The sequence below is a fragment of the Octopus sinensis genome, linkage group LG3, assembly GCF_006345805.1.
Source record: "Octopus sinensis linkage group LG3, ASM634580v1, whole genome shotgun sequence".
In the NCBI taxonomy this organism is placed as follows: Eukaryota; Metazoa; Mollusca; class Cephalopoda; order Octopoda; family Octopodidae; genus Octopus; species Octopus sinensis.
In genome coordinates this window covers 130452450-130682449 of record NC_042999.1, presented here as the reverse complement: position 1 = coordinate 130682449, position 230000 = coordinate 130452450, and the positions used below count along the sequence as shown (strand labels likewise).

Genomic DNA, 230000 nt, shown 5'->3' with positions numbered 1-230000 from the left:
ACATGTTTATTTACATACACGTAAGAACATGTATGCGAGAGTATGCGCGCGCATGTGGGTGTGTAAATATAAAAGCATATATACCAATACACATATTACGAATCGTTTGTGCCTGAACAGACATAATCATAATCAAATCCCGCCTCTACAGTAATGTCTGTGAACTTCAGTGAAAACTTCATCTCACCCACTATCGTCTATTAACAGAAACAAACCTCAAATCTTATTCTTCCAGAAATACTTCACCTTGTCTCTCTAAACGGTTTCTATTGACCAGGCCATCTGCCATATTCAAACTTTCTGAAAGGTTTTTATATGTGCTTACAGAAATTCTATTTTTCATCCATCCATCTATCCATCCATCCATCCATCCATCCATCCATCCATCTTAACTTATATCACCAACAAAGAATTCTAGTTGTTTGGGCTCAAAGTTTCTTTTCCTCATCTCCCTTAAGAGTATCTGTTGTCTCTGTCACTCTCTGAACTCCAAATCATACTTCACCGTTTTAGAACGAAATGAAGCTCTAGATAATTTAGTCCGAGAGGAATAAAATCGGACGGTAACGGCTAGAACATCTTTTGTTCATAAGTCTACTCGATTTGGGCTGATCTGGAGCTAAACAGCTTCAGTACATACAATGCCTTACAGGCAGCTTACTCTTCACTCACCGACATCACTGGCATAGAAGCTGATGCATTCACTGTTCTTAACTACGAGGAATGCTGAAAAGTTCCTGGCTTCAATGGAATCGCGAAAGGCCTGGCTGGAGGCTCAACATTCCGAGTTCTTCAACAGGGCTTAGAAAACTGAAGGACCGCTGCAATAAATACGTGATCTGAGGGGGGAATACGTCGAATAAAACCATAACTAACTGCTGCTCTTGTATTTTCTTTTACCCAAAGTCAGGAACTTTTCAGCATCCCTTCGTACTTCCATCAGTAAATATCCTTAACTGCCTGTTTTTACGACAAACCAACTTTCTTTGTTATCACTAAATCTAATTTTATTCTTAACGACCACCTGTCTGATTTCCGTAGCCAGATCTACTGGTTACCTACTCTCCCCTTATAAACTATCAATGGTGAAATTTGGTGAAAGCAATGTTGTCGCACTCGACATAAATAAAACTTTCGGCTATGACTGATATGCGAATCTCCTATCAAAACCTCGTGCCTGTGAGCTCCACTCGCCTCGTTTTTGGATCGGTAGTTTCCTTACATTATCGCTGTGTGTCGACGGAGCTCTTTCTGTTTTATATTCCATCAACTCTGACGTGCATCAGAGTCTAATTTTGTCCCAAACTCTCTCTCCTTTTTTGTTATACATCAAAGACTTGCTGCCACGTCCAACGGGTGAGTAGAGAAGGCTTGGAGAGCCGTAACCTGAGACCATATAGTTAAGTGGAGTACAGGCTAACGTAGGAGCCATAGAAAAGACAGTGTAGAAGCTGTTAGCAGCAGACGAACATTCTGACCAGCAGAAAAATGTCCCCTTCCACAATAAACGAAAGAGCAAGCGTTCTGCTTAGATGCAACCTGGAGCAAGGCTATATTATATAGATGCTGTAAGCGTGGCCACTGCTGCCCGATCTTTTCTGGAGCGCTTCTTCTCTGAACATTCCTAGATAAAGCTGACCACTCTACTCATTCTAGTGCCTACTCACCTGCAGTTCTGGTCAGAATTAGGTCCAAGCACCTAAATGGGTTCCTCAGCCCAGCGATAGACCATGGACTTCTCTCTCTGGATGTCGAGTTTACAATAAAAGACTACAGGTTTGTCCAAGTTGGTTAGTACTCCTGTTACTTCATATTCTTTCTGTATAGTACCGAATAGTCCGACAGCATAACAGTAACACCATCCGTGTATACAGACTCAGCTTTCTTGTGTGTCATTTCGGACGAAATGTCTCTCCACAATTCTAACTAACTTACGTAGTCAGAAGTAGCTCAAATGCCAAAGCGTGCATGAGCAGTGGGAAGTTCGTCTTCGACACGGAGCATTGCCACAAACACAATATAAACATGGAGATAAATAATAAAATCAAACATTTTTCTTATGTCGTTTTTACTTAAGTCTTGTTTGTCTGTTTTTATTTACTACGAGCGTGAGAGATGGTTGCCATTTTCCTTTCAACAGAAAGTTGTTAGCAAGCATTGACAACGGCACGCGATGGTAGTTGTATGGACATGTAAATAGATGGTCGATATGCGTCTGAATTAACAATGTACTACGGCAGGAAGAGAAAGATATCAAGTGTTTGGCAGATATTAGTTGCAGCTGTATGTCTTTTCTAAACTGACTTATCACTTTCTTTGTAATATCACTTGTACAACTGAGAAGAGTGACGTGCGGAGATAAGCTAATGGAGCAGGCAGAATGGTGGTGATGGCATATGCCGCGGCGGTAAGCCTGACAACTGGTATTAGCATTGCGGTAGTGGCGACGAGATAGGTGATAGGGTGACGGGAGCTTAATAGTAAAGGTAGCAGTGACTTTAAAGCAATAGAGGAGGTGGAGTTTCAGACGTGATGGGTGTAAGGGTGATTGTGGTAATGAAGCGTTACTGGTGGGGTTGAGGTGGTGGTATGAGAACATACTATTAAAAAAGAGGAAAAAAACAAAAAAAAAAAACAAAAAAAAACAGTTAAAGAGCGGAGAAATACAATGAAGCATGTGTATAAAGCAATTATACAAACACTGCACTCATATACACTCTCTCACCAGTAAACATGATATACAAGCATTACAAGTTAAAAAGAAACTATTGGGAAAAAGAAGAGAGTAAAGTCAGATTAATAACAGTGAAAAGCTTTAGATTACTGCAAGAAAAAATATCTATGAGAAATTATAAAGTTGACTTAACATTGAGAAAATAATGGTTTAGAATGTATACATAGCCAATGCGCTTGGCTTGCTAATAATAGGAGCCAGACTCATACTTTATCGTCCTATAACAGGAAAAATAAATTAGACTATATTGAGAAAAAGACGGGATGGTCGAAGCTGGAATGCTTTTGATCATAAGTGTCTGCTGAGAGCTGAGCTAGAACTAAACAACAGCTATAGTTTTGTGTGAATACGGCTTGCATATACAATGTGTGTAAGAGAGGGACGAGGTACCGAGTAGTAGGAGGTACTGCACGATCTGTTGGCTACACATTATCTGTAGTGTACAGACACAAGAAAAACATACATGCACATTATAAATACATGCGGACTAACTTCATAGCAAGCATAAAAGAAAGAAAAGAAGCGAAAGGAAAAAAAATTGAAAGAAGAAAAAGAAGTAGAAGAAAAATATTCAGTAGTATTACGTCACTCAGAAGTATATTCAACATACACTCGAGCCAACGGGTGGCGTAATCTGTCTCAAATCAAATCCGACAGTCTTTAAAAAAAAGGACTCATTGTATAATGTAGTCAGGGATAGTCTACGCTTAGTAAAAAATAACGGTATGGTTACGGATGGAACGTCTTTTATAATAGGTCTACTCAATCACAGCTGACGTGGAGCTAAACAACAACATATGCGAGGCGAAAACATTTCTGTCTATTTATATTGACTGAAACAAAGGTGAATTTTATTTCAATTTAGTCAAAGAAGGAAGGACAGTGCATATGTTCTCTGCTGGCCCAAGACTAGTGAGAATGAGATGGCCGATGCCCTGTCTGATCAATCCACCACAGGTAAATACCCGCAGGAAAAACGTGTACGAAGATGGAATCGGGAGTGAGATTCGAGTGTTTGCAACAAAGTGCATTCTACTAAAGGCACCCAAGGACAGGCTAATATTGTTAAACTGGCTGGTGTGTTAGATCTGTCGCATTCTTCTGGAGATTAGTTTACTTCATTAAACCATTTAAAGTTAAATGTCCTTCTTTACTATTTCCAGCTTACTGAACACACTACAAAATCTGGATGCAGTGAACTTGCAGAAATTGTGTTATGCGGTTTCTAATTTAGATGGTACAGGTTGTTATTGAGCCGCCTAATATGACTCTCAGAAGGCTGTAATCACACTGGTAGTAAACCCGGATGAAGATCACACACAAGCAAGGTTGTAACTTAAACACGTTTACTGTAACCACACGTATATACACAATGGAATGATAAATAGAATGGTAAGTGTGTAAAGGTCATGGTCTTCTGTGCTATGCTCCTTTCTGCAAGCTGGCCCGTAGCATAAGACAGAGCCAGTCAAGTTGCGTCCTCATAGCTTGCGTATCCATGCAGAAAAGAGGAAGAGATGAGGTCACGTGTCTGAACCTTAATGTTGTGTAACGCCCTCTATATCTGCATAGCCAGCTTGTTTACTCGCTGTCAAGTGGGATAATGCGCCTACACTAATTTCGGCACAAAGAAGACGGCAGCTAGCAGAATCGTTAGCACACCGGACAAAATGATTAGCAACATTTCTTCCGGCTTTACGTTCTGAGTTCAAATTTCGCGGAGGTCGAGTTTGCCTTTCATTATTTCGGAGTCGATAAAAATAAGTATCAGTTCAGCACTGGGGTCGATGTAATCGACTAGCGCCCTCCCCCAAACTTTAAGACCTTGTGCCTGTTGTAGAAAGTAAAATTAATGGGGCACAAAGCCAGCAACTTGGGTATAGGAATTAGTCGATACCATCGACCTAAGTTACTTTATTTCATTGCTGTACCCTTTCCTCCAAAGGATGAAAAGCAAAATTGTACTTCAGCGGAATTTGAACACAGAACATAAAGAGACGGAAGAAACACCACAAAGCATTTTTTCTGACGCGTTAACGATTTTGCCGGCTTGCCACTCTTGAAGGAAATATGAATATGGCGAATTTAGTGGGCAGCATAAGTTTCTTTTCTTTTTTTTTTTTTTCAAACTGGCACAAGGGCATTAATTTGTGAGAGGTGGGGGTGGGTATAATCGAATAGTGGAATGAGACAACTGGGCGCGGCTGTTTAGATGCTGGTGATTTGACACGGATACTAACCCTGTTTTGGGGAAAGTACTTTTTGGCCCTAGAGGCAAACATACACACACTTACAGGCGCGCCGGAATATACACATATAGATAAAAAAGAGTGTGTGTGTGTATGAGAGAGGGAGAGAAACAGAGAGAGGGGAGGGAGAAGGAGGAGGAAAAAGACATTACAAGTCATTTATTGAATACGAGTGGTATAAACACCTTTCCTCTCCTCATACATATAAAGAGAAGTATACTCACACACATAAACAGAAAGGTAGACAAACAGATAGATAGATAGATAGATAGATAGATAGATAGATAGATAGATAGATAGATAGATAGATAGATAGATAGATAGAAAGAAAGATAGATAGATAGATAGATAGATAGATAGATAGATAGATAGATAGATAGATAGATAGATAGATAGATAGGGGGAGAGAGAAAGAAAGAAAGAAAGAAAGAAAGAAAGAAAGAAAGAAAGAAAGAAAGAAAGAAAGAAAGAAAGAAAGAGAGAAAGAAAGAAAGGAAAGAAGAGAGAGGGAGAATATGATTATCGTCTGATTTGCATGTTATATTGCAACCCAACAATATTTCCCCAAACATTAATGTATGTCGGCTGGCCCCGGTGTTCAACGAGGGGGCTTCTTGAAGGAGGTCGCACGACAGACAGAAAATAGCCACCAAATCTCCCTCAAATCACACCATAAGAAGATATATTGGACAATGATATCGAAAAAGAAGGGATTGTTACAACTGGAATGCCTTTCATCAGAGGTCTGCTCGATCAAGGCTGATCTGGAGCTAAACAAGTACCAAGTTTACTTTGAGTCAACGCCAACGGACGCACACACTGAAGCAGCAACCAATTTCTCCATAATTCACACTCTGACAACTTCAATTAGGAAAGGAAACATTGGTCAATGTAATCTAAAATTACACACCAAAAAATGACGAGATAATGTACGTTTTTGTAATATTTACATAAAGTATGATAAAGGCGCTTGGAAAGCAGTTTTAATCCTGGTTTGTATAAATAGGACGCGCGTGTGCGTTCGCATGTGTGTGTGTGTGTATGTGTGTTTTGTGTAATAATTTTCATATGACTACACATATAACAATACCCTCACATAGTTATAAAAGCAACATTTGTTCAGTTTTTTTTATTTAATGTTTCATGCTTAGATAAGCTTAAATTTATCAACGTGTCTAATACAATGAAAGCTATTTATTGATAAATTGACACTATGCATTTGGTTTAACTTGTTACTTGTTTTACAGGTAAACACATACAATACTTGTATGTATGTATGTGTGTATGTATGTATATATGTATGTATGCTTTATGACTATACCAACTAGAATGTCAGTCAACTCCCTAAGCCCTACCCCGAACAGATACTGCCCCTCAGCCTTAGGTATACAAGGGATTTGATAAACTAGTCTATAAATTAAAACTAACCCCATAAAGACAAAAAATCAGTGACAAGCAGAGTCTTCTTGATAATTTTAGTACTTCTATGCTGAAGTAGCGACATGTTCTTTGTCTATCTCTTTAACTTCTTGGAGATTTTAGGCATAATTATACTAATGTGTCCATTTGTTCTATTTAATTATATATATATATATATATATATATATATATATATATATATATATATATATATATATATATATATATAATATATATATATATATATATTATATATATATATATAATATATCTATATATATATCAAAATAAGCATCAAGGATATCCATAGGTAATGCAGTACGATCGTTTCATGCAACTCCATTTAATTGAACAATCCAATCATTACATCAATTTAAAATGTAGAGCAATCTTCAGCTGCACAAAGACATAGAATTTAATTAAATTAGAACAGATGGACACATTAGTATAATTACAATGTCGGCGAAAGTTTTTCAAATGGCTCATACATCATTCGACGTTCAATTGGCAAATGCAGTGTTCTATTATTATTCGAGGTATTGTGTTAACGTTTTGTTCTGATTGCTGAGAATGATTCACACATTCTGTCGTGCTTAGGAATTGACTATTGGGTATGTTGATTATTGTGTATGCTTGATTCGGACTGCTGAGACTGATACACATTCTATCATGTTTGGGAATTGGCTATTTTATATATTGTCAAATAACCACAGTCGAATGTTAACGCTTGGTTAGGACAGCCGAGAATGATTCAAACATTCTGTCGTGTTTGGGAATTGGCTATTATGTATGTTGTCAAATAATCACTGTCGAGTGATTCTTGGTTCTGACTGCCGAGAATAATTCACATTCTGTTAGCAAGTCATTAAATCGCAACTTCGCCTGCAACGCGGTTGTATCTTGAATTTCGCTCCAACATATTAACTGAATCAGACTTTCATCAGTGGAGTGGCGAAATATTTTTTATTTTAAACTGTGGCGAAATATTTTTTTAATTTTAAACTAACCCATGCCACATGAAAACGAACAAATCGTTAGAAAATATTTTAACCAAACAACCAATGAACATGTATGGAAATGCAAGTATGGAAAAAAGTTGATCTAGAAAAACACTGGGTGGATAAATCTTATGAATCATATATAAAATAACAGCATCCAGAGTATTCTACAACACAAGCAACTGGAGAACCATCTTTATCGAGTTTTCTTTCACCAAGAAGTAGTTTGGTCGGCCGCTCAGCCTTAAATGTTTATGGTTGGATTGAGTGGGTATGTGTTGGCTTAAAACCATTTTCCTTTACTGAATACCCACTGACTCGTAAGTACACAAATGTGAGAAGTATGACAAATGTGACCTTAAAGAAATACATGGAGAAACTTATTCAAGAAGTGGAAAAGAAAATATCTGATGAACTTCCAAGTAAATTTTCGTTGGTAATCGACGGTTGGACTAAGGGTTCGACGCATTTCGTTGGACTTTTGCATCTTATTCGTACAATTAACCGAATGATTACTGTACTGTTTTAATTGGCGTTTTCGCCAATAGTAAGTGAAACACTGCTTATGATTATGTCGAATTTATAGAGTATGTGTTAAATGTCTAAAACAAAAATTTAGAAAATTCTGTAGCTATTACAAGGGATAGTACTGAAGTGAACAAATCAATAGCGAATCTGTGTAGAATACCATTGATGGATGTGCCTCTCATAAATTCAATCTAGCTGTTTCTGCTTATCTCGACTAACAGGAAATTTTGCTAGATAAAATTAATATGTTGGTGGGCAAGCTAAAACCATTAAAATTTACGGGTAAACTTCGAGAAAAAACGCCTTGCCATACTATACAAAGAAATAAGACCCGTTGGTCCAGTACTTATGACATGATTGAGAGGTACATCCAACTCAAGCCGTTTTAAGACACTTTCCAAGGCGACACACAGTCTCTCTCTCTCTCTCTCTCTCTCTCTCTCTCTCTCTCTCGCTCTCTTCTCTCTCTTCTCTCTCTCTCTTCTCGCTGTCGTCTCGCTCTCTCTCCCCTCTCCTCTCTCTCTCTCTCTCTCCTCTCTCTCTCTCGCTGTCTCTCTCTCTCTCTCGCTGTCTCTCTCTCTCGCTGTCTCTCTCTCGCTGTCTCTCTCTCTCTCGCTGTCTCTCTCTCTCTCACTGTCTGTCTGTCTGTCTGTCTGTCTCTCTCTCTCTCTCTCTCCTCTCACACACACACACACATATATGTATATATGCGACGAATTTCTCTCAGTTTCCTTCTACCAAATCCACTCACAAGGCTTTGGTCAGTCCGAGACTATAGTAGAAAACATTTGTCTAAGGAGTGGGACTACCCAGAACCATGTAGTTGAGAAGCAAGCTTCTTCCCGCACAGCCATACCTGCGTGCATATATATATATATATACTACATATGTGGAAAATCGGTGTGTGTTTGTTTGTGGCGTTGTTAGCTAACGCCTCCTACATCGTTTTATGGATTTTGATGAAACTTGACACTAGAAATCTCGTGACATACTTAGATTGTTGAAAAAAATTGATAATACGGCATCTGGAAGGGACCTTTATATCTACTTCATATAACTATTTTTTAAACACCCAAAGGAAATAACCCATAGCACCTGTACAATATTTTTAAACACTCAGGGGAAAAAACCTATTTCATTGTTTATCTTCGATTACTTTGAATATTGATTTTTTTCTGTGTCCTATTTCTAATTTTTGCAGACAATATCACCTTTATACTTTATCTGACACGTGAGTAGAACTGGAAACCTCATGATATATGTCTGGAAACCTCATGATATAGACTGTTAAAAAAATCGATAATACGGATCCTTCTATCTACTACATATTACTAATATTTTATTTAAACAACCCAAGGAAAATAAACCATACCACCATACAGATTTTAGTGAAGCAATCAATATTTGATTTTCACCATCAGCCGACCTAATTCTGTATTTCACTACTCACAGTTTTGAACTGCTAAACCTTATTATTACACTTCCTTAATTTGAGTCTTAAACCTTAAAGACTTCATTCATACATTTCTATACACTTTTTTGAATTCCCATTACTCTGATGATTCTGCATTTTTACAGTTACACTTTTTCCATGATAGTTGAAAAATCTTTTATTCCATAACGTATTTATAGCGGATTCATGCAGGCATAGCGTGAACTCGATCCTCGATTGCCAAATTTCACTTAACATTCCCACAGCGCTTTTCTCACGGTAAAACAATAGTTTTCTGTGAATGACAGCACTTATACATTTCCTAGATGCCTTCGCTAAGCAGAATAATGTATTTGCCTCTCGCCAACCTCCGAAAACTTCTCTCACCAACCTCCGACAATCTTTCTCACCAAACTCCAACAATCTCTCCCTCCTCCAGTTGACAGTTTTTGTACTCTTTCGTGACGGAAGATATACCTTTTGTGGCAATTATAACGAAATCGCTTTCTTAATATCTATTTCTTTACTACCCACAAGGGGCTAAACACAGAGAGGACAATCAAGGACAGACAAACGGATTAAGTTGATTATATCGACCCCAGTGCGTAACTGGTACTTATTTAATCGACCCCGAAAGGGTGAAAGGCAAAGTCGACCTCGGCGGAATTTGAACTCAGAACGTAACGGCAGACGAAATACGGATACGCATTTCGCCCGGCGTGCTAACGTGCTTTCTTAATATCAGAGTAATAAGGAATTTCAATAGAACATCTTTATCCCCGGGAATTACCAGGTACACTAGCTAGTATATATATATATATCTATATATATATATATATATATATATATATATAATATATATATAATATATATATATAATCGTGATCACCGTGACCGACCAGGCTATATCATATGTTGCTACACAATCGCTGGCTGCCACAATGCGCTTCGCATTGTTTTAGCCTTCAAATGACGCCACCCCCCCGCTGGCTAAGCGAGCAGCAGGCCAACAGAAGAAAGAGTGAGAGAAAGTTGTGGCGAAAGAGTACAGCAGGGGGTCGCCACCACCCCCTGCCGGAGCCTCGTGAGCTTTAGGTGTTTTCGCTCAATAAACACTCACAACGCCCGGTCTGAATCGAAACCGCGATCCTACAACCGCGAGTCCGCTGCCCTAACCACTGAGCCATTGCCTCCACACACACACACACACACACACACACATATATATATATATAATATATATATAATATATATATATATATAGTATATATTATATATAATATATATATATATATATAATATATATTATATATATATATATATATATATATATATATATATATATAATATATATAGATATATATATATATAATATAATATATATATATATATATATATATATATATATATATATATATATATAATTGTATTATGTGAAATAGAAGATGAATAATCTTGTAGTAGATTAATCAAATTTTAACCGTACCTTAGTAGCAAAAATACGCAGTAAACAGCACGTTGGAGGTACAACCATCTGCGTGCAACCGTGGCGTTGGTGCGGATAATTGAAATTAAAACTTATTGGTGAATTGAGAAATGGAGCTGAACGCAGATTGAACAGAAATCGTTTTATTTCATTCTACCCGTGTTTCGAAAGGCACAAATTACCAAATCCGATTGAATAATGGGACCATATTGTGTCTTTCTCTTCAGGAAGAAAAAAGGAAATCCGTTGGAAAAACAAAAACATAACAGAGGCGGAGCAAAAAACAAATCGAACTGTGCTCCTAAGAGCCCATGGCGAAACTCCCATGAGTTTCGCCATGGGCTTCTTAGGAGCACAGTTCGATTTGTTTTTTGCTCCGCCTCTGTTCAAACTCCCATAAGTTTCGCCATGGGCTCTTAGGAGCACAGTTCGATTTGTTTTTTGCTCCGCCTCCTCTTTTCTGTTTTTGTTTTTTTCCAACGGATTTCCTTTTTCTTCCTGAAGAGAAAGACACAATAGTCCCATTATTCAATCGGATTTTGGTAATTTGTGCCTTTCGAAACACGTGTAGAATGAAATAAAACGATTTCTGTTCAATCTGCGTTCAGCTCCATTTCTTCATTCACCAATAATGTTATATAATATATATATATATATATATATATATATATATAAACACATATCTATATATATATATATATATATATATATATATATATATATATATATTATATTATCTATATATATATATATATATATATATATATTATATATATATATATATATATATATATAATATATATTATATATATATATATATAATATATATATAAACACATATATATATATACATCAGTGGATCCCATATCCGAAAAGAGCACTCTCTAAAAGTTAGAAGAGTAATATATTTACATGAAGTAAATGCTCGCGGCCATTGAAGTCTGGCGAGTTGTCTATAAAGCTAAGCTGTTTATGGTCGTGAAACCATTGTTCACTCTGTGACCGGATATATATTTAACATCCTGTAAATATATACCTATGTATGTATGTATGTATGTATGTATGTATGTATGTATGTATGTACATACGTATGTATGTATCTATGTATGTATGTACGTACGTACATACGTATGTATGAATGTATGTATGTATGAATGTATGTATGTACGAGGGGCGTTCAATAAGTAATGCCTCTGACCCAATTGCAGTTGTTTGATCTAGCTGAAAGTTTGCATGTGCAATTATTTATATCTCTATAGATTAAGTGGAAAATTACAGCTCTGAACTAATTGTGGTTTCTGATTTACAGGTGTTTGAACTGAGTCAAGTGTGAAATGGAGCCTGTTGAGTGTCGAGCAGTGATCCGGTTTTTGTGTATTTGAAAGGACGCACACCACGGGAGACTTTTGATGAAATGAGTAACTTATGGTGATGATGCCCCCATCATATGACCTTGTAAAACGCTGGCATTGTGAATTCAAACGTGGTCGGAACTCTGTGGAAACAGCTCCCAGATCTGGTCGTCCCCCTTCTGCCATTGATGAGGCATCTGTCCGTCAAGTTGAGGCTGCCATTTTGGAACATCGACGCATAACTATTCGCCAAATAGCCCATGAGGTCAAGATTAGTACCGGGTCTGTGGAAACTATCATTCATGACCATTTGCATATGCAAAAGGTGTCTGTCAGATGGATTCCCAGGTTGCTCACACCTTTCCAGAAGCAAGAACGCGTCGAGTGCTCGAGGACGAATTTGGAGATGTGCCAAGAAGATGAGTCAAAATTTTTCAAAAGACTGATTACACGGGATGAAACCTGGGTCCATCACTATGATCCAGAGACCAAAGCCCAGTCAATGCAATGGAAGCACCGTGACTCACCTCCTCCAAAGAAGGCAAGGGTGCAGCCCTCCGCTGGCAAGGTCATGCTCACAGTCTTCTGGGACCAGGACGGAGTAGTGATGACAGATTTCCTGGCAAAGGGTACCACAATTACAGGAGCCTATTATGCTTCACTTTTGAGGAAATTAAGAGAAGCTATCAAAATCAAGAGGCGGGGCAAGATCAGCAAAGGCATCCTCCTCTTGCAGGACAACGCTCCGGTCCACAACTCGCGTGTCGCCAGATCAGAAGCACAGGCGTGCGGCTATGAACTCCTCCCCCATCCCCCCTACTCTCCTGACCTTGCACCCTCTGATTTTCACCTCTTCCCAGCCATGAAGTTGTTTTTGAAAGGAAAGCGTTTCCCAGATGATGCAGCCTTGATTTCTGAAGTCACGTCGTGGTTGGAGGACCAAGCTGGGGTCTTCTACAAAAACGGTCTCCAGAGCTGCATCAAACGATGGGAGAAATGCGTAACTCTGGGTGGTTCCTATGTAGAAAAAGACTAATAACTGTGCCAAGTTTCGTTGCTCTACTGCTATGGGAAGTGGGTCAGGGGCATTACTTATTGAACGCCCCTCGTATGTATGTATGTATATTTATATATAAGTGCACAGGACTTCAAAGTCCCTTCACATTACTATACAGAAATTGAAAAAAATCAGTTGAAATACTTCGGCATTTGCTAAAGACATCCTAAACCGGTCATCATTTTCCGACGGTTTCGAAAGGAACCGATGTTACAGGAGGCGGGATTTCAACTCAGAACGCACAATATTTACCGAACCCAAGAAGATGAAAGCCAAAATTGAAACTCAGTATGCAGAGAGCCGGAATGTTTCCTGAATGGCATTCTATTCGATGCTCTATCGACTCTGCCCATTTGACACCATAACACACACACACACACACACACACACACACACACACACACACACACACACACACACACACACACACACGCACGCACGCACGCACACGTACATACATACATAGAGACAGACGCGAAGCGTGACTATGTGGTTAAAAATTTTGCTTTGTTACAAGATTTCAGATCCAATCCTACTGCGCGGCACCTCGGGCAAGCGTCTTCTATAATAGCTTCAGCTTGATCAATGCTTGTGAGCTCGTAAGTTTCTTTAGGAGATTCGCAGATCCAGTCGAAGGCGCTGTTGATGATTAGAGCAACAACATCGTTTTCACTAACTTCCCAAAAGTAAAAAAAAAAACACTGGTAAATGACATAAGAGTACACATTTCCAATGGATCTTTGCTGTGCAGAAGCCATGTTGGTGGCCATTGAGGAAACAGAGAAATTCAAGCTGATGGAGAACGTTATTACTAACGGCTATTTCCATTGCCTTAGAAGTGCTAGATTTGGAGGAGATTGGCCGGAGAGTGATGTAGCATAAAGATACTTTTCACGAAGCCATCATTGTTGAGAAATAGGAAAGATGGCTGCAAAGTTGATGGAGTTTCTTCTGAGATGGGGTGTGGGAGTACGCAGGAGTTCCGAGTGTTTGTAGAGAAAGCAAATGTTTTGGGGGAAAAAAAGGAGAAAGACTTTTAGCCAGGACAACTGGAAATCGTTATTGCTGAAATTCATGTGCAAGAATGGTGTCTGCCTATGCAGACAATACTTTTGGAACCATAATTGTTTAAGTAAAGGATTTGAGGAGACTAGAAAGAATTGAAGTGAACATGTTCAGCTGGATGTGCAAAAACATTAGAGCAAATAATAATAATAATAATAATAAATAATAATAATAATAATAATAATAATAATAATAATAATAATAATAATAATAATAATAATAATAATAATAATAAATGCCCTGATGGGCTACAGCAAACATTCGCTCAATACCACAGATTTGCTTGTCAGTTGTTTGACCTTAAACAGTTGAGCATGTCCCTTAGTGGCTGACGATATGTGCGTCTCTGATCACGAGCAGAAGTAGTGGGGGAGCATCATAGCCATGTGTTGAGAGGGATTCTTTGGGGTTTGAATAATTCACATCTGGAAACATGCGTGTTTCGTTCAACATTCTTAAACAACTCTTATTCAGGGACCTTTTGAGCGGGGTGGGTTACTCGACCAGAAGAAAATTCTAACTGGGCCCCACCTGCAAGGTCACGTGCTGTTTATCTTGATATGAGATCACCATGTCGCGTACATATGGTTGTGATGCATGTGCCTGGCGTACCCTTATCAGACGGATAGTCATGATGGGTATACTGGGCTTCGTATATTTTACCCCAGTGTCACTTAGATGGCATGCACTGCTCTCTCACTCAATAATAATAATAATAATAATAATAATAATAATAATAATAATAATATAATAATAATAATAATAATAATGATAATAATAATAATACGAAAATTATATGAGAATGATCCCTGGCTTACCTTCCCTGCAAGAAGTGCAAAAGATTGTCTTAACTGGTACATCACACGTATTGAGAAGAGCATTGTCGATGTGAGAACTATTACTACCCATGTATTTTAATTTAACTTTATTTCTATCAAAAAAAAAAAAGATGAACGAACTAGTGAGTTTAGTTTAATGGCCTACCAATGTATACTATGAGTTTCTTTGCCCTAGGAGTCGGGAAGACACTCAGCAAGAAATGGAAGCAAATTTGAAAGAAGAAGAAAAACCCATAAACAATAATAATAATAATAATAATAATAATAAACTGGATGCAAGACGAATCAGATGTAATATGCACGGAAGAGGACTGGGCTGGTAAGCCATATGACGCATATGGAAAATTATAACTATACAGAAAAGCAGCGAGCCCTTGAAGCTGACGAAAGAGAGATGAAGCGGTGAAGACTAAGCTAGGATACAGTTGATCCTATCACTCATGCAAACAAAGCTAAACGTACGCTAAAACGGGGGTGGTTATGAAAACTGCGATATCTAACAGATATATCCACGTCTGGTCTTTTTCGCGCATTCTAGACCTGCTAAGTCTCCTTCTCCTGCCTCTCTTACCTATTCGATACCCTCTTATCTTTCGATCAGTTTTTTTTTCCCTTTCCCTCTCTTTACCGAACAATACCGTTCATTAAATGAGGAATGATTCTAGTTCTCTCTATACTCAATTCCCCACCATCACCACCACTACCCCCCTTTATCCAACCCTATCTTTCTCCCGTCACGATGCCCGAGTAACGAGCAATTGCATCAATTCTATTGATATACGATACACCTTCCATGTCGCCTTCTGTACTGCAAGTCCCTCTCTCCCTTCCCTCACTCCCCCTCTCTCTCTCTTTCTCTTACACACTCACACACGCATAGTTTTTACCCCTTATAAGCATTCATCTCGCTCTGAACATCATCCCTTCCCATGACTGTCATCACTCACACTCTGTCCTACCCATTAACATTACTCTCCTGTACTGCTAGCTGCTCTTCCCCAGATCACTTGCCGTTGACAACAATTACACACCCTTACCACCAAGCATTCACTTGCCAGTATTGATTTTCTTTCTTTCATTCTTTCTTTCTTTCTTTCTTTCTTTCTTTTATTTCTCTCGTCATTTGCAGTCTTTCCTCCATTACATCATTCCACTAATGTTTCTATTCCATTATTCCTAGTAGTATGTCGCCCAATTCTCCTTCCTTTTCTACACCGTAACCACACAAACTCTGTTTCCCCATCATATTTTGCTCTTCCTTACCTTAGTTTTTCGTTTGCAATCACCCTTTCACCGACTCACTTTATCAGTCACTTTACCCTGAACAGTGACAACGTAGAGTAGTAAGGAGTTTTGAAGGTTTCAACCTCACTAGAGCTGGTGCTACAGTAAAATGCATTCAATACAGAGTTTGAAACGGTTAGCGTCCGAGCGAAGAGAACGTAGGATAGAGAGAACACTTAGTCTAGATTTGTTGAGGCTTAATCTCTCCAATGGGGTTTCAATGATAAAATGCGTCCAATACAATTGGTAATGTAGTTGGTGGTAGTAAGAGCATCGAGAAGTATAACTCGAGCCAAATGTAGAGCGGGGATTGTCCTCTGACTCATCTCGCAAAGCGGAAATTCCGAATAAGAATTGATAAGGACTGTGACCGTGACGACACGTGCAAACCCCCAAGGCTGGCCCAAGGGTTTCTGGCGCCACAGGCAAGCTGAATTTCGGCGTGTACAAGCTGGCGGTCGTGGAAATTTCCTTGTCTTTGTCACCTCCTCCTAGCTGCCCTCTAGTACAAGGCGCCCCGGGCGACTGCCCGAGTTGCCGGTACCTTGAGTCAATCCTGGTAAACCCATGACACGTAACTGTCTCTCAAGACTCATTGTTAAGTCGTCACACACACACACACAGACACACACACACACACACACACACACACACACACACACACTCACACACACACACACACATACACAGATAAATAGATAAATATCACATATATATATATATATGTGTGTGTGTGCATGTGTATATGTGTGTATATGTGTGTCTAGCTGACATGCAAGCTGACCCACTATCAAAGGTCTTCTAGCTATGACTATCCTTTCTGTTTAAGATACTTCCTTGTTCGGTAACCAGTGAGTTAAAGTAGACCTGACTGTTATTTCTGCTGGTTGAGCGACCAAGCAGAGAACCCCCATATGGCATTATGCGATCTTACGCACCCATATAAATAAATACATACATATAAATAAATACATACACGTACACAAAAGAATGGCTTGAATTTATCGAAAAATAGTAAATTACTTGACTCATATGCGATCACATCTGGAGTTATAAAAATCGGCAGGACAACGTAACAAAGACTCCTCCACCCTGTTTTCCCCCTATATCATTGCTCTTGAGCAGGCAGTCAGTCAAAATAATAAATTCTAACGAAGGGAAAAGTTACATGCGTGCATATGTGTATTTATATAAATATGTGCATTAATATAACACACAAAACACGCGCGCGCGCGCACGTACGCACGTCGTACGCACGTCCGCACGCACGCACACACGACGCACGTACGCACGCATGCACGCACACAGTTGTTCTTCAGCTACAGAGCACTTTTCACTAATCAGATCTATGATCAAATGCATTTCAGTTTGTGTGTGTGTGTGTGTGTGTGTGTGTGTGTGTGTGTGTGTGTGTGTGTTTGTGTGTGTGTGTGTTTTAAGATAATAGCATGTGATTTTATGGGAAATTTGGTTGCTATTTCTAGCAGGCCAAACGGTCGTGTAAAGGCTTACCCGTAGGATCGCCGAGTATACGTATCAGATGTTGGAATCGAAGACTGAATGTTATTGAGTTTAATAATAATTATATATAATAAACGAAGACAAACACGACACAAAAATTATCGGCACAATTCAGAAATAATACATACATGGTTTGTTGTTTTTTAAGCCTCAAGTCAGCCCTGTTCAAGCAGACCTATGACCAAAAGCCGTTCCGGACGGGACCATCGCATCCTTTTCTTACACATTCGTTAGTGCATAAACGTGCGAGGACGCGTGTAAGTAGTTTACGTGAGTGAAAGTGTATATAAGCCTCGAAGCGGTTGTTAGTTAACAACGTGTTATAAACAATAACATTGCAACATTTTCTTTGTACGAAAGACATATGTCGCCTACTTTCTCTGAAAAATATGTGTGTAATAATCATACATACATACGACGTTTGCAAACGCACTTATAAACACAGCATGCAGGAATACACTCAAGCACATAAATAGTAAATGATTTGTGTAAATGAAAAGCACAACATTCATAAAGAGAGTGTAGAATAGAACGAGAATGGTGGAAATACAAATAAGATAAACAAAAGGCAACGAGGTAATTACATAATAACAAAGGAAAGTGTAAGTTAATAATGGAGATCTATTTGATCGGTGATAGGCAAGAATTCAAGTCCGGGAAGGTGGACAAGAGAGGGTTTAAAAAATTGACTAATATAACACAAAGTGCTAATAATAAAAGAGAGAGGGACAGACAGAACGTGTGTTGTGCTGAGAAAGTGGGTTTAAAGTTTTAAGTAGTGGTGGTATGAAGGTTATAATTTTAGTTTCCTTCTTACACAATCTACACAGCAGCCGGTTTTAAGTTCTCTCCCCACCTCTCTCCCTCTCACTCTCTCTTTCTCTTCTGGACATATTACGAAACAGCTGAATATCTCACCGAGATGTAGGAAATACGGCGAAAAGCTAATATAAAATAATAAACACAGAACACTGTGTGGCGCAAAGGTTAAGAATAAGGCATTGACTTACCACCAAGCTTTCAATGTGATATTCTGTTTTCTTTCTCTGTTCACTTCTAATCCTGTTACATCACTGATGTGTACAGAAAAAGCTCGTGTTACTACAACACTTTTTATAGCCAGTGCATTTGTTCTAAACGATGCAAATGCTGTTTACTATGTATATCTTTTCTTTTCCTATTTACTACTTTCTCCAATATCTAGATATTGATTTGTTTAAGGTTTATCTGTATCTGCTTATTAGCATGTTCTACCGTATTTATTTCTTTTTCAGTTACTTCACAAAATAAATACAAAACAACACAAAACAAAACAAAAAAAGCAGCTCTGAGAAAGAGTGAGACTACTGTTCCATACGAAGCCCCGCCTTCCACGTTTTCTCACACTCCGCCCAGCTAAGGGAAACAACTCCTACTTCTAACACCAACAGAGGAGCCTCCACGCGGTTTGCTTAGCTCTACTAGAAATCACAACTATATGTCTTTCTTCAAGGATCGCGAAGCTGGCAGAACTGTTTAGACCTTAAAAAAAATTGCCTTGCAGTATTTGTTCCAGCTCTTTACTTCCTGAGTTCAAATCCTACCAACGTCAACTTAGCTTTTCATCTTTTTTAAGGTCGATAAAATAATGTACCAGTCAAATACTGTGGTCTATAATCTCAGCTAACTCCTCCAAAATTGCTGTTCTCTTGCCTAAATCAGAAACAATATTTCTCTCAAATCGCGTCCTAATCTTCTTAACAAACAAGCAAACAAACAAAATGATGTGTGTATGTGTATGTGTGTGCGGCGTGGGAGGTTTATTGAATAATACACATCTTAACACATTTTGTTGAAACGCTTTTGGTCATGGGTTTGCTCGTTCAGAGCTACCTGGAGTGAAACAATAATTACTAGTCGTGTCGACAAGTTAAAGTATGCAAATAACGAATTAACATCAAGAAATCATTAATCAAGCAACATATCCTGCCAAGATGTTTGTTTAAGTGATGACAAGGTATTAACTGGTGGTTACTGAGTCCAATTCTAGAAGGACGTTTGTCTTTACCCTTAGGGCAGGAAAGAGTATGCCAAGTAGTTTTGTGGATCACGATTAAGCTGTTTTCATTTTATGCATTTTATTTATCAGTGATCTTGAACTTGTTATTGTTGTTTACCCCCAGGCGAACAGACCAACGATCAAAGACATTCTTGCCATAATCATAAATGGTCTCCTCAATTAGGACTAACATGTGCATAAACAACAACATCAAACATCATTCTATATAAGGATTTTTGCGATACCCAAGGTTATTAATAACGCAAATGGAGGACTGTGCGTCACTATCACAGATTTTAGAATCGTACGGTATATTTCATGGCATGTGAAATAGTCCAGTTCAAATAGTATATCCTGGACAATGCAACACAATTAATATCTCCTTTTTAAAGACTGCACAGAGAGAGCTTTGGTTGTGATTTCTTGCATGTAGAACGATCACATAGGTGTTGTCCTCGAAACAATTAATAAAAGTGCTGGATGTGACATTGAAAAGTAAATCACCAGATACATCGGTCAAAACCATAACAGCCCAGTTGCCTTATGTCTATTTTACGCATTTTGGTGGTGATCCCTGCTGTACTCTTTCACCACAACTTTCTCTCACTCTTACTTCCTGTTTCTGTTGTACCTGTATTTCAAAGGGCCGGCCTTGTCACTCTCTGTGTCACGCTGAATATCCCCGAGAACTACGTTAAGGGTACACGTGTCTGTGGAGTGCTCAGCCACTTACACGTTAATTTCACGAGCAGGCTGTTTCGTTGATTCGGATCAACCGGAACCCTCGTCGTCGTAACCGACGGAGTGCTTCCATTCCATTTTATGCATTTTAATTAAGTACAGGCTACCATACTGAATACGGTAGCCTAAAATAATTTTTCATCAATGAGAAGAAATGTTTGTTTTCTTCGAGTGAGGTTGGAGTAATGAAAATTCTTAGCAAAAGGAACAAGGGAGAGAACTCCGAAATTTTTGTTGAGATCTGCAAGGCATGAGTGAATATGATCTTTGAGGGTTATGCTGACAACTCCAGATATGTTTCGATCGTATTAGATTTCCTCAACGAAGTTATATTGCCAAGTGACATTCAAGATTTTTTTCTCTCCGTAAGTATGTTATTATGGCACACAGTCCTGATTTGCATCGTTAATTACCTCCGAAATCACAGATAAATCCTTGTAGACAAGCATTGATGTAGTTGTTTTTTAACCCCCTTTTCAGTCCGGATTGAATAGAATCAGAACTGAACTGGTATTGCTATTATGAGCAAGGGCGTTTTAAAATTCAAATAGTCTATGTAGACTTTATTCAATGTGTTCTCCATTTTCATGGCGGTATGATGTAATTTAGGAGAAATTTTGACTGCTGCTTTCAGTAAGCCGAGAGGCCACATTCAAACTGCTTCTGAAAAGAGATGTTTGTAGCGTTGATGCACCCTTGTCACATAACTCGTTAATATTCAGAATACTCTTTCAAATGTAACGCTTATTTATTCAAATTGTTTTGAATTAATCGCGCGTTGACTTGTTGCTCTGCGATTTTGATGATGTGATTGCTTATTTTTAGAATAACATTGTAGCGTAGGTATGAGAGGCCAGATCTGATTTGAACGTAAAACAAGTAGAATATTTTGGCCGGATATGGCCGGTTTAAAGGCTAAAGGCCTGGTAATGTTCTTGCTAAAATAATCTTGTTCTGGAATCTAACTGTCAATGTTTACTTCCATGCAAATTTAGCTAATAATGTGAATAAACCTTGTACCGTAATTATCTTGATTAAACAGACTTATGATCAAAGATGTTCCTGCCAAGACCTTCTTATCTCATTTTCTGCTATTGTCTATCGAGATATCTAAAACCACATTATCCTATGCATCCTTCCCTTTCTTAATATAGCAGAGTTGTCTGATAGATATTTGACTGCTGTTTCTAGCCGATCGAGCGACCATTTAAAAAAGGATAGCCCTTTGGATGACACGTGCGAACAGTTTAAAACAACAAACAGATTTTTTACACTGCATCTCTTCACAATGTCTTTTAGGCGCTTTACGTTATAACTAGAAAGCTGAATTTCTTTACCCTTGTCTGCAAGATCACTTAATTTGAAGTCTTTAGTGATTGTGTTGCACGTTTATCGGTAACACTGAGAAGAATATCTGGATTCAAATTTGCTAGTATTATACGGTGTAACAAAATTTTTATTAAAAAAATTTTTTGTCAGTAAGTGTTATTTCTTATTTGCTTCTATCTAGAAATCAAATGAAATGACTACTATTCCCTTCAAACTTTGCTTTGGTGACCTGGACATCAATGTTTTGAAACTGACTTATTTTCATTACGTTTCAGACAGAGTTAGCGCTGAGTTGCTGAAACAGAAATATCGTTATAGCAAATATTTTGCCGAATACCACATATTTGTTTGTCAGTTGTTTGACCTAAACCACTTGAGCATGTCCCTTAATGGCTAACAATTTGTACATCTCTGATTATGAGCAGGAGTAGGGGGAGCACCTTAGCCATATGTTGAGGGGGATTCTTTGGGGTTTGAATGAATGTAAAAAAAGCAAAGTTTGAAGGAAATATCAGCTATTTTTCATACTTTCTAGGGTTAGGTAAATAGGGAATAACAGTTGCTACCCAAATACAAAAAATTGTGTTACACTATTATTAACAGGTTCCGCAAGAATAGGAGTACTGTCATGTCGGTTTTGGTATCATATGGAATTCATTAGCATACTTGCTAGCTGACAAATGATAAATTGACAACTACACCCGAAATGACAAATTGGCATTTTAGTTGTAGTAACGTTCTTATCTATATAGCTTGCTACGAAATGAATTGAAACTGTAGTTGCCTATCCATCAGCTTTGCGAAATAAAACGTTTTTATCGCTTGTCTTAATTCTACAGACTTCGTTTATAGCTCATACTTTGAATCACGCATCTTCCCTTTCAGAAGTATTGTCTTTCCAGAATGTAGTAGCTACTGAGGCAAGGATGTCTTGGATAACGTACTTCGAAGAAAATTAAGGAAATGTCTTTGTGGGGTGCAACCAGGAGAGTACGAACCGAATGGGGTATATCTGGTACCACTTGTTCCCATGATATGATTGTAAGTCGTTTATGAGCTGAGGGCAGTTGTGTCATTCTTCAAACATTACCGTTCATTCGTTCAATGATCAATCTTTTGTGAACTGTATAGTGATTTAGGATCTCTGGGTAACGTTGTAATAAGATAAAAACTGTTTTCCAAACTCGTGAAGGCAGGCCCATGAGCAAAATGGATGAATGCTAAAACTGACAGAGCTGATCAATTTATCATAGGCGCAGGCATGGTTATGTACTTAAGAAGTTCACTTTGCAAATATTGACGGATATTTGTCCTCATCTTGTTTGTTGTTAACACAACGTTTCGGCTGATATACCCGCTAGCCTTCTTCGGGTGTTTTGGGGAAATTTCGAACCTGAGTTCTCATTCCTAAGGTAATTTTCGATGTTATTATTATTATTATTATTATTACAACTATTATTATTGTTGTTGTTGTTGTTGTTGTTGTTCACGTCACTGCTTGGAATCGAACTCGGAATCTTAGGGTTAGTAGCTCGCGCTCTTAACCACTTCGCTATATCAGCCGAAACGTTGTGTTAACAACAAACGAGATGAGGACAAATACCCGTCGAATGTAAATAATGTACATAATTCCTCATCTCTTAAATATAGAAAGAATAGAAGTTATTACAGATTCAGGAGTCTGATCCTTGCAAGGAAAATCAAAAGAAAAGCATGAATATTCACAGATTAACATATATTCATGCTTAGTGTTAGTAGGGAGAAGACCCTTGAAATGAACACTGAATATTCAAAGGGTTTAGGTACTTTAACCAAACTGTTTTTTGTATTTCAGAAATATTGAAATTTAATTCGTGAACAGATAAAAATAACTACTTCAATAGCACCTTTTTACAAAATAAGCTAATGGATCTATTCATAGATACGATGTGGTATCAAAAGGTTCCCGGACTAGTTATGTTTAGTAAAAAATGACTTATTCACCTAAGTTTTAGCATCATCTCTTTTGAAATAGTCACCTTGCGCAGCAATACACTGGTACCAGCATTCTTACCACTTTTGGAATCCAGCCTTGAAGTCATTTTCCATTAGCAAGTTCAGGACCTTCTGTGATTTGCTCTGGATTTTGACAATAGTGTTAAAACAGCCAACCTTTGAGCTGTACTTTCATCTTGGGGAAGAGATGGAAGTTCGCAAGTGCTAAATCTGCTGAATAAAGTGGGTGCGGAAGCGATACCATGTTTTTGGTGAGAAACTCACAAGAGAGGAGAGCTTGGCACAAGGGTCCATTGTCGTCGTGAAGAATCCAATTCTTCGCGCTCCACAGATCCAGTCGCTTTCGCCGCCGAACGACCTCCCTCATACGCTTCAAAACGTTGCAGTAGAACTCTCAATTGAATGTTCTGGCTCAGCGGGGCCGAATTCTCGATGCATAATACCGCGGATGTCGAAAAAATGATGGGCGTGCTCTTGATTGAGTTACAGCTCTGTCGTGCCTTCTTCGGTCTTGGAGACGAAGGGCTCTTCCATTGTGAAGACAGTTGCTTCGTCTCAGGGTCGTACCCATAGACCCAACCCTCGTCACTAGTGATGATCCTCGACACGAAAGATGGATCATCAGCGGTACGCTGACGGAGATCTTAATAGACTTCTAGGCGATGTTCTTTCTGGTCAGTGGTCAGCAGGTGGGGGACAAACTTGGTAGGGACATGCCACATGTTCAATTCAGAAGTTAGGATTGCTTGCATGGACCCATGCGACAGACCAGCAACATCAGTAATAAACGTTGATTGTCCTCTGACGATCGTCGTGCACAGACTGATAAATTTTTTCCACATTTCCGGGGATGACTCTCGAGGCAGGTCTTCAAGATCGTTCATCGTCTTCCAGGGATGTTCTTCGGCTTTTGAAGTGACCGTGCCACTCGAAACATTGCGTATGACTAATTGTCCTGTCGCCGTAATCTTGCCGACCCGAGTTTGACGCAAAATTTCACGTTGGCTTTTCTTCCAACTTCCTGTCCATGACAAAATCGCAGATTAAAGTATACACGTAATCACAAGAACACAAATTTCACTTGTGAAGTAAACACAGCAATGCCACTCGGCACGCTGCCTAATGAATCTTATTACTATCTCTCATTGCGCGTGTATCAGTGTGCTGCATCTGTTGGTGCGCTACAGAAATAGTCCGGAAACATTTTGATGCCTCCTCGTACGAGGAGAGAGCTGAAAAGTTCCTGAGTTCGAGTAAAAAAATATGGGAGTATCAGTTAATTATGATTTTATCCAACATATTTCCCTCTCAGATTCACATACTTATTGCAGTGGTCCTTCAGTTTTTCTAAGCCCTGTAAAAGAACCTAGAAGGTTGGGCCTCCACCCAGGTCTTTCGCGAAACACTTAAAATCAAGAACGTTTCAGCACTCCTCTCGTACATTAGTTAATCGTGGTTATTATTTCGACGTTTGTGTGATAATAAGGATCAAAAACACGCAAGTTAGCTCATCTGCAGTAATAATTTATGAACTACAATGTTGGCAAATATCGTAAATATTTATCGGCATTTTCTATAAGCCATCTTTGAATTTTATCGTTCTTCATCTTAAAATATTTATTAGTGTCAAATACAAAGATATGATTTTGTGCATCATTTACAAGTGGACTATGTCTTACTGGGAGATAAAAACTCAATCTTTTGACTGCCTACACTAGTGGTAGAGCTTCCTTCTCTGTCGCAGAATTGGGAAATTCTAAGCTTGTTAGGGTTCAAGAGGACAAAAATTATTTAAAAAGAACATACTGGCTGGTCATCTTTACCAACGTCTGGTGTATGTATAATTAGTAAATGGAAAAGTATGCGAGGTCAAAAGAGTTAATTTCGGCCGGGGTGTGTACATGATCTCATAGTTTTAAGGGCTACATACTTTATATTGTTGTTATTGGATTAGCGAAACAATAATGAGAACGGAACCAAAGGATAAGCCCCGCTTTCCCGGGAATTACCGGGTATGTCAGCTAGTATATATATATATATATATATATATATATATATTATATATATATATATATGCATATATTTTATTTATTATTACACTATTGTATGACTGAGCGCCCTCGCGTCGTTTTGCTTCGTTTCCTCCAAGTAAGTTTATATATATATATATATATAATATATATATATATCTATATATATATATATATATATATATATATATATATTTATGTGTGTGTGTGTGTGTGTGTGTGTGTGTGTATTGTACAAAAGGATATTATATGATGTGAACTTATTTTAAGAGAGTACGTTGTGATTTGAAACCAAACGTTGGCTTGTCTGTTATCATTCAGCTTTTAGTTATTTGTTTCACACTATAACTCCGAGAACAAGTTAATTCATACGTAGGATATATATATATATATGTGTGTGTGTGTGTGTGTGTGTGTGTGTGTGTGTGTGTGTGTGTGTTATCATTTAAAACAAGTTGTTTCGGCTCTTGGGAAGTTTCACTGGCTAATCACAGGAACCTCGCTGGTCGGGCTCAGGCGGCCGAATGTATATGTAAATGGATAGTTATATACATACACACATACACATGCGCGCACGCATACATACATTTCAAAACTGATCGTGCCTACATACAAAAAAGTAGCGCATTAATCAGCAAAAGCAAACAAAAACAATGCCAAAAAAATTAAAATTTGTTAAAATTATTTCTTACTTTCTGCATTACTGTAGGAGTTTAGCCAATCAGCATCATCGTGACAGTAATGTGAAGGCTCTGATTAAGCAACTGACCAGTCACAATTGCTGTATTATATGGTTGCAGGCCAAGATGCCACCTGATGATAAGACACCTTAGAGAAAGCTGTTCGTGTAATACATGCCGTTCCTTTCGGGAAAAAAAAAAACAAACAAGAAAACAATCCTTGCTACTATAGAAACAAGGCCTGAAATTTTGTGGGAGGGGACTAATCGATTACATTAATTCCAGTGTTTCACTGGTACTTAATTTATCTACCGAAAGGATGAAAGACAAAGTCGACTTCGGAGGAATTTAAACTCAGAGCATGAAGATGGACGAAATGCCGCTAGGCATTTCGCCTGACGTGCTAACGATTCTGCCAGCTCGCCGCCTTATAAGCAAATATAATAATGACAGCTAGAAAGGATTTGTCAATTTTGCGACAAAGTGGCTGAAATTTGCAAATAGAATGTAATTATCACCAAGACTGCAGCAAAGTTGGGATTTAATTTTCATGAGGTAGAATGATTTAATCACATAACCTCCTGAAGAATTATCCTCCCAACTCACATTGGATATAATTGTATAATTAGGGTAACAAAAATCTATTCTATTGAATAGCACATCTTTACGTGAAATATCGAAGAAAAATTTAGGACAATAAACAGTTTGTTTCATAATTAACTGAAGCTGGAAGAATTATATATAGCAAAATATTATCTATATGTTACATGTTGTTTTTGTTGTCAGTTTTGGTCGAGCAGAACTATGACCATCGCGGTTTTCTGGATAGCAAGCTTTATATTTCAAAATATTCCCATTTAAGACAGTAGGGTGTGATTCGAGAGAGATTTGACTGCTATTTCTAGCAGGTCACACGACATCTTATAGAAGGCATGGGCAACCTTTATCAAGAAGCAAGTCGCACGAGACATTGCCCATCACCAGATGGACTGCAATACTAAAAAATTCAAAGTAATTTTTCGCTTCGGCGTGCCATTCAGAAAGTCCCGCTAGCTGCTGTTTGCCCATGACTGTCTTAGGTAATACCTTCGTAATATATGCTCGGCGCTCGTTATTCTCTGACAGAAAGGCCATCAACGCATAGGAAAATTATTGAAACACTTTGCAGAGATGTTAAAACATCAAGTTAAAAACATCACCTCGAGAAGTACGAAGAGACGTTAGTGCGTTATTTTTTTAGTATTTCGGACTGGCAAAAGTAACGAACTGGAAGTAACATGCCGGACAAAGTGCTTAACTGCATTTCGTCCGTCTGTAAGTTCTGAGTTCAAATTCTGCCGAGGTCGGCATTACCTTTCATCTTTTCAGGGGTCAATAAAATAAGTACCAATTGAGCATTGGATCGATGTCATCGATTACACCCACCCCCGAGATCGCCGGCTGTGTGCCAAAATTTGAAAATAATGTTTCGGAATGATTAATATAGAATTAATGACAATGGCAGAGCTTCACATTGAGACTTTTACTTCAAAAGTTTTGGTAATCAAATGTGCGTCTGATGATGATACTTGTTATTCTGATATCAGCTCACTTGCAGCTATCAGTACTATGAAAAATTAACATTTTGCAGCTCTTAGTATTTACGTGAAAACATGAAACTCTTTTTGAATTCCATTCAAATTGAACTACCTTCCCTTCTCTAGTTTTCATCACGAAAAAAAAAATGTATGCGTTACTTTGGTAGAAAATTCTTTTCTTTGATATTCGCCTGACCTGTACGCCAAGGTGAATGTCAGGTTTGTCATTTAATGGGACATTTTGAAGATATTTGTCAATCAAGGAAAAGAAAACAGCTATCACATACTTTGTAATTATTTTATATAAGACTGAGTTCGTAAAAATATGGTGTCCATTCTTCAGTTGAGAAAAGATTTTAAAAAAAATCAAAATCTAGGTCAATCAGTAGTAAGACTAAATGCGTCCTGGAAGCAATAGCTATTGGCGAACTATTGTGATCGATATTGGAGTCATCCAAATATTACAACGATGAACAGAAAAACGCACACCTTTTTTTTTATTAGTTTTATTAAGTTATAAAGAAAAAAAGCCACACCTTTTTCAGTTATTTTAAAATTATGAAAATAAATCATACAAATATATAAGATGTCTTCAGTGACCATAAAATTTCAATACAAAATCTTTTCTAAAACCTAATGGTAAACTGTTCTCTTTCGCGTGGTGTCGGTTATAATTAGCAGTGACTTTATGTTGAGACACTCTCAAGTTTAATGAGACCAGCGGAAATTTTTAATCACTGGCATTGCTAAAGCTGCTTCCTATATTTGAATTTCAGAATCAATCAGTAAAACTTATTCTCACTCGGAGCCGAAAATCTTTTATTCATAAGTTTATTTAGAAAAGTTGCTCGATTGCGATACGTTCAGCATGGAGCATACAAATATAAGTATCTAAGAACGGAACGAAAAGACTATTAGTTTTAGATTACTGTTGTAGTGTAAATCAATAGACAGCTGTTCACGTGTATCCAAATGCTTTGTATCAATGAAAGTGACAATGTGTTGCCTAAGTTTAAAATCTTTTCCACACTCGATCTCCAAACGGCTTACATCAGTTACAACTGTTGGATTATGAACGTTGCCACGTGACATTCGAAGACAAGAGAAAAATATGGTAGTTCTGTAGTTTTGGTATTACAAATGATTATCTCGTTTTCACTGGATGATTGACAAATTCATTAATAGAATGGACAATACTTTTACTTATGTTGATAACATCATCGACGTTGGTGATCCTTGGGGCGAACACGACAAGTGTTATAATAAATTTATGTTTACCAAAAAGGATGAGAAAAGAAAAAATCAATTTATTCACTTTCAAATTAATGTATTTTTGGTAAGGAAATATTTGATCGAGCTCGTGTAGGGTCTCTCTTAGTTATTTTCCTCATTAAGATAGTAAGCTCTAAAATATACGGTGCATCACTTTGTTTCATACTCTCAGAAAATGTTCGTTGAAAATGCTAACAATCGGCAAGTAATTTTCTCTCATGAAATAAAGGTATTCGAATCAATAAAACGTGACAACACAAGATCTGTTTTGGCTGATATTGTAAAGGATACCAAACAGACGTATCTCTTTCTCTCTCTCTCTCTCTCTCTCTCTATATATATATATATATATATATATATATATATATATATATATATCCATAAAAAGGCAAGATAGTCTCGGATGGAATGCCTTTTGACCATAGATCTGTTTATTCAAGGTAGAACAGAAGCTAAACATGAACAAAAATTGCCATTGTAATCATTTCCTTGAAAATAGTATTGGCCCTTTCAGAACAACTCTTATTTATTATTGCAACCGTAGTGGTGGTGGTCGAAATGGTTAACGATTCAAACCTCGGATTGCCTAAGTTATTTCTTATTTGATATTTCATTAAGGACTCATTTCCTTTCTATAAAGCAAGAAAGTCCACCGCCCATACCACATGTCTATGCCACGGGAAGTTATCTAGTTCACAAACGTTACTTAACAATAACAATTCCATCGGGAGGCGCAGAGGGAGGACGGTTTACTCAATTAGAGCAAATCTCCTGCTGTTAGAGAAATTATTCTGTTAGCGAGTGATATGCGTACGTTTCACCGGATTAGGTATTTATCCAACTGATAGATTTATTTGGAAGCTTTCAGAAATTAAATAAAATTATGTGTAGTTTAACTTAACCGTTTGCCAGTATAAAGCATATTCAGAAGTTTGTCCTAAACTTCCATGCTTGTTTTCAGGTTTTTAGTGAGCTCTTGTTTTATTCTTTCTGAATAATATATAGCTTTCCTTCGAAAAGAATTGGGAATGTTTGTCATATACAATGCTTGAACGCCAGTGAAATATGTCCTTTGTATCAAATGTGATAAATAGGAGAGGCAAACAGTTAAGTCAAGTCGGTTTGTTGACATCCTTTCAGACAAGAATCCTGAGAACTTCGAGGGCTGAAATACAGTAAATGTTAAGATTTAGTTTGAAGTGAGATTTGGTTTTTATTTTTTTAAGCTCTGGGAAATGTTCTAAATACTTACAAGTTTTAAAAAATATGGAATCAACCATTTTATTTCCTAATATCGTTTTTACGAGAATATTTATCTAACATAGCTTTCTCGTATTGATGTCATTGAAAAACTTCCGGCACACATAAAACGGAGTTTCTGCAGACGACAGCAACTTATGAGAAAATTTGTTTTGTTTATATCTTAAGCTGATTGCATACCAGGCTTTCATGCTTCGTAACCCTATATAATTCAACAACCCCTTAAAAGGTTAATCTGTATTGTTTCAATGCTCTGAAACTGAAATTAAACCCGAGAAATGATACAAATGTCTGTGGCGTATGTACGTACGTATGTATGTATGTATGTATGTATGTATGTATGTATGTATGTATGTATGTATGTATGTATGTATGTATGTATGTATGTATGTATGTATGTATGTATGTATGTATGTATGTATGTATGTATGTATGTATGTATGTATGCATGCATGTATGTATGTATGTACGTACGTACGTACGTACCTATGTATGTATTATGTATGTATGTTTATATGTATGTATGTATATGTATATACTATGTGTAAATGAATATGTACGAGTGTATCTGTGGGTATTTGTCTATGCTCATATGAATGTATATATGTGTGTGTGTATGCATATAAGTATATTTATACGTATATATGTATGAATGTACATGTGTATGCGTATATATATGAATATATGTATTTGTATATGCTTGTATGTGTATGTATATGGGTATATATGTATATAGGTCAGTGGTGGGTCGTATACAAGCACTAAGGAACTGCAGCACCCCCTATTTCCTCTCGATATTACCGATAACATTCAATATAATGAGTACTTTTTTTCCTTTAATTCTTTCTTTATACTTGTACATTATATATTCCTTAAGCTTTATGTCAGTAGCCATCCTCTAGTTTATGAAAAAAATACAAAAATCCTTGAATAGAACTGTGCGCTTCACAGTTCCAGCAACGCGGTGTTTGACTTTTGTGCACATACTCACATGTCCGAGATAGGAAGCTTCACGCTTGGGAGAGATAGCACTGTCGTTCAGGCAGTGCCGGTGAAAGGTAGTGTTTCTATCTGACTCCGCGTGTGTTGTGCTTAAAGACTTGTTTATATTCTTGAATGTGAATTCAGTGTAGAATTAGATTATTATCCTGCTTCCAGTTTCAGTGTTGCTGCCAGAATTTGAAAAATGGGGCAGATTTCCCCACACCTCTTATTTTGTGATTTAGGGGGGAGGGGTGAAAAACAAGGGGGAATTCCCGGCAGTGTTCGGTGAACAAATTAAACACACTACCCGGCAGTGGCTAAAACGCGAACCGATCAAGTTTATATATAAATATTATTTTTATATGTTTGTTTCCTTTTACATAATATTAAAACAACGGCTAAAAAATTTTTTGAAGCAGCAACGGCTAAGACTTTTTTGAAGCAGCACCCCCACGTCTATGTATCAGTAAGTAAATAGAAATCTAGAACATATCTAGATAATTCAGCTGATTGTAATATATTCACCTCTTTTCCTGTAATGTAAATTTACTAGACAATCTATAGAATAGATTATTTTTACCCCAACAAAATTCCTCTTTTGTAATGAATAAGGCTTTATTTATTTATATTTATTTATTGTCATATTATCTCAAAGAAATGTAAACGGTCCACTATAATAGAAGTAGTGTTTACAATGCTTTTATTTTTATACACAACGGTGGCATTTACAAATTTATATTTTTGCTACTTGCTTTTTATGTAAAATATTTCGCTTTTCTTGATAGTAGATCTATATTTACTAACAATACTCGTGGAAATTCCATAGGCCAATTTTGTGGCACAGTCTCAGCCATAAATATCCCTCTGCTTCTGTCATTTCTTGCATAATGCTTTAATTTATTTCTCGAAACTTTTGTCTATTTTCTTCGGCCATGTTTTCTTTTCAAGCCTGTTTTGTCATTCTGGCTTGTTTAAGATATTCTTACCTATCATCATCGTTCTTCATTCTTTGCCTTCTTTCTTGATTAACAATTCTCGTGGAGTATATATTTTTTCCTTATAAACTTCAGCTTCGTCATCCATCATACAACTGCAAGGTCCATTTCTGGCATTAATTTAATTCCTTTTCTCCTGGGTTAATACTTCCCGTTGTTTTCGATTCTCTTCTCTTCATTCCTAGTACTTATTTCTCTGTTTCAGTTATAAAATAATTGAAGAATTACCTGATGTTATAAAGTTTATAACAGTTGTATCCAGGATATATCGTCTTACATCTTTTATGACGGAAGTTAGGAATACAGTTATTAATACATCGAAAGTTGGAAACTCCGAATATATAAGATATACCGTTACACCTCTTTTACGAAGATACTGAAGAACACAGTTATTAACAAAGAGAGAGTCGGGAAAACCCCATGTCTAAGACATACGATTAGATTCATTTTACGAAGGAAGTTAAGAACAGGGTTACTAATAGATAATGACTTGATCTAAAAGGCATGTGTTAAATCGTTAGGCAGTGAGAAAAAGCCAAACAAAAGCTACATACACGTGCACATATACACATACATAGATTCACACGCATACCAATGCTCTGGTGTGCGCCAATACCCCATCTCTCTCTCACACATACACACACAGTTGATTGTCGTCTGCGTATCAGCATGTGTGCACGCCAATAGCGTTCGTATATGTGCACGTGCCAGAAGTGTTTGAAACTCTCTTTTTATCTCTCTGTCCCTTTTATCTCTCTGTCCCTTTTATCTCTCTCTCCCTCCTTTTTTCTTTCCCTCTCCCTCCCTCCCTCTCTTCTCTCTCTCTCTCTCTCTCTCTCTCTCTCTCTCTCTCTCTCTCTCTCTCTCTCTCTCTCTCTCTCTCTCTCTCTCTCTCTCTCTTTCTGTCGTGTACACAATTAAAATTCTCTTTACACAGCACGTCAAATCTTTTACTCCACAGGAATCAATCGTTAGTGGCTTTAAAATAATAGAAGACAGAAGACAGGCAGAATTAAAAAAAAACATGGTGAAAAGTTAAGGCGCATGGCGTAATGGCTACAGGTGTCGGACTTACAGTCATTTGAGTGAGGATTCGGTTCTTGGGCTGGGCGATGCCTTGCATATTTGAGTATTTTACGTTGATTCTATGCAGACAGATGAAACTGAATACCAGTGGTACCTGGAAATTACTTCTACGATGGACTCGCGTCTCGATCACCGTGAATGTATTGTGCTTTCAACCTTAACGCCTTAAAAATATAGATAAGCTTCGATCTCATGAGCATGTAGACTCCAGACAGATATATATGATAAAGAAAGTACAAAAATCTTTATATACGAGTTTAAGGCACCACGTCCATTAAAAAAAAACTTTTCGTTTACTTTTATTTCAGGAAAACGTAATTGCAAGTGACCAAAATGTTCTTTTAGTTTAAATAGCTGATGTAAATACCTACCATATTTTCTGATATACAAGTCGATGTAGTATAAACATGTAATATGAGCATTCAAACATCCTTTCTATCGTACCAAATCCTGTTGCATTTCACATGGAACTTTTAGTCCTCCAAAGCTGTCTTAATTTCGACTTTGTCTCTAAGTTTTTGTCAAGTCGACTTTGGCTCTAAGTTTTTGTCTGGAAAATTCAAGCTGTATAACGAAAAATACGGTAACTTTCTTATTATTGGTTTCAAATTTTGAAAGAAGGCCAGCAAATTCAGGGTCGGTGGTAAGTCGATTACATCGACTCCTGTGCACAATTTGTACTTATTTTATCGACCCCCAAGAGGAAGAAAGGCAAAATCGACCCCGGTGAAATTTTTAATTCAGAATGTAAGGACGGACGAAATGCCGCTAAGCATTTCGCCTGGCATTCTAACGATTCTGCCACCTCGCTGCCTTAAACTTTCTTATTATTAATAACTATCTTATTCATGTGAGGAAAATTTTAAAATATATTCGAACTGATTTAATCTGATTTTATTACACTTGTAGAAAGCCTCAAACTTATTAGATATGGTCAGGCCTTTCTAAAGGATATCGATTTTAGGTCTGTCTCTCAATGTTCAATTTCAAACCCCATTCAGATCCGATAAAATAAGTATATATTATATGTAGAGTCGGTTCAATTATTGTCAAATCAATATACTTTACCATATTAACTATTGGGTCCAATAGTGAAATTACATATGTCAGTAAAGATTTCGAAATGAAGAATTGGATAAATTTGTGGGTGGAAGTGCGCGTGTGAGATAGGCAGGTACAGACAGACAGACAAACAGACAGACAGACAGACAGACAGACAGACAGACAGACAGACAGACAGACAGACAGACAGACAGACAGACGGACAGACGGACGGACGGACGGACGGACAGACAGACAGACAGACAGACAGACAGACAGATAGATAGATAGATAGATAGATAGATAGATAGATAGAGAGATAGATAGATAGATAGATAGATAGATACCTTTTTTCAGGCCTAAGGGGAAGAAGAGCAGTGCCTATGACATTTTCGAGATTTCTGAAACAAGTGTTGGGAACGAAGAGATTTATCCACCAGCGAGGGGACCTGGTCGGAAAGCCTGCAACAGAGTGGACTCCGCTAAAGATGAAGGCATTAAACAGGGAAATAGATTGAGGCTACCACTTGAGGACAAGTACAGCCCTTCCTGTGGGCTTTTACAGTTTCCGTTTCTCGAATTTCACAAGGCTTTACTCTATTCGAGGCCATTGTAAAACACACTCAAGGTAATGTGCAGTGAGATCGAATCCGAAACCATGTAGTTTTGGAACGAGCTTCTTAGTCACATGGTCTTGCTTGTTTACACTTTTTATAGCTATGTGACGTGTAAAAATCAATTCGTGAAGAAGGAAGATAATCGCAAACTCCACACACCAATTATTAGATAATATGTCGCAATTATAAGAAAATATTTGATAAAATATAATATTCTAGCGAGGCTTCTGCTGAATTTCGAGCTATTTCTCTCAGGTCCCCAGTTTAGAATCACAACTCAACTATCTTGCCATAAAAGGCGAAAGCCAGTTGTGGGATATTAAGCTTTTCTCTTTTACACGACCGACAGAGTCGTTAGAGTGTCGAACAAATCGTATTGCGGTATTTAGGATCTAACCAAGGTTAACTTTGCCTTTTATCATTCTGGGATTGATAAAGTCAAGTTCTGATATCAATTTAACATCCCTATAAACGTCTGAGAGTGGAAGAAGAAGAGACGAAGAATAAAATAAGAGAAGAAGAAGAAGAAGAAGAAGAAGAAGAAGAAGAAAAGAAGAAAAGAAGAAGAATAAGAAGAAGAAAAGAGAAGAAGAAGAAGAAAGAAGAAGAAGAAGAAGAAGAAGAAGACGAAGAAGAAGAAGAAGAAGAAGAAAAGAAGAAGAAGAAGAAGAAGAAGAAAAGAAGAAGAAGAAGAAGAAGAAAGAAGAAGAATAAGAAGAAGAAGAAGAAAAGAAGAAGAAGAAGAAGAAAGAAGAAGAAGAAGAGAAGAAGAGAAGAAGAGAAGAAAAAAGAGAAGAAGAAAGAAGAAAGAAAAAAGAGAAGAAGAAAGAGAAGAAGAAGAAGAAAGAAAAGAAGAAAGAGAAGAAGAAGAAAGAGAAGAAGAAGAAGAAGAAAAGAATAATAAGAAGAAGAAGAAGAAGAGAAGAATAAGAAGAAAAGAGAAGAGAGAAGAAGAAGAAGAAGAAGAAGAAAAGAAGAAGAAGAAGAGAAGAAGAAGAAGAAGAAGAAGAAGAAGAATAAAAGAAGAAGAAGAAAAGAAGAAGAAGAAGAAGAAGAAGAAGAAGAGAATAATAAGAAAAGAGAAGAAGAAGAAGAAGAAAGAAGAAAGAAGAAAAAAGAAAGAAAAGAAGAAGAAGAAAAGAAGAAGAAGAAGAATAAAGAAGAAGAAGAATAAGAAGAAAAGAAGAAGAAGAAGAAGAAGAAGAAGAAGAAGAGAAGAAAAGAAGAAGAAGAAAAGAAGAAGAAGAAGAAGAAGAAGTAGAAGAAGAAGAAGAAGAAGAAAAGAAGAAAGAATAAGAAGAAGAAGAATAAGAGAAGAAGAAGAAAGAAGAAGAAAAGAAGAAGAAGAAGAAGAAGAAGAAGAAAAGAAGAAGAAGAAGAAGAAGAAGAGAAGAAGAAGAAGAAGAAGAAGAAGAAGAGAAGAATAAGAAGAAGAAGAGAAGAAGAAGAAGAGAAGAAGAAGAAAGAAAGAAGAGATAGAAGGAAGAAGAAAAGAAGAAAAGAAGAGAAGAAGAAGAAGAAGAAGAAGAAAAGAAGAAGAAGAAGAAGGAAGAAGAAAGAAGAAGAAAAGAAGGAAGAGAAAATAAGAAGAAGAAAGAAGAGAAGAAGAGAAGAAGAAGAAGAAGAATAGAAGAAGAAGAAAGAATAGAAGAAGAAGAAAGAAGAAGAAAAGAAGAGAAGAAGAGAAGAAGAAGAAGAGAAGAAGAAGAAGAAGAAGAAGAAGAAGCGAAAAAGAAGAAGAAGAAGAGAAGAAGAAGAAGAAAAGAAGAAGAAGAAGAAGAATAAAAGAATAAGAAGAAGAAGAAGAAAGAAGAAGAAGAGAAGAAGAAGAAGAAAGAAGAAGAAAAGAAGAAGAAGAAAAAAGAATAAAGAAAGAGAAGAAGAAGAAGAAGAAGAGAAGAGAAAAAAGAATAAGAAGAAGAAAGAAGAAGAAAGAAGAAAAGAAGAAGAAGAAGAAGAAGAAGAGTTAACAACAATAAACTATTCTAGGAAGCAAATGAGGTACCAGATTTCATGTTTATAGATTATCTGTAACAGAATATATATAAACATTTAGAAGATATATAACTAACGTTCATTGTAATTGTTGTACCGTAAATCCTCGAGTATAGTTCACCCTTGAGTATAATACGCAGGGGATTTGTAGGGGGCTGTATCTCTGAAAAACTTAAACCTTGTGTATAATATGCACCCTTTCTCTAACTTGAGTCAAGGAGGTCTATATAAGTCCATGATTTGTAAAAATGAATACGGTAACGTCCTTTATTGTTATTGTATATATAACATAATGCAAACGTGTAGCTTTTTTGTGCATTTTGTTTGAAGAAAATAAAGAAATAACATTAATAACGCCAGTGAAAAATAAATATTAAGTAAATTGCCTTTACATATTTATCACTATCAGTTACAAAAGCAAAAGCAAAACCATTTATTCAAATCCTTCAAATTCAACGTCACTTTCAGCATCAAATAACTGTTCCATTTGTTCCTCAGTAAACATGTCAGCATCATTGTAGTGTAAATCTCCGTCATCGTGCGTAATTAAGCCAGCAGTATCTAGTCGAACAAACACTTCCGCGCATGCGTAATATAATAATGGTGATGTTCTTAACTGTTATATGGGAATGTAAATATGTTTGCAAATTGTTTTTGCTACATGTTATTCTGTGTTCTGAATACTTTTATTTTAATAAATCTTGCTTACTGCAAGTTATGGATGATTCTTTTATGACTTCATTGTTTTCAGGCTTAGCTTAAGGTATTTTCGCGCCCGACATCACAAAAGTATAAGAACTATAGGCGCAAGCATGACTGTGTGGTATGAAGCTTGCTTCCCAATCACATGGTTTTGGATTCAATCCCACTACGTGGCACATTAGGTGAGTGTCTTCTACTACAGCTTCGGACTGACTAAAGCTTTGTGAGTGGATTTGGATTTGGTAGACTGAAACTGAAGGAAGCTTGTCATATGTGTGTGTGTGTGCGTGTGTGTGTGTGTGTGCGTGTTACTTTGTGTCTCCCCACCACTGCTTCACAACCGATGTTGGTGTGTTTCCGTTCCCGTAACTTAGCGGTTCCGACCAATTATCAAGATACTCTTTGTATGAGAGCGAGGTTGGCTGAGTTCACAGGATACTGAACCATCAACTACTTTTTTCACTCTCCATCCATGACCATCCCATCTTTTCAGGAGTATGTAGAACTGTATGAATGTGCTTTGCCCCTTTAAATTTACTAAGTAGTCTAATAGACTTCAGTACAGTGTTCAAAATCTCCTGTAGATGCTGGATGTGCTACGCCTGTTTAGTTTGCCCTTGACGGATTCTGAAACAGTTGAAGCGATGCTTCTACGTATTCAAAGATTCGTTACATATGCTAAGCGTGAACTCTACCAGATTTAGCCGCACATTAAGAATTAGTTTAGTTAGCATGCTGTTTAGTGTCCACAAAAAGTGAAAGTAAATTGCGATAGAAACCGGAAGTGACGACAGGGTAATACCATAATTTCATTAAAATTATGTAACATGGAAAGGCGGCGAGCGGACAGAATCGTTAGCGCGCCGGACGAAATGCGGTATTTTCGCCTGTCGTTACGTTCTGAGTCCAAATTCCGCCGAGGTTGACTTTGCCTTTCATCCATTCGGGGGTCAATAAATTAAGTACCAGTAAAACCCTGAGGTCGACATAATCGACTTATCCCCTCCTCCAAAATGGCTGCCCTTGTAGCAAAATTTGAAAACATAATCATATAACATAAAAACGATTCATAAAGTGTACATGTAGCATTTTCCCACTGTTTCTGAACCTATTTTACTACATATGTTCATATAGATTCGAAGTAAATAAAGCATCACATGTTCCGTATTGTCACCTGAGTTTCTTCTTGGTGAGTATTCCTGCCCTTCGATGGCATATATGCCCTCATTGTTGGATCAACAACATTTTTTAAATGCTTCACAACTTCACAACTATATCTGAAGGCCTAAACTAACATAGGAAACCTACCTATCGAATGCCTATCGCATCCTTGTGGCTTTACACTCACGTTCGTTGTTATGTATACTACGTTGCAGTGATGTGCCCCAGCTGCTATTTCAGAAATGCTCGTGAAAAATGGGTGCTAGTGATTATGAAATTGTGTAATTCCACTAATGTCACTTCCGGCGCATTTACTTTCACTTTTTTACGACACTAAATTGCATGTTAAGCATTAGTTTGTCACCCCAATTCAAAAACATTTTTGATCGTTCTCGAGCGTTAGTTTATATCTTAAAGCTTTTTACTGTTGCTGAAGCTAGAATGTTACCGATATCTTCTGGAATATCTTTTGAAGTATCGAACATATATTGAAACAAAGATATGAATGAGAAAAGTGAAATCTTGAATAAGGCACGGGTTTTTGGTTCACTATTCAACGCTTGGTTTGATTGATTTCTGTTGTTTATAAAAGGCATTAACGACAATAGTTACATTTAAGACTAAAACTGGGAACCGCAAAGTTAACAGGTCTAAAATTTGATTATATTATAAATTCAACGTTGCAAACAATGTGACAATCTTAACATATATAAAAAAAATTGTAATAAAAAATAGAAGTTTAGAACAAGCTTTTGGCTTATTCATCACCACCGTCTACAATACATTCCAGTTGTATATAAAATGTTGAGATTTTAGTATGTTATGACGTACTTATACTTAAAATAAACTTAAAAGAGTAATTTGTATCAATTCTTTAAGAGAGTAAATTTGGAGACTCCCATTAAAATATTTTAAAACTTCCAGGCACCGGAAATTTACACTAAGTAGTCGAACAGTTTGTTTCCGCTATTTTTTTTTTTTTTCTAAATTAAAAAAAAATAGACAGTGTATGCATTTTGGGTGGGATAAAGCTGTTATGAAAAAAGTATGTCATCTGTGTTTTCATTTTTTATTTCCTGATTTATTTAGTAACCACAACTAGTAGAAGTAGTAGTAGTAGTAGTAGTAGTAGTAGTAGTAGTAGTAGTAGTAGTAGTAGTAGTGGTGGTGGTGGTGGGTGGTGGTGGTGGTGGTGGTGGTGGTGGTGGTGGTGATAGTAGTAGTAGTAGTAGTAGTAGTAGTAGTAGTAGTAGTAGAAGTAGTAAGTCGACGAGCCGGCAGAAACGTTAGCACGCTGGACGAAATGTTTAGAGATATTTCGCCTGTTGCTACGTTCTGAGTTCAAATTCCGCCGAGGTTGACTTTTCCTTTCATCCTTTTGAGGTCGATAAATCAAGTACCAGTGAAACACTGGGATCGATAAAATCGACTTATCCCCTCCTCCAAAATTGCGGTCCATGTGGAAAAATTTGAAACCATTATTATTAGTAGTAGTTCTGAGATGGAGAACACCCATAGCCTCGACTAGAGTGAAGAAATAATAATGTGGGTTTGTTACAGATGGAATATTGCTAAACATCAGCAAGTTAGTGTTTGAGAAGTGTATTCACTACTCAAATTTCAGATTTAAGAGTCAAGTAGAATTCTTGAAACTTGTAAAAGTATGAATTTATTTTCGTTTTAGATCCTCGCATAACATCTTAAGGTGGCCATCGTTAATGCAGCTGTTATATTTTGATAGTGAATAGTATTCAGTATTATGATACACAATTCACTATGCTTTCATGCGATGTTTTTCGTGCAATCGTTTATCTGTTGTTGAATTTTTGCGAAACAAATAGGTTTTCATTAATCTTTAACTTGCTCCTGATTGGAGTATGATATTTATTATTATTTTCTTCTGGTCGAGTAACCCATCCCGCTCAAAAGGTCCTTGAATAAGAGTTGTTTAAGGATGTTGAATGAAACATCCATGTTTCCAGAGGTGAATTATTCAAACCCCAAAGAATCCCTCTCAACACATGGCTATGATGTTCCCCCACTACTTCTGCTCGTGATCAGAGATGCACATATCGTCATCCACTAAGGGACATGGTCAACTGGTTATGGTCAAACAACTAACAAGCAAATCTATGGTATTGAGCAGAATATTTGCTGTAGCCCATCTTTTATACTAAGACAAAACAATGTACATGATAACACTTCCAATCAGTTAAGATCAGAAGCCATGAGAGCCACTGTCTGGTACTGCATCAGGGCATTATTATTATTATTATAATTATTATATTATTATTATTATTATTATTATTATTATTATTATTATTATCATTATTATTATTATTATTATTATTATTATTATTATTATTAAGTGGATGTGCACATTAATAACTTAAATTAATAATAGTCTCATTAAATTTCATTTCCAGCTTAGAATAGCGAAATCGATAATTTTAAGTTCATTTGATTGGCAGCAGATAAAAAATTTAAAGTGATAAGGTAGAACAATACTTTAAAATCATATAACAATTTCCAAAGGAATTTCTGGCTGACAAGACTGCAAGTTGTATCATTAGCGAGTTTGTTTTTCGGGTAATCGTAGCAGAGACGTGTACAAACTTTCAGAATGGCAAGGGCTCTGTTGCAAAAGGCACACCCCTATAACATTTGAAAGTGAAATCCACATTACCATATATACTATACACACGAGAAAAATATAATTAAATTCCAATAACTCCAATGTATTATTTTTATATGTAGAACTGATTTATTAAAATACAAGAATATTTGAAACAAAACAGGGCAAGTATATTTTAAAGGAAATATTTTCAAAAAATATGAATGTATTGAAATATTGGAGTCTCAAATACTTATTCAGTTTTATTTGTATTGCCTTTTATCTTGCGCATCATAAATCACAATATTCCGACGTAAATACATGAACAATATGAAACCATAAATTAAAGTTTTATTGACGTATACTGTGGGCTGTATGAAGTTAACAGATCTCTAGAAGCAATTAAAAACAATAAAACGTATTAACCTTTATGTGGAAAATAAAGAAACAAAGATTATATTTTTAACCTTCCACTATGAAATACATAGTGAAGAAAAAGGAAGCCAGAGACTCTAATAATGGCAAATTCTGATGCTGTGTCTCTAGCTCAAGGATGTTTAAGTTACTATGGCAGTCTTTTTCTAATGTATGGGTAATCATCGAAAGTTATCAGTGATTTACAGACGTGTGAGATTATTTTGATATCTGAATTACCTATGTGGTCCCTAGCGAAATTTAACTCCATTACAAGCAATGGAGTTATTTACAGAGGGATGAAAAAAGTCAACAATGTCGAAGTTGTAAATTTACGGAGGATTTTACAACTGATGTTATTTGCTTTAATAACCGAAACTTTAACTTTAATTATTAGTATTCTTTTCTTCTTTTTTTTTACGAACAAAGGGATTATAGCAATTCTCGAATTCGGTCAGATGGAAATTAGAAAATCCAAGAAATGTTATGTTTTTTCATTGTTTTCAATGTTAAACATTATCTCTCCTCGGTTCCTTTCTGTTATTCGTTGATGAAGTAGTAAATGGGTTGTTTATTCTTCATTTTCATATATAGCATACAAACATGTAGATCTTTTAGAGCATTGTCATTTTATAAGATTTCGCTGGAAAATTCTTAAATTAACATAAACATGAAAGAAAATAACCGCAGAACATAAACATGAAAGAAAACTACTGCAGAATTCTCTTCTAATTCTTCTAAATCTTTTTGCGAAAACTGTTGAAACCAATTGCAGCGTGGAAGGTGTTTATAGGCCTTGTCAGTGAACAGGTCGCGGTCTCAAAGCGATGAAAATATTTTGACAAATTAAATTTAAATGTTGAAGTGAATCTAACGGTTTTTTGTGTGTTTCTTAAATGGCTTATAAACACCTTCCACGCTGCAATTGTTTTCGTTCCAGCACACGATCTCAGATCAGGTCACTTGCTATGCAAGTACATCTCCGTAATATTGAAACCATTTGTCGGAAAGAAAGAGAGAAAAAACACAACAATGCAGCATCCTCAAATTATTTTACAGCTGCGATTGATAGAAATACGCACATGCATGCATGCATACATACATACATACATACATACATACATACATACATACATACATACATACATACATACATATACTTTTTAATTCTTGTCCTTGTTTCAGTCATTTGACTGCGGCCGTGCTGGAGCACCACCTTAGAACGTGTTAGTCGAAGAAATCGACCCCAGAACTTTTTCTTTGTAAACCTAGTACTTATTCTATCGGTCTCTTTTGCCGAACCGCTAAGTTACAGGGACATACCAGCACACCAGCGTCGGTTGTCAAGCGATGGCAGGGGGAAACACACAAAGACTTGTTTTATTTATATTTCCTGAGCGCCATACTAATACAATTGTTTGTTTGTTTTCCACCTGCCTTCGTCTTTTGTCTATTTTCATAAAGTTTCCCGTTATATATACATATATATGTATATATATATATATACATATATATATACATATATATGTATATATATATATACATACATATATACATATACATTTATATATATATATATATATATATATATATGCATACATACATATAGTTTTAGTTATATATATATATATATATATATATATATTATATTATATATAAGGGCTTAGTAAAATAAATTACTTTGCCACATACTGAACTCATTAGAATAGCAGCTAAAGAAATTTCTTCAGCTATTTCTAATACTTAAAGAAGATCTCTCTCAGATAGTGTTTGCCTAAACCAACTCACAAAGGTATGGGGGAAAAAACATTAAAAATCAAGTGCAAAGGTTATTTGAGAACGTACGTTTCTAGATTAGTCAATTCGACATTTCTTTCGTCAGCTCAGAATTCCTTGAATCGGATTTGGGAACACTGAAAGTTGGGAGCATGCCCTTTCGGCTTCTTATCACTTCTAGAATTCTGCTCGAACTAAAAGTGCTATCAAATCCGAATATGCAAGCGAAGAATTTCTGCTCTCCCCTTTCCACCAGCGTGGGTTAAAATTGACAAACACCATGTATTAACGGTGAAAACCGTAGCATTTAACAGAGAGAGATGAATTATAATTTCAACAATTGAGGGTAAAATTAATTAATTATTAATCAATTTCACCAAGTATTCAGTATGTAAAGGGACCATTTTAGGCGAATTCAAAATATTACATTATATATAAGGGCTTAGTAAAATAAATTACTTTGCCACATACTGAACTCATTAGAAATAGCAGCTAAAGAAATTTCTTCAGCTATTTCTAATACTTAAAGAAGATCTCTCTCAGATAGTGTTTGCCTAAACCAACTCACAAAGTTGGTATATATATATATATATATATATATATATATATATATACAGGCATAGCTGTATGGTAAAAACCTTGCTTCCCTGCCACATGGTTTGGGGTTTAATCCCATTGCATGGTACCTTGGACAAGTGTCTTCTACTATTGCCTTGCGCTGACCAAAACCTTATCAGCAGATTTGGTAAACGGAAACAGAAAGAAGCCTGTTTTATATATATGTATATGTATATATATATGTATATGTATATATATATGTGCGTGTGCGTATGTATGTGTGTATTTGTGTGTGTATGCGTGTGTGTGTGTGTGCGTTTGTGTGTGTGTGTGTGTGGTGTGTGTGTGTGTGTGTGTGTGTGTGTGTGTGTATGTGTGTGTGTGTGTGTGTCTTTGTGATGTGTATGTCTTCCACCACCGTTTTGTTTGCTTACATCCCTGTAACTTTGCAGTTCGGCAAAAGACATTGATAGAAAAAGTACCAAGCTTCTTAAAATTATATACCGGCGCCCCAGCATGGCCGCGATCTAATGACCGAAACAAGTAAAGATAAAAGGTATATAAGCGCGCGCGTGTAGATATGATGAGACTATTCAAATGCCCCATTTTTTGACGTGACGTCACTTCCCCTAGTTTCCGGTCCTGTGCCTCCCTTCACTCCTCTATACGTCACCCCTAATCTAATGATCACTATCCTTCTGTTCCAATTCAAAGTCGCCCATTTACCTGGATGAGCGACTCTCCCTTTGTGGTCTTAGCAAGGTCACGGCGCTGGCCTCCCTTCTCCTTCGTCGAGCGACCGATGCCGGAAAGGGCGGGCAACGGATTGTGCGATTGCTGGCGAGGCGATTTTCCGATACCCGGTCGAGTAGGAGGGCACAGCAGCGAGCATGGAAGCCGCCGGCTTGATCCTACGGTGAAACCGACCGCGGGTGCGGATCTCAGTGACAGTAGTAAATATTCGAACGAGACCTTCGAAGACCGAAACGGAGAAGGGTACCGTGCCAACGCTAGTCGAGCACGGGTCAGTCGGTCCTAAGAATCAGATAAAAACCTCCGGTCCCCACGCTACTCCACCTCCCTCGCTTCAGACAAGTTCTGTTGATCCTTGTAAAGCGACATACCTCTTCACTCCTCCACAGAGACAAAACACGTATGCATATTTAATATGTAACGGTTAGGGTTTTTGGAAAGGCTGCAATTCTCTTGTTCGGGAGTCACTAAGTTGTTGGTAATGTAACGAGTGAAGTTTGTAGCTGGAGAAATTGATTGGTAAACAATATTATGATATGTTGATAGTCAGCGGTTGTAACGGGAGAAATTTGTTGTTATTATTGCAAGTTGTACGATGTGAAAGATGAACAATGCATGAAGTTTTTAGGAAAATATTTATTTACCGTCACGTTACAATATCTTGCCTCGACGAGCAGGTTATGATCAATCCAAAAGCATGCGAAAGAAAGTTAGATGCGGTAGAATGTTTCTTTACATAGTTTGGCGTATACGCATAGTTAGAAGTAATCCACAGATAGCGATAGAATGTTGTTGTAAGAGAACAGAATTAGAGCTAGAGAGAATTGTAGGGTGTTGTCTCACAGTTGCTGACAGTAATTTTCATTTCTCTTTCTGACCATTATATTTAGTAGAGGTATTCCTTGAGATCATGATTCTAGCAGTCCGTTCCCTAAGAGTCGTCACGATGTGACTAACCTGATTCAGTCGTCACCGACTGGTGACTAACTGATTTTTGCTTGGGATATGCTTGCTTTTATAACTGTCTAGAAGGATAGATATTTCATTGAGAACAATAGACTTAGTTGGTGGTCTTATTATCTCTATTCTAGCTTTTGGTGAAGTAGAAGAGGTTAGAAAGGGTCAAGTGGTGAAGACATTATTTCGGCCTAACTAAAGGCATCTGGAAAATGTAAAACTGCTGTCAGAGAAAAAAACATTGTTCCATCGTGGGAAAAGTTCTGTTGCAATGTTAATTTAAATTTGGCTATGGTGGATCGAATCCACTTCATGCTTGCAAAATCTACTACAAATATATCGTATGTTATTTACATAAATGCATTCATTTTTAGATGGATAGGTTGTTGTTCTATCCAATGTGACTCCGCTCAGAGGCTGTAATGTTATTGTGGTAGGAACCCGGTAAAGAAATGCATGGAACAAAGGTGATAACTTTAAATAGTTTATTGTGGTCACACGTATATATACACAAGCTGAATGGAAGTGGTTGATGGATATTTATTCCTATATCTACATGCAATTGCGTGGGTTGTATGTTAGCTGTTAACCCTGGTGAAGAAAGCTCGCGGACAGCGATATGTTAGAACCAGTGCAGTATGTTGGTGCTGTGTAGATGTTGTTGACGACGTTGGTGAGAGACATGATGGTGGCAACGAAGATGGAGGTCGCTGCAATGTGGTCAGTGGTTAGACCTTAGAAGGTCGGGAACCAACAGACATTGAGACTAGAAGGAAGTGAGCTTTTATAGCTGATGGTAGGCTCAAATGTTGTTGGAACAGACTGTCTCACCTGACTTATTTGAAGGATGTGATTGGTTGGGTTGCATACTGGCGCACGATAGAGTAATAGACAAATTGCGCCAATACCAACCAATTAGAATGGTAAACACAACGGGGTCCAAATCAGCGCCGAAAGGTTAGCTGTTACCTGTTACGTACGTAAGTACTTAAATGTAATAGAGAGAGGAAGTTCACTCGAGTTCGCTAATCATTCATAACGACACTGCACTTTTGTAATTAAGTTCCGGTTGTCAATCTTATGCTGCCATATAAATTTCTTAACGCCAGTAACAGTTTATTTGCCCTTTCCACAAGGCTGATTTATAATACACATTAAATACATATTTATAATCACGCTCTGTTGCAATTACGTTGCAAAGATTGAAAGTACCTGAAGACAACTTCCTGTCTCTCCACCTTCTCTTTATGTCTCTGTTATGCTGGTACGTTTGCTAAGCGCGCGCGCACGCGCACACACACCACGCGTGCGCACAAATATACGTATATTTTAATCAAGGTATTATAGATTATAACCAATCTTAGCAATTAGTTTCGCACTGGGTATTTAAACCAGGTAAGAGTATGGTTGAGTAAAACCGCGTGTCCTTTTAATAATCAGTGCAAAACCGATTGGTAAGATCAGCTGTAGCAGATGATTATAATACTGAATACTTTGTTTAATATAGGGCGGCGAGCTGGCAGAACCGTTAGCACGCCGGTCGAAATGCGTAGCCGTATTTCGTCTGCCGTTACGTTCTGCGTTCAAATTCCACCGAGGTCGACTTTGCCTTTCATCCTTTCGCACTGGGGTCGATGTAATCGACTTAATTCGTTTGTCTGTCCTTGTTTGTCCCCTCTATGTTTAGCCCCTTGTGGGTAATAAAGAAACAAATGCTGAATACTTTATTTAATATACCCATTCTATTGACAAATATATAAGTGCCTATTTTTGTGACTTATGCATTCTTAGACGACTGTGCGTGTGTGTGTAGTGTGTGAATGTATGCATGTGCACGCACATACTTGCCATTCGTGCTGTTTGGTAATACATTTGTTCATCTCCACACGACAATACAAACAACTTATAGGTAATAGGACCCGAAACTTCGCTAAGCTAGTTCTGTGTATGTTACTACATATGTAACAAGCATCGCTCTGCTATGAAACTTTAATTTATTGGACCTTTATTCGCAGTTTAAGCAACCTTAGTTGCTAAAACGTGAGTTGTCATCGCCAGCTTATCGAAATTTCTTTTGATTTCAGTATGGGACGAGATGAGGAACTTGCGATGTTAATAAACTCGTTTTATCTTAAAGTCCACCTTTTGTCGTCTACAGGGCCAGCCCTAGGGTTGCTGGTGCCCCAGGCAAGCTGAACTTCGGCGTGCACGAGTTGACGGTCGTGGAAATTTCCTTGTCTTTGTCACGTCCTCTTTGGTGCCTCCTAGCACATGGCACACCGGGCGACTTCCCGAGTTGCCGGTACCTTGAGCCGGCCCTGGTCGTCTATAATAGCCGCATACATCCTTGAAACTTACTAACTTCTAACGTTTGGATTCCTGGATTGTACTTACCTATTACTGTGTGTGTGCGTGTGTGTGCGTGTGTGTGTGTGTGTGTGTGTGTGTGCGCGCGCGCGTCTCGTGACTGTGTGTGTGAGTGCGTATGTGTGTGCGTGTATGTATGTATGTATGTGTGTGTTTATGTACGTATGTATGTATGTGTGTGTTTATGGATGTGTGTGTTTATGTATGTATGTATGTATGTATGTATAGCAGAACATTTAACTTAGTAATCGAACCCGGATCACTACATCCGATGCAAAAAAAAAAAAGAAAAAACTCAAGAATATGATCGTGATTCGCAAAAATATTACCGCTCAAGATTTCATGTGAAACCTGATCTAACTACAATTTCATCTTTGACGCGCTTTTTCTGACCAAGACAACCACTATATATTCAGCGCACTTAAGACACTACGATCAGACGGCAGACCGGACACAGAATACGACAGTCAGTGCCTATTTTTGTGACTTTTGCATTCTTAGACGACTGTGCGTGTGTGTGTGTAGTGTGTGAATGCATGCATGGGCACGCACACGCACATACTTGCCATTCGTGCTGTTTGGTAATACATTTGTTCATCTTCACACGACAATACAAACAACTTATAGGTAATAGGACCAGCAGCAGGTCAGAGCTCTGTCACAACACACAATCTATGAAGGACAGCGACAGCAACACACAGTAACCAGCTAACATCAAGAAACTCACGACACCGATTATTATCATGTCTAGACCAAGAACAATAAGCCTCGAACTATCTCGGTGTTTGTCGTTCGTAGTAACGACAAGATCTTTTTGTTTACGATAAAAATAAATATTTTTTATCAAAAATCTCAAACAGATGTCTGTATTCTTCATCCTAACATATGTTTGTGTACTTCGTTTTTGTATTTGGTAAGATTCTTGATGTGAACTCGTGTGTTGAAACAAATCTTGTTGCGTCTTGGGAGGGTCATTACGTCAATAATGATAAACACATGCGCTGGTTAAAAAAAAACACCGTTCAATCAACATGAAAGGATAGATTACCCAAGCTTTGAACAACTTAAAATTTAATTCTGACAGAAGTTAGAAACTTTTTAAAGAAGATCATTGTCTATATTGAAAAATAAATACAATTATCAGTAAATAAACAAAACCATCATCGCTAAATGTGTAAGTTCCCTTCAACCAAATCGTAACTACAATCACAGTATACAATGGACCTACGATCTTAACAAAGATTTATATGAAGTATGTATGCAACCTGACCAAAAGCTAAAAAATTTGTGGAACTCCAAACACCCAGAATTAGATTTTTTCATCAAAACATTTAAATGAACAAGCAAAACGTACCATTAGATGTAAGCTGATACATCTAACGGAAATGCCTGATTCAAAGCAAGCTTGCACTATAAAACCAGCCGTTGAAGATAATCATCTCACTTCCATCGACAGACAGGCAGAACGGTCAGCTAAATCTAGCAGTAAACAAGACATCAACAATTCAGCTGAAATATATACCCATATTGTACAAACAGAAGAGCACCAAAAACTCGTGGGCGCCTTGCAAATGATCAAGGATGATATGCTTCAACAGGTTCACAATCTTAATTTGAATGACAGGCCATACAACACCAGTAAAGAACCCAGTTGAAGTAGAGGCAGTAAACGAAATAGCAATAAAAAAAAAAGATATCTGAAAACCACACAGTCCAGAAGTATGAAAACAACCTTAAAAACCATTAATCTTTTGATATCTATCTCAGCTATTACATTACTAGTGTACCACAAAGAGCTGAAACCACGCTGTCAAGATTCAAGCAGAAAGCATATAACTTACAAAATAATATTTTATTCTTACAAAAAGGTATGTTACAGATTGTTGTAGTTAGGACATCTAACATACAGAACAAATTCACACAACATCAGGAGGGTCTCCGAAAAAAAAAGCTAGAGAGCCAATTTGGTGATACAGGATTCACAAATCTAAACTCCAAAGTGCACCAGCTGAAACAACTCACAACTACTGCCAAAAAACTAAAATATAAATCTACAGCATATTAACAGCAAATGCTCAATGAGTAATTTGCCAAGTCAGTTTATCGCAGTTTCAATGTAAAAGGCTCAGTCTTAGTAAAAGATAGTCCAACAAAAGATGAAGTTGAGGGCTACAGAAGATCTGTATGGGAAACCAACGATCAATTCAATAAACAAGCTGTATGGCTAAAAGAACTAGAGCAGGATTACTAAAAAGGTATCTTTCAGGGTGATAGCCTGTCGGTGTTGCTCTTCGTCCTCTCATTAAGCCCATTATCATACCTACTCACAAAACATAATAACCATAGAAATGGATCCAGAAGTATCTTCCATTTTTTTATCGACCACATAAAAAAAGAAGTGGATCCCATAACCAAATTTTCTGCAAACATCAGAATAGAATTTAGTGAGTTCAAATGTGCATTTGTAACAATAAAATGTGGAGAAGTTGTGCCCACTTTGAAAGTCTAATAACGAACGCGTTGACAATAGAACCTCTACAGTTATACACATCTCGAAAAAGATGAGAATGTCAGATTTGATGGACTCATAAATAAGGAGAGGACCAGGAATGAATACCACAGGAGGGTAATGGAAATATGGTCATCAGAACGCTCAGCTTACAACAAGCATATTGCTCACAGTAAGTTTACAGTGACTGTCCTCATGCCTACGTTAGTTCTTCTGAACTTGTCACTACAAGAACTCAATGAGATAGATGTTCGAACTCGCAAGCTGCTCAGTATTACACGAAACTTTAACAGCAACAGAAATATAGACAGGGTATACTTTCCACGTAAGAAGGTGGCCGTGGTCTGAAATCTGTACTAATGTCATATGAAGCATGTATTGTGACACTGAAACAACAACTGCAGCATAGGAAAGAGACCAGTAACTATCTCACCCAAGTTTCTAACCATGAAATCAGCAACATAATTAAGATAGCCAATGAACTTGAGGAAAGGTATGAAATAAGTGTTGGTACAAATCTCTCCTCAAGAAGCGTTGATATAATCTATTTATCTGAAGAACAGAATTTTAAAAAGTGGTCCAGTTCATTGAGAAGATAGTAGATGGGTACTTGGCGCATAAAATACAAACCATTGAATGGAGTGATAATGTCGAAATCTTAGCATGGACTACCGATAAGTTTATGACATCCCACCTCATTGACTATCTCCGTGCAATCAAGAACAAGAGATCTCCACCTACAACGCAAAAAGCAGAAGACGTTGACAGACAACAAATGTGGGCTGTGCAAAACCAAGACTGAAGAATAGTCCAAAACAGGATAACAAAAAACCCAGCTACAAACGAAGTTGACCATATTGAGATCGATGGGTCAAAAGAATATTGATGGAACTTAAAGATTAAAACAGCTTTCAAGTCAAAACAAAACCAGTCAGATATTGTTGCGTCGGACCACAAGGAAAGGAAATCAGCTGCTCTCTGGACACTAATGTGGTTAGAAAAATATAAGATAAAAGAGGACATCTGGACAATTGATAAGGGGTTTGCAAATCATTCATTCCTACATGTATACATACATAAATACCCACCAACCCCCTTCGGTCATGAATGACTATGGGGTTGCTCCTAGAAAGTTCCCTTCCGAGGCACAAGTCCGGGCAAGGTTGTTTATGGAAGACCAGCAGTCACCCATGCATACCAGCCTTCCCTCTCCATGCCACCGATGTTATCCACGAGAAAGGAAAATGCCGATACAGCTTGGCACCAGTGAAGTCGCAACTCATTTCTACAACTAAGTGAAATAAAGTGTTTTGCTCAAGAACTCAACACGCAGCCCGGTCCGGGAATCGAACGCATTACTCATGGTTGTGAACCTGACGCTCTAACCACTGAGCCACATACATATGTGTGTGTGTGTGTGTGTGTGTGTGTGTGTGTGTGTGTGTGTGGTGTGTGTGTGTACTTTAAAAATATGGTCACAGAATTAATAATATAACAAATATGAAAACAGTTATTGTATGCGCTCACTTGACGATATTTCACCTTCTTGACACACTAAGACAATAACTATAATTTTATTCATTAATTATGGGTCAGAATAAATTCGTATAGAATTAATTGAAGTACTCTATTATACGTCACATTAAATTTTAAAATGGAAAAAGTTGGATTTCTACCGTTGTTCGTATAAAGAGCTATTATTGGCATAAAATGCTGTTCACAGAAAGCTCCTTTTCGCTAAAAAAAACTGCCTGCGCAAGGTAATTACAATTAGCTTATATGTGTGAAAATGGCTGACCTCGAGAATATGGAGAATATTGCGGAAGCAATAAGATTAACTCAAAAAATACGAGCCAGTGTTTCCCGAACGTTTTCAGATTTATCAAACGGCTTTCATAACTCGCAGGGGAATGAGAAAAAGTGCCTGAATGATCTTCAGAAGTCTTTATTAGCTATCAATAATGATTATAAGTATGTGGTTTGTTTTTGTTATTTTTTAACATGTGGTTTATATTGTTTTATTCGTCTAATGTCATTCTTTTGTTTCAAAATATTTCTTGTTGCTGTATTAACTAAGACTTTCTAATCTGTTTCAAATAAAATTTTTCTTTGGACTTACGTTATTTCATGAAAAATCTAAATGATTTTGAAATAGCAAACCTGTAAGGTTTTAAAAGGTATTACTTTGATATAGACATTTTAATACTATATGAAACTATACAAAATTGTTTTACACAGAATAGAATAATTCTACTTTTGTTGTTGGTTACTCAGTCTAATGGGAACGAGAAAGCCTTTGCTGAAATTATTTCCAGACTGATATTTATCTGAATAATTCAATTTCACTCAATAAATTGGTGAACTTTTGATCAAAATCATTCTGGATTCTATCGCCCCTTCTGTCTGTAAAAGGTATGGGACACACTCAAGAATTCATACGATTGTGACCCCCCCCCCCAAATATTTTGGTGCGTGATTTAAGGTCTATTTAGCTGTTATTTTTAGCACGTCTCTCGACTACCTCATACCCTCCTCGTTTGTCAGCATCTGTCTCCTTATAAACACATTGTTTTATTGCTGGGATATAAGCCAAAAATTTGGACTGTCCATAATTTTAAACTGTGATTGAAAAAAAAAAATACTAAAATTTTTTCATAGCCTATTTGAATTCCCGTTTGTAGAATACAAATTTGCAAAAAAAAAATTCTGATAATTCCAATAAATAAAAGTTATTAGGAGTTATATGGGGTGCTTAAGCCAGAATCCCACCAAAGTATGTATGTAGTGCTTTTCTTTCTCAAGACAGTAGAATAATTTAAAGATTTCGTTGCTTTTTCTAGTAGATCGAGCTATCACTTAGAGGCTCCTTTGTTGACATAACGTATTTTGCTGTTGTTTAACCCAGGTCAGTAGACCCATACTCGAAATATTCCAACCATGATCACCCCAACTCCTCTTTAAAGCATTAAAGGCAGGATACACTATCAAATATATCATTTCCTTTTCTAAGACGGTATGGTGAAGTTTGAGGGAGATCTGGCTGTTGTTTCTAGCATATCAAGTGATCCCATATAGATGCCTTCTCTTGGCTTGTCACCAGGCAAGTAGCAAGCAATAGACTAATTCCTTATGTACAGTAGCAAAGATGGTTTTTGTTTTATTATTGTAGAATTACTCAAAATGGCTAGCTGGCAGAATTGTTAGAGCATTGAAGAAAAAAAAAAAAAACGCCCTGTACAATTTGTTCTGGTACTTTATGTTCTGAGCTCAAATCCTGTTGAAGTCAACTTTGCTGTTCAGTTCTTGGGATTGATAAAGTACCAATTAAGTACTGGAGTCAATGTAATCAACTAACCCCACTCCTCAGACTTGCTGGTCATCATCATCATCATCGTTTAAGGTTCGCTTTCCATGCTCGCATGGGTTGGATGGTTTGACTGAGGACTAGCAAGCTGGGAGGCTGTACCAGGCTCCAATCTGATCTGGCAAGATTTCTACGGCTGGATGCCCTTTCTAATGCCAACCACTCCAAGAGTGTACATGCCACCAGCACAGGCAGCACTGGCATTGACCACACTTGAATGGTGCTTTTTACATGTCACCAGCATGGGTGCCAGTCAAGCAGCACTGGCATTGGTCATGACTACGATTTCACTTGGTTCAATAAGTCTTCTCAAGCACAGCATGTTGACCAACGATTGAAGGAGTACTTTTAAATGGACCAGTTATGCAACACTGGCATCATCCTCAGCTACAATCTCACTTGGCTTGCTGGGTTTTCTCAAGCAAAACATATCTCCAAAGGTCTCAGTCGCTTGTCATTGCCTCTGTGAGGCCCAACATTCAAAGGTTGCACTTCACTACCTCACCTTTTCCTCAGGTTCTCCTCCATTGTTAAGGTGTGACACTTCTTCACACAGGTGTCCTCATCCATATGCAACACATGACCATACCAGCACAGTTGTCTCTCTTGTACACCACATCTGATGCTGCTTATGCCCAACTTTTCTCTCAGGGCACTTACACTCTGTCATGTATACACACTGACATTACACATCCAGCAGAGCATATACTAGCTTCATTCCTTTCCAAGCCTACGCATGTCCTCAGCAATCACAGCCCATATTTCACTGCCATATAGCATGGCTGTTCGCACACAGGCATCATACAGTCTACCTTTCACTCTGAGCAAAAGGCCTTTTGTTACCAGCAGAGGTAGGAGCTCTCTGAACTTTGCCCGGGCTATTCTTATTCTCTTGTGTTGAAATTAAAAATCATTATCTTTAATTCTATTCTGATCATGAAAATTATTGGACATAGTTTCATGCCTGCTATTTTTCCTTCATTTTAAATATTTTTTGAAGTTCACTTTTTAATTTGAAAAATTGACGAAATCTGGAGAATTCACTCAGAGTTATACAGGTTAAGAGTCCCTTATGTAAAATCTGTTGAACTAAAAGTGTTGCAACTTTTGGAGTATTTTTATGTTTGCATCTATAAAATGGATGAAATGGGACAGCTTCGGGGTGGAATCCAAGTCTAAACAATATCCGTTTACATTTCAAAATATACCCTAAATGTAATTTTATATAAATTCTTGATAATTTTTTTATGCATAATACCATCAGAATGTTAAGATATCAGTTTCTACCTATGTCATATTTTGGTTTGTATTTTATTTGTATTGTATTTTGTACTATACGGGTATTAGGTTTCATGTAAGATATAAAAGCAAAGCATTGAACATAATTACAGGTAAATAAAATGAAACCTGTAAAAAGCATTTTTATTTTTGAAGTAATGTGTAATGATGTTAATCGTGTCACACTCTTACATGGAAGTGAAATTCAAATCTCACATAAAAGTAACGTTTTGTGCTTAATGTACAAAAAAAAGAAGAAAAAAACCATGATCACTGCTTATAAAATTGTAAATGCAATGACAGACATTACAATTATTTCATGTTCCAGCATTTTGTGGAATTTTCCATTTATGACTTATCATATCTACATTCAAAAAGACTTTTGGATTTGGGAATTTCAGATAAAAGATTTTCAACTGTAATATTTGTCAAGCCAGCTGAATTACACCCTAATATATGTTTTAAAAAAAAAAAGAGAGAGAGCATCAAATATGTAATCCTAGATACATTATACCTGAAAATGAAAGTAGATGGGATGCTTTTAATCATAGACCTGCTCGATGTGGACTGACCCACATGTAAATAACAATTAACAAGTTGTTACTCATTTTGTAAATTGAGGCACTCTTTAGCTTCTGTTAAAGCCAGCCATTAGAAGTGGAAACTACGTGTCCTTAACTCTATCAACAGTATAACTGTGTGAGCAATCTGGTCTTGTCAGTCTTGAAAGGCTGATTAAAAGGACAACTTTAAGCATAAAACACTAACTTACTATCTTTAAATGCATACAAAGAGGTGATGATTTAGGGATTCAACGCCAACAGCAAATCAAGTGAAAAAGAAATCAGGGCCTGCTGGCCCTCTTCATCCCAAAGAAAGCACAAAGAAATGAATGAGTTGTCTCTGAGGAGATACAAACATTTTGTGCTTATTTCTGTCGTAAGCATTCAATGAATTGCTTTAATTAGTTCTATGTCATTCTTGATTGAGTAGACCAATCTATTTCAACCATGACCAACCCATCTTTTTTATAAGTATCTTGGAATACATTATCATGTGTCCCTCTTTAAGATGGTGGCATGTAATTTGAAGCAGATTTGGCTATTTCTGACAGGCTCTCTGATTCTTTGAAAAATTTTCACAATTTCAACATATTCATATTTTAACATTTCAATCAGTTTAACATCATCAGTTAGAGCTGACATTTGCTTGCATACTTTCTTCTGACAAAGCTCAAAGAAGCAGAAGTATGTATCTAGCAATTCCACTGCTCCTACAATACAATTTTTGTTTATCTGTTATTGATATATATTTTTTGATAACATATGTATCAGACAAATACTGTAGTTTAGCAGATACTACAGACAAATACTGTAGTTTAGCAGACTTTCAACAATATATCGGCTTTAAATATGATACACAGATTATGATTTTAAAATATTCTTTGTTTTCCTTTCAAATTTCAGTGCTTTAGAAAAAGTTGGCAATAGTCTGAACCCCATTGATCGTGTGACCAACAGTTTTAACTTAAGCCTTGACCCTGGTATTGATAAAACTCCTCTATATTCACAGCTGTTATATACTCATAAATGGATAACCAAGGTCAGATGATTCTCTTTTTATTTTAAATTTTGTAAAAAAGATGTAATCAACAATGCTCCAGCATAGCTATATTGCATTAAGCTCTATCTTTAACATGCAAAATTTTTCGAAGATCCATTATCATACAAAACTTTTCAAAAATATTAAAATAAGGTTGATCAAGATTGACTGGCAATCACCAAAATAATTGTTACAAAGTTTTTTTGCTTACATGTGAGTAATCTTAATCTCAGGCAGTGAAGATGAATATAAAAGTTTATTGTTTATACATACTGAAAATAAATTATATAGGACAACTTATTAAAACTTACTGAAGCTTCGAACTCATGTGACTTATTTCCTTTCCGTCTTTAAGAATTAGCAAATGAATTTGTTGCTATGGCTATTTAATGCACTATAGGTATTAAAATATCTCTATGTGATCGCTGCTATTTTTTGGCACATTAAATGTAGTTGGACTACCTTGATGTTTGTTTAGAAAAGAGAGATTATGACTGATAAAATAATGAAAGCAATATTTACTAAGCAAGTGAGCACTATACTACAAGAAAATAATTAGACTTAAAATATCATGAAAATTATTAGAATTTGGAATCAAATGTGGAAATATCGAGTGGCTAGCAGAAAACCGTCTGGAGGGAAGTCTTTCTTTTAGTTATAATAATAATAATAATTAGACAATCAGATGATATTTCATATATTATCAACGTTTACTTGTTGAATGCTTTGATAGTTTAGCAGTCTATGACAATAAATTTGCACAACATAATCTGGTTATAGACAATAAGTCTGGTATCTACTTATTCTCCATTAAGTAAATAAATTGACACGCAAGTCTCCTGTCAAGAAACATTTGACTCTAATACTCTTTATTCATTTTAGTGTTTACAAAATTAAAGAACAATTGAAGGAATAAAAAGTAAAAGAAACATCTGCTATAAATGGCTAATATATGATGATATCCTCAGATATTAAATGTTAAAAAGATTTGTTTTTCATCTTCAGACTCTTGAGCTCTCCAACCAAGCTTTCTCCATCTTGAATCAAAGCCCACTTCACCGATCAGTGTATGCTAGTGCTAGCTCTAAACGATTGCGCCGTCAGTCTCCAATTAGTCATTCTGTTTCAACAAAGTAAGTGGATTTTTTTTATATCATGGAATATATGTTTCAGTATATTATAACTAAATAGTTTTAGTTGTAGTAATATAATCATTTTCCAAAACTGAAGATGCTACACAAAAGTTGATATAATTCCAATTGCTAATGACAACTTGAAGATTGGCTATATATATATATATATATATATATATATATATATAGGTGTTCACAGTGATATGTAATTATTGAAGACATTGTCATGAAACCTTTAATCAAATAGAGGATCCAGATCTATCATTTCCAATCTTCTGTGTAAATATGTTTGGTCTTGGGGAATCTTACTCTACTTGGAAACTGGTGAGGGTTGGCAACAAGAAGAGCAGCCAGCTGTAGAATTTCCACTCACTAAATTCTGTCCAACCCGTACAAGCATGGAAAAGTGGATGTTAAATAATGATGATGTGTATCATCCCATATACATATATATAGCTAATAGTGAGGGATTATCAATACCTATAACAGCATTGGAAACAGCTGTAAAGCAAATTTGCTCCAATAAATGAAAAATATGTAATGACCATTATTTTTAACTTGTTTTATATATATATATATATATATATATATAGACAGATGCATGCATACATACATACTTTATTTGAATAAAACTCAGAGGATTTGTTGTACATATTTGTAAATATTTCCAAGAAATATATATGGTAACTGTAACTTCACAGCCAGTCATATTTAACCACATTTGACTCAGATTTTGAAATAATAGATAAGTATAATTTTTTAAAGTAAAGCAAATAATTATGTAGTTGTTTTATATCTCTGTTCTCAAGTCAGAGTTACTAGTCATGTCTTCTCTCTTTTCCAGTGCTCTTGATGTCTGTTTAACAAACTGGGATCGATCTTTTCCAGATATGTCTTTTTCTATTCTACGTCCTTTAGGCAACTGTGGAGTGGTTCAGGTAAGTGTTATCAATTATTACAATTGTAATCAGTTGTTCTGTATAATTTTTCTTTCTTTTGTTTTATCTTTCAGAGAGATTATTTGTCATTTCTTCAATCATATCAAATAATTATCTTTCACAATGCAGTCATATTCATTTTTCTTTTTTCCACTGATACATTCCTTTAAATTTTTAGAATAATTTTTTTATGTTTTTATTTATTTATTTAGCTTTTCTCTCTAAATTCTCTAATATGTCACCAGTTAAGCCTTTTAAGCACCTATTATGTTTATTGTGAAACATGTGAGATGGATAGGCAATGTACTGTAGAACTATATGTTAGTTTATCTATAAGAGCATCACTCTTCCCTCCTAACAGATTGCTGCCATTGTCTCCATGTGCTGTTACCTTCATCTATCTGCATGACTTTGTTGTACTAGCAACATCAACACAACTCCTTGCTTGCATTCCATGCTACTCATGATGAGTTGGCCACAGGGGTACAAGTAACTACTGATGGTTCCTGATGACTAAGAACAATACATCATTCTCCTCTCCCAGCAACTCCCCAACAGATCATCACTGGCTCAATGGTGTGCATATGTCTATGTGTTATTACCATCATTGACTCATACAACTTTATAACAGTACTTCTGTAGTTCAATTTAAATACCTTATTTTAAGTCTACTTGAGAGACTCATTATTATCCCTTATTATATGTTATACTTCCTTCTAGTTTCTTCATCATCATCATCGTTTAACGTCCATTCTCCATGCTAGCATGGGTTGGACAGTTCGACCGGGGATCTGGGAAGCCAGAAGGCTGCACCAGGCTCCGGTCTTATCTGGCAATGTTTCTACAGCTGGATGCCCTTCCTAATGCCAACCACTCCGTGAGTGTAGTGGGTCCTTTTTACGTGCCACCTGCACTGGTGCCAGGCGAGGCTGGCATCGGCCACGGTCGGATTGGTGCATTTTACGTGCCACCTGCACGGAAGCCAGTCGAGGCGGCACTGGCTTCGGCCACGATTCGGATGGTGCTTTTTACGTGCCACCGACACGGAAGCCAGTCGAGGTGGCGCTGGCATCGGCCACGATTCGGATAGTGCTTTTTACGTATCTCCAGTCCAGGGGTCCTGGCATCTGCCGGGTGCCAGTCATAGGATTGGTTCAATTTCGATTCCGATTTCACTTGCCCCAACAGGTCTTCGCAAGCAAAGGGGAGTTGGCATAGGTGCCTGTCGTCGGATGAGGTTCGATATCGACTTCGTTTGCCTCAACAAGTCTTTGTGTGTCCAAGGGAGGAAAGGCATGCATAAGTGGGCTGGACTCACTTGTCCTGCCTGGTCTTTTCACGCACAGCATATTTCCAAAGGTCTCGGTCGCTGGTCATTTCCTCAGTGAGACCTAAAGTTCGAAGGTCGTGCTTCACCACCTCGTCCCAGGTTTTCCTGGGTCTACCTCTTCCACGGGTTCCCTCCACTGCTAGGGATTGGCACTTTTTCAAACACTATCTTCATCCATTCTCGCCACATGACCATACCAGCGCAATCGTCTCTCTTGCACACCACAACTGATGCTCCTTAGGTCCAACATTTCTCTCAGGGTACTAACGCTCTGTCGAGCATGCACACTGACATTACACATCCATCGGAGCATACTGGCTTCATTTCTCGCGAGCTTACGCATGTCCTCAGCAGTCACGGCCCATGTTTCACTGCCATGTAGCATGGCTGTTCGTACACATGCATCATACAGTCTGCCTTTTACTCTGAGCCAGAGGCCTTTAGTCACCAGCAGAGGTAAGAGCTCCCTAAACTTTGCCCAGGCTATTCTTACTCTAGCCGTTACACTTTCAGCACACCCACCCCCACTACTGACTTGGTCACCAAGATAACGGAAGCTATCAGCTACTTCTAGTTTTTCCCCCTGGAAAGTAACGGAAGTTGTTTTCTGCAGATTTTCAGAGGTTAATGCTCCCGAGTATCTGCCACATACAAAAACCATCTTCCTAGTTAGCCTTCCTTTAACATTGCTGCACCTCGTGTCCATAGCTTACACTTGGTGCATCTTATAGAGTTTCTACCTACACCTTTTCTACAGATCGAGCAGGGCCATCTACCTGAAGGCGTTTGTGATTTGTCTACCTTCCTACTTAGTTCATATAAATCCAAATCGAGCATAACTCAGTCATTTACAATCATCCTGAGTCAAATTCATGTTGCAAATTTGACATTATACTCTACCTATGTCTCTCAGCTGCTGCAATCTATTTATTATCTGTTTCATTGGACCATCATATATCATGCTTTCAATGCCAAGCATATATACAGGCTTATCAATAGAGACAATAGTTTCTTTTCTCTTGTCATTCTATAGTCCGGTTGGTAAATTTTCATTAATTAGTCACTTAAGTAACAGAACTTCTCTACTACCTACACTGAATCATCTTAGTAGATTAAAGACACTAGTACAATTACTAGCAAGTGTAAAATGTTGATTTATTAGACAATCTCTGTATCTCTGTAGCCATCAAATGTTCTGCCTACACTATAAAATATCTCAGTAATCATGTACGCTTCCATATGCAAACAACCCAGTCTTTGTTGAAGGCACTGTTATTGTTTCCTTGGACACTTTGTTACTTTTTCTCTTCATTCTGAATTCTAAAATTACATATTTTGATTTATTATTCATGTTTCAATTGATGATATTGAACAGATTGGTCATTACTCTATAAGCTGGGATTTACTGATTTCATAGATGCAATTTATTATATTATTTGTTATTACTTAAGACCTTTATTTTCACAATAAAAAGAAATAAATGGGATTCTATTGCTAGCTCTGTTATTGAAACTTAGGTTTACAACTACAAGTTTACTAGTTAAATGAGTTAACAAAATAAAGAATACAATAACTTGTTAGGATTTGAACTGACGAAATACAGCCAGTAAAATCAGCACTCAAATTCTTCAGCCTTTTTCCTGTTGAACATTTTTATTATTTTTATAGAGGAAAAATGAACTCAACACACTCTGTCTTTTCATTTCTGTAGGTGACTGTTGGCCGTGCTATGAATGTTCTGGTCATTCTTAGGGGTTTGATTATTGAATGGGTTCGAGTTAAAGGTTTCACAGAAGACTTTTTTGCAGATGATGGAAAAGTAAGTGATCCCTTTCAAAAATCAACAGTTACCATTTACTCAGTTGAGAACTTTCACAAATTAATGATGCATTTCCTCTTAATTTAACTAATACTTATTCTTTGTTTCAGATAAATGTATGGTCCAAGTCAAAATATCAAGTATTTCAAATGGCAAGTTACTATAATTTTATTTTTCTGGTTAGCAGTCTAACAAGTCAAGCTGGTTAATTAGCAGAAACAGCAGATTACCAGACCTTTCATACCCAACATTAATCACGTTCATTGATTGAAAAAAGAAAGTATTTTGTCTAAGAAAAAATAAATAATCTATACTTGACTCCATTACTTTCTAGCAATTACAAAACTAAATTATTTTAACATTGTCTTCCCAATTTTTTACTTTATCTTCAGACTAGTTTTATTGTTTCTGAAGATTTACTTGCTATAACTTTATCTAATGTAACTACAAACATTTAATTTCTGCAGGTTACAGACCATGCAAGTGCTGCCATGCTGCATTTCTACTCTCCAGTTATTCCAGATGTTGCTGTTAAGTCATTCTTAGTAAGTAATGTATTGTAGCTAAATCTTTCTGCTGTTCATTTGTGTTGTTCAAAAGACACAAGTTTTTTTCTGTAATTGGTTTTTACAGCCTCATTGTATCTGATTAATAGTAGTTAAGTACATTCCCAAATACATTTTTTATATTTTTCTAATTTCATTGAGTAGACATTGTACTTTTCTCTATGTAATGTTTCTCCTCAACTCCCTATTACAAGCAAACAGCTATGGTTATTTTTATTGTCTAGTTTTAATTTTGAAAAACTGAAGTTTTAATCAGTTAACCCTCTTAATTCAGAAATATGAACATTGGACAGTAACAAGAGTCTCTGTTAATGCTTAGAAATGTAGATAATTTCTGTTACAAAAATGGCTATAAAAAGAAATATTTCAATTCAGAAAATACATATTTATCCAAGAATAGGGCAATGAAAGGCAGAATCAGTAGTATGCCAGACAAATTGTGTTGTATTAACAATATAGATCATTTTTACTTGTTAACTATTAAGCCTCGTCAACTTGCCTTTCATCCTATATCATAAATACAATTCAGTGACAGTTAAATTTATATTTCAGTTTTTAGGAGGCAATAAAATAATTATTAGCCAACTCTCAAAATTATTCTTATCAACATTTAGTAAAGAATATTTTTTTTTTATTTCTAATTATGAAACTTAAAGCTTACCTTTATGTGACATAAAGCTGTGTAAACTTCCTTTTACAGATTTCCAAGTTGTATGCCCAATTCCTTCTATTCTGTTTTTAAATATTCTTATTGTTCTTATTCTTTATCTTTTCCAGACCTGGCTGCAAAAATATAGTACATTATTCTCTGCTTCTTGCCATAAATGCAACCGTTATTTACAGAGCGGGCTTCCACCCACATGGCGAGACTTCCGGACAGGAGAGCCCTATCATGAAGTCTGTCGAGGTTAAGAAAAGGACTTAGCTCCATTTAGAATCAACTTGCTGTCCTTTAATTAGCAAATTTTTAAACATGAAAGAAATTTGAGAAACGGCAATTAAATAACATTGCTGTTAAAATTGATTTGGAGAACTTTGCATGGTTTTATTTATTCCAAACTTCACAGTTACAGTCAGCAGTGTTTTCCAATGGAAGTGGACAATATTTAAGTTGTATAATGTATCCCATTCTTTAAGACATAAATCTCATATACATGTATAAAGAAAATAAAAAATCTGGTTTTACTAAGCATTCTCTATTTCAGGTAAAATGTTTGTTGACACAATTTGACTCACTTGCTAAACTAGGGTGTTAGTCTCTTTACTCTGATGTAGTCATATAGCAACAATATGTTGTCTGTGAATTGAATAAAAAAAAAAAAAACACTAAATCTTAGCAAAATGTTTTTATTTAATTTACCAACTTTTCAGAGAATCTGAATCACCCATCAGCTACATTCTTAAGGAGTTGATACTGGAAACATGTTTGCTTGCTTGATGGGGCTGGGGTCAACTCAGGTTAATGGTCCCAGGGACATCATCATGTGTAGAGCCAACCTGGTCCACCATGGTCCTATGCCAGCCTCTGCATCCTCCAAAAATATAATACTATGACACCCATCACTTGTGAATGGGTGTCTTATTTGGATAAGACCATCATTGCAATTTTTCATTTTGTCTTTTGTGTCCATGTTCCGATGTTTGTATAGATGTAGTTTTGCTGGAGCAATTATTTACACAACTGGGTTTCCTTACTGCCAACCATGAAGAGTGGAGTTTAGGCAAACTGGAACAAGTAGAATTATAAAACAATAACAGTGGAAAGATTTGAACTTCTGACTCTGTAGTCAGTTGTCCTGTCTGTTAACCTTCCAGTCATTTAATTTATTTAAAAATTTACTGTTTATAATGGCACTATTTTCATTTCTTTATTTATATAAAAAAAATATGTATAAGCATGAATGTGTTTTTACTGATATTTTATTAAAAATATCACTTTTACTTTCTCTCTTCCATATCAGCAGGAGTCCTCAACATTATCAGATTTAACATAAACCTACTGCTGGCACCTCCAATGCATATCACCTTTTAGTTCAGTGTGGCTGGGCACTAGTCAGCTGCTACTGGCACCTAGCCACTTTCCCAAACTACATTCTTGTAAATTAATGTTATAGATACAATGCTCACTCTTCCACATAGTATTTTACTTAGAAATTTTCCTTGTCAGAACAAATAGACTTTTTATTGCCAATAGTGTTATTTATCTGAATACTAATTTAAAATTCTAGTTCTTTATCTGTTGCACCATTTGTATACTTATTTGCAATAAATATGGTTTTGATTTCCTATGTCAAAGGGTAGTGGGGTTTTTTAAGTACCCTGCTACTTAAGATTACTTTAATCTTTAAGAAAAAAGTTGTATATTTTAATATTTTTCTCAATTGACACATAAAACATCTAGTACACTTGTGGAATGGTTGGCATTAGGAAAGGCATCCAGCCATAGAAACCAAGCCTAAACAGACTGAAGCCTGGTACAGCTCTCTGACTTACCAGTTCCAAACTGTCTAACCTATATTGGCATGGAAAACATGGTAAATGATGATTATGATTTGTTTTTAAGAGAATCTTTAAAATTGGATATTCATTTACAACACACATGAAAGCAAAAGGATTAATATAAGTGTGTATCATAATACTTAACACATGGCACATTGAAAATGTGAACAAATATTTTTTTTCCCCAAGAGGTAGGGGGAAACAACTACTGACATGTTTGTTTCATCAAGCATCATCAGTAAAGTTGCTGTATCCTTACTATAAAGTGGTAGTTTATGAATCAAAGCAATTTTGGGTGTGAAATACCAATCATATAAGCCAAGGGTCTCCAAAGAGGTCGATAAATGCACATCTGCTTAAATATTATTTCTTGTATATACCTGGAGGTCGATGATGGGTCAAGGATTCCATGAAGGGGCTGATGGTCTAAAACGTTTGGGGCCACTTGATATAAGCATTTCAATCTTGATGTTTCATTAACTTTCGGCATAGACATTTACTTCCTGAAACTAACTTTGGAGTCTTTCCTGCAGGAGTTGACTCCAAAGGGTTCAAGAGAAACATTAATATCACAAATCTCACTTGTCAAGAAGGGCCTACAAAAGCTATAGCCACTGCCTCTTCTTCCAGGCCCAGCAAATTAAAATAAATCTTCACTTATTACTGCAGACTGTAAAAGTGGTTCATAAAGGCCTAGCTTATAGCATAAGTATTGTGCTGGTTCTGCTTCAATATTATGTTAAAGGTGCAAGTGTCCTGAATAATCTGCCATCTGTTACTATGCTTCAGGGAGTAGACAGCTTGTTTAACCCTTTCGTTACTGTATTTCTGTTGAGATGCTCTGTGTTTCTTTCAATTACTTCAAATATTACAAAGAATTTAGTAAAATAGCTCAGTTATCATTCAGCTAGTGTTAGGAACATAAATTGTGACTAAGGTTTGGTGGAAGATTTTAATTAAAAACTTTTGGAAACAAGACATTTGTACTAAGAGCTAGAGCCGGGTTGGTAACGAAAGGGTTAATGAAAGCACGCAGGTTGAAATCAATGAGAAAGAGTGTGTTGACTATAAATCTAATTCTCGTGTTTCTTGTCATGTCTAAACTATTCTGTTTCCACCAACATTTTCTACTGTTAACCAAATGTAGCTATGGTTAAACTCTTCAAGGAAATGTTAACAAATACATTCTGTTGTATTCCTAATCAGAAAGTTTATAAACTTTCTGATTAGGACATTTTTTAACATTCATGAAACAGCTATATATATATAAGAAATTTCAGCCTTACTATATATAATCATAAATCTGGAATTCCTAACAAATTTTCACCTAATTCAATAAATCTTGAAGATCATCATGCACAAACCTGATTTTCTTTCTTTATTCATCCCTTCTACAAGCTACTCATGTTGATGTATTATATTGATCAGATTTATATAATTTGCTTTGTCTTGTTATGTCAACAAAATTTTAGTTACATCTTATTATTATATTTTATGATTAAATGTAGGATGTTGGTGACTAAATTATATCTAAAAGAAAATCATCTATGATTGGCAGTAACTCACTGCTTGACTGAGCCATTATAAAAATATGAAAAATATTCTTTTTTACTCTAGACACAAGGCCCGAAATTTTGGGGGCAGTCGATTACATCGACCCTAGTATGCAACCGTTATTAACTTGATATCACATTGGGTGCCTAAAGTTGGTTTAGTGGTTTCTAATGAGTCAATATGCAATTCTTATGGAGACAGTGACAAAGAAGCATCTGTACAACTCAGATGGTACAAATACCACTTTGTTCAAAAGTACTGGTTTATCACTTTTTTTTGCCAATAAACATCAGCAATATATATTTAAAAATACATACATACACCTGTAAATATAAACCTACACACACATGCAAGTCATCCACAGAATTTCCTTTCACAAGGCATTGATCAATCTAATACTATGACAGATAATACTTGCCTAAGCTACCCTGCAGTGAGATCAAACCCAGAACCACATGATTGTAAAACAAATGACTTGACTACACAATCATGCTAGAAACCTTTACAGTAATTTCAGTCAAGTCTTCCAATCTAAGAAGACCCATGAACATTGTCTTTCTTCACATTAACAAAAAAGCCTTGAAGTTGATGATAAACAAAAGTGTCACAAAGACATTTTTGCTTATCATCAACTTCAGTTGATCTGATAACCGATTTATACATTGAAAGTAAACAAAAGGCAAGGAAAACATGCTAAATAGATTTTGAAAACCACCTTTATACATCATTTTAATTTCCTTTTTAATTTTGACAACTGTTATTTAAAAGTATCATTTTTCAGTTTTTTTTAACTGTGAGTGTATAGAAAGAAATTGTACATGACTAATCTGACTATACACACAACATTGCAATATATATAATATATACATCAATACTGCAATATTTCTAATTCATGAATCAGAAATACAAACCAATTGAGCATTCTGTAATTAATGAAGGACATTACATGTTTAAATAAGCACACTGTAAACATATAATAGTAACTAAGTCCCAGCAGTTAGTCTCTGACAAGTAGCAATTTACTACCATTAGCAAGATATAGATTCATATATGGAGAATCAGAAGTTGGTACTTACAAATTTATGATTGGAAGGACCAATAGATAGTCAAGTTGTTGATAGCCCACTGTTGTTAGATGTCATATTTTAGAAAAATCCTGTTCATAAGGGATTAAATGTAGAAGCTATCAAAACAATTGCTGATTAAACATGTGTTTACAAACATCCACTTGCATTTATATAATAAATATAAACACAAACAACCTCATGTGTCCTCCATCAATATACTTTTATATTGTCATCTCTCATAAAAAGGTCCTTTGTCAAACTACAGAAAGTAAACATATTATGGTTGTATATGTATGGTAGAGTTTGGGTAAAGTCCGATTGTTGTCCACTTTACCATTTTCACAAACGTTTCCTTCACTGGGAAGATGAGTGAAACCTACTTCTCCTGTTCCAAAAAATCCAACCAGAGGAGTTTTAGGGAAAAACTGTCGGAAAACAGCTGACTCAACGTTAGAAACACCATAGTGATGGAATCCACGGCCAATACAAGTGAACATGAAAGCAAAGCTCTGTTCCTCAGGAAGTTTGCAGTTTTTCAACTTACGTATGTTGGCTTCAACTTCTTCTTTACTGTTGATGTGTTCCTCTATGAGAACAGATGCAACTCGCAGACGTGCACCACTGAATGCAATGCAGAGCAGAGAGGGATCAGACTGACTACAATTAAAAAAGAAAAACAAATTTAATTCAGAATACTTGTCAACAAGTTATATTAATCATCCAGCATTGATGTGTTCTTTAAAACAAGATATATTGAAATATATATATATATAGGATGTAGCCAAGATAGTCTAAAACTAAAGAAATCAGATCAATTCCAAAGTTGAGTTTAATAAATTCTACTAAATTTTACTAAATTCTTCATCATTATCAAAATTAATTCAAACAAAAACAGTATATTTCAATGAAAATATGGTAACAAAAGGGTTAAACATAAATGAATTAGGAATAAAAAATATATATCACTCACCCTCCAGAATCATTTAAACATTTCTGAGGACAAATCAGATTATCAACAAATCCTCCAACAAGAACAGATTCAGGGAAGTATTGCATTAATGTGTAGCCTATATCTGGTGGACAGAGGGGTTCATTGCAAAAATACAGAATAGCTTTTACATCTTCAGGAATGTGATTAGTTCCTGGTCCTAAAATATCATCGACCTGTGTGGTATATGTGTGGATGTCAATAGTAAAACTGTGAATTTGTAAATTTTCCAGTTTAGGAATAAGTAGGAAAGACAAGGATTTTTTATTTTCAATCTCAAATGATTTGTTGGCTTCAGAATTTGTTCCTATGTAAGACAAAAGACAACAGAAGAAATTTGATAGCAATAAACGAATTTTAAAAAAATAAATAAAAAACAAGTCATGAAAGCATTAAACCCTTTCACTGCAAAATTAAATTTCATGTTTATTCCAGTAATGATGTTAACTATCTACCAAAAAATAGAATTTATATTTTCTGCAAAATATGACATTCCAAAATATAAAAGATTGGTATACAAAACTGCTTTCTGCAATTAAGGGAAATGAAATTTTGAGTGGATATATCTGATTTCATTTACATTATTTATTGATGGATACTTGTCCTCATCTTGTTTGTTGTTAACACGTTTCGGCTGATAGACCCTCCAGCCTTCATCAGTTATCTTGGGGAAATTTCAAACCTGGGTTCTCATTCCTAAGGTATTTTTCGATGTTATTATTATTATTATTCAGGTCACTGCCTGGAGTTGAACTCGGAATCTTGGGGTTAGCAGCCCATGCTTTTAACCACTACACCATATGCCCGTGGGCAATTATGGAGTGAATTTTAGGGCTTATAAATCTAATATTCTCCTATCCTTACTTAATACCGGTTCCCATATGCTATTCATATCTGCACTCAGTCTGCTTAGGATGTTGTTGTATTCTAGCATATGTGCTGTTTCTTTTGGTTTTCATATTTTCCAGTGGTGTTCTCTGTCTATTATTTTAACTTCATCCCACAGGTGGTCTCCATTTTTCCATACATGATCAGCTATACCCGATTTATCAATATCTTCCCGTGTCACAGCTCTGTGATGTTCCTCTACCCTTACTTTGAGGGGACGGCATGTTTCGCCTTTGTATAACCTATTACAGCTGCATGGGATGAAGTACATGCAGTTCTTGGTCATATTCTCTTCTATTGGTGGTTTTACTCGAAGGAGATATTTGCGAAGTGTTGTATTACTTTTGAATATTGTCCTGATGACATATGGCCCGCATATCTTTTGTATCTTTTCGGAGAGGCCTTTCACATAGGGTAGACAGACTGTGGACAGTTTACCGGTTTCATCCTCTCTTTTCTTCATAACTGGAGTGGAGAGTATGCTTTTGAATAATAATAATAACATCGAAAAATACCTTAGGAATGAAAACCCAGGTTCGAAATTTCCCCAAGACACCTGATGAAGGCTGGAGGATAAATATCCATCAATTGCAAATAATGTAAATAACGTACATAATTCCTCATCTCTTAAATATAGAAGTGTAATATCTGATTTCTGCAGTAAAAGAGTTAATGAGCTAATTTAGATAATAATTGCTTTACTCACCTACAACACCATCAGCAGATATAGCAAGAAAATTACAAAAACTGGGTAATAATTGCTTTAGAAAGTTACCAATATCCAAACGCATACGTTTAGCAGTTCTATGGAAGCGGGTCATGTGATTGCTTGGGATTTTGAGTGGCTCGTCAAATAAAGTTGATGAACAGAAGCCAATGAAGTTAACCGGTTCATGCCATATCTCCTGAAAGAAAGAGGAAAATGGTAAAAAACATTATTTACAGTATGTATGATAATAAAATTTACCAACTGTTCTTCTATATTTATATACTGGCAATAATACCCATTGTTGATCGGGTAATTACTTCTACTCTTTTTTGGGAGTCACATTCAAAGTGTTATTATATATATATATAGAGAGAGATTTACTCCTCCTGTAAGTGTGTATTTTATAAGAAAAAAACATGAAATAATTGAAGTAGAAAAAGATCAATTTCATACACAAACTTCTGTTTGTTTATTATATGACAATAATAAGTGAGATGTTATTTTATACATCAATACAGTAATGGCAATTATATAATACACAAGGCTTTGGTTGGCACAGAGCTGTAATGAGAGAATTGGGACTGAACTCAAGGTGACATGGTTGGAAAGCAAACTTCTCAACCACACAGCCACCCCTATAAAGGAGAGATACATTTTGGATAATATACCCCTTGATACAAAATGCTTAATAAAAAGATGGCATGCTTACAGCAAGAAGACCTTTGATCTTAATATTTACTTGAGCAACACAACAACTAACAATGCTACACCATACAGGGTGTTCCAGAATTAACTCTCTGTTTCAATGAAATTTTTAAAAAACTGACAGAATTTTATGTTTATTGCCAAAACAAAAAGATTTATAAATCTTACATCAAACTTTTATTGAAAATTTTCAGCATGTCTGTATCCCTGCATGCTTCAAATCTCTCCTTAGAGTTGTGAAGCACATTTTGAAGCATTTCAGGTGTTAGCTCCTGCACTGCTGACTGAATGTGTTCTTTAAGCTCAGCTAAATGATTGCTCCATCTTAAGGATGGAGGTAAAGAAAATGATTGCTGCCAAATTGAAAAAAAGCTGTCATGGACATAAAAGAGGGGTCCAACAGGAATGAAAATAAAATAAACAGTCACAATAGCAGTTTGATTTTTGAATGAACATTTTGCATTATATAGTTCAGACATGGATGAGACATGCTGCCGGGTACTTCTGGAGAATGGATGAATGGTTTGTTGTGCCTCTACCCAGCTGCACACACACATGCACATGGCCCAGTAGTGTGCAGGATAGTAACATGAAGCATCAACAGGGCACCAACAAAAATTTTAATGTTTTCATTTCCTCTGCCAAATTGGACAAAAAGGTTTTCGTGAAATATTACATGTTACTTATAATGCATAAGTAGTGTCAATATTTTATCGCTGGAAAATGGCCTAAATCAAAGATAAAACCCAGTGCAGTAAACTCAAATCTGATTAATCTGCGGGGGGAGGGGACACAGTCGGTGTTGGAATTTTCTTTTAGTCAACAGCAATTCGAGGAACCTGATTAATGTTTATTGCAAATTTGGAGGAAAGCAACTGGATACTCTTCAAGTTAAGGGCCTTAACACTGCAAAAATGCTTTAAAAAATGCAGTTTATCTGCATCTAGGCCCGCATTAGGTGAGAAGTTGCTAATTTTTTGGGCCCATGACACTCCATGTAATGCATGTGTAAAATTTCATTAAAATCGGTTTGGTGGATCTCAAGTTTTAACAACATGACAGACACACATCCTGTGTTTTTTTTGTATATATTTAGATTGTCAAATATTTCTACAGGGTGGATAAGACACTATTATGAGGAAGCTGGTAATGATGGTGACTTATTCAGTACAATGATATGATGTACAAATAGAGAAACAATTAGCTGATGTGTACCACAAAGATGTTGAGGAAAACTATTTTGTCATTTACAACATGGGTGTCATTTATAGGGAAAATTAATTTTCTGTTATTTGTACTCTGTGTAGGATGGACGTATTAATATAAATATCTGTATATTTATACATAAAAGTTCATCATTTGAAAGTTTCCACCTTTTGCTTTCTCTCGTTTTGCATGTATACGTATATACATATTTTGCATTTGATGTATTTAAAGTTTTTAATATAATTGATGTGTCTAATTTGTTCATCCAAATAATTGCCACTATACCCACTCAACTCGTTCCCTCTTATAGCCTTTCTTTACTTTATGGAATGATCCCCTGTAAAGGCATCGGAGTCTAAGTTTGAATCTTTTGAGTACTACTCAGTGTCTTCTGTATGGTAAACCTTTGGATCTCATCTGTGAGCTATTTAAATATATGTGCATGTGTATATAGATATATAAATATGTGTGTGTGTGTGTATACACACACACACAAGTGCAGGCATAGCTGTGTGGTAAGAAGCTTGCTTTCCAACCACATGATTCCAGGTTCAGTCCAACCGCGTCTTGTTAGAACAAAGAATACTGCATTATTAGCCTTGAGATCATCATCATCATCATCATCGTTTAACGTCCGCTTTCCATGCTAGCATGGGTTGGACGGTTCAACTGGGGTCTGGCAAGCCCGAAGGCTGCACCAGGCCAGTCAGATCTGGCAGTGTTTCTACAGCTGGATGCCCTTCCTAACGCCAACCACTCCGAGAGTGTAGTGGGTGATTTTATGTGCCACCGACACAGGTGCCAGACGACGCTGGCAGACGGCCACGCTCGGATGGTGTTTTTTATGTGCCACCGACACAGGTGCCAGACGAGGCTGGCTGACAGCCACTCTCGGATGGTGTTTTTTATGTGCCACCGACACAGGTGCCAGACGAGGCTGGCTGACGGCCACGCTCGGATGGTGTTTTTTATGTGCCACCGACACAGGTGCCAGACGAGGCTGGCTGACGGCCACGCTCGGATGGTGTTTGTTACGTGCCCTCAGCACGTTCGGGTGGTTTTCTTATGTGCCACGGCACTGGTACCACAAGGGTACAAATTCCATTGATGTACATCTATTTTGATTTGGTTCGATTTGATTCGATTCTCACTTGCCTCAACAGGTCTTCACAAGTGTCACAAGAAGGAAGGTATGCACAGGTGGACTGACTACGTCCCAGGTAGGGGCCATGGATTATGGCTTCACTAGTCTTGCCGGGTCTTCTCACGCACAGCATACTTCCATAGGTCTCGGTCTCTAGTCATTTCCATGGTGAGACCTAACGTCCGAAGGTCGTGCTTCACCACCTCGTCCCAGGTTTTCCTGGGTCTACCTCTTCCACGGGTTCCCTCTGGTTAAAGATATTCCAGTTTTAACTACTGTCTTCTTAGGGGCAACTAGAATTACATTATTCCAAGTATCATTACACATTTTAAAACATTGAGCTTTCTCTTGTAAATCAATTTTTGTGAACCCATGGATAGACAAAAGATTGATGTAGTTTATGAATATAAGTTCCGTCATGGAACCAATGCATCCCAGACAGCTCGAAACATCAATGAGGTGTTTGATGAAGATGTGGCGAATGAGTGCACTGTACGTCGATGGTTTGAGAAGTTCTGGTCTGGTGACTTTACTCTTGAAAATCAGCCCCGTGTCAGACCTGAGACCAAGGTCGATAATGATGTGCTGGATACTGCAGTGGAAGTGGATACATCTCAAACTATGCGTGAGTAGCAGCAAGGTTGGATGTTTCGATTCCAACTATATTGGACCGTCTAAAACAAATCGGCAAGGTAAAGAAGCTGGACAAGTGGGTACCACACAAACTAAACAAGCATCAAATGACACGTCATCTTGAAACTTGCTGTTCTTTGCTGTCACGGCATAAAAGCAAACCATTTTAGCATCATATTGTTATGTGATGAAAAATGGATTCTTTTCAACAATAGCAAACATTCTGCACAGTGGTTGGATAGAGATGAAGTGCCAAAACACAATCCAAAAAAGAATATTCACCAAAAAAAGCTAATGGCATCTGTTTGGTGGTCCAGTGATGGTGTCATCCACTACTGCTTCATGAAACCTGGTAAGTGAATTACAACAGATGTATACATCAACCACTTGGATAAACTGTGAACTTGCAATTAAACAACTGAGATTGGTCAATAGAGACAGGATAATTCTTTTCCACATGTTGCACAAAGAACGCTACTCAAGTTACATCCACCATGTCCACCAGACCTTGCACCAACTGATTATCATATTTTCCAGGAATTAGACAACATTTTGCAAGGAAAAAACTTCAAATCTGAAGAAGATGCAAAAACGGCCTTTCATGATTTCATCAACTCTTGTCCTCCAGAATTCTTCGCTGCCGGTATAAATAAGCTACTGATAAAATGGCAAAATTGTGTTGATAATTTAGGCGCATACTGCATTGCTTTTTGTTGAGATAAAGTAAAATAAACTTTCAGTTCAAAATTGGACATTTCACTCTTAATGACCTGATAGTTCTTATATTATTGTTTTATTGTGTTAATAACAAACTATAACTCCTATGTCTAGTCAATGTCTGGCTTTAAAAAAAATTAAAAGGTCAAAACCTATAGAAGCTAAAGAATACTCTCTCTTTTACTTGTTTCAGTCATTTGACTGCGGCCATGCTGAAGCACTGCCTTTAATCGAGCAAATTGACCCCAGGACTTATTCTTTTGTAAGCCCAGTACTTATTTTATCGGTCTCTTTTGCCGAACCGCTAAGTAACGGGGACATAAACACACCAGCATCGGTTGTCAAGCAATGCTAGGGGGACAAACACAGACACACATATATATATATATATACATATATATGACAGGCTTCTTTCGGTTTCCATCTACCAAATCCACTCACAAGGCTTTGGTCGGCCCGAAGCTATAGTAGAAGACACTTACCCAAGGTGCCACGCAGTGGGACTGAACCCGGAACCATGTGGTTGGTAAACAAGCTACTTACCACACAGCCACTCCTGCGCCTAGTGTTTCTGATTTAGTTACAAGGTCAACAATTTTGAGGGGACGGGGAGCAATCTATGGTATCATCCCTAGTACTTACTGGTACTTAATTTTTATCAACTCTCAGAGAGATGAAAAATTCCCTGGGATCAATTAATGGGGAGGTTTTATGGTTAGCTGCTCATTCCAAAGTGAATTACAGATTGTAGAGAAAAATTTAATTTATTTACCCCGTATAATAGTTTTGTGCTCTGTCATTACCATCAACAGTTTTACACTTACTTGAAATAAGTTTCTGATCTCTGTTGCAAGCATATCATTGTTCTCATCTTCTTCACAGACATAAAAATTCCAGCTAAGCTTCTGACGTTTTCTCTTTATCTGCTCAGCAACAAAATTCCAACTTTTGCAAACTCTGAAAATTTGAAACAAATACCAAAGGAAGATAGAATGTATTCATAAAATTAATTTTATTATCCATCAATTAGATTCCTTATAATTGACGACTATATTAAACTGGGGCTCTAAAGAGAGAAGTAGCTGAGTAGTCTGGTTAGAATTAAAATATAAACAGAAAGTTATAATACAACTGATACATGTATAACTAGAGCTAATGAGGGAGTCTCTATATGGTCAATGGACTTGCTAGAAACAGAAGCCATATCAATCTTATATCTAACAATCTAAAATAAGTACACTTTGCTCAGTGTAGTCTGGGTTACATTATTTATAAATAAAAAAATGGATGGTCAATAGTTTGAATGCCTTTTATCATTAGTGAAAACGATGTGTATAACTGTTAACATTTGACAGCAAAATATGTGATAGTGACAATGGCTGTTCAAATTGTAGACTCTGACATTAATTACATTGAAGGTTATGGTAACTCAGAACATTGACCTCCTGGAATCTGTTCAGAGACGTGCAACCAAACGCATACCCTCCATCAGACACCTACAATATTCTGAGCGCCTTGTTTCCCTGGGCATGGATTCACTGAAGCTCCGGCGTCTGGCGACGGACTTGGTAAAAGCCCACAAAATTGTCAACCACCTCACCAATAACAACACTGAACACCTTTTTGATCTCCATGTGTCTAACACACGTGGACATGCCTACAAAGTCAGAAAACAACATAGCTCCCATGACTTTCGGAAATATTTCTTCACGCTCAGAGTTGCTGAAGCATGGAATAAACTGCCTGCGTCAGTTGTTGACTGCCATGACACTGCATCCTTTAAGGCCCTCATGCTTTCCGAAATCCGTCGAAACTACACCTGATTATATATGCACTTTAGATGAGTTGTAGTGCACCTGAGCACTGTACACAATGTTTATTATTATTATTATAACTAGTAATACTTGTAAACACAACAAATAACTAGCTATTCAGTAAACCTTGTTATTGAATCATTTTAAAAGGAAATGTATAGATTAAGCTTATTGACTGAAAGTGGAGTAATAATGGATGTTATGAATCTGAGAGGGATAAAGAAAAATGCCCTGAATTCGGTCCTAGTGGACTTTAATAGGAAAACCACTTTAGAGTGGTAGTATCAGTCAAGACAATGAAAACTAAACTGAATGATTTAACTTTTCTAGTTTGCTATTTAATTCTCGGAGTTACTTTAGCTTTCATTCGTTAAGGCTAATAAATTAAATTATCAATAATATGCACACAGTGCTTCAATCAGCTCTATTCATTTTCAACAAAAATTGATGTCAAGTCTAATTAAAATATATCAATATCATATTTATTAAAACGATAATTTTTCAGGTTACTAACTCTTATAGATAATTCATTTCAAAACTTCAGACATTTTATCAATGATATGAATGTTAAATATCAACCAATGAGGATAGTTTACAATACAGTATGAAATTGAATTTTCATTTAAACTGACAACAATATTCACATTACCATCAAAAGATAACAATTAAGTAATGTGGTCAATGAAATTCAGTTCCCCATCCATATTTACATTCCTGAATTCACAGGTTACTGGTTGGCAGTAAGAAGAGTATACAGTTATAAAAACAATTGCTGCAACAAAAGCTCGTCTACAAATACAAGCATGGAAAAAAATAGATTTTAAATAATGTATCACAGAAATATAGGGTTATATCAAAACTATGCATACTAAAAAGAAAATTTACATTTAAAATATTTTAAACATAAAATTTAGGAATTAAACTGACATCTTTACAACTAATTTTTCACCAGCATGGATAATGTATAGATTAAATTATGTATTTGCTGGTGTCATGTACACAGTTTTATGTAATAGGCCTTAACATACCTAAGAAAATAATATTTTTCATACCTAACACACTGCAGTCCAGTTGTTTGCTCAGCATGCAATTTATTTATCTCCATTTTCTCTTCCCTTCCTTATAGATTCATGTGTAGGTCAAGAAAATTACTCTGACCCTTCCTACTTTTCCTTCTACAAGTGTCTATTAGTTCACCTGAGAGTGAAGCAGCATCTGAGGCAGCTAAAGGTCTCTGACATTTGTCATTGCCACCACTGGGCCTCACGGAGGCAATGAAAAATGACCGAGACTTTTGGCAATATGCCATGCTTGAGTAGAAGACCCATCAAGCCAAGTGAAATTGTAGTCGTGGTGGATACTGATGTCATGCAACTGGCACATGCGCCAGTGGCAAGTAAAAGCACCCATTACACTCTCGAAGTGGTTGGCATTGGGAAGGACATCCAGCCATAGAATCCATGTCAAATCAGACCAGAGTCTGGTGCAGACCTTCAGCTTACCAGTCCTGGTTAAACCATCCAACCAATGCCAGCATATAAAGGTAAAGACCCCCTTCGGTCATGAATGACCATGAGATTGCACCTAGAAAGTTACCTCTGAAGCACAAGTCCAGACGACACTTTATGGAAGACCAGCAGTCGCCCATGCATACCAGCCTCCCTTCTTCACGCCACTGATGTTATCTAAGCCAAAAGGAAATACAGCTTGGCTCTAGTGACGTCGCCACTCAATTCTACAGCTGAATGAACTGGAGCAACATGAAATAAGGTGTCTTGCGTCGAACTCATTACCTCATGATTGTGAGTCCGACACTCTAACCACTGAGTTATGCGCCTTACGTGTGTGTGTGTCGTCAGTAAATCATAAATCTGAAAAACTCAGAGACCGGCCGTATCTATCTTTCTATCGATAGATAGATAGATTTTGTACAGTAAGATTGATATTTGTCTCCTCTTTAACGTAACTGGTCTGAGAACACAATGCCAATTCACTTTACACTGATCCACATTATTGGTTATCTTTGAAACGCTGCCTCTGAGAAGTAAGCATCAACGTAACCCTTCGAACTGCTAGAAATAATAAACAAATTTCCTCCTCTCAAATCACACATTATCATCTTTGAAAAGAAAGGATACAATAGACAGTGTAACCTTGGATGCATTATCCAAAACTAAGATGGGATAGTCATAGTTGGAATGATTTGATCATAGGTATGCTCATTCAGAGTTTTGTCATGTAGTTAATAACTTTCCAGCTCTTCTATGTGATTACCGCCTGAGTCTCTATTATTATCAACTTCAAACGAATTTTTTTCTAAATATATTTTTATAAAGCTGAATATCTTTACGAAATTGACAAAATTTTGTCCGAGTAAATTTAAGTTATTTAAAAGAGAAAAATAATAGACAACTGTAAGTTTTGTTGTTGACAAGTTCATTTTAGACCGACAAATGAAAGGCAGACTTACCGCGCCAAACATTATTACACTGGAGAAACAAACCGTAAACTAACTATATTGATTAACCTGTAACCATATTTTCGTGGAGAGTAAAACAACTCAATCATTTTACCCGGAAGGAAAATATATGAGCTTTAAATGTACACGCATGGAAGACACAGGAGCCAGATGATTTGTAATAAGAGGATAAAAATTCGTACTAATATATACATAATCACCGGATACAGAAAGGATATGTTGAATATTTAATAATTACAAACCTTGCACATGAGTTAAGAGTTTTCGCTGGAAGGAAAGACAAGACTTTCTTAGTAATGAGAGGGATTTTGGTAAGCACAAAGCCCGCTGAACTACACGTTTTAGAGCAATCGACCATTTTGGAGCTCTTCAGTGGAGGAAAGAAAATAAGAATAAAGTCCGCGAAAGGAGATACCTGTACGACAGTGTTCTTGGTGAAAAGTTTTTTAAATTAACACTATGTTTCGTGATTTGATTTGTTTTATCTCTCCGAAATATCAGTTACAGTAAATTACTGTGGTTTTAAAACAAAGCAGGTCTCTATAGTTCGCACTGAACTATGTCATTTGTTTTAAAACATCTGACTTGTTTATATTCTGTTTCCGCATTCACTGGGTCAGACAAAATGGTAATTAGTTGTTGTTTCAGCGCTCTGATCAAGAAGTCGTTATGAGCAAAAGGCATTGTAGTTTGTGTCCTTCTCATATATTTTATCTTTCAGATTCAATATATCTAGGATAATATTATCCAATGTGTTCTTGTTTAAAGACAATAGGGTGTGGTATGAAGAAGATTTGGCTATTTCTAGCAAATGAGGAGTGCTCAGAAGAAATATGCACAAGTTTATTGAAACGTTTTCCGCTGTCTAAATTACAAATTATACCTAGAATGGCTTGCTTAAGTATTTGATTAAACATAGATTATTAGTTCGGAGAGTTTCACTTCATTTTATTCATACGGGAAAATAAAATAAAATTTTTAGCTTATATGTTATGGTACGAGATGTCAACAGTTTAAGACAAAAATGTGAATAGGTCAACTCCCAAAGTAGTTCTTTTAGCATTGTCAGGAAGATATTTGTCCCTGTGTTATTGTTTAACCCCTGGTCAAAACTTTTCTCAGCTGACCTACGATGTAAGGAGTCCCAACCGCGATCATCGCATTTCTTTAGGATCTAAACTCTGACTATCCCTCCACTGTCTCTCCATTTTCAAACAGTGAAAAATGATTTAAGAGTAATTTCCTGCTATATCTACCAGGTCAAACGGCTTCGTAAAAACATATCTACAATCCACCAAAACAGTTGTACAACACCATCCTAAAAGCAACATCTTACTCAATACAGATCACATACAAAAATAGCAGCAACATTAATCGTCTTCAGTAGACCCTAACACTGTAGTCCACAATGGAATTACTACTATTGTGCTCTGACAGTTCCCCTTTTCTCAATTCTGCTGTGACCACCACCAGATTTACAGGTGAGCTAATGAGGGAGCATCTACATATTGACTGGACTAGCTAGAAATAGCAGTCAAGTTTTCTTTAAAAAATATTTTATTCACTTTCACTTGCATAAATATATTACCTATTCATAATTTCATAATTTACAAAAAGTTAAAAATAATTGTATAATACTCACTAAAAGTTACTGCAATGTTATTAAGTCAATTACTCTCAACCTCATTAAAACTAGGGATTTTAATATTGACTTATGCTAAAGTGGTGAGCTGGCAGAATCAATAGCACACCTGGCAAAAACCTAAGCAGCATTTCATTCGTCTTTACATTCTGTGTTCAAATTCTACTGAGGTCGACTTTGCCTTTCTTTCCCTTGAAGTCAACTTATCCCCCTCCCTGAAATTGCTGGGTTTGTACCAAAATTTGAAACCAATATTAGATTATTCTCTAATGGTAAAAGAATCTATTGAATTATTCAAGAGTTCTGCTGAATTATTGATAACAGATAATTGATTATCCATTCATTGTCGTTTAACCCCCAGTGAACCCTAAGATTTATGATCAAAGCATTCAAACTAAGACTATCCCAAGTTTTTTAAAGATATAATGTATCCAAAGCTACATTAGTATGTCCCCTTACTTTTTCAAGATGCAGTGTAATTTGAGATTTGACTGCTATTTCTAGCAGATCAAGTGACCAGTTAGAGATTCTACTCTGTGCATAACAGCACACTATTACCCTGTGTTCTTCCTCTGTACTCCTATACTGTAATGTCTTCATATTTTCTGACCAACCCCACCTTAACCCATCAGCCTCTCTTTCTAAACAGTTAATTATTCCTCTCCAGAACTACTCTCAGATAGAACTTTTCAACTATTATTCTGACAAGCATTTAACCCCCATCAGCCCTGAGCATAAGATTGCAAGTGTTTGTACCTGATCCCCAGAACACATTAAAGCATACATTTCAATTTCAAACAAAAAGAAATTGACTGTAAACTATAAAACAGAAACACCTAAGAATTGAGAATATTGTTTGAAATTGTCAACCTGTGCATTTAATACCAATATTGCATCACCTGTACCTACTGTCAGATAACTGAGAATCATATCTATGTCTGAAGAACATCCTTATCAGTTTCCTCTTGCTTGAGATCCTAAAATCAAGGTGCCACTTAAAAAGCATTGGTGTGGGTGCTGGTGCCATGTGGAAAGCACTCAGTACACTCTGCAGAGTGTTTGGCATTAGGAAGGGCATCAGCTGTAGAAACCAAGCCAAAACTGACTATGGAACGTGGTGCAGCCCAATCCAACCCATGCCAGTATGGAAAACAGACATTGATGATGAGGAGGAGTTATCTTTCATCCTCAGCTAAGTTATTCTCAAGACACATTTGATCAAATTCCCATTGATCACCAGAATCTTCTAAAATTTGCAATTAAAAACAATATATGCCTTTGTCTTTTCTCTACAGAATTGTTCAGCTGTGGTGAGTAAATTGGGAGAAATACTCCAAACAACACCAAAAATAGTGATATCTGTCAGCAGACATTTGTAAGCAGCCTACTTCTGCATGTCACCTATTTTTATTCTGACCAACTTATCTATCTTGGATTTGAAATGGCAGTTGCCAATTCTCACCATATCAGTATTTCAACTATCAAGTCTGAAATTCTTGGTAAACTAGAAATAGAGTAATAGTGAGTTCAAGAATAACATCACCTATTTATGTATGTTACAAGTAAAACCTGAAATACATAATAAATAAGCATATAATTTCTATCAAAGGTCTATACAAGATCACACATTTTGGAAGAGAAAGTATAATCAAATAGATCAATCCCATTTTTGATTCATATGTCAACTTGAGCATGATTTGAACTCCAGGTATTTAGTATCACAAGATATTTAACTCCATGGTTTTAGCAATTCACTATCCTTAAAATTACAAATGATAAAAAATATTTTTTCCATCCAACATTTATCTATATTACATCGCCATAGCAAGGAGCATGTAAGTTGTCCATACTACAGGTAGATAAATATGAGATACAATTATTAGATCATAAATGAAGTCTGTAGATATTACATATTTTATTGAAAATATATATTGGTATATCACACATCTTCAGTATTTCTAAAGCTTCCTATTCCTGCCAGTCTGCTGCAGCCCAATCAGGTAGAGTAGTTCTGTATTCCCAGTCAGGACCCTGCAAACAAAAAAATGGGTGAACAAAATATTTCTCAAAATTACAAGATAATAAAATGATTACAAATATTGGGTCATCCCACAAATAATGTGGTTTTTATAACTGCATGAACTAAAAGTTGGAGGGAGACAGGATAAACTACCTGCATCAACTTGCTATAAAAGCAGGTAATAATTTTACCTTGTCCTTACTCTTCGTGCAATTTTTGAAGAGTGCAGTTCAATTTTAACAGTTATTTTTTCAAAGCTATAATGGAAGTGACAAAGGAGCATATTCAGCATATTTTGCTTTATGAGTTCAAAAGGCAACAATGCAATGGAAAGTGCAAAAAATATGGGGATTGGGCAATATGCATAAGCCATTGTCAATGGTGATTCCAGAAATTCTGAGCCGGAAACTACAGCCTAGAAGACAAGCCTCGTCCTAGAAGATCTGTAGAGCTCAACAAGAACATCCTGCAAACTCTGGTGAGACAAAATCCCATTTGCGAAACTAGCAGAGAAGCTTGGATTTGGTCATTCAACCATTCAATGACACCTGTGTGCCGTTGAAAAAGTCAGAAAATTGGATCAAGTTTCTCACAAACTTTCCAAGTCTAATCGCATAAAGAAAATGAATGTGTACTCTTCTTTCATCTCACAAATGAACCTTTTCTGGACTGAATAGTGAATGGTGATGAGAAATGGGTTCTCTATAAAAATGTCAAGTGCCAAAGACAATGGCTAGGGAAAGGAGAAACACCCGCACCCCAGGCTGAAGGTCTTCACCCACTTAAGATGTTGTTGTCTGTTTGGTGGGATATAAAAGGTTTATTCCACTTTGAACTTCTAAACACAAACCAAATGATAACAAAAGAATTCTACTGCGAGCAGCTTAAGTCAATGCTAGAAGGAAAATGAACAGCTTTGGTTTCAAGACGAAAGGTGTTCTTCCATCAGGATAATGCTCAGCTACATACAGCAAGGATGACATTCCAAGGGCTGGAACAGTTTGAATGGGAAACGATGCCCCACCCACCATATTTGCCAGACATTGCCCCATCTGATTATCATTTATACCGTAGTCTTCAAAATCATTTGGACGGAAAAAATATGAATTCTGTAGACGAGGTCAGAACAGTACTGGAGGGGTATTTTTCGTCATGGACAAGTGAATTTTGAAAGAGGGGCCTTGCTAGTCTACTAGATAGATGGAAGAACATTGTAGAAAATGAAGGCGAGCATAATTTAGACTAAAAAAGAACTTTGTTTATCTTAATTTTGAAAAATAAGAGAAGTATATATCACCGCATTACTTATAAGATGACCCACTATACACACACACACACACACATATATATTGGCAGAGATACCCAGCACTGCTCTGGGTTGAAATGATATTTTTTTATTGTTTAAATTGTTTCAGTCATGTGACTATGGCCATGCTAGAGCACCGATTTCAGTCTGAAACATTGACCCCAGGATTTCTTCTTTGTAAGCCTAGTAGTTATTCTACCAGTGTGTTTTGCCAAATAGCTAAGTTATGGAGACGTAACCAAAGCAAGATCAGTTGTCAAGCGATGGTGGAAGTTACACATACACACACATATAGTGGAGGGGCAATGGCCCAGTGGTTAGGGCAGTGGCTTCACGGTCATAGGATCACAGTTTCGATTCCCAGACCAGGTGTTGTGAGTGTTTATTCAGCGAAAATACTTAAAGTTCCATGAGGGTCCAGCAGCGGGTAGTGGTAAACCCCACGACTTTTTCTCACTCTTTTTGTTTCTGTTGTACCTGTATTTCAAAGGGCCAGCCTTGTCACACTCAGGATCACGCAAAATCTCACTGAGGACTATGTTAAGGGTACATGTATCAGTGGAGTGCTCAGCCACTTGCACATTATTTTCATGAGCAGGCTGTTCTGTTGATCAGCTCAAATGAGATCATCATCGTTGTAACCAACGGAGTGCTACAACGATATATATATATATATATATATATAGTGAATCCAAACAAAGAAGAACAAACAAGAAAAAACAACAACATGCAGACATGGTACAAGTACTGTATTATCAGACGCTCAGGAAAGGAAAGAAAGAGGATTTTACATTTCAAGCAAAGCACTTCTTCAGAAATAGAGGAAGGTCCAAAAGAAGGGAAGACGGAGGAAGAAAATCACCAATGATACATACGTGGTCACATTTTGAAATGTCCAGAAGGGAATGGGTGAAGAAAAGTTCTAAGACAGGAGAGTGCAAGAGAAAGAGGATTTTACATTTCAATGCATGGGTATGTGCATGCATGCAGGTGTGTGTGTGTAATAATAGCACATGTATGTGCATATGTGTGTGAGTGTGTAAGTGTGGTTTTGGCTGTTTATATGTGTGTATGTGTGTGAGTGGACTTTGTGTCGTTTAATGTCAAAGGAAGAATTTATAGTAAGAATTCTTGGTAGGAGTGGCTGTCTTTTGTGTGTCTCCTTTCACATGTACATAGGAGAATGGTCAGTAGAAAGGTGTTTAACTGGTAGTTTGAAGTATGTGTGTGAGAGTATATGTTGTGTATGTGTAGGGTTGTATCTGGAGTAATTAGGGAGAGAGTCAGTCTAGATGAGGTGCAATTTGGGTTTGTGCCAGGGAAAAGCACCACTGATGCTATATTTCTGGTAAGACAGCTGCAGGAGAGATGCCTAGTCAAACATAAGTTTTTGTACCTGGCTTTCGTTGACATGGAGAAAGCCTTTGACAGGGTCCCCCGATCCCTTATCTGGTAGTCAATGAGGAAACTAGGGATAGATGAATGGTTAGTGAGAGCTGCACAAGTCATGTACAAGGATGCTGTCAGTAAGGTAAGGGTTGGCAACAAGTGCAGTGAAGAATTCTGGGTAGGAGTAGGGATCCACCAAGGATCAGTCCTCAGCCCCTTCTTATTCATCATAGTCCTTCAGTCAATAACAGAGGAATTCAAGACAGGATGCCCCTGGGAGCCTCTCAATGCTGACGACCTTGCTCTAATAGCTGAGTCACTATCAAAACTAGAGAAGTTTCAGGTGTGGAAGCAAGGACTAGAATCGAAGGGCTTTAGAGTCAACCTAACATATATATAAGAGATTTCAGTTTTACCTATACTTGTCCCAGCTAGTAAATCTTGGAAGATTTTTTACAAATCTATATATCTGTTTATATTGCAGTAATAACCAGCTTTCATTTAGTTGGATGCCTATCTGATTGTACATCAATTTATCTTGCATAGATTTGTAAACAATCAATTACTACAGGATAAAATTGGCAGAAATATTTTTATAACAAAATAAATCGCAAACTGATACCATACAAACTAACTAACTTTGATTACAAATGCTTGTTAATTTTATATGGTCTCCTTGGTCCAAAGTTGAGAATAATATAAGAAGCATATAATGCAATGAGTTGGCAGAATTGTTAGTATGCAAGGCAAAATGCTTAGTGGCATTTTATTCCTCTTTCCATTCTGAGTTCAAATTCTGCTGAAGCTCACTTTGCCTTTCAACCCTACAGGGTTGATTAAATAAATACCAGTTGAATACTGGGGTCATTGTAATAGACTTACTTCCTCCACCAAAATTCCTGGCCTTGTGCCAAAATTTGAAACCAATATAAGAAGCATAAGACTAAGCATTAAATGACCATGACTTCAGATTGTGCAACAGCCTTTGTGTTGTGTTGTTTTCTACCCATTCGGAAAAAAAAGTGCTGTTCCTTGCCCATGATACGAAGGGATTAGGCCAACAAAAACGTGTTCCAACAATGCACAATATTTCACATACTCAAAAAGAACCCCCACCCCATGTTGAATTTAAAAAGAAAAACTTGAAAAATTTACCTTGTAACTCAGTGCATGCAAATACATGACCAAATCTTTTGGCTGTGGGTCTAGATACAGGGTCTTACAATGGATGCAGTTTTCATTTGGTATCCATTTTTGTAAATCAAACTCTGGCTGAAAAAATTCTGTATTGCTGATTGTCTCTAACTTTTCAGGATGGTCACTTGTCTTCAATCGCTTTGCTGCTGGTTCTGTGTTTTTGACTTCATCAATAGTGTCTTCATGATTAGAAGCAAGTGACTTCTCCTCTTTCAATTGTTTTAAACGAAGTTCAAAATTAGGATTTGGTCCATTCTCCCACAAACCAATGTTGTGGTTTTTCATCACCTCATCACTGATCTGAAATAATAAAACATTATTGATCATAACTATAATCTATTTTAGTACACGTAGGTCATTAAGTAAAAAAAAAAAAATTGGTTTCAAGTTTTGGGGGTGGGGCAAGTTGATTACAATGACTCCAGTGCTCAACTGGTACTTATTTTATCAACCCTGAAAAGATGAAAGGCAAAGTTGACCTTGGCAGAACTTGAACTCAGAACATAAAAATGAACAAAATGCTGCTAAGAATGTTGTCCAGCATGCTAATGCTGCTGTCAGCTCACCACTTTTAGTAAAAGGAAGTATATATTAATATTTATAAATCAGTCTCATTTTTGCTAATTTAAAACATTCTTTCCAGGTGCTAAATACCATCCCACTTCCCATGTGCCCCCACTATCCCTTTCCCAGTTGTCAGAGTTGGCACTGTCAATGTAGGCACATTGAAAGGTAGGTCTGTTGAGATTGTTGAGATGCTTGAATGGAGGTGTGTTGAAGTGTGTTGCATTCAAGAGGTAAGGTGGAGGGGAGCTTCAGCTTGGTTTCTCACAAGCAAAACACATTGGTATAAAATCTTCTGGAAAGGTAACAGTGATGGGGTAGGTGGTGTGGGCATGCTTCTCGCAGAGAAACAGGTGGGAAAGGTCATAGAGGTAGTCTGAGTGTGTGATAGAGTACTTAAGCTTAGGCTAGTTTTTCAGAATAGTATGCTGGAGACAAGGCCATTAGAGCAAAGAAACAGGTCTGGAAGGACTGGAAGTGTGGAGATAGCATAGAACTGTATCAGACAGCCAGCAGGGAACCTAGGAGACACGTATATGTAGCCATGTAAGTAATGGAAAAGAAGAAGTTTGCCTATGTTCTGTAAGAGGAGGATCAATGACTTGAAGTGTTTCAGATTGCAATACAGTGTGAGAGAAAATTGTAATGTCAAAGGAGAGAAATGTGTCCACATGGATAATGGTGCACTTATATTCAATGATATTGCAAAGAAATAGGCCTGGATATACCATTATGAGAAGCTGCTAAATGTGGAGAATGAATAAGAATAGGAGAGTCTGCCAAATGTTGACCCAACTGAGGGACCAGCTATCTGAATCGACAGTAGCTTGGAAGACACAGCAATCAAGAATATGAAGGCAGGGAAAGCCCCTGGCCTGTCAGGAATCACCACTGAAATGCTTAAAACATCTGGTGGAGTAGGATATAGCCTAGTCACTCATATAGTTAATCAGATTGTCAACAAGGAGTCATACCCAACAATTAGTGTAGCAGCATTATAGTGAACTGCTACAAAGGCAAGAATAATTACAGAGGAATCAAATTGCTGGGCCAGGTGATAAAAGTCACAGAAAGGGTCATTGCTCAATTAATTAGGTAGAGAGTAAGTGTAGATAAGATGCAGTTCAAATTTGTGCCAGGTAGGAGCATGACTGATGCTATATTCCTAGTTAGGCAACTGCAGGAGAAATATCTAGCCTAAAATAAACCTTTGTACTTGGCTTTTGTCAACATGGAGAAAGCCTTTTAACAGAGTCCCCTACTCCATTGTCTGATGGTCAATGTGGAAGCTAGGGACAGATGAGTGGTTGGTGAGCGCAGTACAAACCAGGTACAGAGATACTGTCAGTAAGGTGAAGATTTAGCAATAAGTATAGCTATGAATTTAGGATACAAGTAGGAGTTCACCAAGGATCAGTCCTCAGCCCCATCTTGTTCATCATAGTCCTCCAGGCAATAACAGGAATTTAAGACAGGCTGCTCTTGGGAGCTCCTCTATGCTGATGACTGTTTGTATATCTGAATCACAACCAGAACTAGAGAAGAGATTTGAGATGTGGAAGGATGGGCCTTAGAAGTTAATCTAGTAAAAACCAAAATTTTAGTATGTAGGAGAGCAGACAAATCACAAATCCCTTAAGGTAAATGGTCCTGCTCAATCTGTAGGAAAGGCATAGGTAGAAACTCCACAAGATGTACCCAGTGTAAGCTATGGACACATAAGAGGTGCAGCAATATCAGAAGAAGGTTGACAGGAAAAATTGTTTTTTGTGTTGAAGGTGCACAGGTACAATTAACACTAAAAATGTACGGAAAATAGACTCCATCAAATGCTAGGGGAAAAAACTAGAAGCAATTGATAGTTTCCATTACCTAGGTGACCAAGTCAGTAGCAGAAGTGGATGCTCCGAGAGCATAGCTGCTAGAATAAGGATAGGTTGGGCAAAGTTCAGAGAGCTCCTACCTCTGTTGGTAACAAAGGGCCTCTTACTCAGAGTGAAAGGTAGATTGTATGATGCCTGTGTACAAACAGCCATACTACATGGCAGTGAAACATGGGCTGTAACTGCCAAGAACATGTGTAGGCTTGAAAGAAATGAAGCTAGTATGCTTTGCTAGATATGTATTTAATTCAAAATGTGAATATATAAGTGTTACATTTGACAGAGTAATCTGAATACTTAAGAGTTAAAGGCAGCAAAAAATGGGAAGGAAATGTCTCACCCATTCTTCATAAATAAAACCTCTGATGTGGGCTTGAAATAGCATGGGAACAACTCCATTTAATCTGCTAGAATTAGTAGCCAAATCTCCCCTAAAACAGGCCTACCATCTTAAAAGAAGGAACAACGGTTTAGATAATGAGTTCTTACATACATTATACTTGGAGAAAAACAAAGTTATGGATGGCGTATCTTTGATTGCAGTTCTGGTGATCAGAGTTGATTTGAGACTAAACAACAGCAATTGATAGAGGATTTACCTTTGTGTCATCAATTTTGCATTGAAAAATAGTTCCTTTGCCAGCTTCTGGTCCCCAAGCTGGACCATAATAAAGTGGATCATTTATGATTGGATGTCCTTTCCGAAAGAAACAAAAAGAATTATCAAAACAGAAAAAAATAATTATATCTTTCATATCTATTCTTCTATAATGTCATAGGCTGAATATATCTGCTTATGGATATTTTTTTTATTAAATTATAAGAACTGGATTGAAATTTATGCCCTTCCTAATACAAACTACCTGATAAAGAGATGGAAATGATAATAATTTTTCAGTTAAATAGACTGATATAAATAAAAGGCTATGTTACTACAAGCATATTTTTGGTGACAGCAATATTTTAAAAAACTATTAAGAATTACTTTTCACGTTGTTCCTTTTTGCATTCTAGTTAGGAAGGCAACAAGAAGAAAAGAAGATTTAAATAATCTGAGATAATCACATCTACCCATTTGAAACAACAACACCAAAAGTCAACAAAATGAAAATGTATAACAAAAACAAAATCATAATTCTTTATTACATCAAGATTAGCTCCTACTACAAACATGTTGGATGCAGTACAGTGTCAAAAAACTAAATTATTCTGTAGCTACCAAAGTGATACTAGATAGTTTGACAAAGTAAAACTAAGACATTATTACCATATATTGCTGCAGAACTAAATCATGGTTGTGAATAAATCAACTCACCTTCCAAATTGATTTCAGTAATCCAATCAATACCTAGAAAGACATGTTCTCATCCCTACTCCTGTGTTCACAGTAACATAATTGGAGCATTACTTAACAAGTTTAAAAACACTTGTCTAAATGCACAAAGCTATATCTATGGCTAAAATTTTGAATCAATAATACTTTAGTGACTCAACAAGAGTCAGTTTTTCAGGTAGTGAATAGAAATATTTACCTAAATATTGCAAATGTACACGCAACTGATGTGTTCGCCCTGTGTAAGGAATGCCTGAAAAAATCATGAAGTAATTAATGTTATTGGAGGAGAAATCAATACTGTTAATTGAGAATTTATTCAAATAATTCAGTGACTGTATGATCTTTAACATTATAAAATTCATAAATTTTTTTCAGATTGTGTCAACACATAACAAAGGTAGTGCACCTTTGATTAAACTTATTTTCAACAAGCTCTTTCAACAAGTATTCTTAAGAAGTAAAGGAGATGTGTACGGGTGCTGAAGCTATCTTTCACAACATTCACTGCTTGACAGACCTCTCTCTCTCTCTGGATACAACTATTATAAGTTTTTCTTACGAGAGGATTTGAACTCAAAACAATACATCATTATAGCACCTTTCTGACTTCAGATTAGTCAATCTAAAATGACATATCTTGGCTAAAGTCATAATGCAGTGCTAATAACAGGATACAAACTGATGATCCGTTAGGCAATAGACAGACTGCCAAATGTCCTGATAAATTTTCTTCTGGTAATCTATCAAAGAAATTCATTAAATCATTATCTTTAAGGTACATTAGCTATTAAGTAATTAATTTGAATATGTAACACTAATGGAGACCATTCTGCTGCTTAGTATTTAACCACAGACAGGTGTCAGTGAAAAGCCAGTAAAATAAATTTAAGAATAACATATACAACAAAACCAAAAATCATTGCTATCACATGCAAGCAAGTGAGGCTTGGTAGCATATTCCAGGTTTCACTGATTGTTTTAGGTGGCTATGTAGCCTTAAGCAGACATAGACACACTCTTGGCTTCTTACCCTGCCTTGAGTCAGTGGAACATGAAATATGTGATAGTTGGAAGGAAAGGGCTACACTAGTACTTATTTTCAGCTGAGTAAACAGGAGCAACATAAAATGAAGCACATGATTCTAAGACCCAATGTGCTGCTTGGTCCAGGAACTGAACTCATGGTATTATGATTGTGAACCCAATATCTAACTTCTAAGCCATGCAGCTTCACATATCAGAAACAATACTTATTTGTAAAAAGACCAGGTTTATATTTGAATGTAAAAGAATTTGAATATTGAAATGATTTGATGATTGAAAAGTTATTCTTTATAACAACAGCTGGGTATATATTTTTTCTTAAACTTACAAGTATGGGAAATGAGTGTTACAACGTCTAAAATGATGACAATTACAATATTAACTAAAACAGAGTAAAAAAAATGTCGATAATTAAAATTAATTAAAAATAAACAAGTTATTTAAGTTAGTATAGTAAATGCATGGCATTTCTAAACAAACTGAATATTTTTTTTAAATACATGAAAATTCGACAGCTATAGGATATTTTCTACACTAATACATGTTAGCTGCATGTTGCATCAACTCTCATGCAAGTTGTAGAATTTTATTTGAGTTAAACTCCAGTTCACAGATGAAGATCAATTTCTGCCTCCTGAGAATTACTGAAGGTTTAAAGATGATACTATAAAACAACAAGCTTAATTTTCCTGAAGAAAATATCCTCTATCTTTTATCAAATATGCGTAACAGCCAAAATGAAGAGTTCAAGATCTAAGAAATGCTTGACTCACATCTAACAACACTTGATTTTCCATTGTAACTAAGGCGACTGAAGAGTGTTTTGCTTTCTTTTCCACCGGGTCGTACTTGCCATAAGGATATCTTGTGATTGATGCAGTCCAGAGGTTGATCAACTTCAATATCACCACTGGAAAGATAATATAAAAACAATTCTGTATAAGAATATATATTCAGCCATAATCTATATTGTACTAGGTGGTATCAAAAGGTTCCTGGACTAGTTATGTTTTATAAAAAATATCTTATTTACCTAAGTTCTAAAATTATCTCCTTTGAAATAGTCACCTTGCAGAGCAATACACCAGTACCAGCATTCTTACCACTTTTGGAATCCAGCCTTGAAGTCATTTTCCATAAGCAAGTTGAGGACCTTCTGTGATTTGCTCTGGATTTTGACAATAGTGTTAAAACAGCAACCTGAGCTGTATTTTCATCTTGGGGAAGAGATGGAAGTTTGCAGGTGCTAAATCTGGTGAATAGGGCAGGTGCGGAAGTGATACCATATTGTTATTGGCAAGAAACTCACGAGTGAGGAGAGTTTGGTAACGGGATGCATTGTCATCATGAAGAATTCAATTCTTTGTGCTCCACAGATCCGGTCATTTTTGCCGAATGTCCTCCCTCAAATGTTTCGAAATTTCGGAGTAGAACTCTTGATTGACAGTCTGGCCCTGAGGAATGAATTCGTGATGCACAATACAACAGGTCTTCCTGATCACTCATCATCTTTCAGGGATGCTCTTCTACTTTTGAAGCACCTGTACCACTCAAAACATTGTATACAACCCATTGCCTCATCAATGTTTCTGTAGCAGACTGCTCAAGTATAACGTAAATGTCACATTGGCCCCTTGTTCCTGTCCATGACAAAATCGCAGACTACAGCATACACATGATCACAAAAACACAAATTTCACAACTTGTAAAGTAAACACAGCAATGTCACTTGGCACACTGCCTCATGAAGGTCACTGCTAGCTCTCACTGCACATGCAACCGTGTGCTGCAATCTGTTTACATGCAACAGAACTAGTCTGGGAACTTTTTAAAACCACCTAATATTTATGCATTAGGAAGGGCATCCAGCTGTAGAAACACTGCCAGATCAGACTGGAGCCTGGTGCAGCCTCCTGGCTTCCCAGACCCCGGTCGAACCGTCCAACCTGTGCTAGCACAGAAAACGGACGTTAAACGATGATGATGATGATGATTGGCCTTTGTTTCAAGGATGGACAATATTTATATTTCTAATAAAAAGATTCTATTTTTGAATAGTTTTCTCCTCTCAGAGATGAGGTGGAGTAATCATTCTAATTATAGCAAGCAGTTCAAAGGCATAGATTTAATGGTACCAAATATATATAGTTTATTTATTTGACTAAGTGTCAAATAAATTTCTATAATACACCCTTAGAATAAATAACTAACATAGCATCCACCATTTCAAGACTAAACCCAAGAAACCCTTCACCACTAAAGACACTTAGAAAAAGGAATAGAGAGTACCCTGTCACCAGTTGGGACAGCACTCAACCACTGTCCAGTTTCTATCATCAGAAAGCAATGGACATTTACAAACAGGCTGAAGTCAAGTTGTTACAGAACAGTGGCTAACATGCATCAATGGGGATATTTTTAATTCCTTTTAAGTCTAACATGTCAGGTATCCTTACTAGACACAGACCACCTCATGTTACACTGTCTGACCACTCTGATCTTGGGATTATATGAAACAATTCATAAAACCTGGCAATGCACACATCAATTGGATTTTGAATGTACATTTAGGTGTGTGAGAGACACCATGTAAAACAACAACAATGGACTTTATCAAAAAACTAGAAGTTAAATTACTTTAATGATTAATCAGGAAGAGAAGAATAACACACATGTCCCTTTATTTTTCAGGGTCTCTGAGATTGATAGGAGAAAGGGAAGATTCTTAAACTGGAGACCTGACACAAATACTTTCATCTAAGTCAAGTCTTCTAGAGGCACCCAAGGATCAGGTAGTCATGTTAAACTGGGTTATGGGATTAAATGTATTAAACAAGGCCATTCTAAATACTGGAATGATTTGATGGTTGAAATCTATTCTTAGCATCGACAGTTGACCTTCATTATATTTTCTCTTTAACTTATATGTATAGAAAATGTAAATATATAAAATAGAATGAGTTAGTAGAGTACGAAGAGATGAAAAATCTAATAATTCAGACAATACACTTCAGATATCATACATCCAATGAAAGCTGTAATTCTCACATGTAATATATTTTTATTCTTACAGCATCCTGGTGAGCTCGCAACTTATTTCAGCCGTGGTGCCCCAGCATGGCCATGGCCTTCGGGCTAAAACATTTTTAAGGATTTAAGGATTTATACCAACATTCTCCACTTTTATGTATTTTTTTTCTGAAACTTCTCTCGTCAACAAGGACAATCATCAGTCTCTTTAATTCTAATGTTAAACTTGGAACAAAATTTACTTACTCAGGAAATCGTCCAACTACTCGACATACGTATTCCTTCCGTACTTTTTTATTGACGATTTGGTCTTCTAGTTCCCTTGTCTTCTTTGCAGTTTTGGCACAAATTAATACACCAGATGTCAATCGATCAAGGCGATAAATGTCTATAAATATTAAAAGAACTTTGTATTTAAAAGCAATTTTAGAAAGTAATATTTGAAAATGGAACTATCTATTTGAAATAAAGTAACACCTAGAGAAGTAAACAAAGAGTTAATCATATATAAGCATAACAAACAGGTTTTACCCTCATTTCATAACAGGTTGGTTAACATGAAGAAGAGCATCCATTTTATAAAAAACAACTGTTTCAAGAATATGTAAACATAAAAATTCAAAAACACTCCATTTATGCCAGAATTAAAAAAACAGAAAACTGGATGTCATCCAGTTTGATCATGTCACTGATTTGCTAGAAACAGATCAATAAGCTTTCTGGTATAAGTTTCCTTCAATAGAACTGTTCCATTTTCATATAACTTATATCCTGATTAACATTAAATGTCTTTTCAGAGCTTTTAAATTTTATTCCAATACAATGAAAGCTTCAGTTTGATTAGATATTGACAAATCAATAGTTAACACTTTGGAGACAAGGCTTTATTTGGAGATTCCGTGCCAAGAATACAGAGCCCGTTTCACATGCACTTATTTTTTGAAAAATATTATAAAAAATAAATTAATTATTTTACATATATAAAACTATATATATTCTTATAGGAAATTGAATGAACTAATACTATAATACAGCACTTCAAATAGAGTTAGTAGATAATCAGAAATGTTTGATTCAAGCAAAAAATTTTTCTCTACATATGTGACTGTTATTTAAATATTTTGCACTCCTAACTACTGTGTTCACAAATATCAAAAATAAATTGTACTGCTATGTATTTGTGTTTTCATGTAATCAATGTTTCTCCTATAACTTGCAATTCACCCACCATATGACAGTCTGAACAGAACTGAGTTGTAAGCATAATTTTCACATAGCTTGCAAAAGTAGCAGAATTAAAAAAAAAAAAAAGAATTCTTATTTTGCTTTGTAACCACTGATACAACATTAAACTTCCTAGCTTCAGTAATTTCTGAGAAACCAAAGTGAACAATCAACCAATCAAGGAAACAAAAATAAAAAGTGGAAATGGTGGTATCATCATCATCATCATCATCGTTTAACGTCTGCTTTCCATGCTAACATGGGTTGGACGGTTCAACTGGGGTCTGGGAAGCCCGAAGGCTGCACTAGGCCAGTCAGATCTGGCAGTGTTTCTACAGCTGGATGCCCTTCCTAATGCCAACCACTCCGTGAGTGTAGTGGGTGCTTTTTATGTGCCACCGACACAGGTGCCAGACGAGGCTGGTGAACGGCCACGCTCGGATGGTATTTTTTATGTGCCACCGACACAGGTGCCAGACAAGGCTGGCGAAAAAGTTACAAATATTATCATCATCATTTCATGTCCATTTTCCATGCTGGCATGGTAGGAGCTCGCTAGGCAGATGACTGCACCAGGCTTCACTGTTTTGGCATGGTTTTTATGGTTGGATGCCCTTCCTAACACCAACTACCTTACAAAGTGGACTGAGTGCTTTTTACATGGCACCAAAACTGGTGTCACATAAAAATTTTATTCCTTAAAGTTAGGTAACTAATTAACAACTGATCATTTAGAGATCCTTCTCATTTTTTAAAAAAGGAACACGGTTTACTATTTGGAAAGTAAATGTGTAAGAAACCGAACAAATAGTTATTAATTCAAACCTTGTCACAACCAATGTGTTGTGCTCCTATGCAATGTACATAACTGCCTGCTTTAATCTGTCTCGCAGATAGCCGTACCATTATTATTTTACAGTTTGCATGGTTAATAAATGGTTGTAAATGTTACTTCCATATGCAAATGTCAAAATTTGCAACAGTTCATCCTATACATGTTAGTATAGGAATAAAGAAATGCAGATGCTTTCAGCTCAACATCTAAATTCTTATGGGTAGTTTCACCAACAGACTCCAATGTTTTATCATAAATATTTAATATTTCTATGTTGCATATAGCTACTTACTTCTCAAGTTACTGTAGCCGTATTCCTTGCCAAGAATGAAGACAATAGAATTGTATCTGTACCTTCCACAGGGATGGCATGGGATTGAAGATGGTTTATTGATGACTATTAAATCTTCATTGTCTTCAAGAATTTCTAATTGTGTTCCAATTACAGGGTTTTCATGCCTGGAAGTAAAATAAAAAATAAGCTTTGAATAAAATATTTTTTTTAAGAAATTAAGAAAAGTTATGATGTTAATTATTTGGTAAAGGAAGATAAAAAAAATTAAATCATGAATAAAATATGATTTTAAGTGCTTACACTTGAGGCCCAGGGTGTATTTAACCTTTATGTAGAGGGATTGGTTCACATGACATCAGAGCATGTCCATATACCAGTGATACATGTATAGGGGCCAGCTCTCCTCTGAGTCCTGTATAACACAGATACAGGACCATCTTCTGCTATTTAACCCATAACTGAGGCCCCTAACAAGAACTACTACCCTAGACCAGAGTAAGCTTGGGAGTAATGAAGACAAAGGAGTAACTACATATGCCCCTAAGCTCTTGAATTCCCAATTTCAGCACCACCACTGAATGCAGTTTAATGTCTTGCCCACAACAGAACTGCTGTAATATGACAAAACAGATATTAATAAAAGGACAAGACATTTTTTTTATTAATTTGGCTCACATGTTTGCACAGAGTATCATTATTGCTCCAGCTGTTTTTTGAAGTATACTGTATATAAGAATTTACTCCATTTTGTCTCAGTGGACAGAGTTGAAAGCTTTTGAGAAGTCTACAAGCTGTAAGACTACTTATAAATTTTTAGCCTTGACTCACTCAATCTCGACCAATTTTCCCCTAAACCTGCTTTGGTGTCCAAATGAGATCTTCTCAAATTCTAGCTGTATAATCAACAATTTGTTGATTATGTTTGCTGCTATTGCTGTAAGTGTGATTCATCATCATTATCATCATCACTGTTTAATGTCTGCCTTTCATACTGGCATCATCATCATCATCGTTTTAACGTCCACTTTCCATGCTACATGGGTTGGACGATTTGACTGAGGACTGGCGAACCAGATGGCTACACCAGGCTCCAATCTGATCTGGCAGAGTTTCTACAGCCGGATGCCCTTCCTAACGCCAACCACTCAGAGTGTAGTGGGTGCTTTTACGGGCCTCCGGCACGAGGGCCAGTCTGGCGGTACTGGTAACGGCCATGTTCAAATTGTGTTTTTTTACATGCCACCTGCACAGGAGTCAGTCCAGCGGCACTGGCAATGATCTCGCTCGAATGTTTTGTTCACATGCCAATAAGGCAACGCTGGTAATGGTCATGCTCAAATGGTGCTTTTTACGTGCCTCCGGCTGGTATGATATGTGATTTTTTTTCTACAACTAAATTATCTTCCCTGAGGAATGGGAAAATACAATTCTTACTCCACTTCTGAAATGAGCACCAATTACATACTACATTTAAAAAATTTGAAGAGTTTCTCCTATAAATGTCCCTGTCTTCAGCTGTCTTGTTTTTGGTTTATTTTCAGGATTTCAGTGAGTTTAACATGAAAGCAAGTTTTGTGCCAAGATCATGTTTAACAGCAGTGTTTATGTCTATCTGAAACTGGTGGGAGACTACTGAGAAGGTTCTGCAAATATTCCGTCCACTTGTTTAGTCATTCCTGCAAGATTACATTGATTGGATCTCTAGTTCTAAACACACGCCAAGAAGAATATCCAACTTTGAAACAAATCTTGCTTCGACAATAAACATTCAAAAACTAACATTAAAAAATAGATATACAGAAAAGGTGAAATATTCAAATTTTCCAGGTATTTAAATAAAATATTTACAATAACAACAATAAATTTACTCACCGGTGTATGGTATGTGAAATTACATCATTAAATTTCAGCTCATAATCACCTACAGTTGGTTTGCTGTTTACTAACAATACTCCATTTTTCATGTCATCTATCTGAAAAGAGAACAATAATAGATTTGAAATATGAATGTGAATGAAGTGAAGCATAACAAAAGAACTGGTATCAGGAATTATGAGATGGTAAAGAGGTATGTGTAAGAAATATCCTACTGATAACAGTGAAATATAGGTGATTACTATCAAAGATCTGTAGCAATAGAATAAGCTGAGTATAAACTGTTGGATGTGAGGCATTAACTTGAGTGAAATGAAGACAAATGAGTATTAGAAACATAGGCTAATATGTGTAATAGAGACAGTAATAATAGAAATAAAATTATATATGACTGATATGAATTGCAATATATAAGCTCCTTCCAACATGGAAAAAAATGCCATTAAAATATCAATGATGATCTTAAAATGAGAACTTAATTCACATATACCTTACAATCATAAGATAAAGTTTATACAATTATTAATCAATAAAAAATATAATTCTAAAGAATAATATTCTAAGGTTGAAGGAAAAAAATCTATACAATGTTTTGCAACAAAATATGGAAAATTATTAATTAGGAATCAATGAACATCACTTTCATAGCTTTTGTGATACTTTGAAAAAAGTTTTAACAATAAATAGTTATTTATTTACAAGAGATATTACTATGAGCAAAATTTTCTAAAAAGTGGGAGAAAGAGAAGCTGCTTTAAATGGTATATTTAATTTCTATAGTTTTATAATAAGACTGATTTTCAGCTATCCATTAACAGGAATCAAACTATTTTACAACAAAACAATTTTATCATATTACTTTTAAAAATGTAATGTTTGTTAAGAATATCTGAGCCACAGAGCAATTGCTTAATCTTAGGATTTTTGTTAAAGGAACAGCTTTATTTCTGGAAAATAATATAGCCATGGCTTAAAAAAAAATTATTTTAAATTTAATACTATTCAGTTACTGATATAAATCAAAAGTGTTTTTCTCACATACCAATGATTGCTCTGACACTACATGAAACTCTTTCACAAATACATCCATCAGAGTTCTTCCTCTCCATCTGCCTTTCACATGTGAGTTGAAGGTATAGTAATAAGGATACACTTTCCGAAGATCTATTCAAGATAGAATAGTTATTAAAAAATAAAGTTTAAGTTACACTGTTCTCAATAGATAAAAGTTTTATTTCAGTTCAACTAAATTTTGTGTTAATTATTTTTAAATGATTAAACAATTAGTGAATTTCAATTTTTGGCAGGAAAGTTAGTTACAAAAAAATCAATATCACAATGTGACATAGGGAGCTGAATGGTTGAATAATTAAGCTCTTAAGTTAGAATTCTACAACTGGCATTAAATGGACTGTCTTCTGTATGCTTTATTTAATTTATCTCCATGTCTAGGCAATCAGCATTAGAAAGGGTATTCACCTACAAACCTTCTAGGCAAACAATTCATGCAAACAAATACAAACAAGTTAAAGTTTAAAACAATCAAACAGTAAATAGATTTTCAATAAGTCATGAAACCTCCAAACTGTAGAGAGGCCAATATGATGGAAAGAGATAAACAACATAGAGGTAAAATCTAGAGACAACTAGATTTGAACTCATGAGAAAAGGCATTTATTCAATAAAGTTAAGTTCAATTACAGTTGATAATTTTGGTTTAACTCTGTTGACAGGTTGCTTATTTTAATTAGGAAAAATACATATTTCAATATGAAAACTAGATATGAAGCTCTGTAGAACAAGAAGTTTAAATTCCTGGTGGAAGGAATTTTACTTTACAAATGCTGTAAATGTGTTTAAAAATATTAGGGGACATTATATTTTTCATTTTCCTTTCTCTAAGTAAAAACTGGCTCTCAGCAAACTAAGTGATCAGGATATTGTATATCAGTACATAAATATACATTAGATATATGCTATAAGTAGATGCATGCTGATGCCAGTATTTGATGTGTTCTAAAAAAAGATACTTTAAAACTAATAGTTCAGTCTACTTTGATTTAAATAATATATGGGGAAACTTATGTAAGCAACAAGACACTACTAACTGATGATACAGTTATTTTGAATCAATGGCATGGAGCTCAGATTCTCTCATGAGTAAAGTCTCCTAGAGACAGATATCCTATTCCAAGTAAGAATAGTCTCACAAAAAAAGAAAAAAAATGGGAGTGGTGGCAGGGGGCTCATTATACACCAACATCAAATAATGGAAGTGTATAATATCAGGAAATTAAAACTTGGAGAAAATATATCTTTAAACTGAATGTAATACTAAAAAGAATGTTGGTGTTTATAATAGAAAAAAAGCTTTACTCACTGTTCTCAAAATAATACTCAGTTTCATGAAGGACATCAGCTCCATATCCAGGGCGAGGATTTGTAGTCAAGAGGCCATCATTACAATTAGCTTCAATTTGTTTCTTTCTCCACTGAAATTCAAAATAGTAAGGTTGAAGAAGTTTTAAACAGGCTCAAATGTTAGAGAAATTTTGAACGCTTACAACAGGTTATTTACAGTTTCTCAATGGTAACCAGAATATCCAAGTAGCCAGTGGTTAATATTTCTTTCCTATCTGAACATTACGTAAAAAGTAGTAAGCTATACATAAGATCTCTGTTCAATAATTTTCAAATTTTAGAGACATTTATTAATTCATCCTCTGTCCCCCACTACATTAAAAATTGGTAAGTCTCTCGAATTTCATTCTTTAGATGTAAATATAAAATTGTATATCTTGTGCTCTATTTGTGCACTACTCATTAACATGCTCAATGAATAATAAATTCTTACTTAACATTGTACTGTAATGATTTATTAAATTTCTTATTCATTAGAAACTAACATAGCTTCCACAGAAAATTATTATGTTTACATCTGACTCCTTTTAGTAATTGTTAATCTTCAAGCTTTGCACCATTTTCTTGTGTATCATGTCTTTTTACAACACATTTTCACTGGCATTTATATTAAACATTGACTTCTTGTGATAATTTTCATCTTTCTACAGCTGGAGTTCAGTGACTGAGAATAACTTCATTTGACTTCCTATTATCTTGTATATTCAAAAAGTCAAGCTTTCACTTTCTTACTTTTACACTATCACTCTTTCACTATTCTCATTCACTTCAATATTTCTTCTCTCTCTCTCTAGTTTCCTCTCTTTTTGTTTCATTGTCTTCACCTCTTTCATTTCTCATCTCGTATAAAGTTAGATAGAGTCATATGTAAGTACAGTTCCTGGTTTGAAGACAATTTTCTCCAACTGGTCTTGGAGGCCCTGAAAAAAATTTTGAAAGTGCATGAGACCTTCACAGGTCCTCTCAAATTAGTGAAGTTGATATTTAGTTTAAACATCAATAAGTGAACTATTACTGGGGAAATATGGACAAGGAATGAACTCCAGGAAAGAACAATACATCTGGAAGAAGTGAAGGATTTGGCAAATAGCTTACTCTATTTAAAAAAATTTTTTATTATTATTATAGCTTTGTCAAATGCAGCAAACTGGCAGAATCATTAGCACACTGGACAAAATATTCAGTAGAATTTTGTCTGTCTTTGCATTCAGAATTCAAAACCCACCAATGTCAAATTTGTCTTTCATCCTTTCAAAGTCAATAAAATGAATACCAGTGGAGCACTGGGGGTCAATGTAATCAGTTATCCCCCTCCCTCAAAATTTCAGGCCGTGTGCCTATAGTTGAAAGAATTATTGTAGTTTTTACAGAGGAAGAAGTGCAGCACTCATGAACCTCTAGGGTCACTGTAGATGGTGAGAAGTCATCCTCAGACCATAGATCTGTACTAGATGCTTGCAACAGAGCAGTGGAAATGCCAGGTAGTGTAGTTAAACCAATGAATTAAGACTACAACCCAAGAACAAAAATGGTCCACTTTTCCAGTTTCAGTCTACTGAATTTCACTCGAGGCTTTGGTTGACTCAAGGTTATGGGAGATAAAACTTGTTCCAAGCGCCACACATCATCATCACCTTTTTACAACCATCTTCCATGCTCTCATAGGTTGAATGATTTTACAGGATCCAACAAGTCCAAAGACTGCATCATACTTTGGTTTCTACAGCTGGATACCCCTCCTAAGACCAACAGTGGGATTAAAACTTGGAACTATCATTGCAAAGCAAACATCTTAAATACCTTTTTACATCAAAATGACCTGCACTCAATTTTGGGGATCTGGAAGAAGTGGCACAAAAGGAAGGGTGACAAGAAAGCGATGAGTATGTATGTAGTCTTGGTTTAAGGGCATATGCAACTACCTAGTTCATTGCTAAAAGTAACAACCAAATACCCTAAAACATTAGGCTTCTTGTCTAAAATAATCGTTTTCCCTCATTTTCAGTTCTCACAAGTCACTACATTAGATTACAGTATTAATTCGGTAATTTTCAATGTTACATATGCAGCTCATTTAAAAACGAAATTATTTTTTACTAACGCCGACACTTCCTTGTTTAAAGAATAATTTAAAAGCTGTTTTAATACTTCAAGTATTTCGAATTTAATTACGCAAACATTTGGCGGAGGTAAAAAATACGTACACCACCGGTTTTCGGCGTAGCAAAAACCCTAACCACCGGGTGTACGTATTCTTTACCTTCGCCCCGATTTTCTTCTATTTCACCTGTACTTTTACAGGTATATAAGACTATATTACATGATGTGTCCTTCTAGTAATGGTAGAGTGTCATTTCAAAGAGGTTGCTACTTCCAGCAGGTTGAGAGGCATTCTCATCGGTTCTAATTCATTCTACTTTCAAATCTATCTGAAGGTAGCAGAGACTTATAAATGAAAAAATATATATTATGAAAGAATTTTTTGTAAAAGTGCACTTGATGTGTACACGTGATAAGTGGTTAACGATGCTAAGACTATTTACATGACGATGCAATTGATGAGAAAGCACGGATGAAGTGAGGTTTCTTTTCATGACTCAAGTATATCAAATAACAGAGTACAAGGAAACTAAGTGGTCTGCAACAGTAAACATTATTCAATAAATTTTGAATTCGTATACCATAGGAAATGAGATGGGAGTACTCAGGTATCCTCACTGTTTACAAACTATAAACATGTACGGCATATGGTAATCAATAACTAATTTTAAGGTCGTGTAATAATTTATGTTTCTTTTTGGTGTGTAAAAAGTGATAAAAGTTTATAGTGACAAAGGAGATATATCGGTAGAATCGTTAGAAAAATGCTTTGCAGCATTTCTTCCACTTCTATGATTTCAAATCCCACCGAAGTCTACTTGAGCCGACAAGGCGCTCAGTCAAATTAATTCCTATCGATGATATCAACTTAACACTTCCCCACAATTTCTTGGCCATGTATCAAAATCACAATTATTATAAAAGAGATTATTATTGTAAAAGAAAAGATAGTAAAAGAGACGTACTTTCTTTAAAGCTCGTTTCGACATTGTTTGCGTTAATGGAATAGCATTTTCTGTTTTACTGGTTTCATATTTTGAGTGTTCACATTTTTCCTTTTCTATAGAAGCTGTAACAGTTTCTGGCTGATTTTCAGTGATTTGAAACGTTTCGTTTCCATTTTTCGTATCAGCATCAGTAGAACTAAGATTAGCCATGGTTAAACTAACAGACTGAGATTTTATAAAATTAGACGAGTTCAAACTACGTTTTAAAAACGATGTTATACTGAAGCTAAAAGACCTGCAGTAAACATAATGTAGCTCGCGAGAATTAAATGAAAAAGTTAAAAGTTCTTTGTTCTGAAAAAATGTCGCACTTAATTCTCTAAAACTAGGACGAACACATTTAACAAAATATTTTGACATTTGCACAAAGTCTCAAAAAGTACTTGTCAATACAATAACAGGTAAAAATTAGTATTGCGTTAAAATAAACACATGGCTAGAGTAAAAGGGAGATAATTTGACAAAAACCGGTCTTTAATTTATAATTACACATTAAATATAAATCCGTTGGTTCCAATGAGGAACATTGTATCAATTCATATTTGAATAATATTGAATGAGACAAAAGGTATTTCATAGAAGACATAGTGAAATGATAGGGGAGAATGTATGTTTACACTGTTTTAACTTTGATTTTCAAAAATAGCTGGCAGATGATATTTAATTATTACGTTTATGTATTTGTTTTGCTAGATTCCTGGTGGGATGTATGTTGAAATCTGTAACTGAGATTGAAAAGATCCAAATTATTTCATCGATATAATGTAAAACGTTGATATAATTTTGACCGTATTTATTTATCTTTCGCTCTACAGTGTTATGGGCTGTGATACCCGGAGTTTGCGACCGATGCAACAAGATCGGAGCCGGAGAACGTGTCGCAGTACTTCACGTCCCAGATTAGGGATCTGCCTCCCTCATATGGGGTGTTATACCATCGAGACGCTTATTATCCCTACACTCAAGACCTACTGCCTCCAGTTGTGGCGGGAAACCTTCCAATTATGGGATTCAGAGTGGCGTCGGGGATCCGACCTGAGCTATGGCGGCAAGATACCCTGCCAGCAAAACCATATCGGCCCTACATCAAAAACTGTGTCGGTTCGATTTTGGCCCAATCTCATTTTGCAACACGGCGTGACAGCGAGCCAACATATTCCTCGATGTTGGGCCGATGTGAGATTTTGGTTGACATCAGCCCAATGTCATATTCATATGAAGGTGACATCGGTCCAATATGAAAATGAGGTTGGGCTGATATATGGTTGTTCAACTTGAGAAGTCTCAATATCAGCCTGAGCCAATTTTGCCAAATGCCTGGTCTGGCTCCAAAATACATTCAAGGATGGGCTAATTAATGTATGATTAAACATTTATACCAGTTCGACATTGGCCGCACTTTGTTCTCCATAGCATTGCACCAGATCCCTGGCATGAATTGCTCTGATTCCAGCCTCACCCACCCATTGTTTGAAAATAAAAATGTAATATTGTTTCAATTTATAGCCAATAAGGACCACCCACTGCTAAACAAAAGCAATAGTAAATTTATTTTGAAGATGTAACTGTATGAGCATCAGTTTACCAAGCATGTGTATGGGAATATCTGAAAAAATCAAGTAGAAACTGCTGGGAAAAAAATGAACAACTCATTTTTCTTTGTGAACATAATTTATTTTATAAACTATAACTTAAAAAAAACACAACAAAAGTAAATTACAACATATAGAAGTTAATAAAAATAAAGACAAAATATACTGGCCAATATACACTGTAAAACTAAGATATTTATTTAATTGGTGTTAAGGTCAGTTATACAGCTGTGGCTATCTGTGACAAAGTTCAACAATCATTCATATCTGTACATAAAAACCAGTAAATAAGGAGTAACAATATTAATTTTAGGGTCCAATTTTATGACTTGAAATTTGGGAGATTTGTTAAAAATGAATATATTTACAATGTGCAGATATAGGAAGAACACATTAAATGCAAGAGATATTGTCATGTGTAGATATCATCAATAAAATTGTATTTGAAGCAACAGATAGGAGTATTACTTACTAACCTGATGAATGAGTAATTTGAATGGAAGACCAAGCCATGTATGCAAAGCTATTCAGCATATTGTTACAAGTGCATCACTAAAATGGATTGCCTTAAAAAATTAAGGTAACCCATTAATGGGTTATCTTAATTTTCAATTTGTGCAGACCTGAGATCTGTGGCAGATTCATTGTCAAGAAGAGCCTTGTCCAAATTTTTTTTCTTTCTTCTTTTGGCCACCATTTCTGTCACTAGCAGTCAGAAGCCATTCTCAAGTCACCAACTCAACCACTGCTTCTGTTGCATTTTGCATAGTCTTGCAAACAGCCCCTGAAATTAATTAATTATGTTACTTAAAAGTAGTTCTTAGTGTGAGAATAACAAATGCACTCACATCCATTTACTCGTACTATTCACAAAGGCAAAAATCTACTAGCATAAATTACATGGATTTGACTAATTGAAAACAGATAAAAACATTCATATATGTTCGCTACTGTTTTATGTCAGAAGCTACCAAAGCTAGTACAACCACTCTCCCCCACCCCACAGTCTGGCTAAAACAGTACTCAAAGTGAATATTAATATCATCATATGCCCAGCGCAGGGCCATTTTCAGTCCAATGACTGCAAATCAAAATTTAAAAATTAAGTCATTTTCAATACACTATGAGCAAAGGATAAACTATATGCTCAAATGTAAAGCAAAATGTAGAATAATAGCCTTTTTGTCAAACATCAAAAACAATTAACAGGGTTCCTGCAAGTTTTTAAAAAGAAAATTCAAGAGTTTTCAAGGGTATTTTCAAGCTAGATTCAAGGGTCATCGCAACCACTCCACAAAAGTTCAAGAGTTTCCAAGGACATTTTTCTGATAAAACAAAACTATTTACACTACTTAGGTCCTCAAATTATAATGTTTAAATATCGCCCAATTTATTTCCTCAAGTTGTCAACTAATGTGTAGCAATGTTTCCACACCAGTGTTGGCTGCCTGTACAGACAGACAACACTGACATGGAAACATTTCAAATATGAATTCAGACTATTGGTTTAAGTAGAACATTTTCTTCTGTAGTATGGAGAGTAGACTGAATATAAAACTTTTAAATAAAAATCCTAAATTTTCAAGGATTTCTGTGTGTCTGGATAATTTTCAAGGGCTTTCCAGGTTTAGAATTTTACTTTTGAAATTCAAGGGTATTCAAGGAATTCAAGGACCAACGGGAACCCTGACTTAGAAATTGCTAAAGCCTGTAGCACGATTTTCATTTTTAGGGTTATATGTGGACACAGGTGTACCTGCATGAGGATCTACCAGCAGTTATCCTCACATATATAACATTCGGTGTCTTTGCATAGTGGTTAATCACAACACTCTGAAAGCCAAACTGGCATATCTCCATTTTTCAAAGATAATTCTTACAATTTTTCAACAAAACCATACAGATACTGATATTGTAAGAAGTAGCTTCTCTGTGTACTGCCTTTGTGGCAAATTAAATGAAATAAAAAAGTGGCTTGATGAGCCGGTTCTAAAGATATCCATATCCATATGGTTTTACTGAGAGAGTCCGAAGAAATTTCAAGCTGTAGTAGTCTTACACTGGTTTATTTTTTGGCCATTTTGATCGATGATTTGGGTAAATGGTTAACATAGATCTGAGCTCTTTCAAAAAGATATAAAAGAAAAATTGCGTGTTTTACCTCCAGAATGCATACACCCCATAACATTAATGTCAATACAACTGCTGGTAGCAACTGTCATTGTTTTGAAGCAAAGTGGATTATCGGCATGGTATTGGTATCAGCAAAAGATTGCAATTCTGCCAGTATTGATAGCTGATATATGATTGGCTGTCAGCTGCACAACATGTGTAATGGTGATAGCTCATCTCGAAAAATGTTCAGAAACAGACACACCCCAAATACAGTTCCATCTGAGATGATTCGTTGAGTCACACTGTTGGACAACCTACCCTCTCCTCTGTGATATCTAATAGTTCAGCTTAGAAAGTGCAGTGCTGCTGATGGCTACGTCGGCAGCACTTCATCCAGTAAGATAAACTTCCTTATCTGAGTGGCATTATCACACCTGTTTAATCAGAGCACAGATATCAATTTTGGTATTGGTATTGGTCGATACTGAATTATTGGATATTGGCAAATACTGATAATACACATATTGGCTCATCCCTAGGAGATGGCTATTCAATTTGGGGAATTGGGCATACAAAGGCTGATATCTTTGATACTCACGGATGAAAGTTTCAACTCAACAGATGAAAATTTGTTGGAGGATTTAAACTCACTGCCATTGGTCGACTTATCTTATTTTACTAGTAAAACAGAACTTGTAAACCACAGTATACAGGCACCATGTTACTTTCTGAGGTTCCTGCTGGGACCTTACTGAAATAATCTTTTCAACTGAATATCAGGTTGGTGCTCTTAAATATTTTTAATTACTATATGTTCAAAAGAAGCTGAATCTGAGGTTATGAGTACTGAGACGAGCACACAATGATGGGTGTGAGTATCTTTGGTGTGTATGTGGGATATGGAAACACACACATGTGAAGCATGAAGGAAGTAATTGTCACATGTAAGTATGCAGATCAGTTAGAGAGGGGCAGAGAACCAGCAGGTAAAACCATGAAAATGTAAAATGTACAACTTACCAGGTTATTTTGAACCGCACCATCACTTAACTCAGCTTCCAAAGCCTCAACATCCTCTTGACTCCCACAAGGGAAATGAATTGTGTCGGGGAGGTTTCTTGTCTCTCAAATGGAGGATGAGGATGGAATATTTTGAATTAGCTGCAGAATAGAATTTTTTCAATTGTGGTGAAAAGCCAGTGATCCTAAACTGAAATAGAAAAAAAAAGGGAGAGTAGAGTTACGAAATACTTGCTGAGTATACCTCATTACATTAGTAGTTTACAAATATACTGAAAATAATACACAATCAATAATAATCTCATTTCACATTTGCTTTCTGGAATCGGAGAGATTGCTAAACCAACAATCAACTATCTGTGATCTTATATAAGGTGTAGTATAACATTAATATTTATTTACCTTCTCTAGTTTGCCCTGATTAGGGGTAGGGGTTTCAGAAATGGGAACTATGATACCTATTTAACAGGGAAGTGGCACCTTGTTTCAGTGCCCCGAGGGTCTCTAAAATGGTAAAAGACCACAAAGTTAATATTACAGTATTATATTCCTCATGCTAATACAAGCAAAGTTTATATATATATATATATATATATATACACACACACACATACACATGTATGTATGGGTACAGGGGGAGAAAAAGGGAATTAGAGAAAGATGGAGGAATAAAATAGTATAAAGCAGAGAGTGACATCAAAAAGGTGAAGATAAACTTACTTTGAAATGGATATGTTGCCTGCAATTAAAATAATATATAATATATGTGTGTGTGTATATGTATATATATATATATATATATATATATATATATATATAATATATATATATATATATATATATATATATATATATATATATGTGTCTGTGTGTGTGTATATATATACATATATATATATATATATATATACATATATATATATATATATACATGCATATATGTGTACAGGACATCACCAAATTTATATATATATATATATAAATTTCAATAAGGGCGTTGAAATTATTCAATGCCAGTCTGCTAGAAATAGACCCCAAATGATCCAGGAACCACTAAATATTTTTTAATGATTCATGGACCATTTGGGGTCTATTTCTAGCAGACTGGTGTTGAAATTATTCAATGAAACTTTAATATAAGTTAACCATTATGGTATTTTAGTATGCTGGCATCTGATAAATTCATTAAATAATGACTTTATTGTTATTACATATATATATATATATATATATATATATATATATATATATATATATATATTAAAAGTTCAAATAAAGGTTACAAACCTTAATAAGGGGTAATAAATCCAATGAACATACTGGTCAGTTATCTATTTCAAAAGTGTTGAATATTACAATTAATATTCAACTGCAAGGTAACTAGATAAACCGTGGTTTATATATATTTTAAGAAGATAAGAAAATAGAGAGATAATTAACAAATAATTATTAATTATCTCTCTATTTTCTTATCTTCTTAATATGTATATATATTACATATACATACATATATATATATATTTATATACCTGTGTTTGTGTGTATGTGTGAGTGCATGTGATTATTCTGTGTATGTGGTTGTACCCACTTCTTCACTGTCACTTCCATCTCTTTGTGCCACCAAATTGCTATTCCTGAAGGCTGTCCTTCATTGGACTGAACAGTGAGAGTAAGTGAGAGGGCACCAGATCCAGACTGTACAGGGGATAGGGCCAGTGATCAACCTAATTCACTGATTGCCTGATTTGTTACCAAAGATATATGTAATCACACATTGTCATAGCAAATGTAGATCACTTTCAGATTCTTGTTCAATCTCTTCCTCCTAATAGTTTCTCTATGCTTTTTGAGTGTCCCAATGTACTGCTAGCACTTCATGGCACAGCCACGTTCCAGCATCCTCCCAAACAATCTATGTCAATTGCTGGCTCTTAAATTTCTTAGGCTTTAGAGAAGACGTGTAACAATTTTCTATGAAACAAGATTTCGTTTTCAAGTCATAAAAATAACTCTACATTTCATACCATGTCACCAGATTGGAAAAAAAGGTGCCTTAATTGGCTTCAAACACTTCCAGCTGATTAGAGCAAACTTTCACTCTTCTCTCCTTCAAACTGAATGCCAAATGCCAAGGTACTTATTTTGCACACACTTTCCATTACATAAAATCTTCTGTAATTTTCATTTTTGAGTGGTGGGTGGGGAATCACGTTAAATGAATATTTGACTTCTATTTAGCCTGTTTGTTTTACTAAACTGATGTATCATCATCATCATCGTCATTTAACATCCATTTACCATGCTGGTATGAGTTGGATGGCTTGACAGGAATCGGCAAGGCCAAGGGCTGCACCATGATCTGTTTTGGCTTCCTTTTTACAGCTGGATGCTCTTTCTAATGCCAATCACTCCTCAGAGTGTACTTGATGCTTTTTATATGGCACCATCACAGGTGTTTTGTAAGTGACACCAGCACCAGTGCTTTTTATGTGGCACCAGCACCCATACCAACACTTTTTACGTGGAACCTTAGTTTTAGGATTTCAATTCTGTTGTGATGGATATGTCTTCTGAAGTACAGCAATGCAGCACATATCTCGGTCCTTTGTCACCTCCTTCATAAGATTCAGCATTTTGTGAACGGCCTTCAGAATTTCGTCCCATGTCTTCCTGGGTCTCCCTCTTTTACAACTTCCCTCCACTTCAAGAGATCGACACTTTTTAATGCAATTGTCCTCACCTATCCACATCAGTTTCCTCTCTTACACACTGCCTTCACAGAAGGCCAATGAGGTCCAGTTGTACCCAATTATATCTTATGCTATAACATCCATATGACTGGAAATTTTTAACTCAAAATTTGTATCATCATCATCATTGTTTAGCGTCCGCTTTCCATGCTAGCATGGGTTGGACGGTTCAACTGGGGTCTGGGAAGCCAGAAGGCTGCACCAGGCCCAGTCTGATCTGGAAATGTTTCTACGGCTGGATGCCCTTCCTAACGCCAACCACTCCGTGAGTGTAGTGGGTGCTTTTTACATGCCAGACAAGGCTGGCAAACAGCCACGATCGGATGGTGCTTTTCACATACCACCGGCATGGAAGCCAGTCGGGGCAGCGCTGGCAACGGCCATGGTGCATACATAAATTATTGACAATAAAAGTCATGAGATATAAATTCATTTCAATAAAAAATGTAAAAGTTACATAACTTTTTTTAATTTGCTGGGTTCCCAAGGGACCCTGCTGGCCCAAGAAGGGTTAATTACATAAATATTCCACATTAAAATATAAATTCAAAACAGGAGAAAATTTAGTCATGAGCAAAGAAAGGAAAAAAGAAAAAACACCAACGCTAAGTGCATCAAGTGGTTGCACACCATAAGGGCCATTGAAACTTATTGAAGTAAGCCAACACACTCGCAGCCTTATTGCAGGTGATGGTAAGGTTAAGGTGTTGGAACCCTAAACCCAAGCACCCTCATAGGCATCGCCTGTCACCTCGGTATGGCGAGCATCTAATGACAAGTACTCCAATGTCCAGCTCCTCCAGACATCTCAAATGTCACAGGGTGGAATACCGACAAGTCCCGATATTTTAGGATTTTGTTCTGTTTGGCTACGGAAGCAATGACCTTCCCCATTTACTGCAGCAACTAGGATACACCTAGACAGTTGTTATCATGTTTTAATTCTACTGGGCCTCATGAAGCGTTTTGGACACCATAATTTGCATAATTGCAAAAAATATGTAAATTAAGGGAAATAATTCATATGAGCAATGATGAATTTAAGTAATTCGATAGGAGGTGATTCTAAATAATTATATTTTTTTTAGTACAAAAACTTGAAACTAATTTCCATCGAAGACAAGGGTGACATCTAAAAATAAAATTATCTTAAAAGTAAAAGGATATAAATTATTTTTATAATGAGTTAGCTATCATATAACTATTATCGATAACAGACAAGAAGATTATCAAACGGAAGTTGATTTCAAAACTTCCTGTTATAGTTTCAATTTATCATTTCGTTACTCAGATATTCTTTTACTGAATTTTGTTTGTATTTTTCTTGATTTACTTTCAAACTTATCACCATGTCAAAGGTGGAAGGTAAGAATATAAATTAATTCTATTTCTATTGATATTGCCTTTGTAATAGGTAATAACTCCAATTATTCCAATTGCAGTGTGTTTAAGGTGCTCATTTGACCATCTGGGTGTTGGCTATAAACTGCCAAATTCTGTTTTCGCATAAATGTGATCTGACTAAAAGAAATTGTAATGACAGTTGCATAAACCTTACGTCTTTAGTTGTAATTTGTGATTACCCAGTTACATATTTCAACTGCATTTAATTACTTCATTTAACTTTAACATTTGAGTTCGGAATTTGAATTAGCGATACCAACTGCGAGTTGTTACAGAAAATAATTCTTTCATCTTTCTCCGATTATATATGTTAACATTTATAGTTGAAGATGTGTAATAGTTAAGGAAATCATTTTTAGAGCTTACAATACAAATAATGAATGGTTAACTAGTGTTTGTTAAGGAGCTAAGTATATACTCCGTAGAATGGTATTTTAAAAACCTTTTGTTTATACTATAACGTTGGTCATTGAAGACAATTTGATTTTGATGTAGATATATGGTCCATGTCCTTTACCTCCACCCGTGTATAATATATGTATAACTTACATATCTTTTATATAACTACTAGAGTGCCAGTACAGTGTTCATTATGAATAAATATACGGAGTCGTATCCATATATATTTACTACTCACTGAAAATTACGAAAGGAAGCTGAACGAACACTAGGGAATTATTAAATAATAACCAAACCTCTTAGCTTGATTCTTAACATAAACTCATTAAAAGGTCCTTGGAGAGCATAATTTCTCAGTGAATCAAAATATAAATACATAGGGAAGTGACTCAGTATATTTATTTGTATTATATATAGCTGTACTGTTTAACTCTTTTCAAGTATATCATTATACATACATGTCTTACAGCGAGTTTTCATACAAGATGTACTCTGTTTAAATTATGTGTAAAATGATATGAAACTTAAAAAAATAAAAACAAAAAATGCCAATCGTCATGTTATCATTTTCGTGCGATCCTTGAGTTTTTACCAATCTCTGTAAGCTCTAAATTTAATAATTCTGTTTAATTTAAATAATAGAAACCTACAGTTGTTTTTAAAAATGTTATTTAATTGCACTTGTCTACTTGAATTATATGCTGAGAGAACTTAACAGCAATTGGTTTTGTAAACAAATTCTTACAGGCCAGTTTACCTTTACAGCAATTCCTACTAAGTAGTATCTCAGAACTGACTGAATAATATAAACAACAAGTGTCTTACTATTAGACTTGACAAAGATAGCCGAATTGGATGGCTACCTGCTAAGAACGAGTATATTATGAAATGTTAGTTTCTTATTTCTTTATTGCCCACAAGGAGCCAAACATAGAGGGGACAAACAAGGACAGACAAAGGGATTAAGTCGATTACATCGACCCCAGTGCATAACTGGTACTTAATTTATAGACCCCGAAAGGATGAAAGGCAAAGTCAACCTCGGCTTTCGGTAATTGTTCGGTTTAGGGATATTAGAAAAGTAAGTCAACATAAATCTGTATATATAAAAGGCAGGATGTGTGTGTGTACGTGAATGTAATTTATGCACGTCCACAAATTAGCACGCATGTCGCTCCAATTTTAGGAGGACATTCGTCATAATCCTAGCTGTATTTTCATCAACTTATTTTCCCCAGAGGCACCAGCGAATAGCAGTAAAAATAATTTTCAACCAAAACTTTTAACAATTTTCAAGTCGGAGAAATCACCATTGTTTGCAAACAGGAGTTATATGCCCTTCTAGCGACGAGTAAGTTTTTGTTAAGGCTTTTGTTATTTTTTTTCCATCGAGCAAAAAAGTGTTTTGTAGATATACAGGTAACACACATACACACACACATGAACATGTATGTGTACAAAAAACATGTATGCAATAGGTGTACGTACATGGGTGAGTTGCCCATATATATATATAAACCAGTTTCGATGGATTTTGCCCAACTTTTATGTTGATGTTACTTAGTCTGGTTTGAAATAAAGAACTTGATTAGCTTAATAATCCTAACTTAATCTTGGGCAAAGCTGGGTTATACTGCTAGTATTGTATGTTATTTACTTTGGAATTGATCAGAATGGCACCTGGAAGACCAGGGGGACTGCAATTCATTGTTCCTGAAATTGAAATTTTCAACCGTGAATCAGTCTTGGAGGAATCTTGGAATATCATCCAATTAGCTGAATCACAAGACAACATTCTTCAGTGGTTGGCATGGCGTTGACAAATTATCAATTTATATACGTTCAAAAATATTAATTCGCCATGTTACCTTACTTTAGTATTGAAGTTGACTTGTCTTTTTTACTAATTATCTGCCCCTTAGTTTTTATTTACTTTTTTAGTATCCCTAAACTGAATAATTACCATGCTGATAAATATTAAATAGGCTTTAAAGAACGTGAAATGGTCAAGAAGCTGACAGCTGACTATCATAAATTTCCGGGTTCAAAACAAAGGAGACCAAATTTACAGAAACATTCAGGAGGCGGTTTCAGTTCCTGGTTGAGAATCCAAGAAAAAACCATTTCAATTTTATACATGACTAGTTCCTCATAAACTAGAAAGGTTGTAAATGTTATGATTACTTCCGCTTCTCCTTGCTAATTCATAAAAAATCCATCAGATGTTCACACTGTGGATCAAGCAGTTAAAATATGAAGTAATCCATACTGTAACATTGTAACTACTTATACAGAGAGTTAGCTCATTGTTATTTTAACACCTACAGGTGTTGTCTGTTCTGTACTTTTTTTGTTTTTGTGTGAATGTGTATGTAGCTAAATAATTTGTTTGATTAGTAATTTAAAATGGCTTCTGAATTAATGTCGTTCCTAATCACAAATTAAAAATGTGATTACATGTTTCTTTTGTTATATTTTATTGATTTGGTCTGATTATATTTTGGTGGTGGCGATTTCAGCATTAGGGATATAGTCCAATTTTTTTAATGCAAATGCTATCATTAAATTAAAAAAATATTTATAAGTTTGTTTTTCATCATCATCATCATTATGTTACTGTTAACCCATTGCATAATTTAAATTAGTCTACAATGTTGTACTTCTCAATGTGTAATTAATCCTGTACAATCTCATTAGATACCTAAAATTATAAAACCTGGTGTAACTTCTTGATTCCAAGTTTTTCTTAGCCAACCACTATCTCATGTGCTTTTTACTGTCATTTTTCATTATTTTAAACAGATTATTCATTCATTTGCATTATATATCTACACCAGTCTTTTATTTTTTGCTCCATTCCTGTATCAATACCTGTGATGTTGACTCAACATTACAGGTATTGATAGTTTACTTAACTTTTATGTTATACTTTAAATGGAGTTTATTCAATTTGTTTTTTTACAGTGGTTGCTATACAGACCCTCACTATTATACAGTATCAGACTTTGATGCACATTCTACATAATGTACTTATATATATATATGAGAGAGAGAATTCATGCATCACTTTTCCATCTTGACAAGGGTTGGAATGGGACTTTTTGATACAGTGTTTTATGGTTGGGTGCCCTTCCTGATATCCACTTTACTAGTTACCCCTTATGACATGGAGGGATATTGTATGTTTGTTCTAAAAACTGTGATATACCCAGCAATGTATGTTTTTCTATCACTAGCTATATGTACTAGAAGTTCCTCACAGACCACTTTACTATAACATGTATTAAGGTTCTTTCTGTCCCTCTCCATTTAATCCATGTCTAATTCAAGACTTAGATGTTTCTTTGTAGTCCATCCTTCTATACATTAATGACCTATGCATTGTCACTTCCAATTTTCAGCATATATTTTGTGTTTTAGCCTATAAATAGAAATCCATGAGTCAGTACTAAAATACACGAGTAAAATGTCAATAGTACTCATGGAAACAAAGGTATTACATTATACCCATTTTAAACAAACAATTTTCTATTTAAATTATTTTACTTCCTACAAAAGCTAGCTTTAATATCATTGTCATAATTTTCTGGGTTTTTTTATAGTGGCATAGATTGGATAAGTCTGCTCTAGCACAACATTATGCCACTTCTTGCAGTCTCTTTTCATCACCTTTGTGAAGTCCAGAATCCTGTGATCAGCCTTCCCTACTTCTTCCTTCATCTTTCTTAGTCTTTGTTTTCCATAAACTCCTTACATTTAAATTACTTGACATTTCTTCACGTAGGTGTCATTCTCCTTATCCATTACTTGTATTTACCAGTGCAGTCTATGATAATTGCTTACAGGAACTCAATAGTCTTCATGTAGCCATATACATTTCAGACTTGAATGACTGATTTCCTTTACAAAGGGTAAAGGGTAAGATTTAGTAAAGTGTTTGCTGATGCACCTTTTACTTGAAATCATCCAAACAAAACCTCTCTGCATGACAGGCAAACTTACACTCACCAGTATTTCAAATGTTGGTTCTCCATTGAATTGTATCTTCCTTCTGTTATTTCTGACTAATGTCAGAGGAGAAAAAGAAGGAGCAAATCACTGAGACTGATGTGGTTAATGTTCAGTTTCAGCATTTGCTGTTTGTTGTATCTTGAAGAAAACATGGACAGGGTGGATGTCAGAGGTTACAGTTCTGAGATAGAAAACACTGGGCAAAGTTTTTTATGCAATATCTGAGAAGGCAGTAAAGCTGATGGATGAGGGTATGCAGTTTGCCGGTTCAGATGAATAGAGGTCATTGTAGTAGTAGTAGAACTTTGAGACAGTTGTTGTTGTGTGTCGGTAATCATATCTCTGGTGAATAGTTGAATGGTCTTTTGGATGCATAGTGGCTGCAGTATTTGAGTGTATGTCTTACTTGAACTTTGAAGCTATGCAAGGCTTTGTGATTAATTACTGAAAACAGAAGTGAAAATTATTCATCCCTTAGTATTTAAAATATATTGCTTATACATATATTATGTCAGAATATTGTAAGAAATCTACTTTATTTTACAAATTAATATCCTTGTTATAATATTGATAATGAATAAATATTATTGTTATTAGTTTCTATTAGTATCATATATTGATATAAGATGTTACTTGCTTGATAATATTACTACCTGATTTTCCTCTTAATTATCCTAATATTCTATGTTCTATTTTACAGAGACATTGTTTCAGTTAAGGGTGAGTATTAAGCAACTTTTGTCTAATGCTGAGTTTCTTTTGTTCCTTATCTGATGTTTAAAAAGTATATAAATCTATCCTATATATTACCTATATTAATCTGGCACTTAACATTGTAAAAATGTCCATCAAACAAAATATTAAAAAAAGCAACAGCATAAATCCATACATTCATATTTGCTACTTATTAAGCCACTAGAGTTTTACAGTCATATGACGAGTAACTTTGGAAAATTACTTTTGCCACCATGGGTAATATCAGGAAATTTGGTATACATACAATAATTATAATTTGATTTTTATCACATTTCTTGGTACTACTTATACAAAATGATGAAATGAATGCAAATTTTCAAAAGAAAAATATATTTATTGCCTTAAAATATATCAAATGAAACAATATTCAAAAATTAAAAAAAGCTGAAAACAAAATTATTCTTCATGTTGATTTTGTTATGGAAGTTCACACACACACACATCCCTTCTTTTTCTGTGTGTGTGTATGTATATATATATACATATTTTTAGCAGGACCAACTGAGTAACTCAAGGGCCAAGAATTTCATGTATTGACACTTAGTGCTAACACACAAAACTCTCACTCTTCCCCCTCACTTTATATGATGTAAATTGTAATGGAGAAAATGTTCAATTGCTAAGAATAGGAAATCATCAAGCATTACTGAATTCAGATAATTATCCAAACTGATTTTATATATATATATCATCATCATCATTTAGCGTCCGTTCTCCATGCTAGCATGGGTTGGACGGTTCAACTGGGGTCTGTGAAGCTGGAAGGCTTCATCAGGCCCAGTCAGATCTGGCAGTGTTTCTACGGCTGGATGCCCTTCCTAACGCCAACCACTCCGTGAGTGTAGTGGGTGCTTTTTACGTGCCACCCGCGCAGGTGCCAGACAGCTGGCAAACGGCCACGAACGGATGGTGCTTTTACGTGTCACCGGCACGGGGCCAGGCGAGGCTGGCAACGGACACGAACGGATGGTGCTTTTACGTGCCACCAACACGGGGGCCAGACAGAGCTGGCAAACGGCCATGAAACGGATGGTGCTTTTACGTGTCACCGGCACGGGGGCCAGACAGGGCTGGCAAACGGCCACGAACGGATGGTGCTTTTACGTGTCACCGGCACGGGGGCCAGACAGAGCAGGCAAACGACCACAAACGGATGGTGCTTTTACGTGTCACCGGCACGGGGCCCAGGCTAGGCTGGCAACGAACACAAACGGCTGGTGCTTTTACGTGCCACCGACACGGGGGCCAGACAGGGCTGGCAAACGGCTACGAATGGATGGTGCTTTTATGTGTCACCTGCACGGGGGCCCTGATGTTGATCGACCTCAATTTGGTTTGATTTTGATTTTGACTGTTCTCACTGGTCTTGCCGGGTTTTCTCACGCACAGCATACTTCCAAAGGTCTCGGTCACTGGTCATTTCCTTGGTGAGACCTAAAGTTCGAAGGTCGTGCTTCACCGCCTCGACCCAGGTTTTCCTGGGTCTACCTCTTCCACAGGTCCCCTCAACTGCCAGGGTGTGGCACTTTCGCACACAACTATCTTCAGCCAATCTCATCACATGACCATACCAGCGCATACGTCTCTCTTGCACACAACAACTGATGCTTCTTAGGTTCAACTTTTCTCTCAAGGTACTTACACTCTGTCGATTATGAACACTGACGTTACACATCCATCGGAGCATACTAGCTTCATTTCTTGCGAGCTTACGCAAATCCTCAGCAGTCACAGCCCAAGTTTCACTACCATGTAGCATGGCTGTACGTACACATGCATCATACAGTCTGCCTTTTACTTTGAGCGAGAGGCCTTTTGTCACCAGCAGGGGTAAGAGCTCTCTAAACTTTGCCCAGGCTATTCTTACTCTAGCAGTTATACTTTCAGCGCACCCGCCCCCGCTACTGACTTGGTCACCTAGGTAACGGAAACTATCAACTACTTCTAGCTTTTCTCCCTGGAAAGTGACGGAAGTTGGTCTCAGAGCATTTTCAGTGTTAATTGTTCCTGAGCATCTGCCACATACAAAAACAATCTTCCTAGTTAGCCTTCCTTTGACATTGCTGCACCTCTTATGTGTCCATAGCTTACACTTGGTGCATCTTATAGAGTTTCTACCTACACCTTTTCTACAGATCGAGCAGGGCCATCTACCTGAAGGCGTTTGTGATTGGTCTACCTTCCTACTTATTAGGACTTTGGTTTTGGCTAGGTTGATTCTAAGGCCCTTCGATTCTAAACCTTGTTTCCATACCTGAAACTTCTCCTCTAGTTCTGATAGAGACTCAGCAATTAGAGCAAGGTCATCAGCATAGAGGAGCTCCCAGGGGCATCCTGTCTTGAATTCCTCCGTTATTGCCTGGAGGACTATGATAAATAGGAGGGGACTGAGGACTGAACCTTGGTGGACCCCAACCTCTACCCTGAATTCTTCACTGTACTCGGTGCCAACCCTCACCTTACTAGCAGCGTCTCTGTACATGGCTTGTACAGCTTTCACTAACCATTCATCTATCCCTAGTTTCCTCATTGACCACCAGATGAGGGATCGGGGGACCCTGTCGAAGGCTTTCTCCATATCAACAAAAGCCAGGTATAGGGGCTTGTCTTTGGCTAGGTATTTCTCTTGCAGCTGTCTTACCATGAAAATAGCATCAGTAGTACTTTTCCCTGGCACGAACCCAAACTGCATCTGATCTAGGCTAACTCTCTCTCTAATTAGTTGGGCTATAACCCTCTCCGTAACCTTCATTACCTGATCCAGCAGCTTGATACCCCTGTAGTTATTTGTATCTAGGGCGTCACCTTTACCTTTGTAGCAGCTGACTATTATGCTGCTACACCAGTCATTGGGAATGACTCCTTCGTGTATCACCTGGTTAACTATACGGGTGACTAGGCTATAGCCGACACTACCAGATATTTTGAGCATCTCTGCAGTAATTCCTGATGGGCCTGGGGCTTTCCCTGTTTTCATGCTTTTAATTGCCTTATCTACTAAGGAACTGTCAACTCGGATTGCTGGTCCCTCTGTTGGGTCAACATTCGGCAGACTCTCTTTATCCCATTCATTTTCCTCATTCAGCAACCTTTCATAGTGGCTTCTCCAAACCTCTCTCTTTGCATCCTCATTTAGCGCATATATATATAAGGTGTATAGGAAGAAAATATAGTATATTGCCTTTATTGGATTTCATCCATTTACAAACTTATCCACCATTTGATGCATCCTCTGTACCAATTGGCTCTGTATTCATTTATTGTAATATTGAAGCACTTACAACATGCCATAAATTAAGACCTACCTCTTTAATAAGGTATGTGTGCCTGTGAACCCAGGCAGCCTGGGTTCAATTCCCTGCATAAGAATATGTTATTTAGGTACACTCGCAATGCTTTGGTTGGCCTTGAGTTATAGTGGAAGATTAAGATGTTATGCAGTGGAACTAAACCGGAAACCATGTGGTTAGGAAGCAAACACAGCCTCACAAGCTCTTATATGCATATATATAGATATATATATATATTATATGATGGACTCTCCTGTTGAAGATGACATATTAGTGTTCAGCTTTTGCCAAATGACATGCACAAATGATTTGTTTATAGTAATCAAATGTCTGTGCCACACATTAACTCACTCTCACCTTCAAATCAACATTGTTTGAACAGGTGTACAGTGTACCACACACCAGGTGTTGAAGTGATCACAGAACAGTGTGAGATGAAGTGTTTTGTTCAAGAACACAATACAATGGTATCCCACTGAATATACTGTCTCCAAGAAGGAGAGCTCTATATTGAATCAGCACTGTGCAAGGTATTATTGTGTATATGTATATGGCTGTGTGGTTAAATAATTTGATTTCTTGATTATGTGATTTAAGGTTCAGTCCCCCACTGGGGCAAGTGTCTTTTGCTAAAGCCTTTAGTCAACCGAAGCCTTGTAGATTTTAGTAGACAGAAACTGAAAGAAGCTCATCATTATCGTCATTTTAGGATCCATTTTCTCATGCTTGCATATCTTGGATGGAATTCATTGAAGCAGATTTTCTGCTGCTGGATTTCCTTCATGTTGCCAACCCTCACCTGTTTCTAAGCAAAGTTACATTTCTCCCATGGCTGGGCATATTTCCATGGAAGTCAGGAAACAAAAGATACTACTTGTAGGACATTGACGCTCATTTATAACTATTGCATGACATCAGAGAGACACAAACACACACACAAGTACAAGCATGCAAACACTACACACAAGTACAAGCATTCACACACCTGGCAGAGTTTCTACAGCTGGATGCCCTTCCTAACGCCAACCACTCCAAGAGTGTAATGGGTGCTTTTACATGCCACCAGCACGAGGGCCAGTCAGGTGGCACTGGCAATGGCCACACTCAAATGGTGTTTTTTATGTGCCACCTGCACAGGAGCCAGTCCAGTGGCACTGGCAATGACCTTGCTCGAATGTTTTTTGACGTGCCAGTAAGGCGTTGCTGGTAATGATCACGCTCGATTGGTGCATTTTCACCGGCATGGAAGCCAGTTAGCTGCTCTGGCAACAATCACACTCGGATGGTGCTCTTAGCACTCCACTAGCACAGATGCCAGTCATCAAATTTGATTTCAATTTCACTTACCTCAACAGGTCTTCAGTGTCCAATGAAGGAAAGGTACGCATAAGTGGGCTGGTTACACCCCTGGCATAGGCCACGAGGTTATGGTCTCACTTGGCTTGCAGGGTCTTCTCAAGCACAGCATATTTCCAAAGGTCTCGGTCTCTAGTCATTGCCTCGGTGAGGCCTAATGTTCGAAGGTCATGCTTCACCACCTCATCCCAGGTCTTCCTGGGTCCACCTCTTCCACAGGTTCCCTCAACTGCTAGGGTGTTGCACTTTTACACACAGTTATCCTCATCCATTCTCGCCACATGACCATACCAGCGCATTCGTCTCTCTTGCACACCACATCTGATGCTTCTTTGGTCCAACTTTTCTCTCAAGGTACTTACACTCTGTCATGTATGCACACTGACATTACACATCCATCAGAGCATACTGGTTTCATTCCTTGCGAGGTTACGCATGTCCTCAGCAGTCACGGCTCATGTTTCACTGCCTTGTAGCATGGCTGTTCGTACACAAGCGTCATACAGTCTAACCCTTTTACTTTGAGCAAGAGGCCCTTTGTCACCAGCAGAGGTAAGAGCTCTCTGAACTTTGCCCAGGCTATTCTATACTATATATATGTATATACATACACACATCATACTTATACAAAGGGCTTCTTTCAGTTTATTGTCTATCAAATTCATTTGCAAGACTTTATTTGATCTGGGGTTGTAAGAGAAGATACTAACCAGAGGTGCCTTACATGGGCTCTTTTCCCAGTGTTGCAACAGGTTATGATAAGGAGCTTTATACATTGTCATAAGTGGTACCAGCATTTTAGATTAGAAGAGGATGTCCACAGAAGACAATCCCTAATTTGGGTGACTTTGCATGACAACAGACAATGATCATATTGCAAAATTGCATGCTGTGAGCTGTGAAAGTCATTACCTGACTGTTCATGAAGAAGTGGGAATCTGTAAAAGTTCATACCTCGTGATTTTAAGTGAAAAATTGAAGATGCATCACATTCCTTAAAATTTTGTGCAGTGTCAGCTGACGTGAACAAACTGAAAATGAAGTCTGTTAGAAGTTGTTTGATCATTCAAATGCCAATGAAAATTGTCTAAACAGTGTCCTAATGGGTGATAAAATGTGGGTGTTTGGCTATGATGATGAAACAAAGTAGTCATTGCAGTGGATTGCTCACACAAATTTGATGGTGTGGTTCTTTTTATATTGGAAGAGCTTCAATCATCATAAGTTGACCAGTGATGATTTGTCCAATCTTTGCCAGCATGGAAGAGTGTTAACATTTTCATTCTCATTCCACTTTTGATTAAGTGAAAATTATCCTAAGTGTATATGCATTTCATAAGTATTTTTCTTTTATAGTTCACTACAAAACAACTTGAACGACTGGCACGAAAAGCAGAGAAAGAACAACATGCGCAGCAAAATCGCGTAAAAAAGGTAATGTCTTTAGTTGACTGATTGTAAAAAGAAATCTAAGTGTATGAATGTTTGATTGTGTAGTAATTTGATATTAAAGTACAATGCATGAGCATAGATGGACAGTAGTTTTTCATTGTTTTTGATGACATCTAGTGAGCTAAAACTAGGCAGTCCGAAGGTGTATTAGTGTGCAGTAGTAGTAGTGTGTAGTAGTAGTTGATTGTAAAAACTGTCACATTGCTGAGATGTTGAGACATCAGGATGAGTTTGTTTTACACTAATTTCATAGTGAATTATGTTGTACAATAAAGTTATCATCAACTGCTACAAAATTAAGCATAAAGAGATTCTCAAGACAGAAAATTGCTATTGCTAAGCCCTTTTTAAGTTAACAGCTCCAGTTACCAATATTGGTAAAAAGGAACATCGTAAAGCTAGTATGTACGTTGATTGTGTGAATCAGTAAGAAAGTGAGATATCAAAATCTGTATCTCCTTTCATATTATATCATATTTATCTATTTCTTATTTTCTAATCTTTTTCTTTTTGCAGGCAATACAGCAAAAAAATATTGAAGTTGCTAAAGTCTATGCAGAGAATGCTATTAGGAAAAAAAATGAACAATTGAACTACTTGCGTATGGCTGCTCGTGTAGATGCAGTATCAAGTAAAGTGCAGACAGCTGTCACGATGAAACAAGTATGAACTTTTTCATTGTTCTCTAAGAATTCTCATTCAATATTTTTGTACACATTTAGCAAATTTCTATTTCATATAACTTTCTGAAGTTTTCAACATTTATTCCTGTAACTGTAATTTTTTGTTGATTCATTTCAGTACTATTTTCATATGAAACTTTTGCTCGAAAAGTTCATATCCTTAAAATAATTCCAATAAATATTTAATAATAAGCAATAAGACTTTTCTCTATCATTGCCTAAGATTCCTAATCAAAACTAATTGTACTAGTTAAACAATTTTATGGTTAATTAATAATCAAGTTATTGATGGTGATGAACAATATAAAGAAAGGAAGTGTGTTCCTGGATAACCAAGTCATTGACTCATCTTTGATTTCTGGTTTTAGTCATTCTTTTCACCTTAAATTGTTCATCAAATATTGTGCAAATATATTTCCCTTCTCTTATATCAATATAAAACAATTATCACCTCTGCTATTTCTAGTTCATACATGATGATAATACGCAAGAAACTAAAACTTTAGAGCCAGTTAATAGCTTCATTAATTAATGAAGTCTCTGAGAGGAAATTTGTGTTAGCTTGTTCCAAATACTGCTGGAGAAGTCTTAAAGTACTTAAAATAGTATTATTGAAGTACTTCTATAGACATGTATATGTCTAATGTAAATAATTTATCTATGTTTTCTTGTTTGAGTCTTATTGATTTTATTTTTATTTTAGGTGGCCAAAAATATTGAAGGAGTCACGAAATCATTAGAGAAAGCAGCATCTGCATCAGATTTAGTAAAGGTAACATCATCTATATTCACTTTATATATATATTGGTTAAACTGAACTTGAATAGAAGAGGAGGGCTTGCAAGTTCAACATGTTAAATGATGCAGAATTAAGAATGTCTGTATACAATTTTTTTCTACTACTGATAAAATATTTTTAACCAAAGTGTGCTGTAAAATGGGTTGTTACATCAACATTTTTTTTCCTGTTTTCCATAAGAAAGACATCAAGAGCAGATGTGGAATCATCCTTCAGAGAAAGGACATTTCTGGTCCCCACCTAAATGGCCCTCATCAGACTGAGCTGAGATTTCCTATTCTTGGTGAATGACACCTTTGCACCACTCAGGTGACAACCCTCCAATCCTTCCTGTCCTCCAGGGCTTTCCCCATTTGGTGGATGGGAGTCCTGATGGCTTTGTCCCAGTCGTTTCACACAACATGCCTTATAGGTAGTTGGTGTACCTCCCCGGGGGAAGAGAATTTTGGAGGTTTGTATAGGAGTTTGTTGCTGGTGAGGGTTTTACAAAGTTGAAGTGCAGATTTTACCTCAACTTCTTTTAGTTGCCTTTTATGACACATAGAGGAGACAGGTCTATTCTTTTGCATGTCCAAGACCTCTAGGAACCGCCTAAGCTTCTTTGGTATCAGGATTCTTTACAGGATTATGGGTTGCCATTGGTTGGATTTCATATCCAACCAATGACTACTCAGAAACTGCAATGTGTCCTGTTACTTTTATGATTCAGGAGTGCCAGCTCAGACTGTTTTGCCATGTTGCTCAATTTTCCTAGTCAAACCCTGCTTACCATGTTCTTTTCACTGAGGATCTCGCTGGATGATGGCTCGTATTGGTCAACCACATGGCAGATGAGGCAGTATCTCACAGAGGTGGGGACTGACTGTGACTCTGCTTGACGAGTTGCCTGAGAGGACCCAGGAATATACTGACAAATGGTGAATGCAGCAATGCACTTGAATGGTGCATGCCCCTACACCTTATTTGACCTGACAAGAAAAGAGCAGTGCCCATAGCCATTTTGCCCTACCCATCCTACCAAACTTAGACATCGAGGTGACTGGATGAATTTAGGGTAATTTGTATTCTAGGGAGTAAAGAGAGACTTTCGGAAGTTTGTAAGATTTATGTAAAAGAATCAGTTTGAATAAATAAGCACTTTATTCATAACCTTCACAAATTTCTATGCTGGATTCTGAAAGTTTGCTAATCTAGTGGCAAAACTTATTTTTATTGAATGTATCAATCCCATCCAGTAACAATTTTGTTATGAGAAAATTTTTTTATTCAGTATTCATTGTCTATCTTTATGCTGATTGTTTTTGTTTTTGGTTCAGTTTATCTAATAGTTATGTCATCTTTCTCCTAGATTGAACAAATAATGCAAAAGTTTGAGAAGCAATTTGAAGACCTTGATGTTAAAACTTCTGTGAGTATCATACTATTTCTATGTTTTATTATTGTTTATTTTCAAAATATGGACAGACATTTCTAATAATATTACAATGTACTAAAACTTAGCTCAGTTTTCAAGGCACTAAGTTTTTGAATAACAACCTCATTCTTTGGAATGATTATCAATTAAAAGCCTTTTCCATATGAGATATACGTTACTACAAATCACTCATTAATTTGTTAGAACAGTGAGCTGTATCTCATCATGGTCCTTATTTATAGCTATGAGGGCTGAATCATTGGAAGTTAGAAGTCTGTATAAGGTGTTGGTGGGTCCTAGTGATTAAATATAAAACTGTTTTCTTTATCTGTGAGGCAACACCTGAAAGGATTTGGATAGTTTTGACCCAAATACCAATGAATAAAACACTTATTTTATAGGTATTTATGGACAATATTTTACATCCATTTCTTTCTATTCTTGCATGGTTGGAATTGTTTTTGTTGGAGCAATTGTTTTTTACAGCAGGATTCCCTTTCTACTACTGAACTACTCAACTTTAGTGGTCAGACAAGCTGAAACAAATAGAACTGTGTCTAGCTCAGGAAAATAACACAATGACCAAAGCAGTAAAGTTTGAACTTGATACCCATGGAATCAGTAGTCCACTATTGTAATCTCATTGTGCCAATTTACTTTTCTCCCACAGTATTTTGTTTTCCTTTTCCTCTGGAGTTTTTAATCTTTTTTTTTTTAGACATTGGAGTCGTCAATGAGTTCTGCCACCACTTTAACAACACCTCAAGATCAGGTTGAAGCCCTGATACAACAAGTTGCTGAAGAGAATGGCCTGGAGATGATAGACCAGCTCAAAGATCTGAACCCTGCTTCAGGCTCCATTAGATCAACAGTTACTGCAGATTCTGTTAAAGAAGATGACCTTACTCGAAGGTAAGTAATTTTATAAGTTATTTGCTAATTTTTGCATTGCGGAATAAGAAGTTTTTAAAAGTAGAAAAAGCATATTAAAATATTTCATCACTGAATTTAGCTGAAAACTGCTATCTGACATGTAAATATGGTAATGATTATATCAATTGAGTAGTTGTTGTTATACTTTTTTTAGCATGGCCGCGGCCTTCGGGCTAAAACATTTTTAAGGTTTTAAGGATTTATATACATATATAATTCATGCATATATTTTTACCTGGCACCAACAGCTACGAGCACGCAAGATTAGGATTGCTCAGCTGAAGAGGGATGCATGCATGTCCCCTGCATCCCTCTTCAGCTGAGCAATCCTAATCTTGCAGACTTGGTAGATATATTCATAACTTTTTGGTAGATATTATTAAATATTCTAAATATCAACTGGTGCTTTGTAAAAGTACCCATGCTTGTGCCACATAAAGTGCACCCAGTACACTCTGTAAAGTGGTTGGTATTAGGAAGGAAGTCCAGCTGTAGAAACCATACCAGACAAACAAACAATTGGAGCCTGGGTAGTTCTTTAGCTGGTCAGCTCCTGTCAAGCCATACCAGCATAGAAAATGCATGTTAAATGATAATGATGATGGGATACTCTAGCAATAGGTTGACAGTTCACTCCAAATTATAGTTCCAGAAGCATTAGTTTCAACATGTAGTGGAATTTAGTAAGATAGGTGAGAGAAAGGCATTAACTATTGAAATTTTAAGCTGATGCATAGCATCAAGGTGTGTATTTTACAGTCTAAAAGCAGGATTTACTATTAGGTACTTGGACTGGAAATAACAATAGGGATTTCATCACAGAAAACTAGTCTAAGAGAATTTAGAATAAGGCATAATTCCTAAGATTGTTAATGCTGGTGCTGATTATTGATGCTGAAGTAGCATAATAGGACATGATACAATGTAACATAGTTGTGTAGTATTATGATTTTATATCTCTTTTTCCATGCTGTCATGTGTTGGATGGATTTCACAGTGTCTTATCACTTGTCACATTTCTTTTTCATCTGGTATGTATAGCAATAGAAAACCAGCCATTTTCATTTGTAAGGGATATTTTTTTTATTGCTGAATGCATTTCCAATCATCAATCAATTTACAGCATTGACATTGGATACATTTTATTGTGCCATTGAGCACTAGAAAGTATGTCACACAATAAAAGTGCCCTTTCTACCATGTATCAATTTTATTTAAAAATTCTTTCTAGTTGGGTTTCCTGTGCAGGGGCTTCTGGAATCCACATTTCCTTTTGTTTCTTTTTATACATTTTTTCAGTTGGATGCCCTTCCTATAACCAACCACTTCACAACATACACAAAGAGCATTTTATCTTATCATTGGCACTACTAAGGTTGTCTTTGACAAAATTAAGGAGTACCCTCTCCCCTCTGCCCATTTGTTCCTTTTTTTGTCACATATTGGTATCTTTGTTCATCTTTAATGGAGGGATCAGGCAAACAAGATATAACTGTCTCTATAAAATGGTTGAGTGAGGCTGCCTCTGTGATATATGTTTTTATTACATGTAATAATGTTTTTCTGTATTGTAATTATTATTTATATTTCTCTTTGCATTTTATTTTGCAGATTACAAGCTTTGAGGAATTAGTCATCGTTATATTTTTTTTTTTGCTTTTTGATGAGAGAAATAATGGTGATCTATACGTTATCTGTAAATTGAATTAAGCGTATACCAAATGCTGACATCCGCCCAATATGGAAGCCTCCTAATCCACTTACATTATTTCATGAACACTCTTATATATATATATATAAATATGAACAAGTTTTGTTTTAAGGTTTTAAAGACTGTTTCAAAAATAAACAGACTTATTAAGTTGCAAAAGAAATAAATTTACATTTTTTTCAAAATTTTTTTTCAAAATCAGAAATTACTTTATTTTTCAAAAATTTCTTGCCTTAGCAGTTTATAAAAAGTAAGAATTATAAAATTTCTGTACAGTCTTTCATCATTTTCCTACAAAACTCCAAATTGAGAGACGTTTTTTAGTTTCAAAGAGAAAAATGGCTCGACTGACTTGCTCATTTTCATGGACATCATATTTTTTTTCTTCTCTGTTATTTTTCTTTCACTCCATACGAACCCTCTTTGTCGCTTTCCCATATCTTTTGAATCTGTGTATATTTTGTTTTTTATTTATTGTTGAAAAAAATTATAAAATAAAACTCATGCCATTATTTTTATTAATACTTTATATTAATCATTCGGGCTCTTTATATCAAACCAAATACAAATTGTAGATGATTCAACATGTTTGTAGGTCTTCATGTCATAGCAGTTTTTGGAGACAATTTTCAGTTTTTTAAATCTATTAAAGATGCCAATCACCAAAATTCTCCAAGTGGAAGTGTTTGTTCTTGAACATAGTCTAACTTTTTGGTAGATATTATTAAATATTCTAAATATCAACTTGAATCAGAAAAACAAGCAGCTGGCTGACTGAAGAGATTTAATTTATGCTTTATTATAATTACTAGGCGACTGTGTTCCTAATTATACTACAACATACTTGCTGTCCTATATCAATATAGGTTCTGTAAATGATTTTTTCATTATTTTAACTGTAGTATTTTATCTCCACAAGTAGCTTACTTGCTTCTCATACTAGCTACTTTAGCACTATCTTAGTCTGATGTCTGCATTAAGAATAATCCCATGAACTCATGGGATTATTTTCATTCCGAGCACCAAACCAAAATAAGACACCTTACTGTGTACTGGACATTAATAAAATAATCTGCCCTGCTAGCACTAAGTAGCTAACAAATTATCCATGGAACAAATGAGATAATTATGGAGTTGATATAGTAAGGAAAAAACCCAGCATAGTACATTTTGGAGAGGGAATGGCAGTCGCTCTACTATGTAAGTGATAATGTGTTGTTTCCACAAGCCATAAATGCATAGTTTAAGTTCTGTCAACAAGTCTGTTGTTCATTTTACAATCTCAAATTGGTTTTGATAATGTGGTAGTATCATTTACATTAAAATCTTAGCTGTGAATTTTTAACTGTTTACTAAAGGGCTAATACATTTATCTCATTAAAGTTTTATTTTTCAAATATAGTTTCAGTCAGCATCATCTGTAGTTTTTATCACATTGGTTACCATCATTATCATCCTCATTTTGCATCTGCTTTCCAAGTTGGCATGGGTAGGATGGTTCAACAGGATTCAGTAGGTGAAACACTATAGAGGTTGCCTTACCATCAGCAAGACTAAAGAGCTCACTCAAACCCTGTGTTGTCACTGTTCAGTTTCATTATCAAACACTTAAAGTATACTGGGTGCTCTTTGTGGCACCAGCACTGTTGAGGTTGCATTGTAGCCTGCAAAGTGAAAGAGAGCACTCTATGATGGAAAATATAACAGATCTATCTATCTATGCACAAGAATTTTGACACATTTATTAGGTGAAAATTCATAAAACTGTTTGAGATTATAGGTAACATTTTATAAGTTAAAGTACCAATTGTGAAATTTGGGGTTAAAATATATTTTTAAGCTTAGTCAGTTTTTCATGGGTACTTGTGTACAGAATCTCATTTGATATTTGCACATCTACTTAGCAAATGTTGTCTTTGGTATTTGCACATCAGCTGAGTAAATGTTGTCTTTTCTTCACTGCATAAGGAGTAAAAAGTTTTGATGTTTCACTCCATTAAATATATTAACTTAATATTAGAAACAATGGTTTGTGCATATAGGAGAGGAGATAAGTTGGCAGTTGTAGATCAAAGCAAAGTTTGATTAGGCTTGTTATAACTGACCTTAGTAATGTAGGTTTCAATGAAAAATTCAAAGAAAAGTCAAGATAAAGTGAAACACCTTATTTACTTATCTATATATTTTCACACTGTAAGAGAGAAAAGTACTGGGGAGTAGTGTAATCTTATATAAGATTAAGTAAAATAAAATTTAAACACTCAGTATCTCTATATATATAAACGGCAAAATGTCTGCGTGTGTGTCCTTTATACCAATCCACAATTTTTCAGTTAGAGGGCTCGCACTTTCTATGGTCATTCAAAACCGTCCAAGGGTGGTCATGCACGTCTTTACATTTCCCCAGTCACCCAACAAAGCCATTAAAAAATCAATAGAAGTGACTTTTTTGTGAATTTTCTATCCAAAACCCAATCAAAATGCCCGAAACTTGATACGCCAATTGAATGCCAGTTAGCTGTATGTAATTGGTCAGAGATTTGGACAGTACTCGCGTTGCCAGGTCATAGTGCTAGTCATCTTTAAAATTGCAAGTTAGTCTGAAATGTCTTCATAATAGTTGTATTTTTGTTAAGATGATTTAACAGGTTTAAACTATTCTATAATGTCTTGGTGCACATCTGTAGGAAAATTTCAGATTGATAATATACACTGTTCTTAGTCCTTATAGCAGTAAAATGTACCTATGTATGACACCTATATACTCCTTGGTGAATGGGTTCCTGAGAATTGTTTCAGTGGCAATGAGTGGATATTGACATTTCAGCCTTTCACTTGGTAGACTGACATCCTATTGACTTAGTCACACTTATGGTCACATACATAATTAGCAATGAAAATTAAGTTAATTACCATTTTATGACTTATTCATGCAGAAATTCTCCAGAAAGCAAAATCTAATACTTTTGTGTGCGCGTGTAAGAAACAGAGAGAGCGATTAATTGAATAGCTAATATAATTATGGTAATTATAATTTAATGAATGAATTAATAGTTTATTACATTGGCTTAAGACCACAGATCTGTGGAGGATTATAATTAATTGAATCAATCGTTGTACACATTATGTCCTTTTACTACCAATTCTAAAGAGGAAGCAATTTTGAGCCAGGAACATAACTGAAAAATGTTTAAGTCCAGTATTCTGTCTTTTCTGCTTGTCTATCTTAGAAATAAAAAGAAAGATTCCATGCCATATATCTAATGTTGCACTCAATGTAGCCAGTTGTAATGAAAATAGAATGAAACTTACCTATAAACTGAACATCAAATTTGTCAAATGGTTATATGATCCTTCTGAATTTAACTTTACTTCTAAAATAGTTATCATGAGTACATTTATTATATATTGCATATGCTTGCATGTATGATAGAATTAGTTGAAAAAAATTAGTGTTAGACTATTTCCATAATGGTATAGGCTCATACGAAGACATGAACAAAACACTTGGTTAGTGCTACATAAGGTATAATAAATGTTTCTTTGTATAACGATATGGCATATCTTGAGATGTCAGTGAAAGACTGTTCAATTAAATGGCATTGATTTTCAAAATCACTCTTGACAAAGACTAATTACTATTTTAAGAGCATTTTATTTGCTTGATGCAGAAGTAAATATAGTAAATGAAGCAGAGGTTCTGATAATATGAAAGGGCAAGTTGAGTAGTCAGCTTGCCCTTTCGCATTGTTAAAAGGTTTCCTTCATTATTTATTTTACTATTATTATTGTATTATGTCAAAATACAGCTGCAAAAAAACTGGATTGTTACCAAGTTTTACTAAATGAAAAATTTTTCATTTTGAAATATTTTGCAAATAGGGTATTTTAAGAACATCTATTTTAATGACTAAGAGTAAACAAAAGGTCTGTCTTTGACATTATTGTATTTTTCTGAAACGCTTTTCTGGTATTTACATTTTTCAGTATGGATTTCTCTGCTAGAAAGGCAGTTATATAATACTAATAATAATGTAATAATGAAATTATTGTATACAGTGCTCAGGTGCACCACAACTTGTCAAAAGTGCGTATAAAGCATATGCAGTAATGTACAAATGTCTGGGAAGTGAACAGTGTACAGATACATGCTTGCGTGTGTATGGAGGGGAGAAAATCAGGTGTAGTGTTGGCAGATCTCAGGAAGCATGGAAGTTTTGAAGGATGCAGCTTGTTCCATGCTTCAGCAACTCTTAGCATGAAAAAATGTTTCTGAAAGTCATGGGAGCTGTGCTGTTTTCTGACTTTGTAAACATGTACATAGGTGTTAGAGAGGTGAAGTTTGAAAAGGTGCTCAGAGTTATTGTTAGTAAGATGGTTAATAATTTTATGGGTGTCTGCCAAGTCAGCTGCCAGACGTCAGAGTTTCAATGTATCCATGCCCAGGGAAGTAAGGTGTTCAGAATATGGCAAATGCCTGATGGAGTGTATTCTCTTGCTAAAATTGTCAAGAAGGCTGAGGATGTCTTGGCATCACTTACCAAGTCCTTTGTGAGCCGCTCTCCAGCTATCTATCTGAGGCATTATGTAGCTATGGTGCGGCCTCACCTGCAAAATCCCAAGTGCTACACATGTGACAGTAAGAGACATACGAGAGCTTTTTGCTCATATGAACTGAAAAGGCAAAGACAGAAAGTGGATACAGCAACAACAGCAGGTTCCAGAAGCTATTGTTTTCAGAGCATAGTGAAAAAAATTGCCTCAGTCTCAGTGCTAAGGGCTGATGACTTTGGTTTCTCCTTACTCCTCAGCAATGACCAGTGGGTACTACCCTATTGTTTTGTAACAATTAGTGGAAAATGGACAGAGATAGCAAACTGTTGGTGACATGAGAAATGGGAAAAAAAAAAAAAAAGATCCTCCCTGCCAATCAAAGGGAGAAAATATCCCAAGCAGAAAGTAAGCCATATGAAGAGAAGCTTACCTTCCCTTAAAATATATAGAGTTCCTAGTCCTTCAGATAGCCAATGAACTTCAAATATTCAATTGTAGGCTGCTAACAATAATTTAACAGTCCATGATTAGCTATGCCTAGTTTATTTTTAATATATGGACTTCGTTCATTATATTTTGTCATTTATCTGATTCCACTTTTTCATGGCACCCTTGCCTCACCTCACGTCTTTAAATAACTTAAATAACTAGGTATTGTATTTTCTCCATATTTTTTTTTTACCTATTTTAGTAACACGTATAACTGTGGGTCCTCGAATCAAAATAAAAGAAAGGATTATTATTATTATTATTAGTAGTAGTAGTAGTAGTAGTAGTAGTAGTAGTGCAGCAGAATAGTTACAGCATCAGAAAAATGTCTTGCAGCACTTGTCACGACATTTTTAAGTTCTGAGTTTAAATCCTGCTGAGGTAAGCTTTGTCCAGTGAACTCCTACTTGCACACTAAATTCGTTGCTGTTGTAGAATGACCGTGCGAAAGGAGAGGTGACGAATGAATGACTCCTTTAATACACTGCACGGTCGCTTACAAAAATGGATAATTGAGTACGAGTGCCAGCAGGAAAAGGAAGACACAACTGACAGAAGGTTTAAGAGAAGATTTTATTTATGTGTTAACATGTGTGTGTTTGTCATAAGCACATATATAATAATAACAATAGACAGGACGTCATACATTCATAATGTGTATGTGTGTACAAACAAGAGTGTATGCGTGTGAGATAAAATACAGAGCATAGAAAGAGTCTATAACAGGACGTTAGAAGAATGTTCTCGCACAATGAAGATAAATACCAGTTCGTAGTAAGGTACACAATAGTTGAAGAGTTGTAACAAGAAGTTGTGGCGTAGAAGCAGTGTGGGATGACGTCAGCAGCTGGGAGCTGACCGGAAGGGGCAGCCGTGACGCGCTCGCAGCGAGCGGAGATTTCTGCCTTTTCAAGTCAGGTCGTCGAGGGGTTAAGACGGGTGATCACGTTGTTAAGGTTGGGTGAAGCAGCTGCTATCTCTAGCGTTCGGGTCGGGCTGTGTCGAAGGATCCGTTACCGTTGAAAGGTCTCCATCAGAGCGAAGAGAAGGTAGGTGCCTTTATTTCGAATCTCTCGCACACACCACAAGCAGAACCGGTTGAAGCACGTGTCGTGTAAGAAGTTGTGGCTACTATGCCACTGCCGGTTACTTGATACAGGAAGATCTCGCAGGTTGTACTTGCTGTTAACCATGGTGAAGTAATTCACAAATAGTGTGGAGATGTTTCTGAGCGAATGTTGCTGCTGCTGTGCACGTAGTGATGTGGTTAGCGTCGTTAAGAAGACGGAGATGGAGGTCCTGATGCTGCTGGTGTTGTCTGTCGCTGGAACTGGCTGTGTGCTCTGTGGTTAGTGGTTAGACCTTAGAAGGTCTAGAACCAAAGACGAAATACGGTTTTATAACTAGCTTTTTATAGGGACCAGGAGGCTCCAACGGAGATTTAGAAGACTGTGTCACGGGACCTTATCAGAAGGTTGCAATTGGTTGGATTGCATATTGGTGCGCAATAGAGCAAGAGACAAATTGCGCCAATACCAACCAATCAGAGTAGTGGACACTACAGGGTCCAAGCGGTCGGAGGCTAGCTGTTATCTGCTACGTTCGTATTTATGTTATATATAACAGAGAGGGAGAGAGAGAGAGAGAGAGAGGATTTCACTAAGCGTACGTTACACTGTCTTTCATCTTACTGACAACATCTTGAGTATGGTTTGAATGGCCCTCACCAGCCATTCGTCCACTAGCTTCTGCAGCGACCACTTAATCAAAGTGTGATGGATCCTGATGAAGGCTTTTTTCAGGCCGACAAATGCCAATTACAGCACTTTACTTTTAACTGAAGGTACGTGATTGTTTTTTTAAAAGTTTGATAAATTAGACTCAATTTTGCTGTACTTATTTATACAATCCCGCCGTATCACTCTGAACACAAACATGGATGTCTTAACCCGGATTTTAAACGGTATGTAATGTGTTTAATAATTTGATTAATTCAAATAAATCTTACAGAACTATAACTGGAGCAAGATATGAGTGATAGAACTTTGAAAACAGAACATTCCTCAGATAATGACCGTGAAGCACCAGATAAGAGGAAGGCTAGATGGGCATCTTATGAAAGGAAACTTGCGCAAAAATTGTTGTGCTATGAAAAATTTTCTAGTTGGTTGGAGCAAGGCAAGAACGATACAGCTAAAGGCAAGTGCATATTATGCAAGTATGAAATTGCCGGTAGTTTGAGCCAAATTTTACATGAGCAGGCAGAAAAATGCCGCAAGAATGCAAATGAAGCAAATAAAGCAAAAAAAATTACCAATTATTTCAAAGCCTCATCGTTTTTTTCACATTCCAAGAAAGTAGCAGCTGCTGAATTAAAATACTGTGCATTTGTTGCTGAGCATAATCTCCCAATTTCTATTTTGGACCACTTACCTGGCCTTGTTGCAAATGCCTGTCCTGATTCTAAAATCGCCCAGGAAGCAAAGTGTGCCTGAACGAAAGGCACATCCATCTTTCGTAAAGCCATTGGCCCCTACGGCTTCAACGCTTCATTCATCAAAATTCTCACTCTTTATTGATGAAACAACTGATGTTTCAACACTAAAACAACTTGTCCTGGTTTCCAGATACAATGACGTTGAAATTCAAAAGACAGTCGATGATTTTCTTACACTTATAGAAATACAGGATTGCAGTGCTACGGGTATATACAACTGTCTTTTATCATTTTTAAACGGACACGCTATTCCTCTGGAAAATTTGATAGGTTTCGCCTGTGATAATACAACTGTTACGATGGGAAGCAAAGGAGGCGTTCAGCACTTGTTGAAGCAGAACAGGCCAGATCTTTTTGTGCAAGCCTCTGTTTGTCATTCTTTACACGTATGTTCATCAAACGCGTGCAATGAATTACCGAATTCTGTCCAAGAATTGACAAGAAGTATTTATGAATACTTTAGTCACAGTCCTAAGCGTATCAATGAATTCAAAGATCTGCAGAAAATAGTTTCAATTGATCCTCACAAAATCCTGCATGAAAGTTGCACTAGATGGATGTCTCACAAGCAAGTTGTGCAGTGCATTTTAGAGCAGTGGCCAACACTGCTGGCATATTTCACACAAGCAACATTAGAAGGTGGGTGACCGATTATGGCTCGACGAATTCTCACTGAAATGAAGAATCCTCTTACAAAGATGTATTTAGCACTTCTCTCTTTCATTTTAAACAATGTTAACAAACATAATCTGGAATTCCAGACCGAAGGTTATCGGATGCATAAGCTTAAAAGAGCCACCAAAGCTGGAATGAAGGGAATTTTGAGCAATTTCATCAGACCTGACTTACTTTCTGTCATCAATGTGTATGAAATTAATGTCAACGATGCGACGACACACCAACCATTAGATTGTATCTACTTTGACGCTGCAGCTGAGAGAATTTTATACGAAAATGCTACCACCATTGCCCCTGATGCATTGTTGACTTTCCAACAGAATATACTACGATTCTTTGTTAGTCTTTCAAATCAAATGCTCATGTGGTTTTCGTCTCGCGATATGCAGAACAATTTCGGATTACTAGAGGCGTTGGACCCAACCAACGTAGTTGAAAGAAGGCCAAGGTCAATTATACCAAGTCTTTGTGATGAAAAAGATTTCGAAGAAATTATTCACGGTTCAATGTTGTTCTTTCATCCCGTATAACGAGCCAGAAAAATTTTGGTTTGCTGTTTCACAAGAGAAATGTGGTGATGAATACCGCTATCCACTGTTGTCATCCTTTATGCTTTGTCTTCTTTCTTTACCGCACTCCTCTGCATCGTCAGAAAGAATTTTGTCTGTTTTCCACAATATCAAAACAAAAAATCGAAATTGCTTGAAAACTTCTACGCTTAATGCTCTTACGAGGTCGAAAACTTTGATACGAAATACCGATTGTACGACGTGGGAACCGGATGAACAACTTTGTAAGACATTATTTGAAAAACGATTGATACAACACAGAATCTCCTCACGAAGATGACTTATCTTTTTGATGTCCAAACATTCAACATTTCAATAAATGTTCCCCCCCCCCAAAAAAAATGTATAAAAAGTTCGTTTTGACTGTATTTGGGGGCTTCAGTAAAATTCTGTATGCTTTGATCAGATTCTGTATGTTTTGAAAAAAAATTCTGTACGTTTTGAAAAAAAACCTTTGGCAGCACTGCTCATCACACTGAGCTAAACTTAATCATTAAGTGGGCGCTGGCTCGGATTAACATCTCCTCAGTTGTGGAGCCGATGAGGTTACCAAGAAGTGATGGCAAGAGACCAGATGGTTTTATCTGCTATCCCTGGGTTAGAGGTAGGTGCTCATTTAGGACGCCATAGTCTATGACTCTTTTGCTCTCTCTCACATCCTGGATACTGCAGTAAACGGTAGGGTCACTGCTTCCTTAGACGAACAGAACAAACCCTGAAGTATCGGGACCTGATAGTGAACTATCTTTTCCAGCCTGTGATGTTTGAGACGTTTGGAGGGACTGGGCCACTAACCACGAAGTTCTGGACGTCGCAGGCTGCTCGCCTCACCAATGTGTCAGATGATGCCCCGTGAGGGGGCTTCGCCTTTCCAACGCCTTAGCCTCGCCATCGCCCATGGTAATGCTGCGAACGTGCTGGCTTGCTTCAGTAGGTCCTGTTGAACCTTGTGGTGTGCAACCAGTTGAAGCGCTTGGTGCTGCTTTGTCATTTTTTTCTCTCTTTCTTCCCCACAAATGGTTTCAATAAAGTTTTAGCAGAAAGATTTGGAAGAATTAGGAGAAAGCTCTCCGGTAATTTTCTTTCATATAAATAAATGTTTATGTTAAAGAATTTGCCAGCAAAATCTTATAAAATGACAATGTTCTAAAAGATTTACAAGTTTATATGTTATATATGGAAAAAAAAAAATTCCTAATATCTGTGACTATATACTGAATTCATTCAGTGTTTGAGGTTCGGATTTACATATTGGGTAGGTAGCAGAAAATGAATTTACATCATATGTGGATTACTGTGCATTCACTGTATATATATATATATGTGTGTGTGTGTGTTGTGTGTGTGTGTGTGTGTGTGTGTGTGTGTGTGTGTGTGTGTGTGTGTGTGTGTGTGTGTGTGGTGTAGTTAAGTTTATGTACGGTCATAGAGTGACCAATGGTTTCGCATCCACAAAGGGCTTAGCCTCCTTGGACGTCTCGTCATATATATATATATATATATATATATATATATATGTATGTTTGTATATATGTAGCCAAAAAGCCAGATGACAGCGTTTTATTTCTTTCAGACTAAGGAATGTTTCTGTTTGTGATACTAATATAGTTGACAAAATTCCAATACAATTTAATTTGCTTTGTTGACTGTGGATCAGAAGCGCAAATACATATATTCTAACTGTAAGTATGCCTAGATGCATACTTACGCACGCACATTACATATGCATAAGTATTTCATTTTCATTGGTGTTGTGGTGATAGATTTGAATCATACCTACATGTGTGCCCCCGCCGACTTTCAGAAGAATGAACTTTTTATGAAATTATTATCAAATACCTTTTAAATGGTGTAGGTTACGATTATATCAGAATTTGATGTAAAAAAAAAAATTGTTGGGCGCTCACGCATACGGACACATCACAATTTTTCTAAAATTTCAAGTTTCATTTTGTAGAGGTGTGCATTTTGTATGTGTGCACGTCACCATTTTTCTTTTTTCCACATTAATTTCCTATATAATTGGAATGTACACCTCATAAAAGTGCCTGTAGAAGATTTAATTAAAAAAAAAAATATCCATTATTCTTAGTCATGAGGAAACAAAGTTAACTCATTTCCGCAACTCCAAAATAGTTTTCAGAACAAATTTCAATATAATTTGGATCTAATTTGAAAACAATTCGTATTTTAATGTGGTTTTGTATTATATATTTATCATATTCATACGTGTTATATATGTAATTATCTCTGCTGGTAAAAAAGAACAACCATTTTTTTGATCTTTTCGGTTTGAACGGTAGTTTTTAAAAATAATTTCTATGTAACTAAACACTTTTAAACTTCGTAATCTGGTAGAATGTGTTTATAAAACATCTTTTTCTCTTGGGTTTCTTGAGAAAATTCTGTAGTTTGTAAGATATTTTCTTCAATTTTGGTAATTTCAACCAATCAATGACGCCTATTGAGGTGAAAACATCTGCCGTAAAATTTTCTGGCGGTGAAATATGAAAATGTCCCTCGATTAAGAAACAGATTGGGTTTATTTACATTTCTGAAAAAAAAAAAAGATACCCTTCCCCCACCCCTAACCCTTTTGTAAGAATCTATACCTGATGAAATGTAATTGGAGAAAATTTTACTAACAAAGTCGCGGGGTCACACACAATTGTGTAGGTATGCCAAATTTTAAATGTTCCCATATTCTTTCCAGCAATAATTCCGTCTGGATACTTGGATTTGACATTAGGAGATAACAATTAAGAGCAGGAACCAAATTTCGCTTTAAATTGTGGCCAAAGGATATACATCGTTCTGTTTTTTTTGTTACAGCTTCAGAAAAATTATAAAACATATCAAATACTTCAGCTGAAACATTTTTATTGGTCTAGCTTGAAATCTGTGTTAAACAATGTAACAGATAAAGTGTGTTCCTTAAAAGGTACGACATACTGTCATGATAAGAAGGCGCAGAGCATTGTTGAAACAAAAAAAATATACATATTTCTTAGAAGAATCTAATAACATTTGAAAATGTGGGAAGAAAATCTAGCCGGCTCCATGTCAGGTTATTTGAAAGAAAATTCTCTCAGCAGAGACTGGAAAACTCAAATGCTCACATAAATACTGACTAGACACTTTTCCTGTAATTACCTGTGACTATTAATAAAACAGACATTATTTAGAGACTATAAAGAATTTTTTGGTCAGTAAGAGTTACTTACCCTGATTGAACTCTCACCTAAATTGTATTTGGTGCAACAGGCAGACTTCAAAACTTTTTATTGATGTTGCAAGTTTCATTGAAGAACTCTACACATGTTCATTGACCGGTAGGAAGTACCAAACACACTCAGGATTATTTTAATTTGTATTTATTTTCTTATCTAAACCACAAACAGAATATCATTTCATTGTTTATCTATGACAAACGCAAACCCCTGTTTATCACAATATGCCTTGAATTATCACCTAATATTTACTAATGCGCTTTCTGTTGATATTACCAATAGTTATGTTGATTTCAACTACAATATTATTTTTCTAATGATGGAAATACATATTCCTGGACCAAATTCGTGATCAATACCAGGTAACGTTCAATTTTTTTTCCCTTTACTTTACTTTTTGAAATTTCACCAAGTTTTGTTGCTTTCGGCAAGACTTTATTTCAATTCATTATTGAAAATTTGTACGTATTTACTGAAAGTTGTTACGCTTCCTGATTTTATTTCATCGCACATGTTTGCAATCTTTTTGAAACATTCATAGAAAAGTTTCAAAAACTTTTCGAACATTTTACATCTTCAGTAGTCATGTTTTGTTAGATTTAATAAAGTAAAAAAGTAAAAAAAAAAAAGAATAACAAGACGAAAAAACCCATACACTTTCACTGGCTTATTCTAAGTTTTCTGAGTTTTCTATCGATTTAAACCCTGATTCGACTTATATTTATTTTAGTTTGAAAGCTATTTAATACAGTAGCTTTTAAAATCAAGGAAGTTTTTACTGCACAAAGGTTGAAATTCAGTTTGTTTTCTATCCTATATGATTTCTCTCATTCAAATCAAACTGATTTATCGACCCAAGAAGAAAAACGTTCAGCCTGGCAATTGTTAAGACTTGAACTTGTGACTATAGCGTTTAAATGTCAGCGATCAACTTATGATACATTTCTGTTTGAGGTTATTTGGGTTCATGTTTACTTCATAAATGAAATTTTGTGATTTCTTTCACCCCACGTAAAGGGCGCACATATAGGTTGTGATGAGATTAGAAATCGAAATCGCGCAAAAGTAAACTATATTGTTAAGTCATTTAATTATAGTTCATTAACATTTCCAATACAGCTGTTGATGGTAATATGAATTTTAAGATTTTGCAGTATAGGCATTCCGAAATTGTCTTTCGTGCCTTGCACTGAAGCTAAATTTTCTTAAAAATGATAAAATGAATCAATACATTTTTATTATTTTTTCCTCTCGCTTAAAACTAAAATACTATATATTTCGAACATACTGACACAAACAAGTTATTAGGATATCTGATCTTTCTTTACAACTAACTGCTTAAATTATTTGTATGCCTCTCCATGTGAACTGAAGCTGGATTACCTGTTACTGAAATTTGGGTGTAGCTTAAGTGATAGTCCGCCCATGAATGTCATTATTGGAGATTGTGTCTCTAATCCATCTTCTTGCTTTGTAAATCTTGGCGGAACCAGGCTGTTCATAAAAACCAGAAACATTTTTGCCTTATTTTGAATTTATCATTGGTCCAGCTACAACAATTGCCAAGTTATTCGTGTTTTCAAAATAAGCTTTCAGTTGAATCTTATATCAAAACAAAATTGCTTTAAATCTCTTAGAAATCTATCTGGCTCTTATTTCGATTGTCCAATTTCATGAAATTCAGTCTTCCTTCAAGCACCTGTGACTGGTGTTAACAAAACTTAGCATTTAGCTTCCACAAAAGGTGTGCAACAGGTTTCAGGAAAATTTTTTGTTCCTTGATTTACGTTTATCAACTGCAGAATTATATACTCGAGAATGTGTTCGTTGCTAAGGAGTACAATGTCTCATAGTTCTGGGTTCAAACTCTATCTTAATTCCACTGTAGTTTATCTGTGCGAAAGTGACAAAATATAATACCTTGTCTTTAAAATACACACGCACACACACACACAACTCTGATAATTTCTCTGCAAATTTTCCTTTAACTGAGTTTTTGTGTTTGATAAGGAAAGGAATCACATTGAATTAATAAATATACCTTTCCTCACTTAGAGAGATATCGCTGAAGTCAGCACGAAAAGAGAGATTATCGAACTATTTATTGATTTCATCTTTTGTGATGTTATTTACGTTGCCCGATCCATCGAGATCATCTCAGATTGTCTTGTATAAATGAAAATTACACAAAGAATTAATATTCCATCTTCAAAAGAAGTGAACATACACTCTTGCGCTCGCTATTATTATTTTTTTCGTGTATATTCTTGCACTTTCTTCTTTTTTCTATATCGTCTCATTTTCTGTCTTTAATTCCCGATCTGAATCTGAATAACTATTTCTTTCTATATCACTATTTCGAAAACTGTCTATTGTGGAGTAAACTATGTCGATTGTCATGTACGCATAGAATTATATCTTGCTTGGCTATATCTGCTGATACTGCGTGTTGTGAGCTGAGAGTGGAGGACTTTACGGATATAGGTAGGATAGGAAAACGCCTTAAAATTGTAAAAATTAGAATGAACTGAAATGTTGAATAGCTCTCAACCAGTTTTTATCTAGGGATCCTTTTGATCTCTATTTCACTTGTGTAGACCCTCTTAGCCATTTGATGCTTAAAAAATCCTATATTTTTATAATTAGATATTATTAGGAATTGTAGGGATTACTATTTTACTTGTTTCAGTCATTTGACTGTGGCCATGCTGGAGCACCGCCTTGTAGTCGAGCAAATCGACCCCAGGACTTATTCTTTGTACGAACAGCCATGCTACATGGCAGTGAAACATGGGCCGTGACTGCTGAGGATATGCGTAAGCTCGCTAGAAATGAAGCCAGTATGCTCCGATGGATGTGTAATGCCGGTACTCACACTCGGCAGAGTGTAAGTACCTTGAGAGAAAAGCTGGACCTAAGAAGCATCAGTTGTGGTGTGCAAGAGAGACGTTTGCGCTGGTATGGTCATGTGGCGAGAATGGATGAAGATAGTTGTGTGAAAAAGTGCCACACCCTAGCGGTTGAGGGAACCTGTGGAAGAGGCAGACCCAGGAAAACCTGGGACGAGGTGGTGAAGCACGACCTTCGAACTTTAGGTCTCACTGAGGAAATGACTAGAGACCGAGACCTCTGGAAGTGTGCTGTGCGCGAGAAGACCCGGCAGGACAAGTGAGTCCATAACCCGTGGCCTTCTACATGGGATGGAGCCAGCCTACGTATGCATACCTTCCCTTCTTGGGACACAAAACTCTACTTGTGAAGACGTGATGAGGCAAGTGAGGATCAGAATCGAAATCGATCAATGGAAATTGTGGATGTGCTACCAGTGCCGGTGGCATGTCAAAACTCTGCTTGTGAAGACCCGTTGAGGCAAGTGACGATCAGAATCGAAATCGATCAATGGAAATTGCAGATGTGTTACCAGTGCCGGTGGCATGTAAGAGAACTTTCCGTTTCGCGACCGTTGCCAGCACCGCCCCGTTTCGTGTCCGTTGCCAGCCTCGCCTGGCCCTCGTGCCGGTGGCACATAAAAAGCACCATCCGTTCGTGGCCGTTTGCCAGCTCTGTCTGGCACCAGTGCGGGTGGCACGTAAAAAGCACCCACTACACTCACGGAGTAGTTGGCGTTAGGAAGGGCATCCAGCCGTAGAAACACTGCCAGATTTGACTGGGCCTGATGAAGCCTTCTGGCTTCACAGACCCCAGTAGAACCGTCCAACCCATGCTAGCATGGAAAACGGACGCTAAACGATGATGATGATGATGATGAAGCCTAGTACTTATTCTATCGGTCTCTTTTGCCAAACTGCTAAGTTACGGGGACGTAAACACACCACCATCGGTTGTCAAGTGATGTTGGGGGAACAAACACAGACACACAAACACACACACATACACTCATATATATACATATATACGACGGGCTTCTTCCAGTTTCCGTCTGCCAAATCCACTCACAAGGCTTTGGTCGGCCCGAGGCTATAGTAGAAGACACTTGCCCAAGGTGCCACGCAGTGGGACTGAACCCGGAACCATGTGGTTGGTAAGCAAGCTACTTACCACATAGCCATTCCTACGCCTAAATATTATTAGGAATTGTTTAAATAGTTTGTGTATTATAGAAGTATAACTATTTTATTGTACATAAAATTTTTAACAACAGCTTATGTTGACCCCCAAGGGTCATTGGACTCCAGCTGAGAACTGTACAGCAAATGAGTTGTCCAGTTCAATTTATGTGAGTATGGAAGCAAAATATTTACCTAATGATAAATTTAATGGAATATATTGTAATTTATTATCCCATTGTGTTAGCATTGTATTAGCTGGTGAGTTATGTTAAAAAAAGTTTCAGAATTAACATTTGAAGTAGAAAGGTTTTCTGTATAAAGTAACCTTTAAATATTTCTTAAAATTAAGGAAGGTGGTGGTGCTGGGGATATTCATCCTAAAGTCCCCCAATTAAAATGCTGTTCCTTATGCTAATGATGTTAATAACACATACTATTCAATAATTGGCCTGTCATCCAATGGAAAAATGATGTTGGTCAGTTACAAACAATAAAGGAAAATTATTTTATGTTCAGAAAATTGTGTTCTGAGTTAAAGTGACTTTTTTTTTCTACTGTAAATTTGTTTTTTAAATCTGAAGTGGACAACAATTTTCTAATAGCTATTGGCTGCATGCCATATTTTACTTCAATAATTTGCTGTCCCATAACTTATTCATTGGTACTAAAATAAGACATGAAGCAATTTCTGAGAAAGCAATTGAAAGAAGTTAGTTAGATGAGAAAAAAACAAATGTGTTGATGACTCAAGTTTTTGAAGCGTACTAGCAGTTGTCAACTTATATTGAAAAAGTTACTTATTTTAAAATGAACTTGTCCACCACCATATAAAAGAAAAACAAAATTTGAAGTTTTCTCAAAAATAACTTTGACTAAAAAAAAAATCTTTTGAGTGAATTTATTGATGTTTGTCAACATGTTTAGAGAGTTGTTCATTGTTTCATGAATTATAATGGAAGTGTGGATGAAAGAAAGTCAATAGCCTTTTGGTTTCACTAAATTCTACTATTTTTCAGTAAGAATTTTTGAAATGCACAATGTGTATTATAAGTTTATATTTGTTATGAGATCAACAATTTGAAATGGTTTGAGATATGTTTGAACTTGCATTCATAGCTAAAGACTTGTGTTTTGATATTTCTCATGAAATAACCCAGTTGAGTTAAAAGTTGTTTTCTGAAGATTGGAACTGAACAGCAACTTGACAGTCAAGATGGGAAACATTAAAGAAAAAAAATCATACTAATTTATATTAGAAACTATGTAAAGTAGATTTTTTATCTTCTATTGTTTGTTTTTCATTTTCTGAAAAGAAAAAAAATCAAATTAGATATTTATAAGTATTAAATTTGTGTTTTAAACATTTGATTAAATGTTATTCATTGATCAGGCTTATAGTGCATATTCTTAGTTGAGTGAGTAATATGCACTATATATCAATCCATAACATTTTTTGACACTCTTCCTCCCCTCTGTTAATGAGATGACAAAATAGATTTTGCATTCATATAATTTTGTTTTTCACCTAGGAGTTTGACTAGCTTAAAAAGTTGGCAACCATTTTTATTTTAGGTGCCCCAGCATGGTGACAGCTGAAACTAGATTAAATCAAATCAAATGGCAATTTGTCTACCCACTTTTTAATCTTCACAACACCCTTACCCTTCTTGATAAACACTGCATTAGTATATGAATGGTTTAATAAGGGACTACTAAAAGTGGATCAAACTTTCGTGATTAGTTTCAATATGGTTATTATTGCTCCTGAAGAAATGAAGATGAGAAAAGAAACGAATCCATTAGGGATAGTTTCTATGATGTTGAAGGCTTCAAGAGATTTTTGCTAAGAGCAAATCACTCAAGCTGTGTATGGAGGTACTGTGTTAGCAAGATTAAAGTTGACAGCAAGGTATTTAGCATACAAGATGGTGTCTATCAGGGACATGTACTCATACACACCTTCTTTTTTAATTCAGTATAAACCTTGAAGCTATAATTCAAGAATCTGGGATAAGATGTGCTTGGAATTTTTTATTTGCTAGAAACTTAACTCTCATAGCAGAATCTGTCAAAGAGTTGCAGTAAAAGTTTCAGCATTAAAGCAGGTTCTAAAAATTAAAAGCATAAAAAAAAGTCAAAATGGTATAGCAAGTTGATGCAGGTAGTTTATCCTGTCCCCCTCCAACTTTTAGTTCATGCAGGTGAAAAAAAAATATTATTTATGGGACGACCCTATATATATATATATATTTAGATCACAAGAAGCATCAGTTAAAGGCTAATAGAATTTGGCATTGTTGTTTGTTTTCCTTTGTTTATTCAAACAAATAATATCTTGATATTCTAATACTGATGGCTAGTTGGTTCAAATCATATTAATGAAATGTAATGGTATATTTATATATATATATATGTCAGTTATGGATTTGTTCATTTTATATCCATTTTTTTCATTCTAGCGTGGGTTACATGAATATATTATCAAGACATTATTTTATAGCCAGATGCCTTCTTGTCACTCATCCATAACTTTTACTAAGTAAGGGATCTCTTATTTCACACATCTTCAATGAAGTGAGTAGATGATTTGATGACAGGAATGACAGACAATAAGAACACTGCTTGTAATGACTTTCATAAAGTGCAAATGTAAACAACAAACACATGCACACATACACATACATGTCAGGCTTCTTTTAGTTTCTGTCTACCAAATTCACTCACAAGGACTTGGTCTGCCTAATGTTATAGTAGAAGACACTTGCCCAAAGTAGGACTGAGCCTGGAACCTCACCTGCTCTGCCTGAGCCTCTTATTTGAAATTCATCAAGAATTAAATAGAGACTAAGCTGTAAAATGTAACAGAACTTGAGGTTTAAAAAAGATGCTTTTTAATTCCATTTCATTAAAAGACGAGTTTGGAGAAGAATTCACTGTGTTGATTTGGCATGAGGAATGAAAGTATCTAATTTGGGCACTTGCCCTTCTTCAAGAGAGGGAATATAAATATATGATGGAATATCCCATACTTGGGGATATCCCAGAAAAAGCTGTAAGACTTTGAATTTCTTCCTAAAATAATATTGTATACGACTTGTATATATATATAAACTAGTCTTGGTTGGAAAAGTTTGAATGAAAAATAGAATACAATTAAGAGGAGAGAGAGGAGGAAAAGCCAGTTAGATAGTTTGAATAATATGGTTTTAAGTTTTGGAACAAGGCTGGCAATTTTAGGGAAAAAGGATTAGTCAATTGTATTGACCATCAGTGCTCAGCTTTTTCTTATTTTTTTTATCCTGAAAAGTTGAAAAACGCAGTTGACTTCTGCAGAATTTGAATTCAGAACATAAAGAGCTGGAAGAAACGCTGCTGAGTATTTTTTCTGATGTGCTAACAATTCTACCAGGGGCTGGTAAAATTTTGTTTCAAGACATATTTAGATAAGAGTATTGATCATCATTGGGTGCCAAGTTTATATTCCTTTAAAACTGGAAATATACTAATCAAAATATAGTTAACGGATGCAAAATGGTGTATCCAATTTACTTCTGCTCCAAATAATAGTGGGTTTATAAATGGTGTCACTGTGGATAGTTAGGATGGGTACTCAGCTGCTGATGACATCTCAATACATGAATGGGGCTAGTTCAGCTGATCCTTATTTTTCTTCATATGAAAACATGTCTGCATTTCTCTATTACAACAGTGTTGAATAAACAGTATAGTTATACTCTGTAGCACAGTATAGCATTAATTCTTTTCATCTAGATTTTTGAGTTCAATTCCCATAAGGGTTGAATTTGTTTTAGTAGAATTAACACTATTCATGTATTGAGGTTAATTAATTCTACTATTTGCCTCCTTTACTTATTTAAGGTCTTGTGCCAATAATGTAAGAAATTGTCATTTGTTCTCTCTCTCTCTCTCTGCCTTCCCCTCCCCTCAGTCTGTCATTTTCTGGTTTCCTTTCTCTCCCATTCTCTGTCTTTATTTCACTTTTTTTCCTCTTTCACCTGTTTCTCATCATGTTTCTTTTCTTCTTTTGTTCAGTCTTATTACTCTCTCTTTCATTCACCCCTTCATATTCATGTTCAGGAATTCCTTAAAGAAGCCAAGAGCAAGAATGTTAAAAACAAATTTGACAGTTTCCAGTTGATTTGAGTAGGCTGTTTTTCTTACAGCTGATAAAGTTGTTGTCACACTTCCATTACTGTATGTCTCTGACAGGTATTTACCTGTCCTATTTTTTTCTTGATTTTTATTCTTGGTAATTTTCTGTAATGGGTCAAGTTATACTTGCCCTACATATCGTTGATTTTTTTTTCTTTAGCATACTTTCATTTGTGTTTTTTTTTTAAAGGACATCAAAAGAAACTACTAAAGAATAAACATTAAACACAATGTAGCAGGTTCATTCTTTACATATTTTCTCTATTGAATATTTACTTTTAAATGTGTGTGTGTGTATCTAGATAGATAGATAGATAGATAGCCCATATATGTATCATACTTAGTGCAGACACATCACAGAAAGCCAAATTAACTGTGGTATTCATTCAGAATTGATTAGGAAAATGGTGGTTGCAAAATTACTGATGTTGCAATGAGCCTGTGGGCTGATTAAAAATCTGTTACGTGCATTAGAAGCAGTATTAGATTAAAATAGCCATATATGTATCATATTTAATACAAATACATCATGAAAAACCGAATTAATTTCGTGGGGTACATGCTACTGATGAAATTCAAAAAGGCAGAATTACATATCTAGCATTCTCATCACTGCTGCTGGACAGTTTTCATTTGTTACTGAAGTATTTGTATCAACGCAGTACGTCCATAATTTAGTACATACACACACACTCTTGGTCATGAAGCAAGTTTCTATCTTTCTTACTGAACCATATTGTGCTTAACCCTTTAGCATTTAAACCGGCCATATCCGGCCAAAAGTATTCTGCCTGTTTTATGTTCAAACTGGCCAGATCTGGTCTCTCACACCAACCCTACAATATCATTTTAAAAATTAACAGCTACCTCATCAAAATCTCATAGCTACAAGATAATGCCTGATTAGTTCAAGGCAATGTGGATAAAATGGGATTAATTTTGGCAGAATAATGCGAACACTAAAGGGTTAAAACCCACCTAAGAAAGGGCTTGCTCTGTAGAATGTATGTAAGGAATGTTGTAATAGATATTTTTGTCCTTATTTTTTTGAGCCCTTTCTCTATCTAACCACTGAATATTGTACATGGTCAAATTCAATCAGTCTATCCATTGTTAAGATACTATTTTTAAAATTGCAATGTTTGTGATATACTGTAATTGATCTGGTTTTTGGGCAAAGTCCTATTTGATCTTAATGTAAGAAGGTAGTGTTATGTTACAAATACCAACCTATTATATCAATAAGCGACTTAATTTAATAATTTAGATCTTGATTAAGTATTTTATTGAAACATATAGACACACTTTGTTGAAACGCATATTTTTACTAGTGTGTAAGCTTATAAATATGTAGTTACTTGACCTCCTTAATATAGAAGTTAACCCTCCTTGAAAATTAATCCTATTTCATTCAAACAGAAAAATAATCAAGACAAGAGAAAATCAAGTCTGGATTATAGATCAAAAAGTTATTAGAAACTTTTCTTTTTCTGTTTCCTTCAATTAAGCTTTAGGAGTTGTCTGGTATAAAAACCTATTTCAATAATTTCTATATATCTTTGATTTTTTTATACTTATACAACCCATTCAAACTATATAGAAATAGATGAAAAAATATGTAGTTTTTTTTTTTACTAGGAGTGGCTATGTGGTAAGTAGCTTGCTTACCAACCACATGGTTCCGGGTTCAGTCCCACTGTGTGGCACCTTGGGCAAGTGTCTTCTACTATAGCCTTGGGCCGACCAAAGCCTTGTGAGTGGATTTGGTAGATGGAAACTGAAAGAAGCCCGTTGTATATATGTATATACATATATATATATATGTATGTATGTATGTATATGTTTTTGTGTCTGTGTTTGTCCCCCCAACATCGCTTGACAACTGATGGTGGTGTGTTTACGTCCCCGTCACTTAGCGGTTTGGCAATAGAATAAGTACTAGCCTTACAAAGAATAAATCTTGGGGTCGATTTGCTTGACTAAAGGCAGTGCTCCAGCATGGTTGCAGTCAAATGACTGAAACAAATAAAAGAAAAAAAGAATAAAAGATACAAATATCTTATATTTTAGGTGAGGAATAATTTTGGAGAGTTATGATATTCATGGCTTTCTTTTCTAAATATGTGGTTTATTGATTTCTAACATAGGCACAAATTGTAGAGGAAGGAATTGTTAATTCCAATACACCCAATACTTTGATTCTTTATTTTATCAACCCCTTGGAAGATGAAAGGTTAAAGTCTATCTCAGGAATTGTTCTGAGAAACAATGCAACTAAATACTGCAATACATTTTGTTCAGTGTTCTACTGATTCAATCAGTCAACTGACCTTTCAGTTAAGGATGTAATTCTTTCTACCAAAGGTACGGGGCCAGAAATTTTGTGGGGAGGTGCTAGTCAATTACATTGACCCCAGTGTTCAATTGGTACTTATTTTATCAACCTCCAAAGGGATGAAAGACAAAGTCAACCTCAGTGACATTTGATCTCAGAATGTGAGGCTGGAAGAAATACTGTTAAGCATTTTGTTCAGTAATTCTACCAGCTCACCGTTTCTTTTAGTTATAAATATAATACAAGAACAGATTATTATCTGTTAACTTGGTTATGTTTGCAATATATTTGATATAATCTCAACTTAGAGGCAAAGTACCTATTTGTATAGTATACATCAGTTAATATTTTAACTTATTATTATTTCAGGTTTACTTGTAGAATCTATATGTTTGTTGGAAATATTAGTTTAAACTTACTAATGTTAAAGAAATGTGAATTATAAATTCATGGTCTGATTAGCATTCAGTCTAAATGCTGTGTTGTTGTTAAGGCTCATTTTTCTCTTGCTATCCAATTGTGTTGGAAAACAATCATTGTGTTTTCAGGGTGGCCAGCTGGCAGAAATGTTAGCATGCTGGGCGAAATGCTTAGCAGTATTTCGTCTGTCTTTATGTTCTGAGTTCAAATTCTGCTGAGGTCAACTTTGCCTTTCATCCTTCCGGGGGTTGATAAATTAAGTACTAGTTGTGTACTGGGGTTGATCTAATCAACTGGCCCCCTCCCCCAAAATTTTGGGTCTTGTGTCTAGAGTAGAAAAGAAGAAAAGATATGTGAGATATGTTTCAGATATGTGATATAGGTTAATGTAATGTATATATGTGGCATTCCTTTTTAAACTGTGGAGGAGAAGCAGTACCCATAACTTTTGCAAGCTAAGACTGGTGAAATATGATGGTCTTTTTGAACACCTGTAGGTTAACCCTTTGGCATTCAGATTACTCTGTCAAATCTAATGTTTATATGTCCACATTATTTTGAATTACTCATGCACTGTCTTGTAACTTTGAGATTTCAGCGGTGTAATTGTTTATTTTTAGAATGACATTGTAGTGTAGATATGAAAGGCTGGATTTGACCAGTTTGAACATAAAACAGAAAGGATATTTGGTCCAGATATGGGTGATTTAAATGCTAAAGGGATCTACTGGGAAAATGTGAGCAGGGAGGGATTGTAGATTTTAGAAAGTGCAGGTCTTGGATGCTAAGATTCAGCAAGGGTGATGTAAGGAAGAGTAATGGATGTGCTTGGTGGAACTGTGTATGAGGTATGCAGTTAATTAAGTTCAGAAGAGTAGAGACCATTGAGTTTGGCAGAACATGGAAAACAGCCTGTCTGTGAGTTAGTAGTTTAAGAATGTTGTACTATCCCAGATATAGGACCAGTATTCCAATGCAAACTTTGTAGAGCACCCCAAACTGGGCGCATGAAATTTTTCTGATTCTAAAGAGGAATACTAGTGTTTGTTGCTGCAATTTTGGTAATGTTATAGATGTCTAATAATTGTAAAGTCTAGCACTCTGGGCAACGTGTGAGTTTTAGTTGTATATTGTTTATGTGCAAAGAGAGTTTTCTTCATGTATGAAGTGATTATGTTTTTGCTATCAAAAGATACTAGAGTGTTTGAAGAATGCTACTCAAGGTCTCTGTTCATGGAGATAATATAGATCTGGCATGAAGTGTTTTAGTTACGTTTAGATGATGCCTGTATGCAGAAAGTTAAGTAGTGACGAGCTGTACTATCTACGTATGAATGTTGTTAAGTGACTGAAAATAGGTCATTAATGTACAGAAGGAAGATTGTGGGGGGATATAGCCAAACCTTGGATTCACTACTGTTGGTAATATTCATTGTAGAGTGGCCTGTTTGTATACATGGCTGTTGTGGAAGTTTCTGAATAGAAATAAGAGAAGACAGTTGGAAACCAGTGATAAATGACAAAAGGGAGCAAAATAACTATTGCACTTTTTTTGCTGATATGAGTTTCAACTGAAAGTCTAAGTTTATACTATTTACATATGATGATGAAGCAGGATGCCTCTCTCACCTCTCAGATTTTAATCTTTGGCATGGAGCAAGTCAATAGCTTTAATAATGAAGTACCTAGATATAAATCATTCTATTGATCCCTTACTTTTGAGGAGTAGTAATAAGAACTGTTAAAAAAATTGCTGTTATTGACACATTACTGCTAGTGGAGATTATTGCTAGATTCTTTGTATTATTTATTGTGTTGCTTCATAATTCTGTTTTCAAAGTTCTTACAAAATTCTTAAACCTTTCTTCCTCTACAAAGATCTGTTCCCTAGAAGGCTAACCACTCTACCCATGCTAACTACCAACCTATCACTCTCAATTCCAACATCTCAAATATGATAAACATTTCAAGGATTATAAATAGCTAGTCTTTAAGAATCATCTTCCCAGAATCTTGAATCTCTTTCTCTCCTTCTTCAGTAACAATCACTACAAACCATGCAAAGCCAGATATATCAGGGGCATACTCTTGCATGTCCCTCATCAGTGGTCCCACACCTTTAAGAAATTTGATGAAATCAAAACTGCTGTACTAGATGTGACCATAAAACCTTTGACCATGTTTAATGTAAGAGCAACAGAGCAACTATCTGCTTATGGAATCCATCTAAATCCCATACATTGTCTTCTCACCCTGACTATTTTGCTAATATTACAATAGCTTCTGCTTCTTGGAACCAACTAGTTGCTTACAATATCTACCTGACACATTCATTTCTCTGCTTCTAGTCATTCATACTACATCTTTCTACACTAGTCTTACACAACTACTCTCACCAATCCTTTATCCTTAGAATGCCATTATTTCAAAATATCCCCACCCAATGATTTTCCAGAAGATGTTGGGTTTTTGTAGGTTAAACACAAACCACATTTATATTACTTGTCTCAGAGGGTAGGCAAATGTCACAAGTCTTGAATAAACCATAAAAAAATATCTAGTCAACTTTGCTTTTCATTTGTGAAGAAATTATGAAATAATAGGAAAAGATATAAAAGTTCTTTTAGGGAGAATGGTTCTTTGACTTGGTTTTCAAAAATAAATAAATAAATAATGGCAGTGCCTTAGCATGGCCACGGCTCATGAGCTGAAACTAGATAAAATAAAATAAATAGAAAAACTGAAAGGTCTCTATGTGATTGACAGAACCAGTTAAGTATTACAGATGTTTAAACAAACCCAAAGTTATCTATTCTTTCATTCTTCACTAATCTTTTTCTTGAAATGGTGCAGGGTGGTTGAAGTTGAACAAATCAATGGAATATCAGTCCATTGGCTAAAAAGGCTGTCAGTTTATATTTTATCACTGGCACTATGCTCTGTCCTTAAATTTCACACAGTTGTCATATGTACAGTCCACTTTGTTGTTAGTAAGTCTTGTAAAATATAACTGACTGCTATAAATCTTATAAATATAACTGGCTGCTATAAGAAGTCTGATCACTATTATTATTATGAATGCTAGCTTTGAAAGCAGTGTTCTCTGACAGACTGACTTCCTGATTGACATTCATTGCCCAATGCATTTTTTTCAGTGGTGCCTCAACATAAAATTAAAATGGCAAATGATTTTTATACTCAGAGACATTTGGCACTTAACCTTTGCTTTCATGATGCTTATCTCTACTGTCATAAACAACGAATATATCTTGGGAAACATTTATAGATGATCTAGAACTAATTCTTGTCATGTAATGAGCTAATTAAATTAAGTATACTGTCTAAAAAATTCAGTAAAATAGTGCAGGAGATTTGAAATGAAAACCTTTGAAGTGGTAGTTTAGTACACCATCTACTGCATCATTTAATTTCTCCAAAAATCCAGTCGGTTGTGGAGCATTTATTTTCTTTGAATGACTACATCTCGTGAAGACTACCTGCAATTTTTTTCCTCTGTCCTCCCGTCTCGGGATCTTTCTTTCTCCTATGTTTCCGACGAAGAGCTCCGCTCGAAACGTCATACCCTCCTTCTTCCATTTTCCTGAGCGCCTAATAATAATAATACTGTAATTGTTCCACGTGTTGTTGTTTTTTCTGTTTTCCCATTTGGATTAACCTTATATATATATATATAATATATATATATATATAATATATATATACATACACACACACACACATATATACATATATACATACACACACACACACACACACACACACACACACACATATATATATATATCTGTGTCGGTGGCACATAAAAAACACCATCCGAGCGTGGCCGTGTGCCAGCCTCGTCTGGCACCTGTGTCGGTGGCACATAAAATCACCCACTACACTCTCGGAGTGGTTGGCGTTAGGAAGGGCATCCAGCTGTAGAAACACTGCCAGATCTGACTGGACTGGTGCAGCTTTCGGGCTCCCCAGACCCCAGTTGAACCGTCCAACCCATGCTAGCATGGAAAGCGGACGTTAAATGATGATGATGATGATGATATATATATATATATATATATATACATATACATATATACATACACACACACATACACACACACACACACACACACACACACACACACACACACACATATATATATATATATACTTGCTGTATTTTTCAGAATGCAGGAACTCTTTGCTCTGGTGCTCAATGATAAAGATTTATCAAAGGCTGGAGAGCTTTTCTCTCTTGAGGACAAAGACATTCAGCATGATTTAACTGAAGTACTTGAACGCATTTGTCAGATTGTTGACAGTTTTGATTATGTAACCAGCAGTAATGACCAGAGTGTTGTAGAAATATGTGTAACAAGAGTCACATCAGCAATCAGGTATGTATTCTCTGTAATAACATAAGTATGAAGTTGTTATTTTCCAATCCAGCTTTGAATAGAATATTGAACATAAACTAAATAAAACATAAATAAATGAAAATATTGATTGTTAGGGTTTTGTTTTTAGATCAAAGATTCTCATTTGCTGTGAACTACATCAAAAGTAGGGCAGTTTCTTCTCCATCATATGTTTTTACTTTCATCACGTCAGGAGTTGCATCATTATCATTAAATGACTGACATTAATTCAATGATGGTGAGCAAGCATAGCATAAATTTTATTATAATTAACATTTTATTACACTTGCATACCAAGACCAAAACATGTCTGGAGTTGTCACTGTGTCTATTAAAGGTGAATCTGTCCTTCTCACTCCATTACCTATTTCCAATTACAATTAGAAGTGCATCGACCAATTTCAATTAAAATATTTTTTTTTATACTTTGAACTGTCATCCTTGATTTTGTTAGGCATTGTTCAACAATGTTACCTTGTCAATACATGTATTGATTCAATTAATCATTGTGTTTGCCATATTAAGTTTCTTAGTATTTCCTTCTCTATGACTTTTTGTAGTGTATTCCATTATCATCTTCGTAATCAATTTGCGAAAATAAATTAAATTCTCAAAGACCATCTTATAAAATTAGAATAATGAAACAGATCTCTTTTCAGAAAGCAAAATCTTTTAAATCAAAGTAAAACCTGATATTTTAGAGAAATAAAACTAAAGATTGTGAAAAAAAGAAAAAACTTCTAAGTTATGTATAGAGTTGACAATTAGTGTTTTAGTAATACAATTAAACAAACGACGACAGATTAAACAAGCAGGTATTGTGGGAACAGACTGTAGCAAGGGTCAGTTGAAATAATTTATGACTGTCAATCAATTGCTTATTCATGGACTCAAAATAGACTGTAAGGTCTTAATTGATCGGGGTTAAGGATATAAATACCCTACCACTTCATAGTTTATGCTTCTATATTTACATTTTTCTCCTTAGATTTACAGGTTCATTTATATGACTCACAGTTACTAAAAACAGGAACAAAAACCTATTATTATTTATATGACTAACTTATGATTATATTACTTAGGTTATCTTGGAACTTGTCTAAGGCAATCCCGCAATCCTAATCATAAACCTTATCAAAATGGAAACATGTTACTACTTATGGTAAAAATCTAATGTCACTGATAACATTTGAAATGCATTTGTTTGACTTCTGTTACCAGTTTTAAGAATTTGTAAACTGAAATTAGAACAAGACTGATTGTATGTTTTTATTTGTTAATATCATTATCATTCTCCTTATCTGACTACCATTACTATGCTACATTTATTGATGATGATGATATACTAAATATTATTTGATGATGATGATGATACCAAATAATTCTCAGTTATTCTCTTGGAATTTTTAAATATCCCTAGATTTAGCTGAAATTTGGCTTCTCAGACTAAAATAGAGATCCACTGTCTAATGTTATATATACATAACACTGTGTAACATGATTTTTGTCCTTGGGTGACAACTGTTATTTCCTGTTTGCTTACCCCTAGAAAGTATGAAAAATGACTAATACTTCCTTCTAACTTTGCTTTTGTTACATCTATTTAAACCCCAAAGAATCCGCCTCAACATATCACTATGATACTTCTCCACTACTCCTACTCATGATCAGAGATGCACATATTGTCAGCCACTAAGGAACATACTCAAGTGGTTAAGGTCATACAACTGGCAAGCAAATCTGTGGTATTGAGCAGAATATTTGCTATAACGATATTTCTGCTTCAGCAACTCACTGCTGAATCTGTCTGAAATGTAATGGAAAATAGGTCAGTTTCAAATCATTGATGTCCAGGTCACAAAAGCGAAGTTTGAAGGGAATAGTAGTAATTTCATATGGTTTCTAGATAGAAGAAAATAGGAAATAACATTTACAGGCCAAAGACAAAAAAAAAAAAAAACTTGGTGATTGTAATGTGCATCCACCATATTACTTGGAGCCAAACATGAAATGAGTTTAACTTTTATTTTTTCATAAAATTTTAATGTATTTAGAGTAAAATTTTTATTGAATTTTAAAATTTCTTTTTTTTTTTTAATTAAAAATTATTTAGAGTTGCTATTGTTTAGCATCTTACCAGCACTGAACAAAATTCTAATTAAAGGCATTCCTGCTATGATCATCCTATTTTGTCTTCAGGATGTTTATTCTCAGGCATATGAATCAGAAACTAATCTGTTGTCCAATATGTCTTCCTTTTTTTATTTTTTGGGTTGGTAAGGTATGATTTGAAGGTGATTTGGTTGCTATTTCTAATAGGCTAAGTGCCCATTTAAAGATTTCCTTGACCCTAAAGTTTTAAAACAAAAGCATCCTGTTTAGATTGTCATTGATCTGATTTTCAGGTAATTGAACCACCTCTCTGAAGTATTAAATTTCTTTAACTTGGTTTATTTAACTTATGCAGCATTTTAAATTAGATGTCAACAAATTGCCTATTCCTCTCCAAATATAGGTTGTCTGGTTAATAGTTAGAAAACGTAAATGGGTTTCATGAAAAGTTTGAGGTGGATGACTTTGATGTTTTTTTTTTTGGAAGTTTGACGGCAACTGCCCTATTCTGACAAAGTAACAATACACAAGAACTATCTTTCTATGTTTCTATAGAATCCTGACCTTTATATGAAAAACTTCTCTAGAGCTACATTTTGTATTGAGATTAATAATCTCTTGATGAAGTTTCTTCCCCATAATCTCTAATCTGATCTTACTTTCTCCTATTTGCTGCTACTGGATGCTTCTATTCTAAGCTGTGTATTTTTTCTCTTCTGACCTTTTGTATGTAGCTACAAACTTAACCCAAATAAAAATGTTGGCAATTCTCAGGAAAAAAAAAATACTATGCTGTTTATTCATATTTTTGACAGAGAGACAGACAGTATCAGCAGTCATGTCAATGCTATGATATCTTTGTTGGAAGTATGCCTCAAGTACAATCTGCAACCAAGTGGCAAGGATGAAGATCCAGCACATGCTAAAATTGCATCAGATGTTCTCAGCTGTTTATTTATGGTACATTTTATATCATTTTAATATATACTAAATTGCTACAGTGTAGGTGATTAGTAGTAGGGCAATTAATAGAGTTTTAAAGAATTGTTTTGTAATATATTCTAAGGGAGACCTTTTGTTAAAAAGTTATTTTAATTGCTAGGTGAACTGAGGATATAGAGTAAAGCGTGTTGTGCAGAGACACAACTAAATACCAACTAAACCATCAGCTCATGGTTTATCAGCTGATAGTCCAGTATGAGTGAACATTTTATCGTTACCCTGTACATTAAGAAAAATTTCAACCATCACTAATAGATTTTTATCCTCTGAATATATTTCACTGAAGTTGTCAAAAAAAAAAGTTTTTATATAAGACTATTGTTTTCAATACTGAAATACTTTGTAGTTTTCATATTTTAGATTGACAATTATTACAATCAATACTCTGCTTTCATTAGAAATTATTGTAATTCTTTAATCATGAAAATTATATTTAGTATTTTCTGAGTTTTTAAAATTGATCTAAACTTCTCAATGTAGCCTGACAGTAATTAAATATTTATTATTTGTCTATGTCAGCATGATACTTGAGTATTAACTGTCTGAAGTAAAATAGTATGAATGACGGAAAAATAAAACTGAGAAGATTTTTCAATCAATTTTGTTTACATACCAGATAATGTGTATACTCAGGCTATGTTCTATTAGTACTTAAATCAGAAAGGTCAATTGGAAACTTTCACCATTCTGTTCTTTAGCATGTTACATTTTAGACTATATCTGTTATTATGAGTCTCTTGCTAATACAGCTGCCAGGAATTGGTTGACATTCTGTAAGAGTTTTTCAAATTGACATGTATAATTTATTGATTTATTATTTTTCTCAGAATTATACTAAAAAGGGAGTGATGGAAATAGCATTACCAGTAGTTGTGCAATTTCTGGATTGTGAAAATAAAGAATTAGTACGAAATGTTTCCAGTTATTTATCTTTGGCTGCCATTGGCTGTTCTTCCTTGTTGGCTTCCTACATGGAGCTTATCATCAGCAGTGTTCTCAAAGGTAATTATCTTACAGAATATTTCTTTGTTGCTTATCTTTTATATTTACTTGTTTCAGTCATTAGACCTTGGCCATGCTGGGGCACTGCCTTGAAGAAATTTTAGTCAAATGTATCGACCCCAGTACTTATTTTTTAAAGCCTGATAATTATTCCATCAGTCTGTTTTGCTCTAACTGCTAAGTTACAGGGACATGCATGCACACACATGATGGGCTTGTTTCTGTTTACCATATCTACTCACAAGATTTTGGTCAATCTGAGGCTATAATAGAAGACACTTTGACCAAGGTGCCATGCTGTGGGATCATATTCCAAACCATGTGGTAGAGAAGCAAGCTTCTTACCACACAGCCACGCCTGTGCCTTATGGAAAATTTTCTTTGCACTATTTAATTTTGTTTTTGTCCCTGAAAGTAGCATACTGTTCCTAATCTGAACGAGGTAACCATTATTAGACCAAAGAGATTTACTGATTGATTGGGTAGGTGAGTTAGTGGATAAATCTATGGTTAATACAGAGTTCAAGGCATAGAATAATATACTTTAGGAGCATGAGTAAAAAAGTGTTCTTTAAAGCAGTAGTCCTCCTCAGAATGTATGCTTGTGTGTAATGTTTGGTATGGATTTTGGGAGATAGTGTGGGCAGTGATAAGAGTTGGAGTGTAATGAATTGGTTAAACATTGATAAGGCTTTGGCTGCATATGGTCTATACTGTGATGTCTTTTATACTCTGATTTTCTACTGATTTACATCCTGAATCTTAACAGTTTGTCATGTTCTCTTTTTGATAAAGGTAACTCAGCTTTGACTCTCCTCCTTCAAAAGGTCTATCCTGATAACAAACAAGTTATATTGGACCATGTTCCTGAATTGGTACGGCTCATGGATACATGTGAACTACAAGAGAGTATAAGTTTGATCCAGATGTTTGCAATGGTTGCAAAAGAAAACCCAAGGGTAATTTTGTTATTATTATTCCTTTTAATTCAGGTTTTGTTGGAACTCCTGAAGTCTTGCATGCATAGCAGGCTTACTACCTGCAACCTATGGTATCATGCTATCTGTTTTTTTCAACTATCTAATATTTTTCTGACTATTCTAGCTGTACCAAGGAGACAAACCTTTTGCATCAGCTCTACTGGGCACTCTATTCTGATTTCCTTTATATGCTTCCTGATGCTTTCTGATACTGTTCCGAAGGATCCAGCAATAATTGGCATTGTGTTCACCTTTATTTTCCATTAATTTATTATTATTATTATTATAATAAATATATGATGTGCTACCAAGATTGAACATTTAGTATATGTTGTCTAAGAGGAAGACATCATAATCATCATCATAGTCATTGTTTTAACGTCAACTTTTCCATGCTTCCTTTGGTCAGACAGAGTTTGCCAAGGCAGATTTTCTATGGCCAGATGCCCTTCCTGCTGTTAATTCTCACCTTTTCCACGTAAGGTAATATTTCCTTTTGGCTGGAAATGGATCACACTCGCTTACAACTATCACACAATGTAAAGACAAAGACAGAGAGACACAGACACTCTCTCTCTCTCTCTCTCACACACACACTTCTTTCTGCTTTTTGTCTACCAGTTTCAATCACACGGCTTTGGTATACATAAGGCTACAGTAAAAGACGCTTTCCCAAAGTGCCACACTGTGGGACTGAACCTTAAACTTTATAGTTGGGAAGCAAACTTCTTAACTACTCAGCCATGTTATACTCCTAGATATTAAAAAATACTACCTGAGAACTGGGATCAAAGTCCTAATCTAGGTTAAACTGGAAACATGGACAAAATTTCAATCTTTAAAAAGCTCTCAGTCAGACTCTATCAGTATGTTACGATGAAAGATTGAAGGCCTACATGCCACTCATGTAGTAGCATCAACTACTTGAGGACCCTCTGTGCACAGTAACAGAAGGCAGCCTAATGAAAAGTTTGCACTGTTGCCAACACCACAACCATTGCTATTGACAGGCCTGTTCAGGATGCAATCAGAACAAAGGAATTATTCTACATGCTTTCCAAGTGTCTGAACATTACTGACCTGTGGAGTTATGTTGAACAGTTGTTGTCATATTTAGTATGCATCAAGTATACCCATCATGACTACCTATCTGATAACGGTACACCAGGCACATGCATCACAACCATATGTGCACGGTGACATGGTGATCTCATATCAAGATAAACATTGCATGACCTTGCAGGTGGGGACCAGTTAGAATTTTCTTCTGGTTGAGTAGCCCATCCCGCTCAAAAGGTCTCTGAATAAGGATTGTTTAAGGATGTTGAACGAACCTCCCATGTTTCCAAAGGCGAATTATCCAAACCTCTAAGAATTCCTTTCAACACACAGCTATGATGCCCCCTCACTACTTCTGCTTGTGATCAGAGATGCACATATCGTCATCCACTAAGGGACATGGTCAACTGGTTACGGTCAAACAACTGACAAGCAAATCTGTGGTATTGAACAGAATATTTGCTGTAGCCCATCTTTTATACTAAGACAAAACAATGTACATGATAACACTTCCAATCAGTTAAGATCAGAAGCCATGAGAGCCACTGTCTGGTACTGCATCAGGACATTATTATTATTATTATTATTATTATTATTATTATTATTATTATTCATCTGGCATCTGGAACATTACTATCCCTCAGTCCTGTATTTGTCTAACAATATGGCTAGTGGAACACCAATCCTTCCATTCTACAGAATATAAGCAGCTGGCATTAGCAACAATGTTCTGGGGGTATACACTAGGTGTTGATAAAGATCTACTCTGCACTCTATTTGTGAGGACCTTTGGTTGAGAATTATAGACAACTCTCCAAAAGCTTATGGTGTAGCAGTTTTACTAAAGTGGAAGGCAACAACAGTTAAGGATTGATAAACCTTTTGGCATAGCATTACCATTAGCCAAGCTCTGTTTGAAATACATAGAAAGTGGCCAGATTGGATGGTTTGAATGGGTCTATTCTCATATATGCAACTCTAGACCATGAACTGAAAAGTGGGAGAGGTCACTATTGGTTGGTAATCAAGGAGCGTAGGATTTTTGAGAGATGGGTTTTTTTTTTATGTTGCAAGTGTTCTTTGATTCTAAAATGTGGCAATTTACTTTTGGATGATTTCATTTAATTCTATGTTTTTCTTGTCATTGTTTTGCATGTCTATATGAGTGATAGAGCATGTGGGAGAATGTGCAGTGTAGGAGTGTGAGAGGGAGAGAGAGAGTGAAAATGCATGTGGGAGAATGAGAGAGAGAGAGAGAGTGAAAATGCATGTGTGTATTTGCGATAATGATTTTGTTTTGTTTTTACATGACTTAGATGAAGAAGGGTGGAACAAACGGGTAATAGTCTCTTACCCAAGATTTGTGTGTGTGTGTGTGTGTGTGTGTGAGAGAGAGAGAGAGAGAGAGAAGGTGGGGAGTTGTTTTTGTGCAAGAGATTATGTTTCTATGAGTGAAAGTTGTGAGTAAAGGAGTATGTGCATGTGTGTGAGAAAGAAAGAGAGATAGTAGATGTGTGTGAGAGAGAGTGTGTGTGAAATAGTCATAAATAGTATCTGTTAATGAATATTAGTATGGTCTGGTGGATGAGCAACATTAATAAAGTGGTGAGCTGGCTTAATTGTTAGCATGTCAGACAAAATACTTAGCATCATTTCTTCCAGCTCATTATGTGCTGGGGTCAAATTTGCCCTTCATCCTTTTAGGGTCAATAAAATAAAGTACCAGTATAGTACTGGGGTTCATGTAATCAAGTAATATCATTCCACTAAAATTGCTGGTCCTGTACCAAACTTTGAAACAATATTAACTCTTTAGTATTTAAACCAGCCATATCCGGCCAAAATATTCTACCTGTTTTAGGTTCAAACTGGCCAGATCCTACCTCTCACACCTACCCTACAATATCATTCTAAAAATAAACAGTCACTTCATTGAAGTCTTGAAGCTACAAAATGCATGAGTTATTCCAAGCAATGTAAATAATAAGCATTACATTTGACAAAATAATCTGAATGCTAAAGGGTTAATGAACTAGAAAGATCGAATGCAAAGGATATTTCCTTTGCATTCAATCTTTCTAGTTCATTAACCCTTTAGCATGTTAACAATGAAGAGGAAAATTATAGATTTATGTATGCAGAAATAATACTTGTACTAACACTAATATGTAAGGCAAATGGATGATGTGTACACTGATTAGAAAAAAGATTGTGAATTGAAGTAGTTAGATCGATTTTGAGAATGTAGATACTCAGATGGAATGATATTGCAATGAGAAAAAAGATGAAAAAAATTATGTATGTATTGAATATGTATAAATTATTAATATGCATTCAGGTGTAAATGTATTGTGTTGTTGCTACTTTTCTTGTTATTTATGTCTTTTTTTGTGTTTCATTTTCTGTGGATTAGTCTGTCATTTCTAAGCAACACCTGGTTTTCTTTTAATTTGTAAAAAATTTCAGCTTTGTCAAGAAATTGCTGAATGGCCATAAACTCAATTTTTATCGGAGTTAACTTCTTAAATACAACAATAACATAAGATTAGTTGGTTTATAATTTCTGTCAATTTAGTTGTCTCTTGTATACCTGTGCTGTCAGTTCTATTAACTTCAGATTAAAGAGAAACTAAGTTGATTTAGGTTGTCACTACTTTTCTTTGTTAAAGATGTATTATTTTTTCTTTTCTTACTTGAAATGGATTTGTTGTTGGAACAAATGTCTACATAGACTTATATCCTTTGAAGTGTCAATCATTTGTCAGCTGATGTCTAATTAAACTGGAAAAAGTAGATTAACAAACATTTCTTAAGAGTATGTAATATTACTTGCCTTAGGGTTTCAATTCTTAACTACTATTTTAATTTTTGTTCATAGCCACTCTATGATACATATCAAATATATAATACTGTGTGACAGTAAGATCTGCCCATGCTGCACAGAAATAAATTGATTTTTATTCACTGGACATACAGTGGGAAACTTAAGTATGAACAAAGGTTGTATCTTAGTACAGGAATTATCAGTGTGTCTTTTTTTAAAATTTACAACGAGGCTCAGGTGTAGCCATGTGGTAAGAAGTTTACTTCCCAACCACATGGTTCTGAATTCAGTTCCACTGTGTGGCACCTTGGGCAAGTGTCTTCTATAGCCTCAGACCAATAAAAGCCTTGTGAGTGGATTTGGTAGACAGAAACTGAAAGAAGCCTGTTGTCTGTATATCTGTGTGTGTGTGTGTGTGTGTGTATAGAAGGTTGAAAAGGAACACATGAGTTGATATATATATATGGAAAAAATTCAATGTAGAAAATGCTAAAATAATTTTATAAAAAACATTTCAGTACCAGTTTCAGTCATTGAGACTTTTTCAACTGTAAGTATGGAAAACAATTAAATTTTGGTAAAAATAAATGAAAAGTACTTTAAAAGAATATTTGCATAGTATTCAAATGCAAGTGGCATTTTCCTTGTTTCTGCCTGTCTCTGTCTCTCTTGTTTACTCTTGTGGGTTCCAGGTTGTTGTGAATTCTTAGCAGAGAAGAAGGATGATAATAATAATAATAATAATAATAATAATAATAATACAGGAGTGCTATGATAGTAGTAGGATGTTAAATGGTCAAGTGCCCTGAAGTGACGTTGTGGATGGTAGTAGTGTTTGAATTCTCGAGAAATCTCTTTTGAATGCATTGTTTATAATATTTGTGTAGGTGTTATTCTAAACAGCCGTAGTAGTAAAAAGTAAGGAAGGCGGTAGCAGAGAGGAAGAAGAAAATGAAGAAGGAGACAGAATAATAAGAGAATGCAGGATGGTAGGATAGTAGTAGGATGTTAAAAGGTCAAGTGACCTAAAAGTGACTCATTGTGGATTATAGCAGTGATTGGGACTGTTTTTAGTGAATACTTGGGTATCTCTTTTGAATGTATCATTTTAATATTTGCATGGGTGTTTATTCTAAGGTCATGGTGGATATGTCATTTGTTGTGGATGCATCAAAAGGAGTCTGTATTGTGTAATAAAGAGGGACCCTTTACTAATTCGTTGGCTACAGGTTGCATCGTCCCTGAATTGATAGAAGGGAAAAATTCTGAAACTTGGATTTTTGTTATTGGCGCAAATGTCAATGTGTTGGCTGAATGCTATTTTTCTGTTTTTTTAAATTTTTATCTGGGATCTGTGCAGAGCCATCCTTTGACGTAGACTGTTTTTTGTTTGGCCTATGTATTGCTCTTGACACCCAGAGCAGGTTAGTGCGTATATCAGGTTCACTGAAGCACACGTGAAGAGATATCTCAAGAATTCAATCACTACTATCATCCACAAGTTACTTCAGGGCACTTGATCATTTAACATCCTACTGCTATCATAGCACTCCCGCATTCTCTTCCTCTTCCTCCTCTTTCTTCTTCTTCCAAGAATTCTCAATGACCTGGAACCCACGAGATTAAACAAGAGAGACAGAGACAGACAGAAACAAGGAAAATGCCCCTTGTAATTGAATACTTTGCAAATATTCTTTTAAAAAACTTTTCATTTAATTTTTCCAAAATTTAAATGTTTTCCATACTTGCCATTGAAAAAGTCTCAATGACTGAAACTGGTACTGAAATGTTTTTTATAAAATTATTTTAGCATTTTCTACCTTGACTTTTTTTCCATGTATATATATATATATATAACTGAAAAAGTTTGGAGTCTGTTCACATATAGATCCATATATGTACTAATGCTCAGACACACACACACATACATACATATATACATATATATATATACACACACTCATATATGGATATGTACATGCACTCACATATGCAAATATATGTACATATATACATACGCACACATATACATACACATATATGCATATATATATGTGTGTGTGTATATATAGATAGATTCATTCATGCTAAATACGTGTACTGGCATGCATATGTATATATAGAAATACAACCCAACACACATGGATAGGGGGAAGGCGAGAGGGAGAGATTTCACTGAGTTATTATTATTCAACTGTGTTGTATCTGGAAAATGCAAATTTGACATGGTGGCAACATCTTGGTATTTTCTCAGCATGCTTATTTACTAAGTCTTTGTTACTTAATAGAATGCACAAGGCTTCCTCAAGGCATAGGTCGCATATGCTGGATATTATATGGGTGTGCATTCTTTATTATTGATCATTCTATTTCATATTTTATTTTCCTTTCTTTTAATCTCCATATTAGGTCCACTAATTCAATTATCTATTCGCACACAACAGATATCCAAACACAAACCTGGAAGTACATATAATACTACTACTGTTTAGCACAGGCTGAAATTTGAAGGTGGACGTGCTTCATACTGTATTTTACTATATTCTTAACAGAATATGCCTTTGTGTCTGTCGTATATGTGTGTGTGTGTGTGTGTCCGTCTGTCTTTATGTCTGTGTTTGTCCCCCCATCACCATTTAACAACAGGTGTTGGTGTGTTTATGCCCCCATTACATAGCAGTTTGGCAAAAGAGACTAATAGAATATGTACTAGGCTTAAGAAATAAGTCCTGGGGTCAATTTGTTCAACTAAAACCCTTCAAGGTAGTGCTCCAGTACAGTTGCTGTCAAATGACTGAACCAAGTAAAAGAATAAATTAACATACACTAAATAACCAAGATAGTCGTGAAGATGTTGGTGTTACATAATGTTTCAGTAACTGTCATTATGAATAAACTTCTCTTCCTACTTTGCTTACTACTGATTGTTCAAGTCATGATTCATATAAATCATCAGTCATGAAAACTGGAGGGCATGAAGCTTGATGAGCTGAGATGTCCTTAATTGCAACAGTTAATGAGACTCTTTTGACATGCTCATTACTCAACCATCAGTTATGTATAATTAGGGAAGCACTCCGTCGGTTACGACGACGAGGGTTCCGGTTGATCCAAATCAACAGAACAGCCTACTCGTGAAATTAACGTGTAAGTGGCTGAGCACTCCACAGACACGTGTACCCTTAACGTAGATCTCGGGGAGATTCAGCGTGACACAGAGAGTGACAAGGCCGGCCGTTTGAAATACAGGTATAACAGAAACAGGAAGTAAGAGTGAGAGAAAGTTGTGGTGAAAGAGTACAGCAGGGATTTCGCTCAATAAACACTCACAATGCCCGGTCTGGGAATCGAAACCGCGATCCTATGGCTGCGAGTCCGCTGCCCTAACCACTGGGCCATTGCGCCTCCTATGTATAATTATTATTATTATCACTTTTTTCCTGTATAAATGTTCTTGTACTTACTGTTGTATTTAGTCTTGCTGTTTTGAATTATATTTCTCAATGGCTTTGTTGAAATACAAAATTTTAACTTTGTTTTACTTATGCAGCACTGTTGTACATCAGCAGATGGATTCTACACTATTTGCATATAAACATCAGACCAGCAATTGCAATTTGTTTTGTGGTGACTCAATTGCACAATGCCAATGGGCTGCAAAAACAGCAAAATATCAGTATCTATATTTCTCAATCCCCTATGGGATGAGTTGACTCACTTGGTTTGAAGTATTCAATGTTTTAACACTTAGTATCTTAAAGGGACTTTTCCCTCTGATCCTGTTCCACAGCTAATGAGTGCATAAATATAACACATACAGTAAGTATGTGACATCAATAATGTTTACATTATTAGAGCTGCATATAACTCAAAATTCAATTCTCTTCCTCCATGGTGCTGTTATACATCAACAGATAGACTTTACACTTTGTTTATATACCTCAGACTAGTGATTGCAATTTGAGGCTGGCCACTTGAGTGCATAATACCAAGGTACTGCAGAAACACATGTATTTAACCTATAATGTTGGATGATGATAATATTGGTTATGGCAAGGGTGATGAATTTATTATGTATTGTATGTTTTTTTACTACTGGGTATTATATTTTGTATTCTTTTTACTTTTAGCTGTTGCAGCCATATGTTCCTGTGTTTTGTGATTACCTAAAGCAGCCAGAAATGGCTCCAACAGTTTTGAACATTCTCGTGGACATAGCTAGTGTGAATCCTCGCTCGCTGTTGGCTTATGTTACTGCCTTGCAGACATTACTCACTGTTTACCCTGTCTACACAGAACCTGCAGTTGCTATCATTGGAAGCATTGCTACTCTTAGTGAGGTAAGAAACTTACTTTAGCAACAAACTTTAAGGATTACTGCAAACAAATGGTTTAAAATTTTAAAATACTTAGAAATACTTAAAACTATTTACTGTATTGAATTAATTGAAGGTAAGTAGATGGTGAAATACTGAAAGCAGTTCCCTGGAAGATGAATGAGTATAAGTAAGTTCTAAAAATTGAAGGATAAATATTGGAATGTTTGGTTATTAGGCTGCAGAGCATGTACTAAATACAGTAGAACCTTGCAGTATAAGTGCACTATTGTATGAGTAATTTTCTGTATGAGCCAAGGCCCATGCAAATTTTTTTCTTGAAGTACAAGTGGAAATCCACAGTATGAATGAGTTTCATACAAGCAGCTGCTAGTCTCTGCTTGAATGCAGTCTCTGCTCAAGTGCAGTCTCTGCTCAAGTGTAGTCTCTGCTTGCTCAGCTCACATGTTTATCTTATGTCAACATCTCTGTTGTGTTTGTCCCAGTGTTTTTTTTAGTTTTGTGTGTGTTTTTTTTTGCTATTATTTTATGATAATTAGTTGTGTTCACCATGGGTCTTAAGAAGATTAGTGCAAAAGACAGTGCTGAGAAGAAGAAAAAGCTGATTACAATAGAATTGAAGAAGGAAATCATTGATAAAGAGAGAGGAGTGCATGTAGTGGACATAGCACGTCGACAATCTGAAGAAAAAGGACGAGATCAAGGCTGTTACAACAGCAAAAGGGTGTCTCCAGGCTCTTTAAGCAACACACATCTGTCCACAAAGAAATGGAAAAATTGCTTCTCCTGTGGATCAATGAGAAGCAACTCACAGGGGATATGATTATAGAGACCATCATCTGTGAGAAAGCACAAGCACTGTATGGGGATCTCTTGAAGCAGAACCCTGGAACATTGACAGAGGAGACATTAGCAGAGGCTTTTAAGGCCAGTTGTGGCTGGTTTGATAATTTCAAAAAGAGGACTGGTATTCATAGTGTCATCAGGTATGGAGAAGCAGCAAGTTCTGACATGAAGGCAGCTGAGGATTTTGTGTGTGAATTCCGTCAGCTCATTGCAGCCAAGAGGAATATCACACAATAGGTATGCAACTGTGATGAAACTGGTATTTTTTGGGGAAAAAAATGCCCAGAAGAACCTACATAACAGCAGAAGAGAAGAAAATGCCAGGCCACCAGCCTATGAAAGACAGGCTAACTCTCACTTTTTGTACCAGTGTGAGTTGAGACATGAAGATTAAGTCACTCCTTGTCTACCATTCCGAAAACCCATGAGCATTCAAGTTGCACAGAATCATGAAGGAGAAGCTGCAGGTCATGTAGCGGGCAAACATTAAAGCCTTGTGCACCAGGCAGTTCTTCACCAAGTGGGTCAACCTTATCTTCAGACCAGCAATGAGAAAGTACCTTCTGGAGAATGATTTTCTTCTCAAGAAAATCCCTCCTTACTTCAAAGATGATATCATGGACAAACTTAAATTCATAAAAGTTCTATACCTTTCACTCAACACCATCCCTATCTGGCAGCCCATGGACAAACAGGTGATTTCTAATTTTAAGAAATTGTACACCAAACGTCTGTTTTGTTGGTGCTTTGAAGTCACCAAAAATACAAATCTAACTCTTTGTGAGTTTTGGAAGGAGCACTACAACATTGTTAACTGCCAAAAAAAGTCATCAATATGGACTTGCACTCAGAAGAGCAGCAGCATTCGGATGTGGTGGAAAAGATTGGTTCCCCTGGGGAGGACAGTGTAGTGGAGAAGGCTATCTTACGAGTGACATAAAGACAGTGTGAGCAAAGTGGCAGTATGCTTTTGAATTTGTAGAAAAATATCATCCTGTAAAAGTATCTACAGGTTGTGCAGCTGCTTTATTTAATGACACTGCTCTGGCACATTTTTGTAGCATTTTGAAAGGCAGGAAAAAGCAAACTTCTTTTTATATGTCTCTAATGAATCAACCTGCAAGTGTGAAGAGTGAAGAAAGTGTGTCCAGAAAGCCTAAATTAAGCAAAGTGAGAGAGAAAATGCCAGAAATAGTTTTTTTCTGAAGTCTTAATGGAAGGAGATTCTCCTCCTAAACAACCCTGACCTCTCTGTGTGGAGAAGTAATGGCTTGATTTTGAACGACTCCAATCTCTGAGCTACACACCCTGTGGAGTCATCATCATCATCATCGTTTAACATCCACTTTCCATACTGGCATGGGTTGGATGGTTTGACCGAGGACTGGCAAACCAGGAGGCTGCACCAGGCTCCAATCTGATCTGGCAAGGTTTCTACAGCCGGTTGCCCTTCCTAACACCAACCACCCTGAGAATGTAGTGGGTGCTTTTTATGTGCTACTGGCACGGGAGAAAGTCAGGTGGCACTGGCATCAACCACGCTCGAATGATGCTTTTTACATGCCACTGGCACAGGCACCGACCACGACTACGATTTCACTTGACTCAACAGGTCTTCTCAAGCACAACATCTTGCCCGATGATTGAAAGGTACTTTTAAAAAGGTCATTTATGTGACACTGGCATCGGCCACGGCTACGATCTCATTTGGCTAAATGAAGAAGCATCTACATGGTCACTCAAGCTGCTAGAAATAGCAGCTACATTTCCTTCAAACAATACTGCATCCTTCAGGATGGTGTAGTCCTAGTCTTGAGTACACTTATAGAAAATAAGATGATATATCATGGTTGAATGCCTTATTCATAAATCTGCTTAATCATGTTTGACTTAGAGCTAAGTATCATAATCACCATTGTCTTCATCCTTTCATGCTTGCTTTTCCATGCTGGCATGGGTCAGTCCATTATGGTCCATGTCATTTGACACACCCAGAAATTGTCATGTATGTCTTACAGTGTTGGTTGTATGCATTTTTTTGTGCTATCAGTATGAGAGGTTGCCCCATGTGAGAGGATTAAGAATTCTCTTTACTCTGTACCAGCTCTCTTATTTGGAGTTATTACCTTTCTAAACAGGTGGCTTGTAGTGTTCATAGTTCATGTTTCCTTTTTGCATGGTTTCTGCTGTTGGATGTCTTTCCTGTCACCGGTCAGCTAGGTGTATTTTAGTGTGCAGTTGCTTCTCGAATGGTTGTTCAATACAGAAGGACTATTGAGTTCTCTCTCCTCTGTATCAGTTCTTAGAATTGCTGTCCTTGTACCTTGTGATGAAACTTGTGGAGTTAACATCTCACCTGTACATTTAAATTGGTTGGTTTATTGCCTATGGCTGGATGCCTTTTCTATCACCAAACAGGCAATATGTAAAAAAAATGCCAACAATTATGACATATTGTAGTGTGAACAAATTCTCCTGTAGCTCCATGCATCTGTTGGCAAGTGGGATAAAAGAATCCCTTACTTAAAAAGCAGGTACGAGTCAGCAACAGGAAAGGTATCTGGCTGTAAAATAATGCCTCAGTAATAAGTATTTGTGTTGAAGGCATGTTGCCTAGTGGTTAGAGAATTGTACTTGTGATTATAAAATCATGGTCTCAACCACGCTTGAATAGTGTTTTTTATATACCACTGGCACAGATGCCACTGGCATCGGCCACAGAAATTCAAATGTAAAACAAATGAATTATATATATTCCACAAGTGTGGCAATTGTTTGTTGCTAATTATTGGCACTTCATATTTAATATAGAGACTAACCTTTATATCAGAAATTATTTCTACAAGTGATAACATTCATTTGTGGTTTGAATTTCACTTTAGTGACAAGAACAACTCTTAATACAATAAGTCAAGTGGTTACAGTTACAAAAGAAATTTTCAGCAACAATGCATTACTGAATTATCTAAACCTTGCCAACTAAAGGTTAATGTAAAAGCAGCAATAAAAAGAAAATGCCTAGAAGGGAATCTGTCAAAATTAATTAACTTTTAAAGAAAGAAAATGAAGAATGTCTGGTGATTTTTTGTTTGTTTTGTTTTGTTTCAATTTGTTTTATTTCAATTTTGACAGAATGATGCTAAACGTAGTCTACAGTACTTCATGGGACAGCTGCCAAATGCTGACAAAACTACCCTTCCATTGTACTTAAATGGCTTGAAGATGATTGCAGCATCCTCTCCTCATCTTTTGGGCCAACACATGCCAGAAATCAATAAACATTGTCAAAACAAACCTTATGTTGCTGACCTTTTGCATCAGTTACGTGAAGACTTAAAGAAGCGAAGTGCAACATGCCCAGAGACAGAAGAGATGCGTAAAAAGTATGTTTCGTTTGAGGGTGAGGAGCTGCGGAAAAAATTTGTTACATTTTCTGAAGGAGACATTCATCTTAGTGGAAGCACGTGAGTCTATTCATATCAAGTACACTTTAGTGATAAGAATTATTAAAACAGCGCTATAGTTTGAATACTTTTGTAATTGCCCATGTCCGCTGGAGAACTTGAATTCAGTGAATGAAATTGTGAATTAGATAGTTTTCCTACTACTGAGGTCTGGAGAGCAACGGCTGCACCAGGCCCCAATCTAATCTGGCAATGTTTCTACAGCTGGATGCCCTTCCTAATGCCAACCACTGATGAAATCTCAATGCAATATTGAAGCTAGTCTGGTTAATCCCTATTTTTCTGTTTGTGATGATATTCTATTATAAAGGCAAGATGGTTACAACTGTCTGTTATAGACAGTATTAACGAAATTCTGTTGTATGATGTTGCACTGAAATGAAAAAAAAAGGTTAAAAAATCATTATCTGCACTGTGTACAGTGAGATTTACTACAATGATTTACTCAGTTATTCTTAATATGTTCCAACACATTCAAATGCTAGTTGCTGTTGTGTATGCCACAGGGGAACAACTTTACACTTTTATGATGATAGTATGATCATAACACACTCAACTCATTGCTGCAAGGAATTCCGGGACACTGGTGTTTCAATATGTGTCTCATCAGCCAGAAGTACCCAAGCCTTTTGAGCATAAATAAGCCACTGGCTTTGTTTATACCACACCAGCAATTTATCACTGAGATAAGTCCCAGTGAAGGATCTGAACTCAATTTTGTGAGTTAATAAAATATTATTTATAGTGTTCTTGCAGTTTACACCACAGACCTCTCTAGGCCAGCTGAGATCCTACTCATCATCATCATCAATGTCAGTTTTCTATGCTGGCATGGGTTGGACAGCTTGACAAGAACTGGCTTGAGCAGGGGCTACAGCATCTTCCATAGTCTGTTTGGTTTGGTTTCTACAGCTGGATGCCCTTCATAATGCCAGCCAGAGTGTACTGGGTGCTTTCTACATGGCACCATTACCGATGCTTTTTACATGGCACCTTGGTTTTAATATCTCAATTCTGTTGTAGTGGGTGGGTCTTCTTGAGTACAAAAAGCATAGCATTCCCATGCCAGGAATCAAACCTGAGCCACCTGGGTGAGAGCCAGGAATCCAAACCAGTAGCTAATTGAGAAATTGAATATAACTGATAAAAATTGGAATTAGTATTCTTTATTAGATTTCAGTTGTAAATTTTTATTGTAAACTTTACTACTGAAACCACTTTGTATTGTAACGTATAGGGATATACTGAATGAAGGTGTATGTAATCCATGACAACTTTAGAAATGGATATAAGTTGAGGTTAATGATGATATTGTAGATGATGATGATAGCATTATTGTTGTATTTGCTGACGTTAGTCATGATATCTTTTCTGATGACAGTAATGGTATGTGTGAATATTTTGTTTGTGTATTTTGGAGATTTTTTCATATTGTATATATGTATTTTTTAATGTTGATTACACAAGATTCTATCAGTTCAAAATACTATTATTTGTTTTCCCCACTGTTGTCTTGTATTAAAGGCCTGAAAAAGAAGTCCGATCTGTGTCCAGTCAAACTGAAGGGACTGTTACTGTGATTACGGTCGGTAATCCACCCAACTGCACATATCCAAGTGATACACTACCAGTTAAACATAATTTAATAGCTCCCTATAACTTGAACCAGCTTAGTCTAAGAAAAGCAAGCAGGTACCTGATTCTGTTTAATTCATTATTCGAACAATTCGTTATTTTTTCTTTTGTTTTCATTTTAAATTAAAAAGAAAAAAAAGGTTTTTAAAATGTTGTAAGTTATCACAATGTAGATTTTTGAGTCAAAGTGTCAAATAAAACTTGATATGTTGATTAAAACTGGCCAGACTAGATGTTAAATTGCTGTCACAGTACTGCTGCTACTACAACTACTACTACTTATTAATAATATTAATACGCTTGGTTGTGCTTGTTTTTGTTCGTACCTGTGGTGTGTGTCACACTTCAGAGAAGCGAGTGGCAAAGCAAGAGAGAGGAGGACAGAGAGGAAGTAATATGGAAAGAGAGAGAGAGAGAGAGAGAGAGAGAGAGAGAGAGAGAGAGAGAGAGAGAGAGAGAGAGAGAGAGAGAGTCAGTGAGTGGTGATGACGTTTGTTTTGTGTTTTTAAATGTTTCAGAGAAGAAGTAAGAGTGAGTGAGAGAGAAAGAGGGTGGTGACGGTGTTCATATTGTGTTTTTAAACGTTTATTACATTGCAAGAAAAGTAGATACATAGATCCAAAGTAAAGTTGATACAGAGATACATACACACATTGTTAAATTAAAAGTGGGGGAGAAGAGGGACACAGAAGTGAAGGAGAAAGAGAAATACATAGATCGAAAGAAAAGTTATAGATACATAAATACAGCAAATATTGGATGTCACTTTCACTTTTCATTACCAGATGAGGATAAAATTACCTTACAAGTGGCTGAGTACTCCACAGACATGCATATCATTAACATAGTTCTCAGGGAGATTCAGTCTCACACAGAATATGACAAGGCTGGTCCATTTGAATTACAGCTACAACTCATTTTGGCCAGCTGAGTGGACTAGAGCAAGATAAATCTCAAGTGGTTGGAAGAAAACGAAAAAAAGGTCCTATATTGGGGCAGGAAACTCTATTTAGTCATTAGGGTTACTATGGGTATTAATCTGGTCCTAACAGTGGCATTTGTGGGTCTCACCAATGTGGAGACCAAGCCCCCAGATAAACACTGATGTGCAGGTTGAATCGAGGGCGAATACATGATGGAATAGTAATTACTTTGTCTTAGCTTTCACTTCTCAGATGACATTTTTGCCTTGTGATATGGAACATTTCCTTTTCTGTCACTGAAAAAAATGGCACTCAATTGGTTACGACGACGAGGTTCCTGTTTTTCTAATCAACAAACGGTTTGCTCATAAAATTAACATGCAAGTGGCTGAATACTCCACAGAGATAAGGAGAGATTCAGCCTTACACAGAATGTTACAAGGCTGGCCCCTTTGAATTACAGCTATAACTCATTTTTGCCAGCTGAGTGGACTGCAGCAAGGTGAAGTAGAGTACCTTTCTCAAAAGCACAGCACACTGCAGTGAATCCTACTTGTGACTTTATGATCGTGGGCAGAATACCCCTAACCACTGAGCCAATCACCTTCACTCTCTTAACCATAGAGAAAAGGAGTGAAATGGTAGAGACAGAGAAAGGAAAGCCTCAGTCATCTACAAGGACTATTAGACTGAAATATGATCAGTCTTTTCTAGCTTCTTTACTTTTAACAATGAAGAAGAGGGAAAGACATTTAGTAATGAATAGAGGGTAAGTCTTTCAGGTGTTTACGTTTTTATTCTGGGAGTTCTAGAACAATCGACTGTTAGTTCTCTCTTCTTTCCCCCACCCCTGGTACTTATTTACCTTCTTTCATAGTTCTTCATGTCTTTTAGTTGGAGGGGAAAGACCATGTTTTTTTTCAGGTACGGTTAACATTTTCTCTACAAACTTCAAACAAGCCTCCACTCCCTTCCTCTTTTTTTTCACATAAAAACTAATGCAAATTTCAAATAGGGTATAGCTGTGAAAAGAGCCCAGGAAAATGGGTAATACCCCTACAAAATGGGTTGAGAGAAAAAGTTACCAACAGGTGGCTACACGAAATTCAACTCTATACTTTAAAGAGTGTTTTCTATATCCTTGGGCTGACCAAAGCCTTGTGAGTGAATTGGTAGGTGGAAACTGAAAGAAGCCCGTCATATATATATATTTTTATGTGTTTCTGTTTGTGTCTGTTTGTCCCCTACCACCATTGTTTGACAACTGATGTTGGTGTGTTTGCATCCCCGTAACTTAGCTGTTCGGCAGAAGAGACTGATAGAATAAGCACCAGGCTTACAGGGAATAAGTCCAGGGGTCAATTTCTTCGACTCAAGGGTGGTGCTCCAGCATGGCTACCGTCAAATAATTGAAACAAGTAAAAGAATAAAAGAATACCAGAAGAACGTTCCGTACCACTAAACCAAGAAGATTCTTTGAATATGTGCGATATATTTTAAGGTTAAATAATAATTCTGTTTATGTTTGCGTAACTGAGATATTTTAGTTGGATTATATAGTTATTGGTTTTACTCTTCTTTCTATATTCTGTAACTGTTGCAATATAGAAACATTTCTCATGGCACCAGCACACAATTTACAGATGCTTACATTTTTTATGTATTACGTGAATTTTTCATGGGTCCAGCTAGTACTACTACTATTACTACTACCACTATCACCACCACTACATCTACTACTAACTGCTACCGCTGTTGCTGCTACTACTACTACTACCACCACCACCACACCACCACCACCACCACCACCACGTCTATCATTATTGTTGCTTTCATAGCACTTTTCCAACCATTTCCTTATGAGCATCAAAATCTGCTTTAATATTATACAACATAGTATTGATGTTTTGTAGTCCTTAACATTTCTCTTTGAGAGTCAGTACTATTCACTTGGAATCTAAGCATCTTTGTTAACCACCTTTGATGAAACCACTGTAGGTTAGATTTCTCCAACTGATGACATCATTGACAAGTAACGTATCAAAGTGGTTTCTTCAGGTACATGTTTTCTGGCCAGTGCTGATGACATGTGAAAGGCACATGTGCTGGTGCCACATGAAATGCACCTGTGCCAGTGATATGCGACAGGCACCCGTGCCAGTGGTACATGAAAGGCACCTGTGCTGGTGACATGTGAAAGGTACTCATGCTGGTGACATGTGAAAGGTACCCGTACTAGTGACAAGTGAGAAACACCTGTGCTGGTGACACACAAAAGGCACCCATACTGGTGACGCATGAAAGGCACCCATGCTGGTGACACTCGAAAGGCATCTGAGCCAGTGCCACCAGAACGGTGCCAGTGATACACGAGAGGTAGCCATGCCAGTGACATGTGAAAGACATCCAGTACACTCTATGGAGTGATTGATGTTAGAAAGTGTATCCCACTGTGGAAATCAAGCTAAAACAGACTGAACCCTGGTGCAACTCTCTGGCTTATCAGTTTCGGTCAAACCATCTAATCTATGCCAGCATGGAAAACAGTTGCTAATTGATGATGATGATGATGCTAATGATAAGATGGTCATCCAATCACGATGCTGCTACTTTAAGTGAGATTGTTTTAGTACAAGTATAACATTGATTTTCCAGAACCTTTTGTTCCAAAGCCTTTCTTGACTACTGATTTTGTTTTCCAAGCTAGGGTTGGTCACCTTGGCTAACACACTCTATATTAAACAAACATTAAATTTATTTAAGTAATTAAATGAAATACAGGTACCTATACATTAATATAAATGATATAAGTTTATTAATACTGTACGGTGCAAGGTACCAGTAAACTAGTCTATCAGTTGCAGGAATTTGAATTTCCGGCTCACAAATTAGTGTAGATTATAAGAGGTTCTGGACTATCAGCATCCACGAAGCTGGTGTTGTGCCTGTATTTGATATTTTGAAACCAGATTTCACTGACATTGAACAGCATACTATGAACTCATGTAGATATGCCCTTCAACATGCAAGGATATACACTAGTTATGCAGGATGAGCAGTGATGAAATATTTTCTCCAGCAAACTGATTTTTATAACATAAAAACTAACACTGGACTGTTCAGTCATGTTAGTCAGGTAACCAAAAAAGCTTCAAGAAATTTGCCTGCTTATTAGCCTGTCTATACTGTAGGTCATAAATTCAGCCTGAAAAACTACCTGAATAATGCCTTAAATTTAAAGTCATGCAATAAACTTGTAAAATAGAGCTTTATGATAAAATTGCAGTTATTTGGATTAAATCATTTTTTGGGTTTTACTATCTTGTTTGGAGTTTGATATATTTTGTATGATTTGGTCTTATTTCATCATGCAGCATCTTGCAGGAGAATGTAAACTTATTATTTATGAAAAGTATTTTACTAAACTATTTACAATTATTTAAATTTCAGTTGGGTAAAAAAATAAATAAATACAAATAGGCGCAGGAGTGGCTTTGTGGTAAGTAGCTTGCTAACCAACCACATGGTTCCGGGTTCAGTCCCACTGCGTGGCATCTTGGGCAAGTGTCTTCTGCTATAGCCCCGGGCCGACCAATGCCTTGTGAGTGGATTTGGTAGACGGAAACTGAAAGAAGCCTGTCGTATATATGTATATATATATATAAGTGTGTGTGTATATGTTTGTGTGTCTGTGTTTGTCCCCCTAGCATTACTTGACAACCGATGCTGGTGTGTTTACGTCCCCGTCACTTAGCGGTTCGGCAAAAAGAGACCGATAGAATAAGTACTGGGCTTACAAAGAATAAGTCCCGGGGTCGATTTGCTCGACTAAAGGCGGTGCTCCAGCATGGCCGCAGTCAAATGACTGAAACAAGTAAAAGAGTAAAAGAGAGAGAGAGTAAATGCAAACCTTTAAGAGTATCATTTTGTATTTTACAACTAATATTTTTCATTCGAAATAAAGTTCTGATTTTATCTTGTACTACCCACCAAAAATTTAATTATAGACAATAAACATAGTGCCAGATTTCTAAGTACTATCTGACTGGGCAAAACATTCCAAGAAAGTATTCTCATTTGTTCCCAAGATTCTATTAAATTAAATGATTTCTAACTTAACCTACCAATTAAGTTTCTTAAAATCAATGTTTTTAGTCTTGACAAAAGGAAACAATGACAGGTTCAATACTCTTAACCCTTTAATATTTAAACTAGCAATATCTGGCCCAAATATTCTCATGTTTTATATTCAAAATGGTCAGATCTGACTTCTTACATCTACCCTACAATGTCATTCTAAAAATACACTGTCTCAGCATTGATGCTACAAAATAATGCATATTATATTCAAAACAATGTAAATAAGCATTACATTTGACAGAGTAATCTAGATACTAAAGGGTTAATATGTCAATTGTTGTTAATTGCTGGTAAGGACCATATTTTGTTTTGCAACCATAATACACTACCAAATATACTAAAGGTTTATAAGTCAATGCTGTGTTCTACTTTTGTATTATCAGTGCATTGTTTTCATTAATATGAACAAACCAGTTGCCAGGAATGTGTTTAATATGTAAATTGGTTTATTCAATAGTGTTACATTACTAAACTTAGTGGTTATTTAAGCAATGTATTTAAGGATAGTTAATGGGTTGGATGTGATACTGAAGAAAGAACAATAACTCCTGAAATATGCATATGCACTCATTACCCATTTTTCTGTTTTTGATTACATTGTTTATTTAGATGTATATGAAGCATCATAACTTTCAGTGCTGGCTCTACATTCTATAGAAAATCTTTAGAGATAAACTTGATGTCATTTGTTGTGTATTTTCAGAAGTTCATTAAATACTGACCCAATATTTGATAGACCAACTAGCCCAAGTTTTGAAACCATGGTATCAGACATTCCTCTTAGTAACAGTCTGACATCAACTGCCACAAATCCATCCTGTCCATCTCCTGTTTCTTCTATGGTGAGTGACATGAATGCTGCCTATATTTTGTTTTTCACCCCCTCCCCCACTACCAGTGAGTTTAACATAATTTGGTGAGGGTGCATGGCCTCATACTGTTGCACCCACAATTGCCAGACTGGTGTGCATTGTGTTCTTGTGTAAATGGGTTATCCCTGCAATGGATTGGTGCTTCATTCAGGGGTAATGTTAGCCTTCCCACCTAACCACTGGGCTAGCATCATTTGAAAATTACAACAACGTGAGGAAGTGCATTATGATCAGTGGTGTATAAACAGCATCTGATAGTCTCGATGATACAGTGATAATTATGAGATAGTCATGAATATTTTATCTTTAATGTCTCCTTTTATATAGGTATGAGGTTTTATGTGTGTAGGTGGTAAAGTTTATGAAGGTGTAAATGATTAATTAATAATTTCACTGATTAGTGTAGTAAGCAGTACACCTTCAGAGGCTCTATGTTTAATGCTTATTTCCCCCTAACTTTTTGTGCATATGTGTGTGTGTGTGTGTGTGTATAAGCAATCACACATACATAACTTAAGACTTCTCTTCTGTAGCTGGCTCTCCTCACCACTTTATGCACATAACTGCCAGATACAGAATTCTTTTTTCTGTACATAAGCCTATCAAGTCTCGGTGTTTTAGTGATCACCTTTAACTAATCTGCTTCAAAATTTTGAAACCATTTCCTCTTTACAAGTATTTACATTGAGATTTGAAAACAATCCACAATGAAAATAAGCCAAGAAATTAGACACCTCTCACTGTACCAAATTAACTACCAATTAGCAGCCTACAGCTCTTACCTCCAACGTCTCTATGCCTGCCAAATAGAAACAATTATTATTAATAGTAGCCTTTTTCATTACCTCAGATTACTTTTTGTTCTCAATGATCTAGATCTTTTGGAGATCTTTTGCATTTAGTAAGCAAAGGGAGACCAAAATGACAATCTATTAAAGATTGGCAGTAATTTTATATAGTTACTCAGCCTGCTAGAGTTAGTAGTCACCTCTCTCTCAGATCAAACCCCACTACTTCCTTCAAAAAAAAAAAAGGAAGGAAAAACACATCAGATAATGTAATCTGTGACAACATGCCTGAGATAAAAATGATAAAAAAACTGGATAGTAATGGAATGCTTTTGATCATAAGTAGATGCATATTGCTAAAAACAGATAAGTACAGCTGGAATATTTTTAACCATAAGTTTGGTCAATCAGAGATGATCTGGGGGTCAAATAGCATCATTTTGTTTTGTTGATGTTGTTTAGACCCAGTTGAACTTTGATTAGACAGACCTATAATCACAGTTGTTCAAGTTGTCACTACCCCCTCTCTCTCTCCCCCTGTCTCTCTCCCCGCTTTCTCTTAGTGTCTCTACACATAACTATATTATTAATGTATCCTTCCCATCTAAAGACAGTAGGATACAATATGAGGGAGATTTACCTGATATTTTGAGTTGCCAAGTAATTGTTTAGATCAGGCATTGACAACCTTTTCCAAGAAGAGGGCTACATGAGACATGGTTCATCATCAAACAGGCTGAACTGCTAGAAAAATTTGAGATAATTTTCCATTAAGCATGCCATTCAGAAAGTTCTGTGGGTTGCAGTTTGGCTATGACTGGTTTGGAGGCTCCCTGACAGTTTGTCATTATCTTGTCTTTGGAAACTTTAGTATCAGCAAAGTCATTGACTGTGACTTTGGAAAAACTTAAGTGTACAAAAAAGAGAGAGAGACTACTGTTAGGTCTGCAATGTGTGTGGAAGATGTCAATTGTATAAAGAACTACCAAGCACTCTAAGTGGATAAAGCTTGAGGAAGAGAAACTGAAGAAAATAGGGGAAGAAGTGTAATTTACCAACATGTTTGACTGTTATAACATCTGATAAATATAACTTGTCCACCAGTTGCATTTAGTTGTTGTTACATGAATTTGGTATTTGTGTATCTGATTAAAACAAAATGTCTTGGACATAACTTAAATACTATCTCTAATTTGTGTTTTTGCTGCATGCATACATTCATGCATGCATGCAGGCATGGTTGAATTTAGAGTAAGCCTCAGAAACTTATAACATGGCATATATTTGAACTTAATCCTGATGTTTCTATTGATTCTGTGGTTTATCTAAAGGTTTGGTTACATCTCCCAGACTTTTCTTTCTGTCTCTTAATGATTTATTTTCTGCTATGTCTAACAACAAATGTTTTATTCCTCTTTAACAACCTGTATACAGTCATTATCTATATGCAAACTTGACATTTCACTTCTGATCTTGAAAAATATTTCCCAGAGTTCTTCAGAAGACAAATAAAAATTATTCAGGTGTTGTTCAATGCCAAAGCATCCTCCATTTATGCATTTTTATTTCACATGCAACCAACTGCGCATCAATGTATGCACAGTCACACATACCTACAGGCTGGCACTCTGTTGGGTTATGATGATGAGTGTTCCAGCTGATCTAATCAACAGAACATCCTGCTTGTGAGATTAATGTGCAAGTGGCTGAGCATTCCACAGACATGCGTACTCTAAACATAGTTATCAGGGAGATTCAGCATGTCACAGAATGTGGGAAGGCTGACCCTTTGAAATACATGTACGACTCACTTTTGCCAGCTGAGTGAACTGGATCAACATGAAATAAAGTGTCTTGCTCAAGAGCATAACACACCCACAGGTATCAAACTCATGACATTATGATCATGAGCCAAATACCTTAACCACTAAGCTATTTGCCTCACTACCTACATACACACACAAGTACACATACACTTCCTGTGTTTGTTTTAACTTTCTGTAATTTTTGAATTTCTCAGAAGGAACTGTATCGTGATGTTGTCCAACAGTTTTGTGAAAAGCATCTTGGAAAGATCCGTGTTTTTATCAATAATGTGACTGCTCGTTTGCCATCACCTGTAAAATGTAGTGTTGTTAGTAAGTATTTTTTTTTAAAACCACATTTTTTGAATTGTAACTATTATCTGAAAAATACTTCAACATTGTGTTATAATGTGGGATTAGATAGATAAAGCTGTTATTGCAATGTGATTAGTTTATTTATTAAGTTAAAATTATATAAAACTTCCTCTCATTTTTTCATCTATTTTTGTCTATATTTTCTTTTCCTAATATCTGATCTATTAATATCATGCTATATTTGTACTTTATTTATCTAGATGGTCGCCATAAACGTTATGTTAAGCTAAACTTTGTATGTTCCAGTCATCGTGGAGATGAGTGTCTTTATAGTAATAATTGTTTTGTGTTAATTACACACATACCCAAAACCTGGATTCATCTCATGTTTCTAGCTTTGCAGGTAAGTGACTTTTACACAGTTTTTTAATTAGATATTTTATAGTTATGTAGAAGTATGTTAGCCTAATTAAATAATTTTCTTTGAAAAAATTGTTGAAATGCAAAGAAAAGAAACACTTTAAAAATTTAACAAAGTCCTTATATGCTTTCCTCAGCTTTGTTATTAAACAATTTACCAGTAGTTAACATAACCATTAACTACTGGTAAATCATCATCATCATCATCATTTAACATCTGCCTTCAATGTTTGCCTTGGCTACATGGTATCACAGGGGCTGGCAAACTAGAAGACTGCATCAAGCTCTGCAGTCTGCTTTAGTATGATTTCTGCAACTGGATGCACTTTTTAATGCCAAGCACTTTACAAAGTGTACAAGATGTCTCAAGACAAATTTTGAAAATTACTTTTTATAATGTAAATTTGTGATGCCATACTAGGTCAAATGATTCTGTAAACTGTTGGTAGGAGTCATCGGTGGTAGAGATAGCTTATAAAAAAAAAGGGATAGATTTATTAGATTAGATCTGAGAATGAGGTACATCATAAAAGAAGAACAAAGGATCATGGTGCAGTGGCATCATACAACCTGGCTGGAACAGGGGCATAATTACCCCACTATGGGGCAATTATAGGGCTCTTACACTTGTCTCTGTGTCCAGTAAGGTCTTTGCTAGGGTCATCTTGAATAGAGTGTGAAATCATCTGCTTGCTTCTCAGCAGCTGGAGTAGTTAGGATTCATGCCAAAGAGGTCTACCACTGACATGATTCTGGCTCTTTGTGTACTCATTGAATGCAGGTGGAGCTTTTGGCAGGAGCTGCTTGTAGCCTATGTCATCCTCTGCAAGGTGTTTGAATTAGTGGACAAGATGTGCTTTGGAGGATTCTGGAACTGCAAGGTATACCTACTTAACTGATTAAGCTGATTATGGCCTTGTACACCGGAACAGTCAGTGTTGATTGAGATTGGGAGCTCAGCATCTGACATTTTATGAGTTAGGTCTAGGGACCATCAAAGCTGTGCTTTGGCTCCCACTCTGTTTAATGCCTGCTAGTTTGATTGAGTTATGGTATACTCATAGGATTACAGACCTAGATTTTGCTAATGATGCAGTTATTCTTGCTGAGTCTCTGGATGTCTTAAGGAGTGCTCTCTTTTCACTAAATAAGGAAGTGGAGCTATTATGTCTTTGAGTTTCTTGAGTCAAGACAAAGATCCATTCCTTCTTTGGTTTCTTGGAGGACTCCATCTTGTCTGTCTTTGTTGTGGGTGAGAATGTTAAGAGTTGTTGACTGCTTAACTTATCTTGACAGTGAGATTCATAGTGATATTAGCTGTGAGTCTGAAATCTTAAAAAAAAGCTTAGATGAGTTGGTGCAGTTGTGGACTCATTGGATAACTGTGTTTGGCAATGCTGATATCTGAGCAGGAGGCCAAGGGTTTGAATCTTTACATCTTTAGTCCTCCCTATCCTACTTTGTTGTTGTGAGACTTGGATACTGCCCCTGACCTTTAGGAGTCACCTGAACTCCTTTGGTACTAGGATGCTTTGCAGGATTGTGGGTTACCACTGGTCAGATTTTGTATCTAGCCAATGACTCTACTTAGAAACTGGGATATGTCCTGTTACTTGTATGACTTGGGAGCACCAGCCCAAACTGTTTGACATGATTTTTCAAGTTAGACCCTGCTTATCATGTTCTTTTCACTGAAGATCCAGCTGGATTGATGGGTCATGTTGGTAGACCACATGGTCACAGCAGATGAGGTGGTATCTCACAAAGATGGGGGATTGACTAGGATTTTACTTGATAGGTTGCCTGGGGAGACCTAAGAATATTCTGACAAATGCAGTGCATGTCCCCACACCTTACCCGACCTGATGATGCATGGTATGATACTGTATGGCAAATTTATCTCATTTATATTATTAAGAAACACAAAAAATGTAACTATGACAACTACAACAATGCTAGTGATGTTGATGATAGCTAGTATTCCATGAGCTGCTACAGATTTTTAGTTTGTTATTAGTATTTTACATCCATAATTTTCTCATACATAGGTGGGATAGTTTTGGTAGATTTTCACATGTACTAATTATTGGATTGAATATTTTTATAGCTGGATGGTTTTTCTGACAGCTATTTACAAAGTGAGAAGGTATCAGCTAAGCAGTAGGCAGTGTTATGTACCTCACCTAAGATTATGAAACATTTCAATTGATATTTCTTAATTTAACTAATTTTAATTATTTCTTAATGACACAAGTGAGATGAATCTGCCATACAGTTTCCCATCATGCACCATGACCCTTTGTTATTCTTTTTTATGATGCACATCATTTTCAGGTCACTTTTTTCTATAAGCTAGCTTTATCATGGATAACTCCTGCCAACAGCTCATAGAATTGCTTGACCTTGTTTATATCATCAAAAATAATTGTAGCTACATTGAAAATTCTGATGATATTAACAAGTGTTTATACATACCTCTAAGAATATCTTTATATATTTTTATCCATTATATCTTTAGATATTTTAATAGTATGTCTTGTGTGTACTGTTAAATGTACAACTGCTTCTGTTGAGTTTAGAACTCCACTTAGAGTATCATCAGTCAATCTGCTTCCAGCATAATGGGGTGGTTACTACTATTCTTAATAGTGAAAATGGTTATGATACACAGAACAAATGTAGAAGAAATTATAAGCACATGTGTATATTATTTATTCCCTACATTTATTCACTGCTATAATTGTTTGGGACTTCTGTATTGTATGTTACAATTGGATGCTTAGCCACAATGGATTGTATGTAGGAACACTTCATATAAGCTTGTATTTTTCTTAATTTCTTTGATATTTTAATAATAATAATAATAATAATAATAATAATAATAATAATAATAATAATAAGGATTTATTTACCTAGTTTAGTCAAGTTCAATTTTTATAAGACTCTAATTTTAATACTAGTGCACACTTATCTTCTATATTGACTACTGAATAGATGTAATTCATATCTGATTTAGTTTTAATGATACTCTGTATTTAATTTTTTTTAAATGTTTTAATAAGATTATTTTAATATTCCTTTCTTTGCTTACAAAAAAGCAAATATTTGGGTATATTTCCTTAGCATAGAGTCTTAAAATTTACACCAATTCTTTCTTTAGCAATTTTGTCACTTGTGTTAAACATGAGAGTTACAGCTATCCAAATTGATAGGTATTGGCCTACCACATCATCATCATCATCATCATCATTGTTTAGCGTCTGCTTTCCATGCTAGCATGGGTTGAACGGTTCAACTGGGGTCTGGGAAGCCAGAAGGCTGCACCAGGCCCAGTCTGATCTGACAATGTTTCTATGGCTGGATGCCCTTCCTAACGCCAACCACTCCGTGAGTGTAGTGGGGGCTTTTTACATGCCAGATGAAGCTGGCAAATGGCCACAATCGGATGGTGCTTTTTACGTGACACCGGCACAAGGCAAGTCGGGGCGGCGCTGGCAGCGGCCACGTTTGGATGGTTCTCTTATGTACCACCGGCACTGGTATCACAGCTGCAATTTCCATTGATGTTGATTGATTTTGATTTTGATTTTTTGATTTTCACTTGCCTCAACAGGTCTTCACAAGTAGAGTTTTGTGTCCCAAGAAGGAAAGGTATGCATAAGTGGACTGGCTACATCCCATGTAGAGGCCATGGGTTATGGTCTCACTTGTCCTGCCGGGTCTTCTCACGCACAGCATACTTCCAAAGGTCTCGGTCTCTAGTCATTGCCTCGGTGAGACCTAAAGTTTGATGGTCGTGCTTCACCAAGTTGTCCCAGGTTTTCCTGGGTCTGCCTCTTCCACAGGTTCCCTCAACCGCTAGGGTGTGGCACTTTTTCACACAACTATCTTCATCCATTCTCGCCACATGACCATACCAGCGCAAACGTCTCTCTTGCACACCACAACTGATGCTTCTTAGGTCCAACTTTTCTCTCAAGGTACTTACACTCTGTCGACTATGAACACTGACATTACACATCCATCAGAGCATACTGGCTTTATTTCTTGCGAGCTTACACATATCCTCAGCAGTCACGGCCCATGTTTCACTGCCATGTAGCATGGCTGTTCGTACACATGCGTCATACAGTCTGCCTTTTACTCTGTGCGAGAGGCCTTTTGTCACCAGCAGAGGTAAGAGCTCTCTAAACTTTGCCCAAGCTATTCTTACTCTAGCAGTTACACTTTCACTAGTTTATATCTCAGCACCTGTAAATATGCTCACCATCTAGAAATAAATACTGTGTTAATAAACTATCACTTCTAGAAGTTGAAGCACTGAGTAATTGGTGTTTGCTTCATTATCTTGCAGTGCTGTAGTAACTTGCAGTGCATGAGTAAAGTCTGGCTATGATAGGTTTAAATACATTATGTGATGCGTCAGTACCTCTGTAACCCAAACAAATTATAGAAATCACTTTAATTCATTTAAGTATGTAGAATAGGCACTAGAGCTTCTGAGAAAATTTGTATGATAGATTAAATATTTATCTAGGAGAATATTTGTCTGTCACTGGAAAAAACTGAGTTAAACACTGATCTTTGGATTGAAGTTACATGAAAGATTTATTTATATATAAGTCTTAGGTGACAGAAAATGTACATATGTACATTTCTGCAATTACAAATTTGTAGTGGTATATATAAATTTTAGATAAGAACATGTATTATTGCATATAAAAAGAAAATGCACCCTTTTAAAGCCTGTTCAGGCCCATGGGCCCAGTTTCCCGGTTTCTATGGCATATGTGTTCCTCAGTTGGACGGGATGCCAGTCCATTGCAGCGTTACTCATTTTTGCCAGCTGAGTGGACTGGAGCAACTTGAAATGAAGTGTTTTGCTCAAGAACACAACGCGTCGCCTGGTCCAGGAATCGAAACCACAATCTTACAATCATGATACTGACACCCTAGCCACTAAGCCATGTGCCTCCACATTATTGCATATACTGTTATATATTGTATATTACTATCTATAATGATGTGCTACAATTATGCTTTGTGTATTTTTTATGGCAGTGATGCTGCAGCAATTTACTCCTAACTTATAGTTTCCATTTGCAATACCCATTATATCACTCACTCTGTTGTTTGAAAATTTCGCATGATTTTCCATTTTGTTTGCCTCAAAGTTCTATGTTTTCTTACCTATAAAACAAATTCATTTTTATAATTTCTAAAATTTGTTTATTCAAAACATTTAAGTTTTGTGAACTTTCTTTTTAGGCCAAAGCCATTTCTGCTTTAGGCCAACAAGATACATCTGTAAGTTGTCTGAAACGATGCTGGGATGCTCTGAAGTCAGAAAAAGGCCCAAGTAGTTTTCTTACTGTTGTTACATCATCATTTCCATCAGCTAAGGTTAGTAATTAATTGTATTTTTTTCAATACATATTTTTTTACTTATATGAGGTCTGATCAATAAATATCCGGACTGTTGCCATATTAATGAAGCTAAAGCACACAGTGAAGCCACTTGGGACAGATTGACCTTGAACTCTGTTGTGCAGGTTCACTAAGCTTTAATCTTCTAGCTCACTTCCGCTGTTTACAGCAGTGCTTGGAAGGAAGGTGTGTAGCGTGTGATCCTCACATTGACCATCACAGAGAAAGTTGATACTTGCTCAAAGGCCTAAGCAAAGTTGCAGAAAGTGTATGGAGAGGAGTGTATGAGTTGCACTCAAGTGTATGAATGGTTCAGACGTTTCCAAGATGGCTGACAAAATGTCGACATCAGTGAACATTCTGGGAGACCTGCAACCAGCTGAACTGAGAAAAACATCACAGATGTGCATGCAGCTGTGAGGGGAAATCATCGAATCACCATTCATGTGTTATCAGAGGATGTGAAGATTAGTTACAGTTCAGTTCAGTCCATTATCACTGAAGATTTGGGTACGAGATGTGTGTTTGCCAAGTTTGTGCCAACACTGCTCTCAGCTGACCAAAATGACACTCAGGTTTCAGTTGCACAAGATCTCCTTGATTGTGTTGAGAAAGATAAAAACTGTTTGAAAACTTTGCGTGGGCCTCTGAGCAGGTATTGCCAAGCTTTTGGCAAAATTTGATGCAGATTCTCTGCTCAACATTCTTTGTCATGGTCAATGTGATGATCACACGCTACACACCTTCCTTCCAAGCACTGTTGTAAACAGCAGAAGTGAGCTACAACATTAAAAGCTAGTGCACATGCACAGCAGAGTTCAAGGTCAATCTGTATCAAGCAGCTTCCCTCTCCGTGCTTTAGCTTCATTACTATTGCAACAGTCCGGATACTTATTGATCAGCCCATATGTATTAGTATTTATGATCAAATGCTTAAAAACCAAAACAAAACACATTGTTAATGTGTTAAAATACTCTACCATTGACTAAATTGTTTTCAGATTGACTTTAACCATTGAACATGATTTTATTTGCCTCAGTCTACCACAGTGACTACAGATTCTACTCTTACTCCATGGTTAATTCGTTATCAGAAGAGCATTTAACTGGGGAAGCAATATCTGTTGCATCAACATCAAAATGCTCAAATTCTGAAAAGGAAGCAGAATTTTTTCCTTATTAGCATGGTTAGATAGTAAAAAGAAGGCATCATATATTACACTTGGCCCAATAGATAAGTTATTTCACTTTAAAACATAAGGTTTAATCATTCAGCAGTTGTTGACAGTATAAAATTCATTTTATTTATTTAGCATTGTTGGATTAAAATTCTATAGCTCTAAAACAAAATTTTGATGATTTATGATTTCTTTCTTCATTTTTTTATTTTCAACCTTTCTTTTGAAACAAATATTTTAAGACTCTTGGGTGTAGAATTTCCAATTATTACATAAGTATGATATACACAATTCCTCTATTTAATTTTTATTTCACTGAATGTTTGGACTTGTTCACGAGAGATTCCAGATTAGTTTTTCTGCTAATGTGAATAAAAGGAAGTTCAGTCAATGATAATGATTGGTAGTAGGAGCAGTTTATACTCCATGCATACAAATATATTACTAGAAGTATGAATATTTATGTATATGTTTTATATTACTAGAAATAATCATATTCATTTATATGTGGACTCGTGTTACTAGAAATAGGTTACCTAGCTGTAACTAAAGATTTATTCATTTGAAATTAAGTTAAATGAGAGATAAGAAGATAAACTGAAACCACTCAACTGAGACAATAATTCTACTCTGTGAATCTAATATGACTTACTGTGAAATCTCTCTCTCATACTGTCCAAATTCTATAATGACCCTTCTTCTGTAGTTTCTACTAGTTCCATCACTCTACATAGTCTTTATGTATGTGCATGCATTTATCTGGTCTAACTTCTTCCTTCCATATAAGACTGGGATTCAACACTGACCTTCATTGTGTTTCATGCTTATTTCCAGGTGTAACTACTACCAGGTTGAGTCAAGAATTTTTTTATATTTCAAGCTTTGATTAATAGTTCAAACAAGTTATACACTAAGAGTGTTTATTCACCAAATTGTATTCTATCATGTTTGGTTGTCTGTTGTCATTGTTGTGCCAGAAGCTCTATTCCATGCTTATCCCATTTGGCTGGTTTAGAGGCAAAATACTCTCTATGCCCATTTTCAATCTCATCTACATTGTTGAAATTCTGTCCCTACAGGAAATGAGCCATGGGTCAGAAAATGTGGTAATCTGATTGTGTAAGGTCTGGATTATAGGCAGGGCAAGGCAGCACTTTCATTCCTTCAAGTTACTCAAGTTAGCACTTGGTCACATTGGCAGTATGTGCTAGGGCATTGTTATGTTGTAGAAGTGTGTATTTTTGATTGACCAATGTTGAGTAACTGGCTTTCAAAGCATCATGTAGTCCCTGCCATTGTTGAGCATGAAGGTTAACATTCACAGCATGACCATCTAGGATAAGCTCTAAGTGCAACCATCTCCCATGAAATTCCATAAACACACAACATGACCTTCTGCTTAAATTACCCTTGTTTGACAACATGTTCTGAAGTCTGGCTGGAACAAAGCCACTGATTTACTAGGATTGCAAAAATAGATCCATTTTTCATCCTCAGTTACAATTTGACACCAAAAATAGGCATCTTAGGGAATTGCCAGCAGTTGTTTGCAAATGTTCACTCATTGTTGAGCCTGGTCATTGGTTAGTACATGAAAAGTTTCTTGACAGCTTCTGTTCACAAGGTTGAGCTTATAAAAGTGTTGATTGATGGTGCTTTGTGAAGGACCAAGTTCTGCTGACAATGTACAAGTGCTTGTATTTGGCTGTTGTTCAGCCATTTCAAGCATGGCCTCATTTTCCACAACAGAATGTCTTCCTGATCTTAGTTTGTCTTCATAGCAGGTGTCACCTTCCTTGAAATGTCAACCACTTTTGTGCTACATGTTCGTTGACAGCTCCTGGGTCTTCCACATCATTAATTTCTTCTGTTGCTGCCCTTGCACTCAGTTCTTTTTCTCACAGGTAGTGTAAAATGGCTCTAATTGCAATTTTTTTTATCACTCATTATCAAAGCTGTAAAATAAACAATAAACAATATTTGTAAGCTATATATGAAAATAACGAATAAACAATTCAACAACAGTTGGACTACAAATTGTGTCAAATTAATGATATAACGTGGAAATACAAGTCACCGAAAAATCATCAGTGAGAATTCAAAAAAGACTTGACTCAACCTGGTGTGATGCCAAAGTACATTTGATAAACGGCTGTAGTTTCTTATTACTTTCTTCAAGGAGCATGAAAATTCGAGATTTTTTGCACTGGAGAAATTAAGTGTTGGAACAATTACGTGTCTAAGTACAGATTTGATGAAAATGAATGAATGAACTATTGTACATGTATTGTGAACTATTTGTTTATGGTAAATGGTTGTTGTTTGCAATAGTGGTTGGTGTGGTGACAGGGAGTGCAAGAGAGGGATTGATAATGGAGATGCTGTATGCGGATTAACGTGTTCTGATGAGTGAGATGAAGGAGGGATTGAGGGAGAAATTTTGGAAATGGAAGGAGACGCTTGAAAGCAAAGAAGACAAAGGTGATGGTGAGCAGGGTGGAAGGAGAAATGTTTGTGAGTAAGGTGGATCCATTTGGTGTATGTGGGAGGAGGGTAATGGCAAAAATGGTGTTGTGTAGAGGTGTGAGAAATAGATTCCTGGTAGATGTATGAAAAGGAAGAAGGTGACCCTAAGACTGGCAAGAGAGTTTATTTGTGGAAGATGTGAGAAAAGAGCTGGAGAGTTGGGAGAACCAGTGGAAACACTATGTGAAGAGGTGGAAGTGGTGAGAGCGTTTTGTTATTTGGGAGATAAGGTGGATGTAAGTGGTGGATGTGAAGCAGCTGTGACAGCAAGAGTGAGACTTGTCTGGGTGAAGTTCAAGGAATATGGAACGTTGTTATGTGGGAAAAGGTTCTCAATGAAGATGAAAGGAAAGGGCTATAGGAGTTGCTTGAGCTGCATTGCTGTATGGGAGTGAGACATGGTGTTTGAGGGAGAGAGAGATGACAATTTTGAGAAGGACTGAGAGAGCAATGGTGAGAGAAATGTGTGGAGTGAAGCTGTTTGATAAGAGGAGGACTGAGGACTTGATGGGGATGCTGGGGTTGAAGGAGGGATGAGGAGCATGTTCTGAGGAGGGTGCTTGAATTTTAGGTAAATGGACTGAGAAAGTGAGGTAGATTGAGGAAAACGTGGAGGGGACAGGTGAAGGAGGAGATTAGGAGGACACTCAAATCAGGGCAAGATGGTGTGAGGGTGGTTGCTATGGCATTGAGGTAGATATGGCCACTCCCATTAATGAGGAGAAAACTTGGATTTAAAACACTGGATGATGATGAAATGGATCAGAGATGATTGGCAAATGACTCGAATCAAGCTGAAACAGAAAATGAATGTAATACTACCACTTAGAATGATGGAACTTGGATTAAATGTCATGAAATAATTATGGTATATTTAATTTCAATGTCTTAAATTCAGTTGTTTTCTTGTCTTTGTAGGATCAAGATGCTCTTCTTCATGAACTTCACAGTGTCCGTTATTTCGATGTTTTTGAATTCAATGCTGCTGAGCACCATTGGGCATGTTTTATGTGCAACCACCCTGAAAAGATGGTCACTTTACTTCAGGATGGTAGTCCATTTATTTCTGTAAGTAAAGATATATTTCAGTTCATATTACCGTTATAAGTCTGTGATGTTACTATTCTTCTCTGGAGATTTTTCTGTTGTTATGTGATGATTTTGTCTATTATTTGGCTGTATATCAGAGACCTTCATGAATGGGTAAACCAGATCTATTGACCTACAGGTGTGTCTAGTTGAAGCTTTTTCTTTCTCTGTTCATATTAAATGAATAAACTGAACTAAGCACTGCAATCTCACCAGTATGGAGGGCTTGGCAATTCTCATGGGCATTGACTAACTCCACCTTCTATGAGTAACTAATAGAAAAAAAGAAAAACTTAAGAAATACTCTCTACTTTATATATTATTTCCATTTGTTACGGGGGTTGTGACAGCTGAGGACATGCATAGGCTTGAAAGAAATGAAGCCAGTATGCTTTGCTGGATGTTCAATGTCAGTGTGCATTTTCAACAGAGTGTAAGCATCTTGAGAGAAAAGTTAGGCATAAGAAGCATAAGATATGGTGTGCAAGAGAGATAGCTGTGCTGGTATGGTCATATGATGTGTATGGACGAAGACAGCTGTGTAAAGAAGTGCTAATCTCTAACTGTTGAGGGAATCTGTGGTAGAGGTAGACCCAGGAAGACATGGAACGAAGTGGTGAAGCATGATCTTCAAACTTTGAGCGTCACAGAGGCAATGACTAGTGACCGAGACCTTTGGTGATGTGCTGTGCTTGAGAGGACCCATCAAGCCAAGTGTACCTGTGCTGGTGGCACGTAAGGAATACTTTTCAAGTGTTGGGCCTCATGGAGGCAAAGTGGCTGAGACCCTTGGCATTATGTTGTGCTTGAGAAGACGACCCATAAAGCCAAACAAAATCACAGTTGTGGCAGATACCGGTGTCATGCAAATTGGCACCGATGCCAGTGGCACATAAAAACTCCCCAGTGTCATGTAAATGGCATCCGTACCAGCAGCACATAAAAGCACCCATCACACTCTCAGAGTGGTTGGTGTTAGGAAGGGTATCCAACTGTAGAAGGCCATGCCAAATCAGACTGGAGTCTGGTGCAGCCTTTCAGTGTGCCAGTTTGGTCAAACTGTCCAACCCATGCCAATATGGACAGCAGATGTTAAATGATGATGATTATGAGGATGACATTGATGCACCATTCAACTCTTGTACCTTTTTCTTTCTTTTATTTACAAAGGCTGTTAAGTAAAGTACAGCAATGTCCAGAGACAAAACTGCTAATTGCTTGAGTTGGTGCTAAACTACTTAATGTAATAAACTAAAAAGTTTTTATTAAAACATTACACTTGTAGTGAGGAGACAAGAAAATTAATTTATGATAGATTATGATGAAGAAAGATAGAATAAACAATTCTGAAATTTAATTAGCTAAAATAGAAAAATGTTGGCATCCAGTGGGGAGTGAATATGATCTCACCCTTTTGTATCTCTTTGTAGTCATAGGTCTGGCAAGTATAAGTTATGAGTAGGTTTCGCTGAGGAGGCCTAATTAGACCAAAACACAACTGGAATTAATACCATACTTGCCAAAGATCAGACTTTACCGTCAGTAAATTTTAGTTGAAATTTTAGAGTTGTCTCCCTTCCTTTTCTCAACCAGAATTACTCATTAAGCTAATGAGTTTGTTTTTCTGATCAGTAGTGTTGTAATATTAATTATATTATTTTGTGTAACTACAGCGCATTAGTATCAACATAAAGCTTGTTTTTCCTGTTGAATGGGTACTATTTAAGGTGGTATTAAATAGTACCCATCTTCCTGTTACCTTGTAGTTAGCCATTCCCAGTATATAGTTTTACAGAAGTTTTCTATTGATTTATTACTAAGATTTGTAAAATCTCTGCTTTCTTAAAGGGACAACTAAAAGAGAAGAAGGGTCGGTTGAAATTTCTGAAACGATGGAAAACGCGGTATTTCAGCTTATCAGGATCAAACATTACCTACAGCAAAGGTGATTCTGTAAGTATTCTTCCTTCCCCTTTGATTTAAACTTTTTTGTTTTCCTTTTGATATTTCTAAGCTACAAGTCATGGGGACAACAGTAAAGATGGTTTTAGTTCATACAAACAATGGTTTGTGCACATGGTAAAAACTTATTATTTTACAACAGAATACCACTCTCACCCCTGAGATGGTGCTATCACTACACGTACATACATTATAGAGGCTACTGTACTGATTGGCGTGAAGTTATCTACATACATACTCCAAACCTGTACTTCATGCTGTCTTCTCACTCAGTTTTTTTTTCTCACTACACTAATGGTCTCTGCTCCTCAAATCTGGCTGGTTTTGTAGTACTGCTATTCAGGCATTCTTGTCTCATCCATTTCTCCTCTCATTGTTACCCATATTATGTCCTGCCCACTCTTGGCTCTACATTAACTACTTTCTCAATACTTCCTCTCTGGAATGCCATCTCTCAGTAATTCTTTCCCTGCTCATATTTTTCGTACTTCCATCAACTTGCAACTGCTCAAGTAAAACACTGATATAATATAATATCATATAAAAACTGTAAGAACATCCTCTTCTTCCAACCAAAACAATCCCCCTCCCCATCAAAGTCTTTATTCTAGAGTTGTGGGATGTGACAGGTTCCGTGAATGTGCAAAGATAGTAGTCATATTTTTATAAGAGTAAACTGAAGTAACTAAAGTGTGTGACAAGATTTGAATTCTTGAACCCTAGGTTAGAAGTTCAATGCCTTAATTACTCAAATATAGTGCTGCTGTACTGAGTAGAACAAAATGTATCAATTTGTTACTCAGCATGGGAAGTATTAACGTCTGTTTTGTGCGTTGATATAATTTAATCAGAAAACATTTGCAGACTCATTGAAACAGTTCTTTTGTCTGAAGCTCAGGGATTATATATATTACACAGCTCTTAGGTAGTTAATTCGTTACTATGTAAAACTTGGTATATGTTAAACCTTATTTCTTATTTCTGTGTTTATTTCAGCATAAAGAAACATTGCCAGTCAGTAAAATACAAAGTGTGAAAGCTTTACGAAAAGGTATTAGAGACATTCCAAAAGCTTTTGAAATATTTACTGCTGACCAGAGGTATGTGTTGAAAGCAAAGGATGAACAGAATGTGGAACAATGGGTGCAGTGTTTGCAGATTGCTGTTGCACGTTCACAGCAAAAAGAACCAGTTTTAGCTCCTCTCACAAGTATTGAAAATCAATAGCCATTCTCAGATGATTTCTCATGTTTGTCCTTTTCAAATTAAGCTGCTATGTTATACTGCTACACTAACATGGAAATATCATCTCAAATTTTGCATATTTGCCTGAATTTTTAGGACAGATAATTTTACGACATGCTCTCCATCACCTCACTCTGTTCTAGAGAAATAGTCAATCGGAGTAATCTATCTTGGCTTAAGGTGTCAGGTATTGCTTGTAATTAAGATATAAAACTATTTAAAACATTTATCATTCAGACACCACATCTTTATTATATATAATTTACATTACCATATCACATTATTTTTCTAACTCTGTTCTTAGTCAATATAGTAAATTGGTGCTAAATAATTAAAAAAAGGTTTTGTAGTTATCAACGATTTGAAGTAAAATTTTGTGGTAAAGGAAATTAGTCTTGTAAAATTTAATAATTTCAATTTTAGTTGAAGAAATTGAAATGATAAAAACGAAAAAAGAAGTAAAAGTTGTGTTTGTATTGATTAAAAACCCAAAATAATTGTTGTTAGGCCTCATAAACTTATGATCAAAGGTATTCCAGTCAGGAATATCATATTTTCTTTTTCTGAACAAAGAGTGTACATTGTCTAATGCGTCCTTCATTATTTCTTTTTTAATTGGTGAAAACAATTGGAGGGAGATTTGGTTACTGGTTCTAACAGGTCAAGTGACTACATAGAGGTTCCTGTTAGTCTGTTGTTGATGAATACTTTTGTTAATTAATAATACTTTGTTCTTAACTTTTACATAGTTCTGTAAAATTTTCATCTTATTTACAAATAAATATAATAACATTTGATAAAACAAGGACATCAAGGAAACTGGTGGTGAACAATGTTGGCAAAAATTATATAGTGAAGTTTGTGTGTTTGGATAAATTTGTATGTAAGAGGAGAAGAAGAATATGACATTTAAATCAATAATATTATTAGTTCTCTGGTGCTTCACTATAAATAGGTATTAAAGTATGCTCTAGTGTTTGGAATAGTAACTCCAAATATGTTAAAATAGAGAAACACCTTGTTTCCATTTTGAAATTAAGTAAAATATGCTGAAAGTTAGCAAGAAGATCAGGCAAAGATGGCTGTGACTATCTGGTCACTGTGTGTGTCACACTGATCAGGAAGTATCCAAGACAAATGTCTTGTGGATCCCACTTCATGGTGATGTAAGAAGAGAAAAACGTCTTACTTACATTGATAACATGACTGTAGACATTGGCCTGGAATGCATCCAGGATCCCAACATTGAACTGTTATAGATCTTTTATCTTTTATATGTTTCAGTCATTGGACTGTGGCCAAGCTGGGGCACTCAACACTTTGAAGGGTTTTAGTCCAATGAATTGACTCCAGTACTTATTATTTCAAAGCTTGATACTTATTCAATCAATATTTTTTGTCAAACCACTAAGTTACCAGGACATAAACAAACGAACACCAGTTGTCAGTTGGGGGTGGAAGTTAAACACAAAGACTCTCTCTCTCTCTCTCTCTCTCTCTCTCTCATACACACACACACACACACACACAATCACGTATAATGGGCTTTCTTCAGTTTCTGTCTACCAAATCCACTAACAAGGCTTTGGTTGGCCAGGGGCTATTAGTAAAAGACATTTGTTCAAGGGGCCATGCAGTAGGACTGAACCTGGAACCATGTAGTTGGGAAGCAAACTTTTTACTGCACAGCCATGCTTGCATCTATGATGTTAACAATTTCACTCTTACTGTTACAGTTATTAATATTGAATGCTAACATTGACACAGTGGCACACATTTTTAGGGGAAGATTATGATATATTGAAATACTTCCAATATGTTACTGGTGATTTTTATGATTCTGGTAGGACACAAAGCAATCTAAACAACTGCCCCAAATTATTTAATCTAGTACTCTTTCATTTCTGTTATTCTACTGTCTTTATGGGTGTTAATATGAGATGCTGCAAGAAATAGGAACAATAAAACTTGCGTGGTTATTTTGCTTTTTAAATTTATTATGAAAAATAAAGTGGTTCCTTTTAAAATTGTTTAGGAATCATAGTTTTTTTGTGCTTATACATATGGACCATGAACATATCATTACTTATGGATGTATTCAAGAATAGCTGATGAATTCTTTTTTGCCAGTGTGCAGGTAGCTTTTGGCTTTCTCAGGTCTCTCTTCTGTTCATTCCATCTCCTCGTCTGCTTAGATGCTATGTCATCTTTTCTTACGGGCCTGCACCAGTGGTATTTCTCAGTTGTGAGATTCTATTATGACTTGTTTTAATTTAGAAGTCTCTTGGGAAGATCTTGAACTTATAAGTATCAGTGTACTGAATGTTTCCTCCTCATCAACTCTCTGGAAAAGATATTTCATCATCCATTCTGGTATTATGACCAGATTACAACCACTAGGCTTTGTAGAGAAGAATGTGGATGCAGGGCAACACTGCATTAGTGAGGACCTCAGTGCCTGGGATGTTTTTCTAACAATGGGTATGCTGTAATTTGTGCAAATAGTTCAGCTTTTTAACCAGCTTGTTGTAAATAGTCTATGTCTCACTGTCACATAGTAAAATTGGTAGAATAATGGTTCTGTAGACCTTTTGTTCAGAGGCTGAGACCTTTCACTCATGTATTTTTGTGAAGTCCACTGAAGGCAATGATGAGTGTGGCAGTTCTGTGGTTTACTTCAAAATCATTGTGAACATTCTTGAGAGATTGTTGGCAAAGTATGTGAACTTGTCAATGGTAAGTAGAGTCTAATCTTCCACCTTCATTACATGTGCTATGTACTCCTTACAAAGGGTTCATTGGTACATGACTTGAATTTTCTTTGTGCTGATGGTGAGGCCAAAATCATCACAAGCAGAGAAGAACCTGTTCATGTCCTGCTGTATCTCAGATTTTGAACCTGCTTTGAGAACATAATCATTTGCAAACAGGAATTAACACTCTGTTGTCCTTCTCTTTGATTTTGGCCCAGAGAACCTTCTCAAGTTGAAGAACCTGCTGTCACTGCAATAGCATCTTATGAAATTTGAATAGTCTTGAGGCCACTTCTACAATTTAGTTTGTTTGATCTGTTATGATACTGACCAAGTTGTTTCAAAGAGACTGGCTAATAACCATGTTCTAATAAATATCCATTCATTAGAACATATCAAGGTAGTTACCTAGAGTGTTCAAGTAATTTAAAAGAGTCAAGGGGGAAAATATTGGATTAGATCTTTGGTACTGTTTTAAATATCATTTGGTTTTAAAAATTGAAATTTTATGTCTATCTATCTATCTGTCTGTTTATCTATGTATGAGTATTTATTTTAGAAATGATTATATTTTGATAATCTTTACAAAAACATAATAAAGAAAATGCCATACACCTTAAAGGAATTTATTACTTTCCAGTAAATTATAAAAGGTGCCTTTTTGTGATATTACAACATAATGAAAAAAATATCCCAGTAATTATATGTTGTATGTAATAAATATGTTCATTATATATTTGGAAACATTATCAGTTATTACTTTGATTCTATTGAAGAAATATTTATTCTGTTAGATATATTAACCTAACTAATCAAACCTAGAGTTAAGAAAATGCAATGTTCTTGCCTTGTCAAAAGTGCCTTTTTACATTTTCTCACCTTTTTTTAATAGCTATTAATATACAAACATAATTCTCATGTAATTTTTTATATTTAAAAAAATAAAACTAATTGAATTTTTACTCTATATTGCATTCTCAGTGAAACACAACATGCATAATACATTAATAAATTAGTTTTTAACACCATATCAATATATCATACTTCCATCTCTTCGGTTAGAACACTTTTCTGGATGTCATTCGTAGGTTTTGGACTCAGCATTTCCTTTTTGAGTTAATGAGTGATAACAACTAACGTTACTCTGTTTTTTTCCCCCCATTTCTGAAGAAGAAAAGTTACATCTCAATGAGAAAGAAAGGTATATAAAGCGATGTTGCTATATCATGCATTTCTCTTTTAAGTCACTTTAAATAATAATAATTCATGTGTCATTGCTGTACATTTAGCTTTAAGATGATAACAGAACCATGAAGTCTGGTAAGCATTATAAATCTTTCAAAAGTAACAGCAGCATAAAGAATGAAGTTATTGGAAGTGTAGCAGAAGTGTTTGCTCTAAAGATTATGATTTCATTTGTCTACTGGGCAGTGTTCTCTCTAATATTTTGCTGTGGGTCTGTGAGAAATTTGTTTGTGTGAAAATTGTCTTTCATTGCAAAAAATGTGCCCATTCATGTGAGTAACCATTGCTCAAATGCTGTATTGACGATTCACCTTCCAATTCTCTGCACCCCTGATTTTGTATTCACCCTGTCTTGCAAGTTACTTGGTGACCTCACTGGTGCTGATACCACATACAAAGCATCAAGTACACTCTGCACAGTGGTTGACATTAGGAAGGGCATCCAACCATAGAAACTGTACCAAAACAAACATTGGGGCTTGCAATAATGTTCTGGCTCACCAGCTCCTGTCAAACTGTCCAATCCACACCAGCATGGAAAGCAGATGTTAAATAGTGATGATGATGATTATTATTTTCATTAAAAAAGAAATTGAATTTCATCTTGAAAAACTTTGTGTGCACACAGTATTTCCTTTGTTGCACTAGTTGTAAGACATATGCACACAAGCATACAGCTCAGAGGGAAAATTACTACTGGAGTTTATTAATGTGGACTTCATGCTTATTTCTGATTATACTGACCTTTCAAACTGGTACAATTTATTGGCACTCACACTATTGATAGTCAGAGGATATATATTGTGTTGATATTTAACAGTAACACACACACACACACACACACACATAGAAGTGCTGAGTTCTGTAAGCTAAGTCTGTTATGGAGAGTTAAACATTTACAATAGTTGTAAATATTAAACCTTTCTGTTTATATAAAACACTCTGAAGAAGAAAGGCCCTTTTACATTTGGGGTTTGTATGACAGTCTTCATGTATTAATGTGCTTCTAATTATTATCATAAGACAACTTAATGTTCTTTAGTAGTAAAGTTATAATAGCTCTTTATTTAGTCTAAACCTAAGCTTTCTTTATATGTCAGAAAGTCTATTAAAAAAAAATAAAGAAAAAAATTGCACTATCATAAAAATCATCATCATTACAGAAGAGTTATTCATCAAAATTAGTGTTGTGAATTTTCAGTGGGGATTAAAAATTATAATCCCAGCTTTTTTGTTTTAAATTATAAAACTGATGTCTTTACAAATGAAATACAAATGCCTAATGTATATTTGAATGTACTGAATACATTTAAATCCTTACTGTTTTCTGTTCATTTGAGAAATAGACTTAAAAACTGAGGTCTGTTTAAGTCTAGTACAAGTGTCAGGACTGGTAACTTCCATTGAATAATAAAATAGATCAAATCTAAAAATAGTTTGTCTTTTCAATAATTACTATAATTTCATTATTGATTCCAAGCTGACATAATATCTAGTTATCACTAGAAGGAACTTTCTTTCAGGTTTGTAGTATTGGATACTGCAGTTACTATTGAAACTGAGTTAAATCAACTTGATAGAAACATTTTTTAGTTAACTTTATATTTCAGTTGTTTTTAACATTGTTTCAAAGATTGTTTGTTCATCATCTGGTACATCGTGTGTATATATGAATTATATATATAGTCATTTAACATCCATTTTCCAAGCTGGTATGGGTTGGACAGTTTGGCAAGAGCTGATGAATTAGAGAACTGTGCCAAGCTCCAGTGTCTTCTTTTGTATGATTTCTGTGGCTGGATGCCAACCATTTCACAGAGTGTACTTGGTGCTTTTTTATACAGTACTGGCACAAATGAGGTCACCAAGTAACTTGCAAAACAAGACCCATCGACTGATGTTGTGTTGTATTGAAGAGGTGACTTTATGCTAGGTTATGAGAGGGATAGAGATAAGTGTCTTGCAGTGGAGGAGATACGTGGCTACCCTAGTTGGAAAAGGAGAGAAGATAGTGCAGAGGTGTCAAAATATACCCTCAAGTTACAAGAAGGAGAACATCAGAGATTGGATAGGGTGAATGGGTAGGTAAGATCATAAGAGTGTGAAAGGAGAAAGGGCAACAGGCCCGAAGACTGTTAAGAGGAAGTTAGCCTGAAACAGGTCTGGCCCAAACACTTGCAACTGAATGGATCTAGTTAAAAGCATAGTGGTGGTGCTAATTTGAGTAATGGCAAAGATGAGAACAACAACTGTAACAACATTGTAAACAGCAACAACAATAAAAACAAACATAATCACAACAGCAACATCAAACAATCAGTTACAACAGCCTCAAGATCAGGCCTGTCGTTTAGTACTGTAATGTTGGTTTGGCATTGGAAGACAACACAGTTTAATATGAGGTACCAGTTTTGCTTAGCCAGGCTGGACCTAAAAGTGTTTTTCCAAGGAGAAAGAGAGAGAGAGAGAGAGAGAGCTCTCACCTATAAATACATTAATAGGGAAAGTAGAAGGGCTGAAAAAACCAGCACAAGCAAAGAAATGCTTGAAGGGTGTGTGGGTATCTGTACAGCACCTGAGAAGAGGAAAATAGTATAGAATGATAGAAGTACTTTGCCTTAATGAAGATGCTATAAACTTTATCACCCAAGAACAGGAAATGTCCCTTTGATTGGATCCCACATGGTTCCCTCTCTACCAAATTCTACTCATTAGGCATTATGTATATGTACTTCAAAATTTCATGCAATAATCCAACTTCTTATTGGAATATACTATAAACAAGTTGTATATGGCACTTTATAGTGAGTGGAGACAGACATTTGGAAATGAGTTTTCGAACAAAAGAGAAATGAAAGGATGAGGTTGGCAGCCTGAAAATATTATTCTATCAGTTCTAATAATTCTTCTAAATTGTTTGTGAAAACATGTCTGCTTATGGGAAAATATTACCTTGCTTGAAAACAAGTGAGGGCTGGCAACAGAAAGAGTGTCCTGCTATAGAAAACCTGTCTCAATGAATTGTGTCTGATGCATGCAAGCATGGAAAAGTGGAAGTGAAAATGATGAGGGTGATACAATGAGCTTCTAGTTTCAGTCTAGCAAATTTCCATCACAAGGTTTTAGACACTTACCCAAAATGTCATGCAGTGGGATGAAATCTGAAACCAGTTATTTGTGAGGTGAATGTCTTAACCATGTAGCCATACTTGTATCTAATACTCTCAGTGATCCTCTTTTATCTTTTACTTGTTTCAGTCATTTGACTACTGTCATGCTGGAGCACCAACTGGAAACAAACTCGGTATTTATTTTTTAGAATCTGATACTTTTTCTATTGGTTCCTTTTGCCGAACTTCTAAGTTACGAAAATGTAAACAAACCAACACTGGTTGTTAAGTGGTGGAAAGATGAACATGAAGACACACACACAAAAATTTCCACACAGTTTCCATTTACCAAATTCATTGGTTGGTCTGGGGCTATAGTATAAAGACACTTGTCCTAGGTGCTGCATAATGGGACTGAACCTGAAACCATATGATACCAAAGTGAGCTTCTTACCCTTCAACCACACCTGCACCTGTAATTTAATTCCCGACGATTGGATTGAATCTGGAACCATGTTGTTGCGAAGTGGACTTTGTAACCGATACCTATTCATGTGCCCATTTGAATGGTAAAATTATTGTAAAAATACAAGTGAGAATTGAATTTGGAAAGGAGCGAAACTTGTCCTTTTTGATTGTGTTACTATTTATTTTCAGCAATGACACAAAGCCAAACATTTTTGAAGAAAGGTTAAACCGATTCCATTTCTTGATTGGTTCTCAGCGACTTAGCTTGAGAATGTGCTGCTCAGGGCTACCCTTGAGTTTTCCGTCCCCTCCCCCACTAGCTCCCCCTCCCTCTAGCCTATACAAGGTGATGCAGTAAACCCCAAAGGGCCGTTCCCCATAAAATCATTGCCCGGAGTGGACCTCATCCCTCGTCACACCCCACCAGCTACGCTTGTATTGTTTCTTAGTTTCAGTTGTATTAATATTGATTTCAGATTTTGGCACAAGGCTAGTAAATTCGGGAGCGGAAGTAAGTCAATTACATCGATCCCAGTTATCCTCTGGTACTTATTTTATCGACTCCGAAAAGATGAAAGGAAAACCGACCCCAGCAGAATTTGAACTCAGAACAAAGACAGACGAAATGACACCAAACATTCTGCCAACTCGTCGCTTTAACAGTTAATATTAACTTCAGTACATGGCCGCATATTTATAGGAAAGGGGTTTAGTCAACAAACCTTGAGACATGTTGTTGTTTAACCCGAGGTCATCTTTGAGTAGAACTATGATCAAAGGCATTTCAGGTATAAAAGTACAGTTGTTTTCTTAGGAGTATATAGAACTACATTATTTTACACCCTTTCTTTATGGCAGCAGGGTGTGATTTGAAGGAGATTTGGCTTTTATTTTTAGCAATTCGTAAGTCCACGAAAAAGATCTCCCGTTGGCTTGTAAGGCTCCCTCGTTGAACCATATCACATTGAAAGGCAAAGTAAACAGGCCTGGAGTTTAAAATTAGAACGTAGAAGGAAATAATCAAGTCTGCTATTTCAATAATTCACTGCACAACCCGTTCTACTCTGTTACATTGGCAGAATCGTTAGAGCATCGTCGGACAAAGTGCCTTTCGATACTTAGTTACAGACCTTAGCGGCATTTCGACCGTCTCTACGTTTTGAGCTCAAATTCCGTCGAGGCCGACTTTGCCTTTTATCATTTCGGGACTGATGAAATGAGTATCAATTGAGCACTGGGGTTTGGTGGCGGTGGGGGCCGATGCACTTCACTAGCCCTCTCTCCTAAAATATTTTAGGCCTTGTGCCTAATGCAGAAAGGATATTTAGTTACAAACATTTATGCTCTGGGTTCAGATTTCACTGAAGTTAACTTTGCCTTTCATCTTTTCGAAGACAAATAAAGTACTAGTCAAGTACAAGCTAATCGACCATACTATCTCCCAACTCAAAAGTGTGTAGCTTTGTGTCAATGCTTGAAATCAGTATTAGAATTGGCATTACCTTCTGAATAAAAAATTGTCAAGATCAACACTGTTTCCCACCTTATAGGGTTGATAAAATAAATCACTAGTCATGTTCTAAGGTTAATTAAATCGTCTGTTCTCCCCTCCACCAAATCTACCTACGTGAGAAATTTATACTGATACAATATGAAAAATAATGTAGTTCAAATTGTTGAATGTCATTCCAGGCAACATGAAATGTCGATTATTTTCAAATGAAATACGAACATCCAACTGAGAGAGAGGTTTTAATACATATTTAATATATTAGAAAATACAAAAACTGTTGAATGGAAATGCTATGTAGATCAATGAGATCTTAGTTTTAACAAATACATACAAGGTGACGTTAACTAATTCGAAAATCTCAAATTTCCATAACCGCAGATACAAGTAGTATTCCAATTGAGGAAGATGTAATATGATCTGTACACTGCACTTTGAAAACACGTATATTATTAATAAATGTATGATAGTAATTGAAGAGAAGTTCCAAAAATTGTGAAGATCTTAACCCTTTGCCTATCTTGAGTTTCATTTGCCTTCCTGGCTTCTGTGCGTCGTATATGATACACACTCTTTCTTCTTTTTCAACCATCAGCAGGAACTTAAGTCCCATGAAAGCTTTATATTATTCATAAGGTATGGAAAAAGGACTAATTAAAAGTCTGAAAGCAAACTTAGACCTTTAGGACAAACTTATTAAAAATGATTTGGACTACCAAGAGTTAAATTATTTATCTTCAAATAAATTTTAAAGGCGATATCATTTGGTCGGTGGTTCGAATGGCAGCTAAGAGCGTTGAGCATAGCCAAAGTTGAATGCAAAATAAGTAGATTCTTTCTCTTATTCTTTTACTTGTTTTAGTCATTTAACTGCGGCCATGCTAGAGTACCGCCTTTAGTCGAATAAATGGACCCTAGGACTTACTCTTTGTAAGCCCGGTACTTATTCTATCGGTCTCTTTTACCGAATCGATAAGTTATGGGGACGTAAACACACCAGCATCGGTTGTCAAGCGATGGTGGACACACACACACACATATACGACAGGCTACTTTCAGTTTCCGTCTACAAGGCTTTGGTCGGTCCGAGGTTTTAGTAGAAGACATTTTTTTCAAGGTTCCACTCAGTGGGACTGAGCCCAGAACCATGTGGTTGGGAAGTAAGCTTCTTACCACCCAGCTTTATTTTTTCTTCTGTCCTTGCATCTTAAAATGACATGGGTAGAATTTAAATCAACACAAAATATGAACATATTTTTATTAAAATAAATAAATAGATAAATAGCACATTTATATTTACCGTAATTCAGACATTGGATGCTTTTTGTTTCTCAGTTTACTGCTGGAATTATTCAACCAGAGAAAATTATTTAAAACCTACATATTGGTTTCAAACTTTGGCACAAAACCAGCAAGTTTGGGGGATGGGTTAAATCGATTTCATCGATCCCAGTGCTCGACTGGTACTTATTTCATCGACCCCGAAAGGGGCAAAGTCAACCTCAGCGGAATTTGAACTTGGAACGTAAATACGGACGAAATGCCGCCAACTATTTTGCGCAGCGTGCTAACGATTCTGCCGCCTTACTTTAAGCAGACAGATTGACAGTCCTCTTAGCTAATAATTAAGTACAACTTTTGTCCATATTCTTCTTCCATTCACTAATTAAATGGGAGTATTTGTGACATTCTTTAACTCTTTTAACATGTTTATTCCTTCTCATTTAATTAGGATGTATAAGGAAAGATAAATGAGATTCAGAGCCATTTTAATAGCGTTATGGGACTCCCCGCCGCCGAGCAGATCAATGTGCTGGAGCTTATCATACATAACCACATCATACATAGATTAGCATTGGGTTCGCTAGACTGGTGGGGGTGCTCGAGTCACAGTCCAATGTTGTTTGTTCCTCCTCGAGCCACGCCTGGCTCATAAGGGCCAGTTTCCCGGTTTCCTTGGCGTATAGGTTCCTCACCTGGATGGGACGCCGGTCCGTCGCAGGTGAGCTGCTAGATGCAGGAGGAAAGAGTGAGAGAAAGTTATGACGAAAGAGTCAGCAGAAGTTCGCCATTACCTTCTGCCGGAGCCGCGTGGAGCTTAGGTGTTTCGCTTATAAACACACACACCGCCCGGTCTGAGATTCGAACCTGTGATCCCTCGACCGCGAGTCCGCTACTCTAACCACTAGGCAATGTGTCTCCACACAGTCCAATGTGCTCATGATTAAGACGGCACTGATGAAATTGTATGACGTCGCTGCTCTTTCAAGAACATTAACTACTTAAAATGAAAATTAGAGATTAAAATGAAGTCAAGAACTCAAGAGGCCAAGAGCTTTGCTTTATTTTACAACACTTTTGCTTTACACTTTCAACTCCCCGAGCACAGGACCAATGCTTTATTTAGCGACTCCGAAAGGATAAAAGCAAAGCTGACCTTAGCGGATTTGAACTAGAATCGTAGAGAGCTGGAATGGTAACCAGAAAACAATTTAACTCGGTAATCCCACCCCAGCTAAAAATAGAACTGTCCAAACCATTAATTCTTGTTACTTGAAAAAAAAAAAAAATTATAAGGTTAACTCGGTTTATTCTAAATTATCCTGCTTGCGTCATTTGAAATATAATAAGGACAAAATAAGGCTCCTGAAATTCGGAAAAAAAAGAACAAAAAGCGTTGTTGTTGTTGTGGAAATTCTGAACGGCGTTGACGCGGTTTCGCGTTTCGCTCGTTCAGCGCGTTAAACTTTTTTCTGTTTTGGCGGCCGTTTTCGGTCTGTCAGACAGAGGGAAATGGACTATGAGTCTCTAACAGACTTGTCCACGACAGATGAGGAACTGGAACAGGCAATTGCAATGAAGCTGATGGAAGAAAAGGCTGGAGTTTTCGAGTCTTTATCAGACTCGCCTACGTCTGAGAAGGAGCTAGAAATGGCAGCGAGGAATTTGGAAGAGAAGCTGAGTTATACCTATGCCGGTGTAACCAAGAAGGCGGAAGAGAAAGGGGTCGACATGGCCAAGTTGCCAAGTTACCAGAAATACATGAAAAAGGAAAGCGGTGAGGTGGAACTATCACCGACACCCAGGAGAAAAGAATGGTATGATAAGAGGACCATTATTTACAGGGTGTTCGCAAACGAAAGGAAGAGGGTAGAAGTTGTAACCATGGAATGGATAGAGGAAGCCCTGCGAAGAACTGAGGAGGAAATAAATTTTCTGACTCGAGGATCCAAGTACGGTACCGTAGTTGTGCATTTCAAAACTGAGTCTGCAGCGAGGAAGATGGCGGCGAAGGCGGTGAAGTCAGAAAAGGTAACACTGTTACCTACGTATTTAAACAGGAGGATTACACGAATAAGGGTGGAGGGAGTGCCACCAAACGTGGAAGCAGAATGGATTGTGGCGGCTGTGATCAGCGGCCACGAGGACGAAGTAGATATTCTCCATGCCTCGGTTAAGTCCGAGGGCTGGAGAGGCGTAACAGTGGAGCTGAACGTACAGGCAGAGACCGAGGTACTGGTGGACCTGACGGAAAGCATCAGACTAGGAAACGTGATTATGAGAGTGTGGGTGGAGGGCAGGGCTCCACGTTGTTACAAGTGTGGCCTGAGGGGTCACATAAGAGCCTTCTGCCCTCCCCAGGGAAAGAAATGGATTCCGAACCAGAGAGAGAGAAGCAGAAACCAGAGGAGAAGGAACAGAAGAAGAGAATACACAGAAATGGAAGGAAGCTGGAATAAGAGGAAGAGAAGAATACGTGGAAAAGAAAATAATATGGAACTCCAATCCACCCCAAAACCACCCACGCCCTCTGAGTCCCACCCTATCCATGCAGACATTGAACCCACCCGCTCCCCCCCAACAAGAAAACAAAAGAAAAAAAAGAATACACACACACAAGAGATTGAAATCGATATCAGGCCGTACATTTGTACTATGACTGAACAGAAAGAAGTTAAAAGTCTAATGGAAGAGTATAAATGGTATGAAGTTGGTGAGACTAGGTATGCTGTGATTGAAAAGAAGAACTTTGATGAGTTTATGGTGAGGTGTGAAAGGGAGAATTGGGAGGTGAAAGATATAAGAATGAGCGATGAATTCGTGGAAAATATGGATGAGTATTTCGGAGTAAGAATGGATATGGAATTTAATCGTATTGGCAAAGAACATTCAAGTGACTATGAAAAACAAAGGACAGGTAAGTGATGCTAACGGACGGGGCCGTTAGTATCGCTTTCATAATATCATTTTCTTTCACTTAACAATTCATTTTTCATAAATTTTAATTATAATGTTCTATGTCCCCATGTCTTTTGGTGTCCCCCTCTGTGTCGCCCCTAGTGGGTAATAAAGAATCACCAAACGTGGAGGCAGAGTGGATTGTGGCGGCTGTGATCAGCGGCCACGAGGAGGAAGTGGATATTCTCCATGCCTCGGTTAAGACCGAGGGCTGGAGAGGCGTAACAGTGGAGCTGAACGTACAGGCAGAGAACGAGGTACTGGTGGACCTGGCGGAAAGCATCAGATTGGGAGACGTGGTCATGAGAGTGTGGGTGGAGGGCAGAGCTCCACGTTGTTAGAAGTGTGGCCTGAGGGGTCACATAAGAGCCTTCTGCCCTCCCCCAGGGAAAGAAATGGATTCCGAACCACACAGAGAGAAGCAGAAACCAGAGAAGGAGACAGTAGAAGAGGAAGAGAATACACAGAAATGGAAGGAAGCTGGAAAGAAGAGGAAGAGAAGAATACGAGGAAAAGAAAATAACATGGAACACCAATCCACCCCAAAACCACCCACACCCTCTGAGTCCCACCCTATCCCTGCAGACACCCGCTCCCCCCAACAAGAAAACAAAAAAAGAAAAAATATAATACAGACAGACGAGAGATTGAAATCGAACCTAGGCCGTACATTTGTACGATGACTGAACAGAATGAAGTTAAAAGGCTAATGGAAGAGTATAAATGGTATGAAGTTGGTGAGACTAGGTATGCTGTGATTGAAAAGAAGAACATAGATGAGTTTATGGTGAGGTGTGGAAGGGAGAATTGGGAGGCGAAAGATATAAGAATGAGCGATGAATTCGTGGAAAATATGGATGAGTATTTCGGAGTAAGAATGGATATGGAATTTATTCGTATTGGGAAAGAACATTCAAGTGACGGTGAAAACCAAAGGACAGGTAAGTGATGCTAACGGATGGGGCCTTTAGCATCGCTTTCATATTATCATTTTTCATAAATTTTTAATTATAATGTTCTATGTCCCCATGTCTTGTGGTGTCCCCCTCTGTGTCGCCCCTAGTGGGTAATAAAGAATCATATCATCAATATTTAACGTCCTTCTTGAGGCTTTTTCTGCATTAAACGTTTCGGGTCTCAACGGAATTGAAGTTTAATACCTTTAGAACCCTGATTCAGCATCCAGTCATGGCAACACCAAGAGTTTCTATAAAATTGGATCCACACGTAAGCAAAATTGAACTACTCTCTTCTTTACTTGAAAAGTTTTATCTAAACGGAACCTAGAATTAGCATCAAATCATGAATGTTTTGCAATTAATAAACAACTGTTTGTACAGCCTAAGGTGTGTATATATATATATATATATATATATATATATATCCCTTTTTTTTAAAAAGGGATCTGTTGCAACTGAGAGAATATAATACTGGTTTACTTCTGTAGTTTAGAATAATGGCTAACTTTTACTAACCCTTAAGTGACACTCTCAACCTAAATTATCTCTTTTTCTTAAGGGTAATTTTTACTGTCATTCTCACTTTAAATAAGTACAAAAACCGTAACAATTGTTGATCTCACACAAAATTTACGTCTTCCGTCCCCCGCTAGCTCATCTTACCAAGGCTCTACTCTCATTCGACGCAACTACGGGCTGGAAGAAGCCTCGTGGCAGGCCCAGGATCATATTGCCGGACGTGATTGGGGAAGATCTCCAGAAGCACGACATCGCCTTGGAGGATGCAAAGGGCTTGGTACGGGACCGCCAGCGATGGAGAACGCTGGTAGACCTTGTCGGCTCTACGCATGATGATGTCTCAGGGACCACTAACCTGGGATGACCCCAGCCTCATCAAGCAAGAGCATGAAGCGGCAGCATTATTGCAAAGTACCGTAAAGTATTTACCTTCCTTTGGTGATAGTCATATCCATATAAAATTTTTGAAACCTCAATTGATGATGTTCACTGTTCTCCAATGAAAGGTCGATTGATAATGTCTGCTGTTTAAGTGAACCAAAAAATCTTAAAATCACATCCGTAGTGGCGAGAAACACTCGTTCCTCAAATTCTCTCCTTTGCTTTTCCTGACTACCATTGATCATTAAGCTAATGATTATTTGATCTTCACCATAAATCTTAATTAAAATCTGGATTAAAATATTTTGGTCCTCTTCACGTAACATTTTCGTACTTATCTAACCATTCATTTATGCAAAGTTGCGACTCTGGGTATCTCTTTTCTTTTCATAATCTTTAAATGTGTTACTTTGTGATAAAGTCCGAAACTTCAGACAGCTTACACGGCTACTTTTAATCGAAATGGTTATAGATTCCTGAAGTTGGTTCAGTCACAGAGAGACTGTATAGGTGTATTAGTATCCTCTCCGGATCAATGAAGTCGTTTGTATGTTTTTATTGTAAATCCTTTTATTTTTATCAACGTTTTGAAATTATATTAAGGCGGTGAAACTGGTAGAATTATTACCGCGAGGGACAAATCCTCAGCAGCCTTTCTTACGTCTTTATATTCCGAGTTGTTCAAATTCCGCCGAGATTAGTTTTGCCTTTCATCCTTTCAGGGTCGATAAAATAAAGCACTAGTGAAGTGCTGTGGTCAATGTAGTCGACTTCCCCTACCTTTAAAATTACTGACTTAGTGCCAAAATTAGAATTATTACGGCGACTAGATGGTAGAATCGTTACCGCACTGGACAAAATGCATTACAGCATTTCGTTCTTTTTTACGTTCTAAGTTAAAATTCCGCCAAGGTCGAATTTGCTTTTCATCCTTTCAGGATTGATAAAATAAGTACCAGCTGAATACTGGGGTTGATACAATCGACTCCGCCCCCACCAACGGAAATCGTGGCCCTTGTGCCGAAATCTGAAACCATTTTTTTTCTTTTCTTTTTTAGATTACTGATTGGTTGAAGAAAACTCTCGGTTTAGATGATTTCAAGTTTGAGTATAACGAACGTTCATTGTTCATTCTTCGATCGTTAATGAATATTAATTACATCAAGGATAAAACTAGCGAACTCCGAGTCAGTGATTTAAATCAGAAAGCCTTAGAATACAAATCTGAAAATAGAAACTTGTCTCGAGTGCTAAACTTTATGGAACTGGAAGTGGGTAACAATTCCAAATGTTCTAAGAAATATCTGGAAATATTATGCGAACTTGCTCGTCTACTAAACCTTAACAGTTTATCAGAAACTAGTTATATGATGGGTAAGTATGTCTAATTTTTGAACGATAATTTTCATATTTATCTCTTATCGATTTGTAAATTAACATTCCATCGTGAACAGTGGATAAGCAGCATCAAACCTTTTAGTTATGTCTTTAAGTTCTAGTGAATTAAATTAGCATATAATAGATTCGAATTTGTGGCTTTACACTGTTAGAATTAATATTTTATACTATACTTTTAACTTGATCCGCAGAAGTTGCAAAGGCGCTCGGGGTGGGGTCGTGAATTGGAACTTAACATATAAGTACCGAAGTACAAAATGTTCGGCCTTTGAGTCATTTTGTAACTTCTGCCAACTAACTTAATAAATATGTACATGTGTTTTTGAGTTCTGTTTACCTGTTTGTATCATTAAACCTATTTCATATTATATCTAGTACCGTTGAGAAGCAAGAGCTGCACACCAGGAAAGCTAAGACAGCGATATTTTTTTTAAATCTCCGTTTGAAGTGATTTCAATAAACTAGACGGCTTGGTGAGCGTGTGGACATCCTTTATCCCACACAATGCAAAGAAAACTAGTCTTCCTTTTAATACACATTAATTTTTCTTATTCCTTTAACATGATTGCATATCTGAATTTAGCTTAAATCTATCATTTTTAAAAGCTAAACGGCTGATTACGGATGTGAATGGCTTGTTGGTTTGGCTTTTTTTTTTTTTTGCTTTTTATCTTGACATTCATTTCAGACTTTATTCTATTGGTTTTTGTATTAAAAAAAATATATTTATGTATATATAATTTTCTTTAAAAATTAATTTTGTATTTGCTTCGCAGCTTTGATAAATCTTAAAAACGAAATGCAGGTGGTCTCCGAACAGAAATTCAAATTAAAACCCAGTATTGACAACCACTCGAGTATGAAGATCCACTACGGCCTGACCCATTCTACATTATCTAGGACCATCAGTTTTTGTCAGGAGCCAGTTGTAGGATTGGAAAATGGTTTTCAGAAATTCACTTCATTAAAGGAAAAAGCCAAATCTACTGGCATTGACACAACACTTGTCCATGGGGCTATTTTGGATAGTGTGAAAGCTAAAGACAAAATTGTGAAGAACACTAATTCTCTTGAATGTCGGTTGACAGAGTTCAATAAGTTGCCATTAACTTTAAGGTCGATAAGCAACGAAATAAGTAAACTAGAATTCTATAAAAATCAACTTCAAGAAGAATTAGATGATTTGCTAAAACAAAAGAGTTGTACCTACTCTCAATTTTAACCACAATCGAGAAAATATTTTTGGACGCTTTAGATTTTGATATTTAAATTGTTTTCTACCCCACCTCAGTTATTCCTACAAATAAAGGGGATGTTTTAAAAATTAGTGTGCATTCCTTGTTAAGGGTTTCAAAAATAATTGTTCGTTAAGATTTATACTTTTAATATTTTAATTATGCTTTTGATATTATATGGAACATACTGGCTGTAAATAAAAATACTACAGAATGTGCGAAGATTTACTTTTCTTCTTCTTCTTCTTCAGAACTCTTAATATGTAAATCGTATTTGGTTTGTAAGATTTACCATTGAAACATAGTCAAAGAAAATAGTTCCTAAAAATAACTAGTTGAAACTTAAACATTTTATAACCGATGTTTTCTTGTTAAAACGCAAAACTGTGAACACTTATTTTATAAGATGTTGGAATTCAACTGAGAGTATATAGCATTCAATTACTCTAATGGTTTAGGAGGTAGATAAACAGATTTTCAGGTAAACGACAGCAGTGAGATTTATTTGTTGCAAACGCCAAACGTGGTAGGTAAGTAGGATCTAAGAATGACGGAATGCAAGTTATTAGTGACAGGTGTTCTATTAGTTTTAAGGCAGGCAGCCGCCCACCCTCCTCCTAAAGTTATGGGTGGAGTGTATTTTTACTGCCTTCTCATTTTAATAGAGTTTAATTTTGAGGTGGTAGTGGTGGAGTATTCACCATTTCTTAATCTAAGTTTGTTTACACCCACGAATAACAACTTGGTAGCCTCGCTAGTTTATGGATGGCGATGTATGCAAATGATTTAATCTTTATACATGTGGAATTTAATAGCTGCTGATGTGTATACATAGTAGGAATCTGGTACTGAAATGATATTTCCTTAACTTAAAATGTAGTCGTCATCTTGATATATTTTAGTTATCGAGTGGGGAAGGACAAACTAATTTAAGCCGATAATTTTCCATTACTAAAGTTACTGTTACTTATTTTATACAGTATTCCCGTTTAGTGACACGTTTTAAGGGTACGGGATTGTTAGAAATGTCTTTCGTAAGATATCGTTCTTCATCCAACTTGCTGTTTAACCGAGTCTCTCACGCATACAATTGTCATCTTCTGAACGAAAAAGATCTGTCAGGCTACCGTTACTTGTATACAGTAGCTCACCTGGTAATAACGTCTGTGAGCAAGTCAGTTGCATTTCCATCGTTAGTAGCAGACAGCTACCGGTTCCAGCCAATCACTGGTTGGTACCCTACTTCAAACCAAAACTATTCTTTCCTCATTTGGTGCTTTCAAAAGATAACCTGGGCGTCAGCGTTTTCTGTTTCTATGGCAATGAAGTGAAATCATCTCAGTTATCTAATTGTCTAATTGCTTTTCCTTTTTTAGCATCGAATATTATTAGCAGTTCTATTTCTCTGCCTGATCCTACAGGATTATTTATTCTTAGGCTTAATACTAAGACCTTACAGGGATTTGTACCATAATTTCTCAAATAACTAAATCTTTAAGCTTTGCCAGAGTGGCATCTTGGTCAGTCATTTCACAACCGGAGTTTATTTATTTACTTTTTATTTGGCACCGACTACTTGTGTATTGGTATACAGACGAAACTAGTTAATGTTTATTTAAATCTTTATATCGGCAGGTGCTTATGCACTGGATGTATTTGAGTGAGACAGTTTCACCATAATACACCGAGGAAAATAGAGCAATCTTACGTAATTTTAGAAAGCTTGAAGTTGTATTAAATCTGAGATCATATATCACAAGAGTCTACGGTTCTATTATGTTACTAGTATTTATTTTACTGGCCCAGGGGTGGGCAAAACGAAGTCGATTCGTGGAAAATTTTTTTTATCAAGTTATCAGTTTGAAAAGATGTTCAGCGTTTACATTTAACGGATTCTTTTACCGTTTGTATTTTGATTTCGTCACAACCACTTTTCAAGTTCTTCGAGAGCTAATAAAATAAGCACCAGTCATCCTTTCTATTATAGGCACAAAGCCTGAAGTTTTTGGGAAGTTAGTTGAATGCATTGACCTCGGTGTTCAACATATTTCATAGATCCCGGAAAGGTCAAAAATAAAGTCGATCTTAGTGGAATGTGAACTCGGAACGTAAAGGCCGACAACATGCCGTTAGGTATTTTGTTTGGTGTGCTTACAATTCTCCTAACTCGCCACCTTAAAGAGTATTGGTATTAAGCTGTGACTGACTAGTATACCACTCGCTCTCTTATAAACATTAAACCCTTACCAGGAAGAATGTTGAGGCAGTTGAGAGATACGTGTCTTTACTCTTTCTATATCAAATGACCCCCACTAGTTGGCTCAACCAGACGGCTAAAACATGACGCTGACAGATAAATAGCACAAGTGTTTTCAGATATATTGGGCAAACCGCATGTTTCGTTAGCTTGCTGTAAAATCGGAGCAGTATTTCTCTCCCAGTATGTAATTATTGCTGTTGTTAACTGTAAAAGACCACAGTTTGTCTTTATGTAGGATAAATTCTTCTGTTAAATGTTCGCGGACGTTGTTCACATACATCTTCGGAGAGCCCAAGAAATATATTTTCATTCACCAACTCGTTAACTAAGTCTTAGACTCGCGACATCACTAATGAATTAATTTCATTTTCGTTTAATGAAATAATCTAACCAAATTTTAAGTGATTCCTAGCGCATCGTATATTAAATGTTCTTTTTGAATACATTGACAACCTGAAAAGTAGCAAAGGGAGGAAAAGCAATTTAGACAAAACTACTCATGCACTTACAATCTGCTAAATTCATGTGTGATTAATACAGTTTATTTTCTATCATGCTATTGATGTAGCAAAACAGTTATTTAAGCATTAAAAATTTTAAAAAAGCTGCATCCCAGCTGATATCCATTTCTTTTACTTCATTCACATGTAGGAATCCTTTCTAGTTGGCACGAATAACCTTTTTCTATTGAGATAGTGCACGTCATAAATAGGGTCATACCACTACTAATATATGCGGAGAAGATTTTTAACATGTGTAACTAGTCGAAAAACCTCGATTAACTGAAATTAGTCATGAAGACAGTAATTGAAAGAAATACTAGCAAAATATATAGATGATGCATGTGGGAGTGGATCTTCTCATTTTAAAGTCAACTGGTGAACGCAATGGACACCTCAGTCTTATTAGACCTCTTCAGCAAAACGTATTTTTCTCAGATGGCGTTAGTGAGAAGTTGTGTATGTCTGTGTGTGACACACACACGGTCTTGTGGTTAAGGTGTTGCGATTGTAAAATTGTAGTTTCGAGTCTCGGGCGATACGCTATTCTTGTGTGAAACGCTTCATTTCACGTTGTTCTACGATCACTTTGAAATTTGATGTGTGGGACAACTTGCGCATCCCGATTGCAATACCGAAGTATTGGTTTTCGAAGTTTTAATCACATTGTGTTTCAGGCATCCTGCAGATCAAAGAGGCGTTTTTTTTAAAAGAACCCCTAAGAAATGGCTACTCCTCAAGGGAAGGCACAATGCGTATTATGGTTTATTGAGACAAAATCGGATACGCAGACTCACCGAAACTACAGAACAAAGTATGGAAGAGATCTACCATCACGTCCGTTAATTCGTGCATGGCACAAGAAATTTAAGGAGACATGGACAGTGTTAGAATGAGTGGGCGACTAAGAACATCTGAGGAAAACATTGATCGTGTAAGAGAGACTTTTCTCGTTCTCCCACAAAGTCCATCCGTACTGTTGTTAGACAGTTTGAGCTACCGCGTTCAACAGTACACAAAGTCCTACACAAGAACCTGCGATTGTATGCTTATAAAGTACAATTCCTACAGGCAATCGAGCCAAATGATAAACCAAGACGAAAATTGTCTCCTCAGGCGAGTTTGTTTTAGTAATGAGGCAACGTTTCATGTTTCAGGGAATCTGAAAAAAATACAATGTAAGAATCTGGGGATCAGAACAACCTAAAGTGACTAGAGAAGTTCAGCACGATAGTCCCAAAACGAATGTCGGCTATGGAATTATGTGCAATCGAATTATTGGTTCATTTTTCTTCAACGAGAGATTAGTTACTACAAATGTCTACCTTGACCTTTTAATTGAATATGTGGCACCACAACTCCAGAACCTTCAACCGACCATCATTTTCCAGCAAAAGGGTGCCCCCACCACATTGGGGACTGCATGTTCGGGAGTTCCTCAATCAAACATTTCCAGACCGTTGTATTGGAAGAGATGAACCAATTCCGTGGGCACCAAGTTCACCAGACCTCACATTTCTGGATTTCTTTTTATGGGGCTATGTTAAAGATATCGTGTATCGAACAAAGATACAGGACATTACCGAACTAAAGCAAAAGATAACAGATGCGATTGCAACCATTGACGAGGCTATGTGGCAGCGAACATGGCAAGAAATCGAGTACACTCTTGATGTGCTTCGTGCGACTAATAGTACCCATATAGAAGTGTATTAAATGCGGCAAAAAAAAAAAAAAAACTTTGAAAAGCACTGAGTACAATAAAACAAGTCTGATTAAGATATCTTATCAATTGCCTTTTGTAATAAAATTTGTAAATTGTAAAAAGACTTTATGGACACCCTGTATATTATAAAATCTGTAACTTGTATATTTAAGAAATGAATAATACCATCACTGTTGCTGGATAATTTCCATCTGCTATTGATATATTTGTCCCTTTTTTAACACCGTACGTTTGAGATACGATCTTAAGGCGAATACCACAATTCATTCGGCTCCCAATGATTTAACTGCTTTAAGTATGATACACAGATTACTGTTTTAAACAAACACTGCTTCTGTGTTACATATGTAATTATTTGATGGAAGACCATATTCAGTAAATCCCCCACCCCATAACTGTTCTGCTGCAAGTGTCTTCTATAGCCTCGGGTTGACCAAAGCCCTATGAGTGGATCTGGTAGGCAAAAACTGAAAGCCCATTTGTGTGTGTGTGTGTGTGTATCCCTGTGTTTGTCCCCTACTACCGCTTGATGACTTAACTTAGCAGTTCGGTAAAGGAAATCGATAGAATAAGTACTGGGGTCAAGTCATTCGACTAAAAATTCTTCAAAGCAGTACTGTAGCATGGTCGCAGTCTAATGTCTGAAGCAAGTAAAAGGTAAAAAGATATCTAAAAATTGTCAGAGTTTTAGTGATTAGTAACACACTGATATTATGCTTATCCCCCCCCCCCCCCGCACCCCCAAAAGTCACAAAGAATTGCATGCAATCCAAGGTCCGCGATTTGTCCATATCTACACAAATATTGAATTGATCCCAGAACTTTTTTATTTGTTTTTATTGACTACAGGAAGGTTGAAATGGAAAATTGATCTTGACAGATTCTGAACTCAGAACGTAAACATCGCACGCAATTTGTCTGATATACCGATCCTTTATCTCACTCCAAGGCCAAACTATGGATTGTTTTATAGCACTACCAGAACGAAGTCTGTTGAACTGCAATTTACGCCACAATAGTTAAATCCCGTTAAGAGTGAATGGCCAGTTAAAAAAATACACGCACAAAAGAAAATGTGATGACAAAGGAAGAAACGATTATCTTCTGAAATTCATTAGCTTAAAACTGTTCTGCTATAAGACGCAGTGGACTCAGAGTTGAGTACATGAGTAACACCTTATAGCGTCATCGCAGCCTTGAATATGAATTGTAATCTCGCAATATCTAATCGATGTTATATAAATATGGGTCGTAGGACTCAAAAAGCCAGTTACCCGATTTCCATCTAGCTTATCCATATAAATGATTGAAATTACAACTTACTCCTGTATTCAGGGCAAAGACGCTGGTTTGTAGCGCAGTTCGAGGCCAGCAATTTTAGATGAGAGGGGACAAGTCGATTACATCGACCCCAGTACTTGACTGGTACTTTATTTTATTGACTCCGGAGGCATGAAAGGCAGAGATGATCTCGACAGAGATTTGAACTCAGAACCTAAAGAGTCGGAAAATATGCCACTAAACATTCTTGTCCGACGCGCTAACTATTCTGCCAGCTCGTCGCCTTATATCAAATATAGGCTAAGTTAAAAATTTCGAAACTCGGCCATAGTAACAAATGTTTAGTTTCTTTTCTTTTTAAAACCAAAGTAACTGAGTACCTGAACTGAGGACAAAGAGGTAACAAGGAGGAAGGGTGGAATAGCCGGCTAATCCATTTCTTGTGGATACGTAAGGTCGGTACTTATCTGTAAAATTAAATTGAAATAAACGTTCCCTTGGATAGGACGCTATTCTATCGTAGGTAGTTTTTCACGTCGGCAGGATCGAATCCAACACAACACGCTAACGAAGAAACCTCAAGCCTCGAATCGCAATCAGAAATTTAAAAAATTGGATAATGTAGTCTGCGTTCCCTATACATAGGAAAAACACGGGACAGGTGTAGCTAAAATGTCTTTGATTATAGGCCTGTTTGTTCAGAGTTGATCTTGCATTTTAAGGCGATACAGACATTGAGCATGTCAAGCGTCTAAATAGGTTCTCCAAGGCATTCCAACACTCACTCACTTAATGCTATACTTATGCTTCAACGAGAAACAGTCTTCAACTGACACCATTTTAATCATTAAAACAACTAAACCTTCGATCTAATCATTCATATGAAATACAATGCTGATTGATAAATCTTTCAGCTTCAACTAAAAAAAAATTCAACCTCGTATATCTAAAATAATGTATCACAAAGTTTTTTGTCATATAAACTCATTGCTTTCAACATCTTACATAAAGTTAGCATGGCCACAGTCAAATGACTGAAACAAGTAAAAGACTAAGCTGACAACCGATGTTGGTGTGTTTACGTCCCCACAACTTAGCGGTTCGGCAAAAGAGACCGATAGAATAAGTGCTAGGCTTACAAAAAATAAGTCCTGGGGTCGATTTGCTCGACTAAAGGCGGTGCTCCAGCATGGTCACAGTCAAATGACTGAAACAAGTAAAAGACTAAAAGAGCAATCACATTACTAAGCTTTTAACAGTCAAAATCTGATAAGTGTCATTGAAGACAATCATTTTACAACTGTTTCTACACAAGTTAACACTAAGATTTGTAGCTTACAGTCGAGTGAAATTCCTCTCCCCGCTTTATTATATATACGTGCATTCGAACGTAGCAAGTAAAAGCTAGCCTTTGGCCGCTATTTAGATCAAAGAAGCTTGAGAGGCGGTTGGATGGAACCTACACTCGCCTCCTTATGAGAGCTCAAAATCTCTCGTGGAAGCGCCATCCAACCAAAATGCAAATATATGGGAAATTACCACCTGTGTCATCTCTTGTGAAAGGTAGGAGAGTCCAGTTTGCTGGACATTGTTGCAGAGCTGAAAAAGAAGTAATTTCTACTCTTCTCCTCTGGAAGCCATCTACTCGCAATACCAGAGGGCGCACACTCTCCTACCCTGATGTAATCTCCAGGGATACAGGCATCCAGCAACAGGACCTCCGTAATGCTATGATGGACCGTGAAGTCTGGCGTAACATAGTAAATTCCATTGTCTCGACCACGGTCGAACAATGATGATGATGATGATTTAGATCACGTCGTGTCCACTACTCTGGTTGGTTGGTATCGATGCAATTTGTCTCTTACTCTGTCGCCCCAACATGCCGCGTATAACCAATCGCAGCCTCTAAATAAAATCACGCGAAATAGCCTGTTCTCAACCCAGTTTTGAGCGAACAGCTCCTTATAAAAACCCAACTTCTCATCTCGAGGTCTTTTGGTTCTAGACCATTTTAGGTCTCGCCACTGACCACACATCCAGTTTTAGCGACGATACCGCAGCAGCCACGTTGGGACTTACAACTTCGTCCAACAGCATTACGGCAGTCTCCATCATCGCCACCGTCATGTTTTCAACGTCGTCAACATCATCTCTCTACCAGGTTCCAACACTTCTCTGTTCATGAATTACTTCACCATGGATCAACAGAGAATATATAACCTGCAAGAACTCCTGTACCAAGTGACCCAGGCAGCGGCATCACAGCCACGACTTCACGTACATGTACCTGCAACCGGCTCAGCATCATGGCCGCAACTTTTTGATACAGCATTTCAACTACCGTGTACATTTGACTACGAACTGCTATTCTCATTCTTGTGTCTATGAACTTCTCACTTCGATGGCTATAGACTCTTTCATCGTTCTCTTCATTGCCGTTCTTATATGTTCCTCACACGAACATACATCTATGCTTACACACATGCACATTTTGCTCTCATGACGGCCTGTCAATTATTCTGTATACATAACGCGCACACAGTCACACATGTATACATATCAATAAATCTTATCTTAACTATTCTATTCGGTTGTCTCCTATTTCTCTCAGGCACTTACATGTGCTATTCATTTTATATTTATTGTATCGACCGTGTGATGTACTAAAGAGCCATTCCCGCCACCTTGATTCGCACGGTCATCACAAATTATCTTCAAACAGCTAATAGTCACAGAAGAGTCACAAATACAAATTCTCTTGAACATGCTTAGATATGCATTTACAGTTGCTAATAGTTAGCTATTCATCAGGTGGGCCAGGCACCGGCAGATTTAATAACTCCAGTCAATTCAATTTGAAAATGAACTGATTACATTTCAGATACGCCATGTCGAAACAGCTTTCTAATTTCGCATCGTGTTTATTGAACAAGTTCAAGTAGGTTTGCTGAACTGATCTACTTCAGTAGAAACTTAGACACTTTCATCATATCACCTGAAAGATATGAATGGGTAGATATCCCCAAACATTAGAGGTAGCGACTACATTAGACGGAAGAATAGCCTCTCCCAGAAGGCAACTTCTAAATATATGATCAAAGTAATAAGTATGCTTCTAGATCACTACGTTATGACAGAAAATGTCAGTTGTGTCATACCGTTATGAAAGATATCGCACATCATCACCAGCTACCTCAAAATGTCCGCAAAATGCTACTTTTTCACAAGACGTTTCTGAGAAAAAAAAAAAAAAAAACTACGAAGGGTTGTTCTGATGTTCATACGAAAGATACACAAGAATCAGAATATACTCACACATTAGAAATAAGGAACACAGGTGGGCCTTTCCTATAAAAACAGCAATCTGCTATAAACGCAAGAGTCGACCTTGTTCTTTGGGACAAAGAACAAAAGTCAGGCACTATTGTAGAGATACTCTGGGGTCTTGAATAACGCCCACCCCCGCTTATTAAATTTTTCTAATCTATCTCCTGTGAAATTTTATTGTAAGCTATTCATATTGATACAACAGCTGGAGAATCTGATAATTTTATTTTACGTTAAAAATATTATACATATATATGAAAAAAAAAGAACATTACAAATAATACCATATGTTATAAAATAAATTGGATATATAAGCTAAATAATTAATTCTGGTTTAAAAAAAATCAAGGGTGATAGCCTAGAAAATTTTAAATGATTTCTCATTTAGGCACAAGGCCAACAATTTGTGGGGAGGGACAAGTGGATTAAAGTGGATTACTGGTGCTTTATTTTATCGACCCCGTAGGGATGAAAGTAAAGTTAACCTCAGCAGGATTGAACTCAGAACGTAATGGGCCATAACTCTATGCCGAAAGGCACGTTGCCCGATGCTTTAGGCACAAGGCCAGCTATTTAAAAGGAAGGGAAAAGTCGATTAAATTGATTCCCGTTACTAGTACAAAATAATAAACTCTGGGGCATTCATTATTATTTTGACTGACACAAATTGTGAATCAGCATGACAAAAAAAAAAAAAAAAATGACAGGAATGGGAAGAAAATCTGGTGTGTTCTATTTGTTTTCATAACGCATTGAAGAAAAATATTATCCACTGTATATGTAGCCAACGTTCATGCGGGTGAGCCTTCAAAATTTCAGGGCATTGATAACCTTCAACCCTAAGATCAATCATTTCGAGACACAACACACCTGCTTTAGGATACATATAAAACAAATTGCTGTCAGAAAATATGCTTTACAACCAGCCAGAGTTTATAAAAACTTGAGGCTGGACAACTGCCCCAATCTATAACATACGCGTGAGTTTACAACTACTCTACACTGTAGTCAACAAATCTTCATTTTCAGCTTCTCTATGATTTCTCTACCAATCATCAACACAAATTTCACGCAAACTAAGAGCTTCAATGACGAACTGTTTATCCTTACAGACAAGCTTTTTACGGAATAAGGATTTAACAACATCAACACGACTCAAGCAATTTGTATACGAACTTTTTTTCATAATATCATGACAAAGAAAAGAATATTTCGTGGTGCGACGTATGGAAATTATTCTATAGGAGAAAAGCAAACAGTTGCTATAGTGGTAGACAAATTCTAAGAGGAGTATGATGCTGAATTAGAGCGAATGAAAGGGAAAACTCATTGGGATGTTAAAAGGAAACGCCATGTCCCAGACACGCGAAACAGGGATATCTCGCCAAAGCAGTTCGTTTGTTTTACTCGAATTTGGCCGGTGTCAAAAGCTCTGATGAACTATTTGATTCTGCTGTTAAGGTAGCCAAACGCTGTTATTAAAGATATCTGAAAGGCGAACTTGACAGCGCTGAAAAAAATCCAAAGAAACATTTCAAGTCGCTGGAGGAGGTCGTAAAACAAAAGCACCAAGCGTGAAAATCGCCTTGTTTGAAAGCTTTGTGGATGTTAGAACATTGCTGCATGGGAGATCATCACGCTCGTTTCCTATTACAGGCTGAGAAGTTTTATGAGGAATCCATTTGCCAACATACCACATGGGGAAAGCTTTGTTTTTCAAACAGCTGGATGAAAGGTTGGCAAAAAAGAGTATGGAGTATCACTAAAATTTCCAAACAAGCGCATTTCAGTCTCTAAAGAGTAATGTGTTGAGCGCATTCAGGATTATTTGAAGAACATATGGAGTGTGCGTCGTTATTTCCTTGATAAATTTGGCGTATATCCTCTTATCAAATGCCCTTGCACTGGAATGAAAGTAGCGGACATGGTACCTTATTTAGAAATCAAGATACGTTCGTCAAAGAACCATTTGTCTTGGGAACATATCACAATGTTGACCCAGGTTAGCAATGATACCAAAATCAATCTTATCCCAGAGTTTGTATTTAGAGGAACTGGAAAAGACCACCACTCTACATGCTCTGCCTACAATGAAATATCAATGGTCTCCTAAAGGTTCTCACAGATTAGAACAACTGCTCTGTACTATTGAAAATCTTCCAAACCGATTCAATAACTTTTCACATGCAAACTTTGCAATTTATGTGCTCGATGATTACATGTTGCATTTTATGCTGGAGGTGAGAGACCCCCTCTGGAAAAGGGGTTATGTGCTAATCATCATCGGCAATGGTATCGCCGTATTTGTTCAAGTTAACGACATACACTTGCCCAAACAACTGAAAGCAAAATATCGCGAAATAGAGAAAACAAAGATGTTGGAAAAATTAACTCAAACTCCGAATAAAGTATCCACGTCCAATCGATCCGAGATGATGCAGATGCTACATCAAGCACATGCAGATTGCAAGATTGATGTCGAAGCTGCTTTCAAGTTGACGTGGGCTACAAACGCTTTCGATGGCTCTGAAGATTATAAGGTATCAGACCGAACCATGCACTTCGTCGGTCCGTCGATGTGAGAGTTTTATCTAGAGATGATGTCAAAATCCTACCCGAATACTTTTCAGAGAGTCATTAAAAACTTAATTCCACCGAAAGGGGTCAAGCGTGCAAATAATATTGAAGGCTCAGAACTATTTGATGGTGGCGGCATTGAGGAAAAAAGCTGCCGAAAGTGAGTCATCTGGGAATCTTTTGGAGGTGATTGGTCCATCTGGATAAATCCCCATGGAAGTTTCTCAGGAGCCAAAGCACGTTCGGCAAAACATGATGACAGGAAGCTCTATCTCTCCTGTAGGAATCAGCAGTGATGATCAGGTTAATAAAAATGCTCTGTTCCTTGAAAAAGTACAAGTGTTGGATGAAAAAACGAGACCTCTACACTTTTCTTGCCATATCGAAACAAACTCATGTCAACCGTCAGTGAAGCTCGGCAATC

At 36.3% G+C, this 230000-nt stretch overlaps 7 protein-coding genes across 9 annotated transcripts in view; 4 read left to right on the top strand and 3 right to left on the bottom strand.

Annotated features, from left to right (window-relative positions):
* Positions 1 to 19234, bottom strand: part of LOC115209409 (putative ankyrin repeat protein RF_0381) — a 144694-nt gene extending 125460 nt beyond the window's left edge. The window contains exon 1 of the mRNA XM_029777816.2: positions 18975 to 19234. The gene's annotated coding sequence lies outside the window, so the exon portion shown is untranslated. The remainder of the gene's footprint in view (positions 1 to 18974) is intronic.
* Positions 19235 to 53181: 33947 nt separating this feature from the next.
* Positions 53182 to 65347, top strand: LOC115209603 (mediator of RNA polymerase II transcription subunit 27). The gene is made up of 8 exons (XM_029778043.2): positions 53182 to 53386; positions 57524 to 57659; positions 58665 to 58792; positions 59637 to 59730; positions 62772 to 62879; positions 62990 to 63031; positions 63347 to 63424; positions 64223 to 65347. Exons 1-8 carry the CDS (start codon positions 53205 to 53207, stop codon positions 64355 to 64357), a joined length of 903 nt encoding a protein of 300 aa, XP_029633903.1. The 5' UTR covers positions 53182 to 53204; the 3' UTR covers positions 64358 to 65347.
* Positions 65348 to 68292: 2945 nt separating this feature from the next.
* LOC115209642 (F-box only protein 22) lies at positions 68293 to 81596 on the bottom strand. 2 transcript variants are annotated; one of them, XM_036501331.1, is made up of 6 exons: positions 80091 to 80199; positions 78019 to 78158; positions 76380 to 76512; positions 71148 to 71346; positions 69536 to 69860; positions 68293 to 69222 (listed from the first exon to the last, which is right to left on the bottom strand). In XM_036501331.1, exons 3-6 carry the CDS (start codon positions 76410 to 76412, stop codon positions 68820 to 68822), a joined length of 960 nt encoding a protein of 319 aa, XP_036357224.1. In that variant the 5' UTR covers positions 76413 to 76512; positions 78019 to 78158; positions 80091 to 80199; the 3' UTR covers positions 68293 to 68819. The 2 variants fall into 2 exon arrangements, with proteins under 2 accessions (XP_036357224.1, XP_029633957.1); XM_029778097.2 differs by lacking the exon at positions 78019 to 78158 and having other exon boundaries at positions 80091 to 81596.
* A 1792-nt stretch (positions 81597 to 83388) lies between these two features.
* On the bottom strand, positions 83389 to 105457 carry LOC115209370 (RNA pseudouridylate synthase domain-containing protein 2). The gene is made up of 11 exons (XM_029777746.2): positions 104975 to 105457; positions 101869 to 101980; positions 100531 to 100652; positions 99486 to 99586; positions 97611 to 97777; positions 95506 to 95647; positions 93003 to 93139; positions 91382 to 91435; positions 90449 to 90546; positions 87361 to 87702; positions 83389 to 83521 (listed from the first exon to the last, which is right to left on the bottom strand). Exons 1-11 carry the CDS (start codon positions 105374 to 105376, stop codon positions 83459 to 83461), a joined length of 1740 nt encoding a protein of 579 aa, XP_029633606.1. The 5' UTR covers positions 105377 to 105457; the 3' UTR covers positions 83389 to 83458.
* Positions 105458 to 113664: 8207 nt separating this feature from the next.
* On the top strand, positions 113665 to 131219 carry LOC115209893 (charged multivesicular body protein 1a). The gene is made up of 8 exons (XM_029778475.2): positions 113665 to 113858; positions 119008 to 119027; positions 125066 to 125143; positions 125678 to 125824; positions 126548 to 126616; positions 127992 to 128051; positions 128776 to 128969; positions 130602 to 131219. The coding sequence occupies exons 1-8, from the start codon at positions 113843 to 113845 to the stop codon at positions 130621 to 130623; spliced, it is 606 nt and encodes a 201-aa protein (XP_029634335.1). The 5' UTR covers positions 113665 to 113842; the 3' UTR covers positions 130624 to 131219.
* An 11490-nt stretch (positions 131220 to 142709) lies between these two features.
* LOC115209851 (protein melted) lies at positions 142710 to 223091 on the top strand. 2 transcript variants are annotated; one of them, XR_004998327.1, is made up of 17 exons: positions 142710 to 143080; positions 157904 to 158113; positions 161062 to 161206; positions 162076 to 162250; positions 163046 to 163209; positions 171244 to 171453; positions 175429 to 175760; positions 177285 to 177452; positions 183162 to 183300; positions 186139 to 186256; positions 186499 to 186641; positions 191927 to 192061; positions 196708 to 196857; positions 198727 to 198831; positions 199837 to 201070; positions 210849 to 210853; positions 223080 to 223091. XR_004998327.1 is itself a non-coding variant. In XM_029778418.2 (15 exons), exons 2-15 carry the CDS (start codon positions 157905 to 157907, stop codon positions 200065 to 200067), a joined length of 2424 nt encoding a protein of 807 aa, XP_029634278.1. In that variant the 5' UTR covers positions 142710 to 143080; position 157904; the 3' UTR covers positions 200068 to 205202. The 2 variants fall into 2 exon arrangements, 1 of the variants encoding a protein (XP_029634278.1); XM_029778418.2 differs by lacking the exons at positions 210849 to 210853; positions 223080 to 223091 and having other exon boundaries at positions 199837 to 205202.
* On the top strand, positions 216386 to 217945 carry LOC115209533. The gene is made up of 2 exons (XM_029777966.2): positions 216386 to 216643; positions 217444 to 217945. Exons 1-2 carry the CDS (start codon positions 216415 to 216417, stop codon positions 217887 to 217889), a joined length of 675 nt encoding a protein of 224 aa, XP_029633826.2. The 5' UTR covers positions 216386 to 216414; the 3' UTR covers positions 217890 to 217945.
* Positions 223092 to 230000: the final 6909 nt, after the last annotated feature.

Coding starts and splice junctions, on each gene's coding strand:
- LOC115209603 (XM_029778043.2), top strand. CDS start 53,205: ATGGCTGACCTCGAGAATATGGAGAATATTGCGGAAGCAATAAGATTA. Junction 59,731..62,771: donor GCAACTGTGGAGTGGTTCAG/GTAAGTGTTATC, acceptor TCATTTCTGTAG/GTGACTGTTGGCCGTGCTAT. Junction 63,032..63,346: donor AATATCAAGTATTTCAAATG/GCAAGTTACTAT, acceptor TAATTTCTGCAG/GTTACAGACCATGCAAGTGC.
- LOC115209642 (XM_029778097.2), bottom strand. CDS start 80,206: ATGGTCGATTGCTCTAAAACGTGTAGTTCAGCGGGCTTTGTGCTTACC. Junction 76,513..80,090: donor ACTCTTAACTCATGTGCAAG/GTTTGTAATTAT, acceptor TCAAATTTTCAG/AGTTTGCAAAAGTTGGAATT. Junction 69,223..69,535: donor TGTTTAAATGATTCTGGAGG/GTGAGTGATATA, acceptor TTTTAATTGTAG/TCAGTCTGATCCCTCTCTGC.
- LOC115209370 (XM_029777746.2), bottom strand. CDS start 105,376: ATGTCAAAATATTTTGTTAAATGTGTTCGTCCTAGTTTTAGAGAATTA. Junction 101,981..104,974: donor CGAAACGAGCTTTAAAGAAA/GTACGTCTCTTT, acceptor TTTGAATTTCAG/TGGAGAAAGAAACAAATTGA. Junction 83,522..87,360: donor TGCATGCACTGAGTTACAAG/GTAAATTTTTCA, acceptor TTTTGTTTGCAG/GGTCCTGACTGGGAATACAG.
- LOC115209893 (XM_029778475.2), top strand. Junction 125,825..126,547: donor CAGCTGTCACGATGAAACAA/GTATGAACTTTT, acceptor TTTTTATTTTAG/GTGGCCAAAAATATTGAAGG. Junction 128,970..130,601: donor GAAGATGACCTTACTCGAAG/GTAAGTAATTTT, acceptor TTTATTTTGCAG/ATTACAAGCTTTGAGGAATT.
- LOC115209851 (XM_029778418.2), top strand. CDS start 157,905: ATGCAGGAACTCTTTGCTCTGGTGCTCAATGATAAAGATTTATCAAAG. Junction 186,642..191,926: donor TCATGTTTCTAGCTTTGCAG/GTAAGTGACTTT, acceptor CTTTCTTTTTAG/GCCAAAGCCATTTCTGCTTT. Junction 196,858..198,726: donor ATGGTAGTCCATTTATTTCT/GTAAGTAAAGAT, acceptor GCTTTCTTAAAG/GGACAACTAAAAGAGAAGAA.
- LOC115209533 (XM_029777966.2), top strand. CDS start 216,415: ATGAATATTAATTACATCAAGGATAAAACTAGCGAACTCCGAGTCAGT. Junction 216,644..217,443: donor AGAAACTAGTTATATGATGG/GTAAGTATGTCT, acceptor TTTGCTTCGCAG/CTTTGATAAATCTTAAAAAC.